Raw genomic sequence first — 288,358 nt, 5'->3', positions numbered from 1 at the left:
CAATATTGCAGCAGATTCAAGGCAGAAGCAGAAATGAGAATCTAGCTGTCTTCTATTAAGTCGGAGTTTAAAGAGATTTGCAAAACTGAAGACAGTGCTACACCTCTCATTGATTCTTTTTGTTTTGGAAAATACAGTTGTTTTTTTTTTTAATTTAAATACGTTATTCTGCCAGGCATGGTGGCTCATGCCTATAATCCCAGTACTTTGGGAGGCTGAGGCGGGCAGATCACCTGAGGTCAGGAGTTTGAAACTAGTTTGGTTTTAGGTTTAGTAGAGAAACAGGTTTAGTAGAGAAATGGGTTTAGTAGAGAAACCCTGAAACCCTGTCTCTACTAAAAATACAAAAATTAGCCAGGTGTGGTGGCAGGCTCCTGTAATCCCAGCTACTTGGGAGGCTGAGGCACAAGAATCACTCAAACCCGGGAGGCAGAGGTTGCAGTGAGCCGAGATTGTGCCACTGCACTCCAGTCTAGGTGACAGAGACAGTCTCAAAAAAATGAAAATAAAAATAAAAATATGTTAATCATGTTAACATATAATTGGTTTACTATTGTTGTTTTAAATGAATTAATGAATAATTAAACTTTTTTCAGTTTTAATTTCTAATATGGCAAATATTAATAGATATAATCCACTTAAACTAAAGTTCCTGGGGGCCCTTAATAATTTTTAAGAGAATAAAATAGGGGTGCAGAGACCACAGAGTTTGAGAACTGCTGATCTAGAAGAAAGAGGCCCCTTAACTCCACGGGGTCTTCTTCAGACCTCTCTTTCACCTGCAGCTGTCATTAACAAGATTTCATGGGGTAGTACAGCTATGTTAGAAACAGGTAGCTTAGACACGAATGGCTCAGATAGTCAGGCTTAACGCCCCGTCCATAGCATTCATGAAACCATTAGCTTGGACTGTAACACATACAGAAGCATTGCTTCTTGTTTGCAGGCTGAATAGTGTCCTGTGTAAAGGAAATGTTGGGAGGATCCATATTCCTGTCCACACAAAGCAGACCCCAGGGCAACACTTTTCTAAGCACTGGCTTGTGTTCTCTGACTGGGGGAGCTGCTGGTTATCATGTCTCTGACCCCTTACACTCGCCTGCTAATTAGAACACAGACACTGATGTTTCCAAAAACACTGGAAAGATAGTTTGATATAATCATTTCCTGATTAGAAATCCTCCAGCCTCCCCAAATCATCTTGAGGTATTACGTCTCAAATCATCATCAAGTCATGCCAGGTCCTTCGTAGGTTGGTCCCTCCCAGCCTCATCACCTCCTTCCAGCCTCGCCCAGCTACTGGAAGGCTCCCGAAGTCCCAGCAGGCTCTCTTGCTTATGGGACTTTGTATGTGTGATGTCCACCCCGAATCCCAGTGGTGCCTGCTTCCTTTCTTCTCCCTCTGCTCCTGCAGGATTCGTCGTAGAAGCATCCCTTCTGGGAAGCCCCCACTGACCTTTCCCACCAAGGCCACCAGAACGTAAGCTGTCGTTCATGCTCACTACTGCGTCATCAGCCCCAGGGTTGAGATCACACCTGTGCAAATCAGAGTATGTTGGTTGTTTATAGGTAGTGTCTGTTCTGATCAGTCAGCTTCTTATTCTAATTGCTTCTTGCCCAGGCCATTCTACTTGTTAAATATTTCAGAAATCCACCCCTTCCAAAGGCCTTGAAAGAAAGCACTCCATAAATATTGTTGAATGAATAAATGAACAAGTGCTGTGAATGAATCAATGAACAAAGTCACAAAGTGAGTTGCTTTATGAACCCCTGATTTCAGAGCTGGTGAGTAAGGCCCTTCTTTATCACCAGCCGTGCATTGAAAACAGCCTGCACTGCCTAGAGGTCTAAGCACTTCAGCTAATTAATAGTTTTCTCTGAATTACACAATAGTAAATAATCAAGGCTTGAACTCTTTCAACTGACAATCTCTTTCCAACTGGCTGCCTCTTCACATACCCACACCACGAGAAGCAGAGAACACCCTTCCACCAATGGTATTTGGTTATGTCCATGATATCCTTGGTCCAGTGGGAGCATTACTGAAGCCTCAGTCTTTGCAATTGTGATTTAACAACTCACATGACAGGTTAAGCTTCTAACTGAATGAATTGCAAAGTGCTCTGATTACTTGAATCAATTATGCATTTGAGTCAATATCCTTCCATAAATTACTGGGAAGAATTGTATTTCAAATCCAATCCAATCAGTGCCTGCATGTTGGAACACCCAAGAAAATCCCAGTGGCTCTGGATCAAGATACTCTTTCTCATTGTCCATTAAGCCTACTCTCTAGGGTCACCTTGACTCAGGGGAGGGTATAAAATAGTCATTTGGGTGAGGGTAGGCCATCTGTAGTATGAACAGGAGTGGCTCACACAGAGCAAGTCTAGACTCCTTTCCCTGTCAATTTAAATATTTTAAGCTCTCCCCTGTAGTCTTGCCCAGCCAAATTCACTCACCTTTACAGGCTGAGGTCAAGCCCACCTCTTCCAGGAAGCCTGCCATCCTGGGCATGACACTGTGCTGGGGCTGGGTGCATCTATATGAATGAACACTTTTGGCCAAGCATGGTGGTTCAGGTCTGTAAGCCCAGCGTTTGGGGAGGCTGAGGCAGAAGGATTGCCTTAGGCCAGAAGTTCAAGACCAGCCTGGTCAGCATAGGGAGACCCTTATCTCTAATTTTTTTTTAAAAGAAGAATGAACACTTTCTCAGTGTGTCAAGAGGACAATCAAAGATGTGGCCACCAGTTAAATAAATAAACTGTTAAATGGATAACTTCAGGTTGTAATTGAAAATACCTAAACTGGGAGGCCGAGGTGGGCAGATCACGAGATCAGGAGATCGAGACCATCCTGGCTAACATGGTGAAACCCTGTCTCTACTAAAAATTAAAAAAATTAGCCAGGTGTGGTGGCAGATGCCTGTAGTCCCAGCTACTCGGGAGGCTGAGGCAGGAGAATGGCATGAACCCGGGAGGCAGAGCTTGCAGTGAGCTGAGATCGCACCACTGCACTCCAGCCTGGGCAACAGAGGGAGACTCCGCCTCAAAAAAAAAAAAAGAAAAAAGAAAATACCTAAACCAGCATCAAATGCCATCTGCTTGATTGGTTACAGCTGTTGGATGGCAGGTGCATGTTGGTCTTGTTTTTCTCATTCATTTGACGAATGTTTACTTAGTGCTAGGCCCTGTGTGGGTGCAGGTCCCAGTGCATAAAACATGCACACACCCCCCATTCTTCCTTGGAAAAAATCGGGAAACACAGTTGCACAGGAATCATCACAGCAGTAAAAATTCTCCAAAGAGGAATAAGAGAAGTCTAATTCGGGTCAGATCTTCAGAGACAGGTAAGATAAGCCTGCAATACAAGGTTTCCTGGAGGCCTAAATTCTGGGCCCAGAAGAGAAAGGGGAGGTGGCATCAGGCCTCATGAGATGGCTCAAGGGATAGGCTTCTGGACTTCTCCTTGGTTGCTCTCTGCTCATCCCAGCTGCGGTCAGACTGCCACGCAGTCAGGCTGGCAACGGGATAGCAGGCACATCCTGTTGGCAGCTGAGGCCCAGTCTGGGAGCCACTGGCCACAGCCCCATGGCAAGAAGACCTTTCTGCTCAGCCGGCTCGTCCTGCAGCTGTTTAGTGGAGAAGAAAAGCCCAAGGAAAGCAGAGCCTGGAATGATTGATGGGGCTGTGTGTGTCTTTCTCTTGCTCCTGTGGATTTTTCCATTGGAAAGAAGAGGCTTGTCTCTCATTTTTAATTGATTTTAATGCAGCTCAGCCAAGCTAGATCAGATCTCAGCTCCTCCGTGGCCTTCGACGAATGGTGTAAAGAGCTGCCTGAATGTTAATAACAGAGGCTGAGAGAAGCCAGGGAGGAGGCAACAAGGCCATTGTCTGCCTGGGAGGCTTCCACGGCTGACCTGCCACAGTGGACCCATCTATGGATTTCAGCGGTGGTGTGGATATGGGAATGGGGGCAGTGTGATGTCTAGCCTATGGGCCTGATGCAGAGGGATGTTACTGTGTAGCTGTAATTGCAGCCTTAAGGGGCTTCCCATTCAATCCATTGCAAGGTTTGGGACTCCAGCTGCTGACCTCTCAAAACATTCACTCCCTCTCCTCCTGCCGACTCCCCCTTACCTGTGCCTCGACCTCCTCTGAAAAGCCTTCTGGTGCCCTTGTAATTTCTCTGTGGCTTTGTCAGCACCTTCTGACAGCAAGAATTCTCTTCTCACTTCCTGTCTTGGCTGTCCTTGCCACCCTCTTCCCCCAACCTTGCTGGGCTCTGCCTCTGTATGCACTTGGACCAATGGCCAAACTCTAGTCCTCAGCTTTCTCCTCTCGAATGGGGACGGTAGCATCGACCACAGAGCGTGATTTTGAAGGGTCAGAAAAGAGAATGCAGGTAAATCACACAGTGCTGTGCTCAGGGCAGTCAGTACTTGGGTGTTGTTTCTTTTCTACCCAACTCCTCCTTCCACCAAGTCGACTGGATCAAGAGATGTGAGCAAAATACGTAATTGGAAATTGGAAGAGGCTGAAACGCTATCCCTGGGGCATGGGCTCAGGCTCCTGTTCTGACCTCTCGATAAGATAGTTAATTTATGAGTGTCCTATGCCATTTTCTTGGCTGGAAAGGGATAATACGTACTTTAGAAGGGTGATTTTCAAGCTTAGCTCCTAGAGAAAAGATATCAAGAATAATTTAAAAAACAAAAACCAGAGCTGGGACTTAAATCCCAGAGTCTGATACCAATGGGCCAGGTGTTGACAGAGATTTCAGATGGGTGGAAAAGAAGATCTTATTCCACAAAGCAAGGCCCCTTTACAAGAGTCCATCTTTGTATTATACCTCTGATGATCCCCATAGGTCTCTTCCTGTGCTCACTACCATCAACCTAGTTCAATCCAGTGCTCCTGAACTTGGCAGAGCACCCAGTATTCCCTATAAGCCTAGGTGGCAGGTGCACGTGTGGTGGGGGAAATCTGTCTCTCCATGTTTTTTAGTCCTTGTCTTAGTATATTTTATGTTGCCATAACAGAGTGCCACAGACTAGATAATTTATAAAGGAAAGGAATTTATTTGACTAATGGTCTGGAGGGTGGGAAGTCCAAGGGCACGGGCCCAGCACCTGCTCAGCATCTGGTGAAGGCTGTCTTGTTGCATCGTCCCATGGCAGAAAGCAGAAGGGCAAGTAAGTGGGTGTGTGAGACAGACAGGAAGAGAGCCAAACTTCTCCTTTTTTTTTTTTTTTAGACAGGCTCTTGCCCTGTCACCCAGGCTGCAGTTTGTGGCACCATCATGGCTCACAGCAGCTTCAACCTCCTGGGCTCCAGTGATCCTCCCACCTCTCACTCTCCCGAGTAGCTGGGACTACAGGCATGCGCCACCATGCCCAGCTAATTTTTGTGTTTTTTGTAGAGATGGGGTTTCACCATGTTGCCCAGGCTGCTCTCAAATTCCTAGGCTAAAGCGATCCTCCCACCTCAGCCTCCCAAATGCTGGGATTACAGGTGTAAGCCACCATGCCAGGCCCCAAACTTACCCTTTTATCAGGAGCCCACTGCCACCATCACTAACCTATACCCTTGATAACTAACCTGCTGCGCAATAACAGCATTAATCCATCTACGACGGCAGAGCCCTCATAACATGATCACCTCTTAAAGGTCCCATCTCCCAACACTGTTGCACTGGGAATTTTTCCAACACATGAACTTTGGGAAGCACATTTAAACCACAGCAGACCCCATCTCCTTCCTATCTTTCAAAGAGTGTAGCTGGTATAGTCCCATATCAATACACGGCCATTGTTTTCTCATATAGAGTCAAACATCCTGGAGCTGGTTTCCCAATATGTACAAACTCTGAAACAACCTGGCCCACAGCAACCACAGTCCTATAATCCTTCCATGCACATACAAATGTGGTCAAAGCCAGATTCACTGAAACACACGTATTTACAAACGTAGTGTCAAGAACGTGGAATGGTCTGAGATCTTACCTTTTGTGCAAGCTAGCAAACTGACGTGCTGTGGTTTTGAGGATTCTGGTGGAAGACATGAGATTCCTGGGTCAGGGATGAAGGACGGTTTAGTATTCACAGCAATACCAGGAACCAGAGTATCAGCATTTTAGTGCCTGGCCCCGATCCCTAATTCCCACAGAGTGATGTCAAGAGAATTAGATGACATCTATGTTACATTATAGGGGAGGAAGAACTCTGAGCTTAGCACTCCCAAGTCTTATAATAAGCAGGAACTATGCCTGCCTTCTCTCAGAAGTAGGACACTAATTCTATCTACCAAGGCTGTTCGTCATACAACACCCTCGAAAAGACAGTCCAGAACAAAAAGCAGTCAGTGCCTCACTTGTAAGATGTGCAGAAACACAAGAGATCCATGGAGAATGATCTGCTAACATTGAGGTCACTGGTCATGCATCTCAATAGCCTGACACACGCTCCTAACACACATTCATGCAGCATATGAACACTCCTCAGTGAGCACAGACATACATGCATCACTGTCTAACAAACACGCACAAAGCTTAAGAAGCACTCAGGGGCCAGGCGCGGTGGCCGATGCCTGTAATCCCAACACTTTGGGAGGCCGAGGCCGGCGGATCACCTGAGGTCAGGAGTTCGAGACCAGCCTGGCCAACATGGTGAAACCCCGTTTCTACTAAAACTATGAAAATTGGCCGGGCGTGGTGGTGGGTGCCTGTAATCCAGCTACTTGGGAGGCTGAGGCAGGAGAATCGCTTGAACCCAGGAGGCGGAGGTTACAATTGCACTCAAGCCTGAGCAACAAGAGTGAAACTCCACCTCAAAAAAAAAAAAAAAAAAGCACTCAGACAGGGTTTGGAACAGTGCCTTGTCTTCCCTATATGAAGTGATGAACTGAGAACGCTTAGCTTGAGTCTCCACCTCTATCCGTTGGCTACATTTACCTTAGAGTGCTTCTTTGCATACAAAAATATGATCCTTGCATCCACCCCCTACTTAAAACCCACTGCCTTCAGGACAGAGCTCTAATGTTCTAGCTTGGTCCTAGCCCCACCGTGGCCACCTTTCCAGCTCCTCCTGGCCCAGCATCCTGCCCTTCTGCCATGCGGGAACTTGACTTTCCTGTGCATTCACACACCCTTTCCCTGCCTCGGCCTGAAATGGAACAGGCATTAGTCTTGGGCCTGCAGCGCTAACTGTTCTCTGTGCTTCCCTCACAATCCATGTTTACACCATTGTCTCACTAAGCTCACTGTGGTATCATCCCCACTTAATGTTTCTTGACTTTCTCCCCATGCGACGCTAGGAACTGTTCCAAAACAAGGCCTTTATCTGACTTGTTTTTTCATCTCTGTTGAGTGAGCCCAAGGTGGGCAGGGCCCACGGCTTAAGAGGCCAGGTGGCTGTTATCAGACCAACTATAGGACTGTAGGCAGTTCCGGCTGCCTAGTTTCTGGGGCCCAGGGCAGAAGGAAAATGTGGAGTCCCTTGTTCAGAAATGATTAAGAATGACAAGTTGGTGACAGCAGAGCATTAATCCAATATGTGGCCCTTCTCAGAGTAAGGCCCTGGGTAATGGCAGAGGTCACACATGCATGAAGCCAGCCCTCACTATAGCGGTACCCACATGGGGAGGTGGTAGCATCAGGTACCTTCACATACCCTGAGGACCCCATGAAGACGAAAGCCCCAGAGGGAGGAGCAAGCAGCCCAACAGAGCCTTTGGGTTTACATACGGTGAGTTTCCTTCCTTCCTTCCTTGCTCCCCGCCCCCCTGCCTCTTCCTTCCTCCCTTTCTTCTTTTTTCTTTCCTCTTGCCTCTTCCTTTCTTCCTTCTGTGTGTGGGAGGAGCTTAGCTCTTTTCCTTGTATCCAGTTATGAAAATTCTTTGGGCACCTACTGTGAACACTGACCTTGGTATAATGCAATGGGCTTCTTGATCTTAGAAACTCCCAGACACACCCACAGGAGAGAATGGAATCACAATTCTCACTCCCCTTCCCCACTTCACCTCTGCATACATACCTGACCACCCATCCAGACCCTTCCCCTTCCCTCAGTTCTTCCTCTGTAAGACTTCACAATATATTGAGTCTATGTGTGAAGGTAAAAGTGCTGTAGACAGGTGCAAAATAAAGATGCAAAGAGAAGAGAATGGTAATAAATCAAAAGTAAGTCTGGATTATGCCCATCTCACTACCCAGAAGAAACCATTTGACTGTTTCTATTTCTATTCTAGTACCATAGTTCTGAATATGCTTAGATCTTTATTTCACAGTTTGTTAACTTTGGACAGTTTCTATTGACTTCCTGCTATGAGAACTGATACATTTAGTGTACTTCTTCCCCACTTTGCTTTCACTCATCTCCTGGTTTTGTTATATTATTTTTAGTTCTTTTAGTTATCCTTATAACATTAGGTAATTTGCTTAAACCTTGGTATGGTTTTGTTCCATCAGCTTTGCAAAATGTGTCCTGACTGCCTATTCTGTAAGAAGAAAACGGTTTCTGCCTCCACTTCTCATCAATCCGAGTTTATGTTCTGACTTACTTTATATCATCAGATCCTTCAACTTTATCAAATATATTATCAAATTCTTTTACTTTATTAACTTCTTTTATATGATCAAGGTTACCGCATTTCTAAGCTATGACTTCTGGGCTTTGTCTATAGGTCGATTTCAACATAGCTCTTATAGTACTATGATTAAAAAAACAGTACCAGGTTGGCCCCTCAGAGAAGCAACTGTATTCTTCAAGTCACTAAACCTAGGCTGCTCGAAGAAGACACAAGACTTGGGGTCAGAGGGATTCTCTTACTGCACACGCCATCAGCTTCTCAAACCCATCAGTTGCTGCATTTTAGTTTAAATTGCACATATTTGGGCCATGACTGCCATGTTCAGTTTGTTCTTTTTCCTGGCTCCTTCTTGTTCTGCCTTTCATTTCTCATCCAAAGAAGAAACACACTCTTCTTTTCCATGTCCTTAAAATCACCCAGATTTGTAATCAGTGGGGAAGGTTCTGAACTGGCTTTCTGGTTCCTGTGCAGCCCCCAGCTGGGATTTCCTTTCAGGGCACCACACTGCGTTAATTCCACTGTTTGTTCTACCCCATGCCTTCCTGTCTTTCAGATTCCTTTCTAATTTTGCATGTAATATGTCCTCAAACAATCTTTGTTTGAAAGGGTATTTAATTGATAGTTTGCCTAGTTGTAGAATTGAAAGTTCAAAATCATTTTCTCTCTGATCCCATTGACCTCTAGCATCTATGCTGTTGTAAATTCTGATCTAAATGCAAATTATGATGCTAATGCGATTCCCTTTTCTTGCAAGTGACCTCTTTTTTTATTTTCTGGAAGCTAAGATCTTATCATTGGCCTTCCGAAATTTCATAAGGGTATTTTAGGATGTCCTGCCTTCCAGACAAAGACCTGTATTTTCCAACAGCGGTTATTTTCTCCATTTTCTAGGACTCTGAATGATGAGGGCTGGGCCTCCTGGCTTGACCCTCTATGGAGACTCTGCTGCTGATCTCTGCTGGGCCACTTTTAGGTTGTGACTTCTTTGATCTGGTTTAGTCATTAGTTCAGTATAATCCTCTTCCCATTTTCCAACACAAATCTCTGACCCTGATGAACTCTTTGTCATGTTGATAGGGATTTCCACACATGTACATTTCTATAGCATTTGGATGGGATAGAGAAGCCATCCTTTATCTACTATGAGGAGTGGAAAGCTCCCCTCTGGAAGTCTTTGGGTCCTTCTGAGAAAGCTGGAAAGACACAGAGAAAGGCAAGGAGGGTGCTCTGCAGGTTTCTAGAGGCCTTCGGAGAGCATCAGCTATTTGTGATGGATGCAGAGCTGCTGAGAAGTCAGCCTGCATTCCTGAACATGGCTCTCTCCTGGTTCAGGAATGCAGAACCCTGCAGGGGCCAGGTGCCAAGATGGTGTGGGTTTAGGGCAACAAGAGGAGAGGCAGTTGCCCAAGGGGTCCTCAAAGCCTTGAGGAGGGCAAGTGAGCCCCAGGCCTCTTGAGGAGCCCTGGTCTGACCCGGCAGGGTTTCTGCCTTATCCCAAGTTCTGCAAAGCAGAGGGCACCAGGCTGCTGGCTGCCCCTCAAAAGAGCACCTCCCTCTCCCTCCAGACTTAGCATCCCCAGATGGAGGCTACTTTTCAAGGACCCACTTGGACATTGTTCACTGTGTCTGTATCCACGTGATTTAGTTGAGCTGGTTGCTTTCCTCTTGACACCAGCAGCCAGGGATGGGGGTGCAGAGGGGAGATGAGATAATTTGGAAGTGTAGGACAGTTTTGAAGAAGAGGTGGGAGAGGGAATAGCATTGAAGGGCTCTGGGCAGCAACGCTGACCGTGGATGGGGAAGGTAATGGAAGGGGTTGCCAGACGGGAGGGGAAGAGCTTGGACCACCTACTTGGCTTCCAGGGAAGCTGAACCGCTTGCGGCCCCTCTCTGCCTCCTGTTTGGACACCTGGTACTTTTGTGCCTCCATTTCCTCATTTCTCATTCATCTGCACCCTCCCTTATTGAGCATCTTTGGGGTCAGTGGGGTATCATGCCTCTGTCTCAGTTCTGGGCTGCAAGGTAGCTGACAGCCTTGGGCAAGGAGCCCAGGGACACCTCTGCTGCCCAGTTTCCCTCTTCAGAAACGGACAGAGGGGATGTGTCAGGCACTGGGCTGGCATGAAGAGGGTGGGATGGAGAACTGTGAATTCTACCTTCAAGGGGGAGGCAAACCCACATGGACAGAGAAGACACAGGAACAGGGCCCAGTGGCACAGGGGAGACTTGGCTGATTTCCAGCATGGGAAGCAGATGCCCCTGCAGTGGTAGAGACACTGGAGCAAGGTGGTTACAGGGCCCCAGAGACAGACTCAGCCCTCCAAGCCTGTGGGAGGGGAGGGCCACTCTACTGGGGGGCCCGTGACCACAGAGGGGGCAGGGCCTAGCTGGGTGGGCGCTGCTGGGCTCACATCTCAGGGGCAGGTCTGAGGCAGTCTGGGAGCGTGAGGCTAAGTTGAGATACACAGGGTCTGCAGAAGTGCCTGAGGCTGCTGTGTGACCTGGATGTGCTGCATCACAAGCTGGGCTGGCCGCAGAGCAGGGCTTGCTGGCACCCAGGACTCACGTCGTGAGGAGCGTGAATGCAGGAAGGAAAGTCTGCTGTATCTGCATGGATCTCGGTGGGCCCTGGAGTGCCTCTAGTCCAACTTCTTTGTCAATGTAGGAACTGGGGCCAGAGAGGGAGAGGGCTGCCATCCTTCTTGCACAGCTCACCCCACAAAGCCCCAGTTCCCTTCAGGGCCAGCTCAAAAACCTTCCCCTTTGGGATCAAAACTAATCCTCCAGGCAGTTTGGAATTGCAACCCCTTGACAATGCTCCCTTCACCAGCTCCCATGAGGCCTGATCTGACTCCCACTGTCACTGCATCTGTCTGTTCCCAAGCACCTCAAGGGTAGGGTTGGGTCCTTTCTACAGGGTCTCCCAGTGCTTGTAGAAGAACGCAGTGAGTATTTGTTGGATGTGTGGATGGACAGGTGGATAGATGGGTGGGTGGATGGATGAATGGATGGATGGATGGATGGTTGGATGAATGGATGGATGGGTAGATGGATGGGTGGATGGATGGATGCATGGATGGATAGGTGGATGAATGGAGGTGGATGGGTGGATGCATGGATGGATAGGTGGATGAATGGATAGGTGGATGAATGGATGGGTGGATGAATGGATGGGTGGATGGATAGGTAGATGGATGGATGGATGGATGCATGGATGGATGGGTGGATGAATGGATGGGTAGATGGATGGGTGGGTGGGTGGATGGATGGGTGGATGGATGGATGGATGGATGGATGGATGGATGGATAGATGGATGGATGGATAGATGGGTGGCAGACATTGTCTCCAGCCCCTCTGCATCCAGGCACTGCACCGGCCCTCATCAGCCTTTCTCACCCTGCCTAGGGAGGCCTGCTCTGGGCTTCCCTCACACCTGAGCTGTGCACCTCTTGCGATTTTTATGCTGTGAATAAGCTCCTGAAAGGTCACAAGGCAGTTCAGAGGTTGTTCTAGGGAAAGAGAAATGAGCCACCCTGAGTCTCTAAATCCTTAGCAGCGGGAATACCAGGTGACCTGTTTCTAAGTCAGCTTGCACCCTGGGGAAGCCACCATACCTGCTGTCATCTGGCAGCCCAGCACATACAAGCAGGGCTGGGGAGGCACAGACCCCATGGACATTTGGCTGCTTTTGTACATTGATACAGCCAGGCTGGCTCTCATGGCTAGCTTTGCAAACTCTAAGCACAGCCTAGCAAAAGGCAATGGGGAAGGTGGTTCCAGGGCTGGTAGAAGGTACATGTCCCAGGGCTGAGGACCAGGACAAGGCCAGGCCCACTATCTCATTTGTGGGTGGGTAGGTGGCAGAACCTGGGGCAGCACCCAGGCCTGGGGAACAGCTTTCTCACCTCTCACCATACTGGATCTGCAGTGGCGCCTCCTCCTCCACCCCAGCCCAGGGTCCTGGGGGAAGGGGAAGTCTAGACGAAGCTGCTGTGGTCCTCCTAGATGGCTGTAGTGGAATCCGTGGGGAGGTGAGGAGGCAGTTGCTCTGTGCACATTGAAATCCCTTATGAGCCAGTGTCCTGCAGGAATAACAAGAATGGATGTGTGTTTTGGTGTTTATCAAATGACTTGACCTCTACTATGTTAGCATTGAGGCAGGCAGGAAAGAAATGGTTGTCTACACACACCTGTGTAGACAGTTTTCTCATTTGACAGAGGCGGAAACTGAGGCCCAGAGAGAAGGGACTCACCCAAGGTCACATGGCAGAAAATACTGGAGTCAGAAGCAGAGCCAGGCCTTCCAACTCCCAGGCCTGGCTCTTGCCTTCATCCCTACGGCCTCCGACTGCAGGCAGGTCCCAAAGCGGTGGCGCCCCTAGAGTAGCTGAGGATGCTGTTCTGTCCCCTGGAACTGACGCCTCCGTGGGGACTGTGGGTGGGAGCAGCAATGAAGGGAGTGGGTGTGATGGTGATGAGAAAGAAGAGGAAGGGAAAGCAGGGTCTGAGAATGACCCTGGGGCAACAGGAGCCTCTTCAGTCCCCACAAGGGGCAGAGGGTAGCAGTGAATTCAGAGAGAGCAGCCAGTACACCCTACCCCCAGCTGGCATCCCAGGTCTCTCCAGGTCTAGACTTGTACTGACTCCTCTGTGCCATCTTTCCAAACATGCCTGCCTCGTCATGCCTCTGTGACTTTGCCTGGTGGTTTGCTTATTCTCTGTCACACCTGCAGGTCCTGCCCAGTGCCCACTCCTTGGGGATGCTCCCCAGTCTTCTCCTGTGGTGGCCTCGCTGTCCTGCAGCTCAGAGCTGGCACATGGGATCCCTTTCTCCCACTGCATGCAGAGCCCTGAGGGTAGGCACTGTGTCTGGTTCCTCTCTGTCCCCAACAGCCGACTCAGGGCCTGCAGAGAACAGCTGCCCAATACACATTTGCAGAACAAATGGGTTAATAGACAAAAGAGCAGTAAATAAATGGACCTCACAATGCCTGACCACAGTAGGGCCTCAACAGATATTTATTGGGCTAGAGCACAAGAGTCCCAGAGGCTGGTCCATGATGCCGCAATGTCTCTGTTGGCTTCCCTCCATCACACACATACAACCCCTCCCCACCTGCACACACCCACATGCCTCCACACATATGCATATGCGTGCACAAGCATTCTTCCAGAACACTTGGAACATTTTGTTGTGGCCAAATTGTTCTGCCTGAGCACCAAGCCCCTCCCTCTCAAAATGCACACTCCCAGGACCCCTGCTGTGATACTGTGATTTAATAAGAAATAATATTTTGTCTTCTTGGTTTCCGGCACACTGCTCCTTAAAACCCTTGGAATTGCCAGAGTGATGAGTATCTTTTTTATGCTAATGAGATGACTGGTGACTCATGACTTGGGGGTCCCTGCATAGCTTCAGGATGAGGGCTGATTACCAGAAAGAACAAGACGTGATTAGAAGGTTGGGACTTTTAACCCTAGCGCCCAACCTCCTGTGGTGGAAGAGAGGCTGAAGGTTGAGCTGATCAACAATGGCCAATGATTTAATCAATCATACAGAAGTAATAAAGCCTCCATAAAAACCCCAAAGGACTAGGTCTGGGGAACTTCCGGATTGCTAACCACGTGGATGTGCTGGGAGGGAATGTGCCCGGACAGGGCATGGAGGCTCCACGCCCCTTTCCCCATGCCTCGCCCTAGGCATCTCTTTCAACTCTGACTGTTCATTGGACTCCTCTGTAACATCCTTTATAATCAATGGGTAGGTCAGGCACTGTGGCTCATACCTGTAACCCCAGTACTTTGGGAGGCTGAGGTGGGAAGAATGCTTGAAGCTAGGAGTTTGACACCAGCCTGGGCAACATAGCAAGACCCCATCTCTACTAAAATAAACAAAATTAGCCAGGTGTGGTAGCGTGTGCCTATAGTCCCAGCTGCTTGGGAGGCTGAGGCAGGATGATCACTTGAGCCCAGGAGTTTGAGGCTGTAGTAAGCTATGATCACTCCACTGCACTTTAGCCTGGGCGACAGAGTGAGACCTTGTGTCTAAAAAATAAAAATAAAATAAAAGTAAAATATAATTAATGGGTAAACGTAAGTAAAGTGTTTCTGAGTCCTTTGAGCTGCTCTAGCAAATTAATGGAACCTGCAGAGGGGGTCACATGAACCCATGATTTACAGCCATTCAATCAGAAGCGAAAGCCACAATGCAGGCTTGCACGACTGGCCTCTGAAGCAGGGGGCAGTGTTGTGGGACTGAGCCCTTAGCCTGTGGGACTAGAAGCTGTCTCCAGGGGGATAGTGTCAGATTTGAATTCAAAGCGAGGACAGACAGGCAGCTGGTGTCTGCTGGAGAGTTCCTTGGTGGTGGGAAAACAACTCGCACACGTCTGGTGTCAGAAGCATTGTGTTGAGCTGTGTGTGAGAGAAAGAAAAACACTTTGGTTTTCTCTAGCCCTAATACCTACCCACTCCTATACATGTATCCTCACTTTCCCTCTCCACCAACCTCCCCGCTCCCCAATACGCGACACCAGTAGCTGGGAACCTTCTCAACTTCCCACTGCGATTTCCAAAGATGCTGATCTTCATCAGCTGCATTAATGAATCACAGCCCAGGAGGCTCCAACCTTCCTAAAAATATCTGAGAACCCTCAGTGCAGAGAGAGACTGTGAAGGCGTGTGCATCCTCATGGAGCCAGCCTGCCCTGCTCAGGCCATTGGGGGCTACTCGTCATGCTCACCTCTCCCCCATGTCCTTGCATCCTCACCTGCTCTGAACCCAAGAAGGCTGAACCAGTGGTTGCAGAGCCAGATCTCTCTAAGACAGCCTCCAGTACACCCACACATTACAGATGGGGAAACTGAGGCCCAGAGAGGGAAGGGCCACAGGCCCTTGGTTCCCAGTGCAGGCCACTGCACAGTGTTGCCTCTGTGGTCAGCACCCAAACAGGGGTGGGGAGGAAGGACTCCTCAGGTTAGACCCCCAGCAATGAGGGCCCAGCCTGGCCCCTGCAATGAGCTGTGGTCTGATGGGGCCACTACTGGTCCGCAGACTCAATAAGGAGCTTCTACAGGCAAAAGCAGTTTCCTGGGGCCAGGTGTGGAGGGGCAGGGGGAGGTCCACCTCGGTGGAGCTGCCCTCCTATCACAGGCTTATGCTTCTCAAGCAGGGAAGACGAGGAATGGTCCCCAAGATGGAGAGTGGCAGATTTGGACTTCGTTCTGCTTCACAAAGCTCACCAGTACTAAGTCCATTCCTTTGCCATTCCTGCACAGGGGGCTTCTTCACACTCGCCCACCCCTCCACCCTGGCAGTAGAATCCAGAGGGCTCTCATTGGTAGCTACAGCTTTGTTTTTCAAAGTGTGGTTCATGGACCAGCGGTATCGACATCCCCTGAGAGCTGGTTAGAAATGCAGAGTCTCAGGCCCCACCCCACACCTGCTGAATCAGACCCCAAGGGGTTTTCTGCTGTTAGAGTTTGAGAAGCTCGGGGCAATGGAACCACTTAGTGTAGTCTCACCCAGCAGTGACACACGTGATGAGTTGTGCATGCATAATATTATTCATCAGCTGGGAGGAGAGCCAGGAGGACGGGAATAGGAAAAGGAGGGCTCCTAGGATCCTAGGACGGCAAGTCCAGAGTGAACGTGGGAACTGTTGCTCAGCCCCTCTGGAGGCTCCTCGAAGGAGTGAATCTGGGGCCAACAGAGCATGTGAGAATTTGTCCACTGCTGTCCTCTTCTCTGGCTGGAAACCCCTCTAGTCTCTCTAACAGGTGCTTTCCAGTCCCAGCTTGGGCTCCCATCATGACGGGGAGCTCACCACCTCTCAGGCGGTCTACTGCAGGGTGGACGGCTGTGACTCCGACAGAGCCTCCATCACGTGGAGCAGAAACTGCCTCCGTGGCCCCAGCTGGCCCACCCTCCAGCTCTGGGCTCCCTCAGGGCTGCTGGTGACCAGCCAGTTCCTTCTGTGGTCTCTTCTTTACTCCTTGTCACTTTATTCTTTTTCTAGTTCCAGAAATAGTCTTTCTGGTTTTTTGTTTTGTTTTGTTTTGTTTTTGTTTTTTTGAGATGGAGTTTCACTTGTCCCCCAGGCTGGAGTGCAGTGGTATGATCTTGGCTGACTGCAATCTCCACCTCCCTGATTCAAGTGATTCTCATGCCTTAGCCACCCGAATAACTGGGACTACCAGCATGTACCACCATGCCTGGGTAAGTTTCATATTTTTAGTAGAGATGGAGTTTCACCATGTTGGCCAGGCTGGTCTCGAACTCCTGATCTCAGGTAATCTGCCCGCCTCAGCCTCCCAAAGTGCTGAGATTACAGGTGTGAGCCACCATGCCCGGCCCAGAAATAGCCTTTCTATTTGTGTTTGGAGAGTCATTTTATGGGTCTCTCCTCACTGAGAATGGAGGTACTGCCACACTGTATGGAAAAAGCACCTACAGAGGCAGAACTTCCACCACCAGGACTCAGAGGGTGGCATCGGCCTCCCTTGATCACTTCCTCCTGCATGGCAGACAAGTAGGCATTGCGCTGCAGGCTCTGCCCTGTTCTTTGGGGGCTCAGGAAGTGGAGAGGACATTAGCAACAGCCCAGACTGGGATCATGGCCTTAACCTGCCAAATGCTGGAGCTCGAGAGCAGGTTACCCAATTCTTCCCAGCAGCAGGTCCAACAGTCTCTGTGGGAAGACACAAAATTGTGGCTCAGTTAGCCAGCAAAGACCTAAGACTAGGAGGCACAGAGCGGAGCTAGCCCCCAGCTCAGTGCCAGGCTGTGTATAGGGGTTAAAATGGGGTGAGGCCATACCCAGGGTGCAATTGCTGCACACTCACACAGGGCAGCAGCCCCCGTGTCGCCCACAGCCTGCTCTCACCCAAGACTGTGGCTCCTCCACCAGATGGACCAGGCACTTCCATGGCCCTTGCTTCCTGACCCTCCTGTCCACTTCCCACACAGCCTAGGGACCACTCTGAATGCCATCCCCTGTCCCCCGCCAGACCCTCTCCACAATTAATGATCTCGACAGAGTGGGTCTCCCTGCCACCTGCTATACCCTGACCCAGGGATACCCAGGAGATCTCCTCTGGAGCTTGACCCTGGCAGGCATCCGTAGCCTCCCACAAACTAGGAAAGGGTGGTGGTGGGCACAGCCCCTCCTGGGCAGGCCAACCCCACCCCGTGGGATAGTCAGCACACCCTGCAGTTAGGGTACGTCTAATAACAGCTGCACTCATCCCACTGGAAGATGAATGTGGAACCTCTGATCCTGCTCCACCAACAGGGAGCAGGGCTCTCCAGGGCCAAGCCAAAGCCACCAGGCAGGTCAGAGCAGGGTGTTGTCACTCCTCTCAGGATATAGCGGGACAGCAGCAGCCCAGAGAGCCAGAGCCCTGCTAGAGCCTGTGCAGTGAGATGGATGTAGAGTCAGGGCTGGAACTGGAATGTGCTGCCTCACAGGCCGAGGCTTCCATGGAAAAAGAACAGCCATCATTCATGGCTGAGCGCTCCAAGCTAGCTACCACATACGCATTGCCTCCTGGTATGGTAGTCATGACAACCCTATTTCACTAATGAGGAAAGGGCTTAACAAACTCCACCAAGGTCGCAGTTAGCAAATGGCCCACCCTGCCTGTCTAGGAACTCCCAGCTCATTTCCCAGGACAGGAGGCTCTGCAGCTCCTGCTACACTCACCAGCTCCGCCCCATCCCGGCACTGACAGGGAGTTCAATCCTTGGGGAGCCCTTCCTTTGGCAGCCAGACTTATTCCCCTGCAGTAGAGTTCAAGATGTTTCCCCTATAACTGCCCATCATCCCCGCCTGTGCCGGGGTACAGCTCTAAGGGAGACACAGACACTGCTTGGGCTGACTCCTTCCCAGCTGAGTCTCTGAACTGCCCAGGGATCTGTAGTATGTGGGTCCGGGTGGGGTGACTCCCAGCTCTCAGCATTTCTGCCCCAGTGGCCTGAGCATCTGTGGGTCCGAAGCCCTCAGAGTCACACTGGGTCTCCTGTTCCCTGGCTCTCTGGTCAAGGAAGACAAGGAGAAGCAGGCATCACCTGCTCACTCTGGCCACCTGCACTCTGGCTCTAGCTCTAGGCGCTTCTCTCTTGGCTGCAGCGACAGGCAGCTGTGAGGCCAGGGATGGAGTTTGTCGCAGGTTTTTTTTTTTGTTTTTTTTTTTTAGATGGAGTTTTGCTCTTGTCACCCAGGCTGGAGTGCAATGGCGCGATCTCAGCTCACTGCAACCCCTGCCTCCTGGGCTCAAGCGATTCTCCTGCCTCAGCCTCCCGACTAGCTGGGATTACAGGCACACACCACCACGCCCAGCTAATTTTTGTATTTTTAGTAGAGACGGGGTTTCACCAAGTTGGCCAGGCTGGTCTCAAACTCCTGACCTCAGGTGATCTGCCTGCCTCAGCCTCCCAAAGTGCTGGGATCACAGGCATGAGCCACCATGCCTGGTCCCCCACAGGTTCTCTTTTCCCATTCCTAGAGGTCCCTTCACTACCCTTCTAGCCCCTGAACCCCTGAGAACAAGGATTGAGTTTCTCCTACTCTGTCCCCCTCTCAGAATCTCCTGACACCATGGAAGTCATGGGTATTGGGTGCCTGCATGTGCTAGAAGCCACCCTGCTCGCCATCACACAGATTCATCTAATCTGTCAATAACACGATCTGATGAATATTACTAGTTCGTTTTACAGACGACAACACCGAGACTTGGGAGTTGACTTGATGCTACTGAGAAAAGGTCACATCCTTAGTAAGTGGCAGCAGCACGGGACTCACATCAATATGGGTGACCCCCGGACTCAAGTTCCTTCCACTGGTCAAGCCACATTCCCTGTAAGGTGCTGCTTCTAGAACAAGGGGGCAGAAGCTGGGGGCATCTCAGACTTGCCCTCACACTCTGATTCCTATTGGGCTGCCTGAGGCCAGGCCAGTCAGACGCTGGGGAATCAAGGGGCTCTGTGCTTGCAGGGCCACAGGAGGGCCCAGCCCCAAGTATACCAGTCCCCATACCCACCCTCGCCCCTGCTGGTCAGTTTGTTAAGACAGAGAGGCCTGAGGAAGGCACGTGGTGCTGGCAGCCAAACAAAGGGGTCTGCGATCAGCCAGACACTTCCTCACTGGCATAAAGACCTACTTCCCCCCCAGACACAGCCCCCGGCCACTAGGACCCCAAAGAATGCCTGGAATGTCATGGGGCCAGACAGTCTCCAGTCTCCTGCAGACAGAGGAGAGGCTGCCTTTGTGCCCAGAGGACTGACCGCAGGCTAGAAAGGTCACTTTCTGACCTGTGACCTTGCCCTTTCACCCCAGTCCCTGGGAGTAGCTGAGCTTCCCTCCTTAGGACCCACAGTGTCCCTTCCGTGCCAGTGGAACCTGACCCCAAGTTTGCAGCAGCTTCAAGAAAGAGGAGAGGAGTTCCAATGATGCAGATGTGGCTCCCACAGCTGGCCCCCAGCACCGAAGGGGAACTCAACGTCACCAGGGGCTCTCTGGAGGTCATTTGAACAGTCAGTCCCCTAGGAGGGCAGCTCCAGCCCCCTCCTCACCTGCTCCTCCAGGGCTGGTCTCGCTCAGTGCCTCAGGACCACCCCCACCACCCCTGACCTGCTGACTGCCCAGACTGTCCTAGAAGCTAAGGGCCTAGAACAAAAGAGAAATGAATCCCTATACTCAGGGCCATTCTAGCCGGAGACAGACACAAACCCAAGTCAGTTCTAGCAGGAGAAAGAGCCTCAGAGGAGGAGAAAGGTGGTGCTGGGGGTGCGGGGTAGGGGGCTGCAGTCCCACACGTGGTCAGGAATGACTTAGAGGAGGGCGGGAAGGAGTCCCGTGGCTACCTGGGGAAGAACATTCTAGGAAAAAGGAGCAGCAAGTGCAGAAACCCCAGTCTGTTCAGGGAACAGCAAGAAGAGCAGGGTCAGCACGTGGTGGGGGTTCCTAGGAGCTGGAGCCGGGCAGGTAATGGAGGAAGGGGCCAAGCCTGGGCCGTCGTCAGGCTTCAGCGTTCACTTGGGGTGAGATGGAAGCCCTGCCAGGTTTTAAGCAGAGCAGCAACAGGATCAGACTTGTGGCTTGTAACTGGGCCCTTTGTCTGGGGACTAGACAGGAGTTGAGGGAGGAGGTGACAGGAACCAAATCAGGAGGCTCCCAGGCGTGCCATGGCCCAGCCATGCTGACACATCTGCCTGTCTGTGGCAGCAGCTCCTGGAAGGAGCTCAGGGCCCAGGGCTGGGCAGCTGCCCGGGCCACATCCCATTCCACACTCACCGTGATAGGCCAGGCCCTGTGTTGGGGACAGGAAGGAGAACCGTAAGACATAGTGCTTATCTCGAAGAGTTCCCACCTGATGAGGGACAGGCAGATCTTGGCAGCCTCTCCCAGCTCTGAGCCCCAGAGCTCAGTTGGGACCTCCCAAGGGACGCATCAGCACCCTCTCTACTGCTGGCAAGGAGATTGCCCTCGAGGCCATCTTGGTCACTCCAAAGCTTAGCCCACAGCCTAAGCTTGAGGCCCCAGTGGGCTGGAGACTCTCTGGGGTAAGCAGAGTACTGGGCGACATCGGGCACCAATGAGCCCGGCAGCTAGGAATGACATGATCAGCAGGACTGACAGTGGCCCTACAGCTCAGCCGCAGCCCAGCCCAGCCTGCCTGGGCCTTGTTCCAGGGTAGCCAAAAGAATGGAGGCAGGAGAGAGAGAGAGAAAGGGAGGCCCATAGTCCCACCACCCCCAAAAGCCAGAGAAACATGTTCAGCCTGTCTGTGACTCACTCTTCCTTACAAGAAAACTTTTTGTTTTTTCCTTCAAAATCGCAGACTTCCACCTTCAGACAATAACGTGTCCTCAGGAAGTTACGTATTTTGTTTTTCTGTGCAAGCTGCTGGGGCTTTTGTTGTTTTAGAAACGTCTGCTGTAATTGGGCCTGTGGACAGACTGTGGCTGCCTCTCAGAGCAGGCTGACTCCTACATAGGGTGGCCAAATTTGACAAATAAATATATCAGACACCCAACTAAATTTGAGTTTCAGATGAACAACAAATTCTTATTTTAGTCTAAGTATTTCCCAGGCAATATTTGAAACATACTCAGGCTAAAAAAATTCATTGATCTGAAATTCAAATGTAACCAGTATTTTACTTGGCAACCCTTCCCCTAAGTCCACCAACAAACCCACAGCTATGCCTCTCTCGGTCACCAGCCCCACTGGTTCCCAGTGTCCTCCTGATCCTCCGACTCCATTGATCCCAGTGAGTCCCCCAACCATTGGCCTGTGCCCTTGGAGTCGGGCACAGGGGACCTCAAGTCACAGGCCAGGCTGTGGGCTAAGTTCTAGAGTATCCGGGAAGCCCAAGCCTCACACATTCCCTGAACTTTGCCCTGCTTCCCATTTGCCCCCCCACTCCGCCTCTCTCTACTTTCCAGAAAAGGCAGGCAGGTGCTGCTCCCCAGCCCCCTACAGTCTCCCTCCCTGGGATCAGGACCCTCTGCCTGGTCATTCATAGGAGTCCCTCTGGGCTGCCCCCAGCCCTGCCCAGGGCTTTTCTGGCCTCAGCCTGAGAGAAGCAAACCGAACACTGATCGTTTATGCAACGGGCTGCACCCGGCTCCCACCTGAATCAGTCCACTCCCCTAACCCCGGCCACAAGCAATTCCGGGGCTTTTGACACCCCAGAGCCTACTCCTCTCATCCTCAGCACCCTCTTCTCATGGAAATGTTTGAAAAGAGAGTTTTTTTTCCCCTTCTTTTAGGCTGGGACACCAGAATATGGAGTCCCACTTCTGTTTTAAAGCACTATCTCCTGACTCCTGGGGTAAACATTTTTCCAACTTTATAGAAGGCTAGAGCAGGGAAAACACCTTCCTTCCACTCTGTGGCCTTCAAATGATCGCCGTCAGGTTGCTGAACTTGAGCTCTTGGGCTCATGCATCTCATAAATGCTCGCTGGGCACCTGCTTGCTGCAGCTGAGCCCTAGGGCCACTGTCAGTCCTGCTGATCATGTCTTTCCTAGCTGCCGGGCTCATTGGTACTCGATGTCACCTGGCAGCTGAACTTGGCCATGGGTATAAAGACAAAAGAGAGCCTCCATTGCAGCCCCAAGAGCTCAGGATGGTGGGAGAGAGATGGGTAAATGTCTAATTGCCTTATGATAATTCTAGGATGGCCATGGAGGACATCTTGGGGCTACCCAGGCTGACAGAGCAAGGGGTGGTTCCCAAGAACTGCCCAAGTGAGTTCCCAGGTGTTAGTAAGATTCTGCTAGGGGAGGAGGAGAAGAAACGGTGTCTCAGAAAGGGGAACAAGCCAGCAAGGCCTGGAGGCTTGGAGCAAGTGGCTCTCTGAGCTGGAGGAGTTTGGAGGTGTGACTTCCAGGAGGACAGCAGGGTCTGTTGCATAAAGTGTCACTGTTTGGCTTGCTTCTCTCGGGCTGAGGCCAGAAAGCCCTGGGCAGGGTCATGGAAGGCCTCAGATGCCGGCTGGGAGCTTGGGTTTTATCCTAAAGGCACTAGGGAGCCAGGAGAGGGCTGGGAAGGATTGCAGAACTCAGGTAGAGAGAAGAGGAAGACCTATGACAGGGCAGTGAGGACACTGGGGAGGGTCTGGCTTCTGGGACAGGGTCCCCATCTTCTTCCGCTGCTCTGAGACATAGCCCAGGCCTTGAGGCTTAGTGTTTGCTAGACTTTGCAGTTAAAGGAAAAAACAAAACTGAAGGCCCAAGTCTGAAGATGGCTGTTCCTTCACGGTACCCCAGCACCCCCTTCCTTAGGCTGCACTCCATTCTGTCAGGCCTTTCCCCCAGCCTTGCTCCCTCTGCATTTTTCCACCCTGGCCTAGGCTGGGGACTCAGCCCTAGCAGAGGCCCCTCCCTCACAGCACAGCCTGAGCCCCGGGGCCACCCCGTGCTCCTCCAGACTCTTGGAGCCAGAGGCCTGCGAGGCAGCCCGGGCCTGTTCCCTCTCTTCCTGCCGAACACTCCCCACATTGTTCGACTTTGTGTCCTTTTTCCTGTGCCTCGGCATTTCCAACTTTATTGCCCTGGTTCCCTCCAAAGGTCATTGGCCAAACAGACTGGCGCCATCGGTTGGAAAAACAGCGTGCCTCGGATGCCTGGGATTGGTCCTCCTGAGGAGAAGGGACAGCAGCAGAGAGAGATCTTCCCACTGCTCACTCCCTCCAGCCTCCTGGACCTGCTGGGGCCCTCATCCTGGCCCATGGGTACTTCTGTGCCCCTGCCTTGGGCCCATGCTCACCAGAGCTTCCCCTAGGAGTCTTTCCCTGGAGCCTGCTGAGTGCCCCAGGTCCACCTGCTCACATCAGGTGCCACTTCACGAGCTCGAAATAGAGCCTGCCATCTCCCCAGTGCCACTGCCAAAGGGCTGGGCCAGAATGCAGGCCACTCAGGTGACATGGTCCTGCCTGCTCTTCTCCAGCAGGCCGGAGCACCGAGGCCAGGAATGGAGATTTCCCCTTCTCTCAGATCCCTGCGGGCCTGCTCCCCTCTTGCCTCATCTTATTTCCAAGGACTCCAGGCTCAGAGAGGTTGAGTCATATCTAAAGTCACAGAGCTAAGAGCAAGGGCTGGGACTGAGACGGAGGCTTTTGGTTTTACCCCCTGCACTCTTTCCTTTCTGATGGCTCAAGAGCTGGCTCGGTTCTGAAGTCTTTCCTTGAAGGGGCAGGGCAGGCCCAGGGGAGAGGCTGGGAAGCAGGGCTCAGGCCTGGCTCTGCTGCCAACCCCTCATGTAGTTCTGCTCAGGCTCTTTCCAGGCTCTGCTGCCTCCTTCCAGCTCAGAACACCAAGATTTCTAGGTTGGGGCCATTTTTCCTCTGTTCGTATCAGAACACTTCCTCCGTCCCTGATGACACAGGCTATGGGGCTACAGAGACTTCTGACTCAGGTCTTTGTGTAGCCCCAGGACTCTGGAGTCCCCTCCCCGTACCCTACTCCACCCTATGCTGGTGATTTAGAACTTTAAGTTTGTTATACAGAGAGACAGCATGATGTCATGAAAAACCAAGGACTTTGTCCTCCAACCAACCTGAGTTCTTATTTTGTTTTTTTTTTTACTCAACTGTGAGATCTCAGTCAGGTTATGAAAGCTCTTTGAGCCTCAGTATCCTTATCTGTAAAATGGTTAGAATTATTATAAGGATTAAGTTACACAATGAAGAAAAGTACCTCGAACATGGAAGGTCTTCAATAAATGGCAGTGATTATTGTAACCTTCAGAGGCTCCTTCCTCCTGTCTCTTCGGAGTACTGGAGCCCGGGGATCAGCTCCCAGCCTGTCCTTCCCATCTGTTTGGGGGTCACTGGGCCTGCTCAGGAATCTGTGGGCAGGCACACAGGTGGCCCCTGCTCCAGGGCTGCAGCTATGCTCCTTGCATGTCTAACTGCTCCCTGCCAAGCCCCATGGGAGCAGAGGGGCCTGGGCAGCCTTCCTGTCTGCCAGCATAGCCCATCACTCTGTGATCCCCAGGGCCACAGCCTACTGGTAGCCACCACAACATAGAGAATGTGGTGGGCAGAATACTACCAAAAGTACCCCCAAGATAACAGACTCTAATCCCCAGAATCTGTAAATGTCACTGTAGTGGGTTGAATGGTGTCCACCCAAAAGATATGTCCAAGTTCTAACCCCTGGTACCTGGGAACAAGATCTTATCTGGAAACACAGTCTTTGCCGATATAATTAAGCTGAAGGTCTTGGGATGAGACTTTTCTGGATTTAGGGTAGGTCTACATGCCCAGAGCCTCCAGAAGCTAGAGGGGGCAAAGCATTCTCCCCAAGAGCCTTCAGAGGGAGCATGGGCCTGCCGACACCTTGGTTTTGAACTTCAGGCCTCCGGAACTGTGAGAGAAAAAATTTCTGTGTTTAAACCACCCTCTCCTCTTTAACCATGGGGTCCTCTGTCTCCACCACAACCCGTGGTACTTTGAGTCTCTTTGTTACTTGTTCTTCCCAGGGAGACCCTCCAAGCCCCTGACTGCTTTTAATCCCGAGGCTCACATAATTCAGCAGGTTTTGAGTTGTCATTTTGTAGACTGAAAACCTGAGATTCACAGGTTCCCAAAAAAGGCCTGGCTCGGGCTGGGCCAACAGCTCTAAAGGAGTCGCAGCCTCCCGGGCCTTTGCTTCCAGAGGCTCCATGAATCCACAGCTCTCAGCTGATATCTCATTAGGGAGCTATGGGCTTCCCCTTCCTGTTCAGCTACTAGTTTAAGTTGTTTTCCTTCTTCTGGTCTGCAAGGAACAAAAACAAGTAATTTTCTCATAAAAATAACAATTAGCAAAGCCCGGAATGCAGACAGTCTCCGGTCAGGATCATTCATCGGTGCTGACCTCGAGGTAACTTCAGACTCCTTGTGAGACACAACACCGCCATCCCCACCAGGACAAGGAGGGCCAAGCGCTTTGCTGCCCTGCATGGTGGCCTGGTTGGTGGCTGCAGCAGTGTTTTCAGGGACATAGAGAATGAACAGGAAGACCAATGTCAGAAACAAAAGCTTCTTGGACACTCAACATGGTTTTGAATGCCATAGAGAATGCAAAACTAGGTCCTTCCTGTGTGGGTTGCCCTCAAAAACCCAGGGAAGTGTCATGTTCACAGCAGGGAAAACAATTGCACTGATTAATTGTGCTTCTGTTGATGCTGCGGTTCTCCTGACTTCTGAGTGCATCACAGTGAGGCCATCTGCCAGATGGAAGCGCTGGAACAGACAGCTTCTTGGAGCAAACTGCAAGGCTCGTGAGACTCAAAACAAGCCTGTTAGATCCCATTTACTAAATGGCCATAATCAAAGAACAAGCTCTTAGTTATCTAGCAAGGCGCTCTGGAAATAGATGAGCATGCAAAATCACAATTTATGAGTTCAGCAATTTTTCTTTTTCTGCTAAAGATATTAGCCCATGAAAATCTTGTAGTGTTTGAGGAGATTCAGTCAATTGCTAACTTTCTGCAAGTGTCTTATCCATGGCTGCCTCCTTTTTCCCACCCCTGCAAAGGGCCCTAGGCTTGGCAAGCAGGGTTGAGCTGGGCTGGGAGAGGAAGACCTGGGGCATACCTCATTTCAGAGCCCTGGAGGGCCAGGGGATCACTGGGAAGGAATGAGTGCTGCATGGCCAGGAGAAATGAGTGACTGTATAGCAGAAAGCATGGTCAGCCTCGGTGGATGAGATGACAGTGACCTGGCCAGCCCTACTCAGTGGGCACCTGGCTTCCCCCAGCAGCACCCGGGCAGGCAGTGCTGGGCAAGGCTGGCCTCCTGGACACCTCACAGGGGTCTGCTTCCTTATCTGCTGTGTCCACATTGGGAGCCAATCCTGTCCCTGGATGAGGGCAGCAGATCCACTGAACTGAGCTAGGAGAGAAGTCGGGACCCTGGGTTCAAGTCCCAGCATGGTTATCTACTAACCGTGGAACTGTGGGGAAATCAGGGGTCCTCTTGGAGCCTCAATCCTCTCCTCTGCATAACTGGGATGATAATGTTGGCCTTACTTGGTTTTTGCCAGGATTAAATGAGAACAGAGGAGTGGTTGTTATTACTGGCGTAAAAAGAACCATTTCCTAGCTCATTAATGCGGACAACGTAAACGTCTAGATGCCTAAGGACAAAGCCCGGGACTTTTCTGCACTTGCTACTCACCCCCATATTGTTGTTGGGCATTTGTTTGGATTTCTCTGGAACTTTTGGAACAATGGGCTCTGGAGTTTTGTCCTGTGGCCATTCACACCCTCAAGGGAAGCATTTGCTGAGCTCTAGGCCTCGTTCCAAGGGTGAGGAGCCTGGTGGGACATTTACCTGAATCAGGGCCACAGCCTGGACAGGCAGGGCTAGGGACAGGAAGGCCAGAGACACATAGTGTCAATCCCTGAGCCTGGAAGCCCTAGTCCAAAGCCTCCTGGGCTTATTTCAACCCATCAGCTGACTCTGACAATCAGAAAATACCAAAAAGGGCCCACCCCTTCCTCTCTAGCTCTGACACTCCAAGACGCTGTTTGGTCTCAACATGCAGCCCAGTTCCCTGGCTGCCCAGCCACACTCTGCCCACGTATTTTAGACTCCCAAAGGGTAGTAAGTCCCTCTTGCAGCATCCCTGGAGGCCCCGCCACATGCCAGGTGAGGAGCCAGGCACTGGGGAGAAAGCCACAGTGTGCCTCCTGCCTCCTCCCCTCTCCAGGTTTGTGCCTCAAGGCCCGGCATTCCTTATCCACGGGCCTGGCCCATGTGCCTGGGCTCTTCCACACGGGGGCCTGGCAGCAACTCCTCTGTCTCCTTGGTTCCACCCCACCCCTTCAGGCTACCCCAGCAAGGGAGGACAGGAGCAGCTGGGAAATTAATTTACAATGTGAGTGACTGTTAGGCCCTGATACCCACACATGAGGAGTTGCTTTTTAAAAGGTAGCTATTTATAAAAATGAATGCTTGAGAAGTTCCTGACAGGCAATGGGGGAAGGAGGCTGGGGAGGGGGACCTGAAAAACCTGTCCCACCCATTTCCATCTTTGTTTTGTTTTGTTTTGTTTTTTGAGACAGGGTCTTGTTCTCTCTCAGGCTGGAGTGCAGTGGCACGACCGCAGCTCACTGCAACCTCAATCTCCCGATCCTCCTGTTTTAGCCTCCCAAGTAGCTGGCACTACAGGTATATGTCACCATGACTGGCTAATTTTCTTTTAGTTTTTGTAGAGATAGGATCTCACCGTGTTGTCCAGGCTGGTCTTGAACTCCTAGGCTCAAGTGATCCTCCTACCTCGGCCTCCAAAGTGTTCTGGAATTATAGGTGTGAGCCATTGCACCCGGCTATGTGAGGTTTCTTTCTGCTCAATCTTTGCCTATGTTGTTTCCTTCATATGGACTCTATGTGTTCCTCCTCTTTTCCTGTCCTCAGAGAACCAGCCGGAACCTCACCTCCTCTGAGAAGCCTGCCCAGTACAGCTCCTCCTGCCACTGAGGGCTTAGCTCAGGCGTCCCATTTTCCTTGCTTTGCAGTCTTATCTCCTCCCTGGCCTGAGACCTCCCTGAGGCTCTAGTCTAGAGCCTGAAAATGTCAGAGGAGGGCTGGAATCTGCCCCATTCTAGCTACACGACCTTCTCTCTAAAGTGGGAACAGGATCGCCTCCCTCATTGTACTGTAAAGTGCCTGGCATATGGCAGGTGCCAACAAATGCTGCTACCCCCAGAAGTTCTGTGAGAGACGGAGGCCTTGAATGGTACCCTTAATGGGGCCCACAATCTGGGGACTTTTTATTCCACAACAGAAATGGAAGTTGACCTGTCACACTGAGTCTACACTATTTCTTGGGTCTTGCCTGCCTCCCGGAAGCTGAACTTATCACCAGAGGGACAATGCAGGCTGAAGTTTCTGTTTCTGTTTCGGTTACGTATAGAAGCAGTTGCTTTCTAAGAATTGAAGGACACCTAGTCATATCCTTCTGGTCAGTGGCAAACAAATGATGGGGAACAGAATTCCCACTTACAAATCTTTTCCCGTTGGGATGTCTAGGATGGATGGTTCCTAGGAATGCCCTGGGAATTTACCTGGGAAGAGTATTTACAAGTAAATTTATGGGAGAATTTACAAGGGAATTGCCATTTGAGTTGGGTTTTCAGAGTAAACAAGGGCTTGTCACTGGGCCTAGATGGAGATGTGGGGTGGCCCAGGGCAAGTGAAGGACTTGGGGTTCCAGGGAGATTAAGGACTGGGGGCATGACACACTGATATTCATGTACAATTGAGTTAATATTTCCGTATCGGGGAGGGCCTGGGAGCTGAGTGGGGAGAGGGTGGGAAAGGGGGACCCTCCTGATGGACCCAGGAGGTTCAGTCCCAGCCCAAACCCAGCCCTTCAGAAAGACCCAAGGCTAGCAGGCCTGGACTCCTTAAAAAGCTTCCCAACCATTGGCTGGGGCTTAGCATGATTCTTGGGGTTGTTTTACCCCAAGGGCCTTGTCCAGGGCTTCCTTTGAAACAGGTACAGCGATCTCCCAGAGAGAAGTTCTAGACCATGCAATCTTCCTGTCTCCCTGCATTTCCTGTGACATGTTAGTGGCTTGGAGGTGTCCCCCCAGCTCCACCAGGGGCATAGGAAGAAAGAGCCTCCAGGCCCAAGGTGAGGGGCACCTCCCAGCACCACCATCAGGGAGCGTAAGAGTGCCTGTCTGTGGCTGCAGCCTGGGAGGGAGAGGGGGTCCAGAGATGGAGGCAAGCAGAGGCCAGACCAACTCAGGCCGGGTGCATAAGCTGGAATTGCCAGGCCTCTGAACCTCAGGCTAGGTCGCATTCTTGGAGCAGCAGATTAAAGTATGAGGGGGTATTGTCTAAGCTACACTCCCCGGCACTGGGGCTGGATGGGGATTGGGCTTCCAGGGTTCTGTTACACTGATCAGATCAGTGATTCATATGCTGATGTATCAGAACCACCTGCAAACACATTTCCAGGCCTGCCTCAGGACACTCGTTCCTCAAGCCTGTCCAGTGTGACTTCAACTCCCTTCACAGCTGAGTAGGTTGTGGCCGGGGGCCATGGATCTGCAAAGACTGAGTAACGTGCCTGATGTCTCATCATGATCCAGCCAGCTGGGGGCCTCTGGCATGGAACACTCCAAGCTGCATCATGTCCCCTCAGGCAACTTGCTGATCCCTGGCAAGGGGTGCAGGAAGCAGGCTCACGTGGCTGTGCCCTTGAATCAGGGCTCGGGAGAGTGGCACAGGGTGGGGGTGGGAACAGCCTCTCTTGACCAATGCCTAGCGTCCTACCTGTGACTCCTCAGTGGCTCCAGGGCTGCCCTCAGAGGCGGGATGGGATGCAGTCTTCATAGGAGGGGACTTGGTCTCCATGGTTTTCAGGGCAGAGCCCCACACCTATTACCTGGGCCCTGAGGCTCTACTCTAGCATGTCTCTCTGGGCTGTCCTCTGAGAAGTTGCTCACCATGGTAACCAACCAGAAGTAGAGCCCCAGCTGAGGGCAGTAATGACACCATCTTTGGCCCTTGGACAACCGGGGCAGTTCTTGCCCAGAGGCTCTCGCAGGCAGCCCCACACACCACCTATATCCCGAGGAAAGATGGGCGTTCCCAAGGAACATGTTCAGGCCAGACCCTCTGGGAGGTGAATAAGAATAGATGCCCAGCCAAGAACCTCTTCAAAGCTCAAGAGGAATGAAGAGAAGAGAGAGGATCACCATTCACTGAGGGCTGGCCGTGGGTGAGGCACTGGGCGTAGGCAATCTCCTACGTGCTCATGACAGCCCTGGGAGCAGTACTGCCACCTGCACTCGACGGGGGAGGAAACTGAGGCTCAGAACGGGAAAGTAATTTGCTCAAGGCCAGAGTGCCTGGGTGTGTAGCTGTGACTCTGGAGCCATGCTCTGTATCAGCCAGTGGGGTGTACATGAAACATCAACAGTAACAGCAATGTCCAGGTTCAAAACATTAAAAACAGCCTCAGTACTACAAGGCTTTCTGTTTCTGAAACCTCTGTTGAAGGCAGCCAAGTGGAAAGTCAGGTGGTGTCCCCTCCCAAGCCTCACAGGCTGAGCCAGGTTTGGTGGTCACTGAAGCCCTTGACTTCCTTCCGGTCTCAGGTCAGTCCTCCCTGGGGCACTCCTAATGTACTCATCTGGGGGCTTCTGTTGAGTCCAGGAAACTCTACAGGACACAGCTGAGGCTGGGCGGACACCAGACACGTGCTGTGTCCAGAGAGAACAAAGCGGGGGTTTCCCTGGGTTCATGAGCACAGGAGCCTTTTCCTCCAGGCTGGCTCCATCCGAGCTGGCTGAGGGTTGGCGGCAGCTGCCCAGCATCTATAGGGCACCTCCGGGAACTGTCTCAAGGCCAGAGCATCCAGCCTCCTGGCTGTTAGTGGGCCGTGAGCCTACCGGGGCTTCGAGAGACAGGGCTTCCCCAGATCCAGCCTGATGAGATCATCTGCCATTTCAGGCTGGGCTGAAAGATCCTCCGGCACAACAAAGCTGGGTCCAGGAGATATCCTGCATGACTCATCAGTTGGCCACGCATTGGAGACTTCCGGCCCTCAGAGAAACCAGACACAGAGAGCCATTGTTTGCCTTGGAAGCCCCCCGGCATACCAGGCTCAATGGGATCATTTGTGTTTTCTCCCTAGTCCTCCATAACCCATACTCTTTCTGGGAGGTGGGAGCCCACTGAGCTGCCTGGGACCCTGTGACAAGAGGAAAACCAATACCAAGTCACCCACCCACAAGTCCCATGGGAATACCCTCCCTCCAGGACCAGGGCCTGGCTGGGAAGCAGAAAACCTGGGTTCTGAGCCATGGTTTAAGTCTCCAAGACTCACTGATTCTTCTGTCTTCATTTTTCAAATGGAGAAAATCATTCAAAAAAGACAAAGCTATTGTGAGGATGACCTAACGTAAGGCACATAAAGTTCCAGGCTCAGGCCTTGCACCTGCAAAGGTTCTGCATGTGATCTTTCCTTCCCACTTCTCTCTTCCTCCTGCCTTTAAAATGTAAGTGAAAATGTTTTGTTTGTGGATCTGTTTCTATCCTAATCTACAGACCCTTATCTAGGGCAGAAACTCCCTGAACTCATACCCACAGTCTACCCAGAATTTGGCCCACACCCAGGGACACAGCCCCAAGGGGGCAAGGACTGGAGCAGGGGGCACAGAGCCTGGTGGCTAAGCTGGGCAGAGATGCAAGAATAAGCAAGGCAAGGCTGAGGGCCTACCCCTGGGTTTCAAACAAGCTGGAGGCCTTTAGAAACTTCCAAGGGGGAAGCTGAGTGTGGTGGCTCATGCCTGTAATCCTAGCACTTTGGGAGGCCGAGGCGGGTGGATTGCCTGAACTCAGAAGTTCGAGACCAGCCTGGGCGACACAGTGAAACCTCGTCTCTACTAAAATACAAAAAATTAGCCAGGCGTATCAGTGTGCACCTGTAATCCCAGCTATTCCGGAGGTTGAGGCAGGACAATCGCTTGAACCTGGGAGGTAGAGGTTGCAGTGAGCCAAGATTGTGCCACTGTACTCCAGCCTGGGTGACAGAGCGAGACTCTGTCTCCAAAAAAAGAAAAAAAAAGAAAAGAAACTTCGGTGGGGTGGGGAAGCAAAAATTAATTTGTTAAAAGGAATCAAAGGTTATAAAAAGAATTCACAGAAAGGGAAATCTAAATGACTAACAAGTTCATGAGGATGTTGTCAACCTCGCTAGTTATCAGAGAAATGCAAATTAAAACAGTGAGATTCTCCTTTACACTTATGAGATTGGCAAAAATTACCAAGTCAGATAATATCAAGTGCTGACAAAGAAAGTGGGGGTAAAAGAAACCCTCAGGAGCTGCTGGTGGAAGTAAACACCCAGGCAGACAAGTGATGAGCAACCTGGAAGTTATTCTTGAAAATCAATATTTAAGTTCAGTGTGCATGGACCATGTGAACAAGAGTCCCATGCCTGCTGAACTCACCCCACGGATATTGGCCCAGACCCAAAGATACCACTGCTGAAGGCACAGCCCCAGGTTAGTGTCCCATGCAGATGCCAGCTTGTCAGGCATGCACTCCAGGCAACATCCTTCCCAAAGAGCAGGTTGTCTTCAGCAAAAGTTGGAAAACAGGCCCCAGTGCAGGCTCTCACACCCGGCCCAGCTCCAGTCCTCAGTCTCAGAGCATGCCCACTGTTCAGCTGCTGCCTCTGGCCTGATGGGGGCTTTGGATCAGTTTTCTGATCTTGGAGAAGTCAGGACATCCACTCCCTCTCCAAGCTCCAGCCTGACATTCCGAAGCCTTCCATTTATCTCACTGTCTGTACTAGTGTTCTATTTAGTGTTCTATTGTTACATTAAAAATTACCACAAACTTCGCAGCTTAAAACAACAAATATTTATTTATTTATTTTTCTTTTTCTTTCTTTTTTTTTTTTGAGACAAAGTCTTGCTCTGTCACTCAGGCTGGAGTGCAGTGGTGTGATCTTGGTTCACTGCAATCTCTGCCTCCTGGGTTCAAGCAATTCTCCTCCCTCAGCCTCCCAAGTAGCTGGGATTACAGGCATGCACCACCACGCCTGGCTAATTTTTGTATTTTTAGTAGAGACAGGGTTTCACCATGTTGCCCAGGCTGGTCTCAAACTCCAGATCTCAGGTGATCTGCCTGCCTCAACCTCCCAAAGTGCTGGGATTGCAGGCATGAGCCACCGCACCCAGCCAACACACCTTTATTACCTCACAGTTTCTGTGGTTGAGTTGTCTGGGCACAGCCTACCTGGATCCTCTGCTCAGGGTCTCACAAGACTGTAATGAAGGTGTCAACTGGGCTGTGATCTCATCTGGAGGCTCAAGTGGGGAAGAATCTGTTTCCACCTATGCACTACCTTGCAGCTGTATGCTGGGGGCCCTAGCTTTTCTGCTGTTAGTCGTAGGCCAATTTCAGGTTCTAGAGGCCGCCTGTGGCCTTTACCGGGTGGGCTTTCATGAGTTAGCTGCTTACTCCATCAAGCCTGCAAGGAGAGGTACTCGACTCAGGAAGAGCCCAGTCCCTGTTACAAGGGTTTTCACCTGATTGAGCCAGGCCTGCACAAAATAGTCTGTTTTTATTAACTGAAAGTCAACTGATTTGGGGCCTCAATTACATTTGCAAAATCCCTTCACCTTTGCCAGATTCTGTTGGTTAGAAATAAGTCACACACCAAGGGGAGGATTTATGCAGGGTGTGACCACCACACTGTGGGCTGCCTTCCTGGAGGCAAAGGCTCCCATTCCACTGAAAAGAAAGTGAAGCCCCAGGCAGTGTAGAATAGCCTTGAGAGACACAGCCTCCTGTGCTCAGAGCCTCTGGAAGCTCAGCACAGCCTTCCAGGGCTCACAGCCTCTAGAAGGAGGGCTGACATGGATGGAGCTGGGGACTGGTCTACCAGAGGTGTGCAGGGGGTGGCTGAGAGAGATTGGTAGGGGAGAGCTGTCCTAGGGGGAGGGTGGGCCTCTCAGGCAGCACAGATAAGTGAGGGAGGGGTGGGGGTAGCAGGCTCTAAGAGTGCCCTGCAGATGTCTGGTGTGGGGAGGAAGTCATTGAATTTCTCCATTTCCAGCTGAGAGGTCCCCAGAGACAGGCAGCACTCCCCCTCATGTCAGCCCATTACATCATGGTCCCTTTCTCTGCACCCCCATCCTTGGCATCAGGGGACCCCACCCACCCTCTTTCCACTCGGGTTTCACAGGCATCTAGGAGATCAGCTAAGGGGCAGCTGGGATGGCGCTGTATGTCCCAACTGAGGGACAGTGGGAGGATTGTCATGGGGCAGACGTGACCTCAGCTCGCTGGGCTCAGCTCATCCTGCTCCAGGGAAGGACAGTGTCACACAGGAACAAACGCCCACTGTGCTGGGTCTCCTCTTCCCTGAGGGGTTCAGACACAGGCAGGGACCCTCTTGGCAGGGTCAGAGCCTCCAGTGCCTACAAGCCTGCCTGCTCCAGCCAGGCCAGGAGGAGTCCCAACCCTCTGCCACTTACCAGGCCCTGGGCCTGCCTGCACACCCTCCTCACACCCTGGGCCTACCTGCTACTCAGCCTAACCTGAGAGCCCAAGCCCACCCTCCACCCAGAACCAAGACCCTCAGCCACCCCCAGCCTCTGCTCAGGTCCTGAGCAAGGAGGGGCGATAGAGCAGGTATGTGCCATGCACTGTGGTCCCTCACTTCTGAACAACCCCTCTGAGCTGTCCTGAGCTGAGTTTCTCAGGCCCCCAGCCTGGGCACAGGTTGTCCCATTGCACTTCACCTTCCGATGCCATCCACAGAAACCAGCTTTGGCTAACTCACATAGAAAAGGATTGTAATGAAAGGATATGGGGCAGCTTACTGGGTTATCAGGAAGGCTGGAGAGCCAGGCAGGAACCAGGGAGGGGCACAGTTGGTTCTCACCATGGGGGCAGCGCACCTGGACCTGTCACCCCTGGAGGGACGCTGCTGGATTCTTGAGTTCTTGTAGCCCCACCAATTCTCAGCACCTCTCCCTGAAGCCTGGCACTACTCCTTCCAGTTTCAAAGTCCAGAGAGAAGGGGCCAGCGGGTCAAGCCCATGTCTTATCACTGTGGCAAAGGAGTGGGGAGGAGGCACCAGCCCACATCATCTCTCATGGTGGGAGGACCTGGGCTCTCCTCCGTCCCTGTGAGTCCCCCAGTAGAGGAAGGGTATTCAGATGTTGGGCCTCAGTGTGGCCCCCAAGCCCTCAGGGGAGCCTCTCATTATGACACCTGGGGCTCGGTCCTGCCAGTGCTCAGTGGACCGTGCTGTCAGGGTCATGGTCTCCCTGACTGGTCTGAGATCACCTGGAAGGCAGGTCACTCCTGGGACCTGGCCAGCACAGCACCTGCACACTGTCAAATATATGGAGATGGCATTTCCTATCTGTGTCCCATGGCTCCGGGTTTCTGAATGTCACCATATTTGGTGCCAGGTTCACAGACTCGGGCATAATTAGTGTTTTGACCCTCCAGCAACAGGGCCACCCTCAGAACCATTAGATGTGGGATTTCTTCTGCGATTGTAAGAGATTGCTTATTAAATTGTTCTGTGGCACTGAGCGAGAACACAGGGCTGTGTCCCCAGAGACTCCCTGTAGGCTGGGCCAGGTGGGGTATAGATAACATGGAGTTGCACCCTTCCTGGTGCTGCTTCTAGAAAGCAGCCAGTTTCCCAGAGGCTGTGCTGGGGAGGCCAGTAGGCCATGGCCCAGCCATGCTGGCAGGAGAGAGATGTTCTATTCACCCTATATCTAGAGGCATCTCTTCCTCCCACTGCTCAGGGAATGGGCTGGGGAAGGACTGGGGTGTGCCGGTCCCTGCCACAGTTCTGCTCCAGCCTCCTGCCCTTGCTGACTCAGCCTGCCTGCTCCAGCTCTCCGAGCACTGAACCTGCACATGGAATGGGGGCCATTGTGCACCACTTCTGCCCCTGCACCACCATCCCCCACAACTGCATAAGGCTCTTCGGGTCAGCAGGGGAGGAGCAGAACCAAGAGGTGGCAATGGCAAGAGGTGGTTTCTGCTGGAGCCAGTCCAGACCCCTGACTTTCCTTGAAAGATGCAGAGGCTGATCCAGGGCTTCTTGGCTTGGTCTGCTAACTGCTCACCTTAGGAATTTGCCCCCCAAGTGACAGGGATCCGATTGCACATTCCTGAAGCCTGAGTCATTCCTGGGTCCTGCTCAGGCTCAGGAATGTGTTTATGCTCATGGGGCTGGAGGGACACGCACACCACATGTCTGTTCACTCTGGGTTTGGAAGGGATGAGGGCTCTTTTCAAGGATAAGAGGGATGAGGTGGTGACCTCTGGAGTCACTAAGATGCTGCAGTATGTGGGCCACAGAGGAGCAAATGAAGGGAGGGCCAGACTCAGGCTGGAACCAAAGCCTTTGGCTTGTGTAGAGTTGGTTTTAACTTGCTCCCAAGGGACAGAAAATGGAGAGGGACAATCTACGCAGGGCCTCCCCTGCAGTGACCTTGGGAAAGGTAGTTGCTCCCTCATCAGCTCCTCCCACCAAGGACAACCTCCAAAAGGGCACAGCGTGGCGAGGCTGTGGCTGCCACCTCAGAGCCGTGGCTGTGGAGCTTAGCCCCTCCTCCCACTCTGTCCAGAGCTCTCTGTTGACAAGTCCATGGTTCTCATCCAGGTCCAATGTGGGCCTCTGCAGCTGTGGAGAGAGCTCACAAGCACGGCTCACATCACTGAGGGTTTATTCAGAGCTCAGCACTATGCTGAGCCCTTTACATAGTGTGGCCGTATGCCCCCATTTGCCTGGGACAATCCTGGGTTACTAATACAATGATCAACAGTGCCTCCTTTTACTCTCAAGAGTGTTCCGGTCTGGAAGATAACTATATATTTGCCTTAACTCTACAAGCATAATTGAATCCCTACAATGCACTACAAGAAGAGCACTGCTAATAGTGTCATTTTCTGATGAAGAAACAGGCTCAGAGAAGATAAGTAACTTGCCCAAGGTCACACGATTAGCAAGTGGCAGACCCAGAAACATAGGAATTCAGCTCTTGACTTCAAAGCCTCTTTGCTTTGCCACAACATCAGATTTCCTGTTCTAAAATCCATTGCTTCATGCTTTGAAGGACCGAGAAGCCGCTATCTCCGAATACTAGAAAAATAACCATTAACGTCCTGCAGTGATCTCAGCTCTTCTCCCAGCCCCTCGCTTGGCCATTTTGCCTCGTTCCTTTCCCAAGTGACAGCGTGCACAATACCGTTCGCTTGCAATAGCAGCCCCGTCATGGGATGAATACATACCATCATGCCTACGGTGTGTCAGGCACGGCACCTACTGTGTGCCAGGCACAGCACATGTCGTCTGATCCTGACACAACCCTGCATGGTGGGTGTTGCTCCTCCTTTCATGGAAAGGAGACCCCTAGAAGTCACACAGCTGGGAGGAGGCAGGGCTGGGGCTAGAACTCGCAGATTCCGGCTTTGAGCCTAGCAAACACTCTGCAGTGCCATACACGGTGGCTGCATGGCCGAGGCCCAGCCACAGGCCCGGAGGTTCCCGTGTCCTCATGGCGAGATGTAAGTGGCTAAACCCACGTGTGTGGACTCACAGGCCCTCAAGGCACCTCCTCCTCCCAGGGAGCCGGGACCGTCCTGCCCTTTGAGGGGGTCTGATGCCCGTTCTCAAAACGTCTTCACAATGCACACACATCACATTAAAGAGGCTTTTGGACAATGTTTTTATTTTTTTGGCGGGAAAGATCAGACATCTTTCACAACAGAGCACGGCCACCTTGAAGCTGGGGAAGGGGCTGTTTCTGAAGCTCAGGCCTTCCCCGTCCAGTTTCTTCGCCCAGAGATCATCTCAGTGTGACAGCCTCTTCCCACCCCAATACACCGTCCTCTGGGGAGGAAGAAATAAAAGCAAGCGCATTCCAGATGTTCCCGGGAAAATGGTATTTGGGAAAAGGATGTTTGTTTAGAATTTACCAAAAATAGAGAGCCCCAAAGGAGGAAAAGGCAACCTCTTGACCCATTTAAAAAGCCATTTCCCAGGAAGGACTTTCTAACAAACAATGTCACAAAAAGAAAAGCTAATAGCTTTGACAATATAATAATATAAAGCTTTGGTACATTCAAAGCCTCCAAAAACAAAAATTAAGCAACACATATATGCAACAGATATCAAAATGATAACATACAGAGAGCTCATCAAATGATTTTTAAATAAATCCATCAAAACCTTGTTAGGAAAACAGGCAAAGAAAACAGATAATCAATCAAGAAAGTTTTAAATGGCTTAATAAGTATGAACATTTGTGTTTCGTTAATAATCATATCAATTATAATTTTGAAATACCATTATTTCTCTTTCAGATCATGAGATTGGCTTCATTGGTGTTACCAGAAGCTGGTGTAGACCATAACACCAGCCCTCTCAAACCTGGGCTGAGGCTGGCATATAGTCAGGGGCAACTCTTTTGGAAACATTTTGGCAACACATATCAAGGATATTTAACTACAAAATGTAAATGTCTTGAAATTTTCTCTGAGGAAATATTGAGAGACTCAGACTAAAAAACTGTGTACAAAGATGATTGATAAAGGGGGTATTGAATAGTAAAACATGGAAGTCCAGATGTTCTACAATAGGTGAATAAATACATTATGATATGTCTGTACGATCATAGGACACAGTCATTTAAAATGGTCTTTTTGAAGAATGTTTATGCAAAGGAAAAGAAAGGAAAGTGAAAAAAGTAGGCTGCAAAGCGTACCAGCCCACTCTTAGAAAGCATGTATAGATGAATGAATGACATAGCTACATAGAAACATGATGGCCATCAACCACGCCCATCTGTGGCAGGGAGAGCAAGACCCTGACCCCATCCCCTGCTCTCCTGAGGATGGTAGGGATGCCACGAGCCCATTTAGTGTTTCAGAGGGTAGAGGTGAGGCTGGGAACCTGGGAAGAGCCTGGCGAAAGGTTGACGGGGAGAGGGCAAGAGAGCAGGATGTTTGTGTTCACCAATGACAGTGGCCATGGTCCCATGGTAGGTCAGTGGCCCAGAAAGTATCAGAGACCATGGATTAAGAATCAGACCACTGTGCACTCGGGAGGCTGAGGCAGGAGAAGGGCGTGAACCTGGGAGGCGGAGCTTGCAGTGAGCTGAGATCGCGCCACTGCACTCCAGCCTGGGTGACAGAGCGAGACTCTGTCTCAAAATAAATAAATAAATAAATAAATAAATAAATAAATAAATAAAAAGAATCAGACCATTGTGACAGGCACAGTCCAAGTGGCCAGGAGCTGTGGGGAGCCTGACCACTGAGCCCAGTGCCTTGGCAGAGGGGATGTCATGCATGGGCAGCTCTGTTCTGGGAAAGAAATCTTCTCCCTGTCTCAATGTCCAGGCCTCTTCCACCAACCATCTGGCCGTTCCACAATCTCCTCCACCCAGGACATGGACACTTATCCCCACCCCAGGACATGGGACACCTTGGGGTGGGGATAGGAGGCACTCTCATCCAGTCCTCGGAGACTAGCCTGTGAATACTAGGGCACCCCAAGCTGGTCACCAAGGGAAGTGGACTTGTCTCTCCAAGATGTTAAAAAAAAAAAAAGACCAAAATATAGTTTGCAATAGGTGACAGGATTAAAAGTGATGTTAATTGTCTATGCTTTTCTATATTTTCATAATTGTCTATATCAAGCATGTATTACTTCTATAATTGGAACAAACAATAAAGACTACTTTTGAAATAACATACATGTTTTTATCTCATACCGAGAAACAGTGTCTTCTGAATTATTCCAAGCCAATTGTTTTTTTTTTTTAATACGGAGTCTTGCTCTGTTGCTTAGGCTGGATTGCAGTGGCACCATCTCAGCTCACTGCAACCTTCACCTCCTGGGTTCAAGCGATTCTCCCGCCTCAGCCTCCCGAGTAGCTGGATTACAGGCACCAGCCACCATGCCTGGCTAATTTTTTTTTGCATTTTTAGTAGAGACGGGGTTTCACCATGTTGGCCAGGCTGGTCTCGAATTCCCGACCTGAAGTGATCCGACTGCCTCGGCCTCCCAAAGCCGATTTTTCTGAGGTTACACAGGTGAGCCACCACGCCCAGCCTTCCAAGCCGATTTTTCTGCTGGTGGCTCACAAGGCCCCAGGGTTTCAGCTCCCTCCTGGGAGCACACATCAGCCCATGTGGGAGCTTGCAGCCCCTCTGCCCTTCTCTCTGGCCTGTCAGTACCATCTCAAAAAGCAAGCTCCCTAAAAGCCATGTGAGGTGAAGGCACAGGACATCTCTACTCAGAAGGCTTGCCTGAGATCCCTCTAACCTCACAGAGGCCTGTCCCCAAGGTCCCAGGCTGAGGCAGGCTCAGCATTCTGAGAGCCTGATTTCCCCAGGGGAGGGCTGCCAGGTGGAGGAAGCCCAGGGCGTTCGTGCTTGTCTCATGATCTCCAGTGGGGACCAGATGCTGACCACTGAGGCGGCAGGGCTGGGTCCAAAGTCACCACTAACCCAGCACCGGTCTCTCCATCTCTCCCATCTGGGCATCAAACTGTCTCTCCTTTCTGCTCCCTCTTCAGCCTTACCCTTGCCCTGGGGGCCACAGAATGGACCACAAGCCCTGCTTTGCATGGATGGGTGCATAGATTTGTCAGCAATGAGTGCATCCCCAGTCTGAGCCTTCACTTCTCAGGATAGCCCATCCCAGGTTCAGCCACTCCTCGTGGTCACTGCCAGGGCCTTCACCGTCCAACACATCCTCATCTGAGCACCCTGCAGGGTGCCAATGTCTCTCTGAAACTGTGCTGTTGGGGGGCTCTGACATGGGCGAGACCTCCAACCTCCCTCACTCTTGACACTAAACCCCTGTGGAACATGACCTAAAGGCCGAGCCTTCCTGGGGCTCCTCACATGTTCCCTGTCACTGAGCTCTGCTCCCCGGCATGCTAGGTGTGCACTGCTAGGGGCTGCTGGTGAAGAGATCAGACCTGGCATTGGTTGACTCTGAAAAATCGACTGAGGGACAAGACCCCCATAAGCAGCAGCTAGTCAGTGAGGCTGGACAGCTTCCAAGGGCCAGGAAGTTAGCTTGTTAGCTCTAAGGTGTCTTGCAGATCTGAAAACACCAAGTTCTAGGGTGATAAGCACCCCCAACCCTGAGATTCAGAGGATAGAGAATTCTAAGTGGCTCAAATCCTAAGGCAGTGAGGCATGGACCAGACCACACCCTTCCTGAACAGGGCTGCTTCCAGAACTGGAGGACTTGCAGCTATAGGACCCAGACTCCTCACAGCTGGTGGAGGGAGACTCCTCACAGCTGGGGGCGGGATTGTGGGGGAATTGGGGTGGAGGCAGTTGACGGTTTCCTGCCTCACATGAAGAGAGACATGACTGAGACTCCTGGGGGTCCTGGAGCCTCCAGTAGTTCCCCCTGGACCAATGGGTCCCAGCAGCTCTCAGTTCATTGCTGTGTCTAGGAGTCTGGTGAAGAGTTAATGCTCAATTAATGTCTGGAGAGTGAATGAATAAAGGAAGGAGGCTAGCACGTCAGAGACCACCCAGGTCTCAGCAGCTCTCAGGCTGCCCGTGCTGGAGTCACCCCGCCCTCCAGGCAGGCAGATGGGGCTGCTGAGGTGGAAGCTGGGGGCATTTGGCCCTGGTTTTCCTGTCTGAGTGGTTTGCACCCCTGGGCTCTGAGTGTGTTTTTTGGTGCAGCCACGGCTCCAGACTTGAGCCTAATTCTCATTCCCCATATCTTCCTCACTTCTGAGTCAGCTGTGAGCTCCACCTCTACCCAGCCTTCCAGGGTCTCAGGAGAGACCAGTGGTGTGTGAGGGGCATCCTCTGTTTGTTCTTTACTGAGGCTGGAGTCACCTTCTATCACAGAGTATCACAGCCTCTCAGGGCTGTCCTTCTCTGTAGAAGGACGATGGGACCCGATGCCTTTGGGCCCTGCCTCACCCCTCATCCCGGAGCAGCCCCACAGCCTTGCTCCCCTTGGCGATCTCTGGTTCCAGCTGTTGCTCTGTCAACCTCATTAGGTCACGTCCCCATACTCCACCTCTTCCTCATGGCCTGGCCCGGCCCATCTGACAGGTCCTCTCATAGGCAGAGCTGGACGTGTGGGCTGGGCCAGGCTGGGCAACTGGGCCTCTATGAATTTCCACAGATCCAGAGTCAACCCAGTATGGATCCAGTGAGAACTTATCAAACACCTGGGCACCTGAGCTAGGCTAGACACCCAAGGACGCCGACTTTGGCAATCCTTGTTGGGACCCTGGAAAGGGCAATTTATTGTCTCCACTTGGCATTAGAGGAAACTGATGCTCAAAGAGATGGACCTCCTGGGCCAAGGACAAAGAGCACAATCTGGACTCTACACAGACTTGTTTAGGTGCAAAGAGTCCTATTCAATAAAGGGAAGCGAATCCAGGAAACTGCATCTCCCTACCTCCCTGCCCAATATTTGTCCATCAGGCTGCCCAGGTCCCCATGCTGCGGCAGGAGCCCCGATGATGAGTGCTGCACAGACCATGGGAGGAATGCCAGCCTCAGGCCAGGATAGCAGGGCAGACTGGTTACGTTGGGAGGCCTGGAGCCAGCCAGCCAGGCCCTGATAGCTTACAGCTGCTCCAAATGCAGGAGGCGGAATCAGAGCCTGCCCCAGTCACTGGAGAGGGACGCCTCCATCTTTGCCTGTGTTCTTGGGTGCTGCCAGCCCCTTCCTCCACTGGAGCTTCCAAGGAAAGAGCCCTTTTGTCATCTTCCCAGGCAAGAACAGCCATCCCGTGGCACTCACTCCCTGCACACTCCAAGGCCTCGCTTCTGCTTCATGGAAACAGGATTGAGTCTTGCTTGAAGCTGTGCACCACCAGACCACAAAAAGCCTCAAACATAGGTGTGGCCACCAGCCCCAGAGAGCCACAAGCACTCGGATTCTGGGAGCCCCAAGACTTGGAAGTTTCCCGTGGCACCAAGGCCAGGTGTTTATTGTCAAAGTTCTGGCTGGCCACACACATTGCTGACACTTTCTGTCCCTTTGGAGTTCTGGTCGACCATTGTGTTTGTTTGTTTTTTTGAGAAAGGGTCTTGCTCTGTCACCCAGGCTGGAGTACAGTGGCGCGATCTTGGCTCATTGCAACCTCTGCCTCCTGTGTTCAAGTGATTCTCATGCCTCAGCCTCCAAAAAATGCAGACATGCGCCACCATGCCCAGCTAATTTTTGTATTTTTAGTAGAGACGTGGTTTCATCATGTTGGCCAGGCTGGACTTGAATTCCTGGCCTCAAGCAATCTGCCCACCTCTGCCTCCCAAAGTGCTGGGATTGCAGGCCTGAGCCACCCCACCTGGCCCTGTGTGATCTTTCTGAGAGTTTCTGAGCAGCGAACACCCCAGGTGGTTGCATGGGGGAGGCTGTAAAATCTGACAGCAGCTAGTGGGTCCTAGGGGAATGGTTCAACATCACGTCCCATGGATGGTCCAAGGACAGAACAGCCCCAGCATCGAGGCCAGAAAGCTGGCCCTGGAGGAAGTTGGTTCCTATCCTGTGCTTCTAGGCTGGGGTGAAGGTTTCCAGGAGGACACCTCCCTTGGTCACACCGTTCTCCTGAGCCCCTCTCTCACATACGTGCCCTGCTCTGCAACCCCCAGAGGGCTGCAAAAATTAGCTGGGTATGGTGATGCATGTCTGTAATCCCAGCTTTTTGGGAGGCTGAGGCACTAGAATTGCTTGAACCCGGGAGGCAGAGGTTGCATCACAAAATCCGCCACAACCCCTGGGTTTCCTCAAGGGATTCCCTGTCTGGCCATCCACCTCCCCTGCCCCGCCCCGCCCATTCCTACTTCCCCTTTCGGGCCTGTCCCTCTCTTCTGACCTCCTCCATCCATCACAGTTCTAGCCATCACTCACCTGCATCACCGCAGTGACTCCCCGACAGCTCTGTCCCTGCCCGGCTCAGACTCTCCTACGCAGCTAGGAGTAAGCCCAGGAGAGCATGTCCCTCCTCCGCTCAAGAGCTTCCAAGGGCTTACCATCAGGATCAGTTTCCCAGGGCAGTCATAGCAAATGACCACAAACTGGATGGCTTGAAAAGTCTCCTCTCACAGCCCTGGAGGCTAGAAGTCTGAAGTTGAGGCGTCAGCAGGACCCCGCTCCCTCAGAGGGTCCTTCTTTGCCTCTTCCAGTTCCTGGCATTCCCCCGCTGGTGGCAGCACCACGCCCATCCCTGCCTCAGCCTTCACGTGGCCTTCTCTTCTCCACTGTGTGTCTCTTACAGAAACACCTGTGATTGGATTTAAGGCCCACCTGGATAACACAGGATGATCTCATCTTGAGATCCTTAATTTAATTTCATCCACAGCTTCCTTTTCCAAATAAAGTCACATTCACACATTCCAGGGGTTAGGATGCGAACATGGCTTTTTTGGGGGCAAGAATTCAACCCACGATATCACCTCCTTAAGGAAAATCCGAAGTCATTACTCTGTGCTTCAAGGCCCTTCAGGATCTGGCCTTATCCATGACCTCCAACCTCCCGCTGTCTACCCCACCACCCCTGACCTCCAGCCCTGTCCCCCCACTGTCCCCCCAGCACACCATGTTCCTGCTTCAGGGCCTTGGCAGATGCTGGCCTTTCCCCCAGGGTCCACACGCTTCCTCCATCAGCGTCGTCAGGTTTAGTCAATTGTTTGGTATGGCCAGGCCCTCCCTGGCCACGTTGTCTAAACTTGCAACCTTCCCGGAACACTCCCTCTTCCTCACCTGCCTTCTCTCTTCCCTACCACTCGTCACCATCGCACATGCCGGCCTTCTCCTCATTTATGTTGTTCATTGTCTCCCCTCCCCTAGGCCACAGGCTTGTTTTGTCAGTTTTGTTCACTGCTGTGTCCCAGCGGCTAGAACAACGCTTGACACTAGTTGACCTTGGCTGAATGAATGAGTGAATGAACGAGCAAGAGTTTGCTCAGGCTGAACTCTGAGCTGCCGGAAGCCTTTGTAGACACCCCCAGAACATGCTGGCCCCACCTCTGAGCTCCTGGTGTACCTCGGTTCTCATGAGGCCCCTGCACTTCAGCCTCTGGTGATCATCTTTTTCGAGCCAGACATGTTGGCTCAGCAAACACTCCCTGAGCCCACATCATGAGTCACCAGAGGCCCTTGACCCTTCCTCCCACAACCTTCCCCCACTGCGCCCGCTCTCACCCTGGTCACAGTTAGCCGAGTGTGTGCAGGGAACTGTGTATGAAGGTCAGGCCCGCCCTGCTGCCCCTGCTGGTCCCTGGAGCCGCCACGGGGATGGAAGAGTGGGTCCTTTTGATGCACTCAAGCCTGGGATATGGGCCTCCAGGGCCGGCATTGAAGGAATGTACAAGGGCTGCCCCAGGGCCTGCAACACTAACTGTGAGGAGTCCCCTAAAACTTCCCTGATGAAAACCACCACAGCCTCCATTTCAGAAGAGGGACATGGGCTTCTTGCCATGTCTCTGCTGCTGATGGGCTCTGTGACTGGCACAATTTCCTTCCTGTTGCTGGTCCCCAGTTTTGTCATCTTTAAATCTGGGCATCGACCCCTCGGGGATGGCTACAATAGCTTGCATCTTACACATTCCAACTCAGATGGCTCTGGCTGTGCCACTGGGTTGAGAAGGATTCTGAGGTTCAATCCAGGCTTAACAGGAAGAAGTGCAGTGATCCATTAGTGACATCTGCCATGGGTGTGGGGAGAGCGGGGGCCCAGGTGTGCTAAGGCTGGGTTAGATGCTTTGTGAGTGGGCTTTGGGCAACACATCCATGTGAGTCTATGGATGCCTGATGATAGAGAAAAGATCCTGGAGGAGGTGAATGGGTCTGAAATGAGTGGCTGATGGCATCACAAATCCATTTTGAGCTTACTTTGGTGCATTGAGGCAGCTGGCATGGCCTGCCTGCTGGGAAGGCATCAATGACCCAATGGAGAGACGGCTCCTTCCCTGTGCTGGGGTTGAACTCACAGGGCAGTTAGGCTAGGGCCCGGCTCTGTGTTTTGTCTCTCAGGTGGCCATAGTGCTTGGTGGCAGAGGCTGTCCTCTGGCTCAGGACTTGCAGCAACAAGGCCAGCCTCTAGCTGGGCCTAGCCAAGTGCCCTCTGAGACTCGCTGGAAGTGAGGTCCCCTGTCTCAATCCATTCAGGCTGCTACAACAAAATACCATGGATGGGGTGGCTTAGAAATGGCAGACATGTATTTCTCACAGTTCTGGAGGCTGAAAGTTCCAGATCAAGGTGTCAGCAGCTTCGGTGTCTGGGAGGGCTGGCTCTCTGATTCCTGGAGGGGGCTGCCTTGCTGCATCTTCATGGATGGAAGGGGCAAGGGGGTTTTCCTTAGGTCTCTTTTATAAGGGCATTAATCCCAAACAGGAGGGCTCTGTCCTATGCCCTAATCTCTTCCAAGGGCCCCACCTCCCATACCCTTACCTTGCTGGTGAGAATTTCAACATACACGTTGTCGGGAGTAAAAAAACACTCAGATCATAGCATCTCGGGATAGACAGAGCCCGGCATGCCACTTCCCTGAATGAGGGAGACATTCTTGTAGCCTGCACAGCTGGAGCAGGGAGTGAGAGCCTCGGCAGCCTTGGGAGAAGGTGCCCTAATGTGACATGGCCTCAGTTTCCCAGCTGTGGGCAGAGATCACAGCAGCTGTCTCCTTTTCAGGCTGGACAGATGGCTGTGACCCACAGAAACGCCATGGCCCTGGAACAGAGCTGTGTCTACCCTGGGACAGAGCTGTATCTACCCTGGGACAGAGCTGTGTCTACCCACGGGAAGGGGGATCCTTTTCTAATTTGTACAAAGGTGCCCTGGGGGTCCAGGTCATGCATAGAAAACTCCTCACCAGGCACTCACCAGGAGCAGAACCCTATCATCATCCTCCTCCTCACAGTGACTCCTGCTCTAACAGAGGCACAGAGGCACAGAAAGAGGGAGTTCCCCTGAGGCAGCAGGAGGGCTTCCTGGAAGAGGGAGGGTTTGGGCTGGGCCTTGCTGATCCTGTAGCAACCAGTGATTCTGGCCACAGCCCGTGCCTGCCTGCCTGACTCTCTACGAAGGGACTGCAGCCTGCTCTGTGCTGCGGCCCTTCCTCGACATGGCTGGTTTCTTCCCTAGGTCTATCTTTGGTTCCTGCTGACTCTTCCGTGACATAAATGCAAATGAGACCACAGACAACTAGCCTCAAAGCCAAGGAAGCCGCTGGCTGGAGTTGTCTCCACAGTCCCCTGCTGGGCAGGGAAGTGGGCAGAGGTGATGGTCACGTCCATCCATCATGGCCCATCAGGGGAGCAGGCCTCTTGGGGCCCCTGACACCTCCAAGTGGCCAAAAAAAAAAGGTCATACCAGGAGACAGAGCCTTAGACTAACCAACAAGAGCTTCCCGCATGGCTGATGACAGTTTCCCATGTTCTTTCTTAATTACTGGGACCTTAGTTCAAAGGTGATCCTGTGTGGAGTCCTGAAATGTAAAGCAGAGTGGTCCAGAGCTTACCTCCTGCCCTGAGGTCTTTTCACCAAACCTAGGGCTCCTTAGGGCACAGTAGCTTGAAAACCGCTGACCCACAGGATGTGACTCAAATTTCTAAAGCTCTCACAACTCTCCCCTCCTTCCCAGTGACACTGCTCTAATCCCACCTCTGGGTGTACCAGATACCTCTCGCTCCTGCCTTGGCCCTTTAGTATTTTGATACTAGCTGCTTTGTCAAAACTCCTTCAAGACCCCAGCTAGGATACCGCCTCCTCCAGGAAGCTTATTGCTACGATCTGAATATTTGTGTTCCTCCAAGATTCTATTCATCTACTCAAACCTAAACCCCCAAGGCTCTGGTATTAGAAGCTGAGGCCTTAGAGCAGGGATTAGGTCATGAGGGTGAAGCTCTCACGAATAGGATTAGTGACCTTATAAAAGAGGCTCCAGGGAGCTGCCTTGCCACTTTCACATGTGAGGACATGGTGAGAAGATAGCAGTCCGTGAACCAGACAGCAGGCCCTCACCAGGCACCAAATCAACTGATGCCTTGACCTTGGACTTCTCAGCCTCCAGAACCATGAGCTATACATTTCTGTTGTTTATAATCACCCAGTCTATGGCAGTTTTTGTAGCAGCCTGAAAGGACTAAGAGAATTACTTTTATCTCTTCCCCCCACCTACATACAAGTGGGCAGAGTGGTCCCTTCTTCCCCTTTCTGTGCCGTACTCTGTCCTTCTCCCCATCACAGCCCTCCTCCTGCTGTGTCTGAAGCACCCATTTCTCCGTTTGTCCTACACACAAATCTCAGCTCCTTCAGGGCCTGGTGTTTTTCCCCCTCTGCGTTTCCTTGGCTGGACTCTCATAGGTACCCCATCAGGATCGTTCATTGCAGACCCATGGCAGCCAGCAGGTGCCATGGCTCCCTGGACTCTGTGGGTAGGATTTGGGCAACTTGAATGTGTTTAGGATCCAGCCATAGTTCCCATTGAGGCCACATAAAAGGGCTGAGCTGGAGTCATCTCTAATCCCTCCTTAAAAGGGAGGCCCAGGGAAGACACAGGCCGCCACCCCAGGGCCCCAGGGTCCCCTCTGTGTTTATGACATGGCCTCAGAACATGGAGTTTACAGGCCAGAAGCAGCATGAGGCCCTTGGCCACAGTCCTGGCCATCCTCTTATTGACCTCCTCCCTGAGCCCAGCAGGAAGCAGGCCTCTGTTCTAGGACTTTGGAGCAAAAGGTCACTTCCTGGGCCAGGGTAACCACGGCAACACCATTCCCCTGGCAGCCTTGGACTAGCAAAGTGTCCTCATAGCTCTGATTTTGTCTAAATTTATCATTTCAGGCTAAGGACGGTCTTATACTGGTTTTAGAGCCCTGGACGGAGCTCCAGGCGACCTGGGCCTTCCTGGTTCTACCACTGACTTGCTGGGGGTTTCAGCAAGCCTTCACCTTCCATGTTGGCGTTCTCAGCTCTAAGAAAAGGAAGTTGATTTCCATGAGAGGTGATCAAACTGTGCTGTAGAAACCTCAGCAGTTCCACAGAACATTAGAGTACCTCTGCCAAGCAGAATTCTCCACACGGAGAAACCTCCCCTCTTACTGATTTTATATGCCATGCATGTCAACGCTCTGGAGAAGATTTTTTGCTTGAGAAAAAAAAAAAATTCTTGCTGATTAAAGAAAAACAACCCTGAAAAGTGCTGAATATGGTATCTATGCATTTATTATGGAAATCTAGACAGTTTGCACTGAGATCATAGATGGTTCTCATAGAATGGGACTAGGAGGATTCAAGGAAAGAAGACCTGCTTCCTGTTTCCCAGCCCGTAAACCCTTGCTGTTGTTTTCAAGATTTTTATGATCCTTTCTGGGCTGTGATGAGAGGGCCTGGCAGGGGAGCCGGCTGCCTCGTTATTGAAGACTCCCTGCCTCAGTGCCTAGAGCCAGGCTCAGCCCTGGTGAGGAGGGACAATCCTGGCTGGGTAGGTCAGGCAGCTAAAAGTTGGGGGTCAGGTCCCCTACTTCAGCGGTCCCTAACCTTTTTGGCATCAGGGAAGACAAAAATCGGAAGACAATTTTTCCACAAACTGGAGATGGAGGGATGGTTTCGGGATGACTCAAGCACATTACATTTTTGGTGCACTTTATTTCTATTATTATTACGTTGTAATATATAATGAAATAATGATCTAACTCACCATAATGTAGAATCAGTGGGAGCCCTGAACTTGTTTGCCTGCAACTAGATGGTCCCACCTTCAGGGGATGAGAGACAGTGATAGATCGTCAGGCATTATTTTCTCATAAGGAGCACACAACCAAGATCTCTTGCATGAGCAAGGGCTCACATGCACAATGGGGCTCGCACTCCTGTGAGAATCTAATGCTGCCGCTGATCTGACAGGAGGTGAAGCTCAGGCAGTAGTGCCAGCAATGGGGAGTGGCTGTAAATACAGATGAAGCTTTACTGGCCTGCTGCTCACCTTCTGCTGTGCAGCCCAGTTCCTAACAGGCCAGGGACCGGTACTTCTTTGAATATATAATTGGGCTCTTTATTTTCTTCTTGTAAACTTCCCCCTTTCTTCTCCAGGGAGTACTGAGATGGTCAGCTGAGCTTCTCCCTGACAAGGGGTCCCGGGAGGGAAGGGACAGATGCTAGGGAGGGCAGTAGGGAGTAGGGGGAATGGGGTGAGGTCGGTGGAAACCAGAGACAAGCGCAGGAGCCCACAGCCTCAGCACCGCCCCTGGGGGCCTGTGGCCTGCTGGAGATACTGCTAAATCCTGGTGGAAACGTGTCTATTCTTTTCAGACTCCGGGCAACCAATCCGGGCCAGTAGCTGGGGCTGTTGGGATTCTGGAACAGGAACTGGGACAAGAAGGTGGAGGAGCTGTCCTGGCCCCAGGGTGAGTGAGGACACAGCAGTACCCACAGGTCCCACTATTCCTCCCTTCCCCTGCCCTGGAGCAGGGAAGTACATCCCATGTTGGCAATCCTGCCAGCCACAGGCAGCCAACGGGTGCCCGCTGTCCCAGCGAGCTGCCTGGGCTCGTGCCTAGTTAGGGACGTGGCCTGTGTCACCCCAATTGTCCAGGCCACCCAAGGCAGGCAAATGAGCTTTAGGTATTTTAAAATCAGATTTGGATACACACCAAACCGGGATGCTATCTCTGGAGACAGGCTGGGATTGTGGACAGAGGTCAAAGGGGCTTTGAGCCTTATCTGCCATGTTCCATTTTATTTTCAAGGAAAATGTATTCATGGACTTCTTGTGTAATACACACACACACACACACGCACTCTGTTTTTTTTTTTAAAGATCTGACTTTAAAAGCTTACAGTAAAAATAACAATTGTTTTACAAGAGACTCCAAACATGTTCTTCTTTGGAGGTGGGAGGTAGGGAGGGACTGCCTGATTAGCACTGCGCCCTTGATATGCCAGCATCAGGTCTGGCTCCTTGTGCCTCAGTTTACCCATCTGTTCCCCAGGGAGACAGGCCTGATAATCTCCAAGGTTCATTCAGCCCTGCCATCAAGTGACAAGAAGTTCCACTCTGTGAAGTCACAGGCGGCCTGTCTGCCTGCGTTCCTCGCGAGCCTTAGTTACAGCAGTGAGAGCTGATTCCAGATGCGAGCCCTCAGGGGCCTGAGAGTGGTCCCAGGGGGACCCTTGGGGGCTCTTTGGCCAAATCAGTTAAGCTTCCTTCCTGGGGAGAGTAATGCCAGGCCTCAGAAAGCTTCAACAGCCCAGCCTCTGTGCAGTCGGACCAAACGCTGGCCTTGTAGCCTGTTAGTCCCTTTTCTTGCCACGCTTGGGAATGAACAACTGTGATCTACGGGTGTCATTAAGACAGAGATGGTCTGGTTAGGGACACTGGCCCAGTGACCCTGCCCCTGGCACCAATCACTATGACAACAGCTCAATAGGGTCCCAAGGGCCTAAGAATCCTGCTTCCACTGAGGGCGAGGTTGGCTGAGGTCAGACAAAGAGGGATTAATTGAGCCCTGTTCTCGTTAAACCACAAAGCGCCATTATTACAAGTCGCAACGGCCCTAGCAGGAGATGTATCATGCTTTCAAGTCACAGAGAACCCAGCAAACCAAAGAGAATGGTTCCAGCATCAGCCACAAAGTCACCCTGGGGCCCAGAATCAGAGCAGGAGCAGAAAAATCTGAAATAACGCAAATGTTCAACAGACGTTTGTGTAACACACAGACCAGCCATAAAATAGCACAGATTGTGGACATTCAAATGACGATGCTGATTGTATTTTCTACATTAAAATCCTCATGATATGTGGAAACAAGTTCACAAAAACTGTAAATAAGCAACATTTTTTGTTTAAAAACTCATATACATATGTACAGACAGTGAAAATATAGAAGAAAAATCTTTTAAAATGTGAGTGGTTATCTTTGAAAAGCGAGATTGTGTGTAATTCTTTTTCTTCCTTTGGTTTATCTGTATTTTTATAAAAAAATATATATTTCTCTTGTATTTCAAAATTTTTTTATTCTTTTAAAAATTGGTGCAGAGAATTCTAGGGTGGAGTGGTCATTCTTTCCCTCTGGAGTCAAACTTCAATTAATGAAACCCACAAGAGGGCACTGTTTCGGAGAGTTAAACTTTCTTTTTAACTAATATTTTATTAATTCAAGTACTAATACTTAAAAATTTGTTTTACATTAACCAGTGTATAAGAAAATTATTCTAAACAGTACTGCATATTCTCATGCCTTCTTGCAATTGAGTACAATGAAAATAGTTTATCATTAGCTTCATCATTGTGAAAGGTGCAGATTCTACCATATCACATAATATGCTGATCTTCAGGGCTATTGGCTAAGCAGAAGAGTTTGTATCTGCACTAAGCAGCTTCAGATTACTTCCCTTACTGAGTATCTAGACTTGCTTTTTATAATTTTCCAGTTTCTTTCACTACTGATAAACCATCAGTATCAGTATTCTGTAGCAACTCTTTGCCACTTTAATTTGGTGCTTCTAATCTGCCGTCATCTTGGAAAAACACACATGCTTGTTAGAAGTGTGAATAAACTAAGAGAACGCAGATCCGAGTGAGGGTTTGATATGGTTTGGCTGTGACCCCACCCATATCTCATCTTGAATTGTAGTTCCCATAATTCCCACATGCTGTGGGAGGGACCCGGTGGGAGGTAATTGAATCATGGGGGCGGGTCTTTCCTGTGCTGTTCTCGTGGTTGTAAGTTTCATGAGACCTGATGATCTTATAAACGGAAATTTTCCTGCACAAGTCGCCCTTGCCTGCCGCCATGTAAGAGGTCCCTTTGCTCTTCCTTTGTCTTCCACCATGATTGTGAGGCCTCCCCAGCCATGTGGAACTGGGAGTCCATTAAACCTCTTTCCTTTATAAATCACCCAGTTTTCAAGTGTGTCTTTTTTTTTTTTTTTTTGAGACGGAGTCTTGCTCTGTTGCCCAGGCTGGAGTGCAGTGGCGTGATCTCGGCTCACTGCAAGCTCCGCCTTCCAGGTTCACGCCATTCTCATATCTTGTAAGTTATGTTGAAGAGTTTGGATTTTATCAGGGCAGTTGGGAGCTTTGAAGAATTTCAAGAAAGGAAGCAAGGGGCTCATATTTGTGTTTTTTGAAAGATTACTACAGCAAGGACAATTTTGTGTGTGGCGAAACTGTTGGCAGGAAGACAGAAAGATGTGGGTTTGGAAATACAAAGGAAAGGAAATTGGGCTGTGAGGAGATAGGTTATTAGGGACGTCATCCATGTGTTTGAATTTATCAGCTAGAAGAGAGCAAGACCTGCTCTCTTCTAGCTGATAAATTCAGACACATTCTCCTTTTAGGAGGAGCCATGCGGGGGGAATTTATTTCTGGCCTCCATGCCAGAAACAGCAATGTCTCTTCTAAACTACAGATACATTTTTATGTCATATGCCTGCAAATCTTATATTAATAAATAACTGTATTTCCCTCTTTGCTTTGGTCACTGGGAAGCTCTGTGTATGTAATTCTATGCACAGAATTTACTTTTGGTTTCATCGCAAGATGCATACTTTCATTTTGCTCAGAATTGTTTATTTATGGTATCTTTTTGTCTTATTCAAATTTTCAAAAGTGGCATCAAATTATTTTTGGAATAAAGTGGAGTATAAAAAAGAAGTTTTTAAAGTGTGAGCTTGAAAAAAACCAAAACATCAATAGCTCTTTAACAGATTCTCAAATCCTTATGATTGCTCATTTTGTATACAGTTTTTGAAATCTGATGACTGTTTTGGTATGGTCAAATTTGTCTGTGTTAAATATTGTTTTTAAAAACTGGAAAGTCGATGACACCAAAAGCACAAGCCCATGAGGAAAAACTAGATAAATTGGAGTTCATCAAAATTTTAAAGTTTTGTGCTTCAAAGGACACAATCAAGAAAGTGAAAATACAGCCCACAGAATGGGAGAAAATATTTGCAAATTATATATCTGAAAAGGTTTATCGGGAATACATAAGAAGCTCTTTTCGAAAACTCAATAATAAAAAGACAACACAATATAAAAATGGGCAAAAGATCTAGATAGACATTTCTCCAAACAAGATATACAAATGGCTAATAACAAGCACCAAAAAACGTGCTCAACATCATTAGTCATCAGATACAAATCAAAACCACCATGAGCTGTCACTTCACATTCATGAGGATGGCTATCATCAAAAAGACAGATATTAACAATTGTTAGGGAGGAGGTGGAGAAATGGGAACCTTCATATCATGCTGGTGGGGATATAAGATGGCACAATTACTTTAGAAAACAGTCTGGAAGTTCCTCAAAAAGTTAAACGTAGAATCACCATATAATCCAGCAATTCTGCTCTTAGGTATATGTCCAAGAGAAATAGAAACATAGCTCCACACCAAAACTACACATGAATGTTCACAGCAACATTATTCACGATAGCCAAAAGGTGAAAAAAAAGCCAAATGCTTATTAACTAATGAATGGATAAACAAAATGCGGTAAAGCTATGCAAAGAATTGTTATCCAGCCCTAGAAAGGAATGGCCCAGGTCTCCTGATACATGCTGCAACATGGATGACCCTTGAAAGCAGTATGCTAGGCGAAAGAAGTCAGAATTACCAAAAATCCACATATTACATTATCCCATGTATATAAAATGTCCAGAATGGGCAAATAGACAGAGATAGAAAGTAGATTAGTTATTGCTTAACGTTGAGGGGATAGAGAGATTGGGGTTTGATGGCTAAGGAGTATAGAGTTTCTTTTAGAAGTGATGAAAATATAAAATTGATTGTGGTAGTATTTGTATAACTCTATGAATGTAATACAACTATTGAATTTACACCTTAAGTGAGTGAATTATATGGTACATGAATTATATCTCAATGAAGCCGTTTTAAAAAAAATAATGGAAGCCACCATGCTTGGCCTACTCAGTAGACTGTTAATGGGAACCCAGGTCCTACATGGCCCTCCAGAGATGGGTTCTAACTCCGGCTCAGCCGCTTCCCAGCTATGTAAGCTCCTCATACAAATCGCTTCATCTCCCTAAAATGGAGACAGCTATGCCTGATGCCCAGTGGGCCTGCACTGGGTCTAGAGAGTGCTGGAGCTCGGTAGGTGCCCAGTCCGCTGCTTCCCAGAGGGCCCTCCAAGACCCCTGCCCTCAGAAGGTGCCCAGCATCCTAAATGAGTGGGGTCTGCAGATTCCCTTTTTGGAAATTAACAAGTGCTCTTGATGATGTTTAAATATTTAAATAACAATTCATCAGACCTTAAGGGGCTGAGAAACTCAGGGGAGGTTCTGGAAGGCAGGAGCTGCAGTGTAGCTGAGGATGCCTCTTTTGCCCCTGTTCCCCATGGAGCCTCGGGGATGGTCTAAGAGGCTGTCTACACTTCAGTGGTCATTCACCCCTCAGCTGCAGAATCAGTAGCTTTCTAGTCCACACCCCGCATTCTGCTTCTCTCAGCCCCTGAATAAGGAGCCTGCTTTTAAAGACTGCCCCGGGACAGCCTTGGGCATGGAGTTCTCTGTCATGAGATTACAGAAAGTCAGCATCAGGCCCCCTCGTGTTAGAGACAGGTCGACTGAGGTCCAGGGATAGGTGAGTCTGGCTCAGTGGCCTCTCAGCCCAATTCTCTGGAGGATTCCAGGAGCATGTCCTGAGCCACTCCAGTGAGCCAGGCTCTGCTCATGTTTCACGTGAGCACCTCCCTGAATTGCAACAACAAATCTGTGGAGTAGACATTGATTACCCTTTTTACAGATGAGAGCACAGAGACTGGCTCAAGGTGGCTTAGAGAGTGAGCAAGCCGGGATTCACATCCAGCCCGTCTGACAGCAAAACCTGTGTTCTTTCTGCTGGGCCAGTTCCCCCAGTTTCTTCATGCCAGAAGCCAAGCAGGTCACAGAGGAGGGAAGATGCTTCCATCCCATCCCCTGAGAGAGACTCTGCCACGGAGTCTGGGTTTTCAGGATATTCTTGGGCCTCACCTGGTTGCACTACCTGCCCTCCCATCCCCACTCCAACTCATTTCTCTCCCTAAACACCAGATTCTCTGCAGCCCAGGCTCCTTGAGGTTGGGAGCGTTCATTTAAAGCCCCACGGGAGAAAAGGAAAAAGAATCATGGATGTTCCCAGTTCCAGCCTTGAGTCTCTCTCTCAGGATGCCTTTTGTTGCCAAGAATGATGAAACAGATGTCTTGGCAATAGCTTCAAATGTTTCCTGCCAAACCAGGGGAGAATTTGTCTTCAGTTTAGATGCAGCCAAGACAGACAAGTCCCAGCTCTTATTATTCACAGGAAGTGCACAAACACACACGAGCTTCCCAAACCTGGGAGGCCCATGGCTCCCCAGCTTCTCCTCATCAGGATTTCAGCATCATCTATAGACACAGGTTGCACCCCCCACTTGCTTCATGCCTTCCATCCTCCACACCCTTCAGGCTTTCCATGTCACCCCCACCCGTCATCATCGATGACTCCAAGGCCTTGGCCTGGCAGGCAAGGCCACCTTCCTTTTGTTCCCATCATGTCCTAGGTAAACTTTTTGTTTTTGGTGGTGGCGGTGGTAAAATACACATCACATAAAATTTACCATCTTAACCATTTTAAAGGGTACAATTCAGTGGTGTTTAGTATATTTACAAAGCTGTACAACTCTCGTTGCTATCGACTTCCGGAATATTTCATCACCCCCAAGGGAAAACCTATACCTCCCCCCACTCCCAGCCCCTGGCAACCAGCTACCTACCTTCTTCTGTCTCTTTAAATCTGTCTTTTCTGGGTATTTCATATAAATGGTATCCTACAATGTGTGGCCCTTGGTGACTGGCTTCTTTCACTCAGCTGAATGTTTTCAAGGTTCATCCATGTCCTAGTGTGTGTCAGCACTTCTTGTACTAATACTTTAGGGCTGTTCTTTATGACTCAATAATATTCTATTGGATGGATAGACCACATTTTGTTGATTTGTTCTTCCACTGATGGATGTTTATGTTGTTTCCACCTTTTAGCTATTGTGAATAGTGCCACTAGGAACATTCTTGCATGAGTTTTGTTCGAACCCCTGTCTTCAATTCTTTGGGGCATATACCTAGGAGTGGAGTGCTGGGTCATACAGTAATTCTATTTTACTTCTTGAGGAACCACCACACTATTTTCCATATTGACCATACCATTTTACATTCCTATCAGCAGGGTATGAAGCTTTCAGTTCCTCTACATCCTCACCAACATTTGTTATTTTTTTTTTCAAAAAAAAAAAAAAAATCTAGCCATCTGAACAGATTTAAGTGGGTATCTCATTGTGGTTTTGATTTGCATATTTTTGACTAATGATTTCATTGAGCATATTTTCTTTTTCTTTGATTTAATAAAGTTTTATTTTTCTAAATGTACAGTTGGTTGGACCTGTTCATGCGTCTTCACCAGCAGCTGGAGCATCTCCACCCTTGGTATTTCTGGTATAAATTACTTGAACTCTGCTTTGAAACCAGTTTGATGAGTCCTTTGCTAAGGAGCTCCTGAAGCCTGCCCTGGCCAGGGAGACTCAAATCTTCAGTCTCTCAGACACCATAGCTGGGGTTATAAGTTTACAGTTGGGAACTTCCTTACAGGGTTTGTCTTAGGTAGTTTTGTCAAACAAAACTAAGTTATTGGGCTTGTCCCGAACTATGTCTTTGGAGCACTTCTTCTTTTTGGCCTTGTCCCCGGATTTGCTCACTGGGTCTTTGTCTTTCCTGGCCAACTTTCCAGCATCTTTCTTCTTCTTCTTGTCCTTGGGTGGTATTGCGAAGCTCAGAGAGCAGCGGTGAACACTACAGCCTCGCTAAGATGTCAGACAAAAAGACACTGAACACATTTTCATGTGTTTGTTGGTCCTTTGTATATTTTCTTTGAAGAAATGCCTATGTAAATCCTATGCCAATTTTTAAATTGGATTATTTGTTGTTGAGTTGTAGGAGTTCTTTATATATTCTAGACACTAGATCCTTAAACGATATATGGTTTGCAAACATTTTGTCCTATTCTTTGTGTTGTCTTTCACTCTCTTGATGTTGTCCTTGGAAGCACAAAAGTTTTTAGTTTTGATAAATTCATCAATTTATCTTTTTTTTTTTTTTGGCCGCTTGTGCTCTTGGTGTCATATCTAATAATCCATGGCCAAATCTCAGGTCATGAAGACTTACCCTATATTTTTATTAAGAGTTTTATAGTAATAGCTCTTATATTTAGGTCTTTGATTTATGTTGCGTTAATTTTTGCATATGGTATGAGGTAGGGCGCAACTTCATTCTTTTTTTTTTGAGACAGAGTCTTGCTCCATCGCCCAGGCTGGAGTGCAGTGGTGTGGTCTCAGCTCACTGCAACCTCCATCTCCCAGGTTCAAGCAATTCTTCTACCTTGGCCTCCTGAGTAGCTGGAGTTACAGACACCCATGACTATGCCCAGCTAATTTTTGTATTTTTAGAAGAGACAGGGTTTCACCATGTTGGCCAGGCTGGTCTCAAACTCCTGACCTCAAGTGATCTGCCCACCTCAGCCTCCCAATGTGCTGGGATTACAGGCATGAGCCACCACACCTGGCCTCTGACTTCATTCTTTTACACGTGGATGTCCCCTCCAATACAATTTCTTGGGAGGCTATTCTGCATGGAATGGTCTTGGCACCCTTGTCATAAATCAAGTGCCACACGTGTATGAGTTTATATCTGGACTCTTAATTCCATCCAATTGATCTATATGTCTATCCTGTGCCAGTACCACACTGTTTTGATTACTGTAACTTTGTAGTGACTTTTGAAATTGGGAAGTATAAGTCCTCCAACTTTGCTCTTCTTTTTGAAGATTGCTTTAGTTATTCAGGGTCCCTTGTAATTCCATACAAATTTTAGGATTAGCTTTTCCATTTCTGTAAAAACATCACATTGGGATTTTGATAAGCATGGCATTAAATCTGTAGATCTATTTAGAGATTACTGTCATTTTAACAATATCAAGTCTTCTAATCAATGAACATGGAATGTCTTTTTATTTTCTTAAATTTTATTTAATTTCTTTCAGCAATGTTACATAGTTTTCAATGTTCAAGTCTTCCCCTCCCTTTGTTAAATTCATTTCTAGTTATTTCATTGTGTTTGGTGCTATTGTAAATTGAATCGTTTTCTTGATTTTCCTTTTGTAGTGTGTATAGAAATATAACTAATTTTGTGTTAATATTGTATCCTTCAACTTTGTCAAATTCATATATTAGCTATAATAGTTTTTTTGTAGATTCTTTAGTATCAGCTACATGTAAGATCATGTCATCTGCAAATAAAGGTGGTTCTCCTGCTTATTTCACTATCTAGATATCTTTTTTTTTTTTCTTGCCTAGTTTCTCTGGCTAGAACTTCCAGTACAATGTTGCATAGAAGTAGCAGAAACGGGCCGGGTGTGGTGGCTCACGCCTGTAATCCCAGCACTTTGGGAGGCTGACGCAGGCGGATCACCTGAGGTTGGGAGTTCGAGACCAGCCTGACCAACATGGTGAAACCCCGTCTCTACTAAAAATACAAAATTAGCTGGCTGTGGTGGCGCATGCCTGTAATCCCAGCTACTTGGGAGACTGAGGCAGGAGAATCTCTTGAACCCGGGAGGTGGAGTTTGCAGTGAGCCATGATTGCACCATTGCACCCCAGCCTGGGCAACAAGAGCGAAACTCCATCTCAAAAAAAAAAAAAAAAAAAGAAGTAGCAGAAACGGGCATCCTGTCTTGTTCCTGATCTTTGGGCAAAGCTTTCTGTCTTTCACCAAGTGTTTTCTTGACTCTCATTGGCTCATCCTCTACTTTCTCCAGGGTGTCCGGCTGTCACCCTTGCTCACTCTGCTGCCCCGAGGAAACCAGTTCTCCAGCCTTTGCCACACTCACATCCTCTAGTCTCCATCTCTGCCCTCCACTTTCTGATTCAGTGCCCTGTCTTTCAAACCAAGAGTTTTTTGCGGAGTTCCTATGCCTCACTCATGTAGTTCCAACTAGTCATGCATCTCTCCTCCCTGGCCCTCTCCCACAGCCCTGAGCATGAAGAGGCCTGAGGCACACTTCATAAATGCTGAGGTCTTGAAAAGCCTAAGAGGTCAGGCTTGCTGAGAAGAGCTATGACTGAGCCCCACTTCATAAATGCTGAGGTCTTGAAAAGCCTAAGAGGTCAGGCTTGCTGAGAAGAGCTATGTCTGAGCCCGCCTGGCTACAGGGAAAACAAACCCCAAAACCTTGTTGGCCTGATTGGCAGGAGCCCAGAGAGAACTGATGCCCATCCAAGAAACACAGGTGTTCCAGGGCCCCTGCTCTGTGGCTCTCCACCCATGGGTAGCTGCAGGATGAGCACCGCCCTGGGGGGCAGAGGCCGCCAGGCGCTGCATCAGGATCCTGGCCTGCTGCTCTAATAGTTGCCTGTGAGAAGTCAGGTTCTCAGGGCTCTAGTCCTCGCTCTCTGCCACATGAGAACCCACAGCAGCCTTCCTGCACCCCAGCAAAGGACCATGCACTCCCCAAGCCAAAGGGGTCCTGGTGGAGATCTTCAGTAAGATTGCCACTTCAAAGCCGTTCCAGGGGCCCAGGTGGACCTCTGAGCTGTCCTCCAGGAAAAGGCCTGTTCTCGTGAGGCCTGTTGTAGCTCAGGCTCTTGGAGCCTTCTCTAGGGAGCACACTGAACAGTTTCCGAATATTGAGGCTCCTCTTGGCTTCATTCCAGGAGTGGGGAGAGGAGGGAAGGTTGGGCTGAGCCGCTCTGTGGATTTGCTCAGCTGTGTGTCATCCCATACTGCGCCAGTAGGCCCTGAGCCACCATGCAGTTAATTCTCCCCATTCACCTGTCCAGGACAACACAGGGTAACTAGAGGAAGAAAAAGAAAAGCTGGAAATCATACAGAGGAGGAGAGAGATGCTGTCAAGGAACAAAGGCCAGTTGGTGCCAGGACTTCCAGGCCAATTGAGGATTCTGACCCCTCATTGCTCTGGAGGACTCTGGAGGTGTCCTTTCCCTCAGAGGGTGCCCCCAGCCCCTTGACTCAGTTTTTCCCATTTACTGGACTGGAAACCCCTCCCACCATCAGTGAAACGTTTGCTAAGCCTCACTTGGAGCCCAGGTACCCTGGGGACTGTGGGGGCTATCACCAAAGGTGGGGCATGGTCTGGGGATACCAGGTATCTTGGGGCGGCAGGCATCTTCTACTTCATGAGCTTCCTCCCTGTGGTTCCTTTTTCATTTTTAAGTAGATTTCTTTTAAAGAGCAATTTTAGGTTCACAGCACAATTGAACACAGAGTACAAAGTCCCCACATGCCTCCTGCCCCGACACATGCACAGCCTCACCCACCACCAACAGCCTGCAAGAGTGGGACATTTACCAGTGAACCTACATGGACACATGGACACCTCCTTATCACCCAGAGCCATAGCATACATTAGGGTTCGCTCTTGGTGCGGTGCATTCCGTAGGTTTAAACTAATGAATAATGCCACGGATCCACCATGAGAGTATCATACAGATAAGTTTTTGCCCTAAAAATCCTCTGTGCTCCTCCTATTCATCCCTCTCTTCCCCTTGAACCCCAGAAACCACTGATCTTTTTATGGTCTCTGTGGTTTTTCCTTTTCCAGGTCAGATAGCTGGAATCATACAACACGTATAGCCTTTTCAGATTGCCTTCTTTCACTTAGTAATATGCATTTAAGTTTCCTCCATTTCTTTTCATGGCTCGATAGCACATTTCTTTTTAGCACTGAATTAAATGCTCAGTGGAATCATCACCTGGATATACTGCAGTCTGTTTACTCATTCACCTACCAAAGGACATCTTGGTTGCTCCCAAGTCTTGGTAATTATGAATCAAGGTGCTATAAGCATCCATGTACAGATTTTTGTGAGGACATAAGTTTTAACTCCTTTGGGTAAATACCAGGGAGCACAAATGCTGGAGAGTATGGTAAGAGTATGTTCAGTTTTGTACTGTGGTTTCCACAGGTATATTGAGATATAATTCACGTACAATCAAATGTTCCCATTTTAAGTGCACAGTCTGATGAGTTTTGGTGAACGTTTATAGTCATGCTCACAGTGTAGTACACTTCCATCACTCCCAAAAGCTGCCTCACGGCCCCTTGCAGCCAACCACTCCTGTCCTGCCCATCCCCAGCCCCTGGCAACCACGGGTCTGCTTTCTGTCACTACCATTTTGCCTTTTCTAGAGTTTCATATACGTGGGATCATACAAGATATAGTTTTGGGGTCTGGCTTCTTTCACTCAGCATGTTTGTGATATCCATTGTGGCATGTCTATTAGAGGGTTTTTCCTTTTTGACGCTGCACAGCATTCCGCTGCATCCATGTGCCACTGTTTGCTTGTTCATTGACCGTTTGATGGATATTTGGGTTGTTTCCTTTGGGGTAGGAACCCTTATGAATAACGTTGCTATGAACATTCGTGTCTAAGTCTTTGTGTGTGTGGCTTCTTTTCGAAGGAAGGGGGAACGCTAGCTCACTCCCACCCAAAGTGATTGAGGGTTGATAAGGAAGCTGGGAAATCCCAAGGGGTAAAGAGAAAGGGATACAGGCCAGCCTGGCCATGGGCCACTGGGACTGCCAGAAACCTCTCTCCACTTGACCACATCATGCTCAAAGTTCAGGGACCAGGAGAGGGAAACCGATGTGTTTACTTCCTGTCTCCATGGTGCTGGGAGAGCTGTTGTTGCTCTGAGTGTGGGGTGAGCTGGAATGTACTCCCCGCTGCCGCAGTCCTGTTGACATTATTCCTTGTCAGAATGGCTCATTTCCAGTTCGTTCCATCTACCCTCCCTTTTGTAGACCTCCATGACCCACCTGGATCCAGCCCCCAGTCACATACCAGGGCCCCCTGGACACAGGGTCCCTCAATCCCAGGGCCCCTTTCTGGGTCTCCAGTGGTTTTGTATGTGCCCATTCCCATGCCCCCCACCCCACGGTGAGGCAGCAGAAGCAGGCCATCACTCTGCTCAGCAGCGTGGGGTTCAGAGAAGCTGAGAGATGGCAGAGGGTGGCACAGCCTCCTCCCGCACCTACAACCACCCTCCATGGAGAGCAAGCCATCAGCACTCCTTTCCACGAAGATGTCTGGTGTTCACTCTCAGATGAAGAGAGGGAGTACTCAAACTCTAGGATTCCTCATAGCCCAATAGACAGCAGCTTAACAGAATTTCAACAGAATGTTAATTACACACATATAATGAATACTATGCATCAGGTATTGTTCAAATAACTTTACAAATATTAACTCATTTAGCCTTATACTACCCTAATGAGGCAGGTAAAATTGTTACCCCCATTTTATAGAGGAGGAAATTGGGGCACAGAGAGGTTAAGTAACTGGCCCAGGGTCACACAGCCGGGAAGCCCAAAAGCCAGGAGTTGGCTCACATTTTTAGTCTCTGCACTCTCCTGCCTATGGATTTGTTGGTTTCCTTCTTTTTCCAATCATTAAATTATCCTAACAGTTTTATTGAGATATAATTTATATACCGTAAACATCACCCATTTTAAGTGTACAATTGAACAATTTTAGTAAACTTATCAAATTGTGCAACCATCACAACAAGCCAACTTTAGAGCATTTCTATCACCCTGGGAAAGATTCTTTGTGCCCTTTTGCAGTCACTGTTAGTTCCAACCTCTGCTTGAAGCAACCACTAATCTTTCTGTCTCTGTAGATTTGTCCTGGAAATTTCATATACATAGAATCATACAATAGGTGGTCTTTTGAGTCTAGCTTCTGTCACTTAACATGATGTATTTGAGGTAGATCCATATTGCAGCATGTATCACTCCATTCGTTTTTGTGATCTAATAATATTCCATTATATGGATTTACTGCATTTAGTTTATCCATTCACCAGCCGAGAGGCTTTTCCATTGTTTCCACTTCTTGGCTGTGATAAATAAAGCTGCTATGAACAACTGTGTACAAGCCTTTGAGTGGACATATATTTCTCTTTCTCTTTAGGTATATGCCTAGGAGTGGAATTGCTGAGTTGTGTGGTACATTTATGTTTACTTGTTTTAAAAACTGCTAAATCTATTTCCCAAAGTGCTGTACCATTTTCCATTCCACAGCCATGGATTTTATAGACTGTGAGGTCCTGATGCAAATTCTAGGGCCACCCATACAAGCAGACAGAGCCCAATTTAGGGTCCTGGAACCAGCCTAGGTGTAAAATGAAGCCATCTGGGGAGGCGGGGGACTGAGTCAAGCTCAGCCTCTCTGCAGCTTCTGATGTCTGAGAAACAGGTGGGCAAGAAATCAGCTGTTCTACTTTCTAATCCAGAAAAACATTGCCCTCTGGGACCTAGAGCACTTGTTAGGGGAAAATCAGCAAAGTGGCGATAACACCAAAAGGAAAAACAGAAACACACTGTGGAGACGTCAAGGGCGATCTCAGCAAAGGAAGAAAACCAGCTTGAGAAGGCAGCAGTAAAGGCAGTTGGCCTGCAGCTCCCATGCTCCGGAAGCCTTTAGTTCCCACTGCCAGCATCCTCAGAGCCCTTTCCGACTCCCTCGGAGGCCAGCGAGAGGATAATGGGGTGATGGCAAGGGGGAGCCCCAGGACTCAGCTGCCTGTGGCTCTGAACAGACAGTGCTGGTCCAGCCAGGGAAGGCCTTCTCCAGAGGGGCACTGCTGGAGGAAGGAAGGAAGGAACGCCGCTGCCCGCCTGCCAGCCAGGATAGCTCTGAGTGTCACCAGCTCTCCAGTTTGTGCCACATGTTATCTAAGGAGTCATTTCACTATTTAATAAAGAGATCCAGCTTTTGATAGAGAGAATTTGACGTGTCTGGCAGCAGCTGCAAAGGACAGAACTTTATAATGATGGCCCGTGGTGGGTGTCTACACACACTACTGCCTGCCCAGCTTCCTCCTGACACGTCCCCTCACATGGGAGTGAAACCGACATGGCATTGCTGAAACACACAGAGTACACAGGGATGGCACAGGGGCCATGACTTGCGAGAATGGAATGGGCCTCTGCTTGCTACTGAATGCCACGTGCTCAGGACAGGTGGTAACTGTACTGGGCCGAATTGCGTCCCTTCAAATTCATGTCCACAAGGACCCTGTGAAGGTGCTCCTATTTGGAAATAGGGCCTTTGCAGGTATAATTAAGGGGAAATGAGGTCATATCAGATTACAGTGGGCCGTAATCCAATGACTGGTATTCTTTCCTATAAGAGGGAAATTTGGGCACAGACACAGAGAAGACACCGTGTGAAGACACAGACACAGAGGAGAGAAACCCATATGAAGACAAAGGCAGAGGCTGGGGTGATACAGCTATAAACCAAGGGACCCCAAGTGTTGCCAGGAAACCCCCAGAAGCCAGGACAAAACAAAGTAGGATCCTTCCCTAGAGATTTCAGAGGTACCATGGCCCTACTGACACCGTGATTTTAGACTCGTGACCCCCAGAACTGTGAGATAATACATTCCGGTGGTTTAAAGCCACCCAGTTTATGGTGCTTTGCCACGGCAGCTCCAGGAAATGGAACAAAAGCTGAGCCCAGGCTGCAGGTAACAAACTGTCCACGCTGGCAGGTGGCAGAGGGGGAGGGACAGGCAGAGAGGGCCGCATGGAGGAGGCACCTCCTTTAGTTGTGCCTGAGGTTCAGGCAGAAGGCCAAGAGAACAGAAGTGAAACTAGAGGCTCAGCATGGCTCCTGGTAGAATTGGCTTTAATGGCTCAAGTTTTTTCATCTTTGCTTCCTCCAACGTGCCTGGAACAGGTACTGCACACGGCAGGTGCCCATTACGTGCTTAGTGTTTATGGATGAGCTCTGCATGTGGGAAAATAAACGACATGATTGGCCAGTTGGCCTGGAGAGAGCTAGCCCAGCTTTATTTAAAAAGCCATTCAGAGGCGGCTGCTATGTGCTGAGTTGGCAGAGAAGCATCAGGCCTCTGAAAATCATCAATAAAGAGTCAGCTTACCGAGGCCACATGCTGAGCCCATAATCCCACTTCAGAAGCTGTAGCTTTAGCCTGAGCATGACCCGACACATGAAATTGCTTGGCTGTTCCTAGTAGCCAGAGCCACGGAGCACAGGAGTGAGAGGCCAGCCACAGAGGAGGGTGGATATCTGTGTATCGCGTGGGATTCTGTGTGTCGCAGTGCCAGGCCTGGCATAGAAGTCAATGGTCAGCACTGCAGCTGGGGGCTTAACTGAGCTGTTGACAGGCCTGTTGATCACTTGCCCAGTGGCCTGCCACCTCCTGTTAGGAGCTAGCCGGTACCGGGCAGGGAAGTCCCTCTGTGAGGATCTAGCATGACCAGTCCACTGAAATTCCTTCAGGCACGTAGAGGACTTTATAGTCTACTTGGCTTCCTCCCAGGACCCAGGGTGGGTAAGTCTCTTCACTTGGCACTGTGGGGTGAGGGGATATCACACAGCCAAGCTGGACTGGAACCCTGGCCGTTTGCGCCCACAGAACCCGGCTGCTGCTTCACAGGATGCTGTGGGCTGCATGAGAACGCAAGGGCCAGTCCCTACTGCTCCTCCACCGGCCCCTGGATTAGACTCCCCACCGGCCCCTCAGTCAGCTTCCCCAACTGCAAGGCCTTAGGGTGCTGAGCAGGGAATGGTTTGGAGCGATCAGAGTTTGTAGTGAGTGGGACCATTCATAGCTTGATGCTGAGACTTCAGCTCCTTGAGGAGGCTCTGAGCATTGACTATGTTTGCTCTGGGCAGCTGTGAACCCACATGAAGCCAAAAGCAGCAGGCAGGACCACTATGTGGGGACATGCTGGTAGCTCTGTTACCCTCTCTGTTTCCCAGGATTGGCTCAGCTGGGCAGCTGGTGAGCTAGAGAAATGGGAATGACCCTCCACATCAGCCTGACACCGGGTATTAAATCACTGCACCAAGTATGTCAACACAACGCCCAGGTGGCCGCTGGACAATAAGGCCAGAGGGCCCCAGAGAGTGGCTGGACTTTGCTGTCTCGTCTGTACCTTGTGTGAGAGCTTGAGACTCAGAGGAGCCCGTGGGGCACATGGAGGTGAACTTAGTCCCAGATACATTGTATGGACGTGGTCATGGGACACCAGTACTCAACAGGTAGGTGCTCTCCAGGGGGGCCCATGACACAGGCCTGGCCAGGGAAGGCCCTAGGGACTTTCCAGAACTGGCCTGAGTTCCCAGCTTCCTAAGAGGAACAATGCCGGGAGGAAGGGAGCAGTGGGACCCCAGCCATAGACAGTACATCCTGTCCATGGGCTCACAACAGGCTTCGAAATAAACAAGTGTTGTTGTCCCCAGTTAAACTTCTGTTTCCCTTCCACAGGGAACTCTCAGCTGCAGGCTCCTGGCCTGAGCAGACCTTCTCAGAATGGCCAAACTGCCTGTCCTCAGGAGCCAGGACTCCAGCTCAATCTTAGCTACAAGATTCCAACCAAAATCTTGGGGGGGATAGAGGCCACATTCTGTCCCTGCAGGAGGCCTCTCAGGCTCCCTGAGAACTTGTTTCTAGTTCTCTAGTGGATTTCAGTTGACAGAACTCTCTACTTCAGCATCCCTGGGTCCCAGGGCTGAAGCTGCATCTAAGAACCTGAGCCCTGAAGGCCAGGGCGGGTTTGCTGACAGAGACGCAGGGCCATCTGATGTCAGACCTGAAAGAGCCCCAGGGCCAGTCCAAGCCTAGACCATCTCCACTGTGGGAGAATAGGGGGTAGGTCTGGAGACAGAAAGGGGTCCTCTTTCTTTCTACATGGGTCTTGGCTGTGCAGTTACTGGCCCGATGACCACACTGGGCCTGGGACTCTATGCCTCCTCTGCCTTGGTTGGCATAGTGGGGAGTGATCAGAATCCTCCCCTTCCCCTACCCTAAGCAGCAGCCTGGGTGACTGGGGCAGGGCAGCTTCCCTGGCTGAGTCCATTGTTTTAAAGGACAATCCTTTCCCCCTCTCCCCTCCCTGGTGGTCTGCCATCAGCCTAGGCACAGAAAAGAACATCACTAACACAGGCTGGAACGGGTCACAGGCACAGGCTTTATCAGGTGACAAGGATCATTGATTGGCCTTGAGTTGCAGTCCTGTGGGTGAAGAACAAGCCACAGATATTGGAGCATCAATATCTGGGGGTCTTTGTGATGGTGTCCAGAGAGTCCAGACCACTGAGGAGGTGGCGCCCACAGGGGATGAATACACAACGGGCAGGCCAGGTTCTGCCAGTGACCCCAAGCAGAGCACCAGCCCCTGTGGCCACCTACCCTGCTGTGCCCTCTGCTCCTATGTCACTTGACCCAAAGCAGATGGGGAGCAGGAGGCAGGGAGCCAGCATCAGGGTGCAGAAAGGGCAGGGAGGGGACAAAGCCCAAAGGAGAGCTGGAGCCACCTCTCTGAGGAAGATCTGGCCCCATCCCCTCCCCACTCCTACTGAGACCTTCCGCTGCAGTCAGCAAGGGATGCAGGGCCTGGGGCTGAGTGCTGGGAAGGAGGGGCGGGTGTGAAGGGGGAAGGCAAATGGGTGGAGCCGGGGCTGGAGCTGTCCCAGAGCCGGCTCAGAGCCCTGGGGAGGGAGCTGACCCTCTGAGCCTGGGTTAAGATGGAGGAGGAGGAAGTCAGCTCTCGACCCCAAAACCACCTGTTTCCTCTCACTCTAGCACTGGTGGAGGGGAAGCTGCTCAGGACAGGGCGGCACAGCTGGAGAGGGACGTGATCAGATGCAGGACAGAGCAGACAGGTCCTGGCACAGGCCAGGAGCTGAGACACTCAACACTGATGGCTGCAAACCACCCGCACCATCAGCCGGGGGCTCCCTCAGGGCTGGCTTTGGTGTCTATCAGAAAAGGGTCTGGGGTCCTAGTCCCACCCGCTCAATGCTTCTGCCAGGCAGGACAGGGCCAAGGAACAATAGTGGTTGCATTTCCTTTAAAACTACTGTTTCATTAAAAAACAAAACAAAACAAAACAAAAAACTAGCTCTGAACATAAAGAATTATATCCAAGAAAGACACCTTGACATTTTTTGCTTTATTAAACATCATTCACTGAGAATTTCCAAAGCACTGTGTGGTGCCTAGACCTGTGTGCCAGAGCTCTGGGGGTCGGGAGAAGTCTAAGGCACGGGCCCTGCCCTGGCGCACGGCTCCTTCTCCCTGGGAAGGCAGCTCCACTGGTGAAAGGCCACTGACCAAGTCCAGACCCTGAGGACGACGAAGGCCTCGGGGCAGAAGCCTGAGAGAATCATGCCCCACTGGCAGTGGGAGGCGGTGCAGGCTGGGAGCCCTGCCCAGGCTCCAGGCTGAGCTGTGGGGAAAGCTATGACCCAGTTTGCTGAGAGCTGCAATGACGAACATTGGCTCTGTGCCCAGAGGCCCAAGAAGGCCATGGACTGGGCTGGCCTTTCCTGGGAAAGGGGGAGGGAGGAAGAACTGGGGTCTAGCAGGGCCGTCTATACCCTGGAGAGGCAGGGCCTGACTTCTCCCTTTAGAGCTTGCATCAAGAGGAGGCTCAGGAGAGAGAGACTTGCATCAGAACACTCCAGACAGCCGATCTCCCACTCAGTATTCCTCTCCTGGAAGACCCACCTAGACCCTGCAGGCCCCTGGCAGCCACGAGGAGCAGAGACCCTGGAGTAATTTGGCTTGGGGACGTCCCCACCCCAGGCCCAGGCCAGTCAGTCACCCAGGCTACAGCTTAGGGTAGGGGAAGGGGAGGATCCCGGTCACTCCTTCTTACTATGCGAACAGAGGCAGAGGAGGGCTAGAGGCCCAGCCCCAGTTTGGGTCTGTGCTGGGGCTGGCAGAACCCGTGGGCATGAAGCTTCCCTGCCCCATGTGACACCTCGCTACAGCCCCACATGTCTTGCTTCATCCTTGGGGCTGGGCTTCTGATTGGCAAGGCATCCCCACACCCTCCCTCCCCTTCATGTCCACGGGGAATAAGACACGCTGGGCTCCGGCTCCTAGGGTGAGAGCCGCTCCCACAGCCCGCAGGCTTCTACTTTGGCCCCACAGCCCAGGAGAAAATGGAACCATGCAGTTCTGGGGGCTGTGACCCAGGCTTCTGCCTGGCCTCCCCTGGGGGTGGGGAGGTTCTGACCCTGCAGGGCCCAGTCCCTTCCCTTCACACAGATGTCCCCACAGACAGGCCTGCTGGGCCAGGGGCCAGCATGGAAGGGTCAGAAGAGGCTGGGGGCGGCCTGGGCTGGTGTATCGTGGTCCTGGATGTACTGCAAGATGTCCATCTCGTCCATGGCTTGGATCTGCTCCTGCGGCTTCTGCTGCCCAGCCACAGCTTCAGCCGGGCCCGTTTTGGGGGGAACAGCTGGTTTTCTGGGTATCACCGGCTTAGCTGCCACTGGTGGCTTGGGCTTAAGCTGGGGCTTGGGTTTGGGCTCAGCCCCCAGGTTCAGAATCTGGTCCAAGTCCTCTTCAACTCTAGGGAACCACAGGGAGGAACCCTGAGCATAACACTGCCACCCCACGACAGGAACAAGACCCCAGGCAATGCCAGTGCCCACACGGGGCTGGGCAGCTGCAGGGAGCCCAGCCTCGGCCAGGTCAAGGCCCTGCCCTGCTCTGCTCCATTCCACTCCGGCCCCTCCACCCATCCTGCCCAGAGGAGACACAAAAGCCAGGGCTCTCCTTCCCTCCCACCCACAGCAAAGTAGGCACAGGGCAGGCCCCACGCAGCCTCCTGAGAGTTGCTCTTCAGGTGACCCCACTTGACACACGCTGCCTTCTGTAGGGGGCTTTCCCTCCAATCCCTTCAGAAACAACCACCAGCTACTATGTACAGAGTTCCCGCTCTGTACAGCACTTCAGACACGTTATCATATTTCATCCTCAAAATGCCACTCTGGGGAGGCATGACTGTGCTTCCATCATGCAGATGAGGACGCTGGAGTCCCACGAGGCCGAGTGACCTCGAGGGGATGGTATGTGACAGTGCCTTTGTTGGAAGGAACAGGACATTGGCCCTTAGAAGCTGAGCCCTCATCCAAAGCAAGTTCAGCCAGAGAAAGAATAACCAGGGGCGCTGAGCCATGGTGGTGCAGGGTTGGCCCGCCCACAGTGCCCCTCTGTGGGCCACACGGGTGCTAGACAGAACCCAGCGAGAGCTGAGGATGGCCTCGGCCAGGGCCCACCAAGACTCTGTCATGACCCCAGACCTCTAATCTCCCACTGGTGGGTGGGCAAAAAGCCCTGGCAGTGTTACGGTCACTCAGGACCATCCCTGGGTACTGAGGGCAAGAAACAGGCCAGGCCACTGATTCTCCAGAACTTGATTTCTGGAGACCAGATGCACAGTGGAAGACTCATTCAATCCATTCCACCCACTCAGCTCTGTGCTGAACACCCGTGATGGCCAGACATTTCCACGTTCATTAACCCATTCAATAATCTCCAAACACTGTGTGGTCACAGAGATTAGCCCTGTTTTACAGATGAGAATACTGAGGTGCAAAGAGGCAAAGGGCCTTGCCCTGAGACCCACAGCTAGTGTGAGGATGAACAGGACTTGGCCCGCATGTGGCTGGTTCTCTGGGGTGTGTTCCCCTGGCTGGGGCACCTAGACTCCAGTGTCAGGGCGAGGTTTTCCCTTGTGCTAACGGGCATCTCTACGTCTATCGCTCAGCCATGCTGGAATCAGGTGAGTGAAGGCAGAACACCTGGAGCACCCACTTGGTCTCTACAAGCTTCGGCTTCCTCATCTACAAGCAGGAGTAACAGTGTCACTGGCACTGCTGCACGGAACTGTACACAGAAGCACAGCACTGCGGGAGGAGAACTGGCTTCCGTTCCTCACCCTGCAACTCCTCCATCAGGCAGCCTCAGGCCACTCCTCCTCCCTGGTCCTCAGTCTCTTCTATATAGTGGGATTGTACTTGCTCTACCATCCTCACAGGGATTCTTACAAGGATCAAATAAGACAACACAAGGAAAGTAGTTTCTAAATGTACAGGAAGGCTGTATGTACTGATGTCTACTGACAGCCACAGGGGCTGAGCAAGTGGGCATAAGACACAGAAAAGCAGTGCCTCCATCTACAATGAGGGACACCCCCAGCCCAGTCAGACAGGGGCCACATAATTGCAAAGGCCTGGAAAGAAGGTGTTGAAGTCCAGAGAAGGGAGTGAGCCCTTGGGCCAGAGCAGGCTGGGAAGGCCTCCTGGGAAGGTGGGCCTTTTCAGAAGGGTGAGCCTGGCATGAATAGGGGAGAGAATTCTGAAGAAGGGAGCAGACAGCAGAGGTCTGGAGGTGGGAAGGAGAATGAACAGGAAGAACCAGGCAGGCTCATGAGCAGCGGCTTCTTGCCCTGGGGCAGGGCCGGGCAGGGGTGGGGATAGAGAGGCGATACCTCTGATCAGGACAACTCCTGGCACTACCAGAGAGCCTGTGTGAGAATGGAGGTGTCCAGCACAGCACCCCCAGGGGTGGATGCCTGCCTGGAGCCAGCTGTGGAAGGAGCTCCGGACACGCTGCCTGCTTCCTGGCTCAACCTTCTGAGATGGGGCACAAACCCCAGAGAGAGAATTCAGAGTCTGTTTGGATGGCAGAGAAATGAATAAAAGGTGTCCTTCTTGAACAAACCCAGAGGGACTGGCCCAAGCCGGGCCTTCATAGACAGACCAGCTGTCTTGGGGTGGAGGCGATTTCAGGAGGTGTCACTCATGGCCAGTCTGCTCCTGGCCACCTCAGGTCAGATGTTCCGGAGCTCCCTCCAAGTGGCAGCCCTTCCTTGACTCCCCCAGGGCAGGTGCCAGCTCCACTGGCATGATGCGGCCTCCACTGAAGGCTGAGGGTACCTGGGAAAAGCTCAAAGGGACTGAATTATCCTCAAATAGGGGCCCTTTGGAAAATAAAGCAGCCGCTAGAGGCTTATGTCAGATTTCAGGATTATCCTGCTTGGCAAAGCAGTGACTCTTTGGAACTAATCAGCAGCTGGATTTGCTCCCAGGTGGGAGGTGTACATGGGTGGTCAGCCACGGTGGGAGGCAGCATAGCTGCTCTTGGGACACAGGAGGCTGCAAGGCACCCCTTTTCCAAGCGCCCTATTTCTGAGTCATGACTAGGACTAGCTCTCACTAGCGCAAGGTCCAGCTCTTTTCTCCTCCAGGCCCAGCTGGTGTGAGGTCAACCAGTGAGGGGTAAGGGAGCCTAAGACCCTGGCCCCATTCCTTCTCCCTGGGTCCCTGCGGAAGACAAGACTCACCTAAACATCTAGACTAGAGGCCCTGCCCTGGTGTGGCTGCACAGCCAGAAGGAACAAAGCCTTCTTAGCCTCAACCCGCTCAGTGTACAGCCCACGCGGCCTCAGGGTGGCCGAGGCTAGTGACAGAATGAACGAAGGGGTGAAAGCATGAATGAATGAATGACTATCAGAACATTCTTTATTATGAGGAAGCCCAACTACTCCCTGGATAGTCACAGGGCAGACACAAAGAATGAATGTGGTTCCTGCTCTCAAGAAGCTAATCCCAGTGTTACGGCTCTTTTTGAATTTGTCTGAATTTGAAAAAAAGAAAAGCAGTTAATCCCTTCATTAGCGATGTCTGCTAAAGTGAAGGTGGGGGTGCGGGACCCACACTTTTTGAGCAGGGATTCCCCAAGCGCTCTGCGGGATGCTAAGGGGCACCACAGAGCGGGGCCCAGGGATGAATGAGAACGTGAAGTGCCATGTGGTGCTGGCCCGCGCACTACGAGCCCTGCTTTTTGTGGCATTTCCCCAATTCATCAGCCACAGAGCCCCTTTAAAGATAGCCTTTGACCACCCCACTGTACCATGTTCTGCAGAACACAGGTTGGGAAGTAACGGATTTAGAATAAACTAGGCCAGAAAGGTCCCACGAGAGCCACCCCACTGGGACACATGGACTCCTAGACATGCTCGGCCTGGCCCTGCTGCTCCCCAGGCAGACTCTAGTATTTCATTTCCCTGTGCCTCGGTTTCCCTCTAATAAAATAACAATCCTGGTTTCTTCCAGCCCGCTGGGATGTCAGGAGCGAGGACACAGGATGAGAGTGAACAGATGCCAGGGGCCTTGGGGACATGTAAATACCAGAAGCCGTCACGGTGACTCAGGCTTGGCGGGCACTTGCAGGGCTGTCTAATAGCCCGAGGCTGCTAATGAGGGGTACAGATGACAGCCTCCAGGGCCTGCATGCCTTGGTGTCACATAAGCCGTTCCTGGAAAGAGGCGGCCTGGCTTCCTCTGAATCCCAGGCACAGTCCTGTGTCCTGGAGCATGGAGGGGGAGCTGGAGACATGCACAACACTGAGTCTGCTGAGAATGTGGCCAGTGGAGGTAAAGGCCTGGGGAGAACTGGGGGGCTGGGTGGGGAGGCAGATCACCCAGCCAAGTGCTCAGACAGTCCCTGATGAAGTGGAGAGGCCAGGCCAGGGGCAGAGCAGGGGTCTTAGCCAGGTGGCGTCCCACACTTTATTTCTTATAATATGGAGAAAATAGCATCCACCTTAGGGGGCTGTCGTGAAGATTACATAAGAGAGCATGTAAGGAGTCTGGCTTACTGCGTACACAGCAAGGACTCAGGAAATAGGAGCTGTCACTGGCACAGGTTCTGCCAATTGACCTCCATGTGACAGATGAGGCCTCATTCTCCCTTCCTTCTGTGAAAGCTGCTGACCGGGCCCTCCGGCAGAGAGGCCATCGCCAGGACATCTGCACTTTGCCCCCTCGCTGGGTGGGCTGCATGCTGCCATGAGTCCATTTAATTTGTTCCCAAACTTGCTTATGCCAGTTATACCTGCTCTTGCAATTATATAATTTAATTATTCTTTACATAAACTGTTAAAATATGATGGTGAAAAGAAAGACTGGTTGTGCACACAAAGTTCTCTCTTTCTGGAACTAGCTGAGCAGCCCTGGGCTGCGGATTCTCCCCCTCAGCCCCCTTCACTGCCTCTCACCCAATGTGCACCCACAGGTTTCTACTTTTCACAGGCCTGGGGTCCTCCCCTCAGAGGAGGCTGGGGCTGAGACTGGGCAATGAGCCGGGCCCTTGGCTCTGTCCAGGACACTCTCAGAGCTGGCCAAGCGCCACTGGAGACAGGTGGTACCTGAACAGTTCCTTGGAGGCGTCCCTGTGGCTGAGGCTGGGTGTGGGCCCTCCACTCTCACAGGCGGCCGGCAGCAGGAGGGAGTCACCCAGGGGGACAGCCCCACCGAGGTCAGGATCATCAAATAGCTTCAGGGCTGTGGGAAGGCAGCAGCAGGGGGGTCAGAGGAAGCCTCTAGGCTGGGATGCCATGGCCACTCTCTCTCTGCCCCACCCCAGGAAGTCTTCTGGGCAGTCCTACAGGAATTGATGCCTCTGCTCAATCTGTCATAACTGGTGCTGTTTTGTAACTGTCAGGCAATGACCTGTCTCCACAGGGGCCCCCGGGGCCCTCGGGATAGGGACTAGGGACAGGGACTAGGTCTCACTCCTCAGCATGTTCTTGGGTCTGGCCCTCAGTGAGGGCTCACCAAGTATGGGCTGAATTAGTGGGTGGCACACTAATTCACACATGTGCCCTAGGCAGGCCCTATCGCTTACCACACAAACAGTGCCTGGAAGCCCAGGGCCCACATCTGCCCACAGATGTCATGGAAGCACAAAGCTGAGTCTATATCACATCTAAACAGGACAGGGGAGATATATGGGTCCTATTCATGCCAGGTGAGTCCAGACCCTGCCTGGTGATGGGGCTGGGCACCGAGAGGACACCAGGAGCAGACCCTGGGGCTCTACTTACGGTCCATGGATGACACGTCCTCCAAGGGGTCCTGTGGAGACAGCTTCCTGCCCGGGCCAAAGAGCCCCTCATCAGGGTCCACCTCCTCGTCAAAGATGGTGAGCCGGGGCGAGGGCTTGGCTTTCACGGCCACTTTGGGATGTTTCTTGGGCTTCTTGGAGCTGGAGAATCACAGACAAAGCACAAGGTGAGGATTTCCCACAAGTGTCCAGGTGGCCCGGTCAGACCGACACAGGCGCTGGGCCCTGCAGTGGAGGGGCTGGATGCCATGGGCCAGAAAAGACCAGGCCAGAGGGACCAGGGAAGGCCTGGAGGGGGCCACCCAGAGCAGTCCAGGCAGGTGGAGCTGAAGTCTTTCTGAAATCTCTAACAGATGGTCACACGGCCAAGGGAAGGACAGGTCCTCCATCCCAGGGGAGAAAAGCAGGCCAGCGAAGGTGGTTGAGAAGCAGGTTTCCCCAATGACAGAGTGATAAGGCCCCCGCTACTGTGGGCAGCTGTGCCCTGTGTTCAAGAAATGACCACTGTCAGGAGGAGCAGGTGGCTGCCAGGACTGGGCACTGGCTGCCAGACAACCCCAGCTGTTAGACGCCTTCAGGCCTTGAGTCTGCCATGCGGTCACAGGCCAGAGATCACGCTCCCATTCGGAAGGTAGAGACAGCTGCCTGGTCTCAGGGTCTCAGCACTTCGGGGCCAGGCTCAGAGAACCACACTCCACAGCCACTCAGAAATGGGGATGGACCTGGTCTTGAGCCACAAACCTCAGGGCTAGGACTCAGGAGGGCAGAAAGCAGCCTTGGTAAGTGCCTTATTGTTTCCTTTGCATGGTAAAACCACCATTGTTCTAGTTAACACTTGGGTTCTGTGGAGCAGCCCCCCTCTTTCAGGAAGCCTCTCTGGGACTTGCCCACCTCCCCGGCTCCGACTCTGCCACCCCAGGTCCCATTACAGTGCACTTGCCGACTGGCTGAGGAGGTCCTGCTCTGGGCCAGACCCTGCTGTAAGAAACCAGGACGGGGCAGGATGGAAGCTTCTGGGGTGTAGGAGTACTTTAGTTTTGATCCAGGCGGTGGTTACGGGCTGGATAAGTAAACACGCATGGAGCTGAACGCTCAGGATCTGTGTACATCACTGTAAGTGATACCGCCAGTAAGTAAACACACTTGATTTTACTTTAATAATTACTTTAACAGGCATTCAATCCCTGCTGATGATGCCTATTAGCCATTTTAAGGTTCCTGAAAATAATGAGAATATGCTCTTTACTGGAAACTGAAATTCCATGTGCCTGTCCGCCTGGCGGACAGTTCCACTGGACTGAGGTCACTATGTGAGGTCACCATCTGAGCTCATGTTGGTAACATGCTGCGGCAAAACTGCACCGAGAGGCTGGCCTACACAATGATACAGATTAACCAATGGCAGATAAAAATAGCAGAATGGCCCTGGGTGCTGGAGGGGCAGGTCCCCGCAAGGTGACCATTCCCACAGTCTGGAGTCTGAGGTCTGGCAGAATCCCAGGCGCCCAGCCGAGGCGAGGAGAAACTATGAAAGCCGGGAAGGCTCCCTGCTGGAAGGTTCCCTGCTGGAAGGCTGCAGGACAGAGCACCCTCTGAGCTCAGAGCCCAGTCCCAGGGGAAGGATCTCTGCAGGGCTCGTTTGTTGGATGAGGAAACAGTGGTCCAGAGAAGCTGAGTGTCTGCCCAAGGCCACACAGCAGGGAAGGGACAGGCAGGCTGGGTCTAGATTGAGGATGGTCATACTCATGGTCCTATCCTCTTGTCCCCTCCAAATGTCCCATGAGTTAGATGATATAGGATGGCGCAGGGATAACAGGATTGATCCTGCTGTTCTCTGGGGAGAAAGTGGCATGTTTCAAGGGTAGTGATGGGGAGCAGAGACGCAGTGGCAGGGACTGCTCCAAGAAGGCCCATCTGCCTGGTCCTGTGCTTTCTCCACCCAGCTCAGGCCATGAGGGACCTCCTCTGCTGTGCACCACCCTCAGGCCCTGCTTGTGGTGCTGGAGGTGAGGTGGAGGGAGCCTCGATTCTCCACCCTAAGGGCAAGTGCTTTCCAGAAATCTTCAGCTTCTGCTCCTCTGAGAGCTGGAGGAGCCAGGGCTCGCCTGCTCTTACTCAGACATTCTCCCCTTTATTCTTACCAATCAGGCAGAGCCAGCTCGGCTCTCATGACTCCTAGGAAGTGGGTACCAAACAAGGGCCATGGCCTCCTGGGGCAGACAGCAAAGCTGACCCCAGCCAAGACCCACTGAGTCGGAAACCCCAAGCAGGCCCAGGAGGCTGTGTTCAGTCTCCTGTGGAATTCCACGGTCAGCCAGGCTCGCAGCCACTGTTCTGCCCGATGCTTCTCTCCACTTCGTTCCCCATCTCGGCCGCCCTTTGCGTGGCCCTTGCTCCTGGCCCCAGCAGGCACTGCGGTGGGGAAGGGTGGAGAGCCACCCCGGCCCCTACCCAGGTGGCAGCTCTCAGGGACGGCAGGTCTGAGGCTGCTCTGCAGCCTCCCCCAGCAGCAGCTCCATGCCACACCCCACACTGTCTGCTCAGAAACAAGCAGGCCCTCCCTGGCTCCTGGGGATCGAACTTGCATGTAACCAGCCACGGGCCCCTCGGGGCAGGGGAGCAAGAGGCTTTGCATTGACCAGAAATCAGAGGGCGCAGAGAGGGAAGCGAGCCATCTGAGGAACAAAGGAAGCGAGAGAGAACAGGCGCGAGGAGGTCTCTCTGGAGAAGCTGTGGTGCCCCTTCCTACGCCTGCAGCTGGTCTTGACAGCACACAAGAGGCCTAACTTTCCTTCCATGTGAGTTTTCTCCTCCAACTGGATCATGTCCTTGTTTTTCTCCCTAGAGACATGTTTGCTCTTTTGTTGTCCTGAACTGAAATAAAGTGGATCTACAGCACACGCGGGCGGCTCCGGCAGGCATGGTCTGTACCCTACCCCCACCCACCCATGCCGCCTGGGCTGCCTTCTCTACCTCCCCAACTCTCTAGACCCATCTTCAGGGGAATCAAGGAAGAAGCAGGAAATATGGAGTTTTGGTGCCTAAAAGCCCCAGGGTCCTATCCTGAGCGGCCCAAAACTTTCAGGCTCTGGGGACTTAGTAATGTGCCTGGTCCATAACAGATGCCTTGATAAACTCTGGATGAGAGGATGGGCGATGGATGGAGGGGAGGAGGGATGGACAGGTGGAGGACAGGTAGGCAGGGAGCAGGGTGCCAGCACATCTCCATCTCAGGATTCTGTTAATCCCCAAGGCGGGAGGGGCAGGGAGGGAAGAGGGATAGGCTCCCAACCCCAGTCTCAGACAGCGCCCTATGTGCGAAAGCCCCTCCTCCAAAGATCTCCTGGCCGACTCCACTGGGCTTGCTGCCAGGCCCTCAGCCACTCTATGAGCAACTCACTCCTTCCCTCGTGAGCACCTTTGATGGCGAGCACTCACTGAGAACCTCCCACCTGCAAGAACCTGTGCTGGGGACGAGGGAACAAAGATGAGGATGAGCCGCCGCTGTCCCCAGAAGCTCATGGCAGAGCAGGGTCACATAGAAACTGATCATTATGGCCGGGTGAGGTGGCTTATGCCTGTAATCCCAGCATTTTCGGAGGCTGAGGTGGGTGAATTTAAGAATAAAATATGAAAAGCGCTTTAGTTTAAAGCAAAAAGTTTGCGGGAGGCCAGGAGTTTGAGACCAGCCTGGCAAAGATGATGAAATCCCATCTCTACTAAAAATACAAAAATTAGCGCAGCATGGTGGTGCACACCTGTAATCCCAGCTAGTCGGGAGGCTGAGGCATGAGAATCGCTTGAACCCCAGGGATGTAGGCTGCAGTGAGCTCAGATCACACCACTGCACTCCAGCCTGGGTAACAAAGTGAGACTTTGCCTCAAAAAAAAAAAAAAAAAGGAAACTGTTCATTAGCACACAGGGTGTTCCGCTCTGTCACAGCAGAGCACAGAGGACAGAGCCAACCAAGCCTGAGGGCTCAGGGAGGACTTCTTGGAGGAGGTGATGTGGAGACAGGAAGTGAACTTGGTGGAATGGAGTTAAATAGCATCTTGGGTACAGGACCTGAGAGTCACACTGTGAGGGTCTGCAGGGGGCGTGACTAGGACATAACTGGAAACCCAGATTCCTCTTGGTGAAAGGGGACCCCTTAGGTTTGCAGCAGACGTAGTGCCATGAGGGAACAGGCTGAGAGTCAGGTCTTTCCAGGGAAGCTTTGCTCATGGTCCATAGAAGAAACAACCAGAGCCTGGACTAGGAGAGCAGCGGTGGTGCGAGGGGAAGACAGGCTAGGGGGAACTTCAGAAGGCAAACGTGCTTATACATCTGGACAGTTAAGGTGATCAGCTGGCAGAAGGGAATTGTCTAAGGTGATGACAGGTTTCTGATCGCAGTGAGGGGGTCAGTAATTCCATATGAGAGGTGCGTCACTCAGTCTCTGAGCCATTTCTTCACCCTTCTCCTAGCACAAACACCTCAGGGTTGTCATGAACATGGAGTCGGGTCAGGTCGCACACATGGGCTATCACTCGGGGGCCCCCTCAATCCTCTCCTCCCTGGTCCTCCTCCTCCTCCATTCCTATATCAGCATCCACCCAGCTGTCTGCAGGCGCAGGGCCTGACTCTGCAGTGCCCGCCCTCCAGCCCGCCCTCTGCACTGACAGGAGACAAAGCCCCTCGCTGACGTGGAGGAAGGGTGCCCTCTTCTCCCTTCATTGGAAGGACAGCTGGTCATGATTAGAATCTTGTCACCAGGGATGGGGCAAAAGGGGCTTCAAAGAGAGGTCTGCAGGGAATAGGACTGGAACTGCAGCTCCTGGCTTCCTGGTGAGCACAGGGGTCATTGGAACTAGTGCAGGCCATGAGGGCCACCAAAACATGAGTTGGGCCCACAGAGGTTGCATGAGGTAGGTGGGGTGCTCCTGGATGGACTGCAGGCATGTGCTGGCATGTTCTTGTTGCATGCACATGTGTGCACGGACAGACACCCGCTTTCCTGCTGTGTATTCCTGACGGCAGACAGACGCGCAGACCAGGCCACGTTCTGCAGGAGGGCGTGCAGCATACGGGGTGAGAGGCGGCAGCTGCCACGGCTGACAGCTCCAATGCTCAGACAGGCTGAGCAGCAGCCTGGCTCCCTGTGGCTCAGGCAGTTCTGGTGACAGTGATTGACACATAAGAGCATCCACCACTCTGGCCACCCAGGGGGCCTGTGGCACCATTCCCAGATGTGCCCACCCACACGGCAGACCACCAATGGACACCAACTGCTCAGCACCGGGTGTACATGCATGGCAGAGGCATCTCCTAGACACAGCCAGCTTAACTGGGTCTGAACAGAAGACTGCTGATCTTTCCACAACTGAGACACATGGACAGCATGAGTCTTCAAAGCCAGGGTGCAGCTTAACCAAATACGGAAATCCACCTCCTTTCCAATGATGCAAACTGCGTGCTTTAAACTAATGCACTTTTCATACTTTATTCTTAAATTCAGCTGTTTGGTGTCTTTTTGTTTTTTGGGTTTTCATTTGTTTTTTTTGAGACAGGGTCTCTGTCACCTAGGCTGGGGTGCAGTGGCACGATCACAGCTCACTGCAGCCTCGACCTCCTGGGCTCAAGTGATCCTCTCACCTCAGCCACCCTAGTAATTGGGACACAGGCACACACCATCACACCTGGCTAATTAAAAAAAAATTTTTTTGTCGAGATGGAGTCTCACTATGTTGCCCAGGCTGATCTCAAGCTCCTGGGCTCAAGTGGTCTTCCTGCCTTGGCCTCTCAAAGTCCTGGGATTATAGGCAAGAGCCACTGTGCCTGGCTGGTTTTATTTTTTCAATGAGAAAATTCTCAGAGTACCAATAAATGGACTTCTGAAATTCACACCAGGACAATGTTATTTGCAACAGCAATGGGCTTCCTTGGAGAAGCAATCACAAGAGTGAGAATCACCTGAGGACAGGCACTAACCCTGGGAGTCCAAGCCAGCCTCATTGGACAGGGGCTTCAGAGAAGGCCAGGATGGAAAAACAAGCAGAGTCACAAAAGCTGTGCTCTGGGCAGAGAGAAGAGCCCATGAAAATGCCAAGGTGTGCAGAGCCTGGCATAGTGAAAGTGCCCAATAGCTGGGCAGCAGGTGCATGGAGGGAGGGTCTGTGGGAATTGTTGGCCACCTCCAGTGGGGCCTGGGGAGATTCTGGCCTTTGCTGAGACAGGAGCAGCAGAGGGGGATGTAGGAGAACTTGTATAGGATCTGGACCAGTCACTCAACTTCCCCAACCATGTTTCCTTACTGGAGGTCAAAGGGAAGAAGGAGGCAAATGACACAGAAATGCTTCGCAAGCTGCCAAGTGGGTCCCAGATGCAAGTCAGCGCAGGGCCGTGGCAGAGGTCTGGGGTCCCGGGAGCTGCCTGGTGATGTCTAGGCTCACTTATGCTTTCTACTCAGCAGACTTCACTCTGGGCCTTAAAAAGCAAATGGGGCCAGGCCAGGCACAGTGGCTCATGCCTGTAATCCCAGCACTTTGGGAAGGCGAGGCAGGAGGATCACTTGAGTCCAGGAGTTCAAGACCACCCTGGGCAACATAGTGAAACCTTATCTCTACAAAAAGTAGACAAAAGTAGCCAGGCATGGCAGTGCGTGCCTGTAGTTCCAGCTATTTGAGAGGCTGAGGTGGGAGGATCAGTTAAGTCTGGGAGGTTGAAGCTGTAGTTAGCTGAGATCACACACCACTATACTCCAGCCTAGGTAAGAGAGTAAGACCCTGTCTCAAAAAAAAAAAAAAAAAAAAAATGGGGCCGGCCTGGGAGGTCACCATGAACGTTTATCATTTGCTATGGTCCCCAGAGTCACATTCCAAGGACCTGTTTCTCAACAGCCAGAGCCCATTCTCCCGGTCACTGAGCCCTATCTTGAGGGTCCAGGACTCAGTGACAATCCCACCTGAGCTTGTGGGTGATGCCATTTTTCCTTCTCCACAATGGGGCCAGAGACTGCCCCTCACCCACCCTGGCTCCTGCACCACCAGGGAACCATGTGGGTCCCAGCTGCAGGTCTCTGGAGCCTACGTTCTACAGCAAGTGCCCAGTCCCCCCAAGAGCCTGAATACACAAAGGGACAATAGCCAGGCCACATGTAAAGGTGGAACTCTGACCCACAGTCTGCAGTAACCTGCCCAGGAAGCCAGACCACAGCCTCTGCAGCAGTCAGCCCCAAATGGCCAAGATTTAATCAATAACTGCCAGCTTTCCTAAATTTTTCCCCATTTCCAGTTTAGTAGGACCATCCAGAGAAAGCCAAACATGCCCCACTTCCTGCTCACAGAGGACAAACGATGCCCCACTTCTCATTGGCTGCTTCTGGATTCCCCATGCCAATAACTTCCAATCAGCGCGTATCTGAGCCTTCCCTTTCATCTGCTTCAAAGTATCCCACTCCCCTGCCTCTCTTTGCATCTTTGCCAAATGCAGGTGATGGTGGCCGATACCTCCCTGGTCGCAGTAAGCTCTGAGTAAACAACCATTGCTGGTTCTCACATGGGCGCTCCTATGCCCCTGATCCACTCCAAATGGTGACACGACCAGCAGGCAGCTAGCTGTCCTTGCAGTGGGGAATGCCCATCACCCATGTCATCAAAAAACGAGAGTGAACAGGTGAGGGCTGAGAAGTCAGTCCCCTGGCACAAGTGTTGGACATGGACTGGAGACAAAGGGAAAAGTCCTGGGCTAGCAGTCAGGAGACCCCCAGCTCTTGCTCTCATGCCCTCCTGTGTGATCCTGGGAAGGTTCCTCAGTCGTAACAACAGAGCCTGGATCTGATCTGCAGTCCTCAGAGCGTAAAGGCTCTGTCATCCTAAGAGTGTTGCTACTTGCCAGAACTTGCCACAACGGGTCCTGGGGGAGCCTGAGGCGGGAAAATGGCAGGTGTGACCTCCCAGATTTCTATCTCTCAAGGAACCAAGCAACCACTGAATCCCACTAAGGATTCAGGTAAGCAGGCTCCTTCCTCCAGGGCCAGGGGCTGCCCCACCTCCAGAATCGCCTGCTCTAGGAAGCTGTAACAGGTGACAGGTGTACCAGCGCTCCTGGAGGGAGGTAAAGTCATAGTGTGTACATCACAGGGTCCTGATATTTGCATAACAACTATAGGAAGTGGAAAAGCTGCCTTTTATATTCATATTTCAACTGTTGTTTAAATACACAAAGACCTCTTTAGAGCAAAGTAAATCTGAAATAGTGATAACATTTTACAAAGGAACTTTCCTGTAGTGCTTCATCTCATTTTATCCTTTCAGCCACTGGGCCTCTACTTTACCCCTACTCTACAAAGAAAGAAACAGGCTTGGAGAAGTACAGCAACGCACTCAGCATCCACCAGCTGAGTGGCAGAAAGGGGATTTGAACCTGGGACTGCCCATCTTTAACCCTGCTCTGGGGGTAGCCACACATCCTGGGGGTTTCCAGCTGCCCCACTCACTGTCAAACCATACTCTAAGGGGCCCTTGCCTTCTGCAAAGCTGCCCAGGGCTACCCCAGGAAGTGGGGCTGAGGCTAGAGGGACAAAGATCCAGTCCCCACTTGTCCCAACCAGGGGAAATCCTACTTCAGCCTGTTTTATGTACTGGGATTCTGGATGACATTTCTCTTGAGCCAAAGGTTTTGCTACTGAATTTAAAAAGCAGAAACCACTGGTACATCTGTTGTTCCTAACAGCCCATTCATTCAGGCAGGACTTTGTGCAGTAATCTGTTTTTTTGTTTGTTTGGATTTTGTTTTGTTTTGTTTTTGAGATAGAGTCTCAGTCGCCCAGGCTGGAGTGCAGTGGCACAATCTCAGCTCACTGCAACCTCCGCCTCCCAGGTTCAAGTGATTCTCCTGCCTCAGCCTCCTGAGTAGCTGGGATTACAGGTATGCCCCATCATACCCAGCTAATTTTTATATTTTTAGTAGAGACAGGGTTTCACCATGTTGGCCAGGCTGGTCTTGAACTCCTGATCTCAAGTGATCTGCCCACCTCAGCTGCCCAGAGTGCTGGTATTACAGGCGTGAGCCACTGTGTCCGGCCATGGCAGTAATCTGGATGGGGAAATGCAGTTGGCATGCACACTGTGCTGCTGTGATCACTGTGACAGCCTGGGTGGAGTGCCACCTGCGTGACGCTGCAGGTGGCGGCTGTGGCACCTGCCTCCTCCTTTCCTTATGGCTTTGGGTCCCCAGCCAGGCCAGGGCTAAGTGCTGCACAGGTGCAGGGTGAGGTCGGGCCCAGCCATCCTGGCTCATGGCCCCCACATGAACCCCAGGATGGCACGGCAGAGAACTCATCCAGCAGGTGGGCCAGCAGACGAGGGAAAGCCCAGCCCGAGCAGGAGGAGCTGGGGAGCAGACAGTACCGGAAGTGCCTTCCGGACACACCCTGTCCTCAGCCCCCTGTGGGCGGCAGACTGTGGTGACGACTGACCTGCCACTCTCCACACCTGTTTCCTTTCTGGCATTTCCAACACTTTAACAGAATTTGGTTTCTGGGAATTCTCAAACAGGAGCTTGCGGAAGAACCAACTCAAGAGCTTGTTAAAACACAGATTCTGCGGGCCCTACCCAGATCTGAGGGGGGCCTGGAATCTCTATCTCTGCCAAGCTTTCAGTGGCCCAGAATCCCTAGGTGGTCTCTGCTGCACTGGTGGCATCAGGGGAGCCCTGGGTGCTCAGGCTCAGGCTGGAATGAATAAAGAGGTGCCAGGCCCATGCGCAGTGGTCGGGATATTTAGCAAGAGGCACCCTCGGGGAAGCAGCTCCAGGGCACCTCAGGAGGTGGGACTGAGGCCCTGCTGTCCCCACAGAGCTCCCCTCCACGGCTCACCTTAGGGGACTGTCTTGCTGCTAAATCTTGGGTTAGCAAATCTGGGAGCACCTGGCAATGTGCCAGGAGCATTCAAAACCACAGAATCATTCCAGAGAAGTGATTTCATCCAAATATAGAGTAAGATATTATTTTTATACTAAAATACATGTGGTTGTTTTATGAAAGATGAAGCAAAATCCATATTAAAAAACAACCATAAAACATGGCATTCCAGAGAAACATCCAGCTTCACCACGGAGGCCACAGCACGGGGACCCGGGTGTGGGCTTCCCCTTCCAGGGAGTCTGGGAAGACCAGCCTCGCAGGCAGGTGCATTTGTTCATACAGGAGCCAGCCTGTCCCACAGGACGCTGCGAGTCCTCAGGGACGCAGGGCCTGGAGGGGGTCCCTGTGTGCAAAAGAAGAGGTGGGAGGAGTGGGCCCTGAGGGCAGGGGTGGGCAGGGCTTAGAAAAGCAGAGGGGCCTCCCAACAGAGGGGCTTCAGCCCTTAGAGAACCTTTTACTGGAATGGTACCCCAAAGCCCCCAGAAGCAGCTTCAGGGACCTTGCTCTGGGGCACGTATATAGGGGAAGCCTCCACAGAATAAAAGCTTTGTATATGTAGAAGTTCCTCAGGTTATTGCCTGTAATAGCAAAAACCTACAGAAAACCCCACCACGCCCACAAGCAGGGGCCTGGTAATGCCACTTACAGCCCATCGAGCTGAGAAACCAGCAGAGGAAGGAGGGAGAGTGCAGCTATTGATCTGGAAGGACCTAGAACACGTAAGCTGGAAAAAAGCAAATTCCAGAACGGCACATAAGACAATCTCATTTTGGCAGTAAGATGTGAATATTCAAAGGTGCATTCAAAAATTCACAGGGAAAGGACTTTTATCTGTGTTTGCAATTTTTCTATACTAATTGTGTGTTATTTGAGTCACAATGAAAAAGGTTTCCCGCAGAGGATTTCCAGCATAAGGCAGAACTATTAGGGTAGAATGTCAATTTTCTCAGCACCGTGACATTCTAAAATAGAAACTTAAATACAAAACAGGGGCGACATGGAGCAGCAATCGGGACAGACCACAGGGTGAAAAAGCAGAGTACGAAAAGGCACGTGCACTGTGCCTGCGGTTGCATGGATGCTGCTGGGACGGGGTCAGAAGAGAGCCCCAGCAGATGGAGAGAGCGGTGGTGTTGGGATGGGCCGAAGTGAGGGCTTTTTCTATCTTTAATTGCTCTCTAATGGTGTGATAACGCTCTCTTGCCCCTAATCAAAACCAGGTTTAAAAGACAAAGAAAAGCCAGGCCGGCCTGGGCTCCGGCTTTGTGCTGGCGACTCCCACCCTCCCAGCAGCCCTGCCGTGGAGCAGCCCTTCAGCAGAGCAGCAGCGCCTCGCCGCGGCCACGGCGGGGAAGGACCGAGGCTGGTTGCATGGAAATGGTGGCTGCTCCAGGAGAGCCCAGAGCTAAGCCCAGACATGGGGCAGGGCAAGCTGGGAAACGGGTGCTGCTGCATCTGCACAGGAACCAAGCGCACGGGAGGGAGAGGGGTGCACAAACAGCCTCCCGAGAAGAACAGAAAGTCCCCCACCAAAGGGCAGGTGGGTGGCACCAAGAGAGATCAACAAGCCCACCTGGGTGTCTGTGAAAGGCCGAGGTGGAAACTCAACTTCAAGGTACGGCTCTGTCACACACCCGGCTCTGCCACACACACAGCTCTAGCCAAGATCCTTCTCAACTCCTTCCTCGATTTTACCATCTGTGAAAGGGGGATAATCCTGGGGCCCTGCCCGCCTCCCAGGCTGATAAAGACTGGACTGGAGATGGCGTGGGGTCCTGGCTCTGCCATCTGCAGGCTGCAGGAACGTGGACCAACCACCTGACCCTGAACTTGAGTTTCCCACCACACAGAAGAGGCTGATGCCAGTGCAGGCCTCCAGGGCTCCGTTTCTTGACCTGTGCCCACAGTGGATCCTGAAAGCAGTTTGGCGAGTCATGACCTTTCCAAACGTTGAAATAGAATAGAAAATATCCCAGTACAATACACTTAGTAAGGTTTTGTATGAGTTCTGGGAACTTTTGCTTCAGTTTTATGGGATGTTTATACATGTGTGTCCTGGGTCATGGCGTACCATATAGTTTTTGCTATGGGTTGTAGCAAGTAGTTTCAGAAATGCTGTCTTACTGATATAATGAGATCATGCAAGCAAATGCTAACTTAGTTCCCAGCATTTCATAAACTCTCAAAAAATTTACTTATTATTCCTGACAGAGGTGATAACGTTGATTCATCAGCACCTTGTCACACGGGTCCTTAAAAAGAAAGCCCAGCAGGAGAGGGTCTTAAGCCAGCGGGATTACTCTTAGGTGCTAAGCTTTCCCAGGATTCAGGGGTGAGGGCCCCAGAGTACAGAGCTGGGGAGGGGGCTGGGCCCCCCCGCCCCTCCGCCAAGGGGTCCCAGGATAGCTGACACATCTCCCCTGACAATCTGCTAATGAAGTAAGTAGGAAGTTCAAGGCAGCACTTGCCAGCCACAAAGAACATTTTCCTACCCAAAAAAGGAGCCGCTCTGCTAAGTGTGTTCTTCAGCCAAAGGCTGGCACAGACCACCAAAGTCCATCTCAGTTTGGCACTACGTGTGGTTACTCAGAACAACAGAGAATGTGAGTTCAAACAAAGCCTCACCCTTACCAAAATAAAGCCCAAGAAAGGCCTGCCGGGTTGGGCCAGGCTGATAAGGAGTGACTATTACAGGCTTGTCCCCACATCACCCAGTACTCTGGCTGCCTCTCCCTCTGGGCCGCTGACCCCACTCAAGGACAAGGCCAGCCACGGAGGGCCAGGAGGAGCGACTGCAGGGCACTTGCTGTGCCCAGGTGCCGGAGGACCCCAGATCTCAGGCCTGTTTCTGCTGCAGCTCCCTGAGCGCCGCATACCCTTTCCCAGTGCAAATCCTCACCCCTGGACGCTGGTCTCATGGCCACCCTGCAGCCCACCCTCCCATAACCCTCCCCACGAAGAAGGCCTTTCCAGAGTGGGCTGTGATTTTAGGAGAGAAATCTACATGCTGATGAAGTTCAACTTGCTTCTGCCTAATTTCTACTGGGCTCTAATTCCTTTCTGCGGCAGGACCTACAAGAGAGGACTCACTCATCTGGCGCCCGAGGGCTTTGGTAAACGGCTAAGAGACATTCGTTGTGGTAGAGAGCGGGGAGAACAGCACCCCTGGCCTGGTCTGATTCCACTGAAAGATGGGGCCATGATGATAGCTGATTGCTAAATTTACATAACTCAGTTCATCGTCACAGGAGCCTAAGAGGTTGATACGACCATGAGTCCATTTTCACTGAGGAAAACCGAAGAAAAGAGATCGTAAATGGCCAGAGACGTATGGCTGGTGAATGGCCCTGTGTGGAGGCAGGGCCAAGGCGAATGCTCCTGCTATGCAGATGATGCAGCCCAGAGAGCCGCAGCCACCTCTGCGAGTCCCACAGCTGGAAGGAGCACCCAGTCCTCCCACACTAGCCGGACGGGCCCGCAGCCTGCACTACTGAGCTGTCACGGAGGCCTCTACCAAGCCCCAGTGCAGAGCCACAAATGGAGGACATCCTGTGACCCGGGAAGGGAGGCGACACCTAAGCCCAGCCCCAGAGACATGCACACCACCAAGGGCACGCAGAGAGCTACTTCCCCCAACACACCAGGCCAAGGCCTCGTGGCCCAGATCCCTGCGAGGGGGCGACCTGGGATGCTCAGGGCTTTTCTCAGATTCCAGGGAAGGGGGACGTCATCTCCAGAAAGCCTGGAATACACCAAAGGGGCCCTCTCAACAACAGGAGACCAACCGCATAATGCCCAGAGGGTCCAGCGCCTCCTCCTCCTCCAAGGATTCCTCAGCATCCTCGCCCTTCAGGCTCTGGATGGGCGGACCCTCTTCCGCCACTTGGTCTTGCTGCTCAAAAAAGTCGAAAGCCTCTTCATCATTCCCTGTCTGACTGTCTGCACCATCCAGGACAGAGGAATCTCTGCTGGTGAGCCCTGCAGCCCCTGGGGATCTGGTACCTGTGGAGGAAGACAGAAAAGAAAGGACTTGGTAACCACCCCAGAGCCAGGGGAGGTATCTTGCCACACTGCACCCTCCCATGCCAGGATCTGCGGCCGAGGGCTTCCTGCAGCCTCCTGGGACCTGAGCAGGATGGCGAGTCTGGGTGGGTGGAAGGTGACCTCCGTTTCGGGGGCAGCCAAGTGCCTGCTGCAGCCCCCCAAGGGCTGACGGGCACCAAGGAAGCCTGGAGTGGAGTGGTCACAAGTGGGAGCTTCAGAGCAAGACAGGGGCAGCGGTTCCTGAACCCAAGGCCCAGAGCCTGTGTGCGCCGCAGGGATGGCCGCACCCTCCTCCCGGGTGAGCGGTGGGATACACCAGCCAGGGCACAGGGTGATTCAAAAAGAACCAGTACAGCCAGAACCATTTACAGTTGGAGGCACGGCAAGGAACTCTGCAGACAGAGACCTGCCCCGAGAGTCTGGGCACCTGGACTGTGGACTGGATGGGTGCCCAGGGTAAGCATGTGGAAGATTCCAGAACAAACGGTAATCACTCCATTACAAACTGGCTTAGATGAGCGCTTCTTAAAGTGTGGTCTTCAGACAGAGAATGCCCCCTGTGTGACCACAATGAGGTAAGTAGAGAAAGGGAGAGCAAGCATCCAGAAACTTCACAGCATGCTGCCATCATCACAATACCCGAGTGTGCTTTTGTATTTGTGAAAGTATCCATCTGTGACAGGCTGGGAATAAAAGCTAGCCCTTGCCACAGATAGTTTGAGAAGCGTGGGCGCAGACTATTTGTTCATCTCTATCCAAGTGCTTACTGGGTAGTTTAAAACAACTGACTTTTAATAAAATCACCTTGTAGGTAAAGAACTTACAGAGTGTCTGGCATACTGGACGCACTGAGTGATAATGACGATATTGTATTATGTGATGCTCTGTTATTTTACTTGGACAAATGTGAAAAGCCATTCAAAATCTCCTAAACCTTCAATTTCATGTCATAAGCATCTTACATTTCAACATCACAAAAGCCCTATGAGAGAGATCCCTACTGTACATCCATCTTGCAGATGAGCAAAGTGAGGCATAGAGCAGCTTGTGTTTCTATCCTGCCTTCCCACCAGAGAGGGGCTGGGACATCCTGAGCATCTCTTCCAGTGATGGCTGAGCTGGAACCTCTTAGCACAGTCTACCCAGCCCCAGAGACAGGCAAGGAAGGAAGGGTTGTGACCTTGGAACAAACAAGGGCAGAAGAGAACCCAGACCCATGTGAGGGGCCCAACGTGGCCACAGGACACCTGGGCTGTGCAGCTTATCCAGTCCTAGGCCTGCGCATTCACCAGTTTTGCTTCTCTTCCCCACCTTTCACTTTAAATAATTTGTTTTATTTACGGTCAACTTTCTTTTGAAAATTTCCCTTCTGTCTTGTGGAACTAGGAGATCCACAGTAGCTGGGAAAGAGTTAAGCAGACGGATGTAAAGAGGGGAGAAGGGGTGGGAGTCCGGCACCAGCAGTGGTGAGAATCTGCCCTGCCCTGGGGGCATCTGTGAGACCAGGGCCTGCCCCACGGGGGTTCTGGGTTGACAGGACTAACCGAGGAGTGGGGTAAAATTGTAGCCACTATTTACTGTGGTTGTCTCTGTTCTAAGCACTTTGCATGTGTTAGCTCTGTAAATTCTCATAACGGCCTATCAGCCAGGCTACTCCCACCTTACAGATGAGAAAACTGAGGAGAGAAGACAGGGCCGGGACACCCATGGGAAGGGCTTGACGTCTCCACCACTGGGGGCAGGGGTGCTGGATCAATTCCTCAGCCCGGAGCTGTCCCCACGACCCTCTCTGTGGGGGCACAGGTGAGAGGCACATGTCCCCAGGGGCAGGTCACCAGCCAGGCTGTGAGAACACAGCTTTCCTGGGATACTGCAGGTCCCTAGGGCTGGTTGGAGGAGGCAGAGGGGAGTGTGGGGTGTGTGTCAGGGGGTTGTATGTGGTGCATGGTCGGTCGGGGGGTGTCGGGCAAGCTCTAGGAATGGGGCTGGCCAGGAAGGCCATGGATGGGGTCACACTATGGAGAATGCCTGCTGTGTGAGCCCCCACCTGACAGCCAGACGTTCAGTCCCTCAAGGGTAGGCCTCCTTCTGCCCACCATCCAGCCAAGGATGTCAGCGAGGCCACCTGCCTCACCAGCCTGGCTGAAGCCTCCAGGCTGCAGAGGCAGCTGTGGACATGCTCCCACCGGGGCAGGGCAGCGGGGCCTAGTTCTGGGCCGGGGAGACCTGAGGGACATAGGGCAGAGCCTTGGGTACCTAAGAACTCTAGCAGCTCTGGGCTGCTTGCCAACTCGGCATCCTTGGAGACACAGCGCAGGATCTCATTGAACACGGCTCTCCTCTCCCGGATGTCAGACTCCCCAACAAACAGGACCTTCCTGGGGAGTGGGGGGAGGCTGGCTGCTGCATAACGACTGCTCAGTTTCTGGTAAAACTCCTCAATCTCGCTGTACTTTTTGGAGACCTGGAATGAGAGGAGCATGTGGTTTCCTGAGTGAAGAGTGGCAGGCAGTGCTCCTTTCTCACCCCTACCAGGGGTTCCCAAGGCCCAGCAGCCAAAGGAAGTGTGCCAGGTATGCCCGTCTGCTGCCCCTCCGCCTGTCTCCCAGCCTCAGGCTCCAGTCCTTAACATGCCTGGCCGATAGCAGATTCAATGAAAACATCTTAGTGGCCCAGAGGAAAGATGCAATAACGGTGCCATTCTGGATGCTGTCACAGGTCCAGGTAACAAGATTTGATACAGGGACCCCTGCCCAGCCTGCACATGATCAGGGCCACTGTGTTCATTCCCAGCTTTCTGCATATCAGGAGGGTGATATCACCGGCTGGCAGGTCATCTTCCTGCAACACCGTGAATCATCTCTTCTCAGCACCAACCTCATTCTCCCGTGAACCAGTGTGGCCTTCGGCGGGCCAGCCCATGCAAGCAGTGGAGACAGATATTTCCAAGGCTTGTTCTCTGCCCTGCGTCAGGCAGGACCTCTCTGCACGCAGGCACCCGAATGAAGCAGGCCAGGACTCCTGCTGTCATCAGAAGGCAGCCTTGAGCACCATCTGACTCAGAGAGGGCAGCACTCAGCTTCCCATGGGGCCAGCGGCTGACTCCCGCTGACTCCTTGGCCTCTCCCCACAGCTCCTGGGCAGCTAAGCCTTCACCCCTTCACTCACGGAGCTCTTGCTGCATGTTCACTCTGTACAGAGACACCCCAGCAGGCTCTTAGTCTCACAGTGGTTTCAGTGCCATCACCGTGTCTGTAACCATGTGGGTGCTCAGCGAAGTCACCTGCTGTATACACACACCATCGGCCTGGCACCTACCCTCACTCCTAGCTCCTCTGTCACCTGCTGTATGCACACACCATCGTCCTGGCACCTACCCTCACTCCTCGCTCCTCTGTGCTTTCCCCATAGACTGGGCCTGTCTCCCCCGACTGAAGTGTGGGTCACTCACTCTTATGCTCCCAGGCCCGGACTGTGCCCACGGTGTGCCACTGGAGTGCTGGCGTGCAGGGGCTGCGGGCATCTGACGCCCTCAGGCTCAGGGAGATCCCTTGGTGCAGGGTGTGTCTGGAACACACATCCTTGGCTCCAGCAACACCACCCAGAATGCCCAGCCTGTGAAGGGTCAAGATACCAGGAGGCAGCTGGGGGGGATTTCAGAACCTCCAGTGGGGAGTCACCTGGGACAGGTGCTGCTTGCAGTTGTCAGCACAAGAGCCTGGCTCCAGACTTTCCTGAAAACAGCCCTCAGGGAAAGGCACATGGACCCCTTCCCAGAGTGATTGCTAACACAGGCTCCGACAGCAGCTGTGACTCCGGCCCGGCCCGCAGAGCAGGCCACGGTGGGGGCCGGGCGCCCCCTGCTGGCCCAACTGCTCCACTTAGGCTCAGACCACAGACCCAGCAAATCCAGGCTCGGGGAACCTCCATCTCCAGGGCACTGGCATCGTGAGTACCCCGGAGCTGTAGGCCTGGGCTCCCACCCCACCCAGGGCCCACGTCCATCAGGGGTTCAGGCAGGGCTTCTTGGGTGGGCATCTGCACCAGCAACAAGAGGAGGCCAAGTAAGAGACCCTGAGCAGAGGAAGCGCAAGGTTGAGAACTCACATTTATCTGGTGCCCCCGTGTGCTAGGCACTGCTGAGCACGGGGCAGACAGCCCTGTAACGTTAATAAGCTTGTGGGTGTCTGCACTGCTAGCACATCCAAGAGCCTGCACAACCTCCACTGCGGTGCCCCCTCCTGGGGCTGTTTTACTCCATGGTCAGCAAATCAGTACACGTTTATATTAAAACACATATGCCCTTTTAAGTAGATACAAAATGCTCATTAATTCTTTGAGTTAAATCATGAAACATCAAAGAGACTTCAGGCTTGGGGGTATGTAACTTTAGGCTCCATCCTGAGATCCCATGGGGAGTAAAGGAGTTCTTTGCCCTCGCAAGTACTTTCAAATGTCTGAGAAGCCCCTGCACGCACACACTCCACAGGGAGTGAGCGTCACTGACTAGGAAAAAGTGGCACTAGTGTGATTCATGGAGGTGTTAAAACATCCTCATCTACACCTTGCATGTAAGGCCGGCCCTCTGCACAGAACCAAGTGGGCTGGGCGGCTGAAGCCCAAGCTTCCCAGAATGCTCCCTCCTTCATGCCCCGCAACATCAAGCTCAAATACTCTCCTCTTCTGCTCCTGTCTGAAAATGTGGGTGCATTGAGCTCCAACCTGGATCAAGTCAAATTACCAGGAGCTGCAAAGCGCCCTGTGAAGCAAATTCATTCTCAGAGCAATGCAGGCCCAGAATCACCCCTGACATCACACGTTGCTTCTCACCAAGAGTCGGCCACAGGAGCAATCAAATGAAAAACAGCATTGCTATTCTAGACGCTTCTCATGACGTTGTTGAATGTCCCTTAAAATTGTGTGGCTGGGCGTGGGGGTTCACGCCTGTAATCCCAGGACTTTGGGAGGCTGACACAGGAGGATTGCTTAAGCCCAGCTTGAGGAGTTTGAGACCAGCCTGGACAACATAACAAGACACTATGTCTACCAAAAAAATTAAAAAACAAAAAGCTGGGCATGGTGGTGTGTGCCTGTAGTCCTAGATACTTAGGAGGCTGAGGCAGGAGGATTGCTTGAGCCCAGGAGTTCCAGGCTGCAGTGAGCTATGATCACACTACTATACTCCAGTCTGGGGAACAGAGTGAGATCCTATCTCTTAAAAAAAAGAAACATTTGTGCCGTAAATTTCTCTTAAAATTTAGTGTCTCTTTCAACAGGTCACCAGAAAGATGCAACTCATCGTTTCCCTTTTTATCTTGGTTGCCAGGAGACTCCAAGCTAGCCCCGTGTCACTCCCTGCTGTACTGCGGGGTCTAGTTCATTTCACCTTTGTCGTAATGATCCTGTAGCTGTGTCTCTTGGTCTCCAGCTGCAGGTCCTTTTCACAAGAGGCCAAATGGTAAATAATAAGCCAATGAGTGTGTGATCTCAACCCTCTTGAAATTCTCTCCTCCCTTAGCTCCTCTGACTCCGTAGATACCCACCCAGTTCTCTCCTCTCTGCCTCAACTGCAGACTCCTCCTTCTCCCCAAGAGTCCCTGAACCCCTGGCGTCCTCAGGATTTCCTCCTCAGCCCTTCTCTCTGCCTTCCACATCTGTTCTCTGGGCAACTTGATCCACTCCCAGATTTTTAATATCACCTCCAAGTTGATGACTCCCAAACCTACATCTCAGGCCTGAGCTCGTCCCGAGCTCCAGCCTCATGTATCCGTCCACAGGGCAGACACTTCACACTCCACATGCCCCCTAGATCTGCTCCTCCATCATATTCTTTATTTCAGTTGGTGGAAACAGTCAGTAAATGTGGTGCATGTTACCCCGTAAACATTTTCAACTCTCCCTTTCCCTTCCATACCAAGTGCAACTGGCCTGCTCCAAGCCCTTGATTTGGGAATGACCATATTGGCCATGTATCTGGGCTCCCTGACACCTGTTTTGTTCCTTCCAATCCAACTCCACGCTCTCAGCAGATTGGCTGGTTAAAGGCAAAAGGGTCCACGTCACTCCCCTGCTTAAAACTCTCATTGGCTGCAGGTTAAGTCCAGGCTCCCACAGACTCTCCACAATCTGGATCCTGCCTGTCACTCACCTTCATCTTCCCCACTTCCTCCCAGGACCACACTCAACTGCACAGAGTTCCCACTCAATGTCCTATTTCCAACCTCCGTGCCTTTGCTTAGGATGTGTTGTCTGCCCGGGACACCCTTCTCACCTCTCCTGCTGAGCCCCATCTGTTCCTCAAAACACAGCTCCGCCACCGCCTCTTCCAAGAAGTTTCCCCAGGATCAGTTAGGTGCCCCTTCTCTATACCCCCAGAGCCCTCCAGGTGCTCCTGTCCCCATCTGTATCTGTCTCTTTAGAGGTCTGCCTCTCCACGGACTGAGAGCGTCGGATTCACCCTGTGTCCCTTCTGTCTAGCATGGTCTGGTACTCCAGGCCCTGAGCAAGCAACAGACAGAGAAGCACCTGCTCCGGATGCTACTTGAACCCTGGTGGGCAGATGTGTCTGCCCGCCCGGACCCCAGGCACCCTTGAAACATCCTGGCCAGAGCCTCCGGCTCACCAAGAACTGGACGACATCCTCGGGCCTGTGCTTGGCTGACTTGAACGCAGCCAGACGGGTCACCACCAGGATCTGGTACTCCACGTGTCCAGACATCATCTTGCCCCGTACCTCCTGGTGCTGGGGCACAGTCAGGTCGAGGCCAGTGTGGGCATTCTGAAGTCGCCTGCCAGAGGAAAAGAAGGCAGGTGGGGTTCAGGGTCAAGGCAGTAGGCTTCCCGAGCAAAGTGCAGGCAGGGCCTCCGGGTGCCTGGCAGGCCTGGGTGCCAGGTGACTCTGCTGGCTGTCCTCAGTGGTCACTGCTCCAGGCCACCCATCCCGCCACACCAGCCCTCATAAGCCTGGCTTCCCAGGCCTTGAGGCCTCGGGCCTGGTCCTGCCTTTGGGTTGCTCAGGGACAAAGGTCTGCTCCCTGCAGGAAAACAGGAAAGGATGGGGCTTGTTGAAAGGGATCGACACAAACTCTGTGCAGAGTGGGTGGGAGCAGCATCCTAGGGCCTCTACTCAGACCAAGGAACATGCCTGGGGCTGCAGGGACAACATGGGATTGAAATCCCAGCTGGAGACAGGCACCTCTCTTTGGCTAATGGGCAGGAGGGCTGCTACAGGCCCCCTGGGGGGGACACGGGATGAGCACTGGAGGCAGGACCCTTGTGACCCCCTGTGGCCCAGAGAGGCACTGATAGGCCCGTCCCTCATCTGGGCAGTCGATGCTGCCCCTCGAGGTGTAGAGAGGATGCATCGGCAAAACATCACCGCTCTTGGAGACTTGTAAAATGCAATTCGAATATAATGAATTGTATGACGAGCAAAGAAGTGATGAGATGTTTTCCTTGAAGTGGAAAAAGTTACTAAATACATCCCTCATCCTACGTAAGGTGAGACACAGACCTGTGCAGACTAACATCCCTCACGCAAACACCTCTGGCAGGACATGTGGGGCACCCTCTGAGCAGCTCTGACCATCGAGGTGAGACCTCCTGTGTGCCAGGCAGGACCCTGAAAACACGGGAGGAGCTTCTGGAGCTTAACCTGTGTCTGGGGCAAGGCCCTTCCCTCTCTGGAATTATACCCCAATCCATCAAATCCCCCTGCCCCAGCACTCCTCCCACACGGACCCCTCACATCCCACGCTAGGCCACGCTGCCACCAGCACGACGCTGCTGTCACCAACTGGTGAGGCCTACAGTGATGTGCCTCCTATGCCATGTGTGACACCCAATGACTGCGTGCTGTACACACAAGGAATATCCTCCCGCGGCGCAGGGCACCCCAGGCAACCTGCCTTCAGGTGGTGAAAAGTGCAGCAAGGGCCAAATGGGCACTGGGAGGTGCACACGCACAGCCAGCCCTCTGCCAACGGCACTGAGTTCACGCAGTGTACACACACGGCCTGGTGTCACCCACGGTGTCACTGCCACCAGTGTGGAGGAGGAAGGTGAGGCTGGATGCTGAGGGGAGACGCGCTGGGCTCTAGGGATGCACCTGTGTGAAGTCACTTCCGCCTCCTGCAGCCCTGCGAAGGAGCTCTGCTACCCAGACCCACTTAAAATACAGGGAAACAGACCCCTAAAGGGAAAGTGCCTGCCCAGGTCTCACCCGGCATGAGGTGGAGCTGCGTTCAACCTCAGGCAGCTGCTCCAGAGCCCAGGTGGCCTCTTATGGGGCAGGCATGAGAAAGAAGCCAGGCATCATTTCTTTAGGATCATGATGAAAACGAGGCACAGGGGGGTGAAAGTGACAAGAAGGGCAGTGCCTGAGCTGCGGGGAGGTCCTCTCAGGGCTGGGAAAGGGATGGAGCAGACCCAGATGGGCACCTCCCACGATCCAGCTCCCTCACAGCACCCCACATCCAGTGGTTCTCTGACCACGCCAGAACCCACAATCCATAACCCCACCTCTTTTCCAGAGTCCCATTCCATTGCTGGAATCCCTCTGCCTTAGGCCCAGCTCCCCTGACTTCTTACCCAGAGCTGAGCTGGCCTGGTCAAAGCCCACTTCTCCAGTTCTCTGCTTCCTTCACCCTGTGCCCAAGTGGCTCAATGTGACTGGGGACAGACACGGTGTAAACATGCAGCCTGGTCCCATTGAAATTCATGGCTGCAGACTTGAAGGCACAGCACCACACCAGGCTTGGCAACCCTACCTTGCCCTAGATGTGGGGTTCTCAGAGTGTGGTCCCTGGATCAGGATCAGCATCGCCTGGGAACTTGTAAGAAAGGCATGTTTGGGCCTAGGGTGGCCAGCCATCTTGTTTTCTTAGTAAGCCCTCCGGCGAGTCTGATGCACCTGGGCCTACTCCATCACCCTCCCACTTCCCTGAACCCGTAGGAAAACTTTCTCTACAGGGTCAGATAGCAAATATTTCAGGCTGTGTGGGATATCTGGTCTCTGCTGCAGCTGCTACGGAGAGTACATAAACAAATGGGGGTGTGGTGGGCAGGATGTGCCCTAGACCAAGCTTCTCCAACTGTAATGTGCGTGCAACCCCCTGGGGATCCTGTTAATATGCAGATTCTGGTTCTGCAGGCCCGGGGTGTGCCCTCACCATCTCTAGTAAATTCCCAAGTGATGTGGACACTGCTGTGTACTGCTCCAGAGACCATCGCAGAACATCCTGGGCTTCGCTGTCACATCTGCCCATCAGCCTGCAGCTGCTCCCTGATAGCTGCCCTCTCCTGGGACTGTAGACAAACTGGCTGGCTGCTCCTAAGGCCAACCTTCTACCAGGGCTGCGGCTCCGAGGCCTTCCCACCTACTGAAGGACATAGCTGCTGCAGCTCACCCCTCTTTTTCGCACCATCGATTTTCCTTCCTTACTGGCCCACGCTTATTAGCATGCAACCATGCTCTGACCACTCACATAACAAAAGCTGTGCTTTGACCCGACATTCCCCTTGCTCCGTTTGCCTCCTGCCCTTTCCAGCAGAACTCCTCAACAGAGGGCCCCATATTCATGGGTTCCTCTCCTCCTGTTCGATCTTGAACCCGTTCCAGCCAGACTTTGGTCCTCATCATGCAACAAACTGCCCATGCCCAGGTCACCTGCGACCTCCGTGTTGTTAAATCCAAAGGGGAATCCTCATTTCTCCTCTGGTCTGACTTGTCAGCAGCAGTGGGCACAGTCAGCCACTCCCCTCCTTCAAGCTCTGCCTTCACTGGTGGCTGGAGCACCCCCTCACTCTTGGTTCTTCTCTGCCCACCCTGGCCACTCTTGCTCAAACAGGAGGAGAGGAACTGCTTTGGATGGTTCCCCTTGATAGCATCCAGAGCACCCTCCTTCTTCCTCTCACTGTACCCCTCCCCAGGTGATCTCATCCAGGCTCCAGGCTTTAAATACCATTTCCGAGCCAATGGCTCCCCAACTCTCATCTTTAGCTCACTCTCCCCTCACAGCCAGCCTCCTTCCAGCTGCCTGACATCCCCACTGGGCTGTCAACGAGCTTCTCAAAACTCACCTGTCTACACAAATGCTGCTCCTACCTCTCCCCAAGCCTGCTAAAGGAAAGCCTCATTCTTCCAGCATCTTAGACTGAGAGACTTGCCGTTAGTCTTAACTTCTCTTCTTGTTCTCACACCCCATATCCAAGCATCAGCAAACCTGAAAGCTCAATCTTCAAAATATATCGAGAACCCAAACATTTCTCACCCTCACGGCCGCCATCACCCCGGGCCAAGCCACTACCGGCTCTACGTGGAATCCTACAAGCCTGTCCTGAATGCTCAGCTCGGCCACTGCCCATGCTCAGCATAGCAGCCAAAGGATCTCTATAAACCAGAAGTTGGGTCCTATTGCACTTGAAATTAAATCTGATGGCCCCTCCATAGCCTTCTCAGCCTTTCCTGATCATCCCTCACTACCAAGCTTGCCTCTTCACCGCATCACCTAACACTCCCTGGGCTCACTCCACTCCAGCATACCAGCCTCGGGACCCTGGCTCCTGCTGTCCTGTCCTCCCAGTACACACTTTTCCAAGATTTCTTTTTCATGGCTCTCTCCCTCGTGGAGCTTGTCCGGGATCTGTCCAGGCGCCACTCCATCAGAAAGATGCGTCTTGACCACACCATAGAAAATAGCATGCGTGCCTCCTACCACTCTATTGCCCCCACTGTTTGGTTTTCCTTCATAGCATGTATCATCCCTGACATGTAGTAGATTTGCCCACTGGGCCTGTGCCCTCATTAAAGCTCTACGAGAGGGACTTGTTTGTCTCCTAGAACTAGGGCCAGTACCCGGTACAGAGAAGGCTCTCGATAAACACCTTCTGGCTGAATTCAAGCTTGAGTGCATGTGGCAATGACATGTGGGAGGAGATCGGGCTGCAAAGAGGAGCTGGGGTGCGACTGGGAAGGGCCGGCCTTGCTGCTGGGCTAAGGTGTTTGGACTCACCCTGCAGGCAAGATCCTTGGGTGTGCTGGTGTCCTCAGCAAAAAATGAGGCTGACTCATGTGGCCTTACCACCACCAGCGCCCCCACATCTGTTAACAAGCCACGTCCAGGCTGTGCAGCGGGGCAGGGAGGGAAGCCACCCACCCCATCCCAAGCACCCAGCACCAAAGTCACACCCCATCCATCTGCACATGGCTGAGGGGCATATACTACTGACGTCGCTCATGCCTGCCAATCTGAAACCTCCAATTCACAGAAAAGGAAACTGAGGCTTGGTGAGAGGAGGTGACGTAAGTGGCAGTAGGGAAACCTCTTTCGCCCATGAAGATACAACTGTAACCACACTTGATCATGAAAGACCAAGCAGCCTCCGACAGCAGGGTTTACAAAAGGAATCATACCTTTCTAGACCTGAAGTCACGGGGAATTCCTGATTACAACTGGATGATCAACAGTTGGCTGGGTAACACGTTCATTTATGTCATCAATTGGCATCTTAGCCTAAGACTTTGTGTAGGGAGAGCAAGGGTGAAGTGTATGAAAATATTTGAAGTAAGTCACTTTACAGCGTTTTAAAGGCGGAAAGAAGTAAAAGCACGTGCCTCCCAGCCTTGCCAGGATCCACCTTGGGCTGGGTCCCCCAGGTCTCGATCAGAGCCGACCCACTCTGCATCCTCCGCCTGGACGCCTCCAAGGCCTTTGCTGTAACTTGCCCTCTCCTGAGCTGCCTCGCAAGCAGCGACCACCTCTTCCTGATCTCTCATCAAACTCATCCTCCCAGAAACCGGGTTCCTGCCCTGTACTGTGTTCCCATGGCAACCTGAGCTTACTACCCGCTGCTGGCATCACCCCCTCTCCACTGCAGCCCCCTGCAGGGCGAGCCTGTCTGATTCGCCTGTCCCCAGTGCCCAGCACCGGGCCTGGGACTCAGGGAGCGCTGAAAGGATGGGGAACTAGATTTTCGGGCTCAAAAGAGAAGAACCCAAGGCGATAGGAAAGGAGAGCAGAGTCCCCACTGCGCCCGCCTGCACTGAACCAGTCAGTCCCAGGGCTCTTGCTGTCCTTGGCTAGTTCTCTACCCTCTAGAGGGCCTCGGTTTCCTCATCTGTAAATCGGGGTCGCCACCTCTCCTGCAGGGCGGTGCAGGGGCCCAGCCCGGATAAGCCACCGAGGGCGCTGGGGAGACCTGCACCAGGTCCCTGGCCTAGGAGGCGGTCCCCTCCCCCCGCCTCTCCGCCCGGGCGCCCCGGACTGCGAGCTGTGCGGTGTGGGGCGCGGGGGTCTGGCTCACCTGGAGGTGACGAGCACCGCCGGGGACTGCATGACGGCGGCGGGGGCTCCGGGCGGGGCGCGCAGTCACGGGACCCGGCAGTGCCCGCGTCACCGCGTCCCCGCCCCGCCTCCCGCCGCCCTGGCCTGCCCCCTGGTGGCAGTGGCCGTGCAGTTCGCGCCTGTGGCCAGAGGCGGGGCGGAAGCGCGGCTGGGCGGGTCCCGCACGGTCGCCGTCCGCCTGCGCTGCTCTGAGCTCCCGGAGCACCCAGGCTGAGCCGCGCCCGCCGCAACCACCTAGAAGAAGCCCAGCCTGGCCCTGGCACACGGTGAACCTTAATCGGTGTGTCTGTTTTGCTCTAAAGTTTAGCCGTTAGAGAGACGGGACTCTGCTGTTTCCGCCGCCAGTCCCCATTACAAAACCACTCCCCCTCTGCCCCAAGACCATTTCATTCAACCGATCGGTCAACAAATATTTACCAAGCTGGGGCTCTGTCCATGCTTCGTGGGGTCTTCTTCAAGCTGCACAGTGAACGCCACGCAGCAGCCCAGTCCCCTTGAGCTTGCTGCCTCCAGCTAGCTCGCCTATCTGGTTCCTACTGCCTGCCCGCTCCATAAATGGCAGGCACTCTCCCGACAGGGGATCTTTAGAGAGGCACCCTCTGCTGCTTGGCAGAGCCCTGGTGGAGGCCTCCCGGGGCCGGGCCTGCCTGGGATGGCTGCACTTGGGTCCCCAGCTGGAGCAGGGCAACGGGGTCCGGGAGCCAGTTCCCCTCAAAAGGGGAACGTACAGACATGCAGACCCTAACAGACCCACTCATTTTAGATTCACCTCTCCATGGGGTGAGGAACAGAGAGATCGTATCACCTGTCAACGTAGCCCAGGGAAAGAAAAGCTGAGTCTGCAAACAGGGCCAGCAGAAGGTGCAAACTGCTGCCCCTATTCTGTTACTCTCTCCACCCAGAGCCCCAGTGACAAAAAGCAAGAGAAGCTGGGCTTAACTATACCAGAATTCACGGCAGGGCGATGTCAGCCATGTTTCCTGAGCCTATCAACCACCGCCACCAGCATCACCAACAATATCTACCTGTATTTACAGATTTTAGTGAAGAAATCCTACAGTAAAAGATTTTGAAAAATGACTTTCCCTAATATATCTCTTGAATAAATACGGACATTGATATGCCTTATTATTTGTCTCAGATTTGTTTATAGCCAAGATGAGCAATCATGAATGAAGTGTGACAACGAATGAAAGTTCTGAGGGAGACCCTTGAAGGCTGCAGTGAAGAGCTAGGATGATGGCGGGAACCCCTGTCTGCTCTGCTGCTCATCGGCCTGTCCGTCTGCAGGGCCGTGTTCATGGCTGCAAATGGTCCTCCGTGTTTTGTTTAAATTGGCATGCCCTACTTTAGAGAAAGGGAGTTCAGGGTCTGGACAGAAAGCAGTATAGGCTTCAGCATTCCAGGAGTCTGAGTGTAGTGCCAGGCAGTCGAGCAGTCACCATTGCACTCACATTTATCCAACAGACAGAAACACAGTGAATAAGACACTTTAGATGCCTTCAATGGACTTCTTTGCCCTCCTATGTGGGGAGTGGGTGGGGTCTGGAAAGGCTTTCTAAAGGAGCCGAAGTCCAAGGGAAAACCTGAAGAAATATGGATAGATTAGAAGGAATGTCATGTGCAAAGCCCTAGCGACAGGCTAGGAACACCAGGGAGCAGGGGGAAGAGGCCAGCAGGAGCCAGGGTGTGGACAGCCTAGTGCACCAAGGCCAGGGCTTTGCCTGATCCTGAGGCCAACACAGCGCCATCAGAGGGTCAGGGACATAGGAGTGGCCGGGCCAGCTAGGCCGTGCACAGGGTTTTGGAGCATGTTGAAGGTATGAAGATGAGCTGGACTGCAGAGCAATCCAGACAAGAGATAATGGTCCCATGAACTAGGGTGATGGCTACCCAGGTGGAGAAGAGGGGACGGGTAAGAGGGCCTTAGGAGAAGGAGTTGGTCAAGACTTGGGAATCCAATGGGTGTGGGCGGGAAGAGATAAGATACCACTATGGTTTGGCTCTTGTGAGTGGCTGGACATTGGTATCATTCTCTGTGGCAGGGCACCTGCAGAAGGAGCATATTTTTGGTGGGATGATGGGTTCTGTTTCAGACAGGCAGTGTTTGAAGGGCTGGACCTATTGATGCGATTGGGTTTATGGCCCTGGGCCTCAGGAAGCCGACCTGGGCTGGAGACTGACATAGGAGTCACGGGTAAAAAGGAGGCTGTTGAACCTGAGAGTTGGGGTGAGCCCACCAAGGATGGTCTACAATCCAGAGATATGCAGCGGTGTCGGGGGGCTGCAGAGAAGGGGACTCTCTATCATTGTGGGAGCTGGTAGCATGTCTGTCACCAATGCCTTGTAAGCAAATGAGAGGGCCTCACCTGTGCCCCTGGGGTTGTGAAGTGTGCACCTCAGGAAGACTCGGCCCACCTGTCAAGAATGCAACTGGTTTCCCATGAAAGAGCGACCCCATTCCCAACAGCAATCCCATTTTCTGCCTCTGTGGGTCCCACGTGCCCCTCTATGGCTCCAGCGCATAATTGTATACAATGCATGGAATGTGCGATCTAAATCTGATATTTTCTGCTTCCTGTTTAATTCAAGGAGCCCCTTCCATGGCTGAAGCTGCGGTAACACAAACCACATTGCAAAGGATTTTCTATTTCTCTCTTTCTCACTGCCCTGGGAGGAACACTCCAGGCCTCAGTTTCCACCCAGGAAGTCGCTGGGCCTTGGGACACTGTGGTCACTGAGAGACACCCGCAGCCTGAAGGGGGTGCTCTGAACTCTGGCTGAGCCATGCACCAACGTTTCCCATGGTGGCTCGGGTCTTCTGGGACCTTATAATTTGTCTCTGTTCCCTCATGTGATACTTTAGAGCTCCAGGGTCCAGGCACATCCACATGGAGCAGGGCCACCACCTTGCTTGTCACTCAGCAAACACTCATAGGTACAGCTCCAGGCCTGTTATCTCCCCAGGCCTGGGGGCTACAGAGCCTTATCCTGTGGGTCTCACAGCCCACTTCAGGGGCTCACAGGCCACTCTAGGACAGCTGGAGATTTCAACAAGGATGCACGCCTAGGGTGCTATGGTGCACAGAGGAGGGCATATAACTAACTCAGCCTAGGGTTGGGCATACAAAGAATTCTGCCAGGAGGAGGTGATGGCAGACCTGGGTTGTAAAAAGTAGGTATTATTTTTTTGAGACTTGATTTTCTCAATGGTGAAATGCATGTAACAGAAACCTTTAAATCATAACATTGCCTGAATTACATGAGGTAAAATGAGACTGAAACAAGATGAAATGTATGGCAGGCATTGGTGATGAGCTAACTGGAAGCCATTCACAACCCCCTTCTTCCTGGTTTCTATTACCATAGAGGCTGGAGAAGTAAAACACATGTCCCATTTCAGTTACAGGGGGCCATGTGACATAACTGACCACATATACTGAAGTTCCTGTGGAGGATTTATCTTGCTAGGAGAAAACTCTTCGCTCCTTCCTTGTCTTCTACCTGGGAAGGGGATACAGTGTTGGAGACACAGCAGCCATCATGGGAGCAGGAGGCACAGACATGAGTTTGGAGTCTACCATGTTAGGGATGAACAAGCCTGGGGAGCTGATGGCATATGAACTTGCATACACGCCCTGGACTTTTTCTACCAAGTTCTCCTTGCATAAATGCCTAAACCACTCTAAGTGGGGGTTTTCTGCAGTGGATTTCCTGTTGGTATAGTTGTAAAGTACTTACATAATGCCTGACATAAAAACTGCTCTATAGGGGATGCAGGGTTGACTGAGGAGGAGGAAGAAAAGAGGTAAAATGTGTACTAGGAAGGCAGCTTGTCTTTTTTTTTTTTTTTTTTTTTGAGACAGGGTCTCACTCTGTCACAGTGGCATGATCACAGCTCACTGTAGCCTCAACCTCCTTGGGCTCAGGTGATCCTCCCACCTCAGCCTCCCAAGTAGCTGGGATCACAGGTGTGTGCCACCATGCCCAGCTAATTTTTGTGTTTTTTGTACAGACAGGGTTTCCCTATGTTGCCCAGACTGGCCTTGAACTCCTGGGCTCAAGCAATCTGCCCTCCTGAGCCTCCCAAAGTGCTAGGATTACAGGTGTGAGCCACCATGCTCAGCCTAGTACGCCTTGATAGAACCAGAGCATATTTGAGGAGCTGGTGAGAAGAATATGTGGAAGGATTGCTGGGAGAGGAGGCAGCAGAGGGCAGGAGGAGCCTGTGTCCCCGCAGCATAGAGGGCCTTGTGCGCTATGCAAAGGAGCTCACATCTTATCCTGAAGAAGCAGGGAATGGGCTCACAGAACAAAGGGAGAAGAGTGTTTCAGGAAGAGACTGGGGTGTGGTCAGCAATGCCAAACACTGCTGAACATCCAGGAAGATAAGGAGGTGTTCAAGAAAAACAAACAAAAAAACAAACAAAAAACCCCCACAGAATTGAACAGTAGTTAAAATGGTGAAAGCAGATTTTATCTGGGACTACTGCAATAGGGGTAAGAGACCCCAGTATAGAACTGGGCTAAATTCCGAATGCAGCATGAGAAAGTAGGAATTTATAGCCAAGGAACAGGGTGGGAGTGGTGGCTGGAACATTACTAAGACAAGTATGGGGGACTCTGGCTATGCCGACCTAACAGGATTCTTGCTGAAGATGGGCCAGGATGGTCAGACATCACCTGGGGATGGTGGAGGAGGGGGAACCCAGTTGGATATCGAGGGTGATCAGATAGGCAGGGTGGGAGGATGTTGGTAACCTGCCTTAGCCGCGTTCTTCCTAAAACTGGATTTTACAAGGAAGTGCATGCATAGGTCTAAGAGAAGATTCAGGAGCTCAAAGCTCAGTTTGGTCAAGAAGAGAATCTTTGAAGAGAGAAAAGTGTTCTCTGGCCTCGAGGAGGGCAGGGTCCCAGTGGGTGGAGGAGGGGACAGGAGGTGGGAAGGGGAGAAGGGAGTAGGGCCCCCTCTTCCAGAGGGGGGCAAGCAGACAATTTTTGGAACCATTCTATTGAAATAATTCATGCTTATGGTAGAAAAGCTGGAAAATAGGGATAGTAAAATTAAAAAGTAAAAATCGCCTCTCATTCTATACCAGATATAACAATTGTACTAATTTTTTGTTCCTTCTCTCCTGACATTTTTTTCTATGCCTATACATAAGTCTTTTCTTTTAAATAATACAGAATCTTAATAGATACACTATTTTGTAACTTGCTTTTTCATTTACCATCCTGTAAACATCTTTCCATGTAAAATTACCTCCAAAACCATAATTTTAAATGGCTCCTTAGAATACCATATGCAGATGGAGAATAACTGACTTCTCTGGTCCTTAAGCTGTGTACATGTGATGGAAAGCTGGTGCACTGGAGGAGTACTGAGCAGGGTGGATGATCTTTGAAGTGCTGGCTGGTGTTTAGGCCAGATCCCTAGGAAGAAGGCTTGGGAGAAAAGTGCCAACTTGTTTGGGAAACTTGTTTCTGAGTCTTTCAGTGTGCATTGCTATTGTTGAACAGCAGAGGAGATTGGAAGATTGGGAGAAATGAGACAGTGCTTCATTGCTTTGCATTATAAAGGAATTTGGGACGCATTGTCTGCCTGCGGCTCCTGAGCTCTGGGTGGCGGTCCGGCTTGTGGAGGGAGCACGGGGCCCACCCGCCTGGAGGAGGCCCAGGGCAGGCCAGCTAAGGCTGCAGACCTTGGTGGGTGGCATTTAGTGGCTCCGCTGAGTCCTGCTCTGCTCTGTCCAAGACGCCCCACCTCAAACCTTCAGGGCCTACTATGCACCCTCGTCTCAGGGAAATGGCATCTAGTACTCAGTGCACCACAGTCCTAGAAGTGGCTAGTTAACAGGAGTCAGGAAGCTTGGACTGACTGTGGAAGAGAGGCTCTAGGGATCCTCAGGAATCTTTGCCTGAGGCACAGCAAATCCAGCTATTTTGTTTGGATATTGTAGAAAGTCCCAGAACTTGGAAGCACAGAGACATGATGCATTAGATGGGTTTACATCTGCACTCTACTAAACTGTGCTCGGGAAAGCTGAATGAGGCACGTCTTCCCCAAACCTCGCCAGCCCCGATTCATTTTCTTACATCCTCTCAAGTGTGAGAAGTGAAAATGCCTTTTCTTGCTTAAGTACATTTATATGAATACAGGTGCGGTTGAGCATCTTTCTCCTATTTGTTGGTCTTCTGTTTCTTTGCGACTATCCTGTTTATTTCCTTTGCACATGAGAAAAAACTTGCTCCATTTGTCTTTTTCTTGTTGATCTGTAAGAATGCTTTACACATTAAAGATACTAACCCTTTGTGATAAATGGTGTCCCATTTGTCTTTTAACTACTTTTCCCCTACGTTTTTATTTTGAGAATGTTTCAAAGGCACAGAAATGTTGAAGGGTTAATAACCACATCTGTGACCCCTTCCCCTAGTCTCACAGGTGGGATTCTGGCTCAGATGGAGACTGGTGATGGGCAGGAAGTTTTTTAGGCATTACCTGGGCAGAGAGTGCTAACTTGGGATGCAATCTGCAATCATGGCAGAGGCCGCAGCCCTTTGCAGGGGGAGCTCCGGAGCTGGCATGGCCCTGCCAGGTCATCCTGAATTGGGAGGAGGTGGGGGTGGGGCTTTTACGCTCCACATTGACAAGTCACTGGATGTAGGCTACCTGACCTTGGGTGCTACACCTCCCTGTCTTCAGAGAGGGTAAGCAGGGCTGCAGGCTGCCAGCTTTCTCAGCAGCTGCAGAGTAAGTAAGCACTTAGTCCCCGTGCACCCCACCCTCAACCCCAGAGGGCAGCTGGGCTGTACACCACAGATGCCCTGCACAACTGTGAACGTTCTGCCACCTTTGTTTTACCCTCTCTTTCTTTCTCTGTTTCTGTGTTTTTTCCTTGAAACATTTAAGAGTTAGTTGTAGATATCATGATCTTTCAATCTGAATACTTCAGCATATACCTCCTTCGAATGAGAGCATTCTCCTACTGTATTAGTCCATTTTCACACTGCTATAAAGACATACCCAAGACTGAGTAATTTATAAAGGAAAGAGGTTTAATTGACTCACAGTTCAGCATGGCTGGGGAGGCCTCAGGAAACTTACAATCATGGCAGAAGTTGAAAGGGAAGCAAGGTACCTTTTTCACAAGGCAGCAGAAAGACGTGCCAAGAGAAGGGGGAAGAGCCCCTTACAAAACCATCAGATCTCATGAGAACTCACCCACTATCAAGAGAACAGCATGGGAAAAACTGTCTCATGATTCAGTTACTTCCACCTGGTCTCTCCCTTGACACGCGGGAATTATGAGGATTATAATTCAAGATGAGATTTGGGTGGGGACGCAAAGCCTAACCATATCACCTATATAACCACAATGCAATGATCATGCTCAGGAAAATTGACATAGATACAACAGTCTAATATGCCATCTGTGTTCCAATTTCTCCATTTGTTCAAACAATGTCTTTACTAACAAATGCTCCCCATACCTTCCCATCCCGACATCCCACCCCCAGTGAAGACTCTAATTGAAAATCCTGCATTGCATTTAATTATCACGTTCTTTTAGTCTCCTTTATTCTAAAATGGGCTTTTTCATCTTTCATGACATTGATATCTTTGAAGAGTTTAGGTCAGTGGTTCAGAATATGCCTCTGTTTGGATTTGTCTAATTGTTTCTCACGGTTAGGTGCAGATGAATCTTTGGCAGAAGTGCCACACTGAGGAATCCCTTCCAAGAGCACGTGATGCCAATTTCCCCCATGATTAGTGACATTAAGTTTGATTATTTGGTTAAGGTCAATTCTGTTTTTAGAATTTTCTTACAAGCATGTTTTAAGATTTTTATGAAGTTCCAACCATGGACATAATTCTTGCTGGTTCCTGCAATGAACTCAGAAAAGTATCACTTACCCAGACTGCATAAATATTTACATATTTTCTCCAAATATGCTTATAATAGTTTCAGTCTCTAATAAATTCTTTGATTCACTAGGAATTAATTTTGGTTTATGTCACAAGAGTCTATTTCCCCCTCTAAATACTTAATCAAGCATCTAGTGTCATTCACTGGTAACTTTTATTAAACAAGTCATCCTTTTCCCTCACTGGAATTGTCAATATTTTTCTACATATTTTCAAAGATTGTTATTTGTTTCTGGATTCTATTCTGTTCCCGTGATCTGTCAATCCTCCTTCCAGTGCTATATGGGAATTGGTTTATTTTGATATCTGATAATGAAGATCTCCAAGGAGGATTTATTGTTTGACGATGTAAAATGTGAGTAAAAGCAGAAAGAAGAAAGAGAGAGTCCCAAGGAGGTTTGAGGGCTGGGGTGGCAGGGCAGTGACAGGCAGACAGAAACATGTCCATCCGTGTGGCTTTGGCTTGGGTGTGAACAACTAAGAATCAGCCCTTTGCCCCACCTCTCTATTCTGCCCACCCTGTATTTCAGTATAATATATCATGGCGTATTTCCAAGCCATGCATGTGGATCTAACTCAGTCTCACACTGGGGGAATCATAATTCACTGTGAGGGTGTATTATCATTTTGTCCTTACTAGATTAAGTATCATCTATTCCACTTTTTATTATTACCTCAATTTTAAACCTTGTATATTTATCTTCACGTGTGCAAGTATAGCTATAAATGAAACAAAATTTTTACAAGGGAAAAGTAAAAGTGCTGAATCAAAGCCTTTCCTTCTTTAAAATGTTGATGCTCTTCTTGAAAAATCTTTTTTTTTTAAATTTAGATAGCCTGTACTTCATGATCCATGTTCTTGAAAAATCTCTACGAACTTATATTCCTGCCAAAGGTATATGTAGATGTGCCCGTTTGCCCATCCTTTTGCCGATAACGGGTTTCATATTTTTCAGTTTTGCTAGATTTAGAGAGGAAAAAAGTGCTATCTCATTATTCTTTCAATTTTGCAGTGATTTGCTAATGACCTTTTGGAAGTTGATTCTGTAACCCAGTGTTTTTACTAACTTCCAGATTTGTGTCCCCAGCAATGAGGACAAGCATTTTGATTAGAGTCCTCTAGCTCCTCATTCAAACCAGGAATGAAGATTTGGAGGACAGAACCTAGCTGGGCTCTGTTTTAGTTGCCCTAAATTAACACCTTATTTAGGATGGATCTGCTACCTAGGAAGTGAGGGTGAGAGGGCACATGGGGGAGTCATAGCCTAGGGCCAGGTTCCCAGTTTTGTAGGTGCCTCGTTCTTTGCGGGGCAGCCTCAGAGACTGCCTCCTGCAGACAAATCTCACAGACACCTTTACTATGTGGACCAGAAGAGCTGAGACAGCCAATCCCCAGACACCAGGATCCGGTCAGCCCTGTGATCCTCCCGGTTAACACTGTTTCAGGAACTGGTGGATCATTTGTTCCCAATATTCTCATCCTCAGGGGTGGCTGCAAGTCTCATATCCTAGACTGTGGACACATCTTCCGGTTCCTCCAACTCTGTTCCTGTCAGCCCCTATCTTCCCAGGCTGCAGATAATTTGGTTCCTCTAATCATTGTGGGTCTAGAACAGAAACCCTGAGCTCTATCTAAGTAAGACTGGAGGGCTGGGCATTCCAAATTATTGCTCAAAGAGTCCACAGCTTTTTTTCCAAAAGTAGTTTTTTGTTTGTTTATTTGTTTGTTTGTTTTAAATCTCATGTGTCCACAAAGGTCTCCAAGAAAATCTACTGAAGACACAGCTGCAGAACATTCAGACTACTGAAATCCATGGTGAGCAAGTCCACAGAGGGGAAATGCCTCCAAGACAGTGGCCACACCTAGGAGACTGAATGAACAAGCTAGATGAGCTGGCCTTCCAACTGGTTAAACCAGGACTTACCCAGATGGCATGAAACGCCACCATTTTTTTTTTTTAACTGAGCCAGCACTGGGGCAACGACTTTCCCTACTTGATTTAATCTACTCTTTGACACACCCCTTATAAGTAGGCAACCCTGTCCCTGTTTAAAGACAAGGAGACAGAAGATGACAGAGATTAATTTAATCAGGGTCACAAAGCTCAAACACAGCAAAAGTGGATTGGAAGCCAGATCTTTATCATGACCCTATACTGTAGTGTTTTTCCTGGGTCAATGGAAGCATATGGTGGTTGTCACTCGTCTCCCAGGACACCTTACAGCCCCATGCGAGCTTGTTCACCTGCAGAGGCCCAGAGCACTGGTTCCTGAGTCTTCTCCCCGTAAGTAGGAAGTTCCTCAACACTGCACTGCTGTTACAACAAGTGACCAGCAGATGGCAGTGTCCACCAGCCCTCCCTGATTCGTCCCAAACCCAAGGGCTCTGAGATGTCGCTTTTGGAAGGCTTCTGGTAAAGAAGCTACCTTTCTCCCTTCTTCTCTGTTGCCTCTCCTCCCCCTCCCGGTAGCCTGGGGCACAGGGGCAGGCCACGCCCAGCGGCCTGGGGCCAGAGCCGTGGCTGACCCCAGTGTGGATGCCAGAGCTGTTGCTCTGAGTAACCTGGGGCCGGGTATCACCAGTTGAGCCTGGGAAATTCCTCTAGCTTCAGGAAGCCCAGCCCTGGGCGTCCTACGGGGCTAAGCCAGAGCCCGCTGCAATCTTCCCACCTCGCTGTCCCAGGTCTTTCTGTGGGAGACATTTGCAGCAGATTTCTGGACTGAGAGGAGTCCATCATCACCAGACCCAGAGAGGGTAGATGGCTCTGCAGGCTGTTGTCATCGACTTCTGTCCCTTGCCTTCCCTGGGAGACCTAACCTAGAGCCCTATCTCCTCACCTCCAAACCTTTCTCCAGCTCTGAGTCAAAAGGCCCAGAGGCTATGGTGGGTCCAGACAGAGGACAGGCTCCTGGCTGGGTCCCAGGCAGTGGACCCATCTCACACTCTCCCCGTCTTTCACTGCAAACCCAGTGGACGTTTGATTGTCAGCCTCACTGCACAGCTGGGGTCTAAAGCCAGGAAGGGTGAGGAACTTGCAGCCCAAGGTTAGAGGCACGATTTGCATTGAGGTCTCTTGACTCTCAGGATTATCAGTTTTATGTTCCAAATTAGTGCATGGCTGCAGGGACCCAGCATCCCCAACAGAGGAGAGGGCAGGGCAAAGGCTGACCCTCATTATGTTGCACCCACAGGGTGCCCTAAGCAGAGGTGAGGCAAGACCCTCTGGGCTGCAATGGAGAACAAAGGCCCCTGATCACAGGGGGACCCAGGATAGAAGATGGCTATGATGCCAAATGACAGGCTACTGATCACGCCCCCTTGTTGGGGACTTGGCTTCTGCATGTGGACAATGTAGAGTAGGTTGCCTCTAAGGGATCTTTTAGTTGTCTTGTCATCAGGCATGGGGCCAGGTGTCTGGGTGTGGCAGGAGACCCTGGGCAAGGCTGAGTAGGCTACAGCTGGGGCTTGCCCAAGTTCCCGTACCTGACAGTCGCTTCAAAATGGCTGTAGCTGGCGGGATCCAAGACTAACTCCCTAAGTAGTATCAATCTAGTGTTGTAGGTTCCCAGATGACATGCAAACTCCCCACAGCAAAGGTACCTTCGAGCGATGTGGCTCTCCTAGTAGTAGCAGAGAGGACTTCCTCACAACCGGGTACAGGAAAGCACAACCGTAATCCCAGAACTTTGGGAGACTGAGCCTGGGCTCAAGAGGATGCTTTGAGGCCACCCTTGGCAACACAGCAAGACCCTGTGTCTACAAAATATTTTTAAAAATTAGCTGGGTGTGGTGGCTTGTGCTTGTAGACCCAGCTACTAGGGAGGCTGAGGTACGAGGATCACTTGAGCCCAGGAATTTGAGTTACCGTGAGCCATGATTCTGCCACTGCACTGCAGCCTGGGCCACAGAGTGAGACCCTGTCTTCTAAGAAAAAAAAAAAAAAAAAAAAAAGAACAAAAAAGAACTTCCTCCCATTCAGAGTATCAGAGGCTGCCTTGGATAGGGAGTTCCCCACCTCTGCAGGTATGCAAGTGCAGCCCAGGAAGCAATTTGTTATGATTCAGGCATGCATGGCAAGTTGGCTTAAATAATAACCCCAAAAGTTGTTTTCAGATCCTTGGATTCTATGACTGAATCAGGGACTTGGTGTTCAGAGAAAACAAACAGCTTCTGCAAGGGGTGGAAGAGCAGCAAAGTGCTCTGCAAGGAAGGGTCTGGGGCAGGAATGTAGGAACTGCCCCTCCTCACCCCAGTTGTCAAACATCGCCCCAAGCAGGCTGCTTTCCCCTCCTTCCTCTGTTGGAGGCAATCTCACCTTCTCTCTCTGAGGAGGACTCAGCTGGAGTCTGGAGGTCTGGGGTTTGGGGGTGATCAGATGGATGAAGAACTAAAGTTAGGGCTTTCAGGCCCCAGTTTTCTCCCAGCCTTCTCTGATCTCTGCTCCTGACATCTGCCTCTGGGCCTCATCTGCTCCCCAGCGATGGTTGGGGCAACACAGAGGAAGGTTTTCATTCTCAAGGCTCTTAGTGCAGTTAGCATGTGGTGCACAGCTTCAAGGGCTCCGGGCTGTGCAAACTAGCTCTCTCCTGCCCCGCCAAATCGACCTAAGGATCCCCACATCACCTAAGAGGAAGTCCCAACTGGGCAGGGCACCTGGAGACCTGGGTCATGGGCAGGTCCTGCTGCTGGTATGACAGGCTGTATTCCATGGCAAGTGTTTTCCACTTCCAGTTGCGAGCAGTGGCAGGCAAGAGTCCCCTGGGTAACACTTTCATAGTCTTCACCTGGACTAGAGAGGTCCTTTCTTTGCCAAGTATTTTCTAGAAAGCCAGAGAGGAAAGGCAGGCATACTCTGCCTCTCCACTGGGGTCTGGGGAGCAGGGTGGCAGAACAAAGCCCCTCACATTCCCATCCCCTAGCCCCAAGCCAAGGGTTGAGCAAGGATAGTTGATGACTCCAGGCTCTGCCACTCTCCAGATGACTCTGCGCAAGGTGTTGAATTCTTTAGCTCAACTTTCCTTTTCTATAGAATGGGAGGAATACCCATCTCACAGGATAGAGTAGTTGTGAGAATGAAATGGCATGAGGTGTGTGGAGCAGCAGGCAAGGTGCCTGACATTCAAGAGATAATGAATGGGCACTATCATTATTTACAGGGAGCGAGGGAGGCAGGCATGACCCACGCATCCTCTCTGCCTCCTCCTGGGCTCGGCTCCAATGTGTCCTCTGCTGATCACAGAGCCCCCCAGCCCATCACTTTACTCGGAACCACTGGATAGCACACTGCGCATTTATGCGCTTCCTGTTGGCTGTCTCCTGTGTCCATCCTAAAGCTCCATGTGCTTGCCCTGTGCATTGCTCAATCCAGAAGGCACCGAAGGCTACCTGGCAATGAGTATTTACATCAAAGAAGGAATGAATAGAGGGACGGATAAATAAATAAATGACTGTGCCCTCACCATACAGACCAAGAAGCACAGGTGGGAGAAGTGAAGTCTCGGTTGGAGCACATGCAGTGGGTGGACAGTGGCTCCCGCAGCATCAGCCCACCCCATGTGTGTCCTCCAAAGCCTTCCAGGTGCATAGAAGCTGCTTCTCTCTCTGCCATGATCACCCCTGGCACTGGGAACACACCGGTGGTTGGGGGCAAGACTACATCACCTCCTCTGTGCCAGCCTGTTATGCCAGCCACACACAGGATGAGGTGAGAATCCACTCATTTTATAGATTAGGAAATTCGGTCTCCAAGAGGCTAAGTGGCCTGCTCCCACAAGGACAGCAAGGGTGCATCCCTCATTCCTAAGCCCGAACGTGGCAGGGGTGTCAGGTAATCAACAAACGTTTGTCACTGGCTGTGCCAAGAATGTGCTAGGACCCCTCCGCTCTCTGCTCTACACAGCCGGGTAAACTGAAGACAAGACAAGGCAAGCGACTTGCTGTCACCCAGGACTCCCCGCGTGTTTGCACAAATCTTAGCCGAGTTGATTTGTAAAACACCCAAACACTGCGGGCGCATGGCTGCAGGGGGAACGGAAGCCAAGTAACACAGTAGGACCCAGCATCCGCGTCAGGGAGAGACCGGGGGGCTGGCGGGGTGGGGGCGGCGGTGTTTGTCACCGACTCTCCAGCCCCAGTCCTAGAAGCAGGGTGGACTATCCCAGCTCGATCATCCCAGATTCCCCAGGCTCCTGCTAGGAGAAGTCCCTCAGTGCCGGCAGCGCTGACCCTGGTCCAGGGGTCCGCCCTACCCGGTAATGTCAGGCCTTTCTCCTTGGCATAGATCGGCCTTGGGGTCTGCGAGGACTGAACTTCACTAGGCCTCTCTCTCCCACCCGCAAACATTCTCGAGTGTTATGCGGCTCAATGCCCCAAGCTGAGCAGGCGCCGCGTCTCCGCGGTGGCCGAGAGGGCGATGGCTGAGGAGTTCGTTTGGGACGAAGCAGTGGAGCAGGGGAACTGGGGAGCCTGGGCCGGGCCTCTCTGTGGGTCCCAGCGCAGCGCAGCCAGACAGGCGTCGGATCCTACGCGGCTTTGGATTCGGCGGGCGACCTCTCTTTGAAGCTGATCACCCTCTCAAGGTGATCACGACGTGCCGACCCAGTCTAGATTTTGAGTTCTGCAGAAAATGCAATTTTAAAGGAAAAGGACCCGCCTGCCCTTCTTCGGCAGTTCGTTTGGCCCAGGCCTTCGATCTGCTGAAAGTTTCCGATCTAGGGGGATGTCCAGGCTGCCGGCGGAGCAGAGCCGATAACCCCCTTCTCCTGCGCGTTCCCCTGAGACTTGGCCTCTGCAACCTGTCCCAGCCGCGGAGCAAAGTGCTCTGCGGCCCGCGCGAGTGCGCCCCAGGGCTTCGCCGCTGCCGGGCGTCCCCTCCATCCACCCCGGGACCCGCGCCATCACCGCGGCGGGGTAAGAAGCTCGGAGGCGCCATCCCGGGGCTCTGCGCCGCCCGCCCTCCCGGCTCCTGGCCGCTCACGCACACAGCCGGTAGCTGGTTTTCGTTAGCCGCTGCCCTCGCCCCGAAGGCGGGTGGAAGGTCGCCAGTTGGACGCACAGCCAAACTCTTAGCGCACTCCCGCGCGAGATCCCCCATCACCCGGGGCTGCCGTCCTCATTCCGAGCTCTTTCTAGAGCTTGGCTCCCGCTGAAGCGCAACTTCCGCGCCCAAACCTTGCTTTTACGACGGGCGGTCCGCGTCCAAAGGTCTCTTACAGGCCTGCCCTTTCAGCTCCTCGCCCTCCCTTCCTCCCCTACCGGCCCCCTCCCCTGCTCTGGCCGCCCGCTGCAATCCTTTGGGGTCTGTGGCTGAGTGGGGAACCGCCGACCCGCGATCCGGAACGCGACTTTGAGGCCGCCGGGAGCATCCTGTGGCCTCTCTCTGCGCGGCCACCCGGCCGCGGCGCGAAGCGGTCTGGAGGGCGAGCCCTTCCGCGACCCCAACTCTGCCGCCCCGTTCCCGGCATTGGGAACCAGGGCAGGGAGGGGGCGGGTGTTTCTCTGCGGGGGAGTGGGGAGGAAGCTGGGCGGGTGCGCGCGGTGCCCCGAGCCTGGAACCACGGAGGGCGCGTTGGTCTTGGGCGGATGGAGGGGGTGTCGCACTGCCGCGGGGAGGGGAGGCGGGGCACCCGGGCGTGTCGGGAGGCTGGGGCCAGTGGCACTCGCTTGGCGAGGGTGGGGGCGTAGCGCTGCGGTGGGAGGAGGAGGCTCCGGCCCTGGTCTCCACTCTAGGCCGGGGTGGGGGGCGCATAGCGGCCGCCGGAGCTTTCAGCAGGGGGCGCTGCTCGGGGCGTTGGGCGGGGGTGGGGTGGGCCAGGAGGGGGGGCCGCGGCTGGCCGCGCACACTTCCCCCATTATTAAACACTATGTTCAAAAGGCGCCGGGGGACTTCCCGGAGCCACGGAGCCCGCGCCGCCCGCCCGCCCGGCCCACGGAGCCCATGGACCTGAGCGCCGCCGCCGCGCTGTGCCTTTGGCTGCTGAGCGCCTGCCGCCCCCGCGACGGGCTGGAAGCGGCCGCTGTGCTGCGAGCGGCGGGGGCTGGGCCGGTCCGGAGCCCAGGAGGCGGCGGCGGCGGCGGGCGGACTCTTGCCCAGGCTGCGGGCGCCGCGGCTGTCCCGGCCGCCGCGGTTCCCCGGGCCCGCGCCGCGCGCCGCGCCGCGGTCTCCGGCTTCAGGAACGGCTCGGTGGTGCCGCACCACTTCATGATGTCGCTTTACCGGAGCCTGGCCGGGAGGGCTCCGGCCGGGGCAGCCGCTGTCTCCGCCTCGGGCCATGGTCGCGCGGACACTATCACCGGCTTCACAGACCAGGCGACCCAAGGTACTTACGCCTCTTCTGTGCCCGCCCATCCCGTCAGGTCCTGGGCTGAGACCAGCCCCGGAGCCGTGCCGCAGCTCCGTTACATTTGGAGCCGCGGCCCCATGCGGCCCACCCTCAGATGATAGAAAGAAACTTCGCCTAGGCCAACACTCTCCAGCCCGCTGCACCTGGACTGTGGCGAGAGTCGCGGCAGCTCCCGGGGCCCAGTCACAGAGGGCTGACTGGTCCCTCTCCCAGGTCTCCCTGGCCTTGCAGGCCGGCTGGTCCCCTCGAGGAGGCAGGCGGAGGCCAAGATTCACTTCTTGGGGAATGGTCTGGAGTGGCTTCGGAGCCCTCAGAGAAGAAAGGAGGGCGAGAGCTGTGTTCCCGGGAGTCACAGCGAGAGGGACTGCACGGTGGTGAGGGTGATGGCTCCTTCCTTGCAGCAATTTCTGCAGCTCCCAGTCTCCTGGGGGCCACACAAATTGGGGGAAGCCCAGGGAAAACTAGGGCAGAGGCAGGTATCAGACTAAAGTAAATGGCCCTGGAGAGGCTGGTGGCATCACCAGGTATGAGGAGTGCCCTGCTCAGCAGGTTGGTCTGGGTAGTGGTGGTTTGTGTGTGTGTGACGTGTGCAGCTATGGGTGCCTGTGTCTGGTGCTGGGCCCCTGGGAGAGCCAGAGGTCAAGGATCCTGGTGGTGTGGGGAGGAGAGGCCTGCTGGGGACCCTGCAGGAATGCAGGCCTCTCTTAGACCAAGCACCCCACCTTGTTCTGCCCTGGGCCTTCCAAAGGTAAGATGTAGGTGAGGCTGTGGTGTGGCTGCTGTATGTCATCTGGATTTTATTAATCTCCATTGAAATCATTAAAGCAGACAGATAGAGAAAATTTACCTAATTTCAGGCGGAAATGCAAGTAATTTCGGCCTTAATTCTATCCAGCCAGAGACCCAGCATGGAGGGCAGGAGGGAAAGAAAGGCGAATAGGGCTGGGAAGTGAGCGGGTGGGGCTGAGGCAGCCCTGCTTGGGAGCCACTGACAGTCAGCATACCTCAGGTCCTAGCCTGGGAAGGCAGGCAGAGGCCTTGCAGTGACCAGGTCATCCATCCCCGCCAGCACATGCTCAGTGCCTAGCACAGACTGCCTTATTTTTGGTACCTGGAAATCTTGGTACCCAATCCCCAAATGGCCCTATGGTTCGGTTAGAACTATCAAGCCTTCTCTGACGGCCTGACATGGCCCCTGGGCTGGATGCTGGGATACTTATAGGAAGCCCTAGTTCTGGTGCACAGGGACAGGGACTGAAGGGTGCCCTGTAGGCTCCCCGGCTGCAGGAGAAGGGGGGTGTGCTGGGCTCTAAGTGGGCACAGGCACCAGAGTCTTCTTAAGGTTGAGCTAGTTCTACCATGGTCTCAGACAGGAGATAAATCCTTTCTGGGGAGCTCAGCTTGGCTGGCTGAGCCTGAGAGGCCTCCTCTCCCTCCTCCCTCTTGGGGGAAACAGAGTGGCAGGGCTGGTGAGCAGGGAGAGGCAGAGGATCTGCAGGGAATCTCAGAGAAAGTGCTCCTCGTGCAGCCCCAGTGTGCCTCTCCGGCCTCCCTCTCCACCCTGAGTCTCAACCTGGAACAGGGCTGCTTGAGGTCCCCAGAAGCCATTGATAGGGATAGAACCGGGACCTCAGGCATGAGGGCCTGACGTTCGTGGCTGGTGAGAAAATCCCCAGTGGTGGGGGGAGTCTGCATAGTCTCTCCGAGTTTAGGGGCAAAACGAAACCATATGACCCCCTTCAAAGGGAGCTCCTTATCTGCTGCATGGTGGAATTTTAAACTTTTTTTTTTCTGAGCCCAAAAAGGAAAAAAAAAAAAAAAAAAGAGTGTCCACACTGGAAATAAAACCCCTAAGCCCGAGAGAAATCACTACAGAGGGAAGAATGAGCCCGCGAAGGGACAGACGGGCGGCTCCTGGAAGCGAGACCTCGTTTGGGACGCTGCCCTCACTGCAGCAAAGGTCATTCCGGGATGCCCCGCACCCCTCCGGGAGGTTCCTTGTGTTCCTTTACTGCCTTTCCCCCTCCTTCGGAGGCCGCGGAAGCACCGGGAGGAGGTGCATTTGGGGTTGCGATCGCGAGCAGCAGCGCCCATTGTTGCAAGACCTGAGACCTTGGGCGAGCCTGGCCCCTACCTGGGCCTCAGTTCCCCTTCGACAGAGCGAAGTTGGACTAGAGGGTCTCTGCGGCCGTGCAGACGAATTCTCCTGGACGAATCGCCGAGCCCCAGCCTGCATGGGAGACCGTGGCCAGCGGGGATGTCCAGGCTGGGTTGGGGGAACAGAGGTACAGAAGAGTTTTCAGGAGACCAGAATTTTCCGTTTTCGCACAGCCAGGACTTTCGGCTCTCTTGGGGGATCAGCAGGGCAATAACGATAAGTCTCCTTAAGGCCCAGGACCTCAGGAGGGGGTGCACGACTTCTTTTCACCCCAGCCCCGGACTCTGATCTCGGATTCTGGCTCGCGGCTCTGGGTCAGGCCGCGGAACTATAGCAGCCTGCAGTCCTGGTCTTGGGTGTAGGGGTGCGCTCCTGGTCCCGCGGCTCAGGGATATGCAGTGACCATGGGTTGTTGGCCTGATGGGACTTTTGGCTTGCTAAACCAAAGCTCGGTTCGGATAGCCCGGGCGAAGACGTCCGCTGCTCTGGGCCAGGCTGACAGCGTTCAGGCTGGGGCAGAGACGCGGAGTCGGGCGCTGGCTCCAACAGGCCTGGCTCCCACATCGAGGACAGCTGGGCCATTTGCTGTTAGGAGGCCCCGCGCTGACAGTGTGCAGGATTTGCTCTTACTCAGCTCTTTCTCTCTGTCCCTGCCGGTCCCCCGCAGACGAATCGGCAGCCGAAACAGGCCAGAGCTTCCTGTTCGACGTGTCCAGCCTTAACGACGCAGACGAGGTGGTGGGTGCCGAGCTGCGCGTGCTGCGCCGGGGATCTCCAGAGTCGGGCCCAGGCAGCTGGACTTCTCCGCCGTTGCTGCTGCTGTCCACGTGCCCGGGCGCCGCCCGAGCGCCACGCCTGCTGTACTCGCGGGCAGCTGAGCCCCTAGTCGGTCAGCGCTGGGAGGCGTTCGACGTGGCGGACGCCATGAGGCGCCACCGTCGTGAACCGCGCCCCCCCCGCGCGTTCTGCCTCTTGCTGCGCGCAGTGGCAGGCCCGGTGCCGAGCCCGTTGGCACTGCGGCGGCTGGGCTTCGGCTGGCCGGGCGGAGGGGGCTCTGCGGCAGAGGAGCGCTCGCTGCTAGTCGTCTCCTCCCGCACGCAGAGGAAAGAGAGCTTATTCCGAGAGATTCGCGCCCAGGCCCGCGCACTCGGGGCCGCTGTGGCCTCAGAGCCGCTGCCCGACCCAGGAACCGGCACCGGGTCGCCAAGGGCAGTCATTGGCGGCCGCAGACGGAGGAGGACGGCCTTGGCCGGGACGCGGACAGCGCAGGGCAGCGGCGGGGGCGCGGGCCGGGGCCACGGGCGCAGGGGCCGGAGCCGCTGCAGCCGCAAGCCGCTGCACGTGGACTTCAAGGAGCTCGGCTGGGACGACTGGATCATCGCGCCGCTGGACTACGAGGCGTACCACTGCGAGGGCCTTTGCGACTTCCCTTTGCGTTCGCACCTCGAGCCCACCAACCATGCCATCATTCAGACGCTGCTCAACTCCATGGCGCCAGACGCGGCGCCGGCCTCCTGCTGTGTGCCCGCGCGCCTCAGCCCCATCAGCATCCTCTACATCGACGCCGCCAACAACGTTGTCTACAAGCAATACGAGGACATGGTGGTGGAGGCCTGCGGCTGCAGGTAGCGCGCGGGCCAGGGAGGGGGCAGCCACGCGGCCGAGGATCCCCAGCTGATGAGCAGCAGCGGGCCAGCCTGTCACCGAGCGTGGGTGCATGTCCGATGTGACCCAGCGCCCTCTCGGAGGAGGGAGAGCACACGTTCACACTCACACACAGTCGTGCAGTCACGCACACATTTACCGGGGACAGCATGCGAAAGCCTTGGGAAGAGATGACCTGCCGGTACCGAATGTCAAAGCCCTGTGTATTTTGCAAACAGATAACCATGGCGCCCACTGCCCCCATTTGGGGAGAGGAAGGTGTTTGTGCTGATGTTGCAGTTAGAGGCACGAAAATCAGGTAGCAACGGGTTAGGAAATTGGAAGCTCCAGAATGGGAGAACCAAAGGGGTACTCGAGCATGCTTTATCTCACCCCTTTTTGTTTCTGGCCCGATGTGGGGCATCGCTTCCCTGGGGGGCTGAGCGCCGCGTGGTGCACTCCGTGACCCACTGTAAGGCTGTAATGCCCTTCCCGAGGGTTTGTGTTGCATGGGGCCGTTTACTCTGCAACTGCTGCAAAAAGCATCTTTCTTTTTTAACTTTTAAAATTTAACGTGCCCTTGCTTCATTTTTGAAAGGGAAGTTTTGTCTGAAAGTAGGTGTTGTGGAGCTTCCCAGATTTCTGCAAAGGTCGGTACCGCCCCCCGCCCCCTCCCGCCTTTTTTTTTTTTTTTTAATCAATTCCAATAGGAAATGTTATGGAAAGTGGAAAGGATATTTTTCTTTTAAACGGCTGAGTCTGATCTAACAGGATATTGGGGTGGGATAGGATCTGCCAAGTTCGGAAGCTCCCCAGTTGGTCAGGGGGTGGTGGGAGCCATGCCTTGGGTGGCTCAGGAGGAAGTTAGTGCAATGGCCCGGAATGGGAAAGGTGGGGCTGGGGGAGGGGAGCTTTTCCTAGAGACCTGCCAGGAGGTTTTCCTAAGAAGCCAGGGAAGAGGCTCTCAGGGCTTGAAAGGCAAGGAGGTGTCCTGGGGTCCACTCCAGCCGAGGACTCCGGCTTGCCGGCCAGGTAGGCGGAAGCTCCCGGGGGCCGACTCGGGCTTGTGCTAGTTATCAAGTAAGTCGGCCTCCGCTTTTTACCTGCTGTGTTGTTGCTGTAGTTTTTGGCAGTGTGATACTAACGGGAAGTGGAGCCACTCAAAAATGCTTTTGTCAGACTTCAACTCACAACCCAGACCTTTAGAGCAGGGGGAAGGTCTGCCCCTTCCCCTCATCGGCTCCCTGGCTTGGCTGCTGTGCCCTTGGAAGGGCAGGGCCTTGGTGTGGGGGAGCAGAGGTGCAATATCCCCCAGTTCCCATGTTTTGCCCCAAAGGGTCTTATTGATGGGAGGATTTTCTAGGCATGTAAAAGTGAGTTCGAACATTCAGACTTCACTGTTTGATTTGATTTGTTTATGCCTGGGAATCCTTTGCGGCTTTTTGTCAATAGGCTGGGAGAGGGAAACTAGTTGGACTCCAGCTGTCCCGGGTGAGGGCTTCTTAGAAAAGCCCCGCAGCCCTCTCGGTGCATCTGTGTGATGTTGTGCAGGACTTTCCCCTTCAGAGTCCTGGGGAGCATTAATTCCACCCTGTGTTGGATGCAGGACAATTCATACACATTTTGATTCTCAGTGATTACACTCTTGAGAGAGAGAAGACAGACTTACGATTTAGATACAGCTAATTTACTTAGGGGCCCTACCTGAATCGGTTTTCATCCTGTAAAATTCTCCCAAAAGAAAAAAAATACACGTGTAAATTACTCTTAAAATTAAGATCCCCCCCCTCCTATTATGTGAATTTATATTCTGTGGCTGTATGAGTAGCTCTAAATAACCAGAACATGAACAGTCTCTTCAGGTTAAAAATTTTAAAAATATCCAAAAGTGGCTGCTCTGGTACAATTCCATCTTATTTTAGTGACTGGGCAAAGATGGTCCCTAAATTTGTGGATTTTGCCAGAGATGCCTCACTCTCGTTTTTTAAATGAAGCTTGTCATAATGAAGAATTATATATTAAAAAAAGCACTAAAGTGTTGAAAGTTTTAGTATTAAAAGGTTTAGAAAGGAAGTTAATGACAAAGTGCAGTTAAATGTTATTTTGAAGAAAGTCTGGAGTATTTAATATCTTTGGATAAAAGCAAACATTTTGATACTTTTTTAGTGACTAGTAAAAACAATTTTTTGGGCAGAAATGTCTTGATTTAGCCTGGCCTTTTTATAGTAGGGAAAAAAACTGTCAATTTCCCCTCTTTCCTTCTGATGACCTCCTTCTAAGGAGATGTGTTGTGAGTGGCGTGGGAAGTAGGTACCTTCCTGCATCTTGAGTTCAGGTGGCACCCGGCGGGAGGGGTGTTGTCCTTGGACAGTGACTGTTCCTTCCATGGCCCCATACCCTCAGTGTGCTCTTTGTTTACTGGATAAAAGGAATGCTTCCAAGATTTCCTCTGGAGCAGGTGAAGCCCCCAGGGGCCACTCTGCCCAGCCCTCTGGCATCTCAGTCCATTCACTAGGTGAATGCAGAGGATCCATTTCACTTGTAAAAATTACAACAAAGGGCCAACACATGTGGGGCAGACGGCTTTTTGCTGCTAAGATGTGGTTTAACTAGCATTGCCAAGATGTGGAGAAAAGCGTTCCGCCAGCACAGTTGGTAGTAGCACCCTGAGCTCTCTGTCTTCTAGGTAGCGGGGGACAGGCCTGGGTGACTGGCATGAACCCAGCTTCTCTGTTGCAACCCCCAGCTGGAATCTCCAGTCACCATGGATGGGAGAACTGACAGGCAGGGAGAAAGCATGTCAAGACTGTAAGGAAAGGCTGTCCCCTCAACCCCAACCTGAGGTCACCAAAGTCTCCCTCCTAAAGTAAACAGAATTTTCCATTTTGTAGGGAGAATTGTGCACTACTAATTGACATCATTTGAACCAGGATTTCCTGCTAGCGAGTAGGATTTGGCATCCCTACTTAGGGAGCTCAGGACAGGCCAGCTGGGGCCCAAGGGGGGCTGGTGCTGGGTCTGTCAAACACAATGATAGCCTAGTCACTGCTGCTTGAAACCAGGGCTTTCGTATTAAGGAGGATCACCCACACTGGCAGGCGGGCATTTCCACTGATTCCCAAACACACTTGCCTTGTTGAATTCTGACTTTCCAAACAGCCGCACTGGGTCTTCCAGAGAAGGTGGCAGGCTTTGCTGTGTTAGCTTGGGGAAGCCAGGCTTGAGCTGTGCTCAGTCATTGTATCCATGCTCCCCTTCACCATACCCTCCTGGCAACGATATGAGGTATGGATTGTGTGATAGAAGAATCCAGACTCCACGAAGCCCAGGACAGTCACTTCTCCCTGGCAGCTCTCATGGTGTCAGCAGGAGTGGGCGCCTCACCATGGGTACTGAAGAGAGTACCGATAATCCCGTGGATGGAACAGGAGGGAGTGTAATTCAATCCCTACACATTGTATATGCTGTTGGCAATTTCATTTAAACTCACAGCAGAAAACAACTAGGATTTGTGGGCTGATTTTCTTCTTAGAGCAGGGAGAAAAATTACGTTCTTTCCAAGAGCAGCTTGTGCACAGATAAGGTCAGACTCTTCCTGTGCTTGAATCTGGTCTCCAGGAAATCCAGTGGCAGGAAGAGGGTGTCCTGAGGCTGCCTCTGGGTGCACAGAATCACTGGGCCTCGCTGATTCTCATGAGAACCTGTCATCTCAGTGAGACATGCCTCCCACTGGCCCTCAGTGGGCCATAGGCCAAGAGGTCTGAGTCAGATCATGCAGTGAGCTGGAGGGAGCGAGGCTCTGAAAGCACAGTCTAGCAGAGGGAGTTTGGGCCTGTGCTTACCCCTCAGAAAGTGTCTGGATTGGGAAGGGAAAAGAGGAAGCTGCCGAATGAACCCAGCAGCCAAACTTTGGGCAAGTGGAAAGTAACTAGATCCCTCTGGTGGATGGTATATTTGAGCTGCACCAGAGTCAGAGCCCACTGTGGGCTTCCGAGTGCCCAGAGGCAGCTGCTCCCACAGCATGGACTGCACCCGCCAGGGGAGGCCGCTCAGGGGCCAGGGCACCACAAGGCGTCTCCTGAGAGACGTCTGAGGCAAGTTATGGGCAGTCACCTCCCTGCTGGAGCTTCATCTTCTGCCCTGTAAAATGATGCCCTTTCCAGTTCCAAGGTTCTAGGATTTTACTTTGCCCCAAAACCCACTCAGATAGCTTAAAGGCAGAGCAAATGTGATGGCTCCTGGAGAAGGTCCTCTCCCAATCCTAGTCCCAGAGCCTCATCTTACCGGTTTCACAGCTCTTGCCTGTGCATGTGCATGTGTCCATTTTACTCCTATCCTTAATAGGTGCCTTATGGATGTGCTTTGAATTCCCCTGGGCTGAGGTAGGTGTGGGGACGGCCCGCACCTTGAGGGTGGGGTTCAGCTACCCAGAGCCAGGAGCTGGCTGAGGGCACTGCCCATCCAGCTGCAGTTCCTCCTGTGCTCAGTGGGGTGAGCAGAGCCACACTCAAGCTGAGACTGTCTGAGAGACCTAGTGCTGGGAAGGGCTCTACCTGCTGCTGGGGCCTCTGCAGGCAGAAGGGTAAAGGCAAGGCTGTGCCTGGTTGGTCACCCAAACAGGGGCCTGGGGACTGTCCCAGAAGCCCTGGATGAGGCAGGCAGGACTGTCCCAGAATGGACTCCTTGGGTCCCCACACCCTCCTCACCACCATGCCCATGTCTGGCTCTGAGGTCCCCTTGCAGCTTCCCAGGGGAGTGACCCTGGGGTAGCATCAGAAGAGCTTGTCTCTCTCTTCCTTTTTATGGTCTGGAGAAGTTAACATAAAGAATCACCAGAAGGGAGGACCCAAAAAGATGTTTATTTCTAAGTTTTCAGACAGCTTGGCATCTTGTACCTGGAACCTCCTGACCATGTAGGCTGCAGCACAGCTGTCTTCCTCCCTCTGTGCTGTTCTGGACTTTAATCTGTGTGCACAGCTTAGTGTGTCACAAATAGTAACTGAGTGAGGCTGTTGTGAAAGAAGCCTGTTTTTTTCAGGAGGGCCACCGTCCTAGCCTGAGGAGACACCTGGTGGACACAGACTGCAGGGAGAGGGCTGAAAGTTGGCCTAGTGAATCAGAGGGGTGACTGAGGGCCTAGAAGTTGCCGCATGAGCTCTGATCATCATTCGGGGTGCTGTCTGCCCATGACCTGCAGGTACCCACCTTAACCAGAGCTTGGCTTGTGGCCTGTAACTTGGCGACAGGCCTTTGGCTGGGCAAAGTTTGGGCTGGTGCTTCATGGCGGCAGGACCAATTACAGCAGAGCAACCCAGGATGGGTGGTCATTGAAAAATGGGTGTGAAGTCACTGAAAAATCAGACTGAGTTTCAAGTTATGCTCACAGTTGCTGAAAAAGCAAAAATATGCCCTTAGAGCAGCAGAGCAGCGTGCGATGGTCCACTTCCTCCTGCCTCTGCAGAGCTTGCAGGCCTCTTCTAGCATCTGTGCATGGTGCGCATGTGTCTGTGACAACAGAAAGGGTTGGTTTCTCTCACACATTTCCCTGACAGTGGCAAGGGGGCTGCAGCGGTCACAGCAACTTCCGGAGAGAGGTGTTTCCGTGCAGTCAGGTGAATTTGTTGGCAGGACAGCTTGGTGTGATGATACAAGAAGTACAGTTTCACTCTTTTTTTGTCAGATGAACTTCCTTCTGCTAGTTTAGAAATGCTTCACTCCAGAGACGGCCACCTGATAGAAGCTGTATTACAGAAACTTTTAATCTCTTTTCTATGTCAGTAAGGGGATGCTGAAATAAACTGTCTAGATAAACAAGAAGCTTCTGTCACACCCAGGCCACTTTCGGCAGAGTGGTCCAGAGCGGCCAGGGCACGGCCAGCTGCTTTGCATCTGCATTCCCGTTTCATTACCTTTTGTGTTGTGGGCCAACAGGAGTGCTACGTAGTGGGGGCTGGAGATTTGTCCCGGCAGGAGGTGGGCAAGTGGCTGTCTTCTCTGCCCTGCTCCATCTGACCAGCAGTGGCAACAGCCACAACCAGTTCTGCATCTAGCTCCTGCCCAGACCTTTGGCTGCCAGAATCTAGAACCATGGCTGACCGAAGCGAGACTTCCGAGTAAGGTTCGTTAACAGGCATCCTGCTGAATTAGAAGGAAACAGGAATGAATCCGAAGCAAACGGGGCTAAACTTCCCTCGAGCACATTTCCTGAGCTGCAACATGGGAAGGGACAGCACCGAAGCTGGTGAGCTGGTGCAACTGCAAACACCTTTTCTCTGTTTTTTAGTACTCACAGGTCATCCTGGGGAGACCGCTCATGGGCTATGGGCAGACCATGCCTGGATTTTTTGGTGAATGAATCTGAAAAGCAGTGACCAGGTGTGTTGAGGGCCTCCCCTTGCCTGCACCTTTTTATCTCTGAGTGACTGAGGGCTGCCAAGGCCAGACAATGCACATGTGTCTTGGATCCTCCCCTGGCCTGGGGCAGCAGCAGCAGCAGGGCTTGGGGTGAGTAGGCTGGCTTGAGGAAGGGGCTGCCCACAAGCAGGGCTCATTTCCTGGGTCAGGGCCTGTCAGACTCAAAGTCAGCTCTTCAGCATTCTGTTTAGAAAATGATGATGCAGTTCAGTGAGAAAGAAAGCTCAGGATAAAATATGTTTTCTGGAGGGGAAATACTCAAGTGTTCTAAGCCAGGAACAGAGACTCTCAAGAGAGGAATTCTCTGGCATTCTCTGCCTTGGATAAATCATGGATTAAACATGAGCATCCTTAGAATAATTTTATCTTTGTATTTCACTTTACACTGTAATGCAAACAGCTTTTATGTTTTCTTTGACGAAGAATCATAATTGAGTCACTTTAGGTCTTTTAGCTGGAAGCATTTCACCCTAAATGAAAAGTTAATGCATTTTTTACAAGGATTAACATGCTAACTACAACTTGCCCTTTCAGCAGATGACAATAAGGGATTCTGAAAAGTTTGGACTGTCTTTTTCTTTTTGTATACAAATAAAGCAGCAGATCCTTTCTCTGTGAAGGTTGTTGCAGAGCTCCCGTACCAGCTTACAAAATGCTGCTGTTTAAGCAGGACTTGGGTGGGCAGCAGAATTCTGCACATAACGAGTGGCTGCAGCTTAGAAAGCAAATTTCACCTGGTTCCAGTACTGTGATTTTAAGGAAACGGTAAAACTCAAAGTGCCAGTAATGCCATCAAGGCTCAGTAACATGCCATTTCCTCAGCAGCTAAAGACAAAAAGAATTATTTTGGTGAGGGGATAGAAATCCTTTCGCTTTGCAGTGACACCCACTTTTTCTTAGCTTGGCTTGGGAGTAAGGAGATTGGAGTGTGGGGGGACATTAGAAACTCATTTAAGGCAAACTGAAATCTCCTTCATCAGCAGTCTTCCTGCTGGTGTAGCCGCAGCAGAACTCCGAGGCTTGCAGGCTGGGCTGTCTCCTTGCTGCCTGGCCTGGGTGTTTATTTGGGCAATGCAAGCTGACATTGTGAAGTGTTGCCGATGCCCAGGCCAGCTAGCAGGGAGCCCTCCCAGGGCTGGTAGAAACCTATGTGTATATGTATTCTCAAATTTAAATAGATTGTACATAGTGAAATGTAAATGACATGTAAAACAGCAATCTCTATTTTTCTTAACTATTATATAGCAGTATATATTTGTTGAACATGCTTGTATACTCTTCATTAACCATTTTAATATTTTGTATAGATAAGTTGATTAAATATTTTATTCATAAAACCGCTCATGACTGGTCTCTAAAGGAAAACATTTTCAGCTTTTGTTACTCAGCCTTTCTGTGTTACTGTAGTCCTCATTAATAGAATAGCGACCAGCTATTGAGGCCTTAGGACTGACTGCATTTTAATAGTGAGAGTGACATAACAGGCCTGACTCCACTTGCCTTTGTGCCGATCATTCCCCGCGATCATTCCCCTGTATTGTCAGATCAGGTGTGAGGCTGTGGGCCTCTGGTATGGGGGGCTGCACCCTGGGTCTTGGTGACTGGTATGAAACTGTATATGATGCTGCTGCACACAGCCTCACACGGCATGAAGTCACTGCAGAGCAAGGTAAAAAACATCAAGCTTGGATTCAGGAAAGGAGGCCAAAATGCAGTGGAAAACATTTTCTCTTTGGGAAATGAGCATGATAATGTGTAGAGTGAGCACTGTCATTCCAAATGCAGTTTGGGTGGACAGGTTTTCTGTGTTTATACATCTCAGACTGCTGCAGGACCTGTCTCACTCCAGAAAGCATGAGCCCTCCCCACCTGGAGGCTGCACAGGTAAGTCTCTGAAATCCCAAGGCATAAAGTCCCATGGAAGCCGCTTCCTCTGCAAGGCCAATTACATACGTCACAGAACCCAATAAGGTCCTACAGCAAATTCGACAGGCTTTTTTTTTTGCCCAGTACTCTTCGAGACAAGTACAAAAGCCTGTGCTTGGTGACACCACGAAGGATGCAGCAGGACAGGATCAACCACACAGCGTTCTGTTGCTATCCCAGCTCTCACAGCTGACTTTTGCCCAGATGGAGAAATCTATTTCATGTGTTCCTTAAATATTTCTGGGAGAGGACTAATGACAGAGCAGGAATTGTAGGAAGTTGACAGGGACTTGGCCTTATTAGTGACTGTTACCAGGATTACCTCTTTTGCGATATGGAGCCTGCTGGAGTGACCCACCTTTTTGTCAGTGATGGCAGCCCATGTTCATGGTGAATTCAATATCCCAGTTTGTTAATGCAGGTCCCTCTGGTTATGTGACTTTCTCTCTCTGGTGAAAGATCAAGAAAGCCTGCTTTCTTTTCACTACTCGATTTCCTATTATAAATAAAGGAGTCTCTTCTTTGGAAGAGAAATTGTGTTCCCTTTTCAACTACCTCATTTGGCAGGTACAATCAATGTGTAGGTTCTATGACCCTGCCATCGAAAACTGGAATGTCTTGTCATGCTTTGTTTATAAGCATCTTTGGTCCATTTTTCATTTTCTTATTTTTCAGTCTCCATTTGACGTACCACAGCATTCTGTGGTTAGAGTACACATTCAGTAGAGGAGTAGTTACAGGGAGAAACGAAAGTTGGGGGTGGCATTTACAATTTTATCCAATTTCCCAGACACTGATAAGAGCAAATCTAAAAGGCCCGTCCATGACTAATGGTAAAGGCGGCTAAGATTGACTTCTCCACTCCTTCCCTGGTCCTGTCAGGTCCTGGATCTGCCTCTGATGCCTGCTCATTTCCAAGCAGGCCAAGGCAAAGATGCCTCCAACTGCTGTTCCATTGAGGGTGGTGCCCAACGTGGTCATGGACGCATGTGCTCTTGTGTCCTAGGAACCCTGTGACTCATCTGCTCAGAAAGGACAATGATCTGGGGAGAAACTTGTCCACTGTGAGGTGCCACCAGCATGCAGCCCTATAGGCTGTGGGTGTCTGCCGAGTCCTAATCACATGCAGGTGCGCGGCCCTTCACAGTGGCCAGTAGGAGGAAGCCCAGATGTTCTGCAGAGCCTGAGCTGGATGGATTTGCAGAGGCGGGATTCTAGTCCCTCTGTGAGGGAGGGAGACCCTGCAGGTGCACCGCACCCCCTGGCTGTAATGGACGCCCAGTCACAGGGTCACATTCTCATCCCAGGGAAGAGGAATTTTCCCATAGACTTACCCAGCAAGGAAATCTGTCCCAATGTGGGGAGGTCAGCACAGGCCCCTTTGCCAGAATGTTTGAGGAATGCAACACAAAATGAAAATGCTTGATTATCCCAGAGCACAGTCATGTGTATTGTTGCTGTAATTCCCACTCGGGGTGCTGCGCGGGGTTAGTGCTCAGCAAATAATAAACTACATATTTGGTAGTTGCTAATACCCAAACTCCAGAGGTTTTCTAATTGTAGAAGAATGGAAGTAACAGTTGCAGCCATATCAGACAAGATGAATGGGACACAAGGGATAGTGGCCTTGCTTCCTTGCAGTCCCCCAGTGCCAGACACAAACAGTCTGCAAAGATTCAGACATCCTTGAATCTATCTGACCCAGTTGTGCACAGCTCTGCTGGGGAAACACTTAAGGGATAAAAGAGCAAGTGTCCATATCTGCACTCCCACTGATGTGTCAGTTTTAAGATGAAGAAGCCCTGAGATGTGATTTCCTGGTAGTCCGACCCAATGTGAGAATTGCACTTTTTCACAGCTTGCCTATTAGGTATGGTAGAAACTTTTTATTAATTTAGATAACAAAATTTATAGACTACCCTGTGTAGCAGGCCATATTTGATATGCCCTGACAGCACAGAGATGACTAAGACAGAAGGTCATCTTCTAGGACTCTCCTGAGAGAAGGGGTGTTGGTGGAGGCAGGGAGTAGCAGACTGCAGAGACACAATCCCGCAGCAATGATAAGTCATTCAGTAGACACAGGCCAGGCCAGGGGTCATGAAGACTGGCAGGGCATGGAAGGGTGGGAAGGACCGCTCTGGGAGGCAGGAGCAGTTTGTATTTTAGGCCACGTCTCATGGGGTGGGGTAGAGGATGGGCGTAATCAAAGCTGGAGCAGTGATTCCTGTACAGAGGAGTCCATAGGAAGCTCCCGTGCCTGGCATAAGACCAGGTGGCTATGGAAGAGTTGCAGAGGTGCCGGCCATGTGGCTGCAGCCACAGCACTGACTCCCAGCATGTGGGCTTGCTTTCTCTCAATCCACTGCCTGATGCATTTTTTTGCCGTCTGAAAACTGGTCTCTGTTATAGCTTTCATTCTTTTAAAACTACTCATTTGTTACCAACGATCTACTCGTCACTTCTTCTGTCAATCGGGTCCTCATTTGCCCTTTGCGTGACTCTCTTTCCCGGCTCTCCACTTTTGCTAGGCTTGCCCACTGTGGCCTCCAGGAGGCAGCATGATGCAGTGGAAAAAGGGGATGAAGTGGTGGCTCTGGAGTAGAGGCCTGAATTGGAATCTGGCTTAGTTCATTTTCTGTTGCTATAATGGAATATCAGAGACTGGGTAATTTATAAAGAAGAGATTTATTTCTTACAGTTCTGGAAGCTGGAAAGTCCAAGATTGAGGGGCTGGCATCTGGTGAGGACCTTTGTGCTGCATCCTCCCTGGCAAAAGGTGGAAGGGCAAGAGAGCATGAGAGAACAAGAGATCAAACTTGCAGCCTAATATCGTGCCTTTTTATCACTGGCATTAATCCATTCAGGAGGGAAGGGCCCTCATGACTCAGACACTTCCTGTTAGGACCCACCTCCCAGTAGTTGCATTGGGGATTAAGTCTCTAACACACGAACTTTGGAGGACATGTGCAACTACAGCAGAACCCCAGCTCTGTCATCTATTAACTGTGAGGTCCTTAGCAAGGCACCTCAGTGGTAATCTGTATAATGGGCATAGTCAGAACATCACAGGATTGGGAGGCCTAAGTGAGACACTGTGAAGGTGCAGGGGTGAGCAGCAGACTCCTTATCTGGATTAGCTCTCATCTATTCCAAACCACCTATCCAAGTTCTATCTGCCCTTCTAGGACTAGGGGCAACCTCATCCTCTTCTCTCTTCCAAGAGCTTTGTCTTTATAGAACCCTTTATAGAACCATAGAACCACCCAGAGCTTTCTTTGGCCCTCGTTCGTGCTCTGAGGATGCTCACCCAGCATCACACTCAGTGACGCCAGTCTTGCTCTAGAGATGCCTTCAGCCTGGTGGGAGGGGCCAGACCCATGTCTCACAGACACTCCTCACCTGGGCCAATGTGATCACTTACCCATGTCTGTATGGGGCACAGGCAGGAATCTCAATCCTCTTAAAAAGTGATTAGAAGAACACTCATATGAGCTTTGCTGTCCTCAGCACTCCTGCAGAAGAGCTTCATTCAAGGTCCCACAGATGTATTTGTTCACAGAGCACACTCAGTCCCAGCCTCCAACCTCTCCTTAAGGCCCACCCCTAAGGGAAGGAGCAGCCCAAATATATCCTCGCCTCTTCTCTTCTGCAAGAGAAGGCCAGGGATGAAGATGTCTCACGCCATCTAAGAAATGCTTTGCTTCCCGCATCTTTTCTAAATCGACTGTTAGAACATCCTGGGCTGTGTGCAGGGAGGCCTGCATGGGCTGAGGCCAGAAAGCTGAGCCAGGTGAGCAAGTGTTTCATCCCTGCCTAAGAGCCAAAATGCTGACTGCTAGAATCAAGCTACAAGCCTGGTGAAACAGTGCAGGGACTGAGATACCACAGGGTCCTCTGCTATACTAAAGAGAAGAGAAATGAAAGGAAAAAAGGAAAAACAAGTTTGCTATCCTCCTTTAGGTACCATTTTATAGAGCATCTACCATATGCCAGGCAACATACTAAATGCTATATGCATGACCTCATTTTATCTCCATTAAAAAAAAAAATGAGCTGGGGGACTCAGGGAGGCGAAGTCTTATGTCACAAACCTAACAAATGACAGATCTGGGATTTGAACCCAGGTCTTCATTTACTGCGTACAAGAGGAAATAGCCTTTTTGGAAAAGAAGCAATGAGACACGGATGCAGGAGATAGCATGGTGGGGTTTTAAAAATAATTATTTTTACAAATTCTGAAACATCTCAAACTTCCAAAAAATCTGCAAGTACAAAGAACATTATTTTCCCCTCAACCATCTGACAGTAAACAGACATGATGCCCCTCACCCCCAGATACCTCAGTGTCTCCAGTACAAACAAGGACACTCTCTTACTTCTTCCCAGTACAACCACTGAAATCAGAAAATTAACAGTGGCATCTTACTCCCAACTAATCTTCAGACCTCATTCAAGTTGTGCAAATTGTCTCAACAATGTCTTTTACAACAAAAACATCCAATTCAGAATCAGATGTTGTGTCCAATTGTCATGTCTCTTCAGTCTCCTTTAATCTGAAATTGCTTTTTTTTTTGATCTTTTTAAAAAATTATTTTAGACACGAGGTCTCGTTTTTTGCACAGGCTGGTCTCAAACTCCTAGCCTCAAGCGATCTTCCCAGCTCATCCTCCCAAAGTGCTGGGATCACAGGTGTGAGCTACGGCACCCAGCCTGTTTGTTTTGAATATAATGTAGGATGAAGAAAAATCAAGCCTTTGGTGGTCCGTGTCTCTCCAAAGGTTGAGTGGAGAAGCGTATGGTGAGAGGCCCTTGGTGGCCATGGACATCAGGCCACACAAGCCACAGAGGGCTTGTGGAGATTCTTATGGCTGGGAACAGACTAGGAACAAACACGGGTGTGGTCAAAGCTCAATCGCTGAGCACTAGGTAACTCTGCAGGAAGTTAAAACTTTCACAAAGACCATCCATGTGGTTGACTGGGACATACAGGCAGAGCTGCTTCTGGAAAATGGATTTCTTCCACTGTTTGTCCATTTTAGTCTAATCCCTAATCAAACAGAATGAACTTCAGTCTCTTGAAATCTGATTCTTCCACCTATGAAAAAAGCAATGAGAAAGGTGGCTTCTCACTTTAAGAGAGAGACTTTGAGCCGAGTCTAACTCAGGAGAACTGCTCAAATTGTACCCTCTCTTGCCCAACACAGAGATCAGGCCAGACCAGGTCAGAAATGCTGGTAAAACATTTATTTCAAAAATTCATTTGGTGTTCAGATGATAAATAGGAATTAAGAATGAGTATCTTTCTTAGGCTCTAAAAACCAGAAACAAGACACAATTTCATACATGCAGACTTTTGAAATATGGAGTAACATTTAAAATAACAGCTAAAAGAAAAGCTCTGAATGTTACTCTTTATTCTGGTAGGTATGATTTACCCAGTATTGTTTACATGCCTTGATTTAGTATCAGTGAGTATCTCCTGTATGCAAGGCACTTAGAGCCATGATTCCTAGCTTCTAACATCCGATTTCTAGGCCTCTCATGCAGATGCCAATAAAGGATCTGTGTACAGCCCTGTGCTTACGGCCTATGTATCTATTAGCTCTTCCCCTTGGGCTAACAGCACTCCTTGTCTGGAGCTTGGCTTTTCCCCTCTGAGAAGTCACTTGCTGTGATGTAGAAGCTATGCCAAAGCACAGTAACTCATTCAGCACTTACCAATAAGTTGGCAGCAAATCAGAGCCAAATCTTTCATCAGGGGGCTTTAGGATTTGAGTGGAGGGACATCTCATTGTCCTTAGGGAATGATAATGCCATGAGGGATTTCCTCTAGGAGAAAAAGGAATATTTCTGATCCATCATCAACTGTCACTGCAGTATGTGGTTCTCAAGATTGAGTCAATTTAGGGGAGGCAGCAATATTGTCAGCCCACTCTAGGCCAGGGAACATGTGTCTTCTCTGCCATACCTCAATGTGTCTAGAGAAGGTGAATTCACATAACTTAATCGCTGGGTTTGGTTCATTAACAAAATAATTTCTTTCCAGCAAATGAAGTTAATGCAGAAATGGAGAGTTAATGTATGGTAATGTTTTACTGAGCAGTTTAAAAGAAGCTTTTAAAAATTATTCACTAGAAGATTTCCAGAAGAAAAGAATCATTAAGTAGCTAAGAACTCCATCCTCAATGGCTAGCACACTATTTGGCTCATTGATGGTCTTTAATGGAGTTTTAGTGCAAGAATTACAGAGGGAGCAACTGTACGTTGGCACATCCAAGCCTGCTTTGGGACAGCCCAGTGCCTCTCCATCCTGGCTCCGGAGAGGAGGAGCCTGCAGGGAGCTTATAACCTGGCAGGCTAAGGCTCAGCATAGAACTTGCTGGTTGTCCTGTGGCAGGAGGCACAGTTGGGGTCCTTCAACAATTCTTTATCTGGTTAGCTGACCAGAGTAATGTCTGGTGAACTTTATTCTCTGTCTAGTGCAGGTACATTAGACGTCACATTGATGATCTCAGCCAAGATCTGTGCTAAGTTAGCCTGGGCTCATCTTCATCTTCTGTCTTACAGGAGACCCAGGTTCACTTCCTGCTCCTGGAACATGAGTGTATCCTTGTCATAATCTCATACACTTCACATATCTAACTATACTCTTAACATTCACTGATTTATTTTACATTTTCTAGTAGGTATTTCATAATTTCCTCCAGAAGAGCCTATTCTACAATGTAACTCAATTAAAATCAAGTACATATAGATTTTTTTTTCATCTGCAAGGATCCTGCCTACCAAAATAAACCATATGGTGCCACTGGGCATCTTGTGCAAACACAAGACTCTGTGTAGATCACTGTGTTCCCTGAGTCTTGGAAAATGTATGGTTAAACCTATGGAATGATTCATCAACTGTTTACTTCAGCCTATAACATGGCGAGCAGAGAGTTGGTCTGTAAGACAAAGGTTCTCACTTTCTTCATTTCTAATTTCAGTCTTCAAAATTAAACATTTACCTACTAAGTCTAGTACACTGACTGCCTCCATGTACTGGCAGTGGGGGCTTGTTCCTCAGGCCAATTTACATTTTGGACAAGTCATCCTTTAGGGAGTCAGCAATCATGTCTGCCATTTCCTGGTTAAAATGGATGATGAAAGCATGAGGTATGTTTTTCTCACAGAGTCGAATGTCTCCTTCTGGAAAATCCTTCTTAATGTCTTCATAGTATTCTTTTGGACACCAAGGATCTATAGTACCATAATAAAATGTAAGCTGAAAGACAAGACAAAAACCTTTTATTAGAAAACACGTTCCCTTCCTGACACAGACACGACACCAGCAGCCGGCAGTGCTCTGAGGACAGCACCTATGCCTCACCCTGGGAGCTAGTCCCTAAGCTCTCTCCAGAGTGTGGCTCTCTCAAGGCAGCAAGGCTTCACCACGTACAGGAGTGCACTTAGAAGAATTTGGTGGGAAGATCCCCATGCTGGGAGACTCTTGTGTGATAGATCCCTCATAATTCACTGAAACGACTTACCAGGAAAGTTTTGTGTACTAAGGTTGGGATGGACACTGGAATGAAGGCCGGTGAGGATGACGAAGAGAGTTATTGAGACATAGTCACCGAATGACTAGTGACCAGTTAATAAACTTAGTTGTTTCCAAATAGCCACATGGTAGTCATATGGGATGTATTTGTTGAATGAATACAAACACAGATCAGATAGACTCAGGCTTTCCAATGTAGCTGATGAAATGTGATCAGAATCCTGAGAGAGTTTATGACATTTCTAAGAAAAGGCTCTATGCAGCCTGTATGTTGATGCAGTGGGGAAGTGCAATAATCATACTTCAATTGACAGCAAGCAGCTGAATGGAGACAGAGCCTCCTCTGTGGCATTACTAAGACCCTGAATGGATATCTACCTAAACCTGCATGTGATATATATGTATATTGCTCTAGGCTTCTGTGTTTCACTGAAAAACTGCTATGTTCTAGTTCTGTTAGTTCTAAAAATAAAGGCAACAAAGCAACATCTTATATTCAGAAGAACAGATAGTGGCAATTTCTACAAAAACCAAGAACTAAATCTTAAGGATCCTTTGACTTCTGTTATCACTGAAAGACAGAGCTATGCCTAGCTCCAGCCCCTAGTTGGCCAGCTGTAGTCACTTGCAGCTTCCCTAATATACCAAATGTGCTCCTTCATTCAGACACTGAATTGCTTACTCATTCCTTTGTTCATCAAATACAAATGGAGCACCTACTTTGTATTAGGAACCTGGAAAATAGAGATAAGACAGTCTTGGGGGAGGGGAGAAGGGGACCCCATGTATACAAGACAATTTGAGAGCTCAGGTGAGGTGCAGCTGGTCAGAAGTAGTAGGCAGGAAAGATTCCCCAGAGTTGATGCCTCAGTTGAGTCTTCAAGCTGGGGGAGCACACTGTGGGGAGAAGACCAAGCAAACCAAAGCTTGAAAGAGCATGGCATGTGTGGGGAACTGGAATTCCACATGGCTGGAATATAGGGTGGTGGGAGATAAGACTGGAGAGGCAGAGAGGGATGAGGTCATGGACAGCATCTTCTATGCATGCCAAGGAGGTTGCACTTTATCCCTAAGTCCACAAGCCATAAAAGACTGCACAGTGAAGTGACATGCTCAGGTCCCTATGTCAGGAAAACCACTCTGGCCACAAGAAGAAGAAGCATTGGAGGTGATCAAGTGGTGGGGGAGGACAGTGCAGGGAGATAGGCATTATTGCTTACTGGATAGTTTTAGTGTATCAATTATTAAATCCATGACCTGAATATGGGACAGATGAGACTGATCTTACAAAAACAATGGCCTTTATTACAATAACATGATGCCTTAACCAGTACTTAGATGGTTAGTTAAAAACACTTCATAGAGGAAAAAATTTAACATAGTACTCCAGAGAGTAAATTATGAACAAGTAAACCTCAACTGGCAGACTTACTCTGAATTGCTTCATGGAGGTTTCCTTTTTTTTTTTTTAATTATACTTCAAATTCTGGGACATGTGCAGAGTGTGCAGGTTTGTTACATAGGTATACACGTGCCATGGTGGTTTGCTGTACCCATCAACCCGTCATCTACATTAGGTATTTCTCCTAATGCTATCCCTCCCCTACCCCCCATCCCCTAACAGGCCCCGGTGTGTGATGTTCCCCTCCCTGTGTCCATGTGTTCTCATTGTTCAACTCCCACTTATGAGTGAGAACATGCCATGTCTGGTTTTCTGTTCCTGTGTCAGTTTGCTGAGAATGATGGTTTCCAGCTTCATCCATGTCCCTGCAAAGGACATGAACTCATCCTTTTTTATGACTGCATAGTATTCCAGCTTCATGGAGGTTTTCTTGGTTGTTACCTGGGGTTCCAGTTTTGCATGCTGCAGAGGACCTGCAACTTACAGATTTATCACTTAATTCATTCTTTGCATTCTCCTACTTTTCCTCACTCCAACCATTTCTGGGCATTCCAAAGCCCCTAAAGCCAGAATTCATTTTGCCATGGTTCTTAGCAGAGTAAGAACTTCTTTTGCTTCCTAGAGAATATGAGAGCCTAGCAGTTGCCTGGTTCTTCCTCCTGGTCTCAGCTCTTTCTGTAGCTCTAAAATGCTGCAACCTCACAACCAGTGGGAGACTATTCTTTCCACTAGTAGAAAAACACGTTTCCCCGGATCTCTCAGCAACTACCCTGCTATAGCTTTGCCTTGAAATACTGTCAAGAGTACAAACTATTTGCAGGTATTAATTATCTACCAATAGTGCTGATAACATTAGGCTCTCTCTAAGCTACTCCCTATATTTACCACCAGCAATCTTTTCGATTGTATTCAGGAAATAGGATAGGGAACAGTCGCTATGCAGTTACTCAGCACTTCCTCAGAGCAGGGAACACTGCTGAGAAATCTGGAAAGTGAGACTTGGGTTCATACCCGTCAGGTCTGTTCCTCTGCTGCAGGGCATGCTCTCGCCTCAAGATCACTGGACCCTGAGAAAGCTACCCTAGGACCCTCACTCCAGTACAAGCTACAGTGTGAAGTCCTATGATAATGGCAGTCAGCTCAAAGGAAAGCCAGACAGAAAAGACCTCATCTAACACAGTCTCCTCAACAAGAAAAGCATCACTGTATGCACCGCTGTTGCTTTCTGTCTGACATTTCAAAGACTGTTTCCATGAAGAACGTACCATTTACTTTTCTGTGACGCAATTACAACTTGAAATGTTTCCAATGAGAAGTCCCGCTTGATAAGCCCTCAGCACTGAGCAAACACCATCCCTGTACATGCAGTTAAGGCAGTGATTTGAGCAGGGGTGATCAACATGGATTAAGGGACCTGACACGACACCCACCTCAGGGTATCAAGAGACAAATATGTCCAAGTAATTATGGGGCACACACTGTCCAAGGCATGTGCTAGGAACCTCAACAAAGAGTGGTGTCAGTGTTCAAGACAGCAGAACCGTGAGGAGTCTAGACCTCCCGTATGCTTATCTGATTTTATTTCTCGATTCTCTACAATCCTTAACCGTTTGAAGTGGGCCCCATTTGGTTAAACGCCTAACTGATGATGGGGGTGGGCTCACGTTTTGTAAAATTTTGTTTTCTTTTACAAGTTCTTTTTCAGGCTATATATTCTCTAAAGGGCTTCCTATGAAAGTCTTGGTTTACAAGTAAAACACATGGTTATCTAATGCCTTTACATACACTGGCTTGAGATACTTCCTTTTCCCTATAAATTATAAATCACAGGCAATAGATCTGACCAGAGAACTCCGCACCTGCAGCCCTGAACAGGAAAATGAGAAAGTATGGAGTGTGTGGTGGCACTGGCGGGGGATGGGGGAGGAGGGGTGAAGTAGAAAGAAAGAGAAACAACTGGACACCAAAAACATAGCGGTTAACAGTGCATACTCTTTATTTATTGGTATGCAAAAATGAATCGCAATGCACCATGACGAACCAATGGGCCGAGAGCAATGGCCAGGCTCTGTGCTAAGTAAGCACTTTCTATGTATTATCTCGTTGTATCCTCACAACAATACTCTAAGGAAAGTATTGTATCTATATTTTACAGAAAAGGAAATTGAGGCTTAGCAAGATTAACCTGCTTATTTCAAGCAATTTTGCATTGAAGAGCTGGGCTACAAATCCACAGACAACATTCCTAACTTGTACCTTTTGCTACTATTCACAATTCCAGTAAATAGACCCGTTATAAAAACATAAAACCTGACAACTGGCAGGTCTTAAACTGGATATGAAAACTAATAGAGTGTGAGAGTTGTCAACAGGGGCTAAGACAGCCACCTTTATTTTTATTTACTTTTTTATTCTGAGACAGTCTTACTCTGGACCCAGTCTAGAGTGCAGTGGTGTGATCTCAGCTTACTGGAGCCTTGACCTCCCGAGCTCAAGTGACCTTCGCACATCAGCTTCCAGGGCAGCTGGAACCACAAGCGCATGCCACCATGCTCAGCTAATTTTTAATTTTTTTTTGTAGAGACGAAGTCTCCCTATGTTTCCCAGGCTGGTCTCCAACTCCTGGGCTCAAGTGATCCACCCACCTCAGCCTCACAAAGTACTGAAATTACAGGCATGAGCCACAGCACCCAGCCTTCCCAACTACCTTTACTGAAAGCCTTCTCACAGTCTATGTAGCTCTTCTGAGGCACTGTGTGTCATGGGGGTGATAACTGCCACGAAAGTACTGGAATTGTTAACAAAGAATTGCAGGCAATCAGCAGGATGTTTACATTCAAAGGTTTAGAAGAAAATAAATTATTTCCTGTAGTTTATTTATCCTTAGCACTTGTTTTGGAACTCATGAGAGTTGATAAAAAGTATACATTATTGAGACAGAAATTTTTCTGTTTCCAAATTGTCATGTTAAGTAACCCATTGTTTTCTATTAAGCACAATATTTAACTTTTTTTCAGTCTAGATTTTGATTCTCCAGAACCATGCTTTGGCTTTTCCTCCTGTGTTTTCTGCAGGAAAGTGGATTTATGGTTACTATGGTCTCTGGGCTTATAGATGAACTTCCCTTTAACTGTTTAATGTGCACCTAAGGAGACAGGGCCCTCCTAAAATATCCCTGCAGGTTGCTGCAGCTTGTCCCCACATCTGTCTTTTCTTCTGTGTGTTTTTTTCCCCACTTTTTGGGGGGTCTACGAATGGCACTGTTGGACAGTGAATTGCTGAAGCTGATAGATTAAAATGAGTTCCACCAAAAATGACTCTGATTCCATCCCATATCTGGTACTGGGCTAAGTGGCTGACATTCAGAAGTGTGTAAGATGGTCTCTGCCCTGGAACAGCTCACAGACTAGGCGAGAGAACAGGCCTGTATAAACTGGCTCTTAAATACAACAGGCAGACAGAGGTATGGACAGAGCCCTACGGGACCCCAAAGCAGGAAAACCCAAATTCTGCCCTGAGGGAGTGAACATGAACAAAGCTTTGTTTTAGTATACATTTGGAGTTGCATGCTTTTATGCATTACTAATAGAGGATTTATAGTAAGAACAAAGAAATATTAGAAGCATCTTATAATTTAGCTAATAACAAAACTCACTTTCAATGACATAGCAACATCTTAAAATAATAACAATTTTAAAAGCCACACATAAAAATCTCTATCTGAATTATTTCTGTCTATTCAATAGGACAGTAGGACTACAGGCATTACAGGAATAAAAGGGCTAATAAAATGAAAGTTTTGCATCTCTGTATATTTTTGCATATATACATTTGTTGTTGGTGTTAACCTTATGGATAAACTGAATTTTAGAAGCTCTTTAAATCATAATTCACCACGAAGACAAGTTTGGTACAAACGATATCTCATAAATACAACTTGAAATGTTTCCAACGAGAAATCCAGCTTGATGAGCCTTCGGCACAGACTACTTTGGGTAGTCAATTTGTGGGGTGCCTGTTTTGTGATATAGTGCAGGCCTGAGCAGGGTGGTAAACGGCATTTCTGGGGGTGTCATGCTGAGAGTGAAAGGGCTTCTCATAATGTCTTTATATCACAGTGTGGTAAAATAATTGTATTTATATTATTCTAAAGTAATTTGTGAAACTACTCAAGCTCCTTATGCAGCCAGGAAGAGCGTAGTGCAGTGAGTACAGTGTTAAGACTGTACAGGTCCCTGAGCCATATCCACCTGGACTGGAATCTTGGTTCTGCCATTTATTGGTGCTGTAAGCCTGGACCGGTTACTTAGCTTCCCTGTGCCTGTTTACTCATCTGTAAAGTAAGACAGAACTAGTTACCAGTGGGCTAGTGCTGAGGACTGGAAAACAAAGTGTATCAAGTGCTTTCCACATGGTGGGCACTCTTAAAGGCTGCTGCTTTACAGGTGAGGACAAAGGGAGCTCCTCGACACAGACTGGGCAATGGTAGGGTGGGTGGCGTGGGAGCTGTGCCCTGCTCAAGGAAAAAGAATCCACACGACCTTACATTAGCCTTTGAGAAAATATATTCTATTCTGATAAGTTGTTTTTGGCATAGGCTCAGAAAATGTATAAGTATTAAACATTTTTTAAAATATAAACCAAAGTTGTTTTACCATATACTTACTCATTATCTAAAAAATGTACATGTCATATTCCCCAGACATGATTGTAGAGAAAGACAGGTGGGGTAGAAGATAAGTCGCCAACCAAATAAACAGTGAAGCACATCCCTATCCTCAAGCCGCCACTAACAGTCAGCTCTTGGTATGGATTCTATACTTCCACTTTTATAATAAAACCTACTTTTCCTCATAAAGGAGACCTGGAGCCTAAGCTATAGTGCCCTTTGGCTATCCTTGGTTGAGCATCTTCCAAATGAAGAAAGGCACCGACATTCTGGGGGTTACTTTTCTTCCTGGTGAGCTCACAGGGTGAGCCTGTGGGTTCTTGCAGCAGTGAAGGTAATGCCCACCGCTTTTCTGAGCAATGCAAGGCTTTCTGTAAGCACTTCATCAACAGCTGTAGCTCCCTGGCAGCTTACGCTGCATGGCAGGGCAACCAGGAAGCCAGCACTAGAGACACTGACGAAAGAGGAGTGACACAGATTCTCAGAGAGATCTATCTTCTCGGCCTTTCTTCCAGAGGTCTAAGAAAAATATATCATTCCTGCTTTCTCCAGGTTTTCTTTCCTTCTTTGAAATAATTCGCACTAGAGCAGGTTTTTTGCTTGTTTCATTGTTTGTGAAAAAAGCAAAAGGTCAGATATAAAGCAGTCGGTTGAATACCAAGGGATCAAATTAGTACCTACACATATAGGCCCCTACTTCCCAGCTAGGGCCCCCTACCCTGCCTTTATCTCCTGTTTTCATCCCCTTGAAGCTTTCCCAGGCTTGGGATATAAACTCTTAGGTCCTCCAATGCATGACCGTTTCTGGGGAGAGTCCAGACAGTCTGGATGACAGCAGCAGGCTTCCACTTCTTCCCTCCCCTCAGAGTCAAAGACATGTAAGCCCCAATCTTGCAATGTTAAAGGAAACCGATTCTGTAATACAAGCATCTCCTTTCAGATACTTAAAAATCTTATCCCTGTCGGGGACACAGGCAGCTGCAAAGTGTCAACATTTCACTGCAGTCTTTCTGAGCCTCTGTTTTTAGGAACTTGCAGAATTGCTAAAGAAAGGGAGATGGTTTAGGGACTTCAGTTTTTCCAGTTACCTTGTTTCCTCTCTTCCGTTTATTCCTAACTGGCTCAATTACCATTCTCGAGAAAATGAGAACTGAAATCTCCAAAGATTTTTAAAAAGTGGCTGAGGATGGAGGTGAAAACACAAATGCTTCCGGCCCACGAACCCTGCTTCTCTCTGCAGGCACAGAGGGGAGCGGTGGGAATGGGAGCGCCAAAGGAGGAGTAGGTCCTATGGGGCACTGTGTGGCTCACTCTCCAGTAGCTGGAACAACCATCTGTGTATACAGCGGTGTGCAGAGCAGCGCTCTCCTTTCCGTGTGGCTAACATGTAAAGGGCCAGGATCCTCTCCCTCCCACATACAAGCCACGAGGCCATCAAGTGACTGGCTTGTCTCTTTCTCACGTGAGACTGCACTGAGATGCTAACCCAGGGCCTCTGCTTTCCTCTGGCGAGGCCCTCTGGCAAAGTAAGAGGCCCTGAGCGCCAGTCTCCTTCTGTGTTTCTGTCTTTCCCTGGATCTGTGCCCCAAGAAGGGGGCAAATGTACTGGAATGGTTTTACTCAACTAACTGAGAGAAAGGCTAAGTCCAGTTCATCAGACTTCTCTGGACTAGAACAATGGGCCCAAGCCTTGGTGAAAATCAAGTACTGTTGTGTTTTCCCCTCATTATGGTTACTATACAACAGCTCCTTGAGGCATCTTATGGGGAGTGGTGGCTGTTATTTAGAATGGCATTGGGCATTCCGGGGTCTCTTGGCCACATACTCAGCATCACTAATACCTTTCATTAACACAATGAAAGTATCTGAAAAGGGGATGTGAGAAGAGGAACAGTTAGGCAAATAGTCTTTTTAAAGTGCTTAGAAGCATAACTAGGCTATAACTAACTTTGTAATAGTAATAAAAACATTTATTGAATGCTTAGTGCATTCCAGACACTCTTTCTTTTTTTTTTTTGAGATGGAGTCTCGCTCTGTTGCCCAGGCTGGAGTGCAGTAGCATGATCTTGGCTCACTGCAACCTCCCCCTCCTGGGTTCAAGCAATTCTGCCTCAGCCTCCCGAGTAGCTGGGACTATAGGCATGCACCACCATGCCCGGCTAATATTTGTATTTTTAGTGGAGACGGGGTTTCACCATGTTGGCCAGGCTGATCTCGAACTCCTGACCTCATGATCCACCCGCCTCAGCCTCCTAAAGTGCTGGGATTACAGGCATGAGCCACCGTGCCCGGCGCGGATACTCTTATAAGGTCTGAATTACAAGGTATGAATTATAGCATATTTTTGGAATAGCTATATGAGGCTAGATACTATTATTAAACCATTTTATTGATGAACAAAGGAGGCACAGTGAGGTCTGGTAACTTAAGCAGGGTCATGAACAAGGGTGGATTTGGTGTTTGAAGCTTGGCTGAGACTCTGGGAGCCCAGCTCTCCAGCACGTTTGCCTCCCCTCAGTCACCAGGCTCCACTGCAGAACCCCAGGGTGTGCTAACACAATTGCCCAAATAAAGCTTTCAAGGTCATAATATTGAGATAAAAACAAACCTATCTATTTTCAGGATGATTATGACATTCTGGACAGGCTTCAAATTAAACAGGCAGAACTAACACAATCCGTTTCAGAATACCGAGGCTTGGCGGAAAGGCAGGCCTGGTGAGCTGGTCCAGGGAGCATTTCCTATGCTGCAGCAGGCAGGACATGTGCATGTCAGAAGGATTTGCATGCCCCAATCTGCAAACAACTGCACAAGGTTTGCTCCCAAAGGCAACACACACCTTTGGGCTAAGGCAGGCTAAGAAGGACGGGGAGAGAGCAATAGCAGAGGAGTTCCTGTTCTTGAGGACACTTGCCCCTTTCCCAAGCCACACTGTAGCCCTGGCCTGGCCCTCTGGGGGCAGGGGCAGCACCACCTTACAGGCAGCCCCCCTACCACTGCCTAACTTCATCTGAAAGCTGCACTCCATGTGTTCTCTTTGGAGCAATTTCAGATTCCTACTTACTGATAGTGATGCTCAGATTCAGTCTGGCAGTAGCACACACCAGCTGTTTCCATAAGCCTGGGCCAAACGTGGTCATGGCAGTCTAGAATTCCCCCCCAAGTGGGTTTGAAACGAAAACTTCAAGTTTATAAACCAAACATGAGTTCACTTTTCAATGAATGAGCCATGCATCCCTTATGGCTTAGAACAGTGACAGAACAAGGGAGTGGTGACCTCTTATTTGCCTCTGACACACCAGGTGCCTCATAAAACAGAGAATACTCCAGAGGTTTCCAGACAAACTGGGATTGGGGTGGCAAAAATGCACAGTTGATTCTCTTCCCTCGGTTTATTTCATCCTGGTTCTCATTCCCACCCTTCTTACCTCCCCTCCCATCTTATTCATTCAGTGGCTCCTCGTCTTCCTCCCAACCCTTAAGCTGGGTTCCCCAATGATCAATCATTAGAAGTCTTCTCTCCTTATTCTCTATACTTCTTTAGGCTGCTATTACCCATGCTCTTGGCTTTAACTACAGCCTCATCACTCCCCAACCAAAAGTCAGCCTCAAATACCTTTCTAAGCTTTACATCCATACATCCAGGGCCTGCCAGACACGGATCCACTTGCATGTCCCACTGGCGTCTCAAATACAAGTACCAAAATGAACCACTTGTTCAGCCATCTCCCATAACTTGCTGCTGCTTCTCTTCCCATATTCCCTGTCTTATTACCAAGTCCAGATACAAAGAAATAATCTTAGATTCCTCCATCTCCATTCCCCAATATCCTGTTAGTACTCAGTACCTTTGATTCTATCTCCTAAATCTTTCCATCTTCAATCCCAATGCCTCAGTTCTTATAAAAGCTTTGTAAACAGGCTCCCCAACTCATATTTCATCCTTTTCTAGTATTATACCACACATTTGCCCTCAAAATAATCCCTCCCATTTGTTAATCTCACCAAATTCCTAGGGTTAACTGATATGAACTGGTGCCCCTGAACTGGCTGTTCATAGCTGGCATACATTCTGATTGGTCAATCCCTATATCACATGGTTGTCAAACGTTTTGACTGTAACCCTGTTACCCCCATGCTTACACCTTTCGATAGCTCCCCAAAACAGTCTCTTCAGTGTGGCATATCATGACTTTTTGTTCTCAGGCCAGTGCCTAAGCCACAACATCATGCTACCTAACCTTTTCTAGTTTCTCTAACGCAGGGCTTCTTTGCTTGCGGTGTACAGGTCCAGAGGTTTGGAGAAGGGGTTATGTAAACTTGGGAAAAATTTACATGTTTACTTTTGTTAATCTCTAACCAAAATTTAGTATTTCTTTCAATTATGAATACAGGCAACAAGCTACAATATTAGTAATGCCTATATTTTGTCATCTATAAAAATGATAAGTATTTTTAAATCACACTAACTTGCTCAAGGTAACTAAAACATTATACTTATCATTACAAATTAAAAAAAATTCTGACTGCTATTATATCTCATTATCCAACAACTTCTTTCTTTTGTAATCTTGTGTATTTTATGCACTTAAGAACATCATTGTGAGTAGAATCCAAAAGCTTTATGAGACAGCGAAAGAGATGCATGGCACAAAAAAGGTTTAGAATCCACACTCTAGTTAATGGCGTCCCCATCTATCCATCTCTCTAGCACATATTTACTGACTGTTTACCAGGTATGAATTATGCTAGGCCCTAGGGGATATCAAGATGAAGAAGACACAGCTCCTTACCTCAATGTGGGGAAAGGTGAAGGCTGATTGTTTAAATACTGTGTGATAAATGCAATATAACTTTACATAGGGGAGTAACATCTAACCAAAACCAAGGACTGGGAAGTCCTCTTGGGGATGACACTAGACAAGCAGGATTTAGTCCAATGACAAAAAAACCTACAGGCCGGGTGCAGTGGCTCATGCCTGTAATCCCAGCACCTTGGGAGGCCGAGGCGGGTAAATCACAAGGTCAGGAGTTTGAGACCAGCCTGACCAACATGGTGAAACCCTGTCTCTAGTAAAAATTAGCTGGGTATGGTGGCGGGTACCTGCAATCCCAGCTACTCCAGAGGCTGAGGCAAGAAAATCGCTTGAACCCGGGAAGTGGAGGTTGCAGTGAGCTGAGATCGTGCCACTGCACTCTAGCCTGGGCGACAGTGCAAGACTCTGTCTCAAAAAAACAAAAGAAAGAAAAAGAAATAACCTATGATGCCATAAACCATGGTATACTCCTTTGGAAACAACCATGAGTCTGTTATATTTGCTCCAGGAAAGAAAAATTATTTTAATAAAATAAATTACTTTATGTCCAATACTGTGTATAAAGTCACTGGACCTCAGAAGGAGGATAATCAGCTCAACAGATCTTTTAGAGCTAAAAATGCCCATTTTCCTCAAGCATATAAAAAGCTCTCTTCTTGTGTCAAATGGAAATCCAGTGGTAGAAAATTTGGATTTAGAACCAAAGCCTGTAGATTATGGTATGATAGTTCTCTTGGGGAGGAGAAAGAAGTAGAAAGCTGTCTGCATGATACAGTAGAAAGCTTATTTTTAGACTAACTTTCCTGTGGCATTCTCGCTGGATGGCACAAAGATATATTTTTCAGAACTATTTTTAGTTGAATAACTGAGATACAGGAAATGATTTTTCAACAAAATGTGTGGCTCGATGACTATTCACACTGGACAGTCCTGGATAGTTCTGAAGTTTCTGAACGCCTTTGTTTGGGCGGAAATGGGAAAGAGTATCCTCGATTAAGATACCTAAATAGGAATATTTCTAATCCCGGGCATTGGTTTTAGTTTGACCAGTTATCGGGGGTGTTTGGAAGGCAGGAGGCAATGCCCACTATCTTCCTAGAACTATGTGCACTTTTAAGTTTCCTTATTTTCTCAAGCAGACTGGGACATATGTTGATTCAACTTCTACCAATATTAAATTACAGCATGTTTCCTCTTTTTATTACAGAAACAAAAAGTTGCAATAAACTTCCTGTCTCTCCGTACCTAGTTTCACTTAGGAGCTGTAATTGTATTATTCTAGTGGAGAGCTTGAATTTTGCTGGTAGAAAGGATAATGAATTAACTGCAAGGTAGTTCTGCATGATTAAATGAAACAATGCTTTGTTTCCTCATATTCTAGAAGTATATTTAATGCTATCTCAAAAACAAAACTATTGCCTGGAGTTGAAAAAGTTTATTCCTGTGACTGTGTGTTAATACTAACCTTGAAATGTCTACCATTTACCATTACACCCCCATATTTCCCCATAAAATTTCAGTAAACTTACAGTCCTGACATAATTACCATGAACAGCCCTCTATCTGGGAATGATTACACTTGCATATGGATTTCACTTGGGACAGGAATAAGTTAGCACCTTTCTTTGACCTTTTTCTGAGCACAACACACAAGCTGAATCCAGAAATGATGAGTATTTTACAGCAGCTGGCTTCCACAGGTGGTAAGGCAGGCTCTGACACATGATGGGTCTAGTTGTTCAGCAAGTGTGAATTTTGGAAGTGAGCATCTGCCAGCCTTATTATTAACTGAGAGTTGAGCTGTTTTTATGAACTCCCAACCTGGAAGAACTTAAATGCATTTTTGAAACAGATTCACTTATAGTTTAAATGAAAAATAAAATACTGTTTTTCTTGTATTTTCACATCGCTCAGTGACTGGAAGTAGCTGAAAGCCCTGGAGAGGGGGCCCTCCTGAGGCCCCAGCACTCTCCCTTCGGCTAGTGAGGGCTTCCTTCTGGTTTCCAAATTTCAATCTCTAGCCAATTGCTATTTCAGAAATATGACGACCACTACGGCCATGAGACAAAAACACACTGGCATTTTCAAAAGTCCTCTCCGGGTAAATATTTTCAATATTCTAAAAAAAAAATTTTAAGAACATATACACTTCTTGTTTTAAGATAATTGTATTGGGAGGTTATGGAATTAAGAATTAACAATGTAGAAAAGTTTAAGTCAAATGTATCAAGGTTTATAAAGACATTCTAAGTCCAGTGGGTTATCTCGTATTTCACTTGTGGATTGCTCCTGAGTCCTATGAGAGTTTGCCACTCAGCAGGGATCATTTCAGCAGGTATCATAGTTCAGCACCAGTTGTAAAGTTTAAGACTAATGCTGTCCAACAGAAGTATAAAGCAAGGTACATATGCAATTTTAGAATTTCCTAGTTACAATGTTTAAAAAAGTATAAAGGAATGGGTGAAACTACTTTTAATAATATGTTTTACTTAATCCACTATATCTAAGGTAGTATCATTTCAACAGGTAATCAATATAAAAATTAATGAAATACTTTGCTTCTGGGGGAACTAAACTTTTGAAATCCAACGTGTGTTTTACACTTATGGCACAACTCAATTAAGGCTAGCCACAAATAACCACATGTGGCTAGTGGCTATAATATTAGTACAGTTCTGTCCTACTCAGAATGGACAGCCAGACAAATGATGCCACAGGAGTACCACAGTCATCCAAATTCTAGGGTGACCTTAGACATATACTAAACCCTACTCTTATAGTTTCAGAGATTGGTGCTTCCAAATGTGTGTGTGCAAGATTCTAGTATTTGCAGCATAACTCCCAAATGTTGAATATTTCACAAAACTGGTCTTAGGGTCAGAGCAGGACATTCCTACTCTAACACATTAGAGAATAAGAAAGGCTCACTAGTCATGAGATCATATAACATATAATGTATTTTCCACTGTTTCATTTATATTCCAACATTATTTATTCTATAAATATTATGGAGCTTTCTCAGTAGAAGGCCTAGAGAGGCTAAAATGCTTGACAAAATAGAAAAGTATTGATTCTAAAATTAATTCAAAAAAAACAGGTGATAAAAAAATAAGTTATTATGCAATTAGCTTTACTACTCTCTACACAACTTTCAGGGATAATTTCAATTTTAAATGGAAGTAGAACTCTATGTCATTCTACCAACCCTTAAAGTCTTATAGATTCTAACTAGCTCTAGTCCTTTGCCCTCAGTTAAGTATCTCTGCCCATCTACTTATTATCTATCCCCTTGCAGCACTAAAGTGATTACCTTACATAAATGCTCCTTTATGGTTTCGTCATCTCTCTTCACCACCTCCATCATTTCTTGGCCCCCAAGGTAGGCAGCATTAGCTACATTTAAAAAATAAAAAGTCAAACATTTAGAATATATAGAACAAACACAAATTTCAAATTAATTTTAGTAAATTCATGTTCTTCCTTTCTTTTGGCATGTGCTATCTGATGAGAGATACTGGTGAGGCCAACAGAGGAATCTGAGTCAGGCAACATGCACACAGTCTCTGGAAACAAGAGCATTTCATTTAAAAGAACCTTCTTCCAACCTCATCTGGCTTCTCCATAGCAAAAGTTTAACAGTTCCACAGCCCAGTGTCAGATACCACAGCAGATGATGTGTGCAATTTTACCAGACCAATATGTGCTATTTTGATTTAACGCTTAGAAGTACAAATTGTTACCCATAAATCATGTATACCAAGAAAATGCAAACAGTTACTAACATGAAAATATACTGTTTTTTTTTTTAAAGGAAACAACTAAAAGGATTATTTATCTTTAAAAATACATTTAAAGATCTCCAGGAGTTCTCAATAGGGTTAGTCCCATTATACTGGCTGCAAAATAAGCAAAGTGATGCTCACTTTCAAGATGTCAAATACCTAGGAAAGAGGAAGAAAGCCAGAGATAACATGAGTTTATGTGGCTTTCTCGTACTGGTAAGAAAATTTTCATTCAATGCTTTGTACCTTGAATTCCATTTTGGCTGGTATTATTATTCTTATCTTGCTTTCTTTTTTGCCAGCATCTGTTCTTCCCTTCATTTTCAATCTTTTGTCATTTTGTTTCAAGTATGTCTCTTGAAATCATGTAAGTGGACTTCTTTAAAAATGCAGTTTGAAAGTCTCTGTTTCTTAAATAGAAGGACTACACATATTCACATATATTGAGATCAAAGCTATTTGGTCTGATGCCAGTCATCTTGCTTTATATACCCTATGCTTTCTTGTTATTTCTGACTCTTATCTTTAGTGTGAATGATGAATTTTCCTCCCCACCCAGGATTTAACAAATTTCTTTTCATTAACAATCTGAAAGTATAAATTCCATTTTTATTTATCTAGTGGTTAGCCTTACCTAAAAACTGCAAACTTACTTTTTATTTTCTCTTGCTGTCTGGAATTACTCATCTAAACAAAGCATGACCTTAGCATACTTGCACTTTCCCCATGCCTTCCTCCCATCCTGCCTCCATCCCTGTTGCTTCAACCATCTGGAATTTTAGTTCCAGATTATTATTATTTTTTGAGATGGAGTTTTGCTCTTTGTTGCCCGGGCTGGAGTGCAATGGCACGATCGTGGCTCACGACCACCTCCCAGGTTCAAGCAATTCTCCTGCCTCAGCCTCCAGAGTAGCTGGGATTACAGGCATGCACCACCATGCTCAGCTAATTTTGTATTTTTAGTAGAGACAGGGTTTCACCATGTTGGTCAGGCTGGTCTTGAACTCCTGACCTCAGAAGATCCACCTGCCTTGGCCTCTCAAAGTGCTGGGATTACAGGCATGAGCCACCGCACCCAGCTCCCAGATTATTAATTTTTACATTTTGCCTCTGCTTTCCTTGTTTAAAGTTTTATCAAGGTAACACACACACACATATATAGTTTCATATCAAATATCACAGAAATGGTTGTAGTGCCAAACCATAGTTTCCTTTTCCATCATTTCCCATTTCTAGACCCATTTCCTAGAGGAAGCCTCTCTGAACTCTTTTAGCTGTCCTTCCACCAGTTATCTTCAAAACTCTAAACACTTACGATCATCTTGTCATTTCTTGATAACTTATTCATTACCCTTGCTGAGTTGCTATGAGAGATGAGGATTTAGCTCCCTTTTACAGCCCTACCATTCCTTCCTGCCATCTTCTCAACATGTTTATATCTTATTTTGAATTATTCTATTCTTACTTAAATAATATACTTACACCTTTACTTCTGAATATTGTTCACTGCTGAGCCAAATGGTATCTAGAACCACACTTCCACTCTTACACTTCCATTCTCTGTCCTCCAACATTTGTTTTCGTTACAGTTACCTTTTTTTCCCTCTAACTCTACTCAATATTTTTCTGAGTCAATTCTTCCTGGAGACCTCCTTTCCAGGACCCTGAGACCTTCTGCCCTAACCTGGACCACTGTCGACTTAGAATTTCCCTTCACTGCCTTCTTGGGTTGTTCCTATTGTTTTCTAAGTCCCAGTTAATTAACTCATTCATTTGTTTCTTCATTCAAAGATGACTGAGCACCTACTTACTTTATGCCAGGCCTTATTTTAGGCACTGGAGATGGAGCAACAAACAAGACAGAAACACTATTCTTGAGCTTATATTTTAGTGTTGGGATGATAGATGGCGAGAAAGTGCTATGGAGAAAAATAAAATCAGCTTAGGAGATAAGTCTGTGCAGCGACAGCGGTGGCCTATTTTATGTAAAATTCACTGAAAAGACCTCCCTGATAAGGGGATGTGTGAACAGAGAAGAGCTTGAATGAAATGAGAAAATGGACCATGTAGATACTTGGGTTAGCAGCACTCTAGACAGAGAATAGGGTAGGAGATGCTCCCTTAAATATAGCCATGATGTAATCCTAAAAAGTAGCACTTTAATCATTCTTGTCTGTCTGTGATATTAGCATGAGTACATATAGGAGTAAATATTCTGCATTTTCTTGGCTTAATCTCCTAAATCAGAACAGGATATTTAGTCGCAGTTATACACTAAGAAGCTGGACTATAAGACTCTAAGTCCCGGTTCCAAAATCAGAACTGTCTTTGTTTTACTATATTTCAGGGAATTTATAAGGACCAACTAAATTAAAGCAACAGAGATTTGATTAATACATTATGGTCTATTCACTAAATTAATTATTCTATAACCTATTAAAAATTATCCTGCAGAATATATAATGTCAAATACATATTTAAAAATAATAGTAACTGACAAAAAGCAAACCACGAAATAGTACAGTATGATCCCACTATTGTAAAGATACATTATGTGTATGGTACAGATTTATTTGAAAAGATAAACAATAAAATAATAACACGTTATCTCCGGTTCATGGAATCCCAGGTGATCTGCCTGTCCTTTCTTCTCCTCTCACTTCCCTGCCTCCCTTTCAAATAGGTTATAGTTTCTTTCTTTGTACATCGTTTTGTCTTTCCTAGAATTATTTGTTGCCTTTACTTGATTTTCTTTTTTCATGAGTAGACAATGAAAATTCTCTTTCTTCAAAAATGCATCAGATTTTATTCCCAAGTGTGCAAACACATCCAATAATTCATTTATGCCGTCCCTCCCCCCACAAAGCCTTCCCATTCTTTTGATCCAATCTTGGACGGGTCGCTCTCCAGGCCTGCTGCATAGCTGTCATCCTTGGACTTCCCTTTGCCACTTCTCTGGACTGGATTCCCTGTTTTATGGATTCTGTTCATGACTTTCTCATTCTTGGTTTATTCCCTTACTTTACTGAAGCACATTTTCCAGTAACTAATAAAAAGATACACAGGAATTTTTATAGATGTTTACATGTCTAATTTTTGTTTCTTTTCCCACATGAATCACATAGTTTGGCTGTATATAGAATTTTAAGCTGAAAGGGGCTTACCCTCCAGTTTATTATCTTCTAGCATCCAAGGTTAATGACTTCAATTTTAGTTTCTTGGAATGTGACTACTTCCCTTTGCCCTGCCCCTATCCCATCTCCTTATCCTCAAACTCAGCTGTCTTAGCTCTAGAATCCTGAAGTTTCATAGGAATATGCCCTAATACAAGTCTTCTATTCCTTAATTAGACTGGAAATCCAGTGGGCCCATTCACTGTTTGGACTTACCAACTTTCTTTCTGGAAAATTTTCTTTTATTATTTCTTTGGTAATTTCTTCCCCTGTTTTCTCCATCCCCTCTTTCTGGAACTCCTACTAGTAGGGTATTGGCTCTCTTAGACTAATCCTCTGTCATTTTTCTTCTATAGCCTTTCTCTTTTTCAATTTGTATTATTTTCTAAGAGACTAGTTAGAATACTATTATATTGTCTAGTGGGGAGAGAATGAGACTTAAAGTGCTTATAGTATGAAAAAGAATAAATGATCAAAGACATAATTTTTCCTACTATAAACATGTGCTCTGTAAATAAAATGCAGAAATTATATGAGTAGAAGAAATGATTAGCAAGAGCTTAGTGAAAAATAATCAATATTACTATTTTGATGACTTCATTTAAATCTTTAAAATTTTATTGTTAAGTCTTAGTTTTCACATAGTTGTACTGCATATGAAATTTAAAATTTTGCCTCTGAGCACATTCTAGAGTAGTGCTATGCAATATAACTTTCTGTGATGGTGGAAATGTTCCCTGTGCTATCCAACCAATACAAAGGCCCTTGGCTAGATGTGCCTCTTGAACACCTGAAATGTGGCCAGGGCAATAAGGAACTGAAATTTCAATTTTATTTAATTCATTTACATTTAAATAGCCACATATGGCTAATGTCTACCTTACTGAGCAGTGAAGTTCTAGAGCTACAAATAAGGCCAACCTTACAGAGCTAAGAAATGGATTAGATATTAGGAGAAGGTGAAGGAATGAAAAATGAATATTAGTGGGGGCTTAGGAGAAAAAAAAGTTTGGGGAACACCATGAGGAAAAGACAGATTTTATGGAAAGAGAAATTCTCATTTTCTTTATAACTCCCATTAGCCTTCTCTACAAAATCTGATCCTAACCTACGCTGAAGCTTGGCTTCATTTAAAGACTCGTGCTTTCCAGTGAATGTGAGCTACTTATCCTCTAAACACATAAAATTTGCATCCTCAACCATTTTGTTCATGGCATTCTGTCTACTTGAAGTCTTCCCACTCATCCTTTGTCTTGGCTTAGATGCTCTGTCTTTTCACTACCTTGCTCTAACACTCCAATCTGTTAATAAAGACTGCTGAATTATTGATATAGAAGCCAAACCTGTTTAAACTGTTATTGGTTCCCAAAAATCTCAACTGAATTTTAATTTCAAATGGAAATGATTTTCCATAGTTCTACTTCTGAACAAGATGGAGTAAGAGGGACTGGATTTACCCTCCTACCTAAAATCCTGAAACAACTAAAAAAAAAAAAAAGATAAAATACATGAAGAAAAAAGTTTTCAAGACACTGGATATTGGGCAACAAAAAGACAGCAATCCCTGAGAAAAGAGAAACAAATGAGAGGAATCTTATGATTGTCTCAGCTTATCATTTGAAAAGTTTTCAGGCTACAGTGCAAGAAGGAGAAGTACAAGCAGAGCTTGGTAATCTCCCTCAGTTGATAAGTGCATTAATTGTTTTTTATTGTCTTCATTTTATGATGCTTTGACATCTTGGAGGCCTTGCTTGTCGGGGAGAGGCTGCCCCTCCCATGACTAGCTTATTCTTAGAGATAGCAAATGATTCCACGGTGAACACTTCTTTCATATGCAAACAACCAATCCAAAGGCCATACCCACCAACCGCCTCCCTTAGAAAACTCTCACACAACAAGCCAAATACTCTAAATCACTCTAAATCCTGCTGGGAATTATTTCAGGGCTGGACACAAGACATCTAGGAACTACCCCTATAGCTCAAAGCCCACCAAAATTTTTCATACCAGCCAATCCTAACTAAACCTGCTCAGCTGCCTAAACTGCCTCATCCCTTCCTTCCCATGGGGACCACAATGAAGGCTCTGGGCCATGCTCTCCTGTGCTCCTTCTGCCTCCTTCCCCAACTGGGTGCTTCCCCATGAGGCCCTGCCTAGTGTGGAATGCCCCCTCCTTTCAAGAATTGTAAGTAACTCTTCTTTCAAAGGCAGTTGTCTCCATGCTTGCCATGTTAACACACCTGATTAAAACAATGCGTTTGTAATCAAGGAGATAGAGGTGATAGTTTGGGGAGGCTACTGCAGTGGTTTTTGGTAGGGCAGAGTTGTAGAAGGAGAAAGCTGTAGTGAGTGACAGAACGCTCCAGAGATCTGCAGAGGGGACCCCCTAAATTTCAGCTAGGTACAGATCAGCACAATTGCATGAGAAATTTTGAGAAGCTGGATGAAGGAATCATCTGAAAGAATTAGAGGGAATAATCCCTGAATTGAGAATAGTTACTGTTTCTACCAGTCCACCAGAGAACATCATAACCAACAATGCATCCACTAGAGCAGCACCAGTACTGTGTCACACGGCAGGAGGTGAACAGCAGGCAAGCAACTGAAGCTTTACCTGTATTTACAGGCATTCCCCATTGCTTGCATTACTGCCTAAGCTCCACGGCCTGTCAGATCACTGGCAGCATTAGATTCTCAGAGAAGTGCAAACCATATTGTGAACTGAGCATGCAAGGGATCTAGGTTGCATGCTCCTTACGATAATCTAATGCCTGATCATCTGTCACTGTCCCCCATCACCCTCAGAAGGGATTGTCTAGCTGCGGGAAAAGAAGCTCAGGGCTCCCTCCCACTTTTCTACATTATGGTGAGTTGTATAATTATTTCATTATATATTAACATTTAATAATAATGGAAATAAAGTACACAATAAATGTAATGTGCTTGAATCATCCCCAAACCATTCCCCCAGCCTGGTCCAGGGAAAAAGTGTCTTCCACAAAACCAGTCCCTGGTTCCAAAAAGGTTGGGGACTGGTAACTAGAGAACCCAGAGAGGTTTTTGCCTTGGTGGTGGAGTAAAATTAGCCCTAAACCAAATGCCATTCTGGTACCAACTAACAGCTTAGAAGCAAGACCAGAAAGCATCAAACCGTCTCCAAATAACAAAACTGTGTCCCATAACACAGCTCAATAATATTTATAGAAGTACAAAAATATCCAGCATCTGACAAGGTAAAATTCAGAATGTAAGCTATCCAATAAAAAATTATCACGCATGCAATGCAAGAAAATACAACCCAAATGAGGAGAAAAACTGATCAGTCAAAACTGATGCAGAAATGACAAAGATAATAAAATTAATAAACATTCAACAACTGGAACTTGGACAAGTGGATATACATGTGCAAAAGAAGGAAGCTGGATCACTACCTCACATGACATAGGAAATAAATTCAGAATGGATCATAGCCCTAAATGTAACAACTAAAACTATAAAACTCTCAGTAGGAAAGAGAAATATATCTTTGCGACCTTAGATTACAGAATGGTTTGTAACTATGACATCAAAAGCACAAGTGACAAAAATAAATAAATAAATTGGACTTCATCAAAACTAACACTTTTTATGCTTTAAAGGACACCATCAAGAAAGTAAAAAGACAATCTACAGAATGGGAAAAGATCATATGTCTGATAAAGATCTCTAGCCATAATATATAAAGAACTCTTACAAATCAATAATAAAGACAATCTGATTGAAAATGGGCAAAGGATTGCAAAGGACGTTTCTAAATATCTTCTTAAGAAGATGTACAGGTTGAGTATCCCTAATGTAAAAACATAAAATCTGAAATCTTCCAAAATTCAGCTTTTTGAGTGCCAACATGATGCTACAAGTGGAAAATTTCACACATGACTATATGTAATGGGTTGCAGTCAAAACTTTTTTCATGCACAAAATTAAAAATATTGTGCAGTTACCTTCAGGCTATGTGTATGAGGGGTATATAAAATATAAGTAAATTTTGTGTTTAGACTTGGGTCCCATTCCCAAAATATCTCATTATGCATATGCAAATATTTCCAAATCCAAAAAAAATCCCATATCCTAAACACTTCTCGTCCCAAGCATTTCAGATAAGGGATATTCAATCTGTACAAATAGCCAATAAGCATGCGAAAAGATGTTCAACATCATTAGTCATCAAGGAAATATAATCAAAACCACAATGAGATACTACTTCACTAGGATGGCTATAATAAAAAAGACAAACAATAACCAGTGTTGACAAGATGTGGAGAAACTGTAACCCTCATGTCTTGTTGTTAGAATTATAAACTGGTAAAGGAACTTTGGAAAACTGTTTGGCAGTTCCCTAAAATATTAAATACAGAGTTACCATATTACCCAGCAATTCCACCTATAGACAAGAGAATTAGAAACATAAGTCCACAAAAAACTTGTACATGAGTGTTTACAGCAATATTATTCATAATAGCCAAAGAGTGCAAACAATCTGAATGTCCATCAATTGATGAATGGAAAGACAAAACATGGTAAAGTCATGCAACGAAATATTATTCATCAATAAAAAGTAATGAAGCACTGACACATGCTAAAACATGAATAAACCCTGAAAACATTATGCTAAGTGAAAGAAGCAAGTCACACTCCAACATATCAAACTTTGTGGGACAGGGCCAAAGCAGTAGTTAGAGAGAAATTTATAACACTAAAAACTTACATTACAAAATCAATTATTTCAGTTTCCATTGCAAGAAACTAGAAAGAGAAGAGCAATTAACTCTGAAGTAGGCAGGAAATAAAGTTCACACCAGAAATCAATGAAATTAATTAATGAAATTGAAGCCAATGAAATAATCAAGAAAATAAATGGAACTAAAAGCTGGTTCTTCAATAAGACAATCAAATTGATAAGTCTTTAGCCAGATTGATCGGGAAAAAAATGTGAGAAGACAAAAGATATTAAGATATTACAAATATCAGGAAAGAGAGAGGTGACATCTCTGCAGATTCCAGATATCAAAAGGTTAATCACATAATTTTGTGAACAACTTTATGTCATGAATGTAGACACCTTGGACAAAATGGACAAAGTCTGCACAAAGACAAAAATGTTAAGCTTACTCAAAAAGAAACAGATACCCTGAATAGTCTTACATATATTAAAGAAATGGAATTTGTAATTTAAAATCTCTTCACAAAGAAAACCCCAGGCCAAGATGATTTCATTAGTCAATTCAATGAACAATTAAGGAAGAAATATTGATTCTACATAAACTCTTCCCAGAAATGACTATATATATGACTCACCCCGGAGTATATATATAGAGGGGTGTGTGTGTGTGTGTGTGTATATATATATATATATATTATACATATATATACACATATATATTATACATATATACACATATATATTTATACATATATATACACATATATTATACATATATACATATATACACATATATTATACATATATACATATATACACAAATATTATACATATATACATATATATATACATATATATGACTATTTTGTTTTTGGCATAGGTAGCACTTCAAAACAGTGGGAAAAAGACAGTTTGTGGTAAGCAGAATTCTAAGATGTCTTTCAAATATTTGACCCTGTGAATATGACATATTACTCCTATGATAGGTCATGTTATCTGGCAGAGTTGACTTTAAGAAGGGAGGATTATGCTAGTGGGCCCAGCCTAACCTATTCACATGTGCCCTTTAAAATCTGAGTTTTCTCTGGTTGGTTGCAGAAAGGAAGTCAGAGATTTGGAGCACTAGAAGGATTAAATGCACCATAGTAGGTATGAAGATGGAACTCACATGGAAAGGACCTGAGAGTGGCCTTTAAGAGTAGAGAAGTGTCACGCCTATAATCCCAGCACTTTGGGAGGCTGAGACGGGCGGATCACAAGGTCAGGAGATCGAGACCATCCTGGCTAACATGGTGAAACCCTGTCTCTACTAAAAATACAAAAAATTAGCTGGGCATGGTGGTGGGCGCCTGTAGTCCCAGCTACTTGGGAGGCTGAGGCAGGAGAATGGTGTGAACCTGGAAGGTGGAGCTTGAAGTGAGCCGAGATTGCGCCACTGCACTCCAGCCTGGGCGACAGAGTGAGAGTCTGTATCAAAAAAAAAAAAAAAAAAAAAAAAAAAAAAAAAAAAAAAAAAAGTAGAGAAGTGGTCCGTTCCAAGATGGCCGAATAGGAACAGCACCGGTCTGCAGCTTCCAGCATGATTGACAGAGAAGACGGGTGATTTCTGCATTTCCAACTGAGGTACCTGGTTCATCTCATTGGGACTGGTTGGACAGTGGGTGCAGCCCAGGGAGGGCAAGCCAAAGCAGGGCGGGGCATCGCCTCACCCTGGAAACACAAGGGTCAGGGGATTTCCCTTTCCTAGCCAAGAGAAGCCATGACAGACTCTACCTGGAAAAATGGGACACTCTTGCTCAAATACTGCACTCTTCCAATGGTCTCAGCTAATGGCCCACCAGAAGATTACATCCTGTGCCTGGCTCAGCGGGTCCCACGCCCACAGAGCCTTGCTCACTGCTAGCGCAGCAGTCTGAGATTGACCTGCAAGGCAGCAGCCCGGCAGGGGGAGGGGCGTCCACCATTGCTGAGTCTTGAGTAGGCAAACAAAGCGGCCAGAAAGCTCAAACAGGGCGGAGCCCACCACAGCACCAAGGCTTGCTGCCTCTATAGACTCCACCTCTGAGGGCAGGGCATAGCTGAACAAAAGGCAGCAGAAACTTCTGCAGACTTAAATGTCCCTGTCTGACAGCTCTGAAGACAGCAGTGGTTCTCCCAGCATGGCGTTTGAGCTCTGAGAACGGACAGACTGCCTCCTCAAGTGGGTCCCTGACCCCCATGTAGCCTAACTGGGAGACACCTCCCAGTAGAGGCCAGCAGACACCTCATACAGGTGGGTGCCCCTCTGGGATGAAGCTTCCAGAGGAGGATCAGGCAGCAGTATTTGCTGTTCTGCAGCCTCCGCTGGTGATACCCAGGCAAACAGGGTCTGGAGTGGACCTCCAGCAAACTCCAACAGACCTGCGGCTGAGAGACCTGACTGTTAGAAGGAAAACTAACAAACAGAAAGGAATAGCATCAACATCAACCAAATGGACATCCACACCAAAACCCCACCTGTAGATCACCAACATCAAAGATCAAAGGTAGACAAAATCACAAAGATGGGGAGAAACCAGAGCAGAAAAGCTGAAAATTCTAAAAACCAGAGTGGCTGTTCTACTCCAAAGGACTGCAGCTCCTCGCCAGCAATGGAACAAAGCTGGACGGAGAATGACGTTGATGAGCTGACAGAAGTAGGCTTCTGAAGGTCGGTAATAACAAACTTCTCCAAGCTAAAGGAGGATGTTCAAACCCATCGCAAGGAAGCTAAAAACCTTGAAAAAAGATTAGGTGAATGGCTAACTAGAATAAACAGTGTAGAGAAGACCTTAAATGACCTGATGGAGCTGAAAACCATGGCACAAGAACTACGTGATGCATGCACAAGCTTCAATAGCCGATTTGGTCAAGTGGAAGAAAGGGTATCAGTGATTGAAGATCAAATTAATGAAATAAAGTGAGAAGAGAAGTTTAGAGAAAAAAAGAGTAAAAAGAAATGAACAAAGCCTCCAAGAAATATGGGACTATGTGAAAAGACCAAATCTATGTTTGATTAGTGTACCTGAAAGTGATGGGGAGAATGAAACCAAGTTGGAAAACAGTCTTCAGGATATTATCCAGGAGAACTTTCCCAACCTAGCAAGGCAGGCCAACATTCAAATTCAGGAAATACAGAGAACACCACAAAGATACTCCTCGAGAAGAGCAACCCCAAGACACATAATTGTCAGATTCACCAAGGTCGAAATGAAGGAAAAAATGTTAAGGGCAGCCAGAGAGAAAGGTCAGCTTACCCACAAAGGGAAGCCCATCAGACTAACAGTGGATCTCTCAGCAGAAACTCTACAAGCCAGAAGAGAGTGGGGGCCAATATTCAACATTCTTAAAGAAAATAATTTTCAACCCAGAATTTCATATACAGCCAAACTAAGCTTTGTAAATGAAGGAGAAATAAAATCCTTTACAGACAAGCAAATGCTGAGAGATTTTGTCACCAGGTCTGCCTTACAAGAGCTCCTGAAGGAAGCACTAAACATGGAAAGAAACAACCGGTACCAGCCACTGCAAAAATATGCCAAATTGTAAAGACCATCAATGCTATGAAGAAACTGCATCAAGTAATGGGCAAAATAACCAGCTAACATCATAATGACAGGATCAAATTCACACATAACAATATTAACCTTAAATGTAAATGGACTAAATGCCCCAATTAAAAGACACAGACTGGCAAATTGGATAGAGTCAAGACCCATCAGTGTGCTGTATTCAGGAGACCCATCTCACGTGCAGAGACACACATAGGCTCAAAATAAAGGGATGGAGGAAGATCTACCAAGCAAATGGAAAGTAAAAAAAAAGCAGGGATTGCAATCCTCATCTCAGATGAAACAGACTTTAAACCAACAAAGATCAAAAGAGACAAAGAAGGCCTTGCGTAACGGTAAATGGATCAATTCAACAAGAAGAGCTAACTATCCTAAATATATATGCAACCAATACAGGAGCACCTAGATTCATAAAGGAAGTCCTTAGAGACCTACAAAGAGACTTAGACTCCCACACAATAATAATGGGAAACTTTAACACCCCACTGTCAATATTAGACAAATCAATGAGCCAGAAGGTTAACAAGCATATCCAGGACTTGAACTCAGCTCTGCACCAAGCAGACCTAATAGACATCTACAGAACACTCCACCCCAAATCAACAGAATATACCTTCTTCTCAGCACCACATGGCACTTATTCCAAAACTGACCCCATAGTTGGAAGTAAAGCACTCCTCAGCAAATGTAAAAGAATGGAAATCACAACAAACTGTCTCTCAGACCACAGTGCAATCAAATTAGAACTCAGGATTAAGAAACTTGGTCAAAATCACACAACTACATGGAAACTGAACAAACTGCTCCTGAATGACTACTGGGTAAATAACGAAATGAAGGCAGAAATAAAGATGTTCTTTGAAACCAATGAGAACAAAGACACAATGTACCAGGATCTCTGGGACACATTTAAAGCAGTGTGTAGAGGGAAATTTGTAGCACTAAATACCCACACAGGAAAGCAGGAAAGATCTAAAATCAACACCCTGATGTCACAATTAAAAGAACTAGAGAAGCAAGAGCAAGCAAATTCGACAGCTAGCAGAAGGCAAGAAATAACTAAGATCAGAGCAGAACTGAAGGAGGTAGAGACACAAAAAACCCTTCAAAAAATCAATGAATCCAGGAGCTGGTTTTTTGAAAAGATCAGCAAAATTGACAGACTGCTAGCAAGACTAATAAAGAAGAAAAGAGAGAAGAATCAAATAGATGCAATACAAAATGATAAAGGAGATATCACCACCAATCTCACAGAAATACAAACTACCATCAGAGAATACTATAAACACTTCTACGCAAATAAACTAGAAAATCTAGAAGAAATGGATAAATTCCTGGACACATACACCCTCCCAAGACTAAGCCAGGAAGAAGTGGAATCTCTGAATAGACCAATAACAGGCTCTGAAATTGAGGCAATAATCAATGGCCTACCAACCAAAGAAAGTCCAGGATCAGAGAGATTCATAGCCGAATTCTACCAGAGGTACAAAGAGGAGCTGGTACCATTCCTTCTGAAACTATTCCAATCAATAGAAAAAGAGGGAATCCTCCCTAACTCATTTTATGAGGTCAACATCATCCTGATACCAAAGCCTGGCAGAGACACAACAAAAAAAGAATTTTAGACCAATATTGCTGATGAACATCAATGCAAAAATCCTCAATAAAATACTGGCAAACCGAATCCAGCAGCACATCAAAAAGCTTATCCTCCACGATCAAGTTGGCTTCATCCCTGGGATGCAAGGCTGTTTCAACATATGCAAATCAATAAATGTAATCCATCGCATAAACAGAACCAACGACAAAAACCACATGATTATCTGAATAGATGCAGAAAAGGCCTTTGACAAAATTCAACAGCCCTTCATGCTAAAAACTCTCAATAAACTAGGTATTGATGGAACGTATCTGAAAATAATAAGAGCTACTTATGACAAACCCACAGCCAGTATCACACTGAATGGGCAAAAATTGGAAGCAATGCCTTTGCAAACCGGCACAAGACAGGGATGCCCTCTCTCACCACTCCTATTTAACATAGTGTTGGAAGTTCTGGCCAGGGCAATCAGGCAGGAGAAAGAAATAAAGGGTATTCAATTAGGAAAAGAGGAAGTCAAATTGTCCCTGTTTGCAGATGACATGATTGTATATTTAGAAAACCCCATTGTCTCAGCCCAAAATTTCCTTAAGCTGACAAGCAGCTTCAGCAAGGTCTCAGGATACAAAATCAATGTGCAAAAATCACAAGCATTCCTATCATCAATAACAGACAAACAGAGAGCCAAATCATGAGTGAATTCCCATTCACAATTGCTACAAAAAGAATAAAATACCTAGGAGTACAACTTACAAGGGATGTGAAGGACCTCTTAAAGGAGAACTACGAACCACTGCTCAAGGAAGTGAGAGAGGACAAACAAACAACCCCATCAACAAGTGGGTGAAGGATATGAACAGACACTTCTCAAAAGAAGACATTTATGCAGCCAACAGACACACGAAAAAATGCTCATCATCACTGGTCATCAGAGAAATGCAAATCAAAACCACAATGAGATACCATGTCACACTAGTTAGAATGGCGATCATTAAAAAATCAGGAAACAACAGATGCTGGAGAGGATATGGAGAAATTGGAATGCTTTTACACTGTTTGTTGGAGTATAAATTAGTTCAACCATTGTGGAAGACAGTGTGGCAATTCCTCAAGGATCTAGAACTAGAAATACCATTTGATCCAGCGATCCCATTACTGGGTAGATACCCAAAGGATTATAAATCATGCTACTATAAAGACACATGCACACGTATATTTATTGTGGCACTGTTCACAATAGCAAAGACTTGGAACCAACCCAAATGTCCATCAATGATAGACTAGATTAAGAAAATGTGGCACATCTACACCATGGAATACTATGCAGCCATAAAGAAGGATGAGTTAATGTCCTTTGCAGGGACACGGATGAAGCTGGAAACCATCATTCCGAGCAAACTATCACAAGGACAGAAAACCAAACACCGCATGTTCTCACTCATAGGTGGGAACTGAACAATGAGAACACTTGGACACAGGGAGGGGAACATCACACACTGGGGCCTGTCGTGGGGTGGGGGGTTGGGGGAGGGATAGCATTTGGAGAAATTCCCAATGTAAATGACGAGTTAATCAGTGCAGTAAACCAACATGGCACATGTATACCTATGTAACAAATCTGCACGTTGTGTAGATGTACCCTAGAACTTTAAGTATATATATATATATATGTGTATATATATATGTGTGTGTGTATATATATATATATATATGAGTAGAGAAGCACCCTGGCTGACAGCCAGCAAGAAAACATGGACCTCAGTCTAAAACCACACAAAATGGATGTCTTGCCAACAATCTGAGCAATTTCGGAATTGGATTTTTTTTCCCAAGAGCCTCCAGACAAGAAGAGCCTGGCTGACAACTTGATTTGAGCATGAACTCCTTACCTACATACTGTGAGTTAATAAAAGGGTGTTGCTTTAAGATACTAAGCTTGTGTTCATTTGTTACACAGCAAGAAAAAATTAATAAATGGTCTTTTCACTAAATGATGATGGGTCAACTGGATATTCCTATGGAGAAGAAAAGACAAACTTGATTTCTACCTTCAACTTTACACAAAAATCAATTGTAGGTGGGCTGTAGATCAAAAGGTAAAAGGCAAAAGAATTAAATTTCTAGAAGATAACATAGGAGAATATTTCATGACTTTGGGGTAGGAAAAGATTTCTTTAGTAGGACACTACAACACTAACCACAAAAGATTGTTAAATTATATTAAAATTAGAATTTTTTTTCCAGCAAAAAGACCATATTAAGAGACTAATGAGACAATCCACAGAGTGGAAGAAGATATGTGCCATATGTCAAAGGTACTGGTATTTGGAATTTATCTTAAAACTTCTACAAACCAGTAAGAAAAAGGCTGGAAACCAAACATCAAGATGGGAAATAGACAAGAGCAGAAATTTCAGAAGTTACTCAAATTATGAAAAAGTACTCACCCTCATTAGCTATCATGGAAATTCAAAAATCTGAAACTCTTCCAATATGATATATGCTGGAGTGCCAAATGGACTCACAGACAAACTGACTACCACAAGAACAGGTCAATCTTTGATTTATATGCTTTTCTGCCTCCATGAAAGAAAACATTATCAAATTTAAAAGTAAATTCTTTTATTATTTTTTGTAACATCAGAAATTCAAAATGTAGGGGGAGAATGGAGTTAACGTGTACATGTTTTGTATTTGTTTCTTTTCTCTTGTTTTTGTGATCAAAGTTAGGTTGCTATCAGTGTGTGTGTGTGTGTGTTTGAGACAAGGTCTCACTCTGTCACCTAAGCTGGAGTGCAGTGGTGCAATCACAGATCACTGCAGCCTTGACCTGCTGGGCTCTAGAGATCTTCCCAGGTTAGCCTTCAATTAGCTGGGACTACAGGAGTGCTTACAAAAACATTAGATTAGTTATAGGTAACTTCTTATAACTATAAAATGTTTTTGTAAGCACCATAGTAACTCAAAGCAAAAACCTAAAATATAATAAAAATCAAAAGCAATGAATTAAAACACACTACCAGAGAAAATCACAACCACAAATAGAGAGAGTAAGAAAGGAAGACAGGGTTACAAAACAACAAGCAAACAAGTAAAATGACAGTATTAAGTCCTTACCTATCAATAATAACACTGAATGTAAATCAACTAAATTCTCCAATTAAGACATAGAATGGCTGAATGGATTAAAAAACAAGACCCAAATATATGCTGCCTACAAGAAACTTATCTCACCTATAAAGATACCCATAGAGTAAAAGTGAAGAGATGGAAAAAGATACTCCATGCAAATGGAACTTAAAAAGAGCAGGAATAGCTATATTTATAGCACATAAAATAGACTTTAAGTCAAAAACTATAAAAAGAGACAAAAAAGGCCATTATATAATTATAAAGATATCAATTCAGCAAGAGGATATTACATTAATAAATATATATGTACCTAACACCAGAACACCCAAATATACAAAACAAATATTAATAGAAATAAAGGGAGAGGTAGACTGCAATACAGTAATAGTAAGGGACTTCAGCACCTCATTTTTGGCAATAGATAGATTATCCAGGCAGAAAATTAACAAAGAAACATTGCAGTTAAACTACACTCTAGACCAAATGGACCTAACAGACATTTATGAGCATTTCATCCAACTACTGCAGAACACACATTTTTCTCATCAGTGCATGGAACATTCTCCAGCATAGGGCATATGTTAGGTCACCAAAAAGTCTCAACAAATTTAAAAGAATAGAAATCATATTAAGTATATTTTCTGACCACAATGGAATAAAACTAGAATCTTTGCAAAGAGGAACTTTGAAAACTGTACAAATACATGGAAATTAAACAACATGCTCCCAAATGACCAATGGGTCAATGAAGAAATTACCAGAGAAATTTTTTAAAAACTCTTAAAACAAATAAAAATGGAAACACAATATACCAGAACCTATGGGATACAGCAAAAGTAGGACTAAGAGGGAAGTTTATAGCAATAAATGCCTATGTCAAAAAAATACAGGCTTCAAATAAATAACCTAATGATACACTTCAAGGAACCAGAAAAGCAAGAACAAACCAAACTTAAAATTTGTAGAATAAAAGAAATAATAAAGATCAGAACAGAAATAAATAAAATGGAGACTAAAAAACCACAAAAGATCAATAAAATGAAAAAGTTTTTTTTTTTTTTAAAGATAGACAATACCAACATGCTGGAAAACCCAATAGGTAAAATCAGAGACAAAAAAGGAAACATTACAACTGGTACCAGAAAAATAGAAAGGATCACTAGAGACTACTATGAACAGCTACATGCCAATGAATTGGAAAACCTACAAGTAATGGATAAATTCCTGGAAAAATACAATCTACTAAAATTGAAACAAAGAAATAGAAAAACAGACAAATAATGAGTAAGAAGATCTAAATAATAATAAGTCTCCCATGAAAGAAAAGTCCAGGACCTGATGGAAACACTGCTGAATTCTACCAAACTTCTGAAGAAGAACTAATACCAATTCTACTCAAACTATTTTAAAAAATTGAAGAGGAGGGAATATTTCCAAACTCATTCTATGAGGCCAGCATTACCATGATACCAAGACCAGACAAGAATATAACAGAAAACCACAGGCCAATATAACTGATGAGCATAAATGCAAAAATCCTCAACAAAATATTAGCAAACTGAATTCAGTAACACATTGAAAAGATCACCATGATCATGTGGAATTCATCCCAGGGAGGCAAGGATGGTTCAGCATACACAAATCAATAAACATGATACATCACATCAATAGAATCAAGAACAGAAACCATATTATTGTTTCAATACATGCTGGAAAAGTGTTTGATAAAATTCAGCATCCCTCCATAATAAAAACTCTCAACAAACGGGGTATAGAAAAGCATACCTCAATACCATAAGGGCAATATATGACAGACTCACAGCTAATATCACACTGAACAGTGAACAAAGTATTTCCACTAACATCTAACAAATCAAGAAGCCCATTTTCACCACTTCAACTCAACATAGTATTAGAAGTCCTAGATAGAGCAATTGGGCAAGAGAAAGAAACAAAGAGTATCCAAACTGGAAAGGAAGAAGTCAAATTAACCTTGTTTGCAGATGACATGATCTTTTATTTAGTAAAACCTAAAGACTCCAACAAAAAACTCTCAGAACTGATAAATAAAGATAGTAAAGTTGCAGGATACAAAATTAACATACAAAAATCAGCAGTGTTTATATATGTTTACAGTGATCAATCTGAAAAAGTAATCAAGAAAGCAATCCTATTTACAATAGCTACTAAAAAATACCTAGGAATAAATTTAACAAAAGAAGTGAATTTAACAAAAGAAGTTTTTCTTTATAAGGAAAACTATAAAACACTGATGAAAGAAATGGAAAGGACACACACACAAAGGAAAAGATATCCCATGCTCATGGATTGGAAGGGTTAATATCATTGAAATGTTATATGACCCAAAGCAATCTACAGATTCAATGCAATCTCTATCAAAATACTAATGACATGCTTCACAGAAATGGAAAAAACAATCCTAAGATTTGTATGGAATCCCAAAAGATGCCGAATTGCTAAGGAATCCTAAGGATTGCTAAGGAAAGGAAAAAACAAAAACAAAAAAACAAAGCTGGAAGCATCATACTACCTGACTTTAAATCATGCTACAAAGCTATAGTAATTAAATCATAAAAGCAGACACAGACCAATGGAATGTAATAGAGAACTCAGAAATAAATCAGTATACTTACAGCCAACTTGTTTTCAACAAAGGCACTAAGAACACACATTGGGGAAAGGATAGTCTCTCTAATAAACATTATTGAAACTAGATATCCATATGCAGAAGAATGAAGCTAGATTGATCCTATCTTTTACCATATACAAAAATCAACTCAAATGGATTAAAGACTTTAATAGGACATGAAACTACTAAAAGAAAACATTAGGGGGAATGCTACAGGACATTGGTCTGGGGAAAGATTTTTTTCGGGTAAGACCTCAAAAACACAGGCAACAAAAGCGAAAAATAGACAAATGGGATTACACCAAGCTAAAAAGCTACACATAGAAAAGTAAACAATCAACAAAGTGAAGAAACAGTCTACAGCATGGGAGAAAATATTTGCAAACTATCCATCTAACAAGGGATTAATAACCAGGATATTTAGGGAACTCAAACAACTCAGTAGCATGATGACAAATAATCTGAATAAAACATGGATCAAAGACCTGAATAGACATTTCTCAAAGGAAGACATACAAATGGCCAACAAGTACATAAAAAATGCTCAGCATCACTATCAGGAAAATGCAAATCAAAACCAAGACTACAAATTAAGTTCACTGTATACTGCTTGGGTGATGGGTGGACCAAAATCTCACAAATCACCACTAAAAAACTTACTCATGTAACCAAATACCACCTGTTCCCCAAAATCTATGGAAATAAAACATTAAAAACAAACCAACAAACAAAAAAACCCCCCACAATTAGGTGTCATCTCACCCCAGTTAGAGTGGCTATCAAGAAAAAGACAAAAAATAACAAATGCTGATGAGGATGCAGAGAAAGGGGAATACCTGTAAACTGTTGGGAATGTAAAGTAGTATAGCCATTATGGAAAACAGTTTAGAGTTTCCTCAAAAAACTAAAACTAGAACTACCACATAGTTCAGTTCAGCAATCCCACTGATGGGTCTATATCCAAAAGAAAGGAAATCAGTGTATCAAAGAGGTATCTGCATTCCCATGTTTATTGCAGCACTGTTCACAGTACCCAACATACTAATGAATCTAAGTGTCCATCAGTTGGTGAATGGATAAAGAAAATGTGGTATATACACATAATGGAATATTATTCAGCCATAAAAAGAATGAAATCCTGTCATTTGCAGAAAAATGGATGGGATCGGAGGTTATTATGTTAAGTGAAAACCAGGCACAGAAAGACAAATATTGCATGTTCTCATTCCTATGTGGGAGCTAAAAAGTGAATCTTATGGCTGGGCGTGGTGGCTCACACCTGTAATCCCAGCACTTTGGGAGGCCTAAGCAGGCGGATCACCTGAGGTCAGGAGTTCGAGACCAGCCTGGCCAACATGGTGAAACCGTCTCTACTAAAAATGCAAAAATTAGCCGAGCGTGGTGGTGTGCGCCTGCAATTCTGGCCACTGGCGGGGGAAGGTGGGAGAGAGGAGAATTGCTTAAACCCGGGAGGCAGAGTTTGCAGTGAGCCGAGATTGCGCCACTGTACTCCAGCCTGGGCGACAGAATGAGACCGTCTCAAAAAAAAAAAAAAAAAAAAAGTGAATCTCACAGGGGTAGACAGTAGAATGGTCACTACCAGAGGCTTAGAAAGGAAGCGGGATGGAACAGATGAGAGAAATTGGTTAAGGGGTACAAAAACAGAATCAGATATAAGAAATAAGTTCCTGTATTTGATAATGCAGTGGGAAAATTATAGTAATTGTACATTTCAAAATAGCTAGAAGAGAATTGTAATGTTCTCAAAACAAAGATAAATATTTGAAGAGATGGATACCCCATTTACCCTAATCTGATCCTAACACAGTGTATACAGGTATTCAAATGTCACATGTACCCTAAAATATGTACAACTATTATGTAATCAATGAAAAAGAACAATCTCAAAATATTTTTTAGAAAACCTTAACACCATCAGATGGCACTACATACCTACTAGATTGACCCAAATTACAAAACATAGCAAAAACGAAAAACACAGACAATACCAAGTGTTGGTGAGCAAATGAAGCAACATAAACTCATATATTGCTGGTGGGAGTACACATTGGTACAATCACTTTGGAAACCATTTAGTATTGTCTTCTGAAGCTAAACATATGCATACCATATGACCTCTGCATTTCCTTTCTGGATGGACCCAAGAGAAATATGTGCATAAGTTCACTGAAAGGCAAGCATAAAAATGCTCTTGACAGTATTATTTTTAGTAGTACCACATTGAAAACAACCCAAGTATTCATCAATCATAGAATAAATAAATACACTGTAGTGCATTCATCCAGTGGAAAAGTATTTAGTAATAAAAATGAATTAAAGTTGCATGCAACATACAATGTTGACTGAGAGAAGTCAGACACAAACAAGTATATATTATATAATTCTAGTTATTTAAAGTCCAAAACCAGGTACATCCAGATGTTAGTAGTAGTTACATTTGGGAAAATGGAGTAAGTGAGATGGGCAGAAGCATAAGGGGGTCTTCTGAGACTCGGGTAATGGTGATTCTTGAGTGGGTGGCAGTTAATAGACGTTTGTTTTGTGATAATTCATGAAGGGATACATTTATGTTTTAAGTACTTTTTTGTCATTCTTAAATTAAAAAAAAACTTAAAAATTCAAATAATTTGTAAGGAGTCCTATTTTCTGAAAGTAAATTTTTTCATCAGGGAATGTACTCCATCCCACCTTTATTCCTACCCTTATTTATTTCTTGGTAATTTCCAATCTAAGCATATTTTTTTTAATAGAACACCAGCTTCTTTTCCAGTAATTGCTCCAAGGAAGCCATCTTTGTCATTCCTCAGAAATGCTCATAATACAACATAGTGGTCAGAAATAATAATACCAAATAGAAGTGTAATTTCCTAAGTGGAAAACACATTTCTCTTGGCAATGACTGTCAACAGCATTCCTGGAAATCCAGCAGAACTCAGAATTTCAAGCACTACAGTGAAGGAAATGTCTAGTAGCAGTAGTAATGGAAACAAAAACATGAAGGAAAGAGAATGATTTGGAAGAATGTTAATTCTTTACTTTTGCTCCATTACAAATCTAAACACAGGTATAAAAAAGACTAATTGAAGAGTCTAATGTTATTTACTAACATTATTTTCTAAGATTTGCTTAATGTCCAAAAATTACTATACAACTTTAACTTATGCTGGCTAAAAGGTTTGAAATAGCCGAGTGAGGGCTAAAGCTGGAAGACCAATAGGGCATTCATCTCACAGGTCAAATGTTATCACCCAATTCTCCAAGTACACATAATCCATAACAGAAGGCTGCCTTCTAATTGCCTATCCTGGTGCCATTTTGTCTGTCTGGAAAAATCCCAACTCACCTTCAAGTCCAAATTCATTCATCTTCTCCTCTGTTACTTACCTAGGTATTAATAGAACTGATCTCTCCTTTCTCATTACCATTCATACCTTGTATCTGATTTATGATAGCCCTTACTATGATATATTAAAATTCTTCATATTTTTTCTCTTCTACCCCACTGTAAGTAACTTAAGGGCAGGAACTATATTTCATTCATTATTCTCTCCCGTGCTTATCTGAACAGTTAGCTCACAGCAGGTATCAGTAAGGAAGGGTTGTTAAGTGAAATAAATGGGAAGAGACTGACAGAGAAGGTTACTCAGCTAGTGTTTTGGAAAGCGGGGTGGGGAGGAAGTGGTCCAAGAGCTGACATCATGATGGAGGCCAGAACTAGGGGCTGAAGCACACTGACACTGGTAAGCCAAGCTGGCAGGTACTGGTATAAAAGTGAGATGAATAATTGAAGGCCAGAGTACAAGTCTAACAGCTCCTGTTGGGACTAGTCAGAAACTAGGCCACATACACACTAGTTATAAGAGCCAGAGACAATGTAGAGGCAATTTAAACCACAACTAATCATAAAATGGAAGGTGATGCATAAATAGTTTTCTAAAGTAGAACTGCAAGGTGGCAAGCCAAGTTGTGCTGCTGTTTTGGTGGTACGTAGCCTAGTACCACTAGTATGATTCATATTAGAATGCCCCAGTTTGTTTGGCTTTGCCATTATTGAGGAGAGGGACTTGTTGGTACTGAAGCAAGGGGAATTACAGGAGATGGGCATGGTTTCATTAGGACAGGTGAATTTGGGAGGTAGGAAATCAACCATTGTGGGTGTATATACCGTAATATATATGTGAGTTTTACTCTTGGTCTATGGTGACTGAGATACTACTTCTAGTCACTTTGATCTTATTTAAAAGGTCTGACAGATTCTACATGTCCAAAATATACCACCACGTTTACAAGGAAAAATCAATTTCTTAAAGTACTCATGAAAAGGTTTGACAGGTTAGGAAAAGGCTTTGGTAGATTCAGCACCATGATGGGGGGTGGCTGAGGAGAATAATCATTAGTAAGCCCATTAATACCGATGAAATGCCAAACATTTTAAAACTCCCTTTAAAATAAAAAATACAATAATCTTGGGAGCTGAGATGAGCTCTACTGTGGATGGGTACTTATTTAGACAAGATTTGAAGAAGACCTGTCACAATTAAGAAACAAACGGTAGACCTCAGTGTGAGCTTATCTTGCCAAGGGTTACAACGCCTGAAGGCATTCTGCAGGAACATGGCAACGATGGATTTTAGTGATGGTGGACTGACTGTCTTACCTCAGTGTTTGGTAGGTGGGCTATTCTGAGATTAAGTCCATGGATGTTGAATCTCAAGACCATCTTGCAGTGTGGATGTAGTAGATGCAATGTAACTACCTAAAAGCCAACAAAAATTTTCATTTCCTTTGATTGACTCTACTGAGTCATGGGGAAATCAAAACATATGGCTTTTCTCTATTCCTCAGAGTAAGGGATATTTTGGCTACTAATCTAAAAGTTCCTAGGGAGGACATTCTCTTTTTAAATAAGCCAAAGCCTAATCAGGAGTAGGCCTTTTGCCTTTCTCCCCTTTCCCTTTCTTTCTGGCTGAATGTTAGACATGAGGTCTAGAGTTGCAGGAGCCATGATGTGACCATGAGATGATGACCACAAGGATAAAGGTTTATGTGATGTGCAAAGGACAACAGAGTAGAAACATATGACCCATGTCCCAGATGGCACTGTTGAGATGTTATTTACCTCTGGACTGCCTATGCCTGGATTTCTTGGCACATGAGAAAAAATAGATCCCTATCTGTTTAGGCCACTGTAATTTGGTTTTCTGTTATCTATAGTCAAACTCAATCCCAGATGATAAAAGTGAATAGAAATAGGGCCTTTGAATATTCTGGGTGTTTTTGGTCACAGCACAAGGGTTGATGTGCTTAACTGCCTATCAGGCTCTGGTACTTGAGTGGGGGAGAAAGTGGTATCTGCACATATCCAGGGCTTGCCTGAGAGGAGGCAGGGTAGGAGCTGACTGAAAAAGAGCCTTTCTCAGGAAAGCTCCTCCTAGCACATATTCTGACTATTCCTGAGGCTGGCAAGATGTGCTGAGTGTAGGGAAGTTACGAAGGTTCAAGTCAAGCAGGGCTGTGTGGGAACAAAATTTTGGGTTGAGGACAAGCTGCAAGACTAGAAGATTCTGGAGACATGAGCAGCCCCACATGCCAACACAGCTGTAGGCAGAGTAAGGCTGGGTACTCAGAAAGGCTATACCAGCAGGGTTTGTCAAAAGGTTAAGTAGGACCAGATAGTCTTAGAAACCCAGATGAAACCTTCTTCCAAGGGAAAATTCTTCAGCGGTTATTTATTTCTTTCCAGGTTGTTTTCCACCTTTCCAATGATGCCAAGTTGCAACAAAGTGAAAACTAGACCTAAAAAAATAATTCTCCCATTCTAAACTTTCTGCATAATTTGGAGAAATGTTTCGTAGTCAACATAGTTTATTATGTATTTCTCTATAAGCCAGGACTGTGGTCATCACGATAATCAATTTAGTCTGCAAACAGATCATCTTACCTAAGTGACACTGAGTTCACCAAAGTGAAAAACAGCTGGAGGTGTTGTATGATTTTAAAAAATAATGCAACTTTTTAGACTGGTGTTAATTTTGAAATATAAAAATTTCTTTAGAAAAAATAAGATATTCATTGCGCTATTAACTTCTAAACCAGAGATTATATCCTAGTACCACACGAATCACCTCTTGTCCTAAATCCTAATACTGACCGAAAAACAAAAACAAACAAAAAAACCTTTTCCCTCATTCCTGAATTTTAGGTTATACTTGCATGAATCATTAAAAGCTGCAGTTGGGGCCAGGCATGGCGGCTCACACCTGTAATCTCAGCACTGTGGGAGGCCAAGGTGGAGGACTGCTTGAGGCCTGGAGTTTGAGACTAGCTTGGCCAACATAGCAAGACCCTATCTCTAATATAAATAAATAAATAAAAGCCACAGTTGGGTTTTATAAACAGATTTTCATAAGCTGCTCAGATAAATGAAAGAATAGGTAACATGAGAGTCTGGTTTCGTCTTACTCAAAAATTATTCTGGGATTGAGTTAAAAATATTCTAGAAGAAATTTATGATTCTTTAGTGATGCAAATGCTTATGTTGTCATCTCATTTAATAGTTCATTTTATATCTTAAAAAGTTAATTCCATATTAAGGGAAGAAAAAATTATGAAAATTTATTTTACAAGAATATATTCAACAAAGTAATGTAATCTACCAGAAATTCCTTATGTCTCTGTGCTATGTTTTTCTAGTTAGGTAACTGAAAGGAAATAAAATATCAATTTGGCCTAACTAATGAAAAGACCCTAGAATATTTTTTAAAGTTAATTATTTTGACTTGCTATACTGCTGAACTAAGACATATTTTCTTTTAGCTTTGATCAGAAAATCAACTTAGCTGTCTCAGTGAAAAGCCTATTTTTCATGAAGTGGAAGAACATCTAAAGAAAATACAGAGTAGCAAACATTCCAGAATTAAAACTGAAGAAAAAATCCATATATCTTCTTTAAAAATAACATTTAAAATAACCTAGTTAACAAAATGACATTGATGAACACTGTGGTAAAGTTTATAATGTACGCTAACTGATGTAGGGCTACTCTTCTCTGAATGCTGGATAGGAAATGACATTTCACTCACTCATACTAGAGAAGAACGCTAATGCCCCAGAACTCAAGCCTACAGGAAAGGATGTGCCATCTTTGCCAAAAGGGCAGCAGGATTTGAAATATTTGAATATTTTGGTTCCTAGAATTTTTCAGAGCTTACAACAACAACAACAAAAATGTGTGTATAAACTAAAGGATACAGAAAACCAGTTTCTATCTAGATAGGGCAGGATTTATTATCCACTGCTTGGACTAGCAAACTTCCTCCATTTGTTTCCGTAAGATTTCTACTGAAGCACAGACATTACATAATCTGCAAACACTGCAAAGCCTCCTAAAAGGCATGCTGGCAGGTTAAAAGGTCGTTGTCTGGATGACAGTCAAGCCACAGAGAAACAGGTCTGTGGGGGCCAGGGGGAAATATCCAGCTGGACCAGATTCCCAGCTGGGAATGATCTCTGACCTGATCTTCTTTTCCCTTGATAACCCCTCTCTTCGTGTAACCATGAAAATTATGCCGATGCAAGTAGCTGGTATGAACATTAGTTAGTCCACTATTCATGGAGTATAAACTCTAGCAGAGCCCACTAATCATCTCCCAAAGTCTTCTGTTGAGTGTTGCTCTCTCTCAGTTGGGACTTTCTCTTTGTGGGAAGCAAGGTACTAGGAATCACCATAGTGATGGTGAGGGAAAGCCTGGGCGAAGGCAGCTTCTGTGAGGGTTATTGCAAGAGGAGGCAGGGGTAGCACTGCAGATCTAGAGGGAAGAGGCTGGCTACTAGGAAGTGAACTATGAACCCAAGCAGGGAATGAACCAATAATCCAAAGAAGAAAGAAGACAGGTAACTAACTACTGCCTCATTTTTCTTTACCCAAGGTTACACACACTGGGTAGGTTATGGGGGAAAAAAAAAAAATCAGAGACCACTGAAGTAGTAGTTATTTGGCTTTCAGAAGGCCAGATTAGAGCCAAGGGATTAAAAGATCAGAAAAGGAAAGGATGTAAGAAATAGGAGGACTGTGCTCCAAAAATTTGTTTGCTAGTTTGTTACTTAGAACAGAGATGAAGAAATGTAGCTGAATGTTCAGTCTGATTTACAAAATGTATTTCATATATCAGGGTTGTGTGAGAAAGGAAGCCCAGGGTTCTTCAAGCAACAATGTAGTATAAAACTCTGGTTGCCTTGGATTGGGGAGGGAAATATGTCTTATGCCTAAACTGTCTTGCTCCTGCTGCCTAAACTTGAGTCTCCTGGAAGATGCAGTAGGAGGTCAATTATTGCAATTAAAAGGAAGAGTCCTTTCTTTCAAGTGCAGCTTTTGGAGCCTAATTCTCCTGAAGTGTATATAACTCTGATGCAGAAAAAGTGGAAAATACCTTTACATAATTTCCTGTTTTAATTAAAAACATTAAGCACTTGATTATATGTTATATGTGACATATTATGTATTCAGTAAATATACTGTTAAGAATAATTTGTCATAGCTAGACTTTTCATATATAAATTTAAAAAATGTATACAATTTATATCCCATGTCCTGATTTGGGTTTAGAAAATATTTCTAAAGAGGCATAAGTACAGCTGCATATCTAATGGTGTCCTCAGCCCTAGGACTCTGGGTCCTCAACCTTCTCAATGTCTCAAGGACAAGGAGGTCCTAATTCAGGCCGTCAGGATGAGGGGAACACCTATCCCAGGGAGGAAAGTGATATCCCTAGCTGGAGAATGCTTTTTGTTTTTAATTCAACTTTTATTTTAAGATAGTTGTAGATTTACATGCAGGTGTAAGAAATAATATAGAGAAATCCATGTACCTTTTACCCAGTTTCTCCCATGGTAATATCTTGCAAAACCACAGTATAATGTTACAGCCAGGATATGTATGTATGTATTTTTTAAAGAGACAGGGTCTTCCTCTGTTGCCCAGGCTGAAGTACAGTGGTGCAATCACAGCTCGCTGTAACCTTGAACTCCTAGGCTCAAGTGATCCTCCTGCCTCAACCTCCCAAGTAGCCGGGACTACAGGTGTGTGCCACCATGCCTAGCTAAATTTTCATCTTTAATTTTTAACCCCTGGCAACCACTAATCTGTTCTTCATTTCTATAATGTTATCATTTCAAGAACGCTATATAAATGGAATCACGCAGTATGCAATCCTTAAGGGTTGCTTTTTTTCACTGAGCATAATTCTCCGGAGATGGACACAGGTTGCTGTGTGTATTAAAAGTCTGTTCCTTTTTATTATCAAGTAGAATTCCATGGTATGGCTTTACCACAGTTTGTTTAATAATTTACCCATTGAAAATACCTCTGGGTTGTTTCCAGTTTTTGGCTATTATGAATAAAACTACAATAAACATTCATATATAGGTTTTTCTCTGAATACCAGTTTTCACATATCAGGGATGAATGCCTAGGAGTGTAACTGCTGGGACATAGGGTAGCTGCGTGTTTAGGTTTTTAACTGTCAAACTGCTTTCCAGAGTGGGTGCACCATTTTACATTATCAGCAGCAATGTATGAGTGATCCAGTTTCTCTGCATCCTTACCAGCATTTATGGTTGCTAATTTTTTTTATTTTAGCCATTCTGATAGGTGTGTAATGATATCTCACTGTGATCACACCCAGCTAGTCTTTGCCTAGTCCTAGATCCTGATCCTGAATATTTTCTCCCTTTTTTCTAAAAGGATTGTAGTTTTAAGATTTATATTAAAATTCATGGCTCATTTAGAGTTAACCCCTTTTTATAAGGTGTAAGGTTTACAGTTTAGGTTGAGGTTCATTTCCTTCCATCCTTTCTTCTTCTTCTTCTTTCTTCTTCTTCTTCTTCTTCTTCTTCTTCTTCTTCTTCTTCTTCTTCTTCTTCTTCTTCGTCTTCGTCTTCTTCTTCTTCTTTTCTTCTTCTTCTTCTTCTTCTTCTTCTTCTTCTTCTTCTTCTTCTTCTTCTTCTTCTTCTTCTTCTTCTCCTTCTCCTTCTTTCTTCTTTCCTTCTTCTTCTTCTTCCTCTTCTTCTTCTTCTTCTTCTTCTTCTTCTTCTTCTTCTTCTTCTTCTTCTTCTTCTTCTTCTTCCTCTTCTCCTTCTTCTTCTTCTTCTTCTTTTCTTCTTCTTCTTTTCTTCTCCTTCTTCTCCTTCTCCTTCTTCTCCTTCTTTTTTTCTTTTGGCCTAAGAAGAGTCAAGTGCTCCAGCAATATTGTTGAAACGGCAATTCCTCTTTTATCAAATTGCTTTTGCCCTCTTGCCAAAAATCAGTTGGGCACATTTGTGTGGGTCTATTTCTAGGTTCTCTTCTCTGTTCCATTGATTTATGTATTAATCCCTTTATCAATATCACAAAGTTTTGATTACTGTAGCTACATAATGAATCTTGCAATCAGACAGACTCACTCCTTCCACTTTATTCTTCTTTTACAAAACTGTCTTAGTAATTCTTATTCCTTTGCCTTTCCAAATACATTTTAGAATAATCATGTCGACAGCTACAAAAAAATCTTGCTCGGATTTTGATAGCAACTATGTTTAATATGCATATCAATTTAGGAAGAATTGACATCTGATATGGTTTGGATTTGTGTCCTCACCCAAATCTCATGTCCTCAATGTAATCCCAATGTTGGAGGTGGGACCTGGTGAGAGGTAACTGAATCATGGGGATGGTTTCTCATGACTTAACACCATCCCCCTTGGTGCTGTTATAGAAATAATGATGGAGTTATCTCAAGATCTGGTTGTTTAAAGTGTGTGGCACCTCCCCCACTTGTCTTTCTCAGTCCCGCTCCTCCCATGTTAGACGCCTGCTCCCACTTTGCCTTCTGCCATGAGTAAAAGCTACTTGAGGCGTCTGCAGAAGTGGATGCCTCTTCCTGTACAGCCTATGGAACTGTGAGCCAATTAAACCTCTTTTCTTTATAAATTACCCAGTGTGAGAGTGCATTAATACATGTTTACTATGTTGAGTCTTCCAATCCATGAACACGGTATGTCTCTCCATTTACTTAGGTCTTCTTTTGTTTCTTTATTAATAGTCATCATTTTCAGCATATAATTATGTATGTTTTTCTAAATTTATGCCTAACAATTTAATTTTTCTGACTGGCTAAAAATGTACATTATATTTTAAATTTTGGTTTCTATTGCTAGTGTATGCAAATAATATTGACTTTTGTGCTTATCTTGTATCCTGTGACATTGTTGAACTTGTATTAATTCTCAAAGTTTGTTTTTGGTAGATTCCTTGGGATTGTCATTTTTTTCTTTTAGTTTTTTTTTTTTTTTAAATCATTTGATATATTTTTATTCCCTGGCAGAGCCACAGAACCATCCTTGGGATTTTCTCTACAGACAATCATGCCATCTACAAACGAGATTAATTTCTTCTCTTCTGATCTGTGTATCTTTTATTTCTTTGCCTTACCTTACTGGACTGACTAGAACGTCCAGCACTATGTTGAATAAGAGTGCTGAGAGCAGACATCTTTGTCTTGTTTCTAGTCTTAGAAGAAAAGCATTCAAAATATTTTTTTTCCCCTGCATCAGTTGATAGAATCATGTGGTTTATCTTCTTTAGCCTGTTAATATGTTAGATTATATTAATGGATTTTTGAATATTATACTAGCCTTGCATCCCTGGAATAAATCACATTTGGTAATAGAATAGTATATAATTCTTTTTATATATTGCTGAATTCTGTTTGCTAATATTTTATTAGAGATGTTTGTCTCTATACTCATAGGGGATACTGGCCTGTAGTTTCTTCTTTTTTTGTATTATTTTTCTCTGGTTTTGATATTAGATAATACTAGCTTCAAAAAGTGAATTAGGATGTGTTCCCTCCTATTTTCTATTTAAAAAATAGGTAGAATTGTGTTAATATTTCTTTAAACATTAGGTATAGTTCTTCAGTGAAATCATCTGAGACTCTAAATGTCTTTTTCTGGAAGTTTTAAAATTACAAATTGAGTTTCCTTCAAAGTTATAAGGCTCTTCAAATGGTCTATTTCATCTTGGATGAGTTGTGGTAGTGTGTCCACATTTGAAGAATTGGTTTATTTCATTCCAGTTGTCAAATTTATTTGTGTAGAGTTGTTCACAGTAGCCTTTATTATCCTTTTGATGGGTGCAGGCTCTATGGTGATATTTTCTATTTCATTTCTGATATTGGTAATTTGTGTCTTCAGCTGTTTTTTCTTTGTCAGTCTTGCTAGGGGTTTGTCAATTTTATTACTCTTTCAAAGTAGCCACTTTCTTCTTCCATTGATTTTCTCTATTGTTTTTGTTTTCAATTTTTTTTGTAGAGACAGGGTCTCACTATGTCGCCTGGGCTGGTCTCAAACTCCTGGCCTTAAGCAAACCTTCTGCCTCAGTCTTCCAAAGTGCTGGCATTCAAGATGTGAGCCACTGCTCCTAACCCTAATTTCTATTCTTGTTATTTCTTTCCTTTTCCTCCTTTTGGGTTTATTTTGCTCTTCTTTTTCTAGGTTCTTCAGGTTGAAGCTTAGGTTACTAGGACTTTTCTTCTTTTCTAATGTAATCATTTCTGACACCAGCATACATTTTTGTCTCATCACTGTTTTAGCTGTGTCCCACAAATTTTAATATGCTGTGTTTTCATTTTGATTCAGTTTTATTATTAATTATTAATAATTTTATTTTTTTTGAGATGCTTTCACTCTGTCACCCAGGCTGGAGTTCAGTGGCATGATCATGGCTTACCGCAGCCTTGGCCTCCTGGGCTCAAGTGATCCTTCCATCTTAGCCTGCCCAAAGAAGCTGAGACTACAGGCTATACCTCCATGCCTGGCTTTTTTTTTTTTTTTTTTTTTTTTTTTTTTTTTTTGAGACAGGATCTTACTTCGTCTCCCAGGCTGGAGTGCAGTGTCACAATCTCGGCTCACTACAGCCTTGACTTCCCAGGCTCAAGGGATCCTCCTGCCTCAGTCCCCCAAGTAGCTAGGACCTGTTACAGGTGTGCGACACCACGCCCAGCTAATTTTTGTATTTTTTGTAGAGATAGGGTTTCATCATGTTGCCCAGGCTGGTCTTGAACTCCTGGACTCAAGTGATCTGCCTACCTTAGCCTCTCAAAGTGCTGGGATTACATGCATGAGCCACAGTGCCTGGCCAATTTTTAAATTTTTTATAGAGACAGGGCCTCACTGTGTTGCCCTCGCTGGTCTAGAACTCCTGGGCTCAAGCGATCCTTCCATCTCAGACTCCCAAAGTGCTAGGATTACAGTTGTGAGCTATAGTTTTATTATTTACATGTAGTATTATTTGAATCTCTTTGTAATTTCCATTTTTGACTCATGAGTTGTTTAGAAGTGTGCGGTTTACTTTCCAAGTATTTAAAGATCTAACTTTTGTTATTCTGTTGCTGATTTCTAGTTTGACTCCATTGTGGTCACTGAACATACTCTGTATGGTTTCAATGATATCAACATGTTGATATCAATTCTGTTTTGGGTGGAGTGTTCTACAAATGTCTATTAGGTAATTTTCTTTGCACTGAAATCTACTTTATCTGATATTAATAAAGCTATTCCTGGTTTCCTTTGCTTATAAATGTTTGCATAATGTATCTTTTCTCATCCTTTTGCTTTCAACCTACTTATACTGTTATATTTAAACTAAGACTTTTGAGGACAGCATACAATTGAGTCATGTTTTCTAATCTACCCTGCCAATTTCTTTTAATTGTATATTTAGATTTACATTCAATATAATCATGGATGATCATTTTATTATTTGTTTTCTGTTTGTTCTCTGTCATGTCTCTGAGTTCTTTTTCTGGTCTTCCAATCAATGTGTTTCTAAATATAGAATTCCATCTTGATCTATGCATGGTGATTTTGAGTATCTCTTTTGAATAGCATTTGAAATGGCTGTTCTAGGTACTACATTACATATATACATGACTTATTACTATCTACATGTGGTTACATCTTACAGTTCAAGTAAAGTGTAGAAACCTTACTTGCCATTATGTCCCTGTACCCTCCCCCATTTATAAAATCATTCCCTAAATATTTCCTCTGTGTATGTTTAGAACCATAAGAGACAGTGCTATAATTTTTGCTTTAACTGTTAAACATAATTTAGAAATCTCAAGAGAAGAAGAAAGTTGCATTTGTCCACATTTTAACTTGTTCACTGTTCTTTCTTTTTGACGTTCCCAGATTCCTTCTTTTATCATTTCCTCTCTGTTGAGAGAACTTCCTGCAGTTATTCTTTTAGGATAGATCTAATGTTGACAAGTTCTTTTAGTTTTTCAACATTTGAGAATGCTAAATTTCCCCTTCTTTCCTGAAAGATACTTTTGCTAGATACAGAATTTTGGATTGATAGTTATTTTCATTTTGTATTTTGTCATTTTCCTTTGGGTCTCCATGGATTCTGATGAAAAACTAGCTGTCCTTCAAACAGACTTTCTTCCATGAATAATGCACCGCTTTGCTCTTCTGGCTGCTTTCAAGACATTTTCTTTGTTTTAGTTTTCAAAAGCTTGGTTATGGTGTTTTAGTGTAGATTTCTTTGGGTTTATTCTGTTTTAAATTCGCTCAGCTTCTTGAATCTGTAAATTCATATCTTTTGCAAAATTTGGGAGTTTTTAACCATTATTTCTTTGAACACTTTTCCAGACCTACTCTCTATTTCTAGGACTAGTGTTATCGCAAATGTTAGATCTTTCGTTGTAGTCCAACAGGTCCCTGAGGTTCTGTTCCTTTTTTTCTCCTTTTTAGTCTATTTTCTCTCTATTGGATAATTTCTATTAATCTAATCTCATATTCACTGATTCTTTCCTCTTTGTCCCCTCTTTTTATTGTTGGTTCCATCCATTGAGATTTTAAATTTGTCCTAAAATTTCCACTTAGTGTTTTTTTAATCTTCTCTTTCCTAAGATTTTCTATCTTCTCATTAGTTTCAAACATGTTTATTAATTGATCATTAAATAATTTTTATAGTGGCTGCTTTAAAGTTATTGTCAGATAATTCTAATATCTCTGTCATTTTGGTGTTGGCATTGATTTTTTTTTCCAGTCAAGTTGAGATTTTGTTAGACAAGTGATTTGCAACTAAAACATGGACAGTTTGAGTATTATGTTATGAGATTCTGGATCTTACTTAAACTTTATGTTTTAGATGTTTTTTTCACTATGGCCACGTAGGGCAGAGTCTAAGTTACCCATTTGACTTCTGTTGACACCCAAGGGATGAAGGGGCTCCTCATAGCTGCTGGGTAGGGGAAGCAATTCTGACTCTGTACTAGGCTTCCACTGTTACCATCTCGGCTGGGACAAGTGGGGAGTCCCTTGCTACTTCTCCCCACATGACCTTTACTGATAATATAGGGGTAGTGGTGATGGTGGCCCCATTACTGCAGGGCAGTGATGAAAGTCTTCGCTCTCTACTCAGCCTCTTCTGGGACAGTACCGTAGAGCAGGGAAAGAGAGGGGGTGCTTCATTACTGCTGGGGAGAGGGTAAAGTCCACTGAATCTTTGCAGGCATGACTGGAGATGGCTGGAGTAGAGTAGAGCAGTTACTGTCTAAATGTTTCTTTTAGAAAGTATTAAAGACCAGAGGCCAGGTGTGGTGGCTCATGCCTGTAATCCCAGCATTTTGGGAGGCCAAGGCGGGTGGATCACCTGAGGTTAGGAGGTTGAGACCAGCCTGGCCAATATGGTGAAACCCCATCTCTACTAAAAATACAAAAATTAGCTGGGAGTTGTGGCAGGCACCTGTAGTTCCAACTACTTGGGAGACTGAGGCAGGAGAATTGCTTGAACCCGGGAGGCGGAGGTTGCAGTGAGCTGAGATTGAGCCACTGCACCCCGGCCTGGGTGGCAGAGTGAGACTCTGTCTCAAAAAATATATAATAATAATAATAATGAAAGAAAGTATTGAAAACCAGAATACATTGCCGCAAAATGACTGTAGGGGACCAAAATATACCATCCCTAAAGATGTCTCTTGGGCAAAAGGATTATTTTAAACTGAGTATTTTGAGAAACTGGAGACACAGGAGAAGCTCTAAAAATGGAGAAGTTCCCTTTTTAAAGGGAAATTCACATCTATAAAGGACATTTCCATTTGTATGGGTGTTTTCCTCTCTGTACCACGAAGGATGACTCTAAATCACCATGGACTCTATTATCAACGCAAAGGGCACTAACTTAAATCTGCACAACAAACTTTTGTCTTGTGTGCAGTGCTTTTCTTGGTCACCTCCCATTACTGACCTCCTTTCTTTGTTTTAGTTCAAGATGGTATTTAAGTCTGAACTCAGAAGCCACCTCTTTGAGATTTACTCATTTCTCTGGGTATCTCCCATGTACATATGAAATATAAATGTTAATAAATTTATAATTTTTCTTGTTAATCTGTCTTTTGTAACAAAGATCTGCCCCAAGTAAGAACTATACAAGGTAGGGAGAAGACTATTTTTTCCTACTCTATAAAACATTGCTCCTTTCCTGGTCTTTGGGCTAGAGAGAGTAGGCTTTTTTTAGGACCTTTAAAAGTCTCTATTCTTTGGTGTTTCTGGGTTGCTGGCTCCACATCTAGGATATGTGTGGTAAAAAGAAAACCCAGGGAACTCACCACTGTGTTTGTTCCTTGGGTCCCAAAGTCCCTACATAGCCTGCTTTCTATTCTCTACCTTGTATAGTCTTCTTGATGTTGTTTTATAGATAATATCCATGGCTTTTAGTACTTAGCTGGAGAAATAGTGGAAAGTCCATTTACTCTATCTTCCTGGAAGCAGAAGTCCCAGGAGGAAAATGGAATCCATAACTGAAGAATGCTTTATAAAATACATTCTACAAGGCAAAAAGAAAATGACAAAAAGCAACAAGGGGCTGGGAGAGACAAACAAACCTGTAAAGAGACGTAAAATGATCTTATCAAAGTATATGTGGAGAATTTTACATATATTTGCCAGAATTTCAAATGTTGATTCCATTGGGTCTCAAGTAATTTCCAAAGGTACACTGGCCCTAACTCTTGATTTAGTCAACAACTGAAAACCAACGAGGGGAAGTAACTAAACAAAAGCCACAGAGTGACTCTAGGGCAGAACCAAAATGAGAGTTGAGGGTTTGTGACTTCCTGTCAGTACTATTTTCACCAGTAAGCATCTGTTCCATAATATTGTCAGAGGCGTGTGAACCAGAGAGACTTCATTTTGAGTGTGGGCTAGGAAAATGAGGCTGAAACTTGCTGGACTGTATTCTCAGAAAGTAAGGCATTCCGAGCCTCTAGATGTTTAAAGTTAAGGGAACAAATTAATAATGTTTACTAAAACAGACTCAGACTTGGGAGTGTCCAGATATCCTGATATCTGGAGAACAAAGGCATTCCTAATTTTGCTTTTAAGATAAAAATATCGATTCTTGGGCCGGGCATGGTGGCTCATGCCTGTAATCCCAGAACTTTGGGAGGCTGAGGCAGGCGGATCACGAGGTCAGGAGTTTGAGACCAGCCTGGCCAACATGGTGAAACTCTGTCTCTAAAAAAAATACAAAAATTAGCTGGTCACAGTGGTGCTTGCCTGTAGTCCTAGCTACTCAGGAGGCTGAGGCAGGAGAACCACTTGAACCTGGGAAGCGGAGGTTGCAGTGAGCCGAGATCGCGCCACTGCACTCCAGCCTGGGCAACAGAGTGAGATTCCATTTCAAAATAATAATAATAATAATAATATATAGATTCTTGCAAAATACAGTAATTAAGAAAATTAATCCTTTATCACAAACCCTTGTAGCAGAACACATCTCCCTGTATATATAAGCATTGTACCTAGGGTGGGTGCGTCCCTCCTCTTATTTTCAGGAATATCCTACTTTGTCTATGGAGGAGCTATTCTTTCACCACTTTACTTACTTAATAAACTTGCTTTTGCTTTGCACTGCAGACTCACCCTGAATTCTTTCTTGCGCGAGATCCAAGAAACCTCTCTTAGGGTCTGGATCGGGACCACTTTCCTTAATAATATGGTGGAGAGATGAGGAGTTGGACCAAATGGTCTTTAAGGGATATTTCCAACTTCAACCTCTGGCAATTTCTATGACTGTCCTTAGCCCTTGCTTTCCCTCTTCCTATCTCATCTTTTTAAACCACTATGCTAAGGGTATATTAAAGAATGGAAATTGGAGGGAAAATGGAAGGGGGAAAAAATCTATCAATAGGACAAATATACTGAACCTTGTATTTTTGAGGACTGCTTCTTGTTACATATTTAGAAAAACACCTCCCATATGAACTGCAGCTGCACAATTGAACAGGCAGGGCTGTTAACTTGTTTCTAGTTCATTAGGCATGTGACCTTATGGCATTCTTAATACAGCTGAGCATGGAAAACTTTATTCAGGAGTCCTGCTGTTATCATTAACAAGGGCAACAGCACCAGCTATTGTGAAAGGAAATGCAATACAGTGGCAGAATGCCTGGGTTTCAACACTACATACTAGTTGTATAACTTTGGGCAATCATGTAACCTCTTTGTACCTCAGTTGCTTCATCTAAAATGGGGACAATAGCAATACTAAACCTTATTAGTTCTTTTGAGGAACACAGGTAAAAGCTTAGAAAGTGCCATCAGCTACTGCTGCAACTAATTGTTACATCGTTCATTGGAGGTCTGTTATAAATAAAATACTAGATAGAAGCTTTGGATATTTTATCACATTTAACACTAGAATAACCTTTTGAAGTATGGAGTATTGTTATCCCCACATTATAGATTAAGAAACTAGGATTACTTTATTATGAAAGTCATTTATAAATGTAGTATAAAATAGTATGCTCTAAAAAGATAGACTACATTTTAAAACAACTTTTGAAGCCAAAAAGTAAAGTCATAAAAACATTTCCTAGCATATTCATAAAAATCAGCAAAGCACCCAGTATTAAAATACATTACCATGACAAATATTTATTACTTCTATGATTTAAATTCTCCCAAAACATTTAAAGGAGGAAAATAAAAACAACCTGTTAACTCTACAAGAATATTAGGCTTTGTGTCCTTGTGCTGTTTTTTGTAAAGTACTCCCACTAAGCTAACAGGCACACCAAGGATTCCTGTAGGGACTCCATATATACTATGTACTATATGCGGAAGAAGTGTTTCTCACTGTGCTGCAGCTAGAGTGAAGAATCAGAAACATAAGGTAAAATTAAAGCTTGATGAGGCTTTTCTGTCTAATTTCTTATGAAAAAATTCATTCTATTTCTAATTTTATTTATTTCTAGTTTTAAACTTTTGGAAGAGGAAAAAAAAACTAGTAAATAATTGCTTGCTTGATATTTGTCCACTGTCAGAGAGTACTGTGTAAACATTTTGTGATACAAGAATAAACATATACATTTTAAAATCTGTGCTTACCAAGGCAGAATGGTTCTAATATATTCAATGGTGAAAATTCATTCTCTAGGTTCATTACTTGAAGGCCCCTTCTGATTAGCAAAGACTTGATTGTCTCAGGACACGGTTTCAATAATAAGTAGCCAGTAACATAGAGAACATATCGAAACCAGCACAAAAGTGGAGTGGCAATTCTGCCATTGGGTGACTCAGACATTCGTTCAATTGTTGGAAAGAGCAGAAAGGCACGAATTACCTGCAATAAAGAAGCATACTTTGATGAGAGGTTTTCTTAAAGGATAGGTCCATTACTTATTGTCTCTTCTATACAGTAATGACAAATGACTGGGTTTTAGAATGACTAGAGATCTCTTCAGAGTGAGAAGAACCACCACTCACCACCCTCTCAGCCTATAACTAGGCAAAATCACAGCTCACTGCAGCCTCATACTGAGTGCAAGTGATCCTCCCACCTCAGCCTCCCGAGTAACTGGGACTACAGGTGTGCACCACCATGCCTGGCTCATTTTTTAAATTTTTGTAGAGAGAGGGTCTCCCTGTGTTGCCCAGGCTGGTCTTGATCTCCTGGGATCAAATGATCCTCCTGCCTTGGCCTCCCAAAGTGCTGGGATTACACACGTGACCCACCATGTCCAGGCCCCCTCATTTCTTTTTAATGCTAAAAAATATTCTATCATCTGAATGTACCATAGTGTATTTATTCATTCACCTACTGAAGGAAATACTGGTTGCTGTAAGTTTTGGCAGTTATGAATAAAGCTGCTATAAATGCCCGTGTGCACTAAGTTTTCAACTTCTTTGGGTAGATACCTAAGAGCACAATTGCTGGATCACATGGTAAGAATATGTTTAGTTTTGTATGAAATCACCAAACTGTCTTCCAAGGTGGTTGTACTATTTTGATTCCCACCAGTAATGAATGAGAGGTGCTCCATATCCTGCTGTTTCTATATCCTTTTCAGCATTTATTGTCAGTGTTCTGAATTTTGGCCATTCTAACAGGTGTGGCGTTATCTCACTGTCATTTTAATTTACATTTCTTTGATGCCATATGATGCGGAGCATCTTCTCATATGTTTGTCATCTGTATATCTTCTTTGGTGAGGTATCTGTTAAGGTTTTTGGCCCATTTTAAAATAGGTTTTATATTTTTCTTATTTTGAGTTTTCTGAGTTCCTTGTATATTTTGGATTAGTCTTTTATCAGATGTGTCTTTTCAAAGATTTTCTCTCAGTCTATGACTTATCTTTTTATTCTCTTGACCCTGCTTTCTGTAGAAGTTTTTAATTTTAATGAAGTTCGGCTTATCTGTTATTTCTTTCAGGGACTGTACCTTTGGTTTGTATCTGAAAAGTCATCATCACATCCAAGGTCATCTAGGTTTTCTCCTATGTTATCTTCTAGTCATTTTATAGTTGTGTTTCATATTTAGAGCTATAATCCATTTTGAGTTGGTTTTTGTGGTAAGTATAAGGTCTGTGTCTAGATTCATTTTCTTGCACATGGACGTTCAGTTGTTCCAGCATCATTTGTTATAAAGGCTGTTTTTGCTATACTCACTGTACTGTGCAATATATCCCAAAGGAAAAAACCTTATTACTTCTGTCTATTTGAGGCTTTGTACCCTCTAACGATCCTCTCCTCATTCTCCCACTGCCCACCACCCCAGACTCTAGTAACCACCATTCTACTCCCCGCTTTATAAGTTCTGTTGTTTCAGATTCCACATATAAGTGAGGATATGCAGTATTTGTCTTCCTGTGTCTGGTTTATTTCACTTACCATAATATTCTCCAGCCCCATCTACATTGTTGCAAATGACAAAACTTCTTTTTAAGGCTGAGCAGTATTCCATTGAGTACATACACATTTTCTTTATCCATTCATCTGCCGATGGACACTTAGGTTGATTCCATTAACTTTGCTATTGTGAAGGGTGTTCCAATGGACATGGAGTACATACATCTCTGATATATTAATTTTATTTTATGGCACGATCCTGGCTCATTGCAGCATCCCATAAATTTTGATAAGTTGTGTTTTCATTTTCATTTAGTTCAAAATTATTTCTCAATTTATCTTGGAATTTCTTTTCTAATCCATGTTTAATCTCCATGTATTTTGGGACTTTCCAGTTATCTTTCCTTTATTGGTTTCTAGTAAAATTCCACTGTGGTCTGAGAGCAGGCATTATATAATTTCTATTCTAAATTTGTTAAGGTGTGCTTTATGGACCATAATGCGGTCTCTCTTGGTGAATGTTCCACGTAATCTTGAGAAGAATGTGTATTCTGCTCTTGTTGGATGAAGTAGTCTATAGACGTCAATTATATCAAGTTGATTGATGGTGTTGTTGAATTCAACTAGGTCTTTACCCATTTACTGCCTGCTGGATCTGTCCATTTCTGATAAAGGGGTGTTGAAATCTCCAACTATGATAGTGGATGCATATATTTATGCTTGTAGTTCTATCAGTTTTTGCCTCACATAGTTTGATGCTTTGCTGCTAGGCACATGCATGTAAAGGACTGTTATGTCTTCTTGGAGGACTGACCTCTTTATCATTATATAATGACCTTTTTTATCCTGGATAACTTTCTTTGCTTTGAAAAGTCGGCCTTGTCTGAAATATAGCTACTCCTGTTTTCTTTTGATTAGTGTTAGCTTGGTATATTTTTCTCCATCCATTTACTTTTCATTTACATGTGTCTTTATATTTAAAGTGGGGTTCTTGTAAACAACATATAGTTGAGTCTTGTTTTTTGATCCACTCTAACAATCTTTTAATTAGTGCTTTTCTTTTTTTCTTTTTTTTTTTTTTTTTGAGACAGGGTCTCACTCTGTCACAGCAGCCTTGACCTCCCAGGCTCAAGGAGATCCTCCCACTTCAGCCTTCTGAGTAGCTGGGGCTACAGGCACACACCACCATGCCTGGCTAATTTTTCAAATTTTTTGTAGAGATGGTCTGTCTCCCTATGTTGCGCAGGCTGGTCTCAAACTCCTGGGCCCAAGTGATCTTCCTGCCTCAGCCTCCCAAAGTGCTGGGATTACAGGTGTGAGCCACCACACCAGGCCTATTTGGTGCATTTAGACCACTGATGTTCAAAGTGATTACTGGTAGTTAAATTAATATGGACCACATTTGTCATTATTTTCTATTTTCATCTTCCACATATTTTCTGCCTTTTGTGGTTTTAATTGAGCATTTTACGTGATTCCATTTTCTCTCCTTTCTTAGCATGTCAGTTATACTTAAAAAAAAAATTCTTCTAGTGGTTGCCCTAGATTTTGCAATATCCATTTACAACTAGTCCAAGTCCACTTTTAAATAACACTATACCACTTTATAAGTAGTGTATCATACAAAAACAAAATAATCCTAAGTCTTCCCTCCTGCTCCTTGTGTTGTTGTCATTCATTTCACTTATATGTAAGCATACATATAACATATAAACATACAAAATCGAAAGCACTGTTGCTATTATTATTTTGAACAAACTTATCAGTTAGATCAATTAAGAATAAGAAAAATGAACATTTCAGTCTTTGTTTATTCCCTCTCTGATGCTCTTCTTTTCTTTATGGAGATCTGAGTTTCAAACCCCTATTATTTTCTTTCTGAGTTTCCTGGATCTGAAGTTTAATGTCTGACATTAATTTAAGAAATGACTCTGTCATTATTGTTTGAAATATTTCTTGTTTCTTTCTCTGTTTCTTTTCCATCTAGTATTCCCCTTATGCATATGTTTCACCTTTTGTAGTTGTCCTGCAGTCCTTATTCTTTTTTTTTCTTTTCCCAGTCTTTTTCTTTGCTTTCCAGTTTTGGAGGTTTACGTTGAGATATTCTCAGGCTCAGAGACTCTTTCTTCAGCCATGTTCAATCTACTGATAAGCCCATCAAAGGCATTTTTATTTTACGGTGTTTTTACTCTCTAGCATTTCTCTTTGCTTTTTCCTTAGGATTTCCATCTCTCTTCTTACATTGTCTACCTATTCTTGAATGATGCCTTCTTTATCTGTTATAGCCATTAGTATATTAATCATAGTGGATTTAAATTCCTCATCTGACAATTCCAGAATCCCTACCTGTCTGGGTCTGAAGCTTGCTCTATTCTCCTCAGATTTTTTTTTTTTTTTTTTGCCTTTTGGTATGCCTAGTAATTTTTTCTTGGTAGCTGGACATGATGTACCAGGTAAAAGGAACTTTTATAAATCAGCTTTTAGCAATGTAGTAGTTAGGTGGGGGAAAGGGGAGGGGAGACATTCTATCATCCTATGATTAAGTCTCAGTCTTTTAGTAAGCATATGCCTCTGGTGTACAAACTTCTAAGTGTTTCCTCAGTATTCTTCTCCCCTCTTTGGTAGGACAGGATGGCTAGAGTTGTCTGGAGTTTAGTATTTCCCTTCTCTGATGCAGAAGGTTAGAGCTGACAAGAGTTAGGTATTTCCCTTCCCTTGGGTCAGGCTCTAATAATACCCCAGCAGGTTAGGATTTAGCTAACTAATTTCTCCTGGGGGCAGACCTTGTTAAGAAGAGCACAGTGCTCTGGCATATTTCAAAATAGTTCATTTCACCCTCCCGCTGCCAGAAGCACATAGGGATTTTTCTGCAATATTTACTTGGAGAATCTAATTGAGCTCACGTAGGTAAGTCTAACAAAATAGTGGTGTTTCCCCATGAGTGGGTCCTCCTGGAGTTTTAAACTTTCAGAGTTGTTCATACTGAACCTCCTATAATTCATCAATTACAGCTCAGGTTTTTCTACCATGGCACTGCTTCCTGTGGGGGTTTCTGTTTGTGACTGCATGCTCTAGTAACTTGTGGCTCTCGGTATTTGCCAGTCTGTCTCTCTAGTCTTTTGGGGACAGTGGTTTTCCCTGTGTCCTCCCCTATCCTGGGTCCAGTAAGAATTGATTTCTCAGTTTGCTTAGCTTTTTACTTGTTAGGGTTGGAGTGGCAACTTCTAAGCTCCCTACATGTGGAACTGGAAACCAGAAGTCCTAATAACATTTCTGTATATGTCTTTTGGTGCATGTATGCATGTATTTCTGTTGGCTGTATCACTTCAAAGTAGAAATACTGGGTCATATAGTAGGCATATATTCATCTTTAGTAGATAATTACAAAGAGTTTTCCAAAGTAGTTCTACCAATGCTCTTGCAACAGTGTACAAGGCACACAAAGATTTCTATTTCTCCATATCCTTATCAACACTTGTTACATTTTGTTTTTCTAATAGACATCTTAACAGGTGTTAGGTGATATATCATTGTGGTTTTGATTTGCATTTCTCTGATAATTAGTGATGTTGAGCACCCTTTCATATACCTGTTGGTCATCTGCATTTTTTTTGAAGAAATGTCTATTCAAGTCCTTTGCCCATTTTTAAATTGCTAAGACAGTAGAATAGATTTCAAGTGCTCTTACCACAACAAAAGATAAGCATGTAAGGTACTGCATAAGTTACTTAGCTTGATTTAGTCATTCCACAATATATGCTTATTTCCAAACATCATATTGTACCAATCTATATACTTTCTATTTGTCAAATAAAAATATATATTAAAAAATAAGATATAATTGAGGCTAATAACTAATCAAGTAAATGACTGAGCATAATATGTATGTTAATTAGCCATAATAAATGATTTATAATAAATGATCATAACAATTTAAGCAATAAATAATAATTGAATCAAATATGTATAATGGTAGTAAGTCACAAGTCCTATGACGGGGCAGATAAAATAATAAAAGAGGACTAGAAATTGCTAGGGGTGGTGGGATAGTTTTAAATAGGGTGTTTAGGAAAGGCTTTGATGAAAGGTGACATTTGTGCAAAGGCAGTTAGGGGGTGAGCTAGGAGATGCTTGGAAAAATAAATTTTGTGGGGAGAGGGAAGAGCATGTGCAGAGGCCATAGAAAGCTAAAGTGGTGTGTTTGAGTAAGAGCCAGGTGAACAGTATTGCTGGAGCAGAGTACTTGAAGAAGAGAGCAGTTCAAGTGTTTACTAAAACGTCCTCAATGATTTAAAGAATATAAATGGTTAATTCAGTTAATACCAAACTAGAAGAATGTACCACACAGATTCCAGACTGGTTATGTAACCCATAGTACATAAGGAACTTCAGATTGATCAAATCAGCTGGCAGAAACAGGAAACAATCCATTACTTTTATAAACGATCCTTTACTGTGACCCATGTTAAGCAAAACTGCATGTAAGGGAAACTCTAATATTATATAAGCAACCACAGGGTTATATTTGATTGATCTATATCAATAACAAATTGAGAATTAAAATGCACTCTGAAATAATGGGAATGGACCAAAACAATAAGGAAGTTCTAATACGTACATTGAATGCGTCATTGCCTTGTAAAAATATAAGAAGACCAAAGACCTTATCACAACTAATACTTAGTTGATGAGACTGGTTTTCCTCTCTTGCCTTTGGAGAACAACAATTATTACCTGCTGGGTGAAACTTTTCCTAGATATTGTAATGATAATTTCAATGAAATTTATAGTCCAAATTTGATAAATCACAGTAATAAAAATTTTTCATTCTTCATATTGGTAAAAAAAAAATATCATCTAAGTCAAGGAAGTATGCCTAATTTGATAACACAGCTGTGTGGTGAAGGTTTCCAAATCTGTGTACATGACCAAACATTTTCTTATGTTACTATCTCATTAAAAAAAGAACTCCCATGTTAGCCAATTCATTCTATCCTAAGAAAACATTTTCGCATATTTCACATTCTCTTCTGTTATCTACCAGAACCAACTTTTGATAATGAAGCACAACCGTGTTTTCTTGAACAGTACAGGAAGGTAAATATGCACACTGGGACTTTTTATACTGGATACATTTGCAGGGGTTAGAGGAAAGTATTTTGATGCTTATTTTTCTTGAATTTATTATTATTGTTGTAATCATTTTTCAGAAAAGGAGCTAAGAAACAATGTGAGGTATGGCCACAAGGTAAGAAGTGTGGTGCTTAGGTGTGGATTGTGCACAACCTGTTTCATTAAATAGGCTTTAAAAAAACAGTAAATCTTCAAAATCCTTAAAAGACTTCACCTGTTTATACAGCTTATTACAGATGCATCCATTTTTCTGGGAGAGCAGCAATGGTGCCTATGTGTTATGACTAAGTGAAGCTGCGACAAATAGTACTTCAACATCTTCAAAAGAACATTATCACTGCCACTCTGCCTATTTGTTTATTAGTTTAACCCACCAATGCATTTATGGCAGGGTGCTTCTCCACCGTACAAGCAGAAAACAAACAAAAAAATAGCACACAGTTTCTCTTTTTATGTGACTGCAACATTTGTAAGGCATGTCTTAGCCAACATGCAATGTCAACCAGACAGCCTTCAAAGATAAACTTGCTAGCTGTCAAAACATAGGTCTAGAAGTAATCCTAGTTTAGTTTATCTCCTCTTCTCATAAGGCCATGTGTTCTTCTCCTTAGGATCACACTGGAAACACAAGCCTAGTAAGCTTATTTACTAAGTATGCAGTTTATAAACTGCAAATGCCATTATATTTTAATCAAGAGCTTGCTTTTTGAGATTTTCTACTCTGTCTTAAAAACTTCGTATGTCAGAAAGATAAGAATATGCCTCGCAGGGAAGTACTTGGATTAACAGTAGTAGTGATAGCTTACTATTTTCTAGGTACTATGCTTATGCACTTTACATATATATTGTTTCATTTAATACACATAAAAACCTTATGAAGTTCCCTCATTCCACTGAAGAGAAAACTGAGGTTCGGCCACAAAGTGACAGAGATATGAATTAAAGCAGGATGACTTCTGAATCCATGCCATTAACCTTTATATATACTATATATTTACGTACAAAATAAGTTATTTGTAATTGTTATTGTTTGGAGGCAATTTTCTTATGGTTGAACCAATTACTACTATTATTGTTAGATATGGGCTAATCTTTACAAGTGTCTCAAATCATTTAGCTCCACAAATAATTAAATCCATATCCTAAGAAGTAAAGCATGAGATCTTTCAACTACTGATTACTGAAACAAAATTATGCCATTTTAGTATGTTTCAGTTAAGATGGTACTCAAGAAACTAACCACTTTTGCCATTTTCCTTTCATGTGAATTATATTCAGACCTCTGGGGCAGAGATTTTTCTGCACTTTAATTACCTGAATGTGAAAAAAAAAGCGATTTAATACTTTTCATCTTCATGTCACGGTTGTTAATTATAAGGAATGTTTGCATATTTGCAGAGGTCTTTACATAACTTATAACTGCACAAATACCTGAAACTTAGCTTCAATATCTTCCTATAGCCCATTCTTCTCAAGCTTTTATCATTTTATATTCTCTGCACTTATTTTATTTTGGATGCAAAATGCTGTTCTCCTCAGCTTGAAATCTTGTGGAAACCACTTCGTTTTGGGCTCTTCTGATTCACAATCACTGAGAGCTCATTCAGAAAACAATGATGCTCACAGGCTCACTGCAAATTATTCTTTACCTGCTGCTCTGCAGTACAACTATCTCTTAGGAAGCACCTGTTATTTTGAATTAAACAGTGTTCTCCAGGTAGCCTCAGAATTCAGTGAATAGTGAATAGCAAACCTTAAGGTCTATAGCTACAAAATTCTCACATGACTACTACGGCCTTTGGCAATATCAGGCCTTTCTCATGGTTCCTAGAGGTAAAGCTACACAGAATGTGATAGGATGGCTCTGCTGATCAAGAAACTGCTACTTGACATAAAGTTGGAGCTGGAGTGCTATGTATGGGTCAGGAAGCACACACACACCCCGCCAATATGTTTGGCAATGGCACTGGGACTGTTCTAAGTTAAAAACCCCAATATTTAAAAGCGCAGGCCTAGCATGACTGGGAGGGGGAGCCATTCCTTAGATCTACTGGTTGTTCATTCATTTGTTCATTTGTTCATTCATGAAGATATACTGAGTGCCTACAGTATGCCAGGTGCTGTGCTGAGTGCTGGAGACACAGGGGTGACAAGACAAAGTCCCTGCCTTCAGAGAACATAAAGTCTAGTGGGAGAGATATTTAGAGAGGTATCAGGACATGGGAAATGAAGAGTAAAATAGAAACATACAAAATAGGCACTCAAAATTTCTTCTCTATAAGGGTCAAGGAATCTTTGAAAAGCAGCTCGGAAAGAAATTTTCTTGACAAACACTGAGTACACAAGCAAAGTGCTGATGATAGAATACAGGGTTATTCAGTGAAACCAGTAAAAAAATTATTCCCTATTTAACTTTACTAAAAGATATTGTGAAACATGTATACTTCAGTTCCATACACTAAAATGCCATTTTATACCAGTACTAAGATGAGAAAAAGGTATCCGTGACAGGGTTTCAGGCCAAGGATGAATAATACAGTGCAAAGGCCCATAGCCAGAGGCATGTATAGGGCACACAGCACAGCCCCAGCCACAAGGGATTTCTGCCACAGAAGCTGCCCCAGGACACTCTCAGCGTCTAGGAAGTCAACTGGAAGGCAAAGAGTACAGCTTTCTTGTTCAATTTTATGTGGTAAGAAGCAAATCCATCAGTTAGGGCAGCTAAGACCCCATGAGATAGAGACTAAACTTTGGGAATATAAGCAGTTAACTCACAGAGAAAAGGTTAGGCCCAAATGGCTGAAGTGTGTAAGTCCCCATATCAGCTTTGATAACGGAACAGGTTAGGATCTGTCCTGCTTAGTTCAGGAAAGAAGACATATCTGATGTTTATTTCTTCCTCACAGGTCTCTGAAGGGGGTTTCCTCCTCCCATTTACTCCCAGACAGAACAGGTTCATAAGGGTAGCATCCCTCCTGGTGGTACCATGGTATCTCCCAGACTCAGCAATAACCGAAATTTAGTTCCTGATTTTTACGTCTGCCTTACTAAACTTTTTTTTTTTTTTTTTTTTTTGAAACAAAGTCTCATTCTGTCGCCCAGACTGGAGTGCCGTGGTGCAATCTCAGCTCACTGCAACCACCACCTCCTGGGTTCAGGCAATTCTTCCACCTCATCCTCCCTAGTAGCTGGGATTGCAGGCACATGCCACGACACCCAGCTGATTTTTGTACTTTTAGTAGAGACGGGGTTTCACCATATTGGCTAGGCTGGTTTCGAACTCCTGACCTCAGGTGATCCACCTGCCTCAGCCTCCCAAAGTGCTGGGATTACAGGCGTGAGCCACTGTGCCCGGCCTGCCTTACTAAAATTCTGAGGTCTCAGCTTCTGCAGAGCTTAGAGAAAGGACAACTGACTCTGGGGAGACTCTTAACTTCCCTAATGGGACTGGATAGCATTGCTGATAGCCTTTGTCCATCAAAAGTGCCTCCACGGTATCTGAATATGCTCTATGATGAAACTGAGGATCATATACTCTGTGTTAGTCAGTAACCAAGAAATTCACCTAAATCAATGGCTCTAGACAGTTGTTCAGTAAGTACAGCTAATATTTCCAATTGATAGAACTAACTGATGCTTTTCAAATGCATACAGCAAAGTTTGCATTAAGTAATTAAGCACATTTGTCACCATTAAATCAAAGACTAACTTTGTCATTCTACCAAAAAGACACATGCACTTATGTTCATTGTTGTGCTATTCACAATAACAAAGGCATGGAAACAACCCACATGCCCATCAGTGGTAGACTGGATAAAGAAAATATGGTACATATACTCCATGGACTACTACGCAGCCATAAAAAAGAATGAAATCATGTCCTTTGCAGCAACATGGATGGAGCTGGAGGCCATTATCCTAAGCAAATTAATGCAGGAACAGAAAACCAAATGCCGCATGTTCTCACCTGCAAAAGGAAGTTAAACATTGAGCACATATGGACATAAATATGGGAACAATAAACACTATGGACCACTTGAGGATGGGGGGATTGAAAAACTAACTATTGGGTACTATGCTCACTGCCTGGGTCACAGGATCTGTACCGCAAACCTCAGCATCATGCAATATTCCCGTTTGACAAACCTGCACATGTACCCCCTGTATCTAAAATAAAAGTTGAAGTTTTTTTTAAAAGCAGTCTGATTTTGAAATAATTCTATAATATTCTCAATTAAGTTCCACCTTTCTTTTTAAAGGTAAAAAGCATATCTTTTATTTTCAACATTGTAAAACCTTTATGTAAAGGTTTCCTGGAATGTAGTTTCCACTAGTAAAGTATAATTACTGCATGAAAGATGCACACTCTGTTAGGGACAGTACCCTGTGACTGCTTCCAGTTAGTCCTCCTATAGATCACCATAAAATATGTGGTTTCAGACTTTTATTGTAAGGTAAAAATGTTTCCTTCCTTCTTTTGAAAAATTACTACAAGCCAATGAGGAGACTATGAAACAAACGTAACCTCTATCTTCAATGAATCTAGGAGATAGTTGTAACAATAAGCCACAATACACACATATGCTCTCCCTCAGTCTTAGGAGGGTAAACGCCCTGCAAATGCATTTATTCTATTTACACATTTTTAACTTATTCTAATAAGTTAAAAATATAATTCCCATTCATCCATTGATTTCAGGGGGAAAACTTCCTTAATATAAAGAAACAACAGATTGACAGATATTAGGTAAAGCCTCTAACATGAAAGACAGCACAACAAATATAAAACTCAGAGGAAAAGACAATGAAGAATCAGACGAAATTGTAATTTGCTTAGAGCTAAGAGAAAATACTGTATCAATGATGAGTGGGATATAAAAGAAACAGTAAACAAAGTGGTATTCTTTTTTTATTTTTAAATTTATTTAGTTTTACAGAGACAAGGTCTTGCTCTGTTGCCCAAGCTAGAGTGCAGTGGCAGCTTCAACCTCCTGGGCTCAAGTGATCCTCCTGTCCCAGCCTCCTAAGTAGCTGGAACTACAAGTGTGCGCCACCACACCAGGCTAATTTTTGTGTTTTTTTGTAGAGACAGGGTCTCACTATGTTGCCCAGGCTGGTCTTGAACTCCTGACTTCAAGAAATTCTTCCACTTTGGCTTCCCAAAGTGCTAGGATTACGGGGATGAGCCACTGTGCCTGGTCAAGACAGTAGTATTTAAAAAAAAAATTTATACTTCAATTTAAAAATATCAGTGAAAAAGATTGAGTGGAAAAAAATTCCACTGAAAGCATAGAGATAAACAGGTGGAAAGAAAATCAGACACCCAATCCAGGAAAACTAATGTCCTATCAAATGAGTTCTAGAAAGAAAAGACAGGGAGGGAGGGAAGGGAACATGACAGAAATAATGCATGAAAGTTTCCCCCAAACTGAACAAGACAGATACACAGGTCTTCGTACTGAAATAGCCATCAAGTGTCAATGACAATGTATTAGTTTCCAGCAGCTGCTGTAACAAATTGCTACAAATGAGTGGTTTCAAATAACAAAAATTTACTCTCTGGCAGTTTTGGAGGCCAAATCAGTATCACTGAACAAGACAGATACACAGGTCTTTGTACTGAAATAGCGATCAAGTGTCAATGGCAATGAAGTAGTTTCCAGCAGCTGCTGTAACAAATTGCTACAAATGGGTGGCTTCAAATAACAAAAATTTACTCTCTGGCAGTTTTGGAGGCCAAATCAGTATCACTGGGCTGAAATAAACATGCCCTGGCTGCACTGTGTCAAGAAGCTCTAGGGGAGAATCCATTCCTTGCTTCTTCCAGCTTCTGATGGTTGCTGATATTCCCTGACTTATGGCTTCATCATGCCCAGAGTCTCACTTTCTGATAACTCAGAAATTCACCAAGTTGACAGTTACAGCTACATGATTTGAGCTTGCCTCACTCATTCTAAGCTGTATTCTTTGGAGAGAAAACAACGACGACAACAACAACAACAACAGCAACAACAAAAACCAGGCACCTTCAATGTGAAACTCATAAACACTCACATGCATCAGGTCAATCTAGTTCTCCACCTTAAACTCTAGTTTCACTGTACAGTAACAGCCCATGTTTCCAGTGTAATATAATAATGTGAGAAGCTAATAAGTGCATGCCACTATCTGCTACTTCTCTGTGACTATTATTTCTCTGAGACATGTATAAACTAATAAAAGCTCCAATTTTATATTTTCTTATCTTTTTTAATAAAAGAAACATTTTCATCTTCACTTTGTTTTTATTTAACCAATGATTTAAAATGTGAAATCCAAACTTGTACTAGGTTGACTTGGCCCCTATCTCCTTTTTCTAATTACAGTCAGATCCTGTATAATTGTTCAAATACAGGCGACTGGAATAATCTTCATGGAAATACAACTATCACTGGCTGACGGGATACATTTTCAAAAAGTACACATCTATATGTAGCTATCTGGATGTTACAACATACAAAATAAATTCAAGAAGTTGGCTTAATGGCAGGTTTTACTTCTTCATTTGTTGGTGGGTATAAGGGTGTATTTAATGTTTCTTCTGGACCACAGGATATAGAAGAGTGTGGGGAGGGCAAATGCAATGAAAGTTTCCCTGTCTTATTACTTCACACCTTAGTCACTTTGCTCCAGTCACACTGGCCTTGCTGTTTCTCAAACAGGCATATTCATGGCCTTAAAGCCTTTGTAATAACTATTCTGCTGTTTAGAACCCTTGTACCCTAGATAGCCATGTGGCTAACTCTACCTCCAGCAGGTCACTTCTATGATGCCTAATAAACATCTTGCTTAAAATTGCAGTTACAACAGGAGGCAGACTTAAGTGGCTCCCAGTGGCCAAATATGGAATAATTTTATCACCAAAATCAATATAGTAATGAATCACATACCTTTAATAAATCCAAAATTCATAAGTCCAGGCTGATAAATACATATATACAAATTAAACATACATAAGAAGGAAGGTTCTTGCTTATAAAAGAATATTGAGTTCTAATGGGTTTATGTGAAGAAAGAAAATCTTGGTAAAGATTGGATCAGGCAAGGATAAATAATGGATGTTGAATCTAGGAGAAAATTTCGTTGAAGAGGAGGATATTGACATGAAGAAAAAAGTGCCTCCCCATAGACTCTTTATTCATTGCTAAGAAAACGTAAAGTATGCAGGCTGGGTGCGGTGGCTCATGCCTATAATCCTAGCACTCTGAGAAGCTGAGGCAGGCAGATTGTCTGAGCTCAGGAGTTTGAAACCAGCCTGGGCAACACGGTGAAACCCGTCTCTACTAAAAAAATAAAAAAAAATTAGCCGGGCCTGGCAGCAAGTGCCTGTAATCCCAGCTACTCGGGAGGCTGAGGGAGGAGAACTGCTTGAACCCAGGAGGCGGAGTTTGCAGTGAGCTGAGATCATGCTACTGCACTCCAGCCTGGGTGACAGAGCAAGACTCCAACTCCCCCCGCCACAAAAAAAAAAAAAGAAAAAAAAAGAAAAAGTAAAGCATGCAGTGGAGAAATTCTGCACAACATCTTGATTAGGTGATTGAAATTAATATCACCAATGATGAGCAGCTGGATGTCATGTGCCTACAGGTGACCTACTCTGAGAAGGACATAGCATCACCTATGAGGTATTATTTTACAGCTAAGAATGCAAAACCTTAATCTAGTCAAAAGGAAACATGAGACAAATACAAAATCAGGATAATCTCTTTTTAAAAAGGAATTATATTCTTCAAAATGTCAGTTTTATGAAAAAACAAAGGAATATGCTTGAGCTGTTTCATACTAAAGGAGAATAAAGAAACATGAAAATTCAAGGCAATACCTGATTCTCCAGACCATAGTGGAAGGGGGAAAATGCTATCAAGGACATTAGTGGGCCAAATGACAAAATGGGAATATGCAAGGTAGATTAAAGTATTACATCAATATTACATTTACTGACATTGATAACAGTACTGTGGTTGATTAAGAGAATATTCTTATTCTTAAGAACATCTTAAGGAGGTCTTTAGGGATAAGGGGCAATAATATATTCAATTTATCCTCAAACGGTTCAAGAAGAAATATTGTGTGTCTGTGTTTGTGTGTGTGTGTGTGTGTGTGTGTGTGTGTGTGTGTGTGTGTGTAGGGGAGCAAATAAAGCAAATGAGGTAAAATATTAACAACAGGTAAATCTGGTAAAAGTGTATCTCATGTTGTTGCACTATTCTTAGTCTTACAACTCTTCCCTACGTTTGAAATTATTTCCAAATAAAAAGTTTTAAAAATCACTTGCAGTCCACCACTGCCCTCTATCCCCCAGCCATGGTGCTTCCAATCCCCTTTATCTTGCTCCACTCTTTATATCAAGGCAGTATCACCTTTGAACATATTAATTTACTCATTTTTATGCTTATTACCATCTCTCCTTAGTAAACTGTAAATTCTGCATAAGCAGTTTGTTTTTTGCTTCTTTTCCTATTTTGTTCACAGATGGATCCAAAACCATAACAGGTGCCAGTAACAGTGCACGGCACAGAGCAGACTTGATGAATGAAAGGCTGGCTGAGAGGCAGCCAGTCCCCTGGGACAGTTGCCTCATCCAATACCCTCAAGCAACTTCTCCACAACCCCATCATGGCCTGGAGGTTTATTCTGTGTGGAAATAGAAGAAAGAGGCTCCTGACCTGGAGACACAGGGCACAGAAAAAGGCAGGGGAAAAGGAACATCATAAAAACAATATAAGTGAAAGCCAAAATACTAAATGCTAAGACATTCTCCCATGCAAACTCCAGCTCCTTGAGCTGTTTGCTTCAGGATGCTGTGTGTTAGATAAGTGGTTTGAAAATGTTTTTCTGAAGAGACTTAATGGCTCCAGAAAAAATATGTACACTGGAGAATACCACACCAAAAAAGTTGGATACCTGTCCAAATTACCCTGTAGTACAGCTGACCAGCTGACCAAACCCACTGCCATACAAAACCTCCTGATAGTTTTGGTGCCTCATTCTTTTTTTCTTTTTTTTTTTTGAGACGGAGTCTCACTCTGTCACCCAGGCTAGAGTGTAGTGGCACGGTCTTGGCTCCCTGCAACCTCCTCTGCCTCCCGGGTTCAAGCAATTCTCCTGTCTCAGCCTCCCAAGTAGCTGGGACTACAAGTGTGCGCCACCATGCCCAGCTAATTTTTGTATTTTTAGTAGAGACGGGGTTTCACCATATTTGTCAGGCTGGTCTCGAACTCCTGACCTCAGGTGATCCACCCACCTCGGCCTTCCAAAGTGCTGGGATTACAGGTGAGAGCCACCGTGCCCAGCCTGGTGCCTCATTCTTAAATATGAGTGGATAATGAATAAGCACTAGACATTTGAGGAAAGCTTCACTTACAATAGACAGATCAGTACTTTTTTTAAAAGCATGAAGAAAGGAATTCAGAATGAATACAGACAATGCAGGAGCCCAAAAACTCTAAAAATGTTTTCCTGAGAGAGAGAGAAAGAGAGACCCATGAAGTAAAAATAAAAAGGATATTACAAAAAGGAAGAAAAGAACAAGAAATTCCTTAGAAACTATTTGCATAGATGCCAAAATCAAAAGTTTAATTAGATGAATTGGAAGATAAAGTAGGGAAAATATCCCCTATTTCTCATTGCAAAAAACTAAAAATTGAAAGAAATGGATAATGGAAAAGAAAATCAAGAAAATCTTTTCTGAAAGTATAACACACAAATAATGAGAAAACAAGTAGAGAAAAAAATACAAGAGTTTTCAGTGTGTAAGTATGCCAGTTTCTGGATTAAAGAGGATAAATAGTCCAAGGAATATCATCATAAAATATAATACTGAGAATAAAGTGAATATTCTAAAACTTTCCAGAGGAAGAAAACAGTTCACAAAGATAATTAAAAACTTGAAATGACATACTTCTCAATAGCAGAGCTGGAAGAACTTAAAGCTCAGCACCAGCTGCTAATGGTGTTGATAGGAGGTGAAGATGGCAGGCTATCTTGTTGGAGAGCAATCTCCTTGCCAAGAACAATTAGAAAAGTTGGGAAAATGTTTTAAAGTCCCCTTGAAGGCATCAGAGGCAGAGGAGATTTGAAGGCTAAAATGCTAGGGAAAAAGGAACTTCAGAGAAGAGTGCTGAAGTAGCTTTTCTTTGTTATTTGCTAATTTGCAAGCAGTAGCTAAGAAGCCAAGAAGCTGAAGAGAGTTTCTGAAAAATCTTGTGAGCTTGAAGGAAAAACCTGGGAATTATGTGCCCATGAAAGAGAAGGCACTCTAGGCTTTCAGTGGAAACTATTAAAGGACTATACCCTAGAAGTGACGATGAACTGGAAACAGGCCAGCCCCTCCAAAGATAGCTTTGATTCAGCCCAATTCCCAATGGCATCAAAGTGACCTACCCTAAGAATAATTGCAAAAACAAAGGTAAATCCTCCCTGGAGGAAGATAAGATTCTAATACTGTTTTAATAATTTTTCACATATAATGTCAGGTATTCAGTTTAAAAAAATACTTGCCAAGCTGTGATGGTCAATTTTACATGTCAACTTGACTGGGCCACAGGGTGCCCAGATATTTGGTCAAACAATTTGGATGTGTGAGGGTGTTTCTGGCTGAGATTAACATTTGAGTGGTACACTGAGTAAAGCATATTGCCCTCCCTAATGTGAGTGAGCCTCATCCGATCAGTTGAAGGTCTGACTAGAACCAAAAGGTTTAATAAAAGAGAATTCCTTCTGCCTGACCGCCTTCAAGCTAGGACTTTTTTTTTTTTTTTCTGTCTTCAGACTCAAAATGAAACATCAGCTCTTCCTGGGTCTTGAGCCTGCCAGCCTTTGGACTGGAATTAAACCATCAGAAATTCTGGCTCTCAGACCTTTGGATTGAAACTACAATTACATCATTGGCTTTCCTAGGTCTGCAGTTTGCTGACTACAGATCTTGGGATTTGTCAACCCCCATAAACACGTGAGCCAATTCCTTATAATAAACCTCTTTCCATATGCATACATCCCATTGGTTGTTTCTCTGGCAAACCTGGACTAATACACAAGCATACGGATAGACAAGATAATATAACCAAAGCAAAGGAAAAAGCTGAAGTAGGAATGCAACCACATGAGACTTAGATGTTGGAATTATCAGACACAATCTTTATTTATTTTCATGTCAAATATATGATCTCTGAACTTTTATAAAAGTAATGATAATTTTAAAAATTGTTGATGGTACAAAGGAGAATAAAGTCAGATAGGGAGTTTAAAATAACTATAATATGATCAAGATATTAAATGACAAGACGGAGATTTGCAGGAATTAGTAATTATAACAATAAAATGGAAATTTTATAGGCAAAAAATAGAATAACTAAAATTGAGGATGTAACAGATGAGTTTAAAGGTGTTTATACATAGCTCAAGTGAGGATTAGTGAAGTAGAATGTTAAGTCAGAAGAAATATCTAGAACGAGGCAGGGAGACAAACAAAAGAGTTATTGTATGTAGATTATGCTCTAGTTAAAAGGAAAGCTGAAAAATCTAACAGGAAAAATCAACGAAATACACAATGCCTATAATATAGGGTAGAATATAGAAGAATTATGAGAAAAAGTGTTACCAAAGGAAGGACAGAGTAAAAATGACTGGGAAGAATCAGGAAAGAGTTCACACAGGAGCTCATGTTTGAGATGATTTTCCAGAAGAACAGGAGGCATCAGTTAGATGGTGTGGGACAAAGCAGAAAGGAAGTAGCTCAACAAAGGCACATAGATAGGAAAATATATATGTAGACAATGAGAAATTATAAAGTCAGGATGGAGCCCTAAGTGCAGGGATTGTAAGGCAAACACAGAAACTATGAACGGAAGGAAACAAGGGCCTTAAGGAGAACCCTCCTGGTACCCAGATAACCAGAATATGTCCTTAAGTTTTTATGAAATCTCTTCTGAAAAAATGTCTATTGACATTAATATAATATTACTGAAGCTCTCAGAGACTTTCTCCTTTGTAAGAGGTTATAAGAAGCTCCTCAGCATCTTCCTGAGGGTAGTAAATTATGAAAGGGGAAAAGGCTGAATCTCTAACACTCAATTTGGCTTTTTGCAGAAGCTCCCATAACAGTACTGGTGAGGGGAGAAACTATTTGTTGAAATGGAGTTTCTAGACTGTGTCTTCATTCAGGCATGCTCCCTCTGGTCTCTATATGACTGACCCTGGAAAATGATTTACTGTCTGGCTTCCTAGGGAGAGGTTCGCAGTATGATGCTGGCTTCCGTCTTTTATGTATCAATACACCTTCCTGATACCTGACAATCTTGCTTCTTCCCAAACAAATACAATTAGTCTGAAATGGCCTGGAATGTGAGATCTCAAAGCAACCACATTTTATTCTTGTGAAGCATCTTTCATTTAGTGCCTAGCTTTCATTTAGTGCCTGCTAGGCTTTTTCCATTTCAGGAAATTTTTTGTGGCCTACATTGCATATTGTTCACAGATTTTCCATACAAGCTAGAAGTGAGCATAAAACAACCTCATACATGCTGGTTAACCATATTAGAGAGCTTTTTCCTTAAAGATCACAATCATACTTCTCATCTCCACAAACAGACCTAGAAAGAAGCTTCTATCTGAACTAAACAAAAGCCAAAAAGAGGCAATTTCACAGAATGTTGTTCATCTGTTTCCACTCCCCTCCCTGTTATGTCTTCTCTGATAGTTATAGTGTGTCCACTGAGGCTCTATGAATGTGCTCCTCTATGAACAAGGCTTCAGTGTGGCCAGGTACAAGCGACATTTTTCAGACCTATATCCACACAAATGCAAGGGAATTCACAAATGTATCACCTCTGCCTTAGCATGGGCCACTCTCTCATACCACAGGGCCTCTCAGTATCCTACCACTATTAACCTCTTGGTCAGATGAGATTTGAATATGGCAATACTTTCAAATAAGATCTGCTTCAACCTAGAGTAGGATGAATGATGCTAATGAATCCCAACCTGTGATTTTGTTATTACATCAAATAATCAACAGGCAAGCTATCAAAAGACATGCTTATCAACAACCCAAATTATCTTTTTTTTTGAGGTGGGGAGAGAAGTAATGTTAATAAAAAAATTGCAAGGAAGACCAAAAGTCTAGGTAATTGAGTGGAGTAGGAAGAGTGGGTAAGATAGTGTAAAAGCAGGGAAAAGTGACAGGGGAAAAGGCTAGGCTAGCTGCTACTGCTACAATGCTGATACTAACTTAGGGCCACTACTGGTCTTAGAGGTGGGTTTTCCTGCAAAGAAAACAAGGAGTTGCTATTACCCTTTTACTTTCCTCTTGATTTGTTATCTATTGCTACGTAATAAATTACTAAAACTTTGCAGCTTAAAACAATACAAACTTGACATTGCACAGTTTCTGCACATCAGGAGTCCAGGCCTAGCTTAGCTGGGTTCTCTGCTTAGCATCTTACCAGACTGCAATCAAGGTGTCAGCTAGGGCTGCAGTCTCATCTGAGGCTTGACTGGGGAAGGATACAAATCACTAAGGTTGTGGACAGGATTCAGTTCTTTGTAGTGTCGGATCAAGGATTTCAGTTTTTTTGTTGGATGTTGACGGAAGGCAGCTTTCATCTTCTAGTGGCCTCTTGCAATTCCTTGCCATATAGGCCGCCCAACATAGACAACCCACAACATGGCAGTTTGCTTTTAAAGCCAGCATGGGAGAGAGACTTCTGCAAGACAGGCCTTACAATCCTAGGTATGTAAATCACATACACATAATCATGTGCTTCCTGGCTGTCACCTTTATTGTATTTTGTTGGTTGGATGCAAGTCATCAGTCATATCCACTTATGGAGGGGATTACGTGTAGGAATGAACATTAGGAGGTGAGGATCATGGGGCACCACCCACCCTAAAGTCTGTCCGCCACACCCCTAAGCTCTTTCCTTTCACTTACAGCAGTATTTTGTACAAACATTTGTGCTATCCAATTTAAGAAATCTTCAACTATTCCGAGACCATAATAATATTCTTCAATTCTATCTTATAGAAGCTGAATTAGTATTGCTCCTTTGGATGCATATAGCTGCTAACTCTTGCTGCTGATCTGTACTCTCTTTCACTGTCGAACAAGACAACTGTTTCCTTAAGGTCAATGCAGTGGTTAATCTGTATGAACAGAAGAAGTCAGTGGCACTTATGAACCAAGTGAGAATTTTACCAGCAGAAGCTGCTGATGTAACTTTCATATAGTTTAATTTAATTAAATGAAAAAAAATGGATGTCTTCCTTTTGGGATGTGTAAGACCCTATGCTAGAACTTGCAAGGGTACAAAGAAGAAAACAAGCCAGCTCTTGTTCTTGTGGCTATAAAAAAAAATTACACTTAAGCTACAAGCCACAACAGAAAAGCTAACAGGAGACAATATCATTGGCCCAAAAGTAGCAGAAGTTATATTCTATCGGAGCAATCAGCAAAATTTTCATGCAGGAAGTGACATTTGGCTAATGACTTATTTGTTCTTTTGTCTATTTATAAACTATCTTGTACCCAGAAGGACTTAAGAAGGTTGGTATTTAATATGGGCCCTGTAGGATAACTTGAGCCCTAAGAAGGACTGCACTGAACTTGACAATATACAAAGCAAACATAATTTATACCTACTGGGTACAGTGTTCACTATTTGGGTAACTGGTACACTAGAAGCCCAATCCCCCCCATTACATAATATACTCATGTAATAAACATGCACATGTACCCTATGAATCCAAAATTAAATTTTTAAAAAAGATCTATCCTGGAACAACTTTCTGCTATAAAGTAACATGAACAAATCACCTTAAAAGAAAAAAAAAAGAGAGAAAAATGCATGACCATTAAATGACTATAATAGTGAATAAATATATGCCATTACAGAAAATTCAAAAAGAAAAAATAGAAAAAAAAATCCAAACTCACCACTTAAATACAACCACTAAATTCATTTTATAATTATCAAGCTCTTCCATGTGTGAGTTTTATACAGTTGTATTCACATATTCTCTATGTATTCTGACATCCTTAATACTCTATAATTAACTTTTATGTATTATAATGTCTTTTGCAAATATAATTTTAATGGCTGTACATTCCATACTCTACCTAGCCTTGCCTTTAAGGTTGGACATTAGGATGTTTCCAATTTTTTGTTATAATAGATAATAGTTTTGCACATGATTTTTTCTATCTTTGTCTGTTTTCTTAATATAAATTCCAAAGAAAAGAATTAGTAGGTTCAAAGGGTATGAATACTTTTTTAATGGAAATTATTTTTTTCTGATAATACATGGTCATTATAAAGAAAAGCAGAAACAATGTAGAGTTTTCACTCCAATACATCCTTTACCCCTAACCACCAGAGAAAACTACTATAAGCCACCTGGTATTTACCTGTTCAAACTTACTTAAAATGGATATCGAAGTACATACATACACAACACAACTTTTCTTTTAGACTATGTAATAGTAATAGTTAATTTTGATAACTGTTGAGGTTCATTCATCAAATGAACATTAGCAAATACTACCGTACTCAATATAAACAGACATCATTAAGTATACTACTATATACTAATTCATTAAACACTGTATCACACATTGTGGTAGGCACACACTTTTTGATATATTAGTTAGTTCTTCAGTGAATTATCTGTTCACATCCTTTGCATCTTTGAGAACTTGCTGTCCTTTCTATGAATTTCTACAAATTATTTATTGTAAGAAATTAACCTAAGCTAAAAGGATTAGCTAAAGGCCCACATACTACAGACTAGTGACTTCCATCACCAGGGTAATATTTTCAAAACTTGTTACAATGCCACGTAAACAACTATTTCCGTGCCTGAAGACACAAAAATATAGACCGTGGAGTTTGCTGAAATGCAGAGGGCTACTGCAAAGCGTCAGATTGAGAACTTACACACCAAAGAGCTTCAATCAACTTCCACTGACACATCTGATACCATCTTAGAACTTAAAAGATTTCAAAGAAATAAGAAAGAAATTTATAGTCTCATTTCAGTTTTGACCCTAATAATTCAAGGAAACGAGAAAATACAACTTGGTAGTGCTGTTACCCTGAACAAGCTGATATCAGCACATTTACTCAAGGGAGTCTCTGTGTTTATGGACAACGTCATAGGTGGAAAGAACTAGAGCACATTAACACAGAAGACCTTTCCTTCAGAGAATTTGATTCATATTCCTCCTGCTTCCAAGGGATATGAGAAGACAGAGCTGACATCACAGAAAGACCAAGGACAGATTTAACTGTCCACAGCATTTCAATGCGTTCTGTTCCAAGCTTTGGGAAAGCTTAGGTAGGTGGTTCTCAAACTTAAGCATGTATCAGAATCACCTGCAGTGCTAGTTCAATGCTGGTTGGTGAGCCCCACCCCTTGGGGTGAAGAGGGGGAAGAATTTGCATTTCTAACAAGATCACAGGTGCTGTTGATACTACTTTGAGACATGTTGGCTTATTCAAATTAGTGCCCAGTGTCATCTATTATATTTTACTTACAACTACAGTACTCCTGGGCCAAGAAGAGGTAGTGATAAAATGTGTTAGGCAGTAAATATACAGCTTTCTCTGGCTAGCAGCCACTTAACTTCATTTGCCCTACCTGTCATTTTAAACACATCTCACTAATTCCCAAGCTATTAGACATCTGAGAGGATGGGGGAACTTTTCGATATCTGACAATATATCATTGGTACACAAATATTAAAATGGCTCAATATTTAAATCTGAAAAGTGTTCAGAAATTCTCAGATGAAATGCATTAGATAAAGTACTAAGTATTAACATGCATGAAGAATGTTCTATTATAAACCCCTGTTTTCACTTTCTTGCAGCTTTCCAAAAAATTAGCCCTTTGTGGTGAAATTTTCCATGCTTGGTTTCAGCCCAAAGGTGATTTTTTTTTTGCAAAGTTTGAGAAAAACATATTAAGTCGTTTTTGAGTTATGAAAAGATGAAAAAAGCCCACACAATTTTTCCACTTTGAAAGCAATTTCAGGATTTAAAAAAATACACAGATAACTAAATATGGCTGAAGTTGAAAAGTTGAAACTGTCCATGTGTCTAGTTTTTAGCAAGGTATTCTGGGTAACTCAGAAAAGATAATGTGTGTGTGCGCACAAATATGCAGATACATATATATTTAAATAAATGCATAAGTGATTGGAAAAATAGCATTTCATCATCTACAATACAAACTTAGAGTAAGAGACTTAACGGTTTTCTGAAATGGAAAATCTTTCAGAAATCAGAGTAGTTAGGTGCTGATTGTCTAAGCCTGTGTTTTTCACGCAGCAGGATTTATTAATGGGTCACATACAGGTAATTGCCAAACTACTATGCACTATGTTTGCAGAATCCTCCAATTTCCTTCATACTCCTTCTGTTCCCAGCTCAATTCTAGGACTCTGATTTACTATCTTTTCAGTTTAATTTCTGCCCTTGGCCCAGGCCTCAACAGTCTCTTTATCTCCTATGCTCCAGAACACTCACACATGCTGTTATTTCTCTCAGTTCTCTCTGAACTCCTCCCAATGCATTCACCTGCTTCCCACTAAAACACTCACTGTGTATCTGAAGAACTCAAATATTAAAAAAGCAAAAATAGAAATCTTAAGTTTAGGCCAAATAGTTTGGTGATTTGTGAAAGCAACTTAGTCTAACCATCGGTAATCATCCCCTCTCTAATTAACTCACCTAGAAAACAGATAATGGGAAAGTTAGAAAACAGAATACAGAGTCCCAGCTCCGCTACTTTCTACTAGTTGACATATGGGTTGGACACATGGCTCCTTGGCACTTCGGTTTCATCTTTAAGATGGGAAAAATCAGACTGTTAAAATACCTTGTTACATGTGAACATGTTTTATAAATTTCAAATGAATGTTAGGTATAATCACTGTTAGTAATGACAATAACATCAATTTTAAAAATTGAGCTAGACTTTTTCTAGATGGAAAAGGAGAACCAAATATGTAATATATGTTCCCCCTCCACCCCAGGGAAGGGGTAAACCACTTTTGCAAAGACATAAATATTAAGAAAAATTCCATTTTCCAAGTTTTCAAGTATGTAGACTAAAAGACAAATGGAAGGAAACCTGTTCCAACAAAAGTTCCTATTTGTCTTTCATTTTCGACATCTCTCTATGCTTGGGCTGTTCCTCTCAGCATATGTTAAATTCTCCCCTACTTACAGGAAAAAAAGTTCCCTTGACCAGCTTCTTCCTTAAATTATTATGTGTTCTTCTCCTTCACCGGCCAGTGGAATCACTATCCGTTTATCACCTAACTTCCTGCAACCCCCTTGTCCCATTATTTCACTAAAAGTCTGTCTTCAAGGACACCAAGAACCTTTTACTCTAGAAGCCTGAAGCCTTCAACATTTGTTACATTCAACCCTGTTACCTTGTTTAAATTATCTACTGCTATATAACATAGCATCTCTAGACTTACGGTTTAAAATCACAATGATTTTGCTTTCTCACAATTCTGTGGGTCAGGAATTCAAATAGGGCTCAGTTGGATGGTTCTTTTGCTCCATGTGGTGTGGGCTGGGGTCACTCATTGGGCTCCATTCAGTGGCGGATGGGCTGGGCTGAGATGGGCTGGAAGACCCGAGAAGGTTTCACTCAGGCCTGGTGCCTCATGATCCTCCTACGTAGCTAGCTTGGGCTTCTCTCAGCCTCGTGGTCTCAGGCCAGTCGGCTTTCTTACACAGCAGCTGGCTTCTGAGAGGGAGGAAATAGAAGCTCCCAGTCCTCTTAAGGCCTGGACTTGAAGCTACCAGAAGTACATTACTTCCACTGTATCTTATTGGTGAAAGTAAGTCACATGCTTGGCCTAAAATTAAAGGGGAAGGGAAACAGGTTTCATTTCTTGAGAGGAATGACAAAAAAATCTGTGGCCATCTGTAATCCTCCATATATCTACCCCTTTCTTGACATTCTTGCTCTGTTCTTAGCTGCTGTGGTGTACTCTAGTCCAGATGAATGGTTTTCAAACTTTTTTTTTTTACCTTAACTCACAGTAAGATATACATTCGACATTATAATCTACTATGTTATCAACACACACACAAAGTGAAACAAAAGTTTCATAATACATGCCTTTACTGCAATATATTTTTATTCTATTCTATTTTACTCGATTTTATTATACATTGTTTAAAAACACTGTTTCATTGGTCACAAACAGACGCTTCCATTCTCTGGGGAGGATTGTACTTCACAGCCTCACTGATGGCTGACTTGGTCATATGATTTGCTCTGTCCAATAAAATTTGAGGAGTGAAAATTTTCACTTCCAGGCAGAGGTTTTAAAATGTAGGTGTGGTTCACTATTCACTTTATATCCTCTGCCATGGGACTTGAATATTCCAGGCAGAGGCTACTCCATCAATCTGGATTCTGGAGAAAGCTTGCATAGACAGATCTTCATAGGGGCAGCCTACCCTCAAAGGATTTGTATCATTAGTAAGAAACAAACCTTTGTTGTTAAAAGCCACTGACATTGTGTTATTGTAGCACAGTCTACTGTCTTGACTGATCCACTGGTTGCAACCCACTGAAGTGATTTTGGGATCCATTAATGGATTGCAGCCAATAGTTTGGAAAATTATTATATCTTCTGCCTCTTTCTGTGACTTCCACCTCTTCCCCCTCCTGATGGCAGCAGGGAGCTATCCACAGTGGGGAGGCATGGACGGTGGCAGCAGGAGTGGCTACAGGAGCTGCAATGGCGGTGGTGGGTCCCCTGTGCCCCACGTCCTCGAGGCAGCTGACTGTGACACCTGCTTCGGGGACCGGCCAGCAGTGCAGGGTTTCTGTGCCTCAGGAGGGGGCTCTGCGCAGGGCCGCCCAGGGCTCTGTCCCCAGGGTCTGCCCTGCATCAGGGTGACCACCAGGCCTGACACTCCTGACGGCCAGGCCAGGGCCTACAATCCATTCCTGGAGGTGCGCACTGGGCAGGGCCACAATCTGGGCGAGGGGGAGCTCCCAGCTGCCCCTGAATGCCAGGGCGACTGGGGGAGCTCATGGAGATGTTGCCCCTACCCTGACACTGGCCTGGGCCCAGCAAGTACCTAGAGCCCCTGCCCCAGGCTGTGAGGGGGTGCAGCTGGGCTTCATGCTCCATGGAGCCACTAGAGCCAGTAGCAGGCAGCAGCCCAAGACAAGGCTGTGGACCCAGGCCTCTCTGTGCTCTTGGGGGCCTGGGAAGTCCCCCCTCCCTTGCCCTTGAAGGCTTGGAGAGGCCAGCTCCCACTCCGTGACCTCTCCCTGCTCCTGGTGCCCGCTCTGATCTTGGAGTAGGGTTGGGGCCAAGCCTGGTCACTGTCACAACCCAGCTGGGTGTGCACACACTTGAGGAGCACTGACATGCCAGCTCCCTGCCACCTCAGTCCCCTCTGGACTTTGGGTGCTGACAAGCATGAGGGGAAATTGAGGGGGTGTGTTGAGGGCGGCTCAGCACTGGCCTGCAGGTGCCCCTTGGCACAAGCAACCTGGGTGCCTTAGATGCTGGCAGGAGGCAGATGGGCCACTGGGCAGAAGAGGGAGGGTCTCCGGTGAGGCCCCACCTGCAGGCCAGGGAGGGTTTGAAGGCTAGGGGCCAGGCTGCCAGTCCCAGGGACCAGAGTAGGGGACTTGTGGTGCCCTTTCTGGGCCTACCCCTGGCTGCCCATGGACCAATCAGTGGGCACTTCCTTCTCTCTGAGGCCCATAAAAGCCCTGGGCTCAGCCAGAGCAGAGCAGAGGACAGAGAGACAATGGGATGACCTGCTGCAGAAAGGAGCTACTATCTCTGCCAAGAGATCCAGACAAAGGGATGACTTGCCTGCACAGAGAAGCCACCTACAGGGCCTCCTCTCTGCTGAGAGCTGCAGGATGGGATGACCAGCTGCAGAGAGGAGCTACCCTCTCTGCTAGGAGCTGAACACTCATTGGGACACCCTGGCTACACAGAGGAGCTGTCCACTGCGGGTCTTCTCTGAGCTGTTTTATTGCTCAATAAAGCTCCTCTCTGTCTTGCTCACCCTCTGCATGTCTGCAAACCTCATTCTTCCTGGTCGCAGAACAAGAACTCAGGACCTGATGAGTGGCGAGGCTAAAAGAGCTGCTGTAACACAAACAAAGCTGAAACATGCCCCCTGCTCACCATGTTGCAAGTGAAGAGAAGGAGAGAAAATCTGCAGCACTTCAGGGAGCCCAGACCTGGGAGCTCCCTGAGCCAGAGCTGTGACTCCCTCTTTGGGGCCTTGTGGTTCCTGGAGTCTCTAAGCTTCTGGGTGCCACCGCATTCCCTGGTGCCAGCTGGGGAAGCTGCTTACAGTGTGCCTGGTCCAGCTGCAGCCTCACAGAGAGCTGACACCCATGCTGGCACCTGGAGCTGCCTGCCCCATGGCAGCAGCCAGCATGTCTGACTGCGCAGTGGCTGGACCCCATACTCGCTCACACACACCCCTCATCACTCCACGCCTGACTCTAATCTCCCTTGGAGGCATAGGATCCAGGCTGGCAGCATGAGCTGAGCATAGCCTGTCAGGCAGAGTGGGTGGAACGAGCCCAGTGGGCCCGAGCAAAACTCAGGCAAAGATTCCACCAACCACAGGTTTCTGGCCAGAACAGCAACACCCCAAAGATCCTGTAACACTCCTTTATGGCAAATGAAATCATTCCGCTGATATACATCTATGACCTCTCTCTTTTCTCAACAATTTCCCTGGGCAATTTTATCCCTTACACTGTCTTTATTATTTCTTATTTGGACTAGTAAACTTTCCTGTCACCTGGATGTTCACCTTTTATGCTGCACTTTTTCTATCTCCATCTCATTTTCCTTTTCTCTGAGAGATTAATTTACCTGATGCATGACTGCTATCATCAGAGATCCTTCAATGGCTTTCTGCTGTCCAGAAAATGAGCCCATGCTCCCTAGCCCAGCTTTTTGTCCATCTCTATCAACCTTGAATCTCATGCCCGATTGACCCCTCCATGCACACTCTGCCGCAACCCAGTCACACCACCCACTGCCCTCTCCCCGTGCCCAGTGATGAAAACCATTTCTCTTCATGCTGTCTCCCTTGCCTAGAATGCATAGCACCCCCTAGCCACCATATAAAATCCTCTACTTCCAGATACAACTCATCCTTCAGTGGCCCTGAAGCTCTTCCAGGAAGCTTTTTCTGAGCTTCCCAGGTAGAAGACAACCCTCTCCACAAAACTTTCTGAGCCTTACAGTACTGCCTCATTTTGCCTTCCATGTCTTGTCACTTGTCACTTGAATCTAGGGATAGGATTCTGACAAAATTTACTACGACAAATGAGTTATTTCCTATTCTTCTCCCTCCCTCCAGATTATCTCAACTGTTAAACACAGCTGAGTGACATAATATGAATGCTTCTTACAAGCATGTCTTACTTTGACAGCAGACATGAAGGCTCAGCAGAATAGTGTAAGTAAACCACAGTCTCAATAATCTCATTGTTGGAGAACACTGAAGCTATTTTTTCCTTAGTATGGATGAGGTATATTCCTGAATCAAAACATATATGATCTAACATGTTATTCTAATTCTTTTAGTAAAGTTTTGCAAACTTCTCAGCTGTAGTTGTATGTTGAGTCTCTAAAATTTTGAGTACTTAAAATGCCCCAAAACATCCTTTTTGAGGATCTCAAAAGAAGAGAAAAAAAGGCTGAGTGATAACAATGTCCACACATTTAATGCTGTCAGTTTTACTCCTTTATCTATTTAGGACCTGTTCATTCCTACTGAAAAAAATTATAATGTAGTTATTGGTTTTCTCTGCCCACAGCAAATTAGTAGCAATAAATTAGAAGTAGGGAAGAGAAGAAGTACTTAACACTGAGAGAGGAGATAGAAAAACTAAAATAGACATACATGAAACATTTTTTTAAAAAAATGAAAAAGCATTATCACCTAAGAAATTTCAGGACACAGGCACATTCCTTTTGATTACATTTTATTCTAGCATAACACTATCAAAATAATAGTGTTATTACCACTGCCCTTAAATCACTAAGAAAAAATTCCTCTATAGTCAATATGCATTGCTGAAGGCAGATAAGTAAGTAATATATTTTAGACAAATTTTTATCCAGTTGGGTAAAATAGTCTGGTACTTAAGAGAGTGAGTTTAAGTAATCCAGAAATTTCATTCAGAGAGAAGACATTTTTGCTAACCAGACAGACAAAGGAAACTCTATGTTATTATGCACAGAAGGCCAAATAATATAAAAAATTAAGTTTGTGAAGGATCTGATATCCTTCGAAGAGGAGAACATGTTATCATTCAAGGTTATATAAATTCTTAGAGGAAAATTAAAGTTATATTAATTGAAGTTCACCCCAAGACTCAGTGAAGAATCAAGGGCTTTCAACTCAACTCCCAAACTTGAACTTTATGAAAAAGATTTACTGGCAAAATCAGGTGACACATTTTTAACATATAGAGGGTTGATAAGAGAAAGAAGATTCTAGGTAGTGGAGATAAGATTACTATTTTTTTGCTTCTGTATTATTCTCCCCCCACCCCAACACACAATCCTGAAATTGCTAGAGCATTCACGGGGTTTCCTACTCTTGGAGCACCAACACAATGAGTCACACGAACTTAGCAGTTGTGTACACTGCAGGGCACACTGTAATAGCTATAGGCTCTGCTATCATCCACAGGTTGAAGGAGCCATCAATACCTTCTTGGATTCTTTTTATACTCACAGCTAATACCAGTATGCCCCACCCCAGATTCAGGCAGAGCCAAGGCTGAATCCTGGCAAGGGACCTTTCTCTCACTTTCCATTGATAAAATGAAAGATGGGGCCAGATTGTCTCTAAAGCCTATCTCAGTTCTAAGATTCTATGAATCTAAAAACAATTATGTTTATTATTGTAAGTCATGATAGCTACTATTTAACAGTCTTTCAATTACCTATTTGCTCAAGTTTCTCTTTAAATTCCCTATACTGAGCATTAATTTCAAAATATATGAAGAATATCTCTAATTCTATGTATGGAATTTGTTTAGATAAACAATTTTAAATGCCAGATTTTTTAAAGGGGCAACTTTTTTTTAGTATATTAAAATACAGGTCAGACAGTATATCTGACATATACAATAAGTCTCTTAAAATGATTTAAGACCAAGTTGCCTATAATTAGTTATGAAAATATTACAAAGAGCTGAACCAAAATAAAACTAAATAAACCAGCTAGCTACTAAACTACACATATGTCCTCAAAATCTTACAAGAGTCAAATATTCCAGTAAAAAATAACAGAAGAGATGGAAACACAAGTTTCTTATTATCACACTTCATATGTTATAAAACATAATAGCTAACTTATTTTTGGCAAAATGATTAAGGATTGTAACATTCTGGCTTACACAAACATATTTGTCAAATGCATCTTAAATGGAGCATGTCATGCTAACTTCAGGCATGCAGGCACTGCAGTGTCTTAGAGTAGCCCAGAGACACTGAAATTTCAACACTTTGGCAGGGATCACACCACCAATATTCACTGACCCAGGTGTTTAATGAGGGCTGGGGATGGGGTAGGGAATTTCAACAATGTAGTTAATTGAAACCAGATAAAGCTTCTGAATAATAATTTAAAAATCATAGAGCTGTTTACTGCCCCTCCTACCCCCCAAAAGAGGTGACCTTTTGGACAATTTATTGCACACATTATTTTCTAGCCTACACCCTTTTAAAGAAGATAAAACACAGCTTCACATGTCTTTCTGAAAACTCTATAATCAGTTTGAGTTGTGTCTCCACAAATAAAGTAGGTTAAGCTCACGTTTCATCTTTGTTTCCCCTTTTCACCACTGTTCCTGCAAAAGCAAGGACACCTGAAGGCAGGACAATAATTAGAAAGTTATGATGCTGAAAAAGCTATAAGAAAGCACATTAACCTTGAGATGCATTCTGCTTTTTTCCCAACAGACATTGTGAATATCAGCCCAAAAAGAGAGAAAGGTTCAAGACAATGTATTGAACAATCATTTTCAAACACACAAAAGAGAAACCACACATCACATGCAGAACAGATCTGGAGCAAACACAAAAACCAAAACAGATCTGTGATTAAGTTAATAATAGCCTGTGATGGGCTCCAAAATGAATATTTTCTTTCCTATGTTTATAGAATAGTAATGCTATTATTTCAAATATGCAAGTATCCTTTTTAATGTTTTTAAAGTGTTTAAGACACCTGGAACAACTAACAACAAATAACTACATTTCATGTCAGTTTGCTACATTTTATTTGACAGGTCCAAGTCATTGCCTACACCAGTAAATAAATGCAACAATTTATGTACATCCTATGTCCATGTTCTTGACTGCACAACACACAAGTGAAATCCTAATTTTAGAACAATGGGGTACGCAGCTCTAACACAGCTCCCAATGACTTTTACCTCCTAGTATTCATGCCCTTGTGTAATTATCTCTCCTTGAGTGTGGGCTAGACCTAGTGACTTGATTCTAACAAGAATACAGGAAACGTGATGGGATGTCACTTTGTAACTGGGTTACAGCCTGTGATTTTCATCTGCTAGCAGGCTGTCTGTCTCCTTGACTCTTCTTCCAGGTGTGCTCTAATGAAGTCAGCTAGACAGGCCGACATGTTAAAGAAGGTGGCCTCCCCCTAAATGCCACTGCTGAATGAAGGCCCTCTGTCCAACAACTCTCAAGGAATGGGATCCTGTCAAAAACCACAAGAGTGAGCCTGGATGCAGATCCATCTCAACTAAAGCCTTCAGACAAAACTGCAGCCCTGGAAGACATGTTGGTTAAAATCTTGGGAGAGACCCTGAAGCAGAGAATCCAGCTAAGCTGTGGCCAGACTTCTAACCAGAAACTACGAGTGAAGAAATGTGTATTGTTTTACACTGCTAAGTTTTGGGGCAATTTGATACACAGCAATAGATACCTAATACAATAGTTAACCTAATGACTGAGACAATGAGTTATTTCCCTAATAATAATAATAGCTAATACTTATTTGGAACTTCAAAGTTCCAGATACCATTCTTGACACTTTATATAATTCCTCACAAAAATACTTTGAAGAACATATTATCCCCATTTTACAAATGAGGAAACTGAGGTTGAGACTCAAAACTGAAGTAGAGACTCAATAACTTGTCTAAGATCAGACAGACTAAAAAAAAAAAAAGACAATAAATATTGGAACCTAGGTGTCCTGATTCTAGTGCCAGAACTCACAGCAACTGTGCAAGTAGAACCACTAAGAGGCAGAGCTGGACACCATAAAGATGGCAACCACATGACATAGTACTAGAGGAGACTTCGAAGGCACAAAAGAGATTAGAAGCTGTGCAAAATGCTAAAAGGAAAAATAAAGCCTGCATTCTGATTAAGACACCTTATTTAGGGAAAAAACACCCAACACAGTAGACAATAATACAGAGAACAGAGTACAATCTTGAATTTATTGAATTCACACTTAGAAATGAAAAACATATTTTCTTATACCCAATAATAATTTAAAGCCTCCATTTAGTATTAAAAACCACAGCGAGGGAGGCTATAGTTGTACATTTCCCAAGGGCAATTACGAATAAGAAGCAAGCAGGTGAAGCTGGTAAGAAAAGGAGCGAGTGCTTAGTGAGCTCTGAGACCCCACTGAAGATATTTTATCCCACGGAGTGAGAAACAGTCAAAATCCTAGCACAAAGCAGCCACGAAGCGATCACGTCCTATCTTGGCTTCAGATTACTAGGTTTACCAGCACTCCATGCTCCCACACCCCCTGAACTGAAACAAGACAGTAGGTATCACATCTATTGGTTAGACTGTCTCCTCAAGCAGACTCCAGGCTCTCCTACTTCAAAGACTGTCTTACTCACTGGGATGTCCTCAAAACATAGCACAGGATCTGACACATGGAAAGGGCTTAATATATGTTTGTTGAATAAAGAAATGAATTATCTTGTGAATTGCATCCATTCAGTGAGTTATTTCAATGGTATATGTTAGTGAAAGTACAATTTTTTTGTTTTGTTTTATATCTCTTATAGTTCACTTGCTTTCCTGGGCACTTTAAATAGGTCTTTGCGTCTCTAGCGCCTCACTTAATATCTGGCACACAGTGGTATCCAACAAATATTTGCAAGCATTTGTGAATATGTGTCTCAAAAAGGCTGCCAAGATACAGAATAGGTAAGAATCTGAACTTATGACTTAATAAAGATGTAGTGTTCCATAAAGACAGCTGTTTGCCTATCAGTGATGATGATGATGATACATTTCTTCCTTCTGAAAAAGGCAAGAATATTTACAAAATACCTTCCCACAAAAGACAGATTCTTGTCTAGGTCTTACCTAGTGACTGCTCTTAAATATTTCTTTATAAAAAACAGCAAGTAATGTGTAACATAAGAACTCCGATAACCCTAGATTCAAAGGCATTCTTTCAGAAACTTCTTATCTCCCTCAGCATTATTCTTTGAAACATTACGAACATACATTCACATAAGCCCATCGTAATATGGAGATAAGGATAAAGGCAGAAAGCAAATATCCCTCTCTCTGTTCTATTTATCAACTGAACAAGAGACAAAAGAACATAGGATAGGTGAGGAGGATTTGTGCAGGCACACAGTCCAGCACCCACAGTTACCTCTGGAGACCTACTTACCGGGAGCTCAGGGATTCGCTTCAGCATCTGAAGTGTGAAATAGCTGCCTATTGAATGGCCAATGAGCACAAGTTTCATGTCCTTTGGCACATGAGTTCTCAGGAAAGCTAGTTTGTGCTCTATTTGTCCATTTAGTCCATAAATGTCCTTAATTTCTTGAGCATTTGAATCTAAAAGCAAAAATATGAGCATGTTTTCATTAAGTAAAAGTAATCACTGAAAAAAGATCAAGAAAAAGATAACAATCATGATAAAAAGCAGTTACCATTTATTGAAAGCCTACAGTGTGCCAGTGATAATATTAGGCATTCATTATATTAACCAATTTTCACAACAATTTTGGGAAGGAAACATTATAACCTTCACCTGATAGGTGAAAATCCCAATGCTCACAGATATTAGGTGACAGATTAATAGTCACAAACTTATTAAGTGGGAGAGGTGAGATTCAAATTCAGGTCTCCAAATCCTCAAAGTCCATGAACTTTCAATAATTCTGTGTATTACTGTTAGCTTAGGCCAGTGGTTCTCAAACTTGAGCATACATCAGAATCCCCTTAAAGGCTTGTTAAAACATATTGCTGGGCTCCACACCCCAGGGTTTCTGTTTCAGTAGGTCTAGGCTGGGGCCTGAGAAGTTGCATTTCCAAGTTTCCAGGAGATGTTGATGCACTGGGTCCCAGTACCACACATTGAGAACCAGCTGCTTAGGCTAATTTATATTACTAACAGACAACTAAGAAAGTCCATGACATGACTTATTTTAGATAATCTTTATTTATTTAAAGAATCCAGACTGAAAAACTTAGGTAGAAATGTTAAAAACTGTCCCTTTTAAATAATCAGCAGTCCTGACCTGAAATATCCTCCCTCCCTGTCACAAATGAACTGCTCTTCTAGGTTCTTCAAGACCTAATTAAAACTTTACCTAGCTAATCCTCAAGAAAAATTAATGAGCTCTCTTCTGTGCTTAATCAGTACCTCTTTTATTATAGCACTTTATCAAACTTGCACATTGTCTGTTTGTATGTTTATTTCCTCTCTTAGGCTGTGAGTTCCTTGAAGGCAAGGTCCATCTTTTCATGTGTCCTGTGACTAGCACACAGCAAATGTTATGGCTGAAAGAAAACTGGAACTGACTAGATGATCTCTGAGGATGCTGGCCACTCTAATATTCTACGAGTGTAGAAAACTTGAATAGGTTTTCCCTATGAACATATATATAACCCAATGACAGGGTGTAATGTTTCAAAATATCACAAGACAGTCAACTGTTTCCTAAAATTTGAGTGACTGAACACTGAATTTCTTGCTCTCATGACTTGCAAGGCATTGATGGGAATTACAATCGGTATGGCTCATTCAAGAGGCACCCCAAACTCAGAAAAACTACTCTTCTGTTTTGTTTGTATATGGTTTTGTGTGTGTGTGTGTGCTCATCTCCCCTTTTAGTCTAAGTCCTGTTTATCCTACAAACTTGAAACGAGCATTATCTCCTCTGAGAGACCTTTTTATGATTCATGATGTGAGGAGTAAAGTGGCTCTCTTTTCAGTTTCCACAACATCCCTGTTTATTTATCTCACTATACTACTCCTAATTCACTCCTAGTTTACAATTCAGGTCTTGCTTATCACTGCTCCCCAAAGTTCAGCATACAGTTATTGAAAAGCTTTTTCTTGACTCAATGAGGCTTACTTCCCTATTTCCATAGTACTATTAATCTCCCAGGTTAAACATGTTATGCTCTCACTCTTTTTCCCAGGTCAGCTTACAATCCATTCTCCACTTAACAAGGAAGGTCAGCATGAAACAGAATTGGGAAGAGAGAGAATCTGGAACCTGACTTTGGTAGGACTTCTAATGGCTCCAAATCCACCTTTTTATGCACGAAATATTATATTTAGGTTTGAAGAGTTTATACCTTGCTTCTCTAATCACTCTACCCAAAAGTGATCATATCATTCTTTGATATAAAAAAGCCACAATAATGTTAATATTTGCATCCCAAGTTCTTCTTCAAAATATGCAGCATTTGGAAATATCCAAGTTTTCCTTCTGTTGGGACAGTAGGTGCAGTACAAAGATAAACAGGCTCTGGAGATGAGATACATCCAGGTTTAAATCTCAGCTCAGCATCTCCCTAACTGTGTGACTTGAGCAAATCCTTTAACCTAGGCTTCAGTTTCCTCATACACAAAATAGAGATAATAATGCTAGCCTCCAATGGCTGTTGTTTAAGTGTCTGGTATAAGCAGATAAATAAAAGCTATGATTGCCATCATTTCAATTCCTGTTATGTAAGTCCTCCTCCAAATATATACCAAGAACATTCACATGGTTAGAGCAAAGAAAATGGGCTAAATATTCTAAAATTTCACTGACATCATAAATAAGGTCCTAAAACATTGTATTTCAGATAAACTTTAAAGGACATTATAAATCAGAATATTTCAGAGGTAGATCTGGCTTTGCCTCTGGGAACTACTCAGTAGATTTTCAAGAACACAGTACTTGTTAGTGTTTGCCAAAGTGGTAAGATTAATGGTGAAAGTACTTTCTAAAAATGAACAATGAAAATTTAAATGTGCTATCTTTTAAAATTTATTTTTATTTATTTATTTTTGAGATGGAGTCTCACTCTGTCGCCCAGGCTGGAATGCAGTGGCACAATCTCAGCTCACTGCAACCTCCACCTCCCGGGTTCAAGCAATTCTCATGACTCCTAAGTAGCTGGGATTACAGGTGTGCACCACCAGGCCTGGTGAATTTTTGTAGAGATGAGGTTTCACCATGTTGGCCAGGCTGGTCTCAAACTTCTGACCTCAGGTGATCCACCCACCTCGGCCTCCCAAAGTGCTGGGATTACAGGTGTAAGCCACCACTCCCAGCCTATCTTTCTTCATTTTACTAGTAAATAAAATTCTAGATATTATTTTACTAGCAGAAAATGAAAGGTTAAAAGACTATATACTTGATTATATATTTTCATTCCTATTATTTTAATAGTAATATATTCTGAGAAAATGCTAGAAATTATTAACTTACTCTCCAAAAAATGCAGAAAAAATTACATTCAATTGTATCAAAACCAGAAGAATGTTAATATGGAAATCATTTATACCATTCTTTCTATAAGGAAAATGTACTCCAAGTTATAATCAATGAAGCACATTTGGAACATAATCTGTTTCTAAATTGAGAACTGCCCGAATTGGTGGATGACAATCCAATCCACCATATTGTTACCAATAAATTGTGGGGGAAAGAAAGAGAGATCAGACTGTTATTGTATCTATGTAGAAAGAGGAAGACATAAGAAACTCCATTTTGTTCTGTACTAAGAAAAATTCTTCTGCCTTGAGATGCTGTTAATCTGTAACCCCAGCCCCAATATCATATTGACAATTTTCTCTTAGAACCTGAGCCTATTTCTTAGACCCATCTCTATTAGATATCACTTCACAGCTCACCTAACGGTTCTAGAGTTTATTTCAAAAGGTACACACAACTTGTTCTGAAATACTTAGTAGAGAAATTAAATAATATCAGTACTTCGCATTAACTTTTTGTCTAATCGTTCAAATTTGCTGCTCCAGTTATTAAAGTTATTAAGCAGTCATTAAAATTGCTTTCAATTTTAAATTCCCTTACAGCCTCAGAACACAGATAAATCTGATGATTATTATTTTCTTCATTTTACATGAACTGAATTGACTACTCTGACAGAAAACAGTGACTAATTGGCCCTTGGTATTATTGAAAGTACAGACATAAATAAAATATACTACCTTTGCCTTTCAGGAGATCATAATCTACTAACAGGAAACAGACATAGATAAAAACACAATTATTAAATGCCAAAGTTAAGTATCTCAAGCATTTGTGTGAGAAAAGAACACAGTTTATTGGATCACAATAGAAGGATAATGGCCCTTTGATTCATAAAAAGTACTGTACCTTTTCCCACTCTACCCAAGATAAATAACTAGAAGATATTCTTTATAACATTTATATTACTATAAATGTATACGTTTAACTATGTATCTGAATCCAAGCAAAACAGTTTAAATTTAACTATATATTTAACTGCCATTCATATATATATATGGCTATATACTGAATATAAATGTATAAGTTCAACTATTTATTTTCATACAAACAGTATTTATTGGTCATCTCTGACCATAGAACAGACAAGACTGGAGATTAGCACTACACATGCCTTTGGTAGGACTGAGTCTGCAGACAGTAACTACATCTCACACCAGAATTTGCTCAGCTACTAAACCCTTCCATCCTGCCCCCAGTCATTACTCCAAAGCTGTATCTTAATAACTTTAACTAAACAACTTACATGTAAAAATTGAAAGGCTAAGAATAACATTTCATATTTTAAAGAATTCTTTGATCAAGATGAAAATACAGTTTCCTTGTGAAGCATGTTCTCACCCATAAGTGGGAGTTGAACATTGAGAACACATGGACTCAGAGAGGGGAACAACACATACTAGGGCTGTTGAGGGGTGGGGGGGGTGAGGGGAGGGAACTTACAGGACAGGTCAATAGGTGCAGCAAACCACCATGGCACACGTATACCTATGTAATAAACGTGTACATTCTGCTCATGTATGCCTTTTTTTTTAAGAAGAAATAAAATAAAATAAAAAAGTTTCCTCCTTAATTTCTTTCAAATACACAAAAAAACATATGTTGTTCACCATGCTATACATATATATAAATATATGTAACTACAAATATAAAAAGAGACATGAAATATTTACTCTAAATTCATGATAGAACTAGAGATGGGATACAAAAAACAAAACTTTTTCTGTATTGTTTTATTTCACTTATTTTGTTAACAAAAAATATTTATGTAAATATGGCAATGTTAACTGTCAATTGTGAGTAATAGAATCTTTGTTATATAACTCTATTTTGCTACGTTTTTAAAAATTTCTCAAAATAAATTTAAAAAAAAGAATGCATTGACATGCTGTTGTTCCTAGATATCTTACACCTATTTTGTAGGGAAAATCACCATTGATTTCTTTCTCACATGGAATACAGAAGCCCCAAAGATGTTGTGGGTTCATAGTGAATATCAGTGAATTGGCTCAATGAGAACTGTGGTCCCTAATTCTGTATGCTTACCTACTTCATCGATCCATAAGGCCTTCCTTTCACAACTGTCCTGAGGTTACTAGGCTGAAGTGAGAGTACACTCTCATCAATCCCCAGCTCCCTCCCTAAGTATTCTGTAAGCTCCCTGTATCTAAACACTGGTACAACTCTGTTAGCTCTTAAAGTATGCATCACAGTGAGGGGGATGGGAGATAATTATTCTATTTAACACTGCTATCTTATTTAGAAAACAAATTTCAAAATTTGTAAACCCCAAGCATATGTTTTATAAAATAATTTTTAATTATTATTCTCCAAACGGTGAAAACCACAGTCATCAAATTATGCTTTCCACTTGACTAAAACCAATTATCTGCTAAGGACTTCAACAGTCCTTAGCAGGAAACAGCAGAGAGATTCAGCAAGGAGAACATAATGCTACAGACTTAGCAAACAATAAAAGAAAAAGGCATAAAAAGTGTGTTACTTTTTATTGTAAAGTGTTATTTTGGAAACAGCCATGTTTCCATGGCTGTTACTTGGAAAAAGCCATGAGTTCTGTGGCTATGTGTGGTTATACGGAAAGGTGAAGCATAAGGTTAAAAAGGAAAGTTGGGTATAGATGAAGTAGGAAACTGAATTTCACACCAAGGAGTCTGGACTCGGTTCTGTGATCAATGAGAAGATACCTACAGATTGCCAAGAGAGGAGCGCACAATCTGGTCTGCGTTATGGACGTTAACTGCAATGCTCACTCTCCCTACTTCTGTCTGCCCTGGGATTCTTAACAATTTGCTTGATTCCTAACTTCTTCTCTTGCTCTGCACTTTGGTTTTTTGCTCTTCTGACCCACAGATTTACGTGCTTTCATTTCTAGGGACTGTGAGCCCTGAGAGTTGATTGATTGGTTGTTCCTGCCTTGGGCTCATGCAGTCATTCCATCTTACCTCCTTGTTGCCCTGCCACTCCCAGTCCTGGCAAGAGAAAGCTCCACTGGGTTTTCTCTCTTTCTTCCTATTTGGGGGACTGCAGTGACAGTAGTTTATTGTTTCTTTGGATAAGCATGACTCAAATTCATCATTAGTTGCAAGATTGTGTAACTTTTTTAGGTAATGTTTTTATCTGCTAATACGAAACCAGCATGATTTCTAGCTTTCATTTCATACTTTCTAAACAATGACTTGAAATAGTTGATAATGAATTTCCCATCATGTATGCTGACTCTATAGCAAATCAAATCCAGAAAACAGTTTATACTCCTAACTCCTCAAATTTTCTTTTCACACTTTTTTTTCCCCTCGAATCATCCCCTTCTGACATTGGTGAACATCTGTTCTTCCAATTATATTCCACTTATGATGTGATAATGTGGTTTACTAGAATATTATTTCCAACTGTTCATAATTTTAACATGTGCTAATATGAAGCAAAACATACTTTCAACATTTGATGTGTGGTAATAGCTTATGCCCTTTTTCTCAATGATTACATATTTTTCACGCCATTATTTTGCATGCCAGAAAATCAGTACCTTAGGACAATCTTGGACAGCAAATAATATATCTGTGTTGCCTATCCAAAGCCACTATAGCATACATTTGCAAACATAACCTCCAATGTGTACAACAGATGAGAGCAGAACTGTTCTAGCTGAATGGGGGGCTGGTCCAAGGCCCAGAGCCCTACTTAGCCTTCACGGAACTTTTGAGCTACTCAGATACAGAAAGTCACAAACCTAAAAGGTGGAGACTGGCAAGCAATTCTAACTCTTTGTATACCCTTGTAGCATGACAGTTAATAACCTAATAGGTTGTCAATAAGTCCTTGATGATAATGAGTTGCCCTCTCACCCTCTCCAGAAACCACAGCTTCCTTTGGCGCTATGGTGGCCCTTTGGGCTAATGCCTCTAGATGGCACTATTCTCATTAGGTAGCAAAGAACGCAGACTAATTACTATGTTATTAACTCAATAGTACACAAGCAGGCCAAGTAGAGATAAACATATTCAAAGTAAAGTTATAAATAATAAGATGTCAATTTAAAATAAGAATTAAAGCTGTTTCCTAAAAATTCAGACACATGACAGATATTTTCTACTGGTTTTCCGTATCAGTGTTTATTGTGAACATCTAGGGCAGTGGTTCTGAAAATGTGGTCCCAGGACCAGCAGCACCAATATTACCTGGGAACTTGTTAGAAATGCAAATTCTCAGGTCCCACCCCAGATCTACTAAATCAACAACTCAGAGGTAGCCACCTGTGTTTTAATAAACCCTCCAGGTGATTTTGATGCATGCCAAAGTTTGAGAACACCTGATCAAGGGTGATCCTCTGAGTCTGTTTTCAACTTTCAAAGTTGCCATTCATGTTCTCTTCAAATGTTCGCTTCTGTCTTTAGTATGACTTAAGATAGCTCACTTGATCATGACCATATCCTTTTAATGTGATGTTGAATTCAGTTTGCTGGTATTCTGTTGAGAATTTTTGCATGTATGTCCCTCGAGGATATTGACCTATACTTTTCTTGTTTTGTCCTTATTCAGCTTTGGTGGTTTAATTTCTTTAACAGATACAGTCTATTCTGATTATCTATTTTTCCTTGTGTGAGTTTTGGGAGCTTGTATCTTTCAATAAATTGGTCCATTTTATCTAAGTTAAGTTTATTGTCCTTTTGTTATCTAAGAGATCAGCAGCAATGAATCTTCTTTTCTTTCTGAATACTTGTAATTTGTGTCTTCTCTTTTTCCCCCCTTGGTTAGCCTGGCTACAGGTTTATTAATTTTATTAGTCTTTTAAATAACTAGCTTTTGGTTTGTTGATTTTTTTCTAATAATTTCTTGTTTTCAACTTCATTGATTTGTGTTCCCATTTTTATCATCTTTTCTTCTCTTTGCTTTAGGCTTAAATTGTTCTTTCTCTAGTGTCCTAAGGCAGAAACTTAGGTAATTGACTTTATATCTTCCTTCTTTTCTAATACATGCAGTCAATGCTATAAATTTCCTTCTAAGCACTAGTTTTGCTATATCCTACAAATTTTTATAAGTTGTATTTCCACTTTTATTTTGTTCAAAGTATTTTTATGTTACTCTTCAGACTTTACTGACCCATGTGTTATTTAAAAGTGTGTTGTTTAACTTCTAAATATATTGGGATTTCCTAGCTATGTTTCTGTTGTTGATTTCTAGTTTAATTCCACTGTGGTCTAAGAGCATACCTTGTATAATTTATACTCTTTTAAGTTTCTTAAGGTATGTTTTATGGCTCAGAATGTAGTCTATCTTGGTGAATGCTCCATGTATGCTTGAGAAGAGTATGTTGTTAGATGAAGTAGTCTATAAATGTCAATTAAATAAAGTTGACTGAAGGTGCAATTCAGTTCAACTATATCTTTACTGCCTTTCTGTTTGCTGGATCTATTAATTACAGAAAAAGGATTGCTGATGTTTCCACTTATAATAGTGCAGTCTATCAGTTTTGCCTCCTGCATTCTGACCTTTGTTGTTAGGTACATATTTGTTAAGGATTGTTATGTTTCCTTGAAGAACTGGTTCTATTATCATTATGTAATGCTCCTCTTTATCCCTGACATTTTCCTTTTTCTGAAGCCTGCTTTGTCTAAAATTAAAATAGCTACTCCAGCTTTCTTTTGACTAGTGCTACCATGGTATAACTCTGTATATCCCTTTACTTGCAACATATCTGTGTCTTTATATTTAAAGTTTTTGTTTGTTTTAAAATGTTTATTTGTTTGTTTTAAAGACAAGGTCTCACTCTGTCGCCCAGACTGGAGTGCAGTGGCATGATCTCGGCTCACTGCAGCCTCAACCTCCCGAGTTCAAGTGATCTGCCCACCTCAGCCTCCTGAGTAGGCTGAACCACAGGTACGTGCCAGCACGCCTGACTAATTTTTGTATTTTTCTGTAGAGATGGAGTTTCACCATGTTGCCCAGGCTGGTCTCAATCTCCTGGGCTCAAGCAATCTGTTGACCTTGTCCTCCCAAAGTGCTGGACTTACGGGCGTGTATAACTGTGCCTGGTCCTAAAGTGGTTTCTTGTAGACAACATATAGTTGGATCTCCCCCTACCACTCCAACAATCTGTGTATTTTAATTGGTGTATTTAGACCATTCACATTTAAAGTGATTACTGAGGCTGGGCGTGGTGGCTCATGCCTGTAATCCCAGCACTTTAGGAGGCCAGGGCAGGTAGATCACTTAAGCCCAGGAGTTCAAGACTAGCCCAGGCAACATGGCAAAACCCTGTCCCTATAAAAAATATAAAAATTATCCAGGCATGCTGGTACACACTTGTGGTCTCAGCTACTCAGGAGGCTGAGGTGGGATGATCACTTAAGCCTGGGAGTTTCAGGCTACAGTTAGTCTCGTTGGCACCACTGCACTCCAGCCTGGGTGACAGAGTGAGACTGTGTCTCTAAATAAATAAATAAAGTGATTACTGATATAGTTGAATTAATAGCTATCATATTTATAAATGTCTCTCCTTTGTTATACTTGTTCTTTCTTTTTAACATCCTACTCTCTATTCCTAGCTTTAATTGAGCATTTTAAATGATCTAACATTCTCTTTTCTTCTCATAATAATTATACTTATTAAAAAAATTTTTTTTTGGCTGGGCACAGTGGCTCATGCCTGCAATCCCAGCACTTTGGGAAACTGAGGCGGGCAGATCGCTTGAGCCCAAGAGTTCCAAGACCAGCCTGGGCAATATGGTGAAACCCTGCATCTACTAAAAGTCCAAACATTAGCCAGGTGTAGTGGCACACGTCTGTAGTCCCAGCTACTTGGGAGGCTGAGGTGGGAGGATCACCTGAGCCTGGCAGGTTGAGGCTGCAGTGGGCCAAGATTGTACCAATGTACTCCAGCCTGGGCGAGAGAGTGAGACCCTGTCTCAAAAAAAAAAAAAAAAAAAAAGTTCATCTGAAGTAACACTATACCACTTCACCTTTAGTCCAGGTATGTTACAACTGAGTATTCCCAATTCCTCTCTTCCATCCCTTATAACATGACTGACATTCATTTCATTTATCCATGTTGTAATTACCCAACATACTATTACTTTTATTACTTTGAATAAACAGCTATCTACCAGATCAATTTGGAACAAGAAAAATAAACTTTCTAAACCTGTATTCCTTCTCCAATGCTCTTCTTTATACAGATTTGAGTTTCTAATCTCTATCGCTTTCCCTTCCCCTAAAGAACTTCTTTTAATATTTCTTGCATAGGATGTTTCCAGCAACTAATTTCCTCAGCTGCTGTTGGTCTGAAAAAGTCTTTCTTTCTCCTTTACTTTTGAAGGATGATTTCACTAGATAGAGAAATCCAGGTAAGTGTTATTTTTCATTCGACACTAAATATTTCACTCCATTCTCCTCTTTGTTGAATGATTTCTGACAAGAAGTTCCCTGTAATTCTCATCTTCGTTCTTCTACAGGTAAGGCACTTTCTCCTCTGCCTATTTTCAAGATTTTGTCTTTGGTTTTCTGCAACTTAAGTATGACATATGTAGGTGTAGAGCCTTAGTATTGATCCTGCTTAGTGTGCTCTGAGATTCCTAGACCTGTGTTTTGTCATCTGGCATTAAGTACTTCAACTCTTATCTTCTCCATTTTCTCTTTCTTCTTGATCTGGTATTCCAATTATGCATATGTTACACCTTTTGAAGTTGTCCCACAACTCTTGGATGTGCTGTACTTTTATAAATTATTTTTTTCTCTTTGCATTTCAGTTAGGAAAGTTTCTATTAACCTATTTTTCCAGCCCACTGATTTTTTCCTCAGCTGCATCCAGCCTGCTGGTGAGTCCATCAAAGGCATTTTTCATTTTTGTTACGGTGTTTTCTAATATTTCCTTTTGATTCTTTCTTAAGAGTTCCCTACTGTCTGCTTGCATTACCCATCTGTTCTTGCATGCTACTTCTTCCATTAGAGTTCTCAACGTAGTAATCATGGTTACTTTAAATTCCCGATCTGATATTTCTAAAATTGGTAATAAGTATATATCTGACTCTGGTTCTGATGCTTGCTTTGTCTCTTCAGACTGTTTTTTCTTGCCTTTTACAATGCCTTCTAATTTTACTTTTTGCTTAAAGCTGGACATGATGTATTGAGTAATAGGAATGAGGTAAATAGACCTTTTATGTGAGGCTATATGTTAATGCGGCTAGAAGCTGGGCTATGCTTTTTTTGTTTGTTTGTTTTTTAAGATAGGGCCTCACTCTGTCGCCCAGGCTGGAGTGCAGTGGCACTATCTCGGCTCACTGCAACCTCTGCCTCCCGGGTTCAAGCAATTCTCCTGCCTCAACCTCCCGAGTAGCTGGGAGTACAGGCTTGCACCACCATGCCCGGCTAATTTTTGTATTTTTAGTAGAGATGGGGTTTCATCACATTGGCCAGGTTGGTCAAGCGATCCGCTCGCCTCAGCCTCCCAAAGTGCTGGGATTACAGGCATGAGCCACCACGCCTGGCCAGGGCTATGCTTAATGTTTTCTGTAGCTACAGGTATCAGAAACTTCAGTTTCCTCCAATGTTCTTGTTTTTTTTTCCTCCATTGCCTTTGGTTTTCCCTAAGAACTCCTTCTTAAATAGAGTTTGTGTCTTGTAGCTCCTATAGTTATAATGAACTATTATTAAGGTAGAGGCCTGTAGACCTCTACCTTAAAATGAGGAGGGAAGCATCCTATAATGTAATGATTAAACCTCAGTCTTTCAGTGGGCCTGAATGCCTGTGCTGTGATCTTCAAAAGTTTTTGTCATCTTTTTTTCTCCTCCAGCATGTGAGACAGGAAGGCTAGTGGAAGACGGAGCTGGCTAACTGCCCTTCCCCCAGGTTGGATAAAGCTCTGGAACTCTTTTTCCCTTGGAAAGTAAGCCATGTTATTGAGAATATTCTGGACATACTGCAAAATGCTTACTTCTCTTCCACTCCTAACAAAAAACCATACGGGACATTTCTCAAATTTTCACAAAAGAACCTGATAAGGTTCCTAGAAGTAATACCTATGAAAGTGAAGAAGTCCCCCAAGAATAGGCTTGCAGAAGTTTGTTACTCTTAAAATAGTCTGTACTTTACCCCCAGCAATTCATCAAAATCACCATTTATGTATTCTACACTTATGTAGTGTATTCTACATAAATGGCACTAGTGTCTTCTACAATCTTCATTGTATTTCCTTGTCTCCTCTAGATTTTAGGTGACAATTTGTCCTGTGACCTCAATTCTCTGAAAGGTCTAAGAAAAATGATTTTTAGTTTTGTTCAGCTTTTTTCTTTTCTTTTTTTCTTTCTTTTTTGAGACACAGTCTCACTCTGTCACCTAGGCTGGAGTGCAGTGGCACAATCTTGGCTCACTGCAACCTCTGCCTCCAAGGTTCAAGCAATTCTCATGTCTCAGTCTCCCGAGTAGCTGGGATTACAGGCAAGCACCACCACGCCTGGCTAATTTTTGTACTTTTAGTAGAGATGCAGTTTTGCCATGTTGGCCAAGCTGGTCTCAAATTCCTGGCCTCACGTGATCCGCCTGCCTTGGCCTCCCAAAGTGCTGGGATTACAGGCATGAGACACCACACTTAGCCTCAGCTTTTTTCTTATTGCGAGGAGAGAAGTGACAAATTCCAAGTTCTACATGTCAGAGCTGAAACTGGAAGTCCACTATTTATTTAAAAAAAAATTCTATGCTAAATATTTTCTTAATGTATAACATATGCCAAATACAAGTTTTGAACAGGTAATAAGCAAATAAATGTTGAAAAAAAATACCCTGAAAATCTAAATGTAACTATTTTACTAACATTTAAGATACACACTTCATCACGATATTGTCATAGGGGAAAAAGCACTAAAAATATGGTCCCTGGTGCTGCTATTCCTAGATGCTTACTTCAGCCTAGAAAATATCTGAGCTATTACACAAAGTATTATTCATTGAAAAATCTCATCTCTTAGTGCCAAGGTGCTAACGTTTGTTAGGCTTTAGGTTGAAAATGTTTAAGCATAATTAAACCATTATGAAGTTTTAGTATTTCTTTTCAACCTTTAACTTATAGGACACTGATTTTTTATTTTCTTATTCAGTTTTCCATACTAAATTGTTTTAATAAGCACATATAACTTTTTAATCTAAAAATACAATAAAGGAAGGTAATCCATTTTGAAAATAAATAGAAAATTATACAACATACTCCCTGCAGCTAAACGGTCAGTTGCAAAATACAAGGTTAACAATTAGATAAAACTAGATAAATTGATACTGTTTATCTGACGTGCAACATTTACACAGATTAATAACAGATTAGTAAACTAATGTTTTTCAGAAAGTATTCAGAGGAGTTCACATATGCAGCCATATTTATTGCCATCACATTCAAATTTTAAAATAGAAACAAAAAATTGTATCTGATATGAGGATCAGAGGCTGAGGTCAGAGAATACAATTAAAAATAAATATAATCAAAACTAGCCTTCAAAGAGTACAGGCTTTTGTATGTTCAACCTTGTACATCAATGTCTAAAAGAATCATGCATATATAATAATGAAGACTATAGATGTAAAATGTAATTTTATTGTAAAATATCTTTAAAACTGAGAAGCTCAATAAGCACAAAAAGATGCTCATACCACCAGAGGGACGTACAAGAACCAGAAGCAAACTGGGCAATGAAGTCACAGCCACCTCGATCTCACCTCAAATTAACTAAAGGAAACCCCCTAGGACAAAACGCCCTTGAATGGAATGCCTATAGAGCATTCCACATGTTACACATTTTGAAATTGTCCCTCAACTCTTGGATATGCTGTACTTTTATAAAGTTATGTTTATGTTTTATAAACTTATATTTAAGTTATTTTTTCTCTCATTTTTTATTTTTTGGAACAGTGAACATGCTAGAATTCTCACAGATTTAAAGGAGGTAGTTTGCATCTCCATGGTATTACTTCTTCCATTTAGAAACCTTCCAGCATGGAGTCCTGGCTCTCTCTCCAGCTCTCAAAGTCCCTCTCAAACTGGCCCTGCTTAGCAGTAACATCACTACTAAATCTTGCTCCCTTCTGTGCTACTCCTTCTGTCTGTTGTACCTCTGCACCCACCTCCATGCCCTAAATCCAAATTTTATTCAATTGTGAAAACCAGTTGTAATGGTCTGAATGCTTATATGGCCCCCAAATCCACAGGTGAAACCCTATGCCCAAATGCTATTAAGAGGTGGAGGGGGGTCTTTGGGAAGTAATTAGGATTAGATGGGGTCATGAGGGTAGAGCCCACTAGAGTCCCAAGAGGGCTTGCCTCCTCTGTCCACCACGAGAGGACAGCAAGAATGCCACCTGTGAATCGGGAAGTAGGTTTTCATCAGACATCGAATCTGCCAGTGCAGACTGGACTGGACGTCCAGTCTCAAGAAACTATGAGAAATCAATTTCCATTTTTAAAAGCTACTTAGTCTATGGTATTTTGCTACAGCAGCCCAAACTGACTAAGACACATGCCTACTCCACAAAGTCTCTCCTAACCCACACTGTGTTTTCTCCTTTGTTTACCCCTTAGGTGTCTATATGATTAGCAGGCCACGGTTTATCACTTAATTATTCTCTAAATATGAGAGAAAAAGTTTCTTTAAAGTAAAGAACATGGCTTATAAAAGGGGTTCCCAACCCCTGTCTGTGGCCTGTCAGGAACCCGGCCACACAGATGAAGGTGTGCAACGGGTGAGTGAGCATTACCGCCTGAGCTCTGCCTCCTGTCAGATCAGCGGCAGCATTGGATTCTCATAGGAGTACCCTATTGTGAACTGTGCATGCCAGATCTAGGTTGCACACCTGATAATCTGAGGTGGAACAGTTTCATCCCGAAACCATCCACGCCTCCCCAGTCTGTGGAAAAATTGTCTTCCACAAAACTGGTTCCCAGAGGCCAAAATGGTTGGGGACTGCTTTTTCCCCACCATTCCTCCTAGAACAACCCTGGAAAAATAATACATGATCAAAAAACACACAGTTGATTACTAATTGGTAAACAAAGAAGGCAAGTCATAGATTGTTTTATCTACCCATATTCTTACAGAAAATTACCTGAAGAGTTAAAATGTCTCTAAAAATCCTAAGTTTACCAAAATATGGCACCATGGGCCTAATGCCACAAGCAGAGGTTTCCACTGGTGTAACTCTTAACCTTAGCAAGCTTGCTAGAAACATGACCCTCCACTCAGTCTAAAGGAAAGCAGATATTAACAAGGACATACCCTCTGATGTTGTAAGAATCTTCTTGTCTTTGGGAGCCAACGCATGCCCAGCATGACTGATAGTCCAAACTGGAAAGCGTCTGTTTGTCAAAGAGTATAAAGCCTTTGCAAATGGCACATAAAAGGCAGAAAAACCTGGGTTACCTAAGAAAAGAAACACAGACCTTAGATTAATCAAAGTAATAAACAGGCATAAGATGACACGCAGGCTAGAAAAGATGGGTCTCTTTCTTTTCACACTTTCCTCTGAATTCTTCAGAGTACCCAAGAGAGATTATCTTCAAAGTTCCATTAAAATCACAGCAGTACCCTATTCAAACACCCTTCAGTGTCTTCCAGATAAAGTCATCTGGAAAAAGTCTAAAATCAGTAATACTGCATATAAGGCACTTCAAGATTTGGTCATGCTCAGTTAACAAGGTGCATGAAAACCAGAAAAACAAGCCAGCCAAAATAGTGTAAGAAGCATGCACAGGGAGAGCTTTAAGGAGTCTACTGCTTCCTTGTCACTTATCACTAGCACTTATAATTGTAAACAGGTGTACAGCTTGATCTTTTGGGGAAACAAACGTCTACAAGTACATGTAGATTTTTCTTATGTGTGTACAGAAGGTATTTTTGACATGAGTTTGCTATAAAGAAACAATAAATAAACGATCTTTTTAAAAACATTCTATCTGATAGATCTGTAGGGGGGAAATTACAACGAAATGGGATTTTCATCTTGTAATCATCATCTATATAAAGTCTTCACAGCTACTAGTCCATTTCCATCAATATCTATTTCTCTGATCAGTTTATCTATTTCTTCATGTTGTTAGGCTTTCTGGTCTCTGCAATTACATGACATGGTTCTGGAGCACTGATGTAAATAACCACTGTCATCCTTGTCAAATTTCACTGATTTCTACTCCATTTTTATATCTTTCAGTTTGCTAGATAAGCAGTGTAGTAAAGTGGTTAAGAGCATAGACTCTGAAGCCAGCCTACCTGGGTTGGAATCCTGGCTTTGCCACTTACCAACTGTGTGAGCTTTGGCCAAGCTATTTAACCTCCCTCTGCCTTGGTTTCCTCATCCACAAAATGTGTAATAATGGTACTACCTCATTTGAAGACTAAGTGAATCAATATACAAAGCATTGTAACACTGCCTGAAACATAGCAAGTATTATATAAATGTTAGGTATTCAAACTTGTACAACAACATCTAGCTATAAAGGTAATATACAACGGCCGTAGCATCCATATTATTTTGCTTCTGTTGCATTCTGACCTAGTGACCCAAGTTCCGAATTCCTTTTTGTGATGGTGCTTTTGGCTTCTTTGTCAAATAGGATGAAAACTTCCTCAAATGCAGAAACATATTCTTTGGTCAGTTTATTGGCCACTGCATAGCTAAGGAAGAAAGAAGGGAGGAAGGGCATACCAGCACAGGGGCTATAACATCTATGGAAGCTGTGGGTGGCACTGTTTCACGTTTTATGCATTTAAGTCTTCAGTAAGTTCAGAATATTTTTTAGTATAACATACTAAGTAGCAATCCAACTTTTTTCCAAGTGACTGGCCAATTGTTCCAAGACCATTTATTATATAATCCATTCTTTCTGCATTGATTTGAAATATCTTCAGACCCAATACTACATTTTTACATTCACTTGCTAATTCCGATACCAAATAATTCAGTTTATTTTTCCTTTTCTCCTCTGCCAGGACCATACTGTCTTAATTACTATATATTTTTTTTTAAATGTTAACCGGTAGGGCAAATCCCTTCCCTTTTTCTTTTTCTAAATTTTCTAGGCTGTTCTCATAAACTTTAGGGTTATTTTCACTAGTTTCAAGTCTTATTAAAATCTCTTTGGGATTGTGACTAAAATTTCATCTCATTAATATATTACTTTACAAAAATTTTATATTTTTATATTACTGAGTATAACCTTCTAGGAATATGTTATACCTCATATTCACATCTTACATTGCTCATAGATTTCTTCATATGGCTAGAAAATAATAACAGCTAATATTTTTAGGTACTATAACTTACTACATGCCAGGCAGTGTTTAGGCGCTTTACATATATTATTTAATTATCATATGAGGTAGCACTATCATTACTTCCATTTTATGGATGAGGAAACTGAGTACAGAGAGGTTAAATAACTTAGCCAACATCACATATATGGTAAGTGCTAAATAAATATTTGATGACTGAAAGTATATACAAAAGAAAATCATAATACTGAATTTTTAAAAAACATCAGTAATCCGGTGTAGGATCTTCTGCCTTCCTTGTTTTAGTTAGTCTTACAATATCTCTATAAAGTAGTTGGCATTTTCATTAGAAATAACGAATGGATAGCCACTTGCACAAAACTTGGCACATGGTAGGGGCTGAATAAATGGCAGCTATTAATACCACAGCTATTATAACAATTAAAAACTGGTGTAACATTAAGGAGACACCAAAGATAACCCCATGATTTAGATGTAAGTTACAATGACAGGATATATAAAAAACAGTGAGTACTAGATAATGGATACTTAATGCATGCAGGCATAAAAACCTAGATGATGGGTTGACAGGTGCAGCAAACCACCATGGCACATGTATACCTATGTAACAAATCTGCACATTCTGCACATGTATCCCAGAACTTAACATATTTTTTTTAAATGAGGAAGAATAAATAAATAAATAAAACAAAGTTTTCTCCCTATCTCTGGAATTAAGTCTGAGTTCTTAAGCTTTCTGATCCACAATTTTATCATCATCAAGTAAATTATGATGCCAATTACTTATGTTCATTAATTCTATTCAGAATTACAGCTTCTTTTAGCCCTCAATTATTTATTGAGCACTTACTGTATGAAAGTCACTATGTCAGGCAAAAGACAGATGAGGGCCTTTTTGGAATTTATGTGCTAGTGGGAGAATATACAACACATAACTAAATAGGTGAGATAAAGAGTGTGAGAACTCCTATAAAAGGAATAAACAGGGTCACATGATAGAGAAGGGAAGAGAATAGAGTGAAAAAAAGGTCTGAGGAGGTGACATTTAGCTAAGACCCCAAAATGGCAAGAAATAAGCCTTGTGAAAATTTGAGGGAAGAGAATAAATACTAAGGAGGGAGAAGGCCCTCAAGAAATAAAGATCTTAGCTCTTGAAGAGCTAATTCAAAGGCCCTCAAGAAATAAAGATCTTAGCTCTTGAAGAAATGGAAGACAGTCCATAATCCTTGGTTCTTCCCTTTGCATCTAATCTACCAGTGTGGCTAAAGCATAACAAGAGATATCAAATCTTGTATGAGATCAGGTTGAAGAGGAAGAGAAATACAATCATGTGATACCTTTTGGGCCATGATAAGTAATTTGGCTTTTAATCTAAGTAACATTAAAAGAGATTGAGCAGGGTTAAGGCATAATCAGATTTAAATTTAAAAAAAGTTTTCTATCTTAAAAGAGTAATTAGGAAAAATACGAAAATTTTCATAGCAATACATTTAGCAACTTAGATAAAATAGACAAACTTTTAGAAAGACAGAAACTATCAAAGTTCACTCAAGAAGAAACAGATAACCTAAATAGCCCTAAATTGATTGGATTAATTAGAATTTAAGTTAAAAATCTTCCCACAAAGAAAATCCAGGCCCACACAGCTTCGCTGGTGAATTCTATCAAACATTTAAGGAAGAAAAATGCCCAGTGTATAAAAACTCTTTCAGAAAATAGAGGAGAAATGTATTAGTCTGTTTTCATGCTGCTGATAAAGACATACCCGAAACTGGGCAACTCACACACAAAAAAGAGGTTTCATGGACCCACAGACATGGCTGAGGACACTTGACAATCATGGTGGAAGGCAAGGAGTAGCAAGTCACGTCTTACATGGATGGCAGCAGGCAAAAAGAAAGAGAGTGTGTGCAGGGGAACTCCTCTTTATAAAACCATCATATTTCATAAGACTTATTCACTATCACAAGAACAGCATGAGAAAGACCTGCCCCTGTGATTCAATTACCTCCCACTGAGCCCCTCCCACAACACGTGGAAATTGTGGGAGTTACAATTCAAGAAGAGATTTGGGTGGGGACACAGCCAAACCATATCAAGAAAGAAATATATTCTAACTCATTCTATGAGGCCAGCATCACCCTCATACCAAAACCACATAAAGACATTGCAAAAAGAAAAAGAAAAAAGAAAACTACAGACCACTATACCTCGTGAACAAAGATGGAAAAATTCTAAACAAAATTTTAGCAAACTGAGTCCATCAAAATGTTAAAAGCATAATACATCATGACCAAGTGGGATTTATCATAGGAATGCTGGATTGGTTTAACATTCAAAAATTAACATCATCCACCACATTAACCAACCGTAAAAGAAAAACCATACGATCCTCAACAGATGCAGAAAAAAATGGAAGTTTTATCCTGTCAGAAATATACTTAACATTGTAGCATGTATAATGTACCAAACTTGAAAGTTTAACTTCTTTAAAAGTAGCCATCACTTGCTATAGTTCTCTGTATCCAGTGGCACCAAGCAGCACTAGATTGGGTACATGGCACTCACATACAATAAATCCTTTCAAACTGAACGCATAGCAAGTAACACAAAGGTCTAACTTATAACAGAGACAGAAGTGGAAAATGCAATGCAAAATGCTTAAATACCATTGCATACAGTACTTCATACTTCACCACTTAAACCTCCTTGTTAAGAAACCACAAAGAAAATTAAAAGGCCTACGCTTATGCAACTAAAAAAGACACACACATGGAGGGGTATGGGAGAGGTCCAGGTGTAAGGATGTTGGAAAACATTCCAATGCAGACATGCAAGTAAAATATTTAATCAAAAGTTTACATCAAAATGTGTTATAAAAACACACTTGAACATGGTCATAACAGTCAAATCAGTCAAATACCCATGCAATGTATAACAGAAGTTGTAGTGATCACCTCTAGGCCCTGACTGCTAATAAACTCCAACTATACAATGCTGCAAGTATAGACTTATACCTTCCAGTTAATTTTGTAGGGAGAGGAACGAAAACTGCCACATATCAAGTTAATATGGCACAGTATCTATATAATAGGTTGCCATGTAGACAGACCTATTGGACTCATTCATGGAGCCTTATCTGCTATATCCCCAACCACTGTGCTCACAGCACTCGATACTTCACATGATTCTGTTATCTCCATATGACCTCCTAAGAATTATGATTCAGTGCACTCTATGGTGAGTTCTCAATCTGATTCCCTTTGTTCATTTCACTACTTAAAGAAAGTCCAAGGACAATGTTACTTTACAGAAATCCAAGATCTAAGGTTCATCGGAAAAAATGAAACTAAATTAAAAGTTCTTCAATCTGTGGATTCTGATCAAAAAAGGAACACAGTAAAAATTCTTACAACTGCAAAAAAAAAAGAAAAGAAAATGATATTGCATCCATTAAACATCAGACTACAAAAAAGAAAAGAAAACTCACCATTATCATTACTAACTTAGAAGTGAAGAATTAATTTTGCTAGCTGCAAAAGCAATGTGATTTAAAATGAAATGTTATGTCAGTGTATCAGAGACGGACATAATATGGTGTCAATAGTGGCTTCACAATCCTTGAAATACTGTTATCCTGATTATTCCCACAGTGTAAATAGATTAGCTCCCCCGAAACCTGCCACACACACACACACACACACAAAATACAATTCTAAATCCCACAAACTAATGAGCAGGGCAAACATAAAAGAACAATAGGAAATGAAATATGATCTGAAAATGTCAAAGCACTATCAACAATGAGACTATCAAACTACAAATGTTTTATGCTTCCCTCCATTCTCAGTGTCTTCACTGAATACTCCCTTTATCTCCTCACCATATCTGAAATCTGGCTCTCCCCTGTAATGGGCTCTCTTCCTTTCAATCCTCTTCAGCAGAGGCCTCAGTCACTCTTCTCTAACACCACATATAACTCAATGAGAGCAAAGACTTAATGCAACACAGTATTCCTAGCGCCTGGGATAAAAGAGTGAGGGAATAAATACTATCTCCAGGTGGGGAAGTGGGTGGGTTGTCTGTCCCACTTACTATTTCACCTCACTATTACAACAACCTCTTCTTCTTTAAGACTCAAGCCATCTATTTCCATCTATCAACTTTTTAGTCACTCACACATTCTCTGAAAGCCTTGACCCTTAAATGACAGTTTCACTTGTCATGTCATGTCAGGACATTTCAAAATCCAGTTGGACTGACTGAGCCAAAAACTTTGTCCCATAATTCATTATTATGATGAAATCCAAAGAACTTCACCTACATTAAACTTAAGCAATTCATTCCCATGACTACACTCTGGATCAGATATGCGTATTACAGTTCCCTGCAGGGCTTGTTAAAACACTGATTGCCCAACCCCCAGACTTTCTGGTTCAGAAGGTCAGGGATAGAGCCCAGGAACTGCATTTTTAAAGTTCTCAAGCAATACTTCTGATCCTGACACCAACTTTAAGAACCACAGGCCTAGTATCTTTTCATGAGCTGGAAATGATTAGCATCCAAAACATGGTCTCAACTCTCAACAGAAAAAACAGTAGTCAGGAAGCAGGAGACTTCACTTCCCTCTGATACGCCTTTATACTTTTCCATTTTAGTAACCAATTTCACCTCCTTCTTTCTAGCCTTAGAAGGATATCCCTTCTCGCGTTCAAGATAATGTTTCTACTTATTTTCTCTATCCTATGCTATATGCTATTCCAAATCTCTGCTCCATCAAACAGCACTTGCCATGCCTATAATTTCAAACTCTCCTTCACTACTGGAAAAGTACACATATTTTTATGTTAATAGATGCTGAACAGACTGACTTCCAGAAAGACTGTTACATCCTGGCAGAAGAATAGTTTATTCCCATTAGTGGTTAAAACAAAGAGAAATTCTGGATCAGGAATCTTAGTCCAGCTGAGAATGGAAGTACCATACTGAGAAGAGGCTGGACTAGGCATAACCAAACACTGAAACTACCACCTCCTTTCCCCTGTTCCTCTTTGAACATTAACAGACAGGTTTCCACTCTTCAAACAGGAGCCTGGAAGATTCCTCCCCAGGAAAACTGAACAATAAAAGAAAGAGCTTCAGACACTGAAAGCTGGAAATCCGTCAATGAAATGCTGGGTCCCTACTCAATCACCTTAGGATGAGGCCCACCTAGGGTGACCAACTCCTCTGTTTTGCCCGAGACTGTCATGGTTTTAGTACTGAAAGTCTTATGTCCTAGAAAACCTCTCAGTCCTAGGCAAGCTAGGATGGCTAATCACCCTAGACACACCTCTGGATAAGCCCCAGCTCTAAGTGCAAAGCTTCCAATTTGTTTTTTGTCTTCCTCTTAAACATGAATGGATAGTCAAGGATTGCCAGACATTTGAGGAAAACTAAAGACTAATGCAAACGAAAAAAGGAACACAGTGAAAATTCTTGCAAATGCAAAAACAAAAAAGAAAAGAAAAGAAAATGATATTGCATCCATTAAACATGAGACTACAAAAAAGAAAAGAAAAACAAAGCGCTATTAGAATGAAATGAGTTTCTGGCTTAAAAGGGCCCACCAAAACCCAAGTACATTGTATGAAAAAACAGTCACACCAAGGTGCTTCACTGTAAAATTTCAGAATCTCAGAACAAAGAAAAGGTCTCCAAAATGTGGGTAGGGAATCTTCACATACAAAAGGCGAAAATCAGAATTGATACCAATACTTCTTATAAGCAGCTCTGAGTGCTGGAAAACAATGATTAATGCCCTCCATTAACGCCCTCCATTTTCCTCCTAAAGAAAAATTGTTTCCAACCTAGAGTCTAAGACATTTTGCAGCATGCTGTGTTACTTCTCATGTACCTCTTCTAAAGAAGCTACTAGAAGATATGCTCTACCAAAAACAAGAGAATAAACTAAGATAAAAATGTGGGATCTGAGAAACGAGGGATCCAAGCCAGGAGAAAGCGACAGAAGTCCCCAGGATGGCAACTGTGCAGCAGGCCTGGGGAGCAATGAGTCCAGACTGGAGCCAAAGGACAGAGCATTCTGAAAACTGACTGATGACTCAAATGCATTGAAAGGATTCTTTTCACTTCTAGAGAATAGTTCTAGGATAAATGAGTGATTAAAGCACAAAAAACTAAGCAAAAAGATAACAGAACATCATTAACCCAGGGAAAACAAACAAAAATATATAAGAAAGGAAATGCATGTGCAATTCCCTATAGGCTTAGCTATGTATAATATAATGTAATATAATATAATATAATATACATAATATAATACATAGTCATAATAATAAAAGCACTGAATATTGACCAAACAAAAAACTGAAATATTCCCATACTAGGAAAATAGATGGAGAAGGAGGGGTATATGATTGTGCATGGAGAAGGGAAAGTATAAGAAAGCTAATCTTTTTCTTTCATGGAGGAAGACAATAGATAACATCTAATATTAAAAACTCAGGAGAATTGCTTGAACCCGGGAGGTGGAGGTTGCAGTGAGCCCAGATCACACCACTGCACTCCAACCTAAGCGACAGAGAGAGACTCCATCTCAAAACAAAAGACAACTGAAGAAGAAGAAATATAAGTATTTCATTTAGAAACGAGTAAAGGCCAGGCATGGTGGCTCATACCTATAATCCCAGCACTTTGGGAGGCTGGGGTGGGCAGATCACTTGAGGCCAGGAGTTCGACACATGCCTGGCCAACATGGTGAAGCCCTGTCTCTACTAAGACTACAAAAATTAGCCAGGCATGGTGGCAGACACCTGTAATCCCAGCTACTCATGAGGCTGATACAGGAGAATCTCTTGAACCCAGGAGGTGGAGGGTTGCAGTGAGCTGAGATCATACCACTGCACTCCAGTCTGGGCAAGAGAGTGAGACTCTGTCTAAAAAAACAAACAAACAAAAAAGAATGTGGAATAAATATCACAGGAATACACCAGTGTTAAAAGTGGTTGCCTCTGAGAACATCTGTTGGAACTAGAAAAGCTGATTTTTTGGTTATTATTTATTTTTTTAAAGATATATTTATGTTATATATTCATGGGGTACATGTGATATTTCGTTACCTGTATAGAACGTGTAATGATCATGTCAGGGTGTTTTAGTACATTCACTTTGAGTATTCATCATTTCTATGTGTTGAGAAAAATCCAAGGCCTTTCTTCTAGCTACTTTATACCAATACAATACACTACTGTTAACTATAGTCAGTCTACTCTGCTGACTATGCCAATTCTGTTGGTGTAAGTAAGTTCCAACAATAGAACTTACACCTTTCATCTAACTTGCATGTTTGTAGCTGTTTACCTCCCTCTTCATCCCTCCTCCCAGCCCTGCACCCTTCCCAGCCTCTAGTATCTATCATTATACTCTCTGCCTTTATGAGATCAATTTTAGGAAAGTTGACTTTAAAGATCATTTAAGCTTTTTTTTTCCTCCTAATGAAGCCAAAAAATATATTCTGCAGCCAAAAGAAAAGAAGCTAAAGAATATTCTGGAAAAGAATAAAAATGAACAAGTTCCAAAAAAATATGTAAAAGTATCATAAAACTGCATTTATTAAAAAACATGAAGAACACATGAAGAGGCGAAAAACATGGAAAGAAACTCCCGGCCACAGGATAATCTACTTTACAATACAGTTAGCATTGCAAGGCAGTAGGAGAAAGGCAGATTATACAATAAATGGTTGTGGACCATGTAATAAGCCATCCAAAGGAGAGGGAGAAGAAAAGTAGATCCCTTCCTCAGTGCCTGCCCTTAAAATCTAGATGCATCAACTTAAAGATCACAAATGAAATTGTAAAAATACTAGAAGACATGGCAGAATTGTTTTATAATCTTGGAGTAGGAAAGCCCTCTCTAAGAAACTCATAAAACCCTGAAGTCTTAAAGGAAGAGACTTAGCATTTTGGCCACATAACAATGATACTTTCTATACAACCAAATAAACATTGTAAATGATGTCAAAAGACAAACCAGGAAAGATTCTTGTCACGTATGACAGATATAACACAATTTTACAGTTGTGTAAGAATCAACTGAAAATCAATAAGGAAAACATGGAAAACACAATTGAAAAATGGGCAAGGGTTTCGAACTGGCAATTCACAGAATAAGAATAAACATTTATGTTCAAACTCACAATTTAAAACGCATTTCGAATACCTGCAATCGCTCAAGCATCTGTCCCTAATTCTATTGACAATGATCTAGCAAAAGTTACAAGTGACTCAGCTGCCAAATGTCAGAATATTCTAATTTTTAATTTTTATTTTTTTATTTTTTATTTTTTAAAATATTTTTTTGAGACGGAGTCTCACTCGGCCCCCCAGGCTGGAGTACGGTGGTGTCATCTGGGCGCACTGCAACCTCTGCCTCCCAGGTTCAATCAATTCTCCTGCCTCAGCCTCCCGAGTAGCTGGGACTATAGGCATGTGCCACCACGCCCGGCTAATTTTTTGTTTTTTAGTAGAGATGGGGTTTCATCATGTTAGCCAGGATGGTCTTGATCTCCTGACCTTGTGATCTACCCACCTCAGCCTCCCAAAGTGCTGGGATTACAGGCGTGAGCCATTGCACCCGGCCAAATATTCTATAATAAACATATAATCATGTTGAAATGAGGCAGAAAAAGTTTAGAAAACTGGCAAAAATATTGATGAAGTTTTAAATATTAAGAAATGCTTTAAAAACCACATTACAAAACTGCATATATAGTATATACTTCCAACTGTGACACAAACACACACACACAACAGACAACATAATGTAAATACATAGAAGAAAAACACAAAATCCAGACGTCAAAATATTAAGGGTGGTTGTTAACAATGGGTCAAGCGATTTTAATTCCTTCTCCAAGGTTTTCTATGTTTACCAAATTCTCTATACTTTAAAATCAGACATAGTTATGAGTATCTACAAAAAGTCTCCTCATCCAGACTTTTACACTCACCAGGAATAATGAAAATAAGCAGCTTAGGCCTTTTGACACTTTGATCATGAAAGAGGTCTGTCCAGGGCCCACATTTTAGAACCTGGGTTTCAGCTCCACCACACAAAATGAATTCCTCATGAACAGGAATTTCTTCCTTGAGTTCTGAGTCCATTTCTAAATAAGGGGAGAAAAGTAGTATGAAGAGTCAGTAAAATGTAAAACCTTGAGCCAAAGACAAAATTCAAGAATTAAAAAGGGCAAGTTTCAATATACCTAGAAGGAAACGCCACAAGGACATCTGGGAAACTATAAGACTATTCAGTGATTCTGGATTACACGATTGCAAGACAAGTAAAACAAACCACGAAAGTACTTAGAAAGGAGGAGACATATGCTTGGAAAAATGAAAGACTATAGAGGGGTTTGAGTCAAAACCATAACTTCCACAAATTCCCTCTGCTGGAATTCTCTTTTAACTCTGTGCATTACCATGAGACAGGTTCCCCTACCTTCACCTGGTGAGGAAGTGCAGAGGTTCTGGCTTGCCCTTGCATTCACTCCATAGAAGAGTAAGAGGGACAATGAACTCCCTATGGTCTCTTATTTCCTCATATTACTCTTCTCTTCTCCCAAATTCCATGTGTGTGTGTGTGTGTGTGTGTGTATGTATGAATATGTGTGTGTATATATATGTATATATACACACACATATATATCCACACATACTATATCTATCTATATACACACACAATATACATTTTATATATATATATATATATATATACACACACACACACATATATACGTTGCCCAGGCTGGAGTTCAGTGGCATGATCTTGGCTCACTGCAAACTCTGCCTCCCAGGTTCAAGCAATTCTCCTGCCTCAGCCTCCTGAGTAGCTGGGACTACAGGCACGTACCACCACGCCTGGCTAATTTTTGTATTTTTAGTAGAGATGGGGTTTTGCCATGTTGGCCAGGCCGGTCTTGAACCCCTGATCTCAGATAATCCACCCACCTCGGCCTCCCAAAGTGCTGGGATTACAGGCATGAGCCATCACATCCAGCCCCAATAAGCATATTTTATGTATTAAAGCACTACATTAAATTATGAAATGGATAGGTGGAAAAAAAACCCAGGATATACTATCATGAACCATTTCCTGAGTAATTAGTTATGTGCAAAAATGTAGGTCCCAATTATTTCTATCACTCCTCCACCTCTGCCCCTGCCTTCCTCATCTATTGACAGCACCAAATCTCAAACCTTCATTGGTCTTTCTGTCTTTCTCTTCCCCTCTCTTCCACTCACTCAAAGCACTCCAGAGTTAAGATTCAAAGGGCCCTTCTAGCTTATTCTCCTCTTACCACTTTACATCAGCCTTGCACTTTAGTCTTCTTGTCCTTGAATTTCCCTAGTGCCCCTATGCTTTTCTGCTTCTACAACTTTGCTCATATTTAATTCTCCAACCATATTTAATCCCATAACTGCACTTTGTACAGCTATCAGTTTATTACCTCTCTACTCCAAATTCATTCTTCATTGTCTTATCTGGAAAAGTGGATCTGGGCCTTTAAAATATTTTTCGTTTGCCAGTATGACATGATGCTAAGCTCTGTCAATACAGTGCACTGGAAAAGGAGGGAAGGAGTTTTCTCAGCAGGTTTCTGGAGAGTTTATATTTTACCCCTCCACTGTTCCACTGCTGTGAGATTTCTCTATTGCAGTGGTTCACAACTAGAGACAATTTGCCCTCAGAGGACATATGGCAATATTTGGAGATATTTTCCATTGTCATAACCTGGGGAACTACTGAGATACAGTAAATAGAGGCCAAGGATACTGCTAAATATCCTACAATACACAGGACAGCTCCCCACAACAAATAATTATCCAGCCCTGAAGGTCAATAATGCCAAGGCTGAAAAACAACACTGCTGTAGTACTAGGTGCCTGCAGGGGAAAGCTTTCTCCAGCATCTGGCTAGCGGCTGTGTGCTTTCTTTCTCCAGCTCTCTACTCAGGCAGCAGCAGCACTATAGCCAGGAGCCCCAGACCAGGTGGCTACTCCCCAGCCCCTCTCCTCAAACCATATCCACTGGCTTGGCCAGCCAGCCACCTGACCTTTGTTCCACACAGCAGCTTGGTATATTGTCCTGCCCCAAGCTGTACACAGCAGTGCTCTAGATTGCTACACAGGGAGGCCTCTCCAACTTGCAATTCCAGTGGTATCTAAAGTGGTGCTCCAACTCCTTCTACTAACTAACCAACCTCAACTCACTTGCACCCCAAGGGTTGTTACTGTGGCCCTGCCGCACTGCCCTGATTCTCTCTGCATGCTCTCCTACCAGTCTTAACTCACCTGCTCACACTGTGATTGTGCACCAGCGTTGGCTCAGACAACCCAGCAAATTTCTCTACCATCCAATGGGCTACAGCCACACTTTCAATGAGGTCTGAACCTCATTTCAATTCCGTCCTTCATTGGGTACTTTTCCTCAGCCCTAGGGTACCTTTTGGAGTTCTCCTTATAGAGTGACTTCATAGTTTTTCTCTTATCATACCCTAATAATTCTTTAAGTTAAACTAACAATTTTAGTTACTATGTGGTTTCTGTCTTCTGATTTGATCCAGACTGATATATCTCTCATGTGTCTGTGCAAATTTTTCTTTATAAATCTTTCCCTCATTATACACAGCTCAAATTCTACTTGTTACATGAAGCCTTCCTTGAGCACCCCAGGTAAACGAAGGAAATCACCTCTTCCTCTAAACTCACAGCATCTGTCTTTATTATAAGGTGGCAGTGGTAAAGGCACACAGCTAAGCTTCACCTGGTAAAATTTGTCATGTCATGCCACACTTTCCCACAGCACCACAGACAAGCAACTGATGCAAGGGCTATGTGTCCCTGCCCAGATTGAACATCCTAAGGCAAATGCAATGTTGGCTAGGTTGTAGTGAAATGGGAAATTCCACACATTGATGGTAATAATAAAAATGGCTTTGCAAAGCAATCTGGCAGCATGGATCAATACTCATAAAAGGTATAAACTTTGATTCAGTCATTCAATTCTGAAAAAAACCTAAAATATTTTAAGACTGATGCATGGAATGCTAATTATAACAGTGAAAAGCTGAAAAAACTAAATGGTCATGGATAGATGAATGCTTAATTATGATAACCCATTATCAGATACTAAAAAAATTACATATATGACTCGATATTAAGGAATAATTAAATAAATTGTAACTCAATATAATGATCAAATATTATGTTCCATCAAAACTGCTCTGCTAAGTTGGTTATAATTTATGCATTTCTTTTCTAACATTTCTAAAATTTTACTTCTCTAGCCTGATGTTATATTGCCTCTTTCATTCTCTTTGTTTATTCCTTTATTGTTTATTCTGTCAATTTAGTGAATTTAGGAAGAAATAAACATATTTATTCTAACCTCTATGTTTAACCAAAAGTCCAAAACTGATTCTCTTAAGAATACTTAGAAAAATGAAAAATCCCCACTTAGAAAGTGGAGACCACTGTCCATTAAAAATATATGGACTAAATAAAGTATCACTTCATATTTTCTTATGGACTGATTTTTTACTTCACTAATAAATGCCACTGCAGCCCATTCTCCAAAACTATCACAAACTACAGTATATTTATGTAAGTTCTGACCTTTATAATGTGTTAGAAACAATATTAGATTTAGCAGTAAACACTATATTAGAGCACTGACTGAGAAGACACTGGCCAAACTGAATACCTTCACCAGAAGAGAATTTAAAGTTATTAACTATAAAGTTGTTAAATATATTCAAATCATAAATATCAATACTTAACTTCAAGTAAATGACATCGTGGGAGCTTGATTAGCCACAAAATTAGTGAGAATTCAACTAGATATGAAAATCAAGCTCAGTCTATAAACATTGGAAAACAAAAAAGTACAACTCTAACACCTCAAATAAGATAAGCTGAGAAACATGGAATTAAAATGCTGGCTAGCTGCTGTATAGCTTCCCCTGTAGGCACCTAATTCCATGTATTTATAAAGCATCGTTTATTTTACTTCACTCTCATATTTCTGAATCTCACACACCCATGTAAAAGCAGCAATGGAAAATCTGAGGCACGAGAATTAAAACTCTTCCCTACCTAAGAATACAAGGTAGTTCAGTTCTGCAAATAACTGTCAGATTAACAAAGGAGAGTACGTTGTAATTATATACTGGTAAAGGATAATGGCACGCCTTCAGCCTCAGCCCATAAGCAATCTTTAATAAAATCAATTTTCATAAGCAGTAAGACTTGTGCTGGATAAAAACCAAGCGTGGATACAATCTGTGCAACTTAGGCAAGCCTATTTTCTTAAATATAGGTTTTAATTTGTTTAATGGGCTTCTAATTTTATTTAGTAAGAGGGTTTTTTTCCAATTAAATCTCATACAAACCTAGATAATTTGACTAGTGTAAATTTTAGAGGTTCAAATTTATAATATTTGTTATACTATTTATAATACAAACATATAAAGTCATGGGCTGATTTATTTATATGTTTAAATATATACTTAATATACATTAAGTGATTCTATGTAGTTAAATACTTATAATATTTATTTATTATAAAGTTAGCCATTGAGAACAGTAAGACTGTACTAATAAATAAAATATTTGAAAGTGGAGTTATAAATGATACATCTTAATCAGCTTCAGCAAACAGTAAAATGTCTGCATTTTACTTTGGCTACTTGGTAATACTGCTTTATTCATGTAAGAACTGTAGATGATAACAATTTTTTTAAGGTTTGTGTTGCAATGTCCAAATAGTTTTCAATTAAATGTCCAGACAGTCTTTCAAAAAAACTTGAAAAAGAGGTAATAAGATGGTTTTCTTTCAAAGTTAAAGTACCAACAATATCCAATCATAACTTACATTATTTATTACATATGTAAGATGAACAGGAAGCTTCTAAAACTTCCTCAAATGCCAAAAACTTTATACCTAATATTATCAAATGTGGACAACTTTGTGGACTATGTTATTGTCCCACAATGCCACACAGCAGAACTTCCTCAAATGCCAAAAACTTTAAACATAATAATATTAAATGTGGACCATTCTGTGGACTCTGTTATTGTGCCACGATGACACAGAGCAGAGCATATACTTTGCATGTGTCTGAACCTTCAATAGTGCTACTCCTAGGCACTAGTATTAAACCTACTTGGAAAATATATGGTGACTGGTCAAGTGCAGGTTTGACTTTTAAAGGCCCAGGGCAGAAAAACAAAATTTTTAATTGGTAACAGAAGTTTTACTTTAGTCATTTTTTAAAATTGGCCTAGAAGCCAACATAAACACGCTGGTGATCTATACATCCCAAATAATCTTCCATTGAGAACAATTAGAAAAGCCAGAAAAACTTTTTAAAAATGTTAAAAAAAAATCCATAACCACTGAAAGAATTTATAAGACTGTATAACAAATTAATAAAACATAGAAAATAATTAATATAGAAATAAGCAGAAAGCAGAGAAGCAATAGAGAATAGAAAATAGGACACAAAATGTATGAAATGCAGATAAAGATACGAATGCAGGAAAATTCAAAGTTTTGAAATGCATATATTAGAAAACAAGGCTGCAAATAAAGGACTTAGCCATTTGGCCTAAGGAATTAGAAAAAAAATAAATGAATCCAAATAAAGAAAATAGAAAAAAGATAATAATGAAGAGTAGATATTAATGAAATAGGAAAAAAAGTTTACATTAGAGAGGATTAGCAAACCCAAAAGTTTTTACTTTGAAAACACCTATAAATAAGTAAACCTTTGACTTCTCAAGAAAAGAGATGGTACAATCAATCAATATCAGAAGTGAAAAAAGGATATCACTCCAGATTCTACAGACATCAAAAAATAATAAACAAATATGAAGAAATGTATGCCAATAAACTTGACATGGGCAAATTCGAAAACAAACAAACAAAAAAACCAAACGCAACAGATACAAAAAGAAAAAAGACTAGAAGACTCTTAATAAACTTATATTTTAAGACAAAATTCTTGGTCCAGATGAAATTAACACCTAAGGAAGGAATAATACCAATTCTACATACAGTTGTCCAGAGAATAGAAAAAGAGGGACACCTCCCAACTCATTTTATGCAATCAGCAATTCTTTGTAATTTTTAGTTTAAAATGTACATTATAATTAAGGTTGAGATAGATGCAAAAACTATTCAAAATATTAGCAGACCAAAGCTAGTGCTATACAAAAGGGGAATAGATGACAACTAAATTGTGTATATACCAGAAATGAGAAGTTGTTTAAATATTCAAAATTTAATCAGTTTAAGTTACCACATTAACAGAGTAAAGAAAACTTATATAATCATCTCAATTGATACAGAAAATATTTCACAAAATCCAATAGTCATGAAAAAATTCTTAACAAGTGAGAAATAAAGAAATCTTTTATAAAATATAAATATGAAATTCATTTTTTTCATATAATACAAGTATTAAAAATCTTCAGTAAATGTTTACTAAGGGTAAAATATTGAAACCCTCTCTGAGTTTGGGATCAAGATATGGAGGTCTGCTATCAACACTTCTATACTTGAGGTCTCAGCCAATGCAATAAGAAACCAAAAAAAGATATAAATGTATTTAGATTGGATAGGAAGAAAGTGTGATTATTCACAAACATGATGACATACATAGAAAATGCAAAAAAAAAAAAAACCCTTACATATACTATTTGAATTAATAAGTGAATGCAACATGGTCATTAGCTAAAAGGTCAATATATGAAAATCAAATATAGTTCTACATATCAGCAACAAACAGTTTGAAAATAAAACATAAAAGAGACCACTTATAACAGCATCAAAAAAATCAAATACTTAGGAATAAATCTAACAAATGATGTGCAAGACCTCTACACAGAAAGCTATGTGGTTTGCTGGATATTACTGAGAGAAATTAAATAACGAGGGGACAAACTGTATTCGTGAACTGGAAGTCTCACTAGTATAAACTCCAAATTAATTCTTAGATTTGTAAAATTCCAATCCAAATCAGGTTCTTTCCCTTTCCTTTTTTTAAAAATGGAAATTGTTAAGCTAATTCTAATATGTATGTGGAAGTGTAAAAAGTCAAGAATAACAAGACAAGGCCGGGTGCGGTGGCTCACGCCTTTAATCCCAGCACTTTGGGAGGCCGAGGCGGGCGGATCACGAGGTCAGAAGATAGAGACCATCCTGGCTAACACGGTGAAACCCCATCTCCACTAAGAATACAAAAAAATTAGCCGGGCGTGGTGGCGGGCGTCTGTAATCCCAGCTACTCAGGAGGCTGAGGCAGGCGAATCGCTTGAACCTGGGAGGCGGAGCTTGCAGTGAGCAGAGATCACGCCACTGCACTCCAGCCTGCGCGACAGAGCGAGACTCCGTCTCAAAAAAAAAAAAAGAATAGCCAAGACAAGTTTGAAGAACAACCACAAAGTTGGAGGACTTTACCCTATATACAGGTTTAATAAAAATATACCATTATTGAAGACAACATAGACAAAACAGTGGACAAGAACAGGGAATCCAGAAACAAATCCAAACATATATCTTCATGATTTATGACAATGGTGTTCCTGCAGAGGAGTAAGGAAAAGAAGGTCTTTCAAATAAATGATGCTGGTTCAACTGGATATCCATGTGGAAAATAAATGAATCTTGACTCCTTTCTCACACCACAGACAAAATATAGTACTAGGTATATTATAGATCTAAATGTGAAATGTGAACAATAAAGCTTCCAAAAGATAACACTGGAACATACCTTTATGAGCTTAGGGTGGCCAAAGGTTTCTTAAACAAGGTAATAATAAACATGAGCCATAAAGGAAAAGACCGCCAGGCGTTGTGGCTCACACCTGTAATCCCAGCACTTTAGGAGGCCGAGGCAGGAGGATCAGAAGGTCAGGAGATCAAGACCATCCTGGCCAACATCGTGAAACCCCATCTCTACTAGAAATACAAAAAAAAAAAAAAAAAAAAAAATTAGCTGCGCTTGGTGGCGCTCGCCTGTAATCCCAGCTACTCAGGAGGCTGAGGCAGAAGAATTACTTGAACCAGGGAGTCGGAGGTTGCAGTGAGCCGAGATCGCGCCACTGCACTCCAGCCTGGCAGCAGAGTGAGAGTTCATCTCAAAAAAAAAAAAAAAAAAGGAAAAGACTTTCAAATTCCATCCTCCATTAGAATTAAGAACTTGTATTTAGCAAAAGACACTATTAAGAGAGTCAGAAGGCAAGTCACAGAGTGGGAGAACACTATACATATACACACACACATATATACACATATGTATAGTATTCTGAAAACGAGCCTGTTGTTGGGAAATATATATATATACACATAGGATATAAAAATAGATTTTTGTCCCAACAGGCACATATCCAGAATTTACAAAGAACTTTTAGAAATCAGTAAGAGACAACTCAATAGAAAAATGATATTTGAACAGGCAGTTCACAAAAGAGACTATCAGCGAATAAACATAAGGGCTTTCTAGAAGAGTAAAAGAATACTGATACAGAAACTATAAATAAAATACCATTCATGGAGGAGACTGATTTGCTGGATACGTATAGGCCAATACCGAAGCTGTCCTACTGTTCACTATGAAGGCCTTGAATGGCAAGCTAAAAAATTAGAAAACCAGAAATTCCACAAACAGGTTTTCCAAGGAACATGTATCACAAGCTACCAGTTACCATACTTAAGAAAATAAAGTGTTCTCAGGAAACATTGGGTGTTCCAGTTACTCTCGCTATCTAAAATATTACTCTAAAACTTAGTGGCTTAAGACAACCATTTACTATGCTTACGGATTCTGTGTGTCAGGAATTCAGAAAGGGCACAACAAAGACAGCCTATCTCTGATCTAAAGTCTGGGGCCTTAGCTGAGAAAACTCAAGAACTGGGTGTGATCTGATCACTGGAGGCAGGAGTCATCTGGAAGTATCTTTGTTCATATGCCTGGTGACTGATGCTGTTGTCACATAGGCTGTTGGCCTGGAACACCTGCATGTGCCTTCTCCATTTGGCCTGCCAATATGGGCTACTTAAGCTTCTTCAGAAAATGGTGGCTTGGTTCCAAGAGCAAATGTCTCAAGAGTGCCAGATTAAAGTTGTATCACCTTTTATGACCTACCCTCAAAAGTCACATAGCATCACTTCCATGTTAGACAGAAGCCCATCAATATTCAAAGACAGTATGTTCTTTGTACAATATGACTGTGACATTTCTACTGAGAGGGGTCAGTAGAAGAAGTGTCGAAGTCATATTGTAAAAAGAACATGTGGTATGGGAGTTACTATTGTGGCCATCTTTGGAAAACACAATCTGCAAAGTTAAGTTAAACACAAAGGCACATAAGCTTTACTTCTGAGGAACTTTTTCAAAGCACACCGATAAGAACTGAGAATGCTTTAGAGGGGGACATAGAATACAACAGGGGTCCACAATCCCTGGGCCATGGTCTGGAACTGGTTAGGAACCAGGCCACATAGCAGGAGATAAGTGGCAAGCAAGCATTACTGCCTGAGCTCCGCCTCATGTTAGATCAATGGAGGTATTAAATTCTCACAGGAACGCAAACCCTATTGTGAACTGTGCATGCGAAGGATCTAGGTTGTGTGCTCCTTATATAAGAGAAACTAACGCCCAGTGATCTGAGATGGAACAGTTTCATCCCAAAACCATCACTCCCCCACTCCCCACCATTTGTGGAAAAATTGTCTTCCACAAAAGGGGTCCCTGGTGCCAAAAAGGTATTCGACCTTCTTTTTTTTTTTTTTTTTTGAGACGAAGTCCCGCTCTCTCGCCCAGGCTGGACTGCAGTGGCGCGATCTCGGCTCACTGCAAGCTCCGCCTCCCGGGTTCACGCCATTCTCCTGCCTCAGCCTTCCGAGTAGCTGGGACTACAGGCGCCCGCTACCACGCCCGGCTCATTTTTTTGTATTTTTAGTAGAGACGGGGTTTCACCGTGTTAGCCAGGATGGTGTCGATCTCCTGACCTCGTGATCCGCCCATCTCGGCCTCCCAAAGTGCTGGGATTACAGGCGTGAGCCACCGCGCCCGGCCTCAACCTTCTAAAAACTGATTTGACTATATTTCATTAATGGTGATCCAACTAATCTCTCTCATTAATACCTCATCTCCTTCCTCAGAACAGCTTGGGAAGATGTTGGAGGAAAGATAATCTGGTGGATTTAAAAGGCAGAGGGACTGGATTAACTGGATTAAACTAGTTTTTTTTTTTTTGAGATGAGTCTTGCTCTGTCGCCCAGGCTGGAGTGCAGTGGCGCGATCTCGGCTCAAAGCAAGCTCTGCCCCCGGGGTTCACGCCATTCTCCTGCCTCAGCCTCCCGAGTAGCTGGGACGACAGGCGCCTGCCACCATGCCCGGCTAATTTTTTGTATTTTTAGTAGAGATGGGGTTTCACTGTGTTAGCCAGGACGGTCTCGATCTCCTGACCTCGTGATCCACCCCTCTCGGCCTCCCAAAGTGCTGGGATTACAGGTGTGAGCCACCGCACCTGGTCTAAACTAGTTCTTTTAAGAGGACTATGAAAGACAGAAAAAACACAAGATTACACTAGAGTTTGGCAGCTATCAAAATAATCTTGTTTAGATTATTTCAAAATATCCTGTTTAGATTATTTTGATAATAATCAATCAAATGTAAGCAAGAGTGGGAATGAAAAAGGAGTGAATGAGAGTCTTGGTAATGATATGGAGAACCAGGGAAGGGAAAGGGGCAGAGATGACAGATTTTGATGCCAAAGATGAGGGGAATGAAAGCGCTCCTCACATACATATAGGGGGAAATGTAAAAGAAGGGAAGTTAGTGGGAGGAAAGGAAGCTGGGATTCGTTACAAATGTAGTTTAAGTTTCAAGAAAATAAGGAACAAGGCCAGAAGACAATGTGAGCCACAGAACTAAAGCTCAAGAGAGAACAAAGTAGACATACAGTTTCTCCAGCAGCTTCTTAAAGAAATTCTCTATTTTGGCTTCTATGCCACCTCCCAGTCCTCAATGGGAACCTTTTCCTCTCCTATTCCCTGTCCCCAAAGTTTCTGCCCTGGATTCCCTTCTCTATATGCTCTCCCCTGGAGATTACATCCACTTCGAGAATTAGCCAAGTGAGAGAATCCTTTGTATCTACTTCTCAAGTTCCTGTCAAGTTTTTCCAGCTATTGAGCATTTTAATCTGGGTGCCTCATTGATGCATAAAACTTCTGCAGAGCAAGTATCAAAATCATCTTGTTTTAAAAATCAACCCTATAAACCCTACATCATGACTTCTCTGCCGCCATATATAGACTAATATTCTCCCAGTCACCCTAATTCAAAAGCTTCTTTGGCAACCCCTGCTATATTTTGGGAGCAATATCCATAGGTAAGGAAAAAAGATATCAGCAAAATAAAAAGGAACAATTAGAAACAGGCATTAACTAAGACATGTAAAGTAATGTAAGCCAGTGAGGAGTGTTTCAAGAAAGTGGCAGGATGGTGATAAAGTTTTAAAAATCGATATTAACAAATGTCCAAGAGCATAAGAACCAAGGCAACAGTAAGAACTAATAACTGAGAGTGCTTTCTGTAAGCCAGGTACTGTGCTAAGCACTTAACAGATGCTATCTAAATTTAATCCTGATGACAACCCTATGAGATGGGTACTATTATTTCATCCTCCCACCCCAAGAAAATATGTGAGAAAATTGATTGAAAGACATTAAGCAATTTGCCTAAGTCACACAGCTAGTAAGTTGTAAAGTGGCAGAGTCAGAATTTGAATCCAGAAATGTCTGAAAGATTCCAGAGCTCATGTTCTTTATTTTTAAAATTCTACTTATATGCATATATATAATTTCACTTATATGGATAAATGAGATATAATGCATGCTGTGATTTTTCTAAACAACTTTTTAACCTTTTGCATCATGCCTCCACTCTACCTCTCCTCCTTACCATCCATCTCTCTCCCAAACCCATGTTATTAACTTAGTATAGTCTTCTATATTCTTCTATAATTATACACAAATATATGTTAAGCATTTATGTATTTTTTCATGAATGAGTTGCCAGTGTTTGACAAATAGTAGCATATTATATATACTTCTATGCATTTTGCTTTCATACTTAATAACATATGGATATCCTGCCAAGTCAAAGAGTTTATATAAGTAATTCATTTTTAATGGTTCCATAATGTGGATATACCATAATTTATATGACCATCTCTCTGTTGCCAAGCACTCAATTAGTTCCCAGTTTTTTCAGAACAATGCTGCAATAAGTACCCTTAAATACCTATGTTCTCACATACATTCATATCTACCAGTGCTTTTGTTTTTATAGGCCAGATTGCCAAGTGTGAAATTACTGGTTGAATTTTAATAGATGTTGCCAGATTATTCTCAAAAAAAGAATGTAATTCTTTTAGCGAGGTAGAATGGTATCTTTCCCTCTACAACCCTATCATCACTAAGTGATACCACTCTTTGTAAGTCTTACAGTCTTTGGACATAAAATACCTTACTCTTTAATTTGCATTTCACTGACTACAAGTGTGTTTAAGCATTTTTTCATGTTTGTTAGCTTTTTAGACTATCTTTTCTGTAAATTGTCTCTTCATATCATTTGTCTAGGTTCCAAGTGAGTTATCTTTTTCTTATCAGTCTGTAAGAAAACTTTGTATAATGCAGATACTAACTCTTTTCTGGGTTTCCATATTTTACATATTGTTTCCCAGATGTTTATTTTAATTTTTATTAGTCTCTACTTCTAAACCTTTAACCCATTATATAAGGATCCAACTTTATTTTCTTTCACATGGAAAGCTACTTGTGTTAATACCACTGTAATACAGAAACCATCTTTTCCCCCACTAAATTAACATATATTATTTTTCATGCATTAACTTTTCATACTTACTGAGAAAGAGCTTTTTAATCACAATGTTATACTGTCAGTGAGTCTGACAATGGGGGGGGGGGTCCATGGTTTATTTTTAATTATATCGTAGGGATAGGAATCAAACTGATAAACCTCAGCAGTCAATATAACCTAAATCTCAAGTATGGCCACTGAAAGTCACCTGTTCTACTTAATTTTTGTTTTTTCTTAGATTTACCTAATTTGTCATCTATGTAAAATCTTCAGTATTCTTCAAGGGAAATGAAGGAAAGGAGAAAGAACTTTTTGTTTTTTTATTTATTTTTATTATTATTTTTGAGATAGGATCTCACTTTGTCACCCAGGCTGGAATACAGGGGCACAATCTTCGCTCACTGCAGCCTCAACCTTCTGGGCTCAAGTGATCCTCCAGCCTCCGCCCCACAAGTAGCTGAGACTATAGGCACACACCACCATGCCTGGCTAACTTTTTGTATTTTTGGTAGAGAAGGGGTTTCACCATGTTGACTAGGCTGGAAGAAATAGCTTTTTAAATCTGAAACTATATGACAACTTTAAAAGTTTTAGTGAAGTAAATATAAATTTTTCATTTCATCTTCATTCCTGGTTCCTTTTCTCTAATTTCAAAATTCCTACTTTACCTGTCAGTGAGACACTACAGACAATTTTCAATTTGCCAAGGCCTAAATTCTCTTCTCCATTTCCCCCCCCCCCGCCCATTTCCCTTTTATTAGGGCCTGTAACAAGGAATTACCTGAGACAAAAAGAGAAAAAAATTATATATGTTCATGCTTCATCTGCTAATTACAGAGATAACTCTGCAGAGGTTTAAAATCTTGAGTAACATTAGTTCATATATAAAAATAACCTAAAACTGTTACTAGTTTTTCCAAGAAATTCCAAGTATATTGAAAGTAGCTCTCCTTGAAGGATGAAATGTTTTAAAAAGTAAGAACCAAAAATAATTATAAAATAGAAAAAATACTAATTAAAATTAAAAACTTGCTGGATGGGCTCAATAGTAGAGTGCAATTGACAGAGAACAGGATCAGTGAACTTGAAAACAGATCAACAGAATTTACTTAGTCTGAACAGAGAAAAACAGACAAAGAAACAAGAAAGGCATCAGGGACTTGTAGGACAATAACAAATGACCTAACATTCATCCAATCAGAGTTTTAGAGGAAGAGAAGAAAGTATGGCGCTGAAAAAAATAAAGATATAATAGCTGAAAACTTCTCAATTTGACAAAAGACATAAATCTACAGAGTCAAGAAGCTGAGAAAAACCCTAAGTGGGAAAAAATAAAAACAAAAGATACATCATAAGTCAAGTTTAGAAAACTAAAAACAAAGAAAAAAATCTCAAAAGCAGCCAAAGAGAAATGGCACATTACCTTTAAGGGGAACAATAATTTGAATGCCATCAGATTTCTCATCAGAAATCATGGAAGCCAGAAAGAAATGGCACATTTTTCAAATGTTAAAGTAAAAGAACTGTCAAGGCCAAATTCCATATAGGACAAAACCACCCTTCAGGAACAAAGGGGAACAACATTCTCAGATGATGGAAACTAATTTGTCACTAACAGACATATCTTTAGGAGGTTCTCCTAAAAAAAAGTTCCTCAAACAAAAAGGAAATGATGTATCAATAAGGTTTAATTTGAGTAAAGGAAGAACACTGGAACGGGTAATAGTCGTGGTAAATATAAAATGAACTATTCTTCATCTCATGAGTTTCTTAAATCATATTTGATAGTTGAAGTAAACGTTATAACAACATTTGATGTGGTATTCAAGGTGTATAGAGAAAATACAAATATTAAATTTTAAAAAGGGAAAAGGAAAAAGGACCTACATGGAAGAAAGGTCTCTAAACTTCAGTTGGCAAAAGGCAATAAAAGTATCCCTTGTGATAAGTTGTTACATCTATTGTTACACCCAAAGCACACTAAAAAAGGTTAACTAAGCCAGATACTCAAAAACACTATAAACATGTGAAATAGAATTCTGAAAATATTCAAGCAACCTACAGAAAGACCAGAAAAGAGGAACAGATATGAAAAACAGGAAATAAACAGAAAACAAATAATAAAATGGCTGGCTTAAGCCCTAACACAGCAATTACTTTTAAGTGTAAATGATATAACTATACTAGTTAAAAGACAGAGATTGGCAGAGTAGTTTCTTTTTTAAAAGACCCAAGCATATAGTGTCTATAAGAAATTCACTAAAACATAATGACATTGGTAGGTTGAAAACAGAAGTATGGAGAAGATATGCCATACTAACTACTTTTTTAAAGTAGTGATGGCTACACTACCATCAGTTAAGTAGACTTCAGAGCAAAGAAAATTATTGTACAAAGATACAAGGATTAATTCATCAAGAAAACATCTTAAAGGTATATGCACCAAACAACAGATATTTAACATGAAGCCAAAACCAACAGAGCTAAAAGGAAAAACAGAGACATTCATAATTATAGTTGGGATCTTCAGCAACGAAAATAACTATTAGACGATCAAGAAGACACAGAAGAACAGAACACCACCATCAATGAACAGGACATAACTGACATGTATAGAACACTGCAACCAATAATAACAGAATACACATTCTTTTCAAGCATACATGGAACATCCACCAAGATACACCATACCCTCAGTCATAAAAGAAACTTAAAAATTAAAAATTATACAGCTTATGTTTTCTGATCATTGTGGAAAAAAACTAGAAATCAACAACAGAAAAACAACAGGTAAATCACCAAACACTTGGAAACTAAATGACACACTCCCAGATATTTTCATGGGTCAAGCAAATTTCTAAGGAAAAATTTAAACTATATAGAACTGGATAGAAATGAAAATACAAGACAGCAAAATTTGTGAGATGCAACTAAAGCAATGCCAAGAGGGAAATTATAGCAATAAATGCTTACGTTAGAAACAAAGAAAGACCTTAAACTAATAATCACAGCACTAGACAAGAAGCAAAATAAACCTAAAGTGAGAAGGAAGAAAATAATAAATATAAGAGCAGAAATCAATGACATTAAAAATAGAAAAATAGACAAAGATGAAATAAAGGGCAAGTTCTTTGAAAAAGGTCACTATAACCAGCAAATCATCACTGAAAAAGATAAAATGACACAAATTACTAATACAGTAGCAATAATGAAACAAGGGTTATCACTAAAAACCATGTAGAATACTATTACTCTACCAAAGCCTGACAAAGGCAGTACAAAACAAACAAGCAAAAAACTACAACACATCTCTCATACCTATACCTTAACCTCTCATACCTCTCTACCTATACCTTAACAAAATATTAGCAAATAGAATATGGAAATATATAATTATATACTATAACCAAGTGAGATTTATACCAGTTATGTTCAACATTTTAAAATCAATGTAACTCACCATATCAACAAGCTAAAGAAGTATTAATTCACTAAACATACACTTACCATATGACTTAGCAATTGTACTCTTGGGCATTTATCCCAGAGGGGGAAAAATCTATGTTCACTCAAAAACCTTCATACAAAAGTTCATAGAAACTCTATTTATAATAGTGTAAACCAAATGTTCTTCAATGAATGAATGGTTAAACAAACTGTAGCATAGCCATCCCATGGAATACTACTCAGCAATAAATAAAGAAATGCATGATAGATACACACAATTTGGATGGATCTCAAAAAGTTACATATGGTATGAGTCCATCTACACAATATCCTTGAAATGACAAAATTATAGAGATAGAGCAGTGGTTGCCACGGGTTAGGGATAAGGCTGGGACAAGATAGTTTGACTATAAGGAGGCAGCATAAGGGAGCCTTGTGGTGATGGAATAATTCTTTATCTTGATTATGGTAGTTATAAGAAGCTACACATAGACCTGTGTACACACACAAATGAGTCCTTATAAAGTTGGTGAAATGGAAATATACTCTGTGAATTGTATCAATGTCAATTTCCCAGTTTTAATATCGTACCACAGTTATCCAAGATGTTACCATTGAGGCAGGCAGTCTGAAGGGTACACAAGGACTTCCCTGTAAAGTTTTTTGCAACTTCCTCTGAATATGTAATTCTCTCAAAACAAAAAGGTTTTTTAAAAAGTTATTAATAATTATATATGTATTCAATTGCAACTGGTATAATAAGTGGTATGAAAGGGGAAAATTGGGAATCTTAGCACATAGCCCTATATAAACTTGAAAACATACAGGTGAAAGTCAACACATAAACAGATGATGCATAAACAGAATTCTTTTTACGCTTCTGCTGTAACTATGGGTATCCATCTCATCTTTCTCCAGAATAACATGTAAGAACAAGTAATTGCTTTCTATATCCTAACTTGATCACCATCTAGCCCCTTGCAATAAAACTACTGCTTTTTTTTTTGCTTCTTTTCATTTGCAAATTATATTCTCTTCCTTTCTCATCAGACCTTAAGGAGACCTAAAAAGCAGGCAATTAATAGAACAAGAAATTGAAGGTCAAAGATGTTTACATTTTTTGTTCAAGGACATAAGCATTTAAATGGCAAAATAAATTCTACAGTCTTCTGATACCTATTCCAATATTTCCCAGTCACATATTACTTTGAAATATTATATAACACTAAAGAATCCAAAAAACAAACTGCAAAATACTGTAGGAGAAAGTCCAAGTGGTAATGAGTATATGTTACACCAAGATTCTGTGTAGTTGTCTTTGCTCCTGCTTGATGTGGTCGCGAGATGAGCATTTTCACAATTCTTCTTTTAATGACTTTTACATTTTCACGTACTTTTGCTGTATTTGCTATCTGAATGACTGCACACTAACCCCAGTGAGATTTTTCTTAAATCTGTGCAAGTGGGCCAGAAAATAAAGCTTAAATGATGAAGATAAAATCTATGACTACTGCTGAGGACATATTAAAAACTAAAGCACACACTACACTCAAGATGAACTTGCTGAATTATCTTTACCGGAAAAAGGCAATTTGTTTTGCACAACTCCTTTGCAACTATGATATCAAACTTTCTTGTAATTACACACACAATTTTTTTTTTTAATGTACCAGAGAGTAGCTTTCAGCTTCTGGACATCAATCAATGCCAAGAATTTCACAAGTGTACAAACTACTTACCTATATTAAATACACTCATTAGAAATAATATACTAATTTCCCTTTGGTTGAGGTATACTTAAAGTGACTTCAGAATTAAGTGCTCAATCTTAAATACATTATGGTAATACTACAAGGGAGAAAATGCTGAAAGTAGAGCAACATTTTAACAAAGAAAAAAGTCCTCGCAAATCAATAAACGTAATCCAGTATATAAACAGAACCAAAGACAAAAACCACATGATTATCTCAATAGATGCAGAAAAGGCCTTTGACAAGACTCAACAGCTCTTCATGCTAAAAACTCTCAATAGATATTGATGGGACGTATCCCAAAATAATAAGAGCTATTTATGACAAACCCACAGCCAATATCATACTGAATGGGCAAAAACTGGAAGCATTCCCTTTGAAAACTGGCACAAGACAGGGATGCCCTCTCTCACCACTCCTATTCAACATAGTGTTGGAAGTTCTGGCCAGGGCAATTAGGCAGCAGAAAGAAATAAAGGGTATTCAATTAGGAAAAGAGGAAGTCAAATTGTCCCTGTTTGCAGATGACATGATTGTATATTCAGAAAACCCCATCATCTCAGCCCAAAATCTCCTTAAGCTGATACGCAACTTCAGCAAAGTCTCAGGATACAAAATCAATGTGCAAAAATCACAAGCATTCTTATACACCAATAACAGACAGAGAGCCAAATCATGAGTAAACTCCCATTCACAATTGCTTCAAAGAGAATAAAATACCTAGGAATCCAACTTACAAGGGATGTGAAGGACCTCTTCAAGGAGAACTACAAACCACTGCTCAATGAAATAAAAGAGGACACAAACAAATGGAAGAACATTCCATGCTCATGGATAGGAAGAATCAATATTGTGAAAATGGCCATACTGCCCAAGGTAATTTATAGATTCAATGCCATCCCCATCAAGCTACCAATGACTTTCTTCACAGAATTGGAAAAAACTACTTTAAAGTTCATATGGAACCAAAAAAGAGCCTGCATTGCCAAGTCAGTCCTAAGCAAAAAGAACAAAGCTGGAGGCATCACGCTACCTGACTTCAAACTATACTACAAGGCTACAGTAACCAAAACAGCATGGTACTGGTACCAAAACAGAGATATAGATCAATGGAACAGAACAGAGCCCTCAGAAATAATACCACACATCTACAACTATCTGATCTTTGACAAACCTGACAAAAACAAGAAATGGGGAAAGGATTCCCTACTTAACAAATGGTGCTGGGAAAACTGGCTAGCCATATGTAGAAAGCTGAAACTGGATCCCTTCCTTACACCTTTTACAAAAATTAATTTAAGATGGATTAAAGACTTAAATGTTAGACCTAAAACCATAAAAACCCTAGAAGAAAACCTAGGCAATACCATTCAGGACATAGGCATGGGCAAGGACTTCATGTCTAAAACACCAAAAGCAATGGCAACAAAAGCCAAAATTGACAAATGGGATCTAATTTAACTGAAGAGCTTCTGCACAGCAAAAGAAACTACCATCAGAGTGAACAGGCAACCTACAGAATGGGAGAAAATGTTTGCAACCTACTCATCTGACAAAGGGCTAATATCCAGAATCTACAAAGAACTCAAACAAATTTACAAGAAAAAAACAAACAACCCCATCAACAAGTGGGTGAAGGATATGAACAGACACTTCTCAAAAGAAGACATTTATGCAGACAAAAAACACATGAAAAAATGCTCATCATCACTGGCCATCAGAGAAATGCAAATCAAAACTATAATGAGACATCATCTCACAGCAGTTAGAATGGTGATCATTAAAAAGTCAGGAAACAACAGGTGCTGGAGAAGATGTGGAGAAATAGGAACACTTTTACACTGTTGGTGGGACTGTAAACTAGCTCAACCATTGTGGAAGTCAGTGTGGCGATTCCTCAGGGATCTAGAACTAGAAATACCATTTGATCCAGCCATCCCATTACTGGGTATATACCCAAAGGAATATGAATCATGCTGCTATAAAGACACATGCACATGTATGTTTATTGCAGCACTACTTACAATAGCAAAGACTTGGAACCAACCCAAATGTCCAACAATGATAGGCTGGATTAAGAAAATGTGGCACATATACACCATGGGATACTATGCAGCCATAAAAAAGGATGAGTTCATGTCCTTTGTAGGGACATGGATGAGGCTGGAAACCATCATTCTCAGCAAACTATCACAAGGACAAAAAACCAAACACTGCATGTTCTCACTCATAGGTGGGAATTGAACAATGAGAACACTTGGACACAGGAAGGGGAAGATCACACACCGAGGCCTGTTGTGGGGTGGGGGGAGGGGGGAGGGATAGCATTAGGAGATATACCTAATGTAAATGACAAGTTAATGGGTGCAGCACACCAACATGGCACATGTATACATATGTAACAAACCTGCACGTTGTGCATATGTACCCTAGAACTTAAAGTATAATTTTTAAAAAGTTAAAAAAAAGAAAGAAAAAATCCTCCAGTCTGAAGGCATTAAGTTATCAAAAAGCAAAATATTAAAATATAAAATTTTAGATGGGCACCCACTGTGTTGCCCTGATTGTCCCCTAGAATGCTACATGCTGGAAAGAGGGGCCTTAGCAGGTTTCTAAGTCTTTAACCTTCAGGTGGAAAAATGGGGAAACACACAAGAGACACTCCTACGTATAGTTTCAGAAAGAAGTTTAATTAAAAAACAGCTTTTGAGAATAAACATTCTGGAGATGCTTCTAAATCTTCTGGGTTTCTTTTGGTTGTATCCCTTTCTCCATACAGATTTGTTCTTTCAACTCAAGGACTATCAACTCTTTTTTTTTTTTGAGACTGAGTCTCACTTTGTCGCCCAGGCTAGAGTGCAGTGGCGCCATCTCGGCTCACTGCAAGCTCCACCTCCCAGGTTCACGCCATTCTCCTGCCTCAGTCTCCCGACTAGCTGGGACTACAGGCGCCCGCCACCACGCCCGGCTAATTTATTTATTTATGTATTTATTTTTGTATTTTTAGTAGAGATGGGGTTTCACCGTGTTAGCCAGGATGGTCTCGATCTCCTGACCTCGTGATCCGCCCGCCTCGGGGTCCCCAAGTGCTGGGATTACAGGCGTGAGCCACCGCGCCCGGCCAGGACTATCAACTCTTGTGTTTGGTACACAGGACACAAAGCAGGTGTCCGGTAACTACTTGCGAGGGAAGATACGAATTAACCAAGGAATAAAGTGTTCCAATCTGCATTCTGTCTTGCGTGGGGAACAAAACCAAACTAAGACCCAAGGATGAGAGTTTACGGTTAAGGTCTTCAGCGTGAATAAAAGGCGGCGTGAGCACTAAACGCCGGGGGCAAAGAACACTCCCGGCCCAGAGTTTGACCCCTTCTAGCCAGTTCTTCCCGGCCAGTTGCCCAACTTTTTGGCCTCTACTCCTCCGCGGGGGCACCATAAGATTCCCTACAGGTGGGCTGCACTTAGGGGTTCAAATGCTGCATTACCGCGCTCGGGTGAGCGACTGCCCGGCCTGCAGCTCAAGGGACTCCAAGGCCAAGTGGCTCCGAACTCGCGAGCTGTCGGAACAGTATTACTTTTCCTGCTACGGGCCATCTGGCCCAGGGCAACAGGGGCTCTGCGAAGAACCATAGAGAAGAAGGGGCGCCAGATGCCGCGTGCCTGCCCACCCGTCCTTCCTTTGGGCAGTCACCCTGAGCTCGGCAAGCTGTACCTCACCTGTCCACCTGGAAGGCTGCCCGCTCTCCCTGAGGGTCCTGGGAAGGCGGCACGAGACCGGAAGTGCCCCCTCAGGTGACGTCACAGTTCCGCGCCGGAGCTGATCCGGGAAGCCGATGTCAGCCTGGCGCGCGGCGCACAGCAGGGTGGGAGATTTCTTACTGGCTTGGAGCCGGTGGTCCAGATTCAGAGAGACCTCTTGGAGGGTGTCAGGGTTTTCCTTTCTTTTTCATTTGAATTTTATCCGCCTTTTATTTTCTGTCATCCTTGATGTACTTCTGGCTTCCCTTTCCTTCTCTCTCATTTGTTCCATGTCTGCCCCTTTTCTCCCTCTTCCCATTTCCCTCTTTCTGCGTTACTAGTTGCGTATCTTCCACACATACACAGGAAAGTTGATTCTCATTTGATCATGTTCATAAGCATGATCAATAAAGTATTTTTTAATTAAGGTGTTGCCAACTTTAAGAAAATTCAGAGAATAATATTAAGTATAGAGTTTATTTGGGCTCAGTGCTTGAGAATGGCCACTCAGGAGCTTAGATTCAAGTTGCCTTGAATATACACTCCAATTAGCAGCAGTCAGAGTAGGTTTTTAAGGAAAGGAGAGGAGGCAGATCTTAACTTGTTTACCAAGAATTTATATTTAAAAAACTTAAGCTATTGACTGGCTATGCTTTCTTCCTTGTATCACAAATTCCAGGAACATAAAGATAATGGGTGAGGCAGCTAATAAAGAACAAAATGCCTTTAACAATTGCCCTAAGGCATGGGAAGGCGTGGCCGAAGCCAGTATTCACTTCTGTCCGGGTCTAATAAATTTTGCATACCTCACATAGCTCAGACAGCTCTGAGCTATTTTTCTTTTCTTAGTATGTACGTTTTTTAGACATAATACTGTTGTACACAATAATCTACAGTACAGTGTAAATATAAATTTTATATGCACTGGGAAACCAAAAAAATTATGTGAACTGCTTTATTGTGATGTTTGCTTTATTGTGGTAGTATGGAACTGAACCCCCAATACATCTTCAAAGTATGCTTGGATTTAAAAAAGAGGTTTACTTAGCTCATGGTTCTGCACATTGGAAAGCTCAAGGGGCATAGTGTGAGCATCTGCTCAAGTTCTGGTTAGAGTTTTTTGTGCAGTGTCACAACATGGTAGAAGGTCAAAGGGGAAGCTGATACATGTGGAAACGGACCAAACAGGAGGTGGAAAACGACCCACTCTCTCAGGGACTCTCTCTTTTCCAATCTCTCAAGAGCTGTTATCAAACCAAACTGGAGTCCAATTGCCTGTGCAGCAAGACCAAACACTGACATCAGGATTATAGTGAAAGAAAGTGAGGCATTTATTGTAGGGTCCCAAGCAAGGAGAATTGGTCAGTTAGTGCTTAAGTCTTGAACTCCCTAATTGTTTATAGGTAAGGGTTTTTAAAGGCAGGGGTGTCAGAGGTTATAGGCAAAGTCATAAATCAGTATATGGAGGTTATATATTGGCTTAACCTGAAAATGCAGTGAGGTAGGATGCAGGACTTGGACACCAGACCAAATTGAGGACTAGCTAAAACGGGCAGGGAGGAAGCAGCTTTCCATATTAATGCCCCTTTCCATGGCAACAACCTGACAACCCAGAGGTTACCACCCTTTTCCTAGAAATTTCTGCATAATTCCCCCGTTAATTTGCCTGTAGTTAAAAATGACTATAAATATGACAGAAGAACTGCCTTTGAGATGCTACTCTGGACACACTGCCTATGGCGTAGCCCTGCTCTGCAAGGAGCAGTATCTCTGCTGCTTCTGGACACTACTACTTCAGTAAAAGTTGCTATTTAACACCACCGGCTCACCCTTGAATTATTTCTTGGCGAAGCTAAGAACTCTACTGGGCAAATCCCCAATTTGGGGCTTGCCTGCCGTGCATTGGCGGGGCATCTCAAAGAGGGGGGCCCACAGGTCATAGGTGGAATTTAAGGATTTTCTGATTTGTGATTTGTTAAGAAGGTGAAATTCCCTAAAAATTTGATATCAGCAGAAAAGGATATTAGCTTGGGCTCATGGGCATGGCCTCCTTTAGGCACCTCAAGAAGAAATTTAGAACAAAGAATAGTAGTCAGAGTTTAGCCTTCAATTCTCCCTTATTTGAGGCCTATGTGCCAGTGGATCCATTTAGTGAGGATCTGGGTTTCTGAAAAACAACTTGGGACATATGTTAAGATGTTACCTTTAGTTTTTATAGGAAATAAAATATCCCATGACATTAATTTTTTGGCTATTATTTTAAGCTCTTATTATCTTCTTGCTTTTAAGTTGGTTTTGTTTTTGTTTTTAGGACTAGCTAGATGTCTGGAATTTTCTTTAAGGAAGTCAAGATTTTTTTTTATTTTCATCTTTTGGTGGAGAGTGCCCTGCAAGCCCTTAAGAGGGGTCTCTGCTGTGTCTCAGAACAAGAACTGACTTTGGCGAGAACAGCAACGATCTCTTCATGAGGGATCCACCCCGTGACCCCAACACCTCCCCATAGGCCCCACTTCTCAACATCACCACATTGGGGACCAAATTGCAGCATGAGTCTTTTTGGGGACAAACTATATCCAAACCATAGCAACACATATTGTGATAAGAAATAAACCTTTGTTGCTTAAGGCTCTGGAGGTTGTTGCTGTTGTTTCTTACCACAGTGCCACACAGCCTGTCCAGATTGATGCAAAGGGACAGCCACACAGAGATTCTTTTTTCTCCCTCTTTCAATTTTAATTCCTAATACCCAGGGAAGAATTTCTGATTGGCTCAGCTCAGGTCTTGTCCTAGTCCATTTTCTGTTGCTTATAGTAGAATACCAGAAACTGGCTAATTTGTAAAGAAAAAATTATTTCTTATAGTTATGGAGGCTGAGAAGTCCCAGGTCGAGGGGCTATACCTGGTGAAAGACTCTCTGAAGAGTCTTGAGGCAGCACAGGGCCTCACTTGTCCAGGAGGTTGAGTGTGCTAGCTCAGGTTTCTCTTTCTCTTCTTGGAAAGCCACCAGTTCCCCTTACATGATACCCCTTAATCTAATTCATTAACCTATTGATCCATTAATCTATAAAGGAATTAATCTATCCATGAGGGCAGAGCCCTCCTGATTCAATCACCCCATAAAGGTCCCATCTTTTAATACTCCCCATTGGGGATTAAATTTTAACATGAGCTCATAAATATATACACTTACTATGTACCCACAAAAATAAAAAACAAAACAAATTATTTAAAATAAAAAGAAATAAATTTCAACATGAATGCTATGGTTTGGATATGGTTTGTTTTGGCCCCCACCAAGTTTCAGATTGAAATGTGGTCCCCAGTATTGGAGATGGAGCCTGGTGGGTAGTGTCTGGGTTGTGGGTTGTGGATGTGGATCCCTCATAATGGCTTGGTGCCATGCTCGCAAGAGTGAATGAGTTCTTGCTCTGTTACTTCCAATGAGAGCTGGTTGCTAAAAGAGCCTGGCACCCCCTCCCTTCTCTCTCTTGCTTTCTATTGCTGTGCAGTTTCTACATACCAGTTCTCCTTCATTTTCCACCATAAATAGAAGCAGCCTGAGGTCTTCACCAGAGGCAGATGCCAGCACCGTGCTTCTGGTACAGCCTACAGAGGTATGAGCCAAACAAACCTCTTTTCTTTATAAATTACATAACCTCAGGTATTCCTATGAAGCAACACAAACAGACTACAACAATGAGTTTTGGAGGGGACAAATATTCAAACCCAGTACCAATTTTCTGTCTTAGCCCATTTACTGTTGCTTATAACAGAATACCTAAAACTGGGTAATTTATACATTTTATATTATTTTATTTCATTTTCATTTTTCACTGTAACCTTGAACTCATGGGCTCAAGCTGTCTTCCTGCCTCAGCCTCCTGAAGAGCTGGGACTACAAGCATGTGCCATTATGCCCGGCTAATTTATATATATATATATATTTTAATATCAGTCTACCACTGTAGACTGATATAAATTTTATACACACACACACACACACACACACGCACACACACATATTTAGAGATAAGGTCTTGCCATGTTGCCTAGGTGTGAGCCACTGTGTCCAGCCTGAAACTGGGTAATTTATTTTAAAAACAAATTTATTAGGCCGGGCACGGTGGCTCACGCCTGTAATCCCAGCACTTTGGGAAGCCAAGACGGGCGGATCACTAGGTCAGGAGATTGAGACCATCCTGGCTAACACATTGAAACACTGTCTCTACTAAAAATACAGAAACAAAATAAACTGGGCGTGGTGGCAGGCGCCTGTAGTCCCAGCTACTCAGGAGGCAGGAGAATGGCGTGAACCCAGGAGGCGGAGCTTGCAGTTAGCTGAGATGACGCCACTGCACTCCAGCCTGGGTGACAGAGCGAGACTCCATCTCAAAAATAAATAAATAAATATATAAATAAATAAATAAAATAAAAACTAATTTATTTATTACAGTTCCAGAGGCTGAGAAGGCCAAGGTCAAGAGGCTGAAGCTGGTGAGAGCCTTCTCGCCAGTCCCACTCCTGTGACAACCCCTTAATCTATTAGCCCATTAATCTCTTAGTCCATGAATGGTTTAATCCATTCATAACAGCAGATCCCTCATGATCCAGTCACCAACATAGCAGGTCTGGTGTCCAGCAATCATTCAATTGTCAATGACAAGTGCTTGTGGTCATATTGACTTTTTGCCATAAGTAAGAGGATCATAGTGAATGGGGCAGACATTCCACAAAGATGTCTACTATAATCACAAATGGCCATAAAGTCAGACCACTGTAGACTGACTTAAAAACAGTAAATGAAAAGCTATCGTCTTTTGCATAAAAATTTTAGACTCCCATTACTCATCCATTTTTTATTGACTATCTATCACATTCCAAACACTCTTCCAGGCTGGGAATACAAAGGCAACTCAAAGAGAAATGTGATTGTTCTCACAGACACAATAAACAAACTAAAGAAATTAATATATAATGACAGTGCAAGGGGAATTAAAAGGCAAGGTTAGAAACAGAGAGCAAGGAGTGCATTAGTTACTATTTATCTAGTTGCACCAAAATATATCAGCTTAAAACATAAAACATTTATTATCTTACACAGTTTCAAAGGTCAGGACACCAGTAGCAGCCTAGCTGAGAGGTTCTAGCCAAGTCTTTCATGAGGTTCCTGTTAAGCCAGTTGCTCAGGGTTACAGCATCTCAAGCCTTGACTGGGGCTGAAGAAGCAAGACTAGATTATTTGGTTGTTGGCAGGTCAGACTTCCTCAATGGCTGTAGGCCACAGTTCTTCACCATGAGGACCTCTCCACAGTGCTGTTCGAAATATGGCAGCTTTCTTCCACCAGAGGAAGAGACAGAGAATACAGAGACAGTACCTAAGACGAAAGCCACAGTCTTTTATAACCTAATCTCAGAATTGGCTTGCTGCATCATTCCCTCAGTGAAATGAATCACTTATCACTTCTACATGCTATTTAATGTGGGAAGATATGTGAATTCTGAAAGGCTGGGGCCACTGGGGACCACTGTGGAGATGCACTGCCACAATGGTGCATTACTTTATATCATGCAGGCAGGAAAAATCCTGTCTTAGGTAATTTTGAGAAGAGAGCTGCATGAAACTAGGAAATAAATGTTGGATAAGGAGAGTGGGAGAATCCTTATATACTCTACTCTCACACGCCTCTTGTTTTCATTCTGAACTCATGGCTCATATTTTCTAAATTATCATAAGGTAATCATACACTCCCTTGACACTCTCTCTGTAGGACTATTTTGAATTATTATTTAATACCTACATGGAATTTTAAGGCATTTTATTCATTTATTTATTTTTATTTTTTATTTTTTGAGGCAGGGTCTCACTCCTGTTTCCCAGGCTGGAGTGCAGTAGCATGATCAGAGCTGACTGCAGCTTTGACTTCCTGGGCTCAAGTGATCCTCCCACATCAACCACTGGAGTAGCTGGGACTACAGGCACATGCCACTACACGCAGATAATTTGTTCTATTCTTAGTATAGATAGGGTTTTTCCCTGTGGCCCAGGTTGGTCTCGAAATCCTGGGCTCAACTGATCCTCCCACCTCAACCACTGGAGTAGCTGGGACTACAGGCACATGCCACTACACCCAGATAATTTGTTCTATTCTTAGTATAGATAGGGTTTTTCCCTGTGGCCCAGGTTGGTCTCGAACTCCTGGGCTCAACTTGTCCACCCCCTCAGCCTCCCAAAGTGTTGGGATTACAGGCGTGAGCCACCACACCTGGCTGGAATTTTTAAGCATTTTAAATTTTTCTCTAAAACTCTAAATTTTAGGGAATGCTGCTACTTTTAGGGGTAAAAACCATGCAGTTAAATTAGTTGCTCTAATTCATTATTGATTTGTATTCAACTCAAAATATTGGTTTATTATTATTATTGTTATTCCTAATACTAAATAAATCTGTTGAAATCTAACATAGATCTTAGTGTAAGGCACTGATAGGGTTTGGCTCTGACTTCCCACTCAAATCTCATTTTGAATTCTAATCTCCATGTGTCGAGGGAGGGATGTGGTGGGAGGTGATTTGATCATGGGGGTGGCTTCCCCCATGCTCTTCTCCTGATAGTGAGTGAGTTCTTACAAGATCTGATGCTTTTAAAGTGTTTGGCGGTTTACCCTGTCCTCTCTCTCTCTCTCTCTCTCTCTCTCACCTGCCATGTAAGATGTGCCTTGCTTCCTCTTCACCCTCCACCATGATTGTAAGTTTCCTGAGGCCTCCCCAGCCATGTGAAACTGTGAGTCAATTAAACCTCTTTCCTTCATAAATTATTCAGTCTCTGGTAGTATTTTTATAGCACTGTGAAAATGGACTAATACAGGCACATAGAGAAATGTGTAATCCTGTATGGTGTATTTGGTTGGATAGCAAAGCTGAGCATAGTTCCAGCTAAGAAATGGAATAGAAAGTGACATTTTAGCTGATAGTATGGCATTGGAATAAACAAAACTGAAGCAATGGGTGACATGGGGACTTTTTTTTTCTCTTGTCTAGTTATCTATTCCCACCCCACCTCTCCTTTTTTTTGAGACAATGTCTCTTTCTGTCATCCAGGCTGGAGTGCTGTGGCATAATCATGGCTCACTGCAGCCTCTAATTCTTGGGCTCAAGGAATCCTCCCACCTCAGCCTTCTGCATAGCTAGGACTACAGGTGCAAGCAACCAAGTCTGGATAATTTTATTTTTCTCTTAGAGATAAGGTGTCACTATATTTCTCAGGCTGATCTCAAACTCTTGGGCTCAAGCAATCGTCCTGTCTTGACCTTACAGGTGTGAGCCACTGCGCCTGGCCCTCTTATTCTTTTCTAATAATACTTAATCTTTCTCCTAGGAAGCTCATGTGTTTAGGGCGAAGCTTTAGGACGGCCCTTGATTGGCTTAATCTGTCATCATATTCCCCTTCCCTGGCCTTAGTCACTAGTTCCTGGCTTGATCTGTAACCTAAGCCCATTCTGTCAGGGTGAAGCGTGGGATTCCAGGCAAGTTGTGTTCTTTGTCTTTCCAGATAATGTGCTATATGAATATGATGCCTAAAATTGCCGCAGACGTTTGGTCTCCATGATGCAAAGTTGAAATAGGGAGAAGTAAGACATGGAGAGAATCACAGAGAAATGGAGGCGGGGTTCTGATCATCATGCATGAAGTCTGCTACTCTTTGGACATTCCAGTTGTGTGAGCCAAGAAAGCCCTATTTTTAAGTCAGTTTCAGGTGTGTTGTGTTATTTCCAGCAGAAAGCCTCCTGATACATCCTTACCTACTCCAGGAGTATCTGAGGACTCATCATAAAAGCCATGAAGGGCTGACTGCCTGTTTCATTTGGTTTAGCAGTGGCCACAAAAAGATGCAGTGAAGGGTTTCCTGATTATTTAACTTCATAATTGGGTGATAGGAAATAAGTTATGGAAAGGAAGCTCCAGAATGTAAATTGAGACTTGTAAAATAGGCTAATTATGAAATGTTAAGGATCTGTAAATGATCAGAAGGAGATACTTTTGTCAATAACAATATCTGCTTCATGTCAAGTTCTGTGACTTGACAGAGAAATGTCAAAATGGTTTACATGGGTCTAGAAGGGGCAAAGAAGTTTGAGGGCAAGTTGAGGATGATGGTCTCAGGCATAAATGGCCCCTCTTTGCCCAATCCATATAGACTCATGTCTGAGTCCTATGGAGAGAAAGCTCCAGCAGCAAGAAGAAATAAATAATTTTTCCACAAAGTCCAGGAGAGATTTTGGGATCCCAAGGCAATCCTCTGTGACAAGAACCACTGTGACAGGTTTTGGTACCAAGGAATACAGCAGAAGGGAGAAAGCTGCCTCTTATAGAACAGAGAAATCCAGTAAAGTGTCCCACAAACATGACATGATTTCAGAGGTATATCAACCACCAACCACGTGCAGCACTTACAGGGAGTTACAGTGGAGATAGTACAGAACCTTTTGGCATTTCATGGCCAACTTCACTGAGAAGAAAGAGAGGAAAAATGCTGCATTCCTCATATTTCTGAGATCAACTATGCAGAGACCCTTGAAGGAAACTCCTAGGAACTGCCACAATTGCTGGAGAACATTTAGTGGGGGTGAGGGATTAGTTGGGGACACTTCATAGCAAGGCTGTTGATGTCACAATGACAGCAAGCCAGAGAAATGGGTAATACTCAGATCTTCATGGTAGAAGAGAATAATCTGGTGGATATTAGAATGCTAGAAGGACCTGTGCTCATTAATCAAAAATATTCCCCTCTACCTTATTATTCCATTCCACAAAAAGTGGAAACTCCTGGTTTAGACATCTGTTGAATTAATATGTGTGGTTGATGATTATATAAAAGGCAACAAGAGGAAGAAAAAGGAAAGAGAACAAAGGGATGAGAGAAAAAAAGATCTTTTTTCAAAGTTTAGAAGACAAAGATTTCTCTTCAATGTGTACTCTAGAGATCAGATCACGAGTCATAAATGTTAGTGAATTTTGAATTATGTTTCCCCACTGGCTCTAATACTGCATTTTCTTGTTTATATATTTATAAATAGGGATAATTATAAATGCTTTAAAACATATGATTATTTAATGCGGCCCTCCACAAAATGGCACTGGCATATCCTGAGATCCACATTAATTCTTTTTTCAAACACTTTGGGTCAGAAAAACAGATCACATAATGATTCATCTTAAGCATAAGTTAAAAATCAAGATCCATTCTTTTTTAAATTTATAAATGTATTATTTTAGTCCTTAAAAATCTGCACAGAATAGAGATAATAGCTAAAAATTGACAAAGCCATATTTAACTCCCATATTATAGCTAAGCTGTTCCTCCTGGCATTTAATTATGCTAAGACTCAAAGAAATAGATGGTCTTGAAAGCCAGCACACTTGAGCTGTGAGACTTGGAGATTCTTGCTGGCAGACTATTCATTGATAGTACTGCCTTCATACATGCACTTGGCTTGTTAAATGAATAAGAAAACCTGGCAAACACCAACATTTAGATGCTTGTGCCATCAAAAATCATACAAAATATATGTATATACTCACATACATTTGTATATATATGTGTTTATGTATATTATAGAGAGAAACTAAAATCATATTTTGAAGACTTTCAAGGTAATTCACCATTTAGTATAACTGCAATGCCAAATGTTTTGTATTAATCCATGATATGACCCATCAGCCCTCCTCAATGAAACCACATCATAAAGAACCTTTTAGTGGCAGGACAGGGTAGGGTGAGGATAAGAAAAATATGGGAGAAGTAGTTCAACTATCTCTATAAATTAAAAACAAAGTAGAGATTTGTAGGACTAGCTGCAGATGAATATCCCTTTAGAGTACAGTATGTTCCCATTTTATTGGATTCCTCAGAAACTTATTGTCCGTTCAACAAAGCTTTTGTGGGTTAATAATACTGTTACAGGACTTTTCACAAATCATTCCTTTTTATTTTTTAATGGAGACTTTATATTCCCCAGTAAAATAAGAATGGAATCTTTCATAGACAAAACTCCTTCCCATACCATCCACCTATCCAACTGTGGTAGACTGAGTAATGGCACCCCAAAGATGTCCATGTCCTAATCCCTGGAACCTGTGATGCTACCTTATGTGACAAAAAAGATTCTGCAGATGTGATTAAGAAGTGTTAAGGATCTTGAAAAGGAGAGGTTATCGAAGATTTTCTAGGTGGGCCTAATATAAAACTACAAGGGTTTGTGTAAGACAGACACAGGAGGGTCAGAATCAGAGATGATACTGTGACTTCGGAAGCACGGGGAGAGAAGGAGATGTGATGGTGGAGGCAGCTGTCAGTCAAAGAGAGGGATTGGAAGATGCTACGCTGCTGGCTGGAAGGTGGAGGAAGGGGTCACAGACCAAGGAATGCAGGCAGCCAATTGCTGGAAAAAGCAAGGAAGTGAATGTTCCTCTAGAACTTCCAGAAGCAACACAGGCCCATCAACATCTTGATTTTAGCCCATTAAAACCGATTTGGAGGTGGCAGGCGCCTGTGGTCCCAGCCACTCCGGAGGCTGAGGCGGGGGAATGGCGTGAACCCGGGGGGCGGAGCTTGCAGTGAGCCGAGATTGCGCCACTGCACTCCAGCCTGGGAGACACAGCAAGACTCCGCCTCAAAAAACAAAAAACAAAAAACAAAGAACAAAAAAAAAAACCCATTTTGAAGTTCTGACCTCCAGAGCTGTCTGTAAGATAATACATTAGTATTGTTTTAAGGGCTAAATTTGTGATAATTTGTTGCAGCAACCATAGGAAACTAATAAATCAACTAAATGAAGGCTCAGACCATTTCTGTTTTGAAAACAAATGAATGATATTAGCTAGAGAATCCCAAGCTTCAGAGCACTAGTTGTTGCCAAAGTACTATTATGGTTTCTCTGTTACACTTTTGCGTTCTTGAATTTAGATACCTTTAAAGTGGTCTCATGTTTGCCTGCCTTTTCACAGTCAGTTTGTGATCACCAAAATACAGGCACACTGTAGCACAGGGTTCAAATCCATTCTTAGATTCCGTTTTCATTTATGGTTTGCTTTAGAATTCTTAGCTGAAATTCACAGAGTTAAACTAAAATCTTTTTAAAATGTGAATTTCTAATATTATTAAAATTTTGGAGTCATCTCTTTTGTGTAACATTTCACGGAAATGGGGGAACCACATTCATTCCCTTCCCTCCCTCTTCCCCTCCCCTCCCCTTCCCCCTCCCCTTCCCCCTCCCCTTCCCCCTCCCCTTCCCCCTCCCCTTCCCCCTCCCCTTCCCCCTCCCCTTCCCCCTTCCCCTTTCCCTCCTTATCTCCCTCCCTCCCTCCTTCCCTCCTTCCTTCCCTCCCTCCCTCCCTCCCTCCTTCTTTCCTTCCTTCCTTCCTTCCTTCCTTCCTTCCTTCCTTCCTTCCTTCCTTCCTTCCTTCCTTTTGTTTCTTTCTTTTCCCAAGATGGTGAGGTTGATATATCAGCTCCAAAGAGTGCCTGTGGCGACTAAGTAGGTACTTTTAACTTTTTGGCGGCCCATGTGAGGATGTGGCTCTCTTCCTGTTTGGAGAATGCCCCCATGTGATGAGTCCTATAACATCCTAAGCATTGTGCTAGGCTTGGTTTGAGAAAACTCCTTCTAGTCCAGAGGATATTAGCCCATGTAAAACTGTGCTCATTCTATCGACCAGCTCATCCTCAAGAACTATATTGAAGAGCACACTTGTAAGAGTCAGAAGAAGGGGAGTCCAGCGAACTATAAATGGGTAAGAAGGGCTTTTGACTGAAGAATATTCTTGAACTCTGCCTTGAAAGATAGTATTTGCGTAAAGGAGAGAAAATTGCATTCTAGATGAGGAGATTAATTTAACAAATACGTAAAATAGTCTGAAAAAGCATGATCAGTGAAGAAAATTGGACTTGTCTCAACTCTGTACAATCACAACTAATAACACTTTTACCTCAAATGTTTTTACTAGGGTTGCGCACAGTTTCTGCCACAGAATTGCCCTGAGCTCTGTTTTGTCTGTTTCAACATTCTTTTCCAAACCTCTGTACCCTCACATAGCCTATGCTGTCTGCCTAGAACACTATTCTCTTCCGTGATTACCCTACCCCTTTTAGCCCAGAAAGTTTCTACACATATTTTAATCCTCAAATATCACTGCCCTAAGTTTCCTAGGCAGACTTAGGCTCTTGGAATCTCAAGATAATTTACTTATTACATCTGCAGTATGTTCACATCACTATTTTTTGTTTGTTTGTTTGTTTGTTTGTTTTCTGGAATATTTAAAAGCAAATTTCAGATATCACATTATTTTAACTTTAGATACATCAGTATGAATGTTAAACAGATAAGGACTTTAAAAAGTAGAACAACAATACCATTATCACACAAAATTAACCATAACTCTGATATCTTCTAATATCCAGTAGATATTCAATCTCTTAAAAATGGATTTGGCTGACTGCATCCTCATGGTTCCATTCTGAAGCTTCCAGGGTACAATAAGTGTTTACATTTTACTAAGGGAGTACCTTGATGTTGTCATTTAATCTCATTGCAGAAGCTCTGATAGGTTATTTGAGACAACACAGCAAGGACAAAATTTAAAATGGAAAACAAAATGGAGAATAAAATTTCAGTCTTGAGCACGGGATGACCTTGGATTGATCAAATATGTGTTCTGAGCCAGTTCATAGCTTTCACGGGGCAATACACATCTTGCCCATCAGCAGATCCTGAAGGACACCCACAGAACAGTTCTTGGTGTACAATCTGCAGAGGGTAGGAGCAGGACTCTCCTGAGGAGTCTGTCTCCTGAGGGATATAGACCTCAGGGGTAATGGTTAAACCAAGTGAGTTTTTTAAAAAGAAAAAAAAAACTAAAACAAAGTAACAAGCTGGAATATATTTTCCATTCTCAGTGTTTCTTTTTTTTTGTTTTCTGGAAACTGATTATCACTCTGTCGCCCAGGCTGGAGTGCAGTGGCATGATCATATCTCACTGTATAGCCTCTAACTCATGGACTCAAGAGATCCTCCCACCTCAGCCCCTTAAGTTGCTAAGACTACAGGTATGCACCACTGCACCCAGATAATTTTTAACTTTTTTGCAGAGACAGGTTCTCGCTGTTTTCTGGGCTGGTCTCAAACTCCTGCCTCAGCCTCCCAAGATGCTGGGATTACAGGTGTGAAACCCTGCACCTGATCTCCAATGTTTCTTTCTATGGTGAGTGACTTCAATTAGTGGAACAATCTAGGCTTCAATCCCTTCCTTACCCTGCCCCAGGGAAAATTGAGTGACTTGCCTGATATCTAAAGTTTGGAAAAATAACTGTGAATGCTTAAATCATCTGTTGTGTTCTTGGAGCTAGCTTCCCACAGGGAGTGGGAGGTCTTTGTTTCCCCAGGATCTAAGAATAACCTGGGAAAATCTCCAACCCAGGAGAACATTGTCTGTGACTGCCTGGGTAAGTCTGTCTAATTCTGGGGTTTTCTTTACAGGCCCTTTTGACTCTTGTACTATGGACCCTAATATAGCCTTTATCAGAAATAAAGATGACATTTTGGTCTCCAGATGCTTTATTCCTAGTCTGATCATTCAGTTTTTTTTTTTCAGAACTCAGGGATGAAGGCTACTTATTTTGGGGGTCCCCTAAAAAATATAAAAATCATAAAATGTTATTTTAATGTGGCACTATATTCTATTTGCTAATATTTTATATAGGATTTTATACTGATATTTTAAGTAAGATATATTTGTGGCTTTCTTTTAGGATTTTTGTTACCAATATAATACT

The 288,358-nt window shown here is 44.7% G+C and overlaps 3 protein-coding genes, 1 long non-coding RNA gene and 1 pseudogene across 10 annotated transcripts; 2 read left to right on the top strand and 3 right to left on the bottom strand.

Moving 5' to 3' along the window:
• Nucleotides 1-53,954: 53,954 nt before the first annotated feature.
• Nucleotides 53,955-63,567, bottom strand: LOC134756748 (small ribosomal subunit protein eS25-like; annotated as a pseudogene).
• A 6,053-nt stretch (nucleotides 63,568-69,620) lies between these two features.
• On the bottom strand, nucleotides 69,621-102,760 carry HS1BP3 (HCLS1 binding protein 3). Of its 2 annotated transcripts, XM_031008207.3 has the most exons (8): nucleotides 102,640-102,674; nucleotides 101,750-101,855; nucleotides 96,959-97,124; nucleotides 92,593-92,800; nucleotides 90,078-90,294; nucleotides 76,368-76,528; nucleotides 75,690-75,825; nucleotides 69,621-71,044 (listed from the first exon to the last, which is right to left on the bottom strand). In XM_031008207.3, exons 3-8 carry the CDS (start codon nucleotides 97,055-97,057, stop codon nucleotides 70,786-70,788), a joined length of 1,080 nt encoding a protein of 359 aa, XP_030864067.1. In that variant the 5' UTR covers nucleotides 97,058-97,124; nucleotides 101,750-101,855; nucleotides 102,640-102,674; the 3' UTR covers nucleotides 69,621-70,785. The 2 variants fall into 2 exon arrangements, with proteins under 2 accessions (XP_030864067.1, XP_030864065.1); XM_031008205.3 differs by lacking the exon at nucleotides 101,750-101,855 and having other exon boundaries at nucleotides 102,640-102,760.
• A 3-nt stretch (nucleotides 102,761-102,763) lies between these two features.
• LOC129531800 (uncharacterized) lies at nucleotides 102,764-103,808 on the top strand. Its single transcript, XR_008677211.2, has 2 exons — nucleotides 102,764-102,960; nucleotides 103,583-103,808. It is a non-coding gene; the product is annotated as an uncharacterized lncRNA (long non-coding RNA).
• A 14,736-nt stretch (nucleotides 103,809-118,544) lies between these two features.
• GDF7 (growth differentiation factor 7) lies at nucleotides 118,545-132,348 on the top strand. Its single transcript, XM_004028901.5, has 2 exons — nucleotides 118,545-118,926; nucleotides 121,776-132,348. The coding sequence occupies exons 1-2, from the start codon at nucleotides 118,545-118,547 to the stop codon at nucleotides 122,735-122,737; spliced, it is 1,344 nt and encodes a 447-aa protein (XP_004028950.1). The 3' UTR covers nucleotides 122,738-132,348.
• A 3,976-nt stretch (nucleotides 132,349-136,324) lies between these two features.
• Nucleotides 136,325-274,613, bottom strand: LDAH (lipid droplet associated hydrolase). 6 transcript variants are annotated; one of them, XR_010130046.1, is made up of 8 exons: nucleotides 274,513-274,582; nucleotides 252,653-252,808; nucleotides 241,630-241,773; nucleotides 226,248-226,417; nucleotides 191,611-191,845; nucleotides 152,834-152,916; nucleotides 138,103-138,359; nucleotides 136,325-136,924 (listed from the first exon to the last, which is right to left on the bottom strand). XR_010130046.1 is itself a non-coding variant. In XM_063696035.1 (7 exons), exons 2-7 carry the CDS (start codon nucleotides 252,804-252,806, stop codon nucleotides 138,168-138,170), a joined length of 978 nt encoding a protein of 325 aa, XP_063552105.1. In that variant the 5' UTR covers nucleotides 252,807-252,808; nucleotides 274,513-274,613; the 3' UTR covers nucleotides 136,325-138,167. The 6 variants fall into 6 exon arrangements, 3 of the variants coding, with proteins under 3 accessions (XP_063552105.1, XP_055234767.2, XP_055234769.2); XR_010130047.1 differs by lacking the exon at nucleotides 241,630-241,773 and having other exon boundaries at nucleotides 274,513-274,577; XM_063696035.1 differs by having other exon boundaries at nucleotides 136,325-138,359; nucleotides 274,513-274,613.
• Nucleotides 274,614-288,358: the final 13,745 nt, after the last annotated feature.

This window comes from Gorilla gorilla, chromosome 12, assembly GCF_029281585.2.
Source record: "Gorilla gorilla gorilla isolate KB3781 chromosome 12, NHGRI_mGorGor1-v2.1_pri, whole genome shotgun sequence".
NCBI lineage: Eukaryota > Metazoa > Chordata > Mammalia > Primates > Hominidae > Gorilla > Gorilla gorilla.
Note: the sequence above shows the minus strand (reverse complement) of the source record. Positions and strands in the feature narration are given on the sequence as shown.

Coding starts and splice junctions, on each gene's coding strand:
- GDF7 (XM_004028901.5), top strand. CDS start 118,545: ATGGACCTGAGCGCCGCCGCCGCGCTGTGCCTTTGGCTGCTGAGCGCC. Junction 118,927..121,775: donor CACAGACCAGGCGACCCAAG/GTACTTACGCCT, acceptor GGTCCCCCGCAG/ACGAATCGGCAGCCGAAACA.
- LDAH (XM_063696035.1), bottom strand. CDS start 252,806: ATGGACTCAGAACTCAAGGAAGAAATTCCTGTTCATGAGGAATTCATT. Junction 241,774..252,652: donor GCTTATTTTCATTATTCCTG/GTGAGTGTAAAA, acceptor TTCTTTTCTTAG/GTAACCCAGGTTTTTCTGCC. Junction 138,360..152,833: donor TAAAGGAGCATTTATGTAAG/GTAATCACTTTA, acceptor CTTGTCTTTCAG/CTTACATTTTATTATGGTAC.
- HS1BP3 (XM_031008205.3), bottom strand. CDS start 102,671: ATGCAGTCCCCGGCGGTGCTCGTCACCTCCAG. Junction 97,125..102,639: donor GCGGTGCTCGTCACCTCCAG/GTGAGCCAGACC, acceptor TTCCTCTGGCAG/GCGACTTCAGAATGCCCACA. Junction 92,801..96,958: donor AGGATGTCGTCCAGTTCTTG/GTGAGCCGGAGG, acceptor CTCTCATTCCAG/GTCTCCAAAAAGTACAGCGA.